The sequence below is a fragment of the Nyctibius grandis genome, chromosome 21, assembly GCF_013368605.1.
Source record: "Nyctibius grandis isolate bNycGra1 chromosome 21, bNycGra1.pri, whole genome shotgun sequence".
NCBI lineage: Eukaryota > Metazoa > Chordata > Aves > Nyctibiiformes > Nyctibiidae > Nyctibius > Nyctibius grandis.
In genome coordinates this window covers 4,908,928-5,179,058 of record NC_090678.1, presented here as the reverse complement: position 1 = coordinate 5,179,058, position 270,131 = coordinate 4,908,928, and the positions used below count along the sequence as shown (strand labels likewise).

General features: G+C 52.1%; 5 protein-coding genes and 1 long non-coding RNA gene across 18 annotated transcripts; 5 read left to right on the top strand and 1 right to left on the bottom strand.

The window, feature by feature from the left end:
- The first annotated feature begins 35,903 nt into the window (after window positions 1–35,903).
- Window positions 35,904–44,127, top strand: LOC137672508 (quinone oxidoreductase-like protein 2). Its single transcript, XM_068416743.1, is given in 6 exon segments — window positions 35,904–35,912; window positions 39,016–39,120; window positions 42,601–42,644; window positions 42,646–42,738; window positions 43,164–43,392; window positions 44,059–44,127. Coding segments are annotated over 6 exon segments (549 nt in total).
- Window positions 44,128–54,961: 10,834 nt separating this feature from the next.
- Window positions 54,962–74,382, top strand: SEC16B (SEC16 homolog B, endoplasmic reticulum export factor). Its single transcript, XM_068417005.1, has 25 exons — window positions 54,962–55,200; window positions 56,202–56,308; window positions 56,860–56,965; window positions 57,084–57,198; window positions 57,951–58,092; window positions 58,665–58,822; window positions 59,432–59,493; window positions 60,734–60,869; window positions 61,421–61,648; window positions 62,251–62,348; window positions 63,035–63,116; window positions 63,220–63,337; window positions 63,908–64,019; window positions 64,249–64,354; window positions 65,115–65,255; window positions 68,049–68,162; window positions 68,867–68,939; window positions 71,099–71,350; window positions 71,901–71,971; window positions 72,331–72,477; window positions 72,664–72,771; window positions 73,625–73,706; window positions 73,815–73,913; window positions 73,998–74,074; window positions 74,311–74,382. Exons 1-25 carry the CDS (start codon window positions 54,962–54,964, stop codon window positions 74,380–74,382), a joined length of 3,045 nt encoding a protein of 1,014 aa, XP_068273106.1.
- A 702-nt stretch (window positions 74,383–75,084) lies between these two features.
- On the top strand, window positions 75,085–175,047 carry LOC137672593 (uncharacterized). 13 transcript variants are annotated; one of them, XM_068416921.1, is made up of 19 exons: window positions 75,085–75,118; window positions 76,763–76,838; window positions 118,942–119,063; window positions 123,142–123,273; window positions 131,295–131,488; window positions 140,048–140,127; window positions 152,329–152,438; window positions 155,702–155,759; window positions 157,134–157,281; window positions 164,215–164,363; window positions 168,204–168,310; window positions 168,674–168,970; window positions 169,727–169,789; window positions 170,625–170,758; window positions 171,753–171,975; window positions 172,125–172,194; window positions 172,368–172,450; window positions 172,528–172,581; window positions 172,869–175,047. In XM_068416921.1, exons 14-19 carry the CDS (start codon window positions 170,754–170,756, stop codon window positions 173,061–173,063), a joined length of 630 nt encoding a protein of 209 aa, XP_068273022.1. In that variant the 5' UTR covers window positions 75,085–75,118; window positions 76,763–76,838; window positions 118,942–119,063; window positions 123,142–123,273; window positions 131,295–131,488; window positions 140,048–140,127; window positions 152,329–152,438; window positions 155,702–155,759; window positions 157,134–157,281; window positions 164,215–164,363; window positions 168,204–168,310; window positions 168,674–168,970; window positions 169,727–169,789; window positions 170,625–170,753; the 3' UTR covers window positions 173,064–175,047. The 13 variants fall into 13 exon arrangements, with proteins under 13 accessions (XP_068273022.1, XP_068273024.1, XP_068273021.1 ...); XM_068416923.1 differs by lacking the exon at window positions 168,674–168,970 and adding an exon at window positions 125,923–126,102; XM_068416920.1 differs by lacking the exon at window positions 168,674–168,970.
- Window positions 175,048–175,104: 57 nt separating this feature from the next.
- On the top strand, window positions 175,105–179,667 carry LOC137672659 (uncharacterized). The gene is made up of 5 exons (XR_011049607.1): window positions 175,105–175,253; window positions 175,858–176,027; window positions 176,547–176,638; window positions 178,054–178,196; window positions 178,424–179,667. It is a non-coding gene; the product is annotated as an uncharacterized lncRNA (long non-coding RNA).
- Window positions 179,668–201,471: 21,804 nt separating this feature from the next.
- BRINP2 (BMP/retinoic acid inducible neural specific 2) lies at window positions 201,472–207,287 on the bottom strand. Its single transcript, XM_068416955.1, has 7 exons — window positions 206,986–207,287; window positions 204,987–205,177; window positions 204,534–204,724; window positions 203,941–204,046; window positions 203,354–203,590; window positions 202,938–203,160; window positions 201,472–202,588 (listed from the first exon to the last, which is right to left on the bottom strand). Exons 1-7 carry the CDS (start codon window positions 207,285–207,287, stop codon window positions 201,472–201,474), a joined length of 2,367 nt encoding a protein of 788 aa, XP_068273056.1.
- An 8,911-nt stretch (window positions 207,288–216,198) lies between these two features.
- ASTN1 (astrotactin 1) lies at window positions 216,199–264,417 on the top strand. Its single transcript, XM_068416772.1, has 22 exons — window positions 216,199–216,481; window positions 237,115–237,302; window positions 239,828–240,221; window positions 241,040–241,186; window positions 241,764–241,871; window positions 242,663–242,812; window positions 243,595–243,762; window positions 243,902–243,986; window positions 252,328–252,402; window positions 252,884–253,021; window positions 253,810–253,960; window positions 254,145–254,311; window positions 254,508–254,702; window positions 255,200–255,327; window positions 257,027–257,131; window positions 257,306–257,494; window positions 261,484–261,752; window positions 262,016–262,149; window positions 262,844–262,995; window positions 263,337–263,472; window positions 263,593–263,693; window positions 264,230–264,417. The coding sequence occupies exons 1-22, from the start codon at window positions 216,199–216,201 to the stop codon at window positions 264,415–264,417; spliced, it is 3,651 nt and encodes a 1,216-aa protein (XP_068272873.1).
- Window positions 264,418–270,131: the final 5,714 nt, after the last annotated feature.

The window sequence follows — 270,131 nt, the reverse complement described above, 5'->3', positions numbered from 1 at the left end:
TGCTCACAAGGGAAGAAGCTAGCACTCCACTCCATATTCTCAGGGGGAAAAAGCACCCTAAAATCCCTTCCTTTCAAACACACTCAGTCTCAACTAGTGTTTTGAGTAAATAAAATTATAAAAACAAAGACCGCTCCTTATGTTATTGAGGATAACCACTTCCACACGTAGTTAGTTGGCACAAGGAAGCCACAATCATAAATGATGCTTTTATTACGCGTGATTTTCCTTTCATGTTCCGTTACACTGCACCACCGTCCAGGGCTCTTTGGGAGACTCACGCTCGGAGATCCAAGGGACTATCTTACAGTCCGTAAGGTTTTTCTCCTGCACAACACAAATCCTCGAGCTTTCAGCTCGTCACCCTTGTGCCAAGCCCAGCTATTTGGTTCAGTACTCAGCGTCTCTCCAAGACGAACGTACGGAATACGCTTACGCCAGATACACTTTAGACCCCATACATGGGTAAAAGGACACGGGCATGCATGAGCGTCTAGACTACAAACCTCCTGGAACTACTGCCAGTTAAGAAATAAGAATAGTTTTATTCAGCAAGGGAAATTAAATGAGGTATACAGGAGGCCTTCTTGTCTTGTTTGCTATTTAGGCACTAAATCTAGACTGGGTTTAACGTGTAAGACTGAATCCTGCATGGTGTTGCGTTCACAGTGTGTAAGGAAAATCCTGTCTTGAAAACTAAAAATCAAATTCAAGATAGTTGTGAGCATGAGTGTAAAACAATGAGGATGAGGAAGAGAAAGGGATATGAACATTTCTCCGAGGCTAAATATCATGGGAGTTTCTGCTCCGGTGAAATCCCTCCTCAGCGCAGAGGAACACTTCAAAGCTAAGCTACCACTCGCTGAAATGCTTCAATTAAACTGGAGCAGATACTTCGAAACGAGCTTTAAATTCTAGAAATTGGCCCTGAAGGCTCCTTGTAGAATTACTTTACTTAGATAATCAACAAAATAATAAGACTGGAGAAAAAGTGGCAAGAGCAGCACAAATATCCTACTTTAAAAAAAAAAACCCAAACCCAAACCCCAACCCCACATTTCAGCCTTCAGAAGAAGTCATCCTTCTGCCTGCCCCGAAACAATAGGACTCTGTTCTCTTTGTACGCCTGACATGTTTTATTTCAACCACCACACCCAGTTCTGGGAAGGGCACTACGATAGCTGCTGATTTGTTTGCAAGATGGTGCAAGGTGAAGTCAAAGTTAATGATCCCATATCCTGTTTAATTTCTTATTTTCTAAATTTCACACTAGTAAACACAGAGACAAAATTCACTCCTATGTGCGCTAAAACGGAAAGCGGGAAAGGGGTAAAAAGTTATACTATACTTGCCACTGATTAAAAACCAAAATAACACTGAAAAAGAGTATAGCAGAGCTCATGAATAGTGAGGAGCAGCTGCGGGCAAAAGGAACGGAGCAGAGCCCCGTGGGACGCGTGTACTCTCCGAGTTAACAGGGCACAGGCTCTGGCAGCCCAGGGAAACACCGCAGCAGAGCTGCCACCACGCCAGCTCACCCGTGCACTGCGGCATCTCAGCCTTAATTGGCACAAGCTTCAAAGCAAGGATAAATTCCCCCCTCCGTACATTCGAGCCCCAACCTTTGGAAGATCTACAACTGACATGTTCCCTACTGAAGAAGAGTTATAAGTCAAAAATCAGATTTTCTTTACATAGCTCTGATGTTTTTTGGGCATAATACCCTGAGCTTATATTCACCGATGACCTAGATATGATAGACAAATTATATTGATGCAAATCCAGACTAAATCAAAATAAACCAGTGTATGCATTGGGGGGGGCATGTGTATAATATATCTTTTAAGTCGTACATCACAAGGTACATCAGGTCCTTTACCTTGACTGAGGACGTGAAGAAGACAAGCAGATACCTTTTAAAAAGTCTGTTGTGTGTTATGATCACCAAGCTGGCCACTCGGGCTAGAACAATAAAAGGATTTCAGCCAAATGAGCATTACTTCCTCCAGACTGTCTTTTAAAAATTAAACTCCGTAAAGATAACAACGGTCATGCTCAGAGCTAATAATAGCAGAAACGTTACAGTGGCTGAAAATGCTAAAAAGAGGTGGTGGAAAAGGAAGGAAGGTAGCTTAGAGGGGAGAAAAACCACAGGGAATGGCAAACCTGCCATGTGTTGGTCATGCTTAGCCTTCAGGCAATGCTCACAGCGAGATGCAAGGTAGGAAGCACATAAGGGCTATGGACAACCAAAGTCCCAAACCCTGAGAAATAGCCAAAGACAGCCTGCAGCCCCACAAATGCTGTGACATGCCAACAGAAGTCTGAGTAATGTGCAAATTAAGTGGAAAAATTAAGGAAAGCTTCTCACCCTGCTTTTTATCCCACAAGGGGAGGACTACCCCGCTCTCACACTTGCACCTGACTTGCCAAAGCCCAGCCTGGACAGAGGATGGGTACTAGGCCATTTTATTTGAGGTTCAAGGAGAAGGCTGCCCACGGCAACCTATAGAGCTTCTATTTGAGCAATTGAAGCAAGTGAATTATAAACCTGAAGAAAGCCCAAAGCCAGTGAGCCCTGTGAGGAGCAGAAGAGCATGCTGCCAGGCTCCTGAAGCGGCTGGCCTGTGAAGCAGCTGAGGGACAGTCTCATTTTCGCGTGTAATCTGCACTTGCATTTTCGGGTCTTACGATTTTCTTTCTAACCCTATAATCAAATGGTTAGTGGCTCCTTTGACAGCACACATACTACTTTTTCCTTCTATTCCTAAACTTTGGCTAGTAAACAAGTGATCCAACAAGGGCAGACTACTCATTTCTTTGGGAGTGGCAAATCAATGAATGGAGTAGAATTCACAACAGCCTTTGCCCAGCACTAAAACCAGGGTTAGTACCTTTCCTCCTGGCACGACGGGCTGTGCCTTGGGGAACAACCTCCTCCCAGGATTGGCAAGTGACAGAAGGGATGATCGAGCAGTCCCTGCCCCAGAAAGCTTCACAGCAGCTGCCTACAGCATGCACATGTGTGCCTACATACAACGCTGCCTCACAGTCTAGGGAAAAACATAAGAAGCCTCTAATTAATCAAGCTTTCCAAGGCAGCAGAGCACGTGTGTAAACTCTGACTTACAACGGCGACCTACGATCTTCTCGAGCCGACCAGAGGACCCACACTGTGCTGTTCAGGATGACAGCGCTGGCCCGTACCTGGAGGATACAGAGGAATTCAGCAGCGTGAAAGGACCGTGGAAATCACTGATGCCCCCTCCAAAAAAAAAGCTATTTTCTCCTGCACGTACAAGTGGCTGTGAATTAATAACTTCTCAAACCCACACACACTAACAACTGTCCTTATTTAAAAGATTCCTCACAGTTGCTACAAGCCAGCAATAAACTAAATATGAAAGTATTGCAAAAATCACTGTAACAAGAATAACTGTCAGCAGAAAAGACACTGGAAAGCTACAGAAAAGGTTTAATTCTTATTCATGCTAGCTACACAGTAGGATAATTTTCCCCCTAATATTTGTAAAATCAGCTTGTAAAATTGGAAAATAAAGTTTCACCATCTGTGAAATCAGCACAAATACCAGGGACTTTTTAATCCTTCCCAAGCTGAAAAAAAGTTCAGCTTCATACCAGCTAGGTTAAAAAAGCAGCAGGTTTGGTTCATTGAAGCTGCTTCATCAAATGGTACAGCATTCAAACAAATATGTGTCTCCAAGATGAATCACGTTATTATTTCTTATTATATATAAGAAATATATAATCACGTTATATATTTCTTATTATTTTTATTACGTGGTTTTTTTATTCTGCACAGGGGAAAAAAAAAACAATGCTCGAGAAAAGTGAGGGAAAGGAGTTGGGATAAGCATTTGATCACAAAAATAAAATTCAAAATTCAAACAGACACCTTAAAGTAAGAAAAAAACTCATTTATAAATGTGTCCTTTTGTGAGGCAGAGCAGTGCTGGCTCTCCTCTGAGCCTGGAAGTCAACTTGCTCATTTGTTCCGGGCACTTTTGTCTCAAACAGCAGGTGAAGCCAGGTGGGCTATTGGTACAAGTCCATGATAACATGCCATTTATCTTTGCAAATACTAATATTCATCAATTCCTCCTGCAGATAAAACAATAAATGTTTGCTTCCACAGATGGAGGGAGCGTTATTTAAACCATGATACTATTCTAGTAAATCCGAGACAGATGGGCCAGGATTGGGGGACAACTGAAGTTGCTGTGTTTATGATAAGGGACTTAAGAGTGACAGAAAGCCTCTTGCTGGGAAATGTGGGGTCTGGGAGATTTGCATTTGCTTCATAAAGACGAACGCTCTACAAATACTCTATTCAAGGTCAGTGAGCCAGAACAGTTTGGAGGTAGTGGGTCAATCCCAAAAGAGGGCACACAGATTTCCAGGTAATCGTTCCACGAAGCGCCATTCAGCGCAAGCAAACCTGAAATAAGTTTTTGACATATCTTGGCTATCTCTCAGTGTCAAGAAACAATGAGAGTTTGGGGAGAAGGAGGAAAGCGGGAGAGAAAATACCACAATCGCTCAGATCGCAAGAAAGAGAAGGAGAAAGTATCCCAAGTTAACTTTGAAGAATATTGTTCTTTTCCATATTAACAGCGATACAGAGCGTTTGTGACTCAACTACACCAAGCAGACACAGAGCAACTTAAAACTTTTCCATCTCATATAATAAAAATAATGTTCAAATGAAGACAGGATTAAACATGCATCTCTCTCTAACTTAGCTACAGGTTACTGTAGATGGTCTGTCTTGTTTTTTTTTTAGCCAGCAAAGAAAGAGTCAAAGGTGTTACCAGAGAAGTGGACCTGGTACCCTGTGACCAAGGAAGCAAAATTTATCCACTTCAGCAAATGTTGACAGAGCCATTACTCAGGCAAGGCTTCAGATAAGTCACTACTAAAATCCTGAGCCCCAACAGTCATCTGCAGGGGTCCCTGCTCTTGGTTTATCTACCACAGCTGATAATACACTCAGGGGAAGGAAAAAAAAAGAAAAAAAATGTAAGCTTGCATATACTATTACTACAGAAAGTAGATGCACACAGGTTATATTAAGAAGATGTCGTAAAACTGGCATTTTTCTAATGAGCTTGTGTATTTTAATGATGCTATCTGAGAGAAGGATCAGATTAACAAGGCTGCAGGGCAAAAATGGAGACATGAAGAAACCAATCACGTGTGTATTAACTCAGGCAGCTGCCAAAACTTGCTTAAAATGTTTAACTGGACAAGTAAAAGGATGGTAAAATTTAACCCAAGTAACTAAGTTTACTGAACATAACCTGTACAACTTCAGGCATAGCAGTAGATGTTGTGCATCTTCTTTCTATCACACTGTCAGTCTGCTCTCTAATTATGTATCTTTAAAAACAGACATCGGTGATCAGATGCTTACAGAACTTCTAACAGGGCATTTTATTTACCCACTTGAGGAAAATAACTAATTCCTTCACACTCTGCCTATTTCTCACTTAAGCATCACCCTGTGAACTTCAGCCTGGTGATAACAGCATCAGTGTTACTAAAGGCTTATAGTTTGCAAGAGGAAAAACAACCCTTTTTTTTTCCATATGTGGATGTATTTGGAGTACACAGGGAGGAAGCTGAGATACTCCAAGTTGAAACAGAGGACAGAAAACGCACGGAATGAATATGTGTTGCACAGGTTAAAATAAGTAAAAAATGTTGCTTCCTGATGATCAATTTTCAAACCCAAGGAGCTTTTGTCTGCATTGGCCACTTGTATTTCTCCATGTCAGGGTGGGCAGGGGGAAGGGAAAAAAAAGAGACATCTCATTCTGACAGGTCAAAAACACTGAAATCAACAACTTAATATTTGAGATTGGGAAAAATCCCTATATTATTATTACTGGTATTCCAAAAATTGACTTTTTAAAGCATATTCCTCAACTCCCCACGACAGCCATCGAGGCACGTAACACCATCCACAGGGACAGGGACAACAGGCAGCGGCTGCTCCCTACACCAATAGTTAGGAAACAGGGCAAGTTTAAAAGGCTGTAATATTTGCATGTATTTATGCCTTCACTGATTTTATATGACAAAATTACAACTAAAATAAAATGCAAAAACAATGACAGCTCAAGTTTTACAAAACAATCTTCTAAACCTGCTTTCGTCACATCTCCTGACTCTTACTGGTTGGCGTGACACGCCAGAAGGAGATTCTTCGTGTAATTATCGTGTCTCCCACTGCTTTATTATTTGCCTTCCTCATAAACACTTCTAAAAAACATAACACTGCTTAAAATGCAAGTGCAAGAAGCATTTCATCTCTACAGCAAAACCTGTTTCTTCTGGTCTTAGCAGTATTTTCATTAGAGCTGCTTTTAGCTCCTATCTTCCATCTTTTCTGCCTCTATCCATGTTGATGTTGAAATACTTTCAAAAGTGTGTACCAGGTCACAGGCTTAAGGGTTGCTATTTTTCTTCCTATTTTTCAAAAGTTTCTTAGAACTTAGAAACAATTTCTTCCTGCAGCAATGAACCTGTTCCTCTTTGCATCGGCCTGGAATTCCAAAGCCTTTTTGTTTACTTCCTCATTTGCACACAATCCTCCACCCTCCCCTTTGAAAACAGTGCAGTTCTGGGAATACATAATTTCTTAACAACCTGCCACTGCAAAGCCTGAAGATAGCAATATTATTGTCGCTTACCAGCAGCCAAGTAGAAGCTTCAAAAATGAAAAAAGAAAGAAAAAAAAAAATCAAAAGCATACCTAGATTTTGCTGTCTATCCTCAGTCCTAATGGATATAATCACTGCAAAAACGTCATGTATTTTATCGATGCTTGATTTCTATTACAGAGGTTTTAAGAGGAGATTTTGACAATTATTAAATTCTTCTTCTGCCGTTTTCTTAGGTCTGCAAGTTTAGCTACTGCACTTAATACACCTTATTTTAAAAAAAGTGTGGCCCCCCCCGCAAGACCAAACAATAGGCAACAGAAGGGCCAAACAAAGGATGGGGGTGGGGAACTGAAGGTGGAAAAGAGAAGGGTTAGAAAAAATCAGTTTACACACTAGAATTCATGATTAAGTGAATATTTTGCTGGGAGATTTTAATTTGATTTCTAATGTTCATCTAGCCTTGCCATACACAGCTTTCTAGATCTCCAAACAGAATCACAGAATCAATCAGGTTGGAAGAGCCCTCTGGGATCATCAAGTCCAACCATTGCCCTGACACCACCATGGCAACTAGACCATGGCACTAAGTGCCGTGTCCAGGCTTTTCTTAAACACCTCCAGAGATGGTGACTCCACCACCTCCCTGGGCAGCCTCTTCCAATGGCTAATGACCCTTGCTGAGAAGAAATGCTTCCTAATGTCCAACCTGAACCTCCCCTGGCAAAGCTTGAGGCTGTGTCCTCTTGTCCTATCGCTAGTTGCCTGGGAGAAGAGGCTGACTCCCACGCCACTACAACCTCCCTTCAGGTAGTTGTAGACTGCACTACGGTCACCTCGGAGCCTCCTCTTCTCCAGGCTAAACACCCCCAGCTCCCTCAGCCGTTCCTCAGAGGTCAGACCCTCCAGACCCTTCACCAGCTTGGTCGCCCTCCTCTGGACTCGCTCCAACACCTCAACATCTTTCTTGCAGTGCGGGGCCCAGAACTGGACACAGGATTCAAGGTGTGGCCTCACCAGTGCCAAGTACAGAGGGACGATCCCTTCCCCAGACCGGCTGGCTACACTATTCCTAACAGAGGCCAGGATGCCTCTATAAACGGAGCGCCACATCTCTTCTACTTGCTGACAACTAGCTTGGCAGAGCGCGAGACACAAAAAAGACACCCGAGGCACGGTGAGTAACACCCAAAGCTACTGATGGGAAAGAAACTCAGGAAGCCGGAGTGTCGAAAGAGATGGGGTAATCGTGGACAACACACCGAACGTGGGATTGTTGTGGAAAACCAAGCCAGTAACCAAGACGGGTTTTGGATGCAAATGAAGGATCACAGTGGCTGTATGTAATGACCATGCCTCGATCAGGACGGCATTTTTTGAACATTTCTAGAGAGTTGCTCACGAGCTGTGAGTGAAGAAAAACAATAGCAGAATACCAAGCTGCAAGACTAAACCTGAGTGGTGTGACAGCCTGGAACTTCACCAGCTTCTAAGAAGCTGGTAGTAGTGCTGGGTTCTCAGCAGATCCCTAATCCCTCCCCACTTCTGCCCTTTAACAGTGCCCTACTCCTACTTTCTAGATTCCCCCAATCTTTCAGTTACAGCAGTCAGCAAAACATGAGGCTTTACTTATTATTGTAGGCAAATAACGAACATAACAAACAAAACCCTACACAGCACCAGCCTTATTTTTCGAGGTGTTGGATGCTAGCTACAGCAAGTTATTTTTCAGACACTTGAAAGATTTAAACAGAATGAGATGTGATTTATTTTTTTGCACGTGCTATCAAATAAAATTAGAAATAACAAAAGGAAGTCTCAATATTCCCCAAGTATCTCGTGGAAACATCCCAAATGCTAGCATAAATGCACCGAGAGAAACTGCTGAAGCAGCATAACCTGGAATATTAAATTAAACTGGAAATACCTATAAGCCCTCTTGTAAACACATCATGCATAGAGGACGGGGAAAAAGGCTGCTAGGAAAGACCAGATAACTTACTGAAATATTCAGCTGCTGAGGATATGAGGGAAGGAAAGCATATCATTAAAATGTTTATTATGGTAATACATAGAAATTAATTTGAAAAAATCAGCTCCTACTACACAAACCTTATAATGAGCTTACAGCCTAAACACTGATGCTTTGTCAGATTAAGCATATTTTGCTTCCTTTGTATTTTATGATGTGATGTAGCTACATGCTATTTTTTTTTCCTTTAAAAGCCATCTCCTTCAATATTCTATTACCAGGGAAATAGGGCTAAGAGACAGAAGTGTCAGCCTTTGAAAAGCAACAGGATTTAAAAATGAACTGAGGGGGAAAAACGTCCAGTTATCTGTTAATACTAGACTTTTTTTTTTCCCCCAAGAAAGTTAATGTCATTTTACCGTTCAGAACTAGCTAGCGTTGGGTTACAGAGATAACAGGATTTACATGATCGTGACAATTTTTAAAATACCCCATCACTATTACTAAATTTTACTTGTCCTGCAGACAAGTCAAAGCAATTTTCTACTTGTCAAAGATGATAAATCACTTGTCTGGTGACATTGACAGGTGGATTTGTCAAATCTCCCTTGAAGTACTTTGGTCTTTGCTTTCAGGCTGCCTGTGAACTCCTGAGAGTGGAGTAACACAATAGAATAAGGCAGGGATTAGGAAGAGTTTAGATTTTTAGGGCTGCTGCCCATTTCCCCAGCTTTCTCGGTATTTTTCTTTCTGCTTTACCATTAAAGTGGGTGTACAGCATCCAGCTGCTGGGTTTTATTCTAGCACTTCACCCACAGAATTCCAGTTAAAAGCAGAACAGTTAAAAAAACCAAAACCACACACTGCATTTGAGAAGACATCATTTTGCTTATAAATACCAACTTCTCTTTTCTTCGAGACAGGAGCACACTTTAGGAAAGATGAAATTAAACCCCATTTCTTCTACCCACTCTTGTTTGCCACTACAAGCTACTCAAAAGAAACAACTGGTATTTGAAGTGAGGGGAAAAAAGGGATGGCAAAGATGTGTGAGCAGAAGCGCGTACCTCATGCCTACTAGCCAGAAAAACATCCATTTATTTACAATAAAGGTGGAAATGTTCCAGTGAAATACTTTAAGTACTGATGTTAAATAAGGTTGACAAGACATCTAACACAAATTGGTCCCTTTTTAGCCCTTCCTTCACAAAATGAATCAGAACCATGTTAATGATGTTTGCCCTGTACTTCTAAAACAGATGAAATTTGTGCTTAAGAGTTCATGCAGGTGTACTTCAGACAAAGACTAATTTGGAAAAATAACTAGCTACAGATAAAATATATAAGAAATTAGAAAATGCAGAAGAGGAAATGTTTTTTCCTGCTGCCCTCAGAAGTAACACCACTTGGGCACAGCGCTTCTCCAGCAGCCATTCCCCAGTGCTCTGCAGCAATCTTCCAATGTTCTTGATCCGAAGACCAGACAAACACAAACAGCAGCTCCCATTTAACCAGCAGATACGAAAAGATGAGAAGCCTCAAAGTGAAGCCCAGAGGCAGCGTTTCAAATTGAATCCTCCTCCTGAGCAAGCGAGCCCGTTGGTGAGGCCTCTCCAGGCACCACTAACCACCACCTCCTCCTCCAGACCTTGCATAGAGACTCTGGAGTAGCGAGGTGGATCCTGGCGTTGAGTTTGGCCCCCAAGGCTTGCTCTGCTCTATCTCCAAGACACTGCAGGTACGGCTTCCCTGGGATTGCACATAACACTACTGCATCTGGCACCTACCTCGATTTCTATAAAGCTCAAATAATTAGAAGGAGCAACAAACTGGTTTTCATCTTGCCATACAAAACATGAGCTACTTAACAACAAATAAAAGGCAACTCCCTACTCACGAGCCTGTTCTTCATCGGAAAACCTGAAAAGCGTAAGGTTTTTGAATTTTATTTTCTCTCTCCCAGCAAGGAATGCCAAAGAGCTTGCAGGCTTGAGATGAAGGATTAGCACTGGTTTTGCTGTGTCCTAAGATAACATTTGTATCATTCCTCTAAATTTCCACATTAAATCCTCAAGCTAGAAACACAGCATAAGGACATTTTTACATCATTTGGCCAGCAAGGTATTTCATACTTATTCCTGAGCTGTTTGACAGCATGTCCTTCCTCCTGCATATCACGCTCAACATACAAGAAGTGGGGAAAAAGGCACAAGCATTTCTGGCCGCTGACGAAGCCTGAACAAACAGCCCGGCAGTGGCAAGCAATTCACTGTATCTCCATTTATCCAGGGGGCTGAGTCAGAGATGTCTTTCCCCACTGCAAGCCAGCAGGATGGAAACGATGACAATCTGGTTATAGAAGCTACAAGATGAACTAAGACATTTGGTATTAGCGTAACGCAGACACAATTCTAATTCTAATAAAGTCATTTACTGGAGCCGCTAAGTGCAGCTGTTCTTCCCCTGCCTTGCCACCCACACCGTACTGCGAGCAGTGAGACTGAAACTGAGGGGTGAGGCAAAGAAATCGAGTGGGAAAATGGAAATAAATCACTTGGAAAACAGCTGGATGGTAAAAATGGTCAGCCCTTAGGCTGGAGAGCTGCTCTAGATCCTGCTGTTTTACATTACCATTAACTTGAATCTAATTGCCATCTGGGTAAGCAAGCTACATTTAAAAAGACATATGTAAATTAATCTGCAGTTATTTCTAAAGATAAGCCGTCACTGGAATAATACTCTTGCCAGAATCTGGAGCAGAGTCGCTCAAAGTCTTTAAAGGCAAAAAGTTGTTTTCCCTGGAAGTTCTGTGATTTCTTAAGAAAAGTTTATTGAGGATTTCTTCCTGGCATGAGTAATTTGTTATTACTCAAGGCAATGGTTGATGCCCTGACCTCGATGATCCCAGAGGTCTCTTCCAACCTGATTAATTCTTTGATTCTGTGATTCTTAATATTAGAGAGACACAATTATGAACAGAACAGGAGGTAACTCTTCAATTTTCAAAGTTGCTTCTAATTCAGGCTGCATTTGTACTATGAAGGAGGGGTGAAGAAGAATCATACTATCCACTCTCTCCCCCTCTTGCCAAAGGAACATTGAGCACAGAGCCAGCCAGTATCTCTTTCAATCGTAAGCCAACAGCATTCAGATTGCAATATGGGTTTGAAGAACACAAAAGGGGAAAAAATGCAGAGGAATAATACCCACCATGGCTCGTCAGAATACTAAGGAGATTGCAGATTGTCAGAGCTCTGGAATCAGATACTGATAATTCATCAGAGCTCCTGCTCAGCTTCCAAGCAACAAAATGCATCTGCACGTGTTGGGGAATAGATTTGCATTCGTTGTTTCCGATCTGCTGATAAAGGGTAAGATTAAAAAAAAAAAGAAGTATAAAACTTAGTAGCTTTCTCTCACGGGTGCCAATGTTTCACCTGTCTTGCTGGATATTTCAACCAGAGAAAAAGAACATCCTAAAAAACCTGCAAACCACTAAAATCTTTCACACGCCATGCCTCTGGACTAGCACAGCCTCTGTACCCAGCTTGCTCCAACAAAAACAGCACCACCCTCCTTTCACTGGATACCCTGCTGGCAAAAATGCGGAGAAATAGCTGGTCCATCCAGCAATCCACTGGGTAACACAGCTTGCCACCACGCTGCAGCTGGCACTCACAACGTTTGCTGAATTCTTCATTTTCTCACCAATGGCACACAGTTCATTTAACCCCAGAGTCCTGGCAATGCTCAGCCCGATGCCCTAGGCTTGCCTTTTGAGGCAAAGGACTCAAACACAGCTACTTTTATCGACATTTTTAGCCCCTCGGACTGTTCCAGCACTCCTTTTACAAGCAGACCTCCACCTCATGTTTATACCAGCACACATGCCTGTGCCAATTAAACATGATACAAGGCAACAAGAATGGGAGTGAGGATTATGATTTATAACAGTGGGCTACAAGAAGAACTTTCTCCTCAAATGCCTTGCTACCTGCACCACCAGTGAACATCTCTTGCTAGCTTAAGTTCTTCATTCATCTTCTGCTAAAGGGTTTCCTAATAGGGTTAGAGGCACCACACACCCAACACCAGTGGAGTGAAGACAAGTTCATCTCCAGATCCTAATGGGAGCTGGACATTACCTTTGTTGAAATTCCTTTGACATTTACACACACACACAAAAACTATTCCTTCGTGGTTTTCTTGGCTATTCCAAGCAAAAACTGCACACTTATAAAATGAGCATGCTATTAATTGTAACAGAAACACACATACACACAAAGATCTGGCTACTAGATTTCTTTCAGGTAACCAGTGTTTATACCAACATGACACCCAAGTGAAATGGGGTGTGAAGAAGAAAGCAGCAAGTCTTACGATGATTACAAATGCTAAGCTACGTCCACTTTGTGAAATTACAGAAGTGAATTATTCTTTTCCAATGATATGCAATACCTCAAGGTATTAATCCCTCCATAAGACCTAGCTAAATGCTATGTATCCGCTGCAAAGTGCACATCTGCATCACATTAACTGGTTTTTAAGTGTCTCCACAAATAAGTAAGCACATACCTCATGCGCCAGATAAAAAGCAAAAGCCCCGCTAATTGAAGAGAGATACAGCTAAGCCTCAAACTGAATCACCACTGGTGGAAATTACAGAAAAAACCCACAAGGAGCAATGCAAAGGAAGAAAATCCCAGAATGAGTAAAAGCAGTAAGAACTGGGGATGTTCCTTCCTCCATCTGTGCAAGTGCTTAAGTAATAAGCACATGACATACTGCTGGCCCCTTGCAAGGACAAGAGGCAAACGCGATGCCCTTAAGAGTCACAGGGCTGACCAATTCAGTCATGAGTAACGACAGCTCCAAGGAAACACAGGCATTTCCTTCCCTAATTCTCCAAACATCCACCTCCTGGGTCTCAAAATGATTAGCAACAGAGCTTAGTAAGGAAAGGACCTAAGAGTCAGGCACATCATCTATCCCAGGTGTAAGTGGAAGGCCACCCAATTGGTCAGGTCTGAGTTTCCATCTACTAGTATTAAAAAACTGGCTAGTGAGCTTCCAACATTTCTCATGGAAGGCACTTCCTTTTGGAAGAGAATGAAAAAAAGCAACCTTAAAGTGGTGAACACAAAGTAGGTCACCAAGAAGCCACATCAATGCAGTCTGGAAACAAAACAGGGAGGGATACTGTGTCAGCTATAGAAGCGAGCGGTTATAAATGGACATCAAAAGTACAGCTAGAACATTTTGACTGGTAAGCCATTTCATGGATGAAATATAAGTACACAGTCAGTGATACACTGCAGCTTTTCCTTTACAAGTCTCTTGCAAAGCTACTATAGTTTTAAATATAACTGCATGCTTTTTAGACCAAACTCATGATAATTCTTCTAAACTCCATCAACAATAGCAATTCTTGGCAGCAAAGATTTATGTTATTGGATATGCACCCTCCCAACATCCTTCTCTCACCACAGTTTTAATTTAAGATTCATCCCAAAGTAATCTTAGAGCCTTCTAGGTACAGATTTATCTATGAACAGATGTGGTGCTTATGTTCTACAACCAGACGGGCATGTCAGCCAAGAGATCTCATGGCCTGGAGAGCAGGCTAGCAGATACCTCAGCTAATCCTGCAGAGCCGCCTGTCCAAGGTCATCAGCCTGAACGCACGAAAAACTACAGTCCATCAGTCCACTCTCACCTTTTTTCCTAAAAGGTTGGTGAAACGTCAAAGCTAATGTAACCTGCAATCATAGCGAGTAGCTTCTCAGCAAGGAAGAAGTAGGTCAGTTTAATTCTTGGCACCTGTTTATAGGAACACCTACGTACTCACATGGGAAACTACCCTAACGCTCATTAGGGCGCCTGCTGTGTCCTGGGCTGATCTGCTTTCAAACCCTTTCTGAGCAGAGAGTCACACCATTGCAGGGAAAAGAGTTACTGTCTCTTGATGGTATCAGCTATTGCACTTCAAACTATTCATATAGACAGGGTTTATAATATATTTTTTAAAAAATGTTTAAGTCAGAATATAGGACTAAGGAGGTAACCTCCTTCTAGTTGCTTATGGATAATTCACAGTTGCTGACTGGCTCGTATATGTAAAAATCACACATGGCTGGCTGCCTCCTCCTTCTGAGCAGCAGGTTAAAGGTGCCAAGAGAGCTACTAAAGCCAAATTACCTAAATGTACAATTTGAGACAACTGGCCTAACACCCTGACGAAGTCAGGATCCAGATAACTTTGAGACACGAGGCTTCAGGTGAATGCTGCTCTTGCACTAAACGTATGTTTAGCATTGATAGCCATACTGCATTTTCAGACAGTTTTCTATTTTCAACCTTTTCTATTTTTTAACACAGAAAAAGCAACGTGTTCTGACAAAGAAAGAGCAGAAAGCAAGTTGTGCCAGTATAGGCAAGATTAATGCCTTTTCATACCACTTAGCTGTTTAACTATTATTACTGCATTCCTCTCAAATTTTTTTTTCCACTAAAGTTTCAGAAATATTTTCATTTTTACAGCAGGCAAACTCCTCCTTTCCAGCACTGGGCTGGAATCAAAAATATTTGTTTCCTTCTTATCATCCTTCCTTTCTCCTACACATTCATCATTTTTGGTGAACAGAGGCTGTTTACTTCACATTCCTGACTTTCCTATTAGTAAGTCCAAAAAAAAAAAAAATTAGAGCAGAAAATGCTTAACTTCCGTCTATAAAGCTTGTCTGGGCTGACAAAAAAAAGAGGCTTTCTTCCTTAATTTGATTTAATGGTTATAAATTGAGAAATTAGCAACCACTGGAATCAAAATGAGGATAGCTGAGTTTGAAATGGCCTCAGTTCACGCTGCTCTGCCACTACTTACAAATCTTGACATGAACAACCACGGGGGGCTTCTGTAAGCAGAGAAATCACCAGCTGAGGGCATGTGAAAGAAAACTGACATCAATATTTATGGCAAGACCATAAAACTTTTTTGCTACCTTACTATATGGGATATAAAACTCATTACCTCCAAGGAGTTTAGGCTATTTGAAAACTTCAGTGAGCAAGTTCTTAGCTAATGGAGGGAGTTAAAGAAGAACCCCATGAAATCCATTTGACGGGGTAATCAATCACCCCACACCTCACCGACATCCCACGCAAGTGCTGCCAGAGCACAAGAGAGAAAGAGACCCCATAAGCCTATGCCATCTAGAAGATAAATCATCTCAAATCAAGTTTAAAAGGATGTTGATTTTTTGTATCATTTTTTTAAACACCACATCCTTGTGCCACAGCTCTCTATTTCTGTTTTGGTAATGCCACTCCATTTTTCCTGATTTCTTCCAAGAGACCTATCAAGTACTCACCATCCTGAACAAAAAGATGGAAAATAATTACAGAAATGTACCTCAAAACAGCAAATTGGTATTATTTGATGAGGAAGTCTAATAATGATTTCCTAGCAAGTGTGAGCACATTGTGCGTCTGGTGCATGATGTACGTGTTCCAGTGTACTCCAGCAAGCTAGGAAACCCAGCAAAGGCAGCAGCTTGGCTGTACAGCCTGAGGTATAACCTCCTAATGTAAATAAACATATTTTTTCAGGAAGCTTGTTGTCTCCTCCTCTTTCGTAGTGCCTGCACTGCGCTGTACTCCTGCACATCAAGATAAAATACCTAACTAATATGGAAAACTACTCTGGATTAGTCAACTCTCCTGGCAAAGCCAACAAAACATGAAAGCGTTACCCATTGGCACAGGGTCTCAAATGCCATGGAAAGGATGTTAGAGCTTCAGCTGGTCTAATCATTGCTCTATGGTTTTCCAGTCAAAATCTGAGATATATTTCCCCCCCTCAGTCTCCAGTGAAAAGTTACCTCCTTCGAAATAAGGATTTAGTCAAACACCTGGCCCTCTCCACAAATTAAGAGAAGTTAATCAGTGCCAGCTACCCAAACTCCTTCATACCAGCAGTCCAGCCTGCTATCACTGTAATGAGACAAGTTTATTACATTCTGAAGGTCAACAAAACTTTACCTTTGTTTTTTTTTGGGGGAAAAAAAAAAAAGGAGTAAGCAGCCACATAACCACCTGAATGAAAGCTTCCCCTCTGAGAGCATCTTACCCCGCTGACCCACAGATCCGTCAGCTAATAGGGTATTTGAGAGGATTATTAATAGTCACAAGAGGATCCAAGTAAAGTAGCAGGCTTAAAGGTATCCCAAATGCAAAGCAGTGTAACTCCAAGTATGCAAGCAAAGCACTGTAGAGGTCTCAGGAGATCTGACTTCTGTTGCCAAGTTTCTTGTATGTCCTTGGGCAAGTTATCTGACCTACTTGTGCCTCATTTCTTCACCTTCCCAGCTCACAGCAGCACTCTCCAACCAAACTGTTAATGCTTTGGATGCACTCACATAGCAAGGCAATGAATGGTCCAAGTAAGGGAAACTGGTCCTTCCTTCTTTTACCCCAACGGGCAGCACGGGAATTGCTAATAAAGTGGTCACCGTTTGCCATGACAAAACTGTACACAAAACTGAAGCAAAGCGATAACTTAATTCCTTAAAGAGATTCAAAGGCTGGACGTGGCCCTCCCAGCCACTGCTGCTTTCCACACATTTTCCTCAAACCTGAAATCCCTCCTACTAGGCATTGTGCTGACTAGGGCAGCATCTGTACGCTATCTCGTTGAGACAGGTATCAGTGCACTAAAGAGTCAGCTAAACGAGGGTGTGAATTACCTCCGCTTATCTCAAGCCAATCCACTGACTCAAGTAATGAGAAACCGAAGCAAGCATGCAGGTTTTTAACTCTATCTGCCATACAAGTACCATCCATGGAAAAGAAATCCCTCCAGAAGTACCAATCCCACCCATATTTCCCCCAAACTCTCACTGGCGAAAGAAGATGTGTTTCCTAAGAGGAAAAATGCAGCTACGCTGTTATTTCCCATGTAGTCACTGCACGTTCTTCTGTGATGGATATCCCAAAAAATGGATATGACATAAATTTCTTACTCAGCCTAAACATAAACACTGCTATTCCAGAGTTGGGGAACACCAGTCCTCTCACAAGACAGCAGACCCCTGCTGCCTACAAAGAGCATTTCCCCCTCTCCTTCTCACTTCCACGCCACTAAATACCTTACAACTGATAAAACGATAAAGCAACGCTGACCACTTCTCATCTGGTGAGATAATGCTCCCTCCGGTGCTGGCCAACCCAAAAGTGTTTTGCTGGCTACCAGGCCTATGCTAAACCATCGCAGCTCAGCTCCAGCCCTGCATTCCTCGAGCATTAAGCTTTGTCTAGAATACTGCTGAATTGTCTTTCGTTCCTTAATGCCAAGAAAACCCTAAAAACATTGCTGACACAAGACCTCTTCTCCCAAAGCCCTGGATCATGGTGGTAGCCACCCAACATTTGCTATACATGGATAAAATCTACGCAAAATGTCGCTTCCGAATTAGTTTCTCTCTCCTTGTCAGAAACTTCACGTCAAAATCCAAGTTCTCCTCCTCTTTTCCAATACCCTGCCTCCCAGTACCTTGCTTAAATTCCCTGCTACCCAGAGTACAGAAAGCTCTCTCAGAATTAATGCTACAGTATCTATGGTCTACCCAAAAGAATTTTCTATGCTTTTTTCATGCTATGCAGATTGGGAAGGGGACCAAGGTGAAGAGGTTCTGCTGAATCCTTTGGATAAAAGCCTAGCATTGGGAGGGATTAAGTCTAAGAGATGGGTGATCATTTTTAGTCACAGGTTCCTAAACACTCTTCTGCCTCTCACCACAGTACTGATTTCCATTCCCCCACCTCCTCGGAAGCAAGGAGTGAACACACGCAATCCCCTCTCATCTCATGATACTCTACCATGTCATCCTCCATCCACTTCCAAACGCATTTGCCATTTTTCATCTTTGCTATTTCCTTTCTTCTCCAGTCCAGGCTACAAGTTCCAAAAAGCAAGCAAAGCAGCATCTGTCTGTAAAACACCAAGCGCATCTACAGCGCGGTACACTGGAAATAAAATTAATTATCTTAACGCAGAAGAAAATGGGGCATTTTCAATTAAACCACTAATGTCCAAGAATGCAGACACAGCACTCCAGGAAGGGAAAAGGTGCCTGCAAGTTTTAATCAAGCCAGAAACTAACAGAGAAGCATACGCATTCTTATGCAAATCTACGCCAGACGCACTGCACATCTGCTGAAATGGGTGTCGTTTTCCCACAGTTTGCAGAATTAATGTGTTTAACTAAGTGCCTGCCAGTGCTTGCAGTATAAGAGCTTATTTTTAATGGGGTATTCCCAGCTGTAAAAAAAAAAAAATCCCTTTAGATAATAACAGATCTAAATCCAGGACTTGGTTTTACATTTACTTAAGTGCAAAGACCCCCCCTTCACATCCAAGAGCTCATTACTCGCACTACTCCAACTTGCTTTATAATTAAAAATAATCTTGATTCTTGGAGAAGAGCCTTTCTACAGTTTTGTGACCTTTTGAAACCCCATTAAAGAGAATTAACAAATGTTATTCCCTCCTGATCACTTTCATAAAGGCTTTCTGAGATAGGGGGGTGTCAGAACCCACAAAGGACTTCATGAGAAGTTTACAAACCAAAATGCAGTAATTTTTCTTTTCATTTGGTTACTTTGCTTGCAGATACAAATTTTATTTCCATGATTACTATGTGCCTTTACAGAGGATTTCGAAAGAATTCAGATGAGAACCTAACTCCATGACCTTGGGGCTAAGAAGGCATATATGCCAGAAAATGCTGAAATCTCAGCTATTTTTTATAAAAATCTATAAATATCAGTTGAAAGGAGCCCATGATCTCACAATAAGTCAATGGGTCACAGTTATGCTCCTCTTATCTTCCCTTTTTTCCCTATTGTTTAAAAATAGGAAACAGCACCACATGAAAATGTTCGGCCAGAGATAAATCGTGTGACTGAAATACAGGAGTCAGGAAACTGGTGTTTTAAAATAATGTCATCCTCATTTTCCCCAACACACTCCAGTATTGTTGATGCCTCCAAATATTTAAGTGACTTAATAAATTAGTAACCTAGGCAACATTTGCAACAACACAGCCAGCTGAAAAAGGCCAGCTAAAAACTCCTAAAAAAAAATCCATTTATTTATAAATTAATGTCAATGTTCCTTAAAAAGAGGAAGGGCAGTTTCAACATCAAAGGGCTAATTCTGCAATGAAGTTTGGGAGTAAAGCAACCAAGAAGAAAACAGGCTATACCCACCCCTCAGGTGCAGTCGAATCACCACTGCAAATACACAAGAAAGCCAGCAGAGATTCAATAGCTGCGGTAGCACAGAGGAGCCACAACTCACCCCCTACACGCTGGTGAGAATTCCCTGCAGTCAACAAGAGCTATCAGAGGAGCTGTCACACAGCAGGCGTGAGCAGATCACCTGTAAGAGCACTTCAGTCGCATCTGTTGATATTCCCCGCTGCTGGCTGCCAAGTGAAAGCAGCATCACTGCCCACGGCGCACTTGTCCACTTTTAATCTGTAGCAAATGCAGTCACTTAAAACCTCGTTTTTGATTAAAGTCTACCTTTTACAATGGGGCACTAACTAGAAATCACTGTTATTTATCATCTCAACAAAATGAAGAACAGCTTTACGCCTTCATTATTTAATGTTTGGAGCTAATATGCTGCAGCAGTACCTGATAAGGTCAGATATCACCATAGTAGGCATTGTCCAAATATGCAGGAAATGACATTTCCCGGCCGAACAGGGTTTATCTTCCAAGCCTGATTTTGCACCAACTTTCCAGGCGAGTTAAAAATAAACCTATTGATCAGAAGGGAAAGAAATGCTCACGAACACTGACCTCCTCTACTTTCCAACACCAGACTGCCTGCACAGACGTGCCGTGCAGCTCTTCAGCTCCCTTCCAGCTTTCCACGGGTCTCATCTGCACCTTCAGCTTGTCTCACGTTAAGTCCTTCATAACAGCAAACATCTCCTGCAATGAATCGCAGCTCTGTACACGCTCATAAACGCAGCAGTATAGAAAACCTAGCCCAGCTACGCTGTCTGCACACATCTCAAGGAGAAGAAAACCCTCTACAGCTTTAACAGCCGTCCCTCAAGTATCAGACTGCCTCACCACTTCAATTTGTTACGAGGGATTTTTTGGTTTTTGTATTAAATACACCCTTCCTACCTACCCCCCTTGTTACACAGCCTCCAGATTACTTTTTAATTGAGCTGCTGAAGATGAGCTATAAGGTTCAGAAGTGGGGAGGACGCTGTCCCCCAGCCTGTTTCAGGCAGCCTCGGGCGTCCTTCAGCAGTTCCTGCACCACCGCAATGAAGATGCCGCCACCTGGTGGGATCTCCACCGGCGTGGGTGGAGGTCAGGGGGACAGGATGGACCCCGGGGAGGTGAGACTGACCCCCAGGGAGGGTCGTGGCTCACACTCACTGTCCTCGCATGGATATCTCGGAAAAAGCTGTCTGGCAGCATGGGCAGGGCTGGAAGGAGAGGATTTGCTGACAATGACAAGATGCTCTTCGTTACCGAAGCCTGCTGGTGCTCATCCAACATGAGGTGGTTTGGAAATGGGTAATCTTTGCATTTTTAGGTACAACTGCAAGCAGTGGAAGAAGAGAAGGAAGAAAAAAAAGGGTAGGTATCAAGCTACCTACAAAGCCATAGCAAGGCAGGCTGTAAAGAACCAGAAAACTCTGAGAACAGAGTAGAAGTCATCGATATAACAGAGTTGAGCAAGGTAGGCAATGGACTGCTGGAATGGGCAACTCACAGAAACTGGGCTTTCGGACTGAATTTCACATCATTAGGAGATGCTCCCGTTCAGCGCTCAAGCCATTTTTTAATCTCCACATGACACTACGTGCATTACCATGACTTCAGTCCTGAGCACGAGTCTGATATTTTCTGAGGACCAATACTTAAAGCCTGGAACTCAGGTGTGAGGCAGACAGGAGACGTTTCTGTCTGGTTGCACGGGGTCTAGGGCTTTTTCTGGAGTCAGAGCCAGCAGAGCTCCATCCGCAGATCAACACCCATGACAAAGCACGGAGCCCTTCAAGCCTGTGTTTGAAGAGCCTTCTCTTTTTGCCAGGAGAACTGGGGTGAGGAGGCTTATTCTGGCAGCGAGGAATGTCTCTAGACTGCCCACAGGATTAGAGGACAAGGTGATGAAAATGTCCACGTCAGATCTGCACTCCAGTCTGTACAGCTACTATCGTCTTTTAGCACCACTGCTAAAAGAGAAAGACGTTTCCTAGTCCAGATAAGGTCCCAGAGCAGCGACGTCCATTCACAGGACGAACACTCAAGAAAGAACAGCTGCTTCCCCATGCTATTTTCTACATATTTCAGCAACTCCTATTTTGAAATTAACCATTTTCGCGCAGAGGCGTTTGCAGAGAGCTTAGAGCAGGCACACTAGAAACTAATTTGACAACCGCTGTTACAGGAGTTTAAACTCTGTTTAGACACAGACTGTAAGTCAGGCAAAATCCGATTCTGCCCCCATCACATGCAACATTTAACACCAATGCTGCGACACTAGTTTTATAATTCATCGCTACAAAAGCCATGGATGTTCAGTCAGCCACCCCGGGCAATATAATTGCTCTGTATTCACATTTAGCACTGAGAATGCTGTAAATTCAGTTATTCCCCCACCTTCTCCCTCCAAAATCTGTTTCAAAGAGCAGAGAAAGAGACCTTGAAACACTGGTGGATGCTTTCAAAAGTCAGTTATCCCTTTTACAGAGAAAAAAAAAAAATCACAGCGTTAATCCAGGCAAGACAATCTCTTCTCTCTTACCCATTACACATGTGCCACGAGTCTGAAAGGAAGCCATCATCCAGAACACATGTTGATACATATTTTACAGAAAGATTAGTAGTGTGTCAAAACTAGTTCTTGGAAACATCATCTAACAACACTCTTATGATTTGTGTTTCACGAGCAATTAAACCTATCACCCCGACAAGCAAATCTGCTGTTCCCGTTCACTGTTCAAACATCGGGTTAGAGGAAACCGCTTACATTACAAACTCTGTCCTTCGGTAAGGAAACTGTATTTCCACGGTTTGATAATGTCCTTGCTAATTCACTTAACCCAAAGCTGCCGAACCCCCAGAACACAGATTGAGAAAGCTACGCTTTAACTACTGCGGCTAACGCAGGAAATGCAAAAATAGCCAGGCTGTGATTTAGATCTCATGGTGAAGTCAGACGAGACCTCAGTGTCACACTGAAATCACATCCCAGACATTGTGAAGTCCTGCTGTATTCACATCACTGTCATACTGCTGGCAAGCCACAGAGACCAGTAATGATGGTACTTTACTACTAAAGTCTTTTCTCTTGTGCTTACAGACGAAATTTTACAGGCTCTGCAACCGGACCAGCTCCCCTCATGCCACTAATTACCTCCTTGGATAGAGACAAAGTGGATGGCACACCACTGCAGAAGAGAGATGCACAGAAATAAACAGTTGTCTTCAAGCAGCTGCTGAACTCCTTTTCTATAAAATAAGTGTTTCCACTACCTGAGATGCTTTTCAGTCACCTTTCATTTGGAACAACTCCCCAATGCAGAGGTCCACGTACATAAAGACACTTGGAAAAGAAATGCTATGACATCAAAAGCTGCATTTCTCGCCATGCTAGAAAATGCTTCTCCACTTTTCATGTTAGATATTCCTTCCCTCCCCCAGCCATTCATGGTGAAATAATCAGTGTTAGTGTTCTCATTGTTTATCAGACAATACAGACAATAAGGCTAAGCTTTCTGCTCCCGTTTTCTTTCGCTATGCTGCTGTGGTTCCTCAAACAACTGTGCAAGGCTTTACTTTTAATCCTATAAATAACACTTGTCACTCATAGGTTTGTAACCCATATTTAGTTGTGCACAAACATGGCACGGTTTCAGCTTGATTCATTGTCCACAAACTTCTCCAGATGTGTTCATGCAAGGAAAAAAGGCTAATAAGCAGGAGGAAATAAACAAATACTAGCTAATCTGCTTGCAATTTCATAGGGAAGGAGAAAAGACACTACCCACATCAGATTCTTTATGAGGGAGAGAGATAATGAGTTGTTTTTAAACACAGACTAGGAATAATTAGTTATTGTCCTTGGGCTACAAGATGTATTTTTACATGCTTGAAGTCTATGCTGATTTTTATAGCCTGTGAGCTGGCTGCTCTGTCACAGGGAATTTTTTCCCATTTATCTACACGTCAGTGTCAGACTACAAACACATCACAACATATGACTTTATCAACAAGCAATGTTTTTCGCTATGGCTAATTTTGAAACCACATTCCTGCTTCCACTCATACAAGATAGAACCCTGGGTAACAATCAGATAGCCTGGTGCCAGACATCCTCTTCTTAAGTAGGTTCTCATTTTATCTTTGGAAAGCATTCTAAACAAACAAACAATTTGAAGGCAATCTGCTTTCTTCAGAGCTCCCCCTGACAACAGCAGAGAGATTTTTTTAGAAGGCTTCATTTTATAGTCTCAGCATTAGGCTGAGAGTAACGAAACAAAGCCACGCAAGAAGCAGCAAGCTAGACGCAGTAGAAACTACTAAAAATCCCAAACTTCTATTACAACTAATTGTGCTAAGTATAACTTTGCTCATTGATGCACCAGACAGAAAGCAGACAGGCAGCCTCGTCCCACTGCACCAGCTTTTCAAGCTTCCAAAATAAACACAAAGGTCTTTGAACAGACTGTGCTCTCCAGAAAACCTGCAGCCTGATCTTCCTTATTTGATATGTGCAAAGGCTAACGCTGGTGGTACTCACAATAATTAACTGCCATCAGCCAAGAAATCCAGCAGAGTTCTTGTAGATAACTTATTTATGTCATCTTTGTGTGTCAGGAATAATGCAACCAGTAACAGCTCAATGATAGGGGTAACAGCATTTGCTTCTAGTTTTACAGACCAGAGAAAACCTGGAGAACCTCTTTGGGATTCAGGGAAGGAAGAAGACAGGGACAGCCACCAGAAGGACAGGACCTGATGTAAAAAAGTACCAATAAAAGAAAGTGTTTTTACAGGTTCTACATAATATTAGGCAATGGTAACGTAGTAACTGTATGTCCAAACACCACAACTGCTGCCTTTTCAAGGAAGGACCATCAAATTTGTTACAGGAGGGAAAACAAGATAGTGTCCACAGTGCTCTTCACTCTGCAACGTGGGAGTAATTATCGTTAAATTACCAAGACAAACAAGAGGGAAAGACAAGGAAAAGATAAAACAGAATTTCCACTATTTAGGTGCCGATCGAGAGATTAAGCCTGACTACATTTCAGTTGAGAGCCTAAACAAACCAGAGCCCGGTCACATAAATCAAGCTAATTTTAAAAGACTACATACCAGGGAGAGTTTGAGAAAGGAAAGGGAAAAAAAAACCCCACCGGGTCCTGCACGCTGGCCAGCCTGCTAAAGATTTTAACATCCTTTTTATAAATAATAAACGTGCCAATTTAACACACACCAATAAGTCTGGGCCGACGGGACCCACCGTACCGGCACCTCCCAGGCCTTTAGTACCTCATTAATACTAATTAGCGCCGGCGCAGCCCTGCGTGCGCTCGCATCCTGTACTTGACTCCCGGCGACACAAAGGTTGAGGTGCGGATCCCCCCCCCCGATATCACCGCCACACACACACCCCCCCCCGCCCGGGGGTGCTGGCTCCGGCACCCCTTAACGCGGGTCATCCCGCACCCCAGCGGGAAAGCGGCTGCGGCTGAACCCGGGGCTCCTGTCGCCGGGAAAGGCGGGGGCTTAAGGGGACGGGGGGGAATCGGGAGGTTCGGCAGTAAGGGGGGGGAAGAAAAGGAGAAATAAAAAGTTAGGGCCGGGAAGTTTTCCGCCGCTCCCCGCTTCCAACCTGCCGCCCCAAGGGCCCCCCGGCCCGGCCCTGCGGGGGTCCCGGGCCCGCCCGCCCCCCGCGCTCCCGTACCGTAGACGCGGACCCAGCCCTGCTGCTGGCACACCGACTCCAGCAGGACGCGGTCCAGCGCGCCGCCCGCCGCCGCCTCCAGCTCCTCCGAGTCCGGCTCCGCGAACGCCTCGGCCGCCCAGGCCGCCGGCTCGCCCGCCGCGGCGGGGGGCGCCTCCATGCTGAGGGGAGCGGGGTGCGGGGGGGGGGCTCGAGGCGCCGCCGCCCTCCCGCCCGCGCTGCGCCCCGGCCGCGCCGCGCCTCGCTTCGCCTCAGTGCGCGCCGCGCCGCGGCTCCATCCCTCCCTCCCTGCCTTCCCCGCCCCTCGGCCCCGCCGCCCCCCGCCCCCTGCGTCAGTGCCGGAGGAGGCGGCGGCCGCTGCCCGCCCGCTCCAGCGCCCGGCGGCGGCGGCGGCGGCCCCGCCGCGCCCTCAGCGCCGGCGGCATCCCGGGCGAGCAGGCGCGAGCAGTGGCGGGCCGAGCGCCCGCGCGCGGACGGGGCAGGCGGGGGACGGCGGGGCTCGGCCAGGCCAGAGTAATCGCCCGCCGAGGCAGCGAGCCAGGACCCCCTCCCTTCCCGCCCCTGCCCTGAGGGAGAGGGGGGCGGCGGGAGATGGCGGGCGGCGCTGGGCCGGCCGCAGCCCTGCCTCCCCTGCGGGGGCGCGGGCAGCGCTCTCCCCCGGCCCCCGCATCCCCGCCTCCTGCCCAGAACCGCTGCCCCACGCGGGGCTTCTCGTCGCGTTGCGGGTTCACAGTGGCCCCCGGGGGGTTTCCCCTCAGCCCGTGCCCGCCTTCCTCGCGGGCGCTCCCGCCTCACGGCTCACCCCGGCGGCGGGAGCCGGGGGGCGGGGAGGGCGGCCGGGAGCGGGGTCAGTGCCTTGCTGGAAGCATCCTAAAGAAATAAAAACCGTGATAAACCCGCTGGGGGTCTGGAGGGGGGTATGGCCACATGCATCTCACAGCTGCCCTGTCTCCGGCCTTCTAATAACATCACAAGAATGTGAAAATGACGGGTTTAGTCTCCAAAAGCAGTATGGGGTGGGGTTTCACAGGTTCAGACCTTTTGTCAGCCTTCATATTGCGCTTCAGAGCATTCCTGATCACGACTGTTAAATCTTTCATGGGCTTAACACGGTCCGTTTCCTTCAGGTACACGGGAAGATGTGCTGGAGAGAAGGGAGGACAGCTGGCTTGATTAAGTTCTTTTCATTTGGGGGATTTGCGGGTTGGTTTGATCTGAATGCCTATTTACTGACCTCCCCGAGTACACCAGGTTTTAATTTTCTACTTTGTGCTTAAGGTGCATGTTCTTTAAAAATCCAGAATAAAAGATCTCTGAAGATAGCGTGCATCCCACAGTGTCTTTTGAATCATGGTATTGCAACTTTGATTTTCAGGGAGGGTGGTCAAGGGGGTTCAGCTGGCTTTGGGTTCCTTCCCTGTAATCTCTTGGTCGGAGTTTTTGCCTGTCTGTGGTCGATACGAACTGAGTATATGCATCCAAGCGTGTAGATTCAGTGATTATCTCATTGGTGCACAGAGGATTTAGCAAATCGTCCATCTCCTCAACATTTCTCACTGAAAGCTAAAGCTTAGCATGGGCTGTCTCTAAAAGCTCATCTCTGTATAAAAACTTCTGCATCAGTATAAAGGAACTAACATTTTTTCGTTGTTGAAAGAGCTGTTGAATTAGCATGGACCTACAGCTAAAGCTGCTTTAAACTAGATACAGCTCCCCCCACTTTCTAACGATGCTCTATGTCACCTTGTTTTATTTTTGCACTACAACAGAATGAGAGGGTTCACACAGCGAGTTACTGCAGCTCTGTGGAAGAGCAGTAGCTTCCCCCTGAAAGGGCCATAACTCACTAAGCTCTGCAGCTTGGCAGCTTGCGATGAGCTGCCCGAACCTGAAGGTTTGTCTTAGGAGTTCCCAAAAGTTTGTCTTGGGAGCTGAGGACTTGCAAAGTGGCAGCAAACAATGCCCTCCCGAACTGACTGGGTTGGAGTATCCTTATACTGGTTCAGCTGCATCCGTGATGGAAGATGGATTAACTATTTCAATGGAGGAAAAAGAAGTCCTGCCAGCCCTGTGATTAATTGATGAAACCTCGTTTCCTCTGGGTTTCTGTCTCATGCTTGACTGAGAGCTTGGCCTGAATCTTGCCCTACAACTGGGTCATTCTTTACCCAGTTGGGAGCCCTGTTTCTGAAACGGGATGAGTTCATGTTGCAGTTTTTCCATTCTATGATGGGAATATGCGCCCTGCTGCAATTTCCAAGCTGAGTTTGCAAACAAAGAAACCTTCAAAATGTTCTGTATTTTTGTGATCAGTAGCCCGGTTTCCCACAGGTTCATGCCTTAGCGTAGATCACCTGGTATCTAGCAGAGGGTGAGCAGCCTCTGTGGACAGGCTTATAGGATCTCTCTTCTTTACCTCGCTGCCAGTTTTCATTATTCTTGCAGGAATTTAATCAGCTCTTGGACCTTTATCCCTCTGTGTTGTTTGAAACAGACCAGCGAGTTCAACGCTTCTTGAAGTTGTAGGAGGTGAGACACAGGATCAGGGGAAAAGAGAGATCCTGTGAGCTCGATGGTGTCAGCCTCAGTTCTCTGGGAAATAAGGATTTTAAAATTACCCTTATAAGCAAGAAGAGTTAAACCAGGCTGAAATCTGGTGAGGATTCGTCCCTCCATCACTGTGACAGGCACAGGGCGATTCTGCACAGTTCTGAACAGAAGCAGCGCAGCTGGGACAGCCAGTAACCTCTCCTGGCTCCTTCCCAGCCCCAAAACATGCTCTGCATCATGGTTGCCAAAGGACTGGGAGCTGGGGGTGTGCGGGCTACTCCTTCCAGAGCAGACATCTGCATAAATTGCCATAATAATACCGTAAAGCAGTAGGAAAACCAATTTTTCCCTCCTACGTTCTCTCTACCCCTGCTCATTCCCACTGCCGCTGATAATATAACGACGTTATATTATCCAAGCTTATCATTTAGCAGCCACAATCCAATAAACTCTTCAAGGTTTTCCCCTCCTTCTCTCCCCACAGCCCCCTTCTCACCGTCAGCCTCCCAGAGACTTCTCCGTCTCTCACACAAGCCCGGGGTCTTTACCTGCTGCAGCTGCAGGGAGCTTGCACAAGCAGCTGCAGGGGGAAAGGGGGGATGAAGCCACGTGGAGAACGAGGAGAGGAGCTGGCGTGTTGCGAGGGAAGGATGTGGCTGCTGAGCTGCTGCCAAAAGGGGAATAGAGGAGTTTTTAAAAAGCTGCCACACAATCCTGGGATGACAATTACGCAGGAGCGGCGCGAGACACCAGCAACTGGTTCCCGTCAAGTGAGGACCGGTTGTATCTGCAAGTATGATCAAGCAAGGACTAGAATGACTGGATACTGAAATTTCTGAAATTCACACGGTAGCAGAAAGTCAATTCCTTTCTCCTGCCTTTATTTGTGGGGTTTGGTGCAATATAAACAATAATAAAGGGCAGGGATGACTAAAATAGGAAGGCTGGTTTTGCAGGCATGACAGTAGCAAAAATAGACATATTTTATAAATAAAGATGTCCTGGAAATCAGAGACTCGTGGAGTTTTCATGCTCATCAGCTCAGCTGTTCTGGCTGGGGGTCTTCTCCTCCAGGAGCGCACAGGGCATTTGTGCAGGAGTAAATGAGCAGTAATATAAGCACATGCATGAAATTCCCATCGTGTAAAACAGTCCCATTAGTTGATCTACTCGTGGTTGTCACGTTAACCCACAGGCTCTAGTTACATTAGGGCTGGAGGTCTGGTGTGGACCTGGAATTATTTTTCCCTGTTCTTCGCAACATGAGAGCAAAGGAACGTGAAGAGAAATGTCCAGGAGCCAGGTCTAAAGCGGACAAAAGGAAGTACTTTTTCACACAACACATAATTACATTGTGGAACTTATTGCCACAGGATGTCATGGAGGCCAAAAGTATAAATGAATTCAAAAAAAAAAAAAGGATTAGACAAATTCATGCAACCTCCGGCTCAGGAAGTCTCTCCGCTGCTGATTACCGGGAGCCGGGAGGGTATGCCGGAGGAAGGATCACTTTATACTCTCCCTCTTCCGATATCCCTTCCGAAGCATCTGCAGCTGGCCACGGCCAGGCGCTGGTTATTGCCCAAGGTGCACGTTTACCCTGAGCCAGCCTGGCAATGCTTATATCCTCCTGGTAACTCCCCATGGATGGAGCCTCAGGGACCAGTGGCGTCTTCTGGCCAGATACGGGGCTGACCCCTAATTTTGTTACCTCCAACCTGGCGTAGTCCCAGCGAAGTCCATCGTGGCCACTCTTTACTGATTTAGGCTGGTGTAATTGAGGCCAGACTGAGCCCTGAAACCTTCAGAGAGACTCTTCTGCTTTCCCTGCCCCTGGGATTAAGCGCTGAAATCTCTGTACTAAAACCCTCTTTGAACGGGGACGGCGTATAATGCGCAAACTGATTAAAAAAAAAAACCTCAGCGCTGGGGAAAGTTAAATATTGAAGAGCCAAGGCCCAGTTTTAGCTGCTGCTGCCGTCCTTCCTTCATCTCATGCCAACTGCCTCCAGGATACATGTGCTGACACTGAATTTCTACCTCACAAAAGCAGCCGCAGAGTAGGCTTTAAACTCAGGCCGTTAATGCCAAGATAGGAAGCAGAAAAATAGAACAAAAGCAGCGAGGGGCTCCTCTGGCTTGCACCTACTCCGACTGTGCCCGATCCATCCCTACAGCATCATAGGGTGGCTACTCCGGCACCCCCTGCCTCAGCGAGGCATTTTGCTCCTCTGGTGTTTCCTTTGACTTCCCAACATTAGTAGATCTAAAATATTTTGCTGCCTGCTTAGCCCTGTTGTAACTAAACTCTAATATTCACCAGCAGAGAAGAGGGATTTCAGAGAAACATCTGGTCTCGTTTCATCAGGATAACAGCTCTGTCTCTATTTATACACACGCCTGGATCGTTGTAGCTCTCAGCTGTTCTTCACTCGACATCTCCTTTCAAGCCGCCGTGTCCCACTCTGTCGGGGCAGGCGTCGGGTCGAGGCCAGCCCGCTGCAACGTGAAACAGAAACCGGTCCTAAAAATGGGGACTTGTGAGAACTTGTCCTCTCAACGCTTGGCGCTCACTGTCTGCCGGGCTCATGCCAATGTGCCTCGATGGATGGGGTTGCTCCTGTCCTTCCATCCTGGTGGAGAGAAAATGGGGAAAACCCATCCAACTGGGAAAATAATAGCAATTTGCTCAGTAATCCCAGAGATTTTGCTGGTCAGGGATCAGGCCTGCAATGAGCCAACCTCATCGGTCTGAATAAACTGACCTCCACAGTCTGAATTTTCCTCCAAAATCACAACGTGGATTTCAGAGGAAAATTCAAACCATTGAGAAGAGACTGGCTGGCCCCAGCTCTTCTCTACAAGGTCTTAATAAATAAGCTGTGACCCTGCAGAGACACGGGAGGGTCAGAAACTCCGCTTGGGAAGGCGACATGTCCTACTTAATCCACCATGGTGGGAAAAATCTGCTCTGCTGCCTCCACTCCAGTGCTCACAAGACATTGCATCTCCTTCAGCGTGTTTAAAAAACCCTCAAGTCAAATGGCTGGAAAATTACCAGACTGCATGTTCAGCAGCACAAGTCGCTGTATAAAATGAACGCTCATCTCCTGAATGATGACGGTGTGTAGGTCAGCATTAATCATCTCCAGAAAGTCTACCCCACTGCCCTGTTTTTCCCTCAAACGTGCTGTTCCTCTCTTCCCATCCCAATGCACTTCTAGCCCCGTGTGCCCCCCAAAACATCACTCTTTTAGCATCGCTCCCTCTCCTCATTTCAGGAGATATGGACTGTTTCTTAATTATTTTCTGATAGCTACAAAAGGAGGAGCCACTCAGAGACACACATTTTTGTAACCCAAATGTGACTGGTGTTTTCAGATGCTACTATTGATTGTACTGAGGTTGCAAATTCCCTGGAGCAGGACTGAATTTCTCCCTGTGTTTGTGCCGTCTGATGGGATCCTGCCCCTTCAATATACTACTTCAAAATACTATTCTCAGCAGTGACCTGAGGTTGGGTAGATCAATATTTGTTTACTCAGCTCAGGTCTAATTTTCATATGCATTTAGTAATCCAAGTCCACCTGAATGCAACAGAAAGGGCCCCTCCTGCCTCTTGCATGACCCGGGCAGAGACGTGCACCCTTCCTGAAACACCACCTTTGAGCAACTCTTGAGGAAGGAAATACGACTCAGTCTTGGGAGAACATGGTTCAAATATAAACCCTGGCGATTCTGTGGACACTTTGGGGTTGACCATTTGAGCCCTTGTGAGCTCTTCCCTTCCAGGACTTTTCTGTTTGGGAAACATTTATATTTTTTTTTCTCATTTAAGTCAGTCCCTTTGCAGCACATCAAGTACCTTTGCAAAATGTGTCAGCAGTGCACCGAACTGGCCAATTTCTGTGTCATTGCTGAGAAATGCAGCACCTTATCCTGCCCACAGGATGCTCTTACGGTGCAATCTGCCTTCATCCCATCCCCTTTATGAAAAGCAAATGTGAAGGCATGCGCAGCCCTCATCTTTGTTCCCTCTTGTGGGATTTGAGGAGGAGGGGAATGAAGAAAGGCTGGTGCTAGAATGCAAAGTTCTGATTTTGGTTAACTTTTCTTTGGGCCCTGGGGTGTGAGGACTGGACACAAAGCTCAAGGAATGGCTGCATATGGCCTTGCTGGGGTACCTGAATGTTGATCAAAGGCACTCACAAATCAGTGCAGGGCCCTTGATAAGACGGTGGAGGTTCCTCTCTGTCTGCTGGAGATGCTCAAATCCTTTGCTCTGGTGACACGTCCCCTCGCCTTGCAGGTCAGGAATATCCAGACACAAAAAATCCTTCAGCTTGTCAAAAGCAGTCAGCTGGCTTTAAAGACTCCCTTTTTTTCCCTTTTTTTTTTTTTTTTTTATTTCTCTTTTTAGTAGTGGCTGCCTGTCTGCTGCTGCCCCTACTTTAAAACAAGCCTCCAGCAACCTTCAGAACAGATCTGTAAAACTCTCCAACTGACTCTGACAAGCAAAGGCAAGACCGACAAACCTGCTGGCTTTCTCTTCGTGGGTTGGATCATCTTAAAGGTGCACAGGATGGGCAGTTAAAAACGTAGCCTTTGAACTGGTCCTTTTTTGTGATGAAGCTGGTCCCCGGGATGCCGGGGAGGTGACGACAGCAGATGCTGTGCTGAGTCAGGGCAGAGGAGGCTGTGGGATGGACGTGGGGTCAGTGAAAGGGTACATTTACTGGACTTGTGCTCAGCCAAAAAGGTTTGGGTTTTATCTTTGGGCAAGAAATGAGGCCTACAAGGAAAGAATGATTTATTTGTCCCTATTTTTCTTGTCAGACTGCAGGTTAGATGACTTGGCTTGAACTTTGAGAAAAGAACAATAGCTAGATTTATCTACATCTCTAGGAACATGGGCTTATTTTACTGCGCTGCCCATAGTATTAATTTGTCCAGCTTCTCTGCTGTATTTTCGTTCTGCGTTGCCCAAACAGATGGGTTCCCTTCTCTTTGCTATTGTGAGTGGAGACAGATGCAAATAGGCACTTGTGCTCTGTTGTGTGGTTACCTAGAGAGGCTGTTTGCAAACAAAGGCTGTACCAGGACACAAATAGCCTCATTTGGTGTAGCCTGGAGATGCACTTCATTAAAAATCCTGCCGTGGGGTCCCCCGTGCTGCCCTTCCACGTTTATCATTGGAGCCGAGCGCAGTGGCAGCATCCACCAAAGCAGAACTGATCAAGAGCGCTGCAAGATGCTGACATTTCAGAACAAAGGAGGAGCAAAACATATAATCCCTCCTCTTCTCCCCTTGCAATTCTCTAACCTATTGTTCTTTTAGATGTTTGAATAAATAAAGGGAAAAACACTGCTCTGGAGCATGAGGCAGCCGTTTCCTAACAGCTCACGTACACACAATTACAACACCCAGCATTCTCCTGTCCTGTGAGCAGACCCAGACAGAAGATACACGTCGCCTTGCACCGCAGACAATAGCTGCTCGTGGCTTTACAGGGGCTGGGTGCCAGCTTAGGGCATTTCCTTGTTGACCATGCGTAAGGAAGGAGTGTAGCTGCCAGCTCTCAAAGCCAAGTCCAAGCCCTGCCTCCCCCAGGGAGGGCATCTGCAAATATGCTGGGATGGAGATGCATCCCTGCCTGTCACCTGTGACCCTCCTGGGAGCAGAGCCTGTCCCATAGGGTTGATGGCCATGGTGGGTCCTGGTGAGATGATGGTGACACAAATAAGATACCAGCATAGCTGTTATAGACTCAGTCCCTGTTAAAAATGCAGAGATCATTAAAGCTACATGCCCGTACTTGTCCTGGTTCAAGCTGCATTTAAAATAAAATGTGGGAATCTCAGAGCTGGGTCATAGAACAGAAAAATGAGTCTCAGAGCAAGAATGGTGGTGATGGAAAGTGGCTGTGTGGTGCTGGTCAACAGCAGCCCTTCAGCTCAAAGAGTGCAACCAGGATTTAGGGTTGCAAGGAGGAGATTCAGGACATTAGAGTGGTCCAGAAGCAGACTGAAAACCATAACGACATCTCAGGCACTTCAGAAGAAACACCTGAACAGAAATGCCTCCACTGAACACAAGGTTATAACCACATGGCAATAACAACAGCCACAACCAGAGCAATGATGTAGCTTTGCATTTCTGAGCAGCGTTCTCTCCTGAGCAGCGTTCTCTCCTGAGCGGAAGGTCTAGGCTTCCTTGGTTACCACGTGAGCCTCAGGGCTCAATCCTCTGCGAGGATTTTGGTGCTCTCTTCCACTGGGTGTTAGTACTTGGGTATTTATTTTAAGAGATGGGCAGCAACATCCCCCCAGGAGTCATACCTGCTGCTCGTGCTGTGCGTGAGTGGCATTTGGGGCATCAGAGGTTCTACCTCAGACAATTAGAAGTGTCCCAGGATAAAAATACTGGCATTTCCTTTCTGCTTTTCCAGGAATCAAGCATGCATTCAGCATGCAGATGACAGCGGTACCATCGGTACAGGAGGGGAGAGGCTCCTGAAGGTCCGGAGCAGACAGGAGCAACGCTCAGGGAGAAGGCAAGCAGCGTGGGATGGTACCGTTTTTACAGTCCCTATTCTGCCCTTAATTACGAGCTTAAGTGATGGCTAATAAAGATGATCCAAAACAAGTAAATTGAGCTGCTGCTCTAATGAAGCAGCTTCTGCTGCAGCCAGACCCATCTGTGTCATAGTTCAGGAGAAGCCAGGAGGGTTCCACGAGGGATTCATTTGAATTGTATCTGAACTGCTTCAAGGAGGAAAACACAGTGCTGACCATCTTGTTTCCTACACCGCTAGCCAAGAAACGCTGGTCTGTTCCCCAGACAGTCGTCCTGGGCAGGGGCACAGTCGTTCACGCATTTTTCATTTGATTGCATCTGCCTTTACGGCAAGTACATTAACGTGAGACCTTCTGTTGCTTATGGGGGGGAAGCTTGGAGCTGCTGGGAAGCAGCGATTGTTTTTCTGGCCAGATAATACTACAACAATAACATTTCATGGCTGTGCCCCTGTTTTTTAACCATCCTCATACAGCAGAGATAAGTGATTAACACTGGACATACGCTTATTTGACGGATGAAATGAGCTGACAGATCCCCCTTGGCAAATTCCAGCAAAAGGCTTTTCAAGTCGTTCACTTCATCTCACAGGTAGGGGCTGATGCCTGGGAAGGGCAGATGTGAAGGACAGCGTATAGGGAGAGAGCCCACGCCGTGCCCGCCCTGCAGATATATAGCTTTAATTTCAGGAGCCTGAACTCCCAAACCGCAGCTAACGCTCCCGCAAGCCTCCGCTCTCCAGCCGTGCAATGCCCAGTCGTCTCTGCAGGTACAGTCCGAAACATTTAGGGCTCCCTGTGCGCGAGGGCAAATGTTTGCCTGAGAAATACGGCGCATCTGGGAGATATGTAGGATGTTTTTCCTCCCTCCTCTGTATTTTCCGTGGAAGAGTGTAGTCCCAGCACTGTTATCTTCTATGGCCACAGGTGATATTTTAAAATCCACTTGCCCCAGAGAAGAGTCAGTACGTGATCCTTTTGCAGGGCTCCAATCCAGGTTGTGTATGACATCTTGTAACAACATGGCCCAACACATTTAAAAATGGTACCAGCAGTCAGCTTGAGCCTGCTCCCTTCCCCTTCACATCACCATAACGCACCAGGGCTGGGGGTCATGACCCAGGTAAGAAAGGCACTCTCTCCTTCAGATGTTAAGATCCATTTGTTGGAGCTAATCCTAGAAGGAAAAGGGGGATAGCATAGCAAATCTCACATCTGTTCAGATGCAGGGCACTCAGTTGTGCAATGTCAGCTGGACCTCTGATCAGGGCACAGCACCCTGCACAGATCCTGTCCATCTGTCCTGTCACCAACACTTTGGTCTTTAGAGCTCTTGCAGGATTTTATTAGAAGAAACCAACTCCGTTCCTCATCCTGAGTGCCAAGCAAAAGCACGGTCACACATGAACGTGCTACTTCACTTGAAGATAAGGATGCGCAGGTGGTGTGATCGCCGGTGCCAAGCCGGAGCTGCCTCTGATGTGATTAGCCAGCAACGTCTACCCCATGCCAAGGGATATGTATGGCATGGCACGGGCTGGGTGGCCACGGTGTACCTGCAACACGGCACAGCACCTTCACAGGGTAACTGCTACACGGACCAGTAACTGCTCAATATACTGTGGTCTTCCTGTTAGAGTCACTACAGGAAGAAACAGCCACGCTGATTTCTCCAGACCCAAATCTGTTGTCTCATACTCCCTCCCCCATATGCACTCCCATCTGCCTTCCGGACAGAGTTATGTTTCAGCCCAAGCAGCACACTATTTTCTCTGAAAATACTTCTCTGAAATTCATATGCCAACAGCAATGCAGCTTCACAGCAGGAGATGTCCCAAGGGGAAAGGATGAACTTGTGGTTAAACCATGAGATAGGGAGTCAGCAGATCGGGGTTTCTCATCCCCTGGCTCTGTGAGCTTTGACTCATGTGTAGTTCATGCATGTTCAGTTTCCCTATCTGAAAACCCAGCACAACGACACTGCAACAGCAGCACGGGGCCATTTATAGCTGCTGGGAACTACCATGTGCTCCTGCAGAGGCACACTCACTACAAAAAAATTGAGCCTTCGGGATGCAAAACCCTCCTCTGCAAAGTTTTCCGCTGGTGTGGTTCATCAGAGCTGCAAAGATCTACTTAGATATTTAAATATTTACCCAGCATTTAAATATTTACCCAATATTGAAAGCATCAGTCAGCACTCCATGCCTGGTCCCCCGGCAATGCACAGCCACGTGGGCAGCCGTGCCCCGGGGAGCTGCGCCGTGGGGCTGGACTGCTGCAGGCAGCAGTGACCCTGACACCTCCCCAGCCACCCTGAGCTGAGATGGGGCTTGGAGGGGCCTGGAAGACCCCAAGACACCCTTTTTCTCTTTTTCTTTCCTCATCCCCATAACTCACCATTGTTTCTTCTCAGCACTGGTCATAATACAGGTCTTGTGGCGAGGGGTTGGTTGATCTGACCTTGGTGAGAGCGCTTGCATAGGTTCTTCCTCTTCTGTCCCATGTGCTGCTTCTACCCCACCCAGAGCCTTGTACCTGTTCTGTAAAGGTAGCTGAGAGGGTGAGGAGGGTTTCCTCCTACAGCTCCATGCAGTAACCTGCTTCCACCCCTCCCTGTCCCTCATAATGCCCTTCTTTCTCACACAAACCATGTCCTGGACCTGCCTCAGTAGTGGCCATGCTGAGTTGGTCTGTGCGTAGCAGAGATGGCAGAGCACAGCTCCATTGGTTGACCTCCTTCTCAGACTCTCAGATGCTCCTCAATTTGACCACCTCTTCCTGAAGCTCAACCACCAGGCAGAGCAGCTCATCTATCTGGTCACACCTCCCACAGGCTTGCTTGCTACCTGGCTCCATCTCCAGGAACATCCCCATGCACACCCAGCAGTCTGAAGCCTGGGTGGTCACGTGCTTTGACAGGAGCTCCGTCTGTCTGTATGGCTGCATTGGTTCTACCAGGTACTAGAAGCTCAGGAGAAGCAGAGGACATTGCTTTTTACCAGGTGGTCTCCATGCTGCCGCCCACCTGCCCGCTGCTCCGTGGGGACAGGTACCTGCACCCCGAGGTGTTCATTGGGAGTTCAGGGGCCACCAGCCCTCCACAGCTTCACGCACTGGAGAGAGGCCTGCTCTGGGAATCTGACAGCATCTCCAGCCCCCTCTCTGCTCGCTCTGCCCTGGCCATTTGCCCTGAAACTCTCCACAACACGAGGAACTGCTGCTTTTCATGGTACCTGGGCAACACCTTACAACAAGGTAAGCCCTGCTTTCAAATGGGCCGCTTAAATACTACGTTAGCAAGAACAACAGAGCTGTCTCTCCTCACCGATACATCTCCAGGCTCTTCACAGAGGAGAAGACAGTCTTTGCCCCCATTTTACTAGTGTGGACACTGGATTTACACAAGTGACTTGTGCAAGATCCCCAGGCAGAGAAGCAGCAGCAGAGCTGGAAGATCTCCTAAGTCCCAGCCCAGTGAAGTTGCCTAAGAACAGACATACAAACAGACAAAGGTTACGTGCAGGTTGCAAAAGGTAGAGAAGATAGAAGGAAAGAGGAAGGTTAAATCCAGGATGCAAGGCAGTGTGATGTTCAGATCTCACTCCCTTCCCATGTGTCACTTCCAGTATCTGCCAGCCCATCCCAACGTACACCTCACCATGGTGCTGGAGCATTCAGTACATATTTACCATGTCCTTGAAAGAGCAGAGCTCTGCGAAAGTGGTCGTTGGGGTTTTTTCCCCAATTATTTGCACTGGGAAAAAGGGACGACCAGCTTAAAATCCACAGGGCCTCACGTACCTGCACCAAGGAGATAAAATGCACGGAAGTCTCCTGTAATGATCAACATAAACTGAAAGAATAAACATCCCAAATTGAAGCATAGCACAAAACTGCTCCAGTACGATAGCTGCTCCTCAATGCACACTGTCTATTTTCTACCAGGTCCCATGGGACAACATCCCAGAGGAGAATCCATATAGCCACAACAAAACCAGTCACTGTCCCCAGTTTCATCTGGTTGAGGCTCTGACCCCATGACTTAGAAGGCACCAGTGTCATTTGAGAGATGGGACAGCACAGTGGTTGGTGTGGCAGCTGGAGACATCAGGCTTTGTCTATCTAGACTTTGCTGCAGACTCAGGGCAGCGACTCCATCTAAAACTCTTCTGCTGCTGCTGTGGGACGGGATGGAGTTATGTTTGTCCCCTTCTCTCTTGCAGGTCCCAGTGGGTATCCATTACTGGGGGTTAAATTTTGCCAATATCTTGGCCTGCCAGGGTTTGTATCAGGAAAAACATCCTCTTCCCTTCACTCCTGGAGAGCTGGTGACTGATCTGGGCAGAAGGTGTAGAGTGACTAATGAACTAAAGTATTAATTCTCATTGGATTAAGAGCAGAGGAGCAGCCCTGGGAAATCAAGGCCACCACAGGTAAAGCACAGGCTCACTGAATGCATCTTCTTGGAGTCAACAAGACCCCTTTTTAATATCCTCTCTGAAAATACTCAACGTAAAATATTTTGCATTTTCAAGGTAGTGTGCAAAGAGCACTCGTGCTAGTCTGGGGAGAGCTACGGTGAACATTAAGCTTGCTGAAAGCTGAGAAAACTGAAGGATAGAGAGGTTTTGGGCAGGGCTGGGTCCTTCTGTCCTAAGTCTAGAGCTCCTCAGCGCTACAATAATTCACATAAGCACCTGAGTCAGCCTAGCATCACTGGTGTGGATGCCAGCCTGTCCCTGGGACACCCTGGCACCCTTCAGCCTGGTGTGGACACAGGGACTGTTCCCCTGCTGAAGGCACCCTCTCTCTTTGCAAAAAACCCCTCTGTCCCTCAACCCCCACATCTCTCAATACACAGGCCATGCTTACCTGGTCCTTCTCACACTTCAGGCTGAGCCATCTCCTTTGGCTTTGCCCACACAGGAGCGTCTTGTCTTGTGCCTTGATCACATTTCCGAAGTCCAAGGGTGTGAAAATATCTTCTTTCCTCTTGCAAAAATGCATTGGCATTCCCAGTTAAAAGAAATCCCTGCCTAGTTAAGCGATGGGTTGCTGTTTGCTGGGCTGATGCTGCCATCTTCTGCCCACCCAGCAGAAGTGGGGTGATGCTGTGCTGATGCTGCCATCTCCTGCCCACCTCAGCTTTGCTGCCAACAACTTCCCCAGCCCTTGGCCCAGGGTCCTGCCCATGTGCAAGGTAAAGGAGGTGAGAAAAAGGCAGGAATGCAAGAATTTAGGACTGGCCTCATGGTCCCTCATCCGTCACCATGGGTGGAGATTCAGATGTGTGTCCTCTTCAAGCCTTTGCATCGTGGTTGTGGATGTGAGTGAGGGGTGACGAGCTCTGCAGGATGTAGAAGGAGTAGGCTCTGCGTGAGGAATAACATTCACAAGGTGAAGGGGGTAAATACATGCGTTGCTAAGTGGGCTGTTATTGCACACAACTTGAGCTGTTCACTGTTCTTCCTGAAAACGCAGGAAAATCAAATGTTTAATTCGGAGAGAACAGCAGGAGTACGCAATTTCTCTCCTGACACCCATCCAATAAGGGGTTTTTTGGCAGGGACACAGAGTAATTGGTGTGACTGGCACTAAAGCTATGGCGGCAGTGTGGTGTTGATCAGAAGGGAAGGGTACAGGGCATTTGTTTTCCAAAACTGCAGAAGACTTTTGTCTCTTTATTCAGGGCTTTAGTTCTGCCCGAACCACTGCCTTGCAACCCTCCGCTTACTCTTTTCCCTCCCCCTGGCACCACTGGCAGAGTGGGATGCTTGGGGGGAGTTTTTCCAAGTAGTGGGCTGTTAAAAGATGTAAAACCTGTTAAAACAACCCTTTTCACATATCGAGCCCCCACGATGCCTCGCCGTGGGTTCAGTTCAGCAGAGCTTCAGCCCCATCACTCTTGGGGTTACTTGTGTTGCGGGTCTTTGTACACAGACACTGTGGCAGACACCTGAAGGTGTTGTACGAGGACACTGTGGCATTGCCAACCACCTGTGGCACAACCTTGCTGGTTCTCAACCATAGGGCACAGCTTCAGCCGGGGTAAGTGGCAGCAGCAGCTCAGAGGCAGTGCATGAAGTGTAACCCCAAACCTGGGCATTTCAGCTGCCAAAAGTGTTGTGGCATCTTGTCTCTTCTGCACACATCTGTATGAGCTGGGGAAGATCGTTTTGGGTTTGCACCCTGGTTTTCCCTCCCTCTAACCAGGGGGAAGAGCAGATCCCATGGAGGTAAGGATTGCACAGCATCTAGGTGGAGTGTAGCCAGCGAGAGATGTGGTTGGCAGCCCTGACCTGTTGAATTTCAACGGTACTAAATTGTCAGGGCCTGCAGGAAATTTAACTCTTATAAACTAAATGCACATGGATACAGCACAAGCTTTAAAACTGTTTAACACAAACTTTCTACAAAGAATTTGACATTCCTGGTGAACCTGTTCAGCACTGAGAGACTTTATGAACCACAGGCCACATGCAGTGATGAATTAATTCCCCATTCACAGAATCACAGAATGGTTAATGTTTGGAAGGGACCTCTGGAGATAGAATCATAGAATGGTTTGGGTTGGAAGGGACCTTAAAGATCATCTAGTTCCAACCCCCCAAATCATCTAGTCCAACCCCCTGCCAAAGCAGGGTCACCCAGAGCACGTTGCACAGGGTCACATCCAGGCAGGTTTGAATATCTCCAGAGAAGGAGACTCCCCACCCTCCCTGGGCAGCCTGTTCCTGTGCTCTGGCACCCTCCAAATAAAGAAGTTTTTCCTCATATTCAGATGGAACTTCCCGTGTTTCAGCTTGTGCCCATTGCCCCTTGTCCTGTCACTGGGCACCACTGAGAAGAGTCTGGCCCATTCCCCTTTCTGGGAGGTGTCCTGAGCAGGTGATGTTTCATAGCTGTCTCACTGAAGACAAGCTTGCTGTCCATGTGTCTCTCTCCTGATGGGGCTCCGGGGCAGCAGCTCTGGTTTGGAGGAGCAGGGTCGTACCGCTCTGCCTTGGCTAGGGAGTGTAGTGGGGGGATGCCTGTGACTCACTGGATTTTCAGCAGCAGCTGAAATGCCGAGTCCTCTGCTCCTCTGAAATACGAAAATGTCCCTGTCAAAGCCAGAGAGATTAAGCAAAGTCCTGATGTTCATCCAAAGCGACAGCAGCAGAGGTGGGGACAGCCTGCAGAAATCATGTCCACACCTTGATACATGCAATCCTCCTCCCCCCGCCCCACAGCGGAGGCAATTACATGGTCTGTCTGCACAGTACAAGGACATTTCCTCTACAGCCTGGAGTTAATGTACTTCTGTTTCTAAAGTCAGCTGGCAAACACAGGTCCTTGCTTAGCAGATCATTTCACTTTGCAACATCAAAGCTTTGTGGCGGGGCAGAGCCAGCGCCTTGGGTTTGGCTGAGCCTGGGGAGGGGACAGACCTTTCCAGAGGTACCCCTTGAGTGGCTGTGGTACCCAGCCCATCCCTGATGGCGGGGGGGATTCTTGTGGCCTGGAAATAGATTGTCCCCTTCAGAAACCAATGACACATTTTTCTGCTGTGCCATATACATATACACATCTTAAACATACACAGAGAAAGAGTTGGGTCACTGGCTCCAACTTCCCATTTGCTCTAAATCATTTAAAAAAAGAAACATACCTCCAGCCTGAGACACTCTGTGTTTCTCTGAGCAGTGCAGCTTTCACACTGGGTGGTGGGTTTTCCTTTGGTCTCAGGTGATGGTGGCAGCTGGAAGTGACCCCAAGTGAGCTGGCTCTGAAGAGCAGCCCAAGCCATGGACTTGATGATCTTAAAGGTCCTTTCCAACCAAAATGATTCTATGAACTACAACCAGAGCAGACAGAGAGGAGGTGAAGCAGCTCACAAGCAGCAGAGGGGTCAATATGACCATCGAGGCCATCAGCAGGGACATCCTCAAGGCAGCTCTGCAAAGGTGCACTGAAATAAAAGCCCAGCCTTATGACAAGCCCATGCAAGCACAGATGATGCTGTTGACCTGTTTGAAGGTTTTGCTGCCCTTTGGGGGAAGGTTGAGCAAACCCATCAGGCTCTGTGTGAAGAGATGTGGCCCCGGGAGAGGCTGTTCATAGGGTCCAGATGCAGCTGACCACCTCCTGTGCACACAGAGGGGGTGTGGGTAGGAGAGGACCATGGCTTGTTGCCCCCCCTTTTTTTTTTTTTTTTTTTATGTTTTAAAGTATATTCTCTGAAAACCAACACTAAAGTATGACAGCCCAGCCCAGAGCTTTTCATTCCTGAAAGCTCAGCATCTGCAGCTCTTCAGCCCTCCTCAACATGCAAGTACTGCCTCAAGACAAAGTGCTAGACCTCCACTGTCTTTCCTCCCTCATCTTGCAGGTTGGCATGAGAGGGCAGGATTGTGGGGATGGATTTTGCCAGAGGAAAAGTCCCCTCAATTCCCACTAATCTGCTGCTTCTAAAGAAAGTGTCTGCCATGGGAGCATACTGCATCCATACCAGGAAGAGGATTTCCCCATTTTTTTCCTCTACTATCTCCTCCATTCCCCAATATTGTCAGAAGGGAAATATCCATCCCCATGATGGAGCACTTTTCAGACTAGAAGAGGTAAGCGTGGAGCAGATTCCTCAGGATTATTTTAGGAAAGCTCTTTTTCTGTAGGTAGAAACAGTTTTTTGTGTGCAGTTAGGCCCCTGGCACAGAAGCCTCCTGACTCCTGCTTCTCTAAGAAACAAAAATATTAAATCAAGAAATCCCATTTTCCCCTCACCCTTTTTAATCTTCTTTCATTGGTTTTGAACCAGGGAGTCATTAACTCCTGGTTGAGTACTGCAAGGCCAGAATTGCAATGCCCTCAATGGCAGAGTCAGACAAAAAACTCACTCTCATACTGAAGAGTTTGTGTTCTTAAATAATAATGTGCTGGGATAATATTTTACAAGTGGATTAGTGGATCCTGATGTGCCTTCATTTGCATTTTGCCCCCTGAGCACCTCTGAAGGTGTTCAAAACACTTGTGTTTTTTCATTTGATGGTATTTTAATCCTTAAGTAATGGCTCAGCTCCTCAGAAATATTTACATAGCCACCATCCAGCACACGCAGGGATGTAAGTCAGAGGAACACCCAGGAGCTGCTCTGATCCAGAGTTATTTCAGTCCCAGCAGTGGATCCCAGGGATGGAAGGCCCAGACTTGGATGCAGACTTCTCCCATGCATCTTCATCCTGCCCTGATGGCCATCACCATAAATACCCGTGGCTTTGAGTTTGCAGGTAAATGAAGCCTTCAACCCTGTGCTGCAGCATAAGGCCACAGGAATGGTCATCATCTTCATGAATTAAACATGCAGTTTCCCCAGGACTCAGCCTCCCGCTCTTTCCCTGCCCTGAAGAGGAGACTCTCCAAGCTTCCACCCCAAGACTGGACAAGCCAAATGAGTCAGGGACACAACTTGGTTATGGTGGCTTAAGAAGTTGCTGCATGTCAGCTGAACAGGGGTAGCTGTTGTTGGCTGTGTGCTTCTAGTCTGTCTCCTTTCTGGGCTTAACCACCAGCTGGAAAGGCTCCTGCCAAGGCTCAGAGCTCTGCAGCCCAAGTCAGAGGTAGAAACTTCTGCAGCCACCACTTAGTCACATGGCTGATGCTTTGCTTTGTGCCTTCACACAGCCCATAGTACTGTCAGGAATCTCTTGCACGACCGTATATGTGTATGGTAAACCTGAGGATCCCTCAGCATCAAGCTTACCTTGTGAACAGCCTGTATCACCACAGCTGCACTGGCCTCCCAAAGTCTTGAACAAATTTACACAGCACTCAAAATCTGACCCAGTCACATTTCTCTGTGGCAGAGGGTCACATGTATAGTCCAGATGTAAGCTGGCTTCTTAAACAGCTGGTCCAACCCCATCAGTAGGCTATGACCACTCTTCCCTTATTGACAAGACTTATAGTCTAGAGAAAAGGAGGCTGAGGGGACTCCTTGTCACTGTCTACAAGTACCTGAAAGAAGGTTGTAGCAAGGTGGGGGTCGGTCTCTTCTCCCAGATAACAAGCGATAGGATGAGAGGAATTGGCCTCAAGTTGTGCCAGGGGAGGTTTAGATTGGAGATCAGGGACAATTTCTTCACTAAATGAGTTATCAAAGCATTGGAACAGGCTGCCCAGGGCAGTGGTAGAGTCACCATCCTCAGAGGCATTTAAAAAACAAGTAGATATGGTGCTTAGGGATGTTGTTTAGTGGTGGGCTTGGCAGTGTTAGGTTAATGGTTGGACTTGATGATCTTAAAGGTCCTTTCCAACCAAAATGATCCTGTGATTCAATTCTATTCTATGACAAAAGCCTAATATCCTGTGGTGGCTGTGGTCATGGGAGCAGAAGATAGTAGCTCACTTCCAACTTCTTTTTACAGTTGGAGCTGTACAAAGAGCAACTGAGGCTAATCATGGTCCCACTGATCCCCATTTGGGAGCCACTGCTGTAGGATATCAGAGCAGTGCCCCACCAGGCATCCCATTAGCAGCTTGGCAGAAAGGTCTGATCTGAAATGAGGACCAAAATGAGACAGACAGGGGTGGAGGAGTACAGGTTTGCATGTATGTTTTGAACAGGGAATGAACTCACTGGCCCATCCTGCCTCCAGCAGTGACCAGCAAGGAAGGGAGACTGCTCTCCTGCCTTCCCTCCACCTCACCCACCCAAGAGAAGGAGTGTGCTCTTGATACTGCATCAGGCCAGCTTGGTCCCGGGGGGGGGCAATTACAGACGCCATTACCTTCATAAGCATCACCACGAACAAAAGGAACCTGAAACTCCAGTAACAAGCTGGCTATCCTCTTCGAAACTTAATGAGAGAGACTCGAACAACAACAGACTGGGGAGACACAACAGTCAAACCATTTCATCTGACAAGACTTAAATTTGTCTGTGCTGTGCCCTGCTGTTCCAGCATTGCTTAGACTCTGCCTACACGAGCTGCCTCAGCATTGCCTCCAATTACAAAGTGCTTCCTCTGCTACAACAACCCTCCTAGCTTTCTTAGCATGCCTTTATTACAGCAGTGACTCCAGGCCTGCTTTGCAGTGCCTTGGACCCTGGAGGAAGTTATTTAACTCTCATCCATCCTTTAAAAGCTTTGCAAATTCATCACATTATGCACAGCTTCTCACTGCAGAAGAAAAGAAGTAGTTTTTTAGCTTATTTCACTGGTAATAGCAGAAAATGGCCTATTGCAGCAAAGAATTTGTCCAAATAAGCCGTGAGCCATAGCTGTCCTGGAGATAACATCCAGCTCATTTTAGCATCCTGGAAGCACTCTACAAGTACCCACTATTGAAACATCATTGTGCTTTAGGTAAATGTGCTGCTTACAGATAGTGGCCAGCACAAATCACTGCAAAATGGTTTCATTTTATACATTCAAGCTGTCCCCTAAGTTATCAACAACACCTAAACTTAGTAGTCTGGTGGTAGTAAAGCAGTTAGTGTGACAGCATAGGAGCAGGACCCTTACCCTGTTGCACCCACTGAGCTTTCAGCAGTGTTTAAGGACTTTAATACACTACACTTAGGTTACTACACTCATTAGTCTTCAATCATCACCCTTCTATAAGTTTGCTTTGTTGAAACAGTATCTTTGTTGTCTTCAGGTCACACCACAGGAGGTTCCACATTTTAGTTATATCCTATGCATACAAAAAACCTAAAACAAACTGATTCTAAATCTACCTGGTTATTTTTTTTATATATATTATTACAATTACAACAAGTCCCTCACCACCAAGTGCTGCTTACCTCTATCACATCTTCTCTTGATCTTCCTTTACCCAACTAGAAGAATCTTTACACCTTCAGAGACCCCCATACCTTACAGCCTTATCTCTTCAAAGACAGGGAAACCTTTCATAGGCTTCTGTTCTTTTCTCACAAATACTTACTTTAGATAAAATATTAAGGAAGTTTATTATCTCATATCTCTGGATCATTTTTCAGGTTTTAGCCTCTGTTTCTTGATCTGATACACAGCTTCAAGTATAATTTCACTCTACCTCCTTCTTCTTCTTCTTCTTCTTCTTCAGCAGTCAGCCCCTACAACCGAGACCTACCTTTTCCTGCACCCACCTCCCCATAAGCCCTTGCTGAGCCTCTGAGTGCCTTAATAAGCTTTAGTGGCCCTGACTGCCCTCACCTGTGCATCCCCACCCATGGGTGTGGGGCCCTATATAAGCTCAGCCTGGGGGTTTACTTGCTTTTTGAGCTGTGTTAGAGAAATGCTGCTCTCTAGCTTAGTGTGGCCAGCCTAGCCTTAGACTCTGCTGCTTTAGACTTAGCCCAGTATGTTTGACCTGGGTACTTTCTCAGGACCTGATTATGACCTGTGGACTAACTTGCCAGCTGGACTTTGGACCTACCTTATCCCTACAGAAGTGCATAATGCTTGGACCTGGGGGCTTTCAGCTCCTAAAGGAGGTAAAATCTCCTTTGCTACTTGTTTTCATATCCTAGTGTTAACAGCTGGTTTTTGCTGTTCTTGCAGAAGATGTTCCACCATCCAGGTGGTTTCTGTGTAACATCTTTCCTGGAGCAGCACTGTTTAGTTGTCCCAGGGTCTTCCCTTTGCAGCAGGAGCTGTGGTAGTGCTGGGCTTCCCCTTGCAATGGCTCTGTGGGGCCTGCTGCCCCTCTGCACCCACATCTGGGTGGTGGGAAGCACCCTTAGGACTCATTTCCCCTGTGACCCTCCTATAGCCTTGTCCTAGCACCCTACACTGAGGCTCCCAGGTGCTGTGAGAAGGTTGTGCATCCCACTCAGGCTTCATTCAGCTGAGCTTATGGGTGTCAATAAGCTGGTCAGGTGCCATGGTAGGTATCTGCTACTGCTTGCTGAGTAATTTGTGGTTGTCTTCTCCTGAATAGATGCTCATCAGCATCATGCTGGGGTAGTTGAGCAATCTGGGAAAGGAGCATGCTGTTGGCTAGGGTGTACCACATCCCTGCCAGGTAGAGTTAAGTGAGGGGGAAAAAATTGTGACTACCTGCAGGGTGTTGCCTTTCTTGGGAACTGTGAAGGATTTCTTCAGCTCTTCAAAACGTCTGGAGTTTTACTACTTACAATCAGCAAAAATTGGAGTGGAATGTCAACGGAGCACAGCTTTCAAAAACTCATTTTCTTTTTCCTTTCAAGCTGACAATAGGATTTTAAGAAAAACTTTGAATAATGGATACACTTTTGAATAATGGATGTTCCACAGCCAAAGTCCCTTGACTTTTCTCTCTGTGCCTGAATGAGAAGCCTTTTAATTGCACAATGTGTGGAGAGGAGGTACAAAATGCTCTGTGTCTTGTGCTGCTGATTAATGGATGCGTTAGTTCCTATTAAACATTCAGAGATGGGTAAGTGTATCCTAGCCTGAAGCTGTATATTATGCACGTTGGGTTTTTATCAGCTAAGGATCTGGCACGAGATGTTTTGCATTTTTCCTTGTGTCTGTTATGGCTGCTTGTAATTTTTCTCTTTTTTTTTGTTTTTTTGGTGGTTGCATCTTTCCTGCTTCTACAGAGGCATTCTTCCACATGAAGAACTTGCACCTTATGCTCTGGGCTCATGTGATGATGTGATGTGAGGTCACCTTGTGAAGCCAAGAAGCCTCCTGAGCTTAGACCATGGAACAAACTTTTAAACAGGGTTTTCCAAAATAGCAGTGCTTATTGCAAGGGTTTTGCTGAGAGATGTTTGTATGGGGTGAAAGAGTTGCCCCGGTGTGTGTGCCAGGCTGGATGCTGGGCCAGGGTGTGATGGTGAATCTGCAACACATTGGAGCAATTTGAGCCCCCCATAAGTGAGCTGTGTGGGATGTGGGGAGGGGAATTAGCAAGCACAGCAGTGGGATGGGTCTTCCCTGCTCTTATTCTAGCATGCTCCTCTCTGGCCCTGGAGCTGGCTCTTCTCCAAGTTAATTCAGCTGTCATGAAAGTTTAACTCTGCTGCAGGAAGGAAAAGACAATTCACTGTGCCCCTGAAAAAAGTAAAGGATGGTTTTGGGGTCAATGTTTTTTCTGCTCTCTATCTTTGTCCTCAGTTTCCCTAGTTCCTGGTGCAGTGCCCAGTGCTTTCAGTGAACCCAGATGGGCTCAGCTGAGCAAAACCCTGCTGTGTTAGTACTTGTCTAACTTTTATATGCACAAAAAAAACCCTTAAAGCAAGAAGCTATGATCCCATCAGCTCCCCAGTTTTCTTTCCAAGCACAAATCCAGCTCAGGGACTGAGCCTTAATGAACAAATGCTGCTGGAGCCTGGCTCTGTCCTCCCAGCCCCTGTATCCCAGCTGTGGGCAGCTGGAGGCTCAGCTTATACAGAGAAATCCTGCTAATTTCAAACAGTTTTAACTCTTGACATTAGAGCACAGAAGTACCTACAGGGGCAGCTTGTTGGGGTGGCATAGAGGGTCTCCTGGGCTCCCTTGTATCAGACTTTTCTCTTTCACTCAGAGGTTTTTGGTGATCCTTGCCCCTGCACACCATGGGAGGCTGCTGGCTGGATTTCTGGCTTTAAAAAGAGCTCGTTCACTCTCAATTTTGCAGCTTCTTGCTTTAAAGGACAACTGCAATTTAGTTTGATTTTGCAAAATTTGACATGACTTGGAACTGTGATTTACTGGCCTTGAAGGATATGGTATGTGTAACCGTGGAAGGCATAAGTGGCTTTTCACAGTAGAGGAGTCATAAATTGAGATGAAAAAAAAGATGAGGGAAACATTACTGTCCAACTTTACAAGGTAGCACGAAGAACAGGACAGAGCGAAGCCATCTGTAACTGTCAAGGGTCTTTATTGTCCCTGATTGTGTGTAATAAAGCTCCTGAATGAGACCTGTGGTCTCAAGTGTGAAGGCAACCACTGTTCAAGTGTCTGAAAAGACACAAGATGGCAATCTTTTCAAAAGGACACCCTGGAATATCTCAGGGCGAAAGATTTCCAAGCTATCAGCTTTCCTTGCCCTGGCACTTGCTGGAGACCCTGGGAAAGGATCTGTGTCCAGCTCACTCCCTCTGTGGGCACCAGTAAAGGAGCCTGAAGGTTTGTGGGGTGAGGTGGAGATCTCTGAGGGCATCAGCACAAGGAGGGCTGGTAGCCCCAGCCAGGTGGTCTGATCAAGACATGAGCTCAGCATCCCTCCCCTGCTTGTTCGTGACACCTGTGCCACAAGATGCAGTGGTTGTAGCTGGTGGTGCTGCTTCTGGGGCTTGTTTTGGCATCTGCATCCACCTCTTTGCCTTCTCTCCCCTCTGTGTTTTCCAACAGACAGAGATCCAGAGGGGCATTTCATCTAGCAAGGAGATTTTAGACAAGGAAGAATAATCTCCTCTTGTATTTTTTTCTTAATACCACAAGAATAGCTTCAGAATTTGTCTCATTTAAAAATTGATTTTCTCTGGTTGAGCAGGGGGTGGTGTGGGGTGGGTGGAAGAATTGCCTCTGCTTGGTTTTCATCATTTGCCTGGTGAATATTTCCCGGCCTCTTGGTTTTATATGTTAATTTTCAGCTTAAAGGTTGTAACGCATCACAATGTGGCAAGGCGACAGGGGCGGCGTGACAGTTTCCAGGCTGCTCGTGCTCTTTTTATCTGCAAATGGTTGAATTTGCAGTGTGTAATGATCTCTGTAAGGCAGTTAGCAGCGAGATAAACATCAATTTTATGGCTGGGAAAACAGAAGGAGTGTTGCACAGCAAAACGAGAGGACCTGAATACTGAAAGCTCTCTGACCTCCTCAAGGCGGTTGGGTTTAGCTCTTCCATCCCTCTTGGCCCTCGTGCACCCCAATTCCTTCCTGTGGTGGGTTGAGCCAGGTGAGATGCCATGGCAGAGCCTGCCATGATGGGATGTGGGAGCTGCACAGCCTTTCCTTGAGGAGTGGGAGATGCAAGTAGCAATGGCTTAGTATTCACAAGCAAAAGTTGTATGCTGAATGCCTCGGGAATGTGATTAATATTCTTGCCTAAGTCTCAAAAAATTAATAGGCACGTCTGGATGTTGTTAAATGTGACTGTGGATGTGCGGGATGGGTGGTGGGAGGGATGGCTTAGTCCCTCGAAGCTGGAAACAGCCTAATGTGGGGAAGAAAAGTACAAAACCATCTGAAAACTTAAGCACACAAGCTGGCTGTGGGGAAATGTGGTGCAGTGGTGCCATGCTGGCAGGGTCAAATCCATGTGATGGTGCTAATGCTGCAGCTGCAGGTGGGAGCAGCCATATCTTGGCTGCTTTGGGAGCCACCACCTTCTTCCCACTGGGGTGTCCCTGGCCTGGGAAGGGCCCAACTGCCACCCCCAGCTGGAGCAGGGGCTCTTACCACTCCTTCACTGTAAGCCTGGAAGGAGTGATCAAGCTAATTAGTTAATTAGCTGCCATTGAGACTGATTGAGTGTGAGGGCTCTCCCTGTGCAGGTGCTCAGCCTGCCTGGGAACCTGAGCTCCTGGTTTTCCTGGGTGGTTTTAGTTTTCTTGGTCTGTGTGTGACATCTAACACTGTCAAATGTCTCGAATGCTGGCAGTGTGTCCAGGGCTGATGTTTTTCACTCTAAAGACTATTTAAGATGAGTTTTCATGTTTTATGTAGCTCATTTACTACTTGCATTTCTGCTATGCAGATGTGATGAGAGACAAGCTGGTTTAAATTTTTTCTCTTGACTGTAGCCAGCACTTTCAAACTCTGCTGTGCTGTGACATGATGCTTAAGACATCTCCACAAAAAAAGCGTGTATATTTATATCTCACATTTCTAGGGGGCTAAAGCTCACAGATGAACAGAGCTTCCTATTGATACCATTTAAAAAAATCATAATCTCATCTCAGAACCAATTAAACCCAACATAAATCACCTAAAAATAGCTTCAGGTACTGAAGCCACCTGGATTTCTCCTTTTAGGTTTCTTACATCTCCCTCCCTAGCATGGACTGGTACAGAGTTTCCACTCATCTCAAACACAAGCATCACAAGTTGCAGCTGTTTTTATGCAAGTCAAGCTCCTGAGTCTTTATCACAACCTGGATCCCCCTGGTTTTGCTCTCAGCCTCTTCATGTGATGCTGGTTGAAACCTTGCGCGTTCCCAGTATAAATTCGTGTGGTTGCTAGAAAACAGGTTCGAAACATCCAGCAGTCACCTCTTGGCTAGAAACCTAAAATTATTAGCCAGCAGCCAAGTGGAAGTATAATATATATATTAAAAAAGTGGGATCCTCATGGTGTCTAGGGATCCTCTCTAGCTTTCCCAGGAGATCTGACCTGTCTGTAACAGACCTTTTGCTTTGAAGCCTCCCAAAGTTTTGAAGGGCAGCTGTGAAATGGAAAGGAGATGCTTAATTTCATTCTGCCAAAGCAGGCTGGCAGCTCAAAGACAGCGCTTCCCTGGTTTGTGTTTCTTCCAGTTGGCTCTTGGTGCGGCCAAGTGCTAGGGATATTTTTTTATTTGAAACCATGAATTCTGTGGAGACCGAGTGCTTATTTCTTGGGATCAGCAGGGAAAATTTCTTACTCTCCCAGTAGGGTGGAAATTTATAATATACATAGTCTTCCAACATCATGAAAATAGGGCTTTTCTGACAGTGCTGCTGTGAGGAGGTGAATAAGGTCCTGCCTGCATGTTCCACATCAATTGGTGTTGCGGTATCATGGTGGAGGTAATTTGGAGGGAATTTCTTGGGGAAAGCCAGGACTGTGAGGGGGTGAAAAAAGAAAAAATAAGGGTAAAAAGCTGTTTTTTCTGCTGCTCATTCCATGTTCCTCTGTGCTGCTCTAGGGCTGAAATCAGGCTGCTGGCACTCAGCAAATGGAGGCTTCGAGGGTTAGGAAGCTGTGTGTGCTTTCGCTGGTGAGGGGAGAGAAGATGGCACATCGCTAGGGTGCTGGGTGGAAGATGTTGGCTGGTATATCTAGCTTCTACTGTGGCTTTGTGTGATGCTATTTGCCTTAATTTACTCCTTTTTTTTGGTTTTTAAGGTGCCCAGGGGAGCTTGGGAGAGGGTCTTCAGGCAGGAATCCCCAGTTGCTTATAGAGTGAGGCTGTTATTGCACTATAAGGACTTCGATGAGGCAATGCTGGGGTGGACCTCGGCTCCATCCTGCCCAAATTTTGTCCTGGGCAGCGGCCAGTGGGACAAACATTATTTGTTCAAGCCATGGCTGGATCTGAATTACAAAACCACAGACTGGTTGGGGTCGGAAGGCACCTCTGGAGATCATCCAACCTAACCCCCTGCCAAAGCAGGGTCACCCAGAGCATGTTGCACAGGGTCGTGTCCAGGTGGGTTTTGAGTATCTCCAGAGAAGGAGACTCCCCACCATCCCTGGGCAGCCTGTTCCAGTGCACTGGCACCCTCCAAATAAAGAAGTTTTTTCTCATGTTGAGATGGGACTTGCCATGTTTCGGTTTGTGCCCGTTGCCCCTTGTCCTGTCGCTGGGCACCACGGAGAAGAGTCTCGTCCCATCCCCTTGATACATGCCCTTAAGGTGTTTGTAAGTATTGATAAGATCCCCCCTCAGTCTTCTCCTGGACTCTCTCCAGCAGTTCCTTACTGGGAAATTAACACAACAACTCAGCCAGCAGGTTTTATTTATTATTTTATAGGGACAGTGAGGATGTATAGAGGAGGATAATTATCTCGGGCATTAAGAAAAACACCCACAGGAATAATATCTGGCTTTTTTTTTTGAGCTTGGAGGGCTGTGTGCTCCATCTCTTGGGTGAGAGGAGGCACAAGCGATGGGGAAGGTGACTCTCGGGGATGCAAACAGCAGCACAAACCCTCCCCGGGAGCTGTGGGAGTCTGTCCAGGGTGGAGGAGCGGTGGCTGCCCTTTGCCCGTGGCCGCCGGCCCATGTGGCAGTGGACTTTGGCAGCGGCACCCGGGGAGCGGAAGACGGGCCCCGGCGGCCTCCGAGCAGGTGTGTGCGGCTGCTGCGGGGGGTGGACGGCGAGGGGAACCCCTGGCCAAAAATTAGGGGGGACCTCTCGGCGGGACCAGAACGATGGGTGTCTGGATGCTTGTGCTTGGCTATTTAGGGCAAGGATTTAACCCTGGTTTCACCTAGAAGGGGCACAAACTGAGCTGCTTTGTTCAGACCTCAGTGTGTTGTCCACACCCAGCCCTGAAATGATCCCAAAATGCCTTAAACTTTGATTGTGGGAGGGGTGACAAGTGCTTCAGACAGCATCTAGTCATCTACCTGTGTCGGGGAGGTTTGTGAACCTTTATGGGGGCAGTTTGGGTACCAATGCTGCAAGAGGAGATGTGGGGGGCTTGAGGGTGGCATCTCCCCCTGGCAGCTGGGACTTTACTCACGTGTTGCCCTGGGCTCTCCTTAGGGTTTCCTCTTCTGCATGGGACTGTAACAAGTAAACCTGGTGTCTACTTGGACAGCTGTATTCTTGCTGGAGCTGAAAGGCAGGAGGAAATCCCTGTTTCCACCTCATTCCATAGCTCACACAAGCAAAGCTCCATTTCTCCCTGCCTCTGTCCCTACTCATTTCTTTGAGAACAACTCTCCTTGTCCTGCTCATAGCTTTGCCAATATCCTTTCCATTACCACATATAAAATGAAGTTTCACTGCCTTGTCACAGAGGTAAAGCTGATTTTTCACCTGCTTGGGAGGCTCTGAGTGGTGGGGCTTTGCAAGGCTGGCTGGGGGTGCAGTAGGATGCTGCCTGGATGCTACCTCTTGCTCTGGGAAGAGCTGGATGCCTGTTGCTTTCCAAAATGGACCATTTCATCTTGATGTTTCAAGGAGAGCTTCAAGCTTTCAAGGACTGGTTGGATGAAGCCTTGAGCAACCTGGTCTAGTGGAAGGTGTCCCTGCCTGTGGCAGGGGGGTTGGAACTAGATGATCTTTAAGGTCCCTTCCAACCCAAACCAGTCTGATTCTAAGTTTAGGCAAATGGGGAGGTAGCTTTTCCTTGCCTCTGGGCATTTTGGAAGGGACGATGGGTTTCCAGCAGGCTCCCAAAAGCAGAGAGAGCAGGTGGGAACAGGCTTCACAGGGGGGTTTGAGGGGGGAGAAAAGCCACTGATCAAATACACTGTGGTTTATCTCATTGCTTGCAGGCCACTAAAGCCATTTGGGACTTAAGCCCCCCCTCTCCCACCCCAAAACCAGAGAGGTTCTTGCTGGCAAGCTTGTGATGGACCCCTGGGCCCCTGCCTGGCTGCCCCAGCCCTGGGAGAGGCAGGCAGCCCGGGGGGCTTGGGGAGAGGCCCACCATGGCCACCCACCGCAGCCCAGGCGGCAGCTCCTCCGTGCGGGGCCCCCGCCTCGGCCCGGCTCCTGGGACGGGGACCACCACCCCCGGAGGGACGCCCGCAGACCGGCTTCCCGGGCTGAGCGCTATGAAAGCAGTCACCCCAGCAGGCCGTACTCCAGGTGAGAGCTGCCTTGCTCTGCGATGCTCGCGCTGAGCCCCCCGCTCCTTGGCATGGGCAAAGTGGTGAGGGCTCATAGAGGCAGGGCACGATGAGGTGATGTCCAGCTATTAAAGCAGCTGCGACTTCTGTATTTAAGGCTGCTTAGCAGTTGCAGCTCCGTTTTCTTCTTACAGCTGGGACTTCTGTGGTTGCCATTTTACAGGCCTCGCCTCGGTCCCGAGGTGCATTTTTTTTGAAGGTCTGATTAACTGCAGTTTGTTCTTACCAAGTGCAAGGTGAACAATAGAAATACAAATGGTAATATAGGAGCAGAAGGGAGCTTGCAAGCTCAGCTGCTGAAACAGCGTGTGGTGGACAGATGAAATGTGGGCTGGAGGATGCTCTCGGTGCTGAGAAAGATCTTTGAGGGCTCCAGCAAATTTGGGTTGATTTGCCTGAGTTATTGCCCTCTGAGTTATGGTGTGGTTATGTGGGGTTTTGTGCTGAGGGTGTGCGATGCTCACACCAGGAAGGTGGGTATTGAGCAGGGCTGACCAAATCACCATGTAAATTGTGAAGGGTTAAAGTATGTGAGTGTTGGGTGGGTGGTTTTGGCTGGGGCTGGGCTGTGGTGCAGGGGGAGACCTGCAGTGGTGGACACAGCAGCTCCAAAGCTTGGTGGAGAAGGTGCTTTTGGGGGACCTCTTCTAAAATGTGGGTGAAAGTTGATCCCCATGACAAGTTCACACCATTGAGCTGAAACTGGGCAGCTCCTGAAACTGCAGTGCACAGCTTTCTCATAGATGGGGATGGGAAAGTAGCTGAACCTCCTGCTGCTCTTTCCAGGTGTGATGCTGGACCAGTTCCTGGCCCTCCTGCTGAGCAGGGGACCCAGCTTTATTTCCATCACCCTTTCTGCCTTCAAAGGTCCCATCCAGGGAGCGAGCCTAACCCTAGATGTGGTCCAGAACCTGGAGCCGTGCTCTTTCTTTCTCAGATTAAGGATGTGTTGTGTTTCAGGCAAGGATACGAAGACCCCCACTGGCAGTATCCAGCAGCCAGCTATGGGGATGACTACACCTACCAAAGCCACCAGTGGCAGCCGGTGGCCTGGCTGGATGACAGAGGTATGGGCTTATCCTTTGGGTCTAGCGATGGAAGCAACTTGCTTGCAGAAGAGGCGATGCTTTCTCCAGGATGGGTTCTTCTCCCAGGGCTTGCACATCTCCAGGGCTTTCTCCTGCCCACACTCCTGGGCCGTCAGTGCTGTTCTCCCTGAGCAGCACTGCCATCAGTTTGCGTTTGGGAAGCGTGAGCAGGAACTAGGGGCACCCAAGGGAATGTCTGATCTTGATCTCCATGGCTAAAAACCTGTGTCATTCCTGGTTCCAGGCTGAACTTGATGCCAATGGTGCTGTGTGATCGGGGTGGCTGGGGCCTCGTTTTTGCTGTTTCTGGAGTTCCTGGGCTGAAGAAAAGGGGAGGGAGGAAATAGGAAAGGACATCAGTGCTGTGTTGGCAAACGTGTACAGGGCTTTATCATACCTCCAACTTGTCGGGCTAATTTGGAAGCAAATGGGGTGTGCATGACAAACTGCCTGACTCATTGCTTTTCTTTTGCAACTTCATTATGGCTTGTTGCTCTGGAGGGCCACCACTAAATCTTGATTCTCTCTAGATCTGAGACAGGGAGAGCCTTACGGCAAGAGTACCAACTACCGGGACCAGCACTACTACAGAGGTTACCACCCCAATCTGGCCACCATTCCCCCAGGGCAGGACAGGTAAGGGTGGGGAGTCTGAACATCATCTGGTGCAACCATCTGCTGCAAAATTAGCATGTTTGTGGCTGGTCCCAAAATCTCTGACCTTCAGGGTGTCTCCTTTTGCTCCCATCTGCAGGACACAGACCTATGACTCCTACAAGGAGAGCTACGTCCCGGCTGCCAAGAGGGAGTGGGCAGGGGGAGAAACCCTTGGCAGCGATTCAGGGGAGGCTGGTGGCCAGCCCCGAGAGGTAACCTCAGGATGGGCAGGGGTGGAGGACAAAAAGCTTGGGGATCTCCTAGAGATTTTGGGAGCAATCTGTGTCCCTCCTCCACGAGGGAAGGAGGCTGAAGACAAAAGGGCTGCTTTGCTATGTTGCACTCAGTGCTTAACAGTCTCTGAGGATTATTATAGTGGGTTATTAGTATGTATGAACTCCTTATCTGCTGGGCTCTTGTTCTCCCAGGCGTGGGACTGTACATTGCTCCCACACAGGGACAAGAGCAGGACAGAAATCCAGGCTTGGTGGGATGCTCTTCTGCATCCTCCCTAGGCAGCCAAATGCTGTATGTCATTATCAGCTCTGTCCACCAAGTCCTGCTCCATCACACTTGTGTCCTGATCACTGTGTTTTGCCAAGAGCAAATTAAAGGATCAAATCAAAGCTGCTGTGGTGGTTTTGCCTCTGGGCAATGCTTTTTTGAGTTCCCAAGCCTTGTCTGCTGGCTGTGTTGAGTCCATTATAGGGCTAGGAAAGCTGTTGGGCTAGACCAGTGGCTGATGCAAATTATTTTAGAAGCTATTTGGTATGACCAGGGTATGTGCCATGATGAACCCAAGATGCTGAAGGGCATGAGCTGCTCAGATGGGAATCAGCTGTGCTGTGCTTCTGCTGGTCACTTCCATGGAGCAGCACAGAGCCTGTCCCCCTGCCCTGGGAGCAGAAAAGCAGCAGTGTCCCTAGTTTCTCAGCCAGATTTGTGTTTTCTCCCTTCCTTGCAGCCCCTGGGCCAGCCCAGCCTGCTCCTGCAGTACCGCGAGTCGGGGCTCAGCTCCAGTGGCTACGAGCTCAGCCAGTACATCCGTGATGGTGCCGACCACTACAACCCCATGCTTTCAGGGACCTGGAGCCCAGCACAAGCAGGTGAGCTGTGATGGGGCCCTGGCTGCCTCTGACAAGGAGGGAGCAAGGAAATAAATGGCTGGCATTAGGAGATTTGCTGTCTCACAGCTTGGTCCTTTCCTGGAGGAGATTGTGCAAGCACGAGGCATGACTGGGTGGCTGCAGGGTGGGTGCGTGGTCCGGCAGGTAGGTGCCAGAGCTGCCATGCATGTCTTCTGCTTTTAGACTGGAGATCAGGAAAAATTTCTTCACCAAAAAGGGTTGTCAAGCATTGGAACAGGCTGCCCAGGGCAGTGGTGGAGTCCCCATCCCTGGAGGGATTTAAAAGCCGTGTAGATGTGGTGCTGAGGGACATGGGTTAGTGGTGGGCTTGGCAGTGCTGGGTTAATGGTTGGACTCGATCTTAAAGGTCCTTCCCAACCAAAACTGTTCTATGATTCCATGCTTTAGGGGATGACAGTTCTTGCGTATGGGGGGTCAGTGGTGGGTTACTTAAGTTGGGGGGCCAGGTTGGGATCTGGTCACATCCTCCATAGTGGAGGTGGTGTGGGGTCAGGGTGAGGGGACTCATGGTGGCCTGTGTGTTGTTGCAGGGGGGCCCTTGAAGTCCAGCCCAGCCCCAGTGGTACCCCTCAAGTTCTCGCTGCCGCACATGGCAGTGTGCTTTGGAGCTGGAGGCCAGCTGGTGCTGGTGTGTCCCTACCACCCTGCCGAGGGGCAGCTAGCCCATGTCGAGCTACACAGCCTGGAGGTATGCCACAGCCCAGCACCCCAGCCCCGCCTTGGTCCCCTTGCTGGAGTGGCTACTTTTGCCCTGAGAGATGCAAACACTGTTCATCACCCAAGCAGCCTCCTTAGCAGCCTTCCTGTCCCCTGCTGCCATCTCATCTCCAGCCCACATGGACCCTTGAGTCTGTATCATGCCAGCCTGTGCCTGGGCGTTGCTTTCAGCCTTCAGGCCCTGCGTCCTGCTCCTTCAGCTCTGTAACACTGTCATCTGTGTCCTGTTCACAGTGATCCCTTCTGATAGGGACAGATGTGGTCCGTACCTCTCTGAAGGAGAATTCTGCTCCAACACAGAGGCTGTATCCATCCCTCCTCTACCACAGCATTTACGTCTCCTATTTTGCCTCCCAAAGGAGGCAGAGGCCATCTCAACAGGCATTTCTTTCCTGGACCTCAGCGTTGGAGTCCATGTGATGGTTCAGGGTCCATGCTCTGGGGTTACCTTAAGACAGCACAGAGAATGGATTCACCAGTACCATTGAACCCTTGGCCAAGGCACTGACTTTCAGCTAGCCCAGCTCTGGGCTGGCCTCATTGCTGGAGTCCAGCTGCTGAATTTGCTCTTGTTTTTTAGGTAATCCTTCATGACATGAAAGAGCTGAAGGAGCTACAGGGCTTCCCAGGGCCCCTGGCCAGGTATGCTGCACCAGCAGGTCCAGGAGTTGTGTCCTCCTGGCTGTGCTGGCATGGCTGGCCTGCGAGAACCTCTCCTTTGGGACGAGACACAAACTCAAGGGAGACTTTTGGGTCCCCATGGTTGTGAGATCTACAGAGGCCAAGCCTAGGTTCAGTTTGGGAGCCCAGCCCCTGTGCTGCAGTGTAGGTTGGCTTGGATTGTGGGAGATGGTTGTTTGTTTGTTTTTTAATATTTATAGGGTGTGGGTTTAGTGTGGTTTGTATGTCTGACCTTAATTTGTACTCATGTCCCAGAACACTGATTTTTAGGAGATCTCTTTGGATGTCTAAAGCCCTGGGTCAACCTGTGGTTTAGCTTTTCCTAAGGTTTTTGTCCCCTGAGACTGTTGAGCATGGCAGGGTCAGACCCAGTGTGCACCTTCATCCAGTGTGAGCCTGGGGATGAATCACAGCATATTGCATCAGGCTGTCTCTGTATCACACTGGTTACACCAGCATGTCTTCTGGTCACTCATAAACAAAGCAAGGAGAGAAAAGGAGTGTGCAGAAGGAGGAAAACCATTTACTGACCAAAAGATCTGCATATGCCCAGAAGCTGGGTAGAAGACCTGGACGTTACTACTTGTGCTGAAGGGGACATTGGGAATCACCATATGATATGTTGGTGGGATTGAGTCAAGATCAGCATCTTCATCCCCAGTCCCTCTTCCCTGGCTGGTCTTGTGTCTCAGCAACCCTTTCTTTACAACTGTCTGATTTTATTGTAAGACAGCAGTTCTGCCTGGCTTGCACAGAGCTTAAAGGGTTTATGTGGTCACAGGGGTGTTTTTCTCCCTACCCTAAGCCAGTTAAATAAAAGTTACTGCCTTTGTGTGTCCCTGCTCCTGCAGCCTTGGACATCCATGGCTATAACAGCAGCACAGCAAAGCAAAACTGAGGTTCTTTGCAGATGGCTGGATGAAAATATGATCAGGAGGGCAGAGAGGGGGTTTGAGATGCACTCTGCATCCTTGAAACACAGAGATCTGCAAAGAGTCATCATAATGATAGAACTTAAGCATTTTTGAGCTTGGTGTGGCTGGTGTGGTATGTGGTCATTGGCACTGGGGATCTTCTCTCCTCCATCTCTCTTTGAATCTTTGGCATCCCCATCAGTGAACCTGGGGATGCTTTGAGTCTGAACGATGTCCTGGATTGCTTTGCCTTGGGTTTCTTTTGATGCCTGCCTTTGCTGCTATAGGGAAGATCTGCACAAGGTAGATGTGATGACATTTTGCCAGCAGAAGATAGCTACGAGCTGTGATCTCTCAACACAGAGAGGCAGAGATTCAGCTCTTCTCTGGAAACTCCTGGTCCTCCTCTGCCAGCAGAATGGGGTAGGTGTCCTGTGGAAGGCCCTGACCCTTTTGATCTTACAAGTGAGACAAATTATATGCCCCTTAGGTGCCTCTTGATCCAGTTGCTATTTTCAGGGGAGTTGTACCTTAAAAGCATCCCATTCCCATAATACTATCAATCAGTTTGATACTGCCCAGATATTTGGATCAAACCCTTCTCCATGATTGCTTTTCACCCTTGTGGACTACCAACAACCCAATGCTATAGCAGATGTGGTGCCACCTTCATTGAGGAGCCAGCACTTATGTTTAAAAGGGGATTATTCCCTTAACCCAATGAAATCCACCCAGTCTAATCTGTGGCTGCTTGTTGGAAGCAGATGAATTAGATCTTCAGAGTGAGTGCTGTGAAGGTCTTGCTAGTAGTGCTGAAGCCTTTGCCCTCCAAAACTGCATGCTGGTAGCCAAGGCTGGTCTTGTCAGGGAGATGTGCTAATATGAGGACACAAGTGTAAGGGTGTCGGACTGGAAGTGCTGTCAGCCTTTGCTCATGGGACAGCCTCCATGGGCCTCACTCCTTCCCTTCCCAGTCCATGGTGGGCTCAGACACGGCTGAGCTGCTGATGCAAGACTGCAGGCGCCAGAAGTACAACAGACAAAACCCTGCGGCAAACCTGATCGGCCTGACTGATGATGAGTGGATGTCACGTCAGCCAGGGACACTGGACCTCATCACAGGGGAGGTCCCTCCCGTCGTGGAGACACAGGCACAGATAGTGGAGAAGTTCACCAAGCTCCTCTACTACGGCAGGAAGAAAGTAAGTGGTGAGCGGAATCCAGGACACAGGGCTGACTTTTTTCTTGGCCCCTTTGGCCTCTTCGGGCAGGTTTTAAAGCAAAGAGTGGTCAGGAGGTGCCTTGTGGTTGTGGGATCAACCCTTCAAGTTGTGTTTGTACAGCAGGACTTATGGCAGTGATTTTCCACCATTGGGAATTGGGATGGGGCTCCAAGTGGAGACAAGATGCAGAGGCTTTTACCAGCACTGCAGGTTTAGTTGCAGCTATGTGATCTCAAGGGATACTAAAGGCACAGGGAGAGAGGAGGGTTGGATGCAGAGAAGCTTGGGTGCCCAGGCTGGGATCCCACAGTGGTGGCACTGAGAGCTAACAGGCAGCACAGACCTGGAAATCCAGGAAAGACAATATTGCTGTGACAGTCCCAGTTCTTGTCATCATGCAAGGCAGAAAGGTAAAGAAGCCTCTGTGAACATGGAAGAGTTTTTTGGAGAGTATTAGTTAAATCCAGAGTAGTTATCAGGGCTCGTCTCTGAGCTGGGTGAACAGAGGGTCCCCAGCAGTGGAGGAGGACAGGGAAAGCAGAATTAGTGCAAATCCTTTTTCTTCTCCACCTTGGCTGCAGGATGCTCTGGTCTGGGCCATGAGAAACCAGCTGTGGGGTCATGCCCTCTTCCTCTCCAGCAAGATGGACCCTCGGACCTACAGCTGGGTGCTCACTGGGTAAGTTGGAGAAGCTAAAGCGAGATATGATGCTCTGTGACTGGCTTCCCAAGCCTGTTATCCCTTTGGGTGCCCTCAGCCCCAGTGCACTGAAAAAAGAGCATCAATTTTAGCTGGACCCTTTCAGAGGGGGCAAAGGGAAGAGGGGGCATCCATCCATATGGGCCTGAGTCCTTTGGGCTTTCTGATGGACAGCAGAAACCAAGTGGGGGCTGAAAAGCAGAAGCAAAGCCATTCCCTGGAGATATGGTGTGGATTTATTCTGAGTCTTTGGCTTTGCCCTTGCTGTGCTAGCAAAGGCAGCCATTGGGGTAGGGGGACCTGAGCCATCTTCACTGCGATCCAGCCTGGTCTGAGCTGTTCATCCCACTCCTATGAACGTTTTCTGGTAGAATTAATGTACTTAGTCTGGATTGGGTCAATCCCTTCAGGGAAAGTTAAGCAGAAATTTTCTGTCTTGTGCAACCCGAATCCTTTTAAGGAGGTTTTATCCAGTGTTGTCCTGGAGACTTGCCTGCTCTGGAAGTAATGCAGATCATCAGCCTGCTGGGTGGATGATCCTTTCTGCCTTCTCCAGGAAGCCCCCCAGGCCATTGCTTTCCTGGGGCATTTGGGATGTGCCGTTGGAGATGAATGAGGGTTTGGGGTCCTGGCATGGCAGCCCTCTCTCTGCTGTCTCCTCACAGGTTCACCAGCACACTGGCCACCAATGATCCCCTGCAGACCCTCTTCCAGCTCATGTCGGGAAGGATCCCTCAGGCAGCGCTGGTCTGTGAGCAAGAGGCATACCCATGTGCTGTCACCTGCCTGTGATGCCCACCTCATGGTCACCATCTCTGCTCACTGTCCCTCTCCTGTTGTCTCTCTCCAGTGCTGTGGGGATGCCACATGGGGAGACTGGAGACCCCACCTGGCTGTGATGTTGTCCAATAAGGCTGGAGACATGGAGCTGAACCACCGGGCCATTGTCACCATGGGAGACACTTTGGGTGAGCAAGACACTTTGGGTGAGGCCGTTGTGAGCAGTTATGTTCCTGCTGTCTTGTTACAGTTGGGTGGACACCTGCAACGTCACCATGCATGTCCATGCTGGCATGGATGCATGTCAGTGTTGAAACGGGCTGTGCACACCTGTACCCCAGGAGCTATCAGGCTCAGACAGGTCCATTAGCTGCTCTTTTGGAGATGCCTAGAGTGGCTGGCCCCAGGGGGGCACGTGTGACTGCAGGGACTGAGACTTGCTCCCAGTGGTGGGGATCTTCAGGAGTTTCATGCTGATGACTGCACCGTGCAGAGGTGAAACTGGAGCTGGGCACTCTGCACAGGCTCCCCTGGTCCTACCACTGAACTGAAATCACCTCCTTGGCACAGAAAGCGGCAACTGCGGGAAAACAGACAAAAAATGGGGAGAAGGGATGGCTCAGGGTCTGAGTGGGCAGGGAAGAAAAGTGGGGTGGTTGGGTTTGGGTTTTCACGTGAGCTTGGGGGCCTCCAAAGCAATGCTGACCATTGCTGACCTCTCTCAGGACTAAGTGTTTTTCTTTTTTCCTCCCATCCAGCTGGCAGGGGAGCAGTCGAAGCATCTCACTTCTGCTACCTGATGGCAGATGTTCCTTTCGGTTACTTCGGGGCGAAGGCAGACCGTATGGCTCTGCTGGGCGGCAGCCACCGGTGAGTGAGCCCAGGCAGGCGATGCTCTCACCAGGGTGATGTATCCCACCTTCTCCCCATCCCCGAGATCTCACTTTTATGCAAAAGCAATCTCAGTTTGTGGGTTTTTACTGCTCTGGGCCTCTCCAGCTGCAGGCTGGCACAGCAGTGGAGCTGTGAAATCTGTGTGTGGGGCTGTCTGGGGGCAGAGCTCTGCTCCAGTGTGCTGAACCTGCCCCTCTCTCTGCAGTCAGGTGTTTGCCCAGTTTGCCAGGACAGAGGTCATCCAGCGGATGGAAATCTTTGAGTACTGCCAGCAGCTACGACAGCCTGAATTCTTCCTGCTCCCCTTCCAGGTAGTAGAGAACATAGAATCGTTTTGGCTGGAAAGGACCTTTAAGATCATCAAGTCCAACCATTAACCCAGCACTGCCAAGCCCACCACTAACCCATGTCCCTCACCACAACATCTATGCAGCTTTTAAATCCCTCCAGGGATGGGGACTCCACCACTGCCCTGGGCAGCCTGTTCCAGTGCTTGACAACCTTTTAGGTGAAGAAATTGTTCCTGATATCCAATCTAAACCTCCCCTGGCCCAACTTGAGGCTGTTTCTGCACATCTGCAGCTCAGACATGCCTCCAAACACGCATCCATTCCCCTGAAGCCAGGGATTCAGGCTGCTCTACAAGGCTTGTCCCCTCACTGGGCTTCAGGAGCGATGGGGAGGCTGCCCTGGCTGAGGGACTCCTCCAAGGAAGGGCTTTGGGCAGGTTTTGGGGCACGGTGTGTTTGGTGCTTGCTGGGGTCTGGTTGCACCTGACTGCTGCTACCCTGGGCACTGCACAAATTGAGTGGATAAATGAAGATGGTGGGCTGGCGTGCTCTCCCCACCACCCGTCTGCTGGCTCTGGGCCTGTCTGGCCTTGTGATGGTGCTGTGGTTTGGGGAATGAGGCTGTTGCAGCCCCATGGAGATGGGTGGCATGTCCCTAAGTTGCAGGTGACCTCTGGGTGATGAGACTCGTGTCCCAGGGTGCTCTGTGCCAGGGCAGAGGGACCTGTGGGCATGAGCGCCTCCTTGCTCACTTATGTCTGTTCTGCTTCCCTCTCCTGAGGTGTACAAGCTCCTCTATGCCTCTCGCCTGGCCGACTACGGGCTCCCAGCCCAAGCCCTGCAGTACTGCGAGCACATTGCCACCGTGCTCCTGGACCAGGATCCAGCCAGCCACCCCGTCCTGGCCCAGCAAGTGCTGAAGGTGAGTCTCGTACCCCCCTGCATCCTTGGCAGGTTGTGATACCTATTCAGAACCCGGTGCGGTGGGAAGTGTCCTTGGGGTTTCTCATGGCTTGGGGGTGCTTGGCAGCTCTGAGCAGTTTGCTGCCTGATATGTGCTGAGCACAGCAAAGCCAACACCTCTGTGGTGTCTCTAATACCTGTAGATTTAGGGTAGAAAACAAAGGAATTGTGTTGACTGCCAAGTAGGAGCAGAGTTATTTGGAAGCAAAGGATGTTTTCTATTCTGGAGGGGCTTTTTGAGCCTTTAAATGGCCTTAAGGACTTAAGGAGCTGAAGTGTGCGTGCTTGACATTTCCCCTCCAGCACATCATCCCACAATTGCAGATACCTGCTGGGGGCTCTTTTGGGGTGACAGTGAGCAGGAGCATGTCCCAGCTCGTAGCACTGAGCCCAGCTCCTCTGTGTCGTGAGTGGGTTGCTGGGGCAGGGAGGGGAGAAGCACAGTGTCCCAGGTCCTCTGAGCAGGTTGGAGCAGCCTTCCTCTGTCAAGAAGGGGGGGCAAAAGCTGCGGTGCTGTGAGATGAGGGGCAGTGGGGATGCCTGTCTGAAGGAGGTGCTGTAGAAATCACCCAAAACTCGGCTGGAGCAGCTCCCCCACCCCATCGCTGAAACCTGTTTACTAACAGCCTCTCAGATCTACCGTTCTGCTGGGGATAATGCTTCTCCGGGGAGAAAACACTTTCATCTGAAAAACTAGTGCATTCGTAGATGCTCTTATCTTTGATGTTTTGGACTGTGTTACAAATTACGATACACATTAGTGTTTGATTAAGACTTCCCCTCTTTTGAAGCTGGGGACGATATACAACCAGGTGCTGGTTCATTAATATTGGATCAAAGTGCGCATTAGCTTTTGGATTAAACATTCCCCCCGTTTAGGAGTAATCATGCTCATAATTTCCTCTTTCCTGCAATTGATTTAGGATGAACACACGTGTGTGTTTGCAAAAAGACGGGATGGTGGGTCTCTTGGCAGCGCAAGCTCCTGGCTGGGTGCTGGGTTACTCTGCTCCCTGTGCCTGTCCCGTGTCCTGAGCCGGGCTCCAGCCATGTGGGTCATGTCTTGCTGTAAGCTCCTGGAGATGGGAAGTGTGTTTTGTGCTGGTTTAGGCTTTGGTTTTAAAAACTTTGGGAATAGGAAGGAATGGGCGATGGGGAGTGGTGCTGGGGGGATAGCTGAGACCTGTGTGGCTGTGGAGGGTGGCTGAGCTGCAAAGTCATCTCTGGAGGGGTTTTGGTGGGCCTTGATGCGGCAGCCTCGTAGCAAAGTGTAGAAGATAAATGAGTGTGAGGGAGCTTGATAAATGCCCAAGAAGTGGGTTAATACCAGTAACAGAAAACTCAGTAAAGACTTGGATGAAGAGCAGTGCTTTGAGTGTTCTCCCCTCTCATCCAGCTGTTAAAACTGGACCTTTGTCTAAGCAATTTCTCCAGACTGGGACTGAGCTCTGCAGGGAGCCCTCTCTTGCAGGAGAAATTAAACATGCAGCAGCAATACTGCAGAGAGGGACCTGGGGGAGACAGTGGAGCATGGAAAAAATTACTGAGCAGCAACGTAACAGGGTGCTGTTGCAAAAAAATAAATGTGATGTTATAATGTTATTCTGGGCTGTGAGAGCAGGAACAGCATGTGTGAGACAAGGTGATAAATCCCCCCGTGCTCTGGTCTCGGGGGTCTTGACTGGGGCACTGTGTCCTGTTCAGGATGCTGCTCTCGGAGATGGGGCCAAGTTGGAGCAAGTGCAGAAGAGAAGAGCAGGGGAGATAAGAGACTGAGGGGAAAATGACCTCGGAAGAAGGCCTCAGGGTTATTTTTTTCCAGGCAAGATATGCTGGGGGAGGAAGGGGTATGGGGGATGTGATAACAGTCCTCTGGCACGCGGGAGGCTGCTTGTCAGGGGATGGTGCCTGCCTGTCCCCGCAGCTTCTCTGGGAGCTGGAATTGAGAGGCTTAATTTGCAGCAGGGAAGATTTCACTCAGATATTAAGGAAAAACTCTTTAGCTCTAAGGACCTTAAGCATCAGGACAGGCCTGGGAGGCTGTGAAATCTTCTCCTTGGAGATTTGTAAGTGCAAATCAGACGAACACAGGCTGGTGTGGGCACACAGGGTTCTCTTGAGTGTCAGCAGATGGATCAGGTAACCCCAGAGGGTCCCTCCCAGCCCCGCATTTGTTTTCTGTGTGGTTCTTAGGGATGGTAATGCTTGTTGCAAAGCGAGGTGAGGAAATGGCCGGGAGAGCCCTTAGCTGAAACCCTGCAGGCTCCCATCCATCCTCGTGGGTCAGGTATGGGGTTGGTGCACAGCCCTGGGAGCTCGGCTGTTCCCAGGGCTCCTGGTGGGGTGTCCTGCAAACCTGGTGGTGCCATGGGCGGGCTGTCAAGTGGGATTAAAGGTGCTTGTTTACCTCGGAGGAGAAAAGGATGGTAATAGTTACCTGCCTCTCTGATGTGAAGAGCATCTTTGACATGGGTATGTTGACATCTCTGCGGAGGCGGCTGAGGTAGCCCTGCTGGGAGGCTCTGTGGGGCACGGGACAGGCCAGCATCTCTCCTCAGCCATGCAGGACAGGGCCTAAATCTTGCACAAGAGGCTGGTGTTCCTTTTACCCCCATATTATGAAGAAGGGCAGTTCTGGTGCTATTTTCCCATGGGCCTCTGTGCCCAGCCATGTACAATTGCTGCGAGGGTCGGTCTCTTCCCCGTGGAGCTGCAATGTGTGACGAGCCCCGTTGCCCTCCTGGCTCCACAGCTAGCCGAGCGGCTGAAGCTCTCCGACCCGCTGCTCCTGGAGATGCCAGAGCAGGACCAGACACTGGAGCCCGACTGGCTGGTGCAGCTCCGTGCCTGCTGCCGGGAGTGGGAGGTAAGGTAGAGCAGGGGTGCTGGAGGGCATCTGGTCTGTGCCCTGGTTTGGCTGCAGGAGCATCCTCCTCCTCTGCCCTGAATCCGAGGGGCTGGGTATGGAGGTGTGAAGGCTGTTGTTACCTGGGTGCCCTTCCCCTTGGCTTGTGAGCTCAGACATATGGTCTCTGCAGCTTCAGCGGGAGCATGGGGGTTGCAGTGCCCAAGGGTGTGAGCAGTGAGGGCTGCAGAGCTTCCCATGGGGCAAAACACTCCTTGTCTTGGCTCCAGGAGGGCAGTCGGGCCGCTGGGTGAATGAAGATCTCTTGAAGTGAGGATATTGCAGAGGACACTGGTGGGCTGTCACCTTGCAGATGTGTGCTCTGGGGTCCCTTAACTGTGGTCTGGTCCTTGGATTAATGCTCTTTGTTCAGGTTTCACATCTGCTTTTGGTTTCGTGCCCTTTTCTTTCCCCAGTTTCCCCTCCTGCTCGCTCTCAGCAGAGCAGCAGTGCTGCAGCCCCAGTCACTTGCTGGGAAAGAGCTGTGACTGTGCTGGTATGGGTCTCACCTGCAACCTGGGCTCCCGCAGCCCGTGGGGAATCGTGAGCCCAAGACCCACCAGCACCACACTTCCCTTTACGTCAGCTTTGTGCTTTCCTTAGCCTTTGTCCTCTGCCATCCCTTTTCCCATGTTTTGTCACATTTTCCCTCTGACTCCTTGCAGGTGGAAGATGACCTCCCTCCAGAGGTGGCACCCGCTCAGCCAGAGCCCTCCTGGGCTGCTGCAGTGATGGCAGGTAAAGAAAACAAGGCAGCAGGTTGCAATCGCCGCAGCGGGCTTCTCCGCACGTGGGGTTGTGCTGCCACGGGCTGGGAGGCAGCTCCCCGCTCCCCGGAGCGTTTCTCAGCAGCTACTCGTTGCTCCTCACATCCCCTCAGAGCTCAAAGTTTGGCTCCTGCCTGGATGTGTCCCTCCGGCGTGGGGCTGCCGGGGATGGGCTGTGAACAGAGGGGTTGATGCTCGTGCCCTCCCTACGGAGTCTGAGGAATTGGGCCTAATTACTGCAGCCTCGGGAGTCCCTGTGGGCACTGTGGGAGAAGAGGGTCTTCTCCAGGCAGAGCCTCAGGGGAGACAGCTCCGTTCCCAGGCACTCCTCCGAGGATGCAGATTGGAGCTGAACTAAGGGGATTTCATGCTTGCAGAGCAAAAGATTTGGGAATGAGCTCATCCCTCTGCGTGCTGGGCTGCAGCGTGCCTGTTGGTGAAGCCCCATGGCTTCCCCTTCCCCACTGCCTCTTTTAGCCCTTTGCTTTGCCTCTTGGTGAGCCCAAGAGTCCCCTTCCAGTGACAGTCCACCCAGAGAGACAAGAGACATCAAGAATGAGGGACATGAGCCTCCCCAGGGTGGCTGGCAAGGGAAGGGCTGGAGAGCTTTCCTTTCCTGGCTGGGCAGCACGTCCATCGGGGTGTCCTATGGAGAAGTCAGAGGCTTGGTGGCCCATGGGCATTGCTTCACAGCCACCTCCAGCAGCAGGATGCCCTGGCACAGCCTGCTGCTCCTCACTGCTGCTCAGATCTAGCTTTCTGCTGGGAAAGCTAGCACCGATGGGTGGAGAATAAAGGCTGGTGCAGACAGGAGAAAACATGACAAATTCCTCCAAGCCACTGCTTCCTATCTGCTTTCCCTGCTGCTGCCAAAATCCTCTTCAAAGAGCTCTTGCAGGCAGTAAAAAGGATCATCAATCCTGATTGCCTTCTGCCGCTATCACAGCTGAGGCTATCATTATCCTTCCTTGGAAAAAAAGTCACAGGTATGATGGGATGGCTTCTCTGAGCAGCCAGATCTGCTCCATGTGGTCTCTGCAGCTCGCTTTCCCAGTGCTTGGCCCTTTTCATTGAGAAGGCCATCCAGAGTCACCATCTGAGGGACATGCATGCAGAGAAAGCTGGCTTGGTGCTGAATTCATCCAGCTCGGAAAGACAAAGCCCAAATCAAGGTGCCAAGCTGGGATCCACGTGGTTGCAGCAACCTCCATCTCCTTGCAGCATGGGCTGTCCTCCCTGACTTCTTCAGGCTGAGCCTGCCAGGCAGCATGGAGCTGAGCATCCATCCTCCTCCCTGTGCATCTCAAGCATCTCCATGCTGTGCAGGAGCAGCTCACGGGTGCGAAGCCAAACCTCAGCCGGCTGGAGGCAATGCCGGCAGGCAAAGCAGAGGGTTTTGTAGCACTGCATCCAAGAGGTGCCATGGTCTGTCCCCAGGCTTAGACCCACAGGGTCTGGGACCTGCCTGGCCGTGTCTAATGGTGGTGGGAGAGAAACTTCCCGTGCCCAGCATGTTTCTGGCTGAGCTGGAACAAGCAGGACCCGCAGCTGGGACTGACGGCAGTGTGCTGCCTGCGCTGTGTCTAACATCAGAGCAATGTGTGTCTTCAATAAAACAAACCCCACTTGCTCAACCTGCTTTTCAAACAACAAAAAAAAAAACCCTGAATGAATGTGCCTAAAGCAACAAACTCATTTGTGGGCACTCCTGTGGAGCAGGAATGAAGGCTTGTGGCTTCCTGGTGAATTTTCTTTCCTGCTCAGGGTGTGCAGCAGGAGTGGAAGAAAAGGCTGGAGGCCCCGGGCTCCTTTGAGCTGCGGGGCGTGTGCTGCTTGTGCTTGGCCTCTTTGCTTCCATAGCGTTCCCCTTCTGAGTTCATTTGCAACCTCAGGCATGTTCCTGGGAGGTTTCCCCCCCATCTTTCACAGCCCACCTTCCTTGAAGCCTCTGTAAGGTCCCTGCTGCCATGCCCTACCTCCCTCGCCCACGCGTGGTCCCCGGGTCCCTCCTCATGCCCCTGGTTCCTGCTGATGTATAATGGAAGAGGGAAGAATTCTGTGCAACAGCCCGATGAAATTATAAACACTGGAGTGAACTCCTGAGGTGGGGGTTGGTTGTTTTTTTTGCAGATGAAGAGCCTGGCCACGAGCTCCCACAGAATGAAGGCAACCAGTATGACCAGTGGTACCAGCCTACGCCACCCCAGGGACCCAGCTCCCATGAGGATGCGTCTCTCCAGCCCCCAGCGCCTGCTCAGGTCACAGCATTGCCCCTGCTCGGTGTTGGGCAGGAGATGCAGGCCCCCGCGCTTGGCCCAGGGATGGCCACCCCTCTGGGAGGGGGTTTTGCTGAGCCCCCTCCCCAGGTGCAGCCACCGGCAGGTAAGTGCTCTCCAGCCTTGTTTCTCTGCAAAGACATCTGTGCCCAGGGAGTAGCAGTGGGATGGAGCGTACCTCGGTGAGGAGTGATGCCCTATGGCACGTGTGTCACCTCACACTCTGCTCCCTTCACCCAGCGCCTTGTTTCCCTCCAACCTTGCCCCGGTGCTGTGCCTGCAAACGGTGTCCACCAGCACTGGCTGCCCTGGGCAGGTGGGTCTTCATTTTTTGGAAGACCTTGCCCTAAGCAGCAAGGGAGGGCAGTCGCAGGTTGGTGGCACTGCTGCTGCTTCCCTGTCTGATGGGAAAACCACCTTCACGTTCAGGCAGGTTTTTGAGATGCACCCATGCAGCCTTGTGGCTTCTTTCTCCCCTGGTGCCAGCACGGACAGGGACAGTGTCCCGAATGGTCTTTTGCATCTCTTGGGGGGACACCTTGGCCACACGGCCTTGTTCTGGGGTGGGATGATGGAAGCACTGAAAATATCTCTGATAGATAAGGTAGGAGGTCCTCAGGCCAAACCCTGACTGTGTCCTTCCCTCTGTTCCACAGGAGAAGCTGGGGAGCCCCGGGGTGCCCCGCTGTCCCCCGGGGGGGTGCAGCCATCCATCCCAGCAGAGCAGGTGAGTCAGGGGTCAGGGACACCATCCCATTGGGGGGCCCGGGGGGATTTGGGACTTGCTGGCTCATCCTTCCATGCACTTAACTTGCATGGAAACCCCCCGTCGAGGTGCCAGCCGTCCCCTCAAGGACCCAACAGGTTTAGGGTAGCCGTCTCCAGCCTCCTACCTCTGGGACCATGGGCTGCCCACTGCACCCCACTGTGGGTGCTGTCCATCCCCACCTGCTGTGAAAGGGACACGGGGGTTCCCAGGGATGCTGTCCATTGAGCCTGGCACGGAGGAGTCCTAGGGACACTCTGATCATGCTTGGGGTGTCTCCTCTGGGAACACCAAGTGGCAGCTCCCATCTCCGATGGCAGGAGGAGTTAAAGGCAAGGGCTCGGACCATCTCAGAGACCTCCACCATCTCTTTGGGAGATGACAGCCAGCCTTCCTCGGAGAGCGCAGCTGAAGACACCGCTGAAGAGGCGGCACCAGCAGAGGTGGTGAAGCTGGGTGAGGATAAGGTGAGTGTGCCAGAGCCAACATGAAGCCTCATGCTCTGAACTTGCCTGTCCCTGATGTTGGCCATGCCTGCCCTGACCTGGGCGAAACGGTGCCCGCTCCTGTCAGCACAGAGGGGCATCTGGGTGGCCGTGGCATCCTCCCCTTCTCGCCCACTTCCATTGACTCTGACAACCTCCATTTCCCAGAGCTCTGGATTCAGGTGGTTTGGCTGGTTTCGGTCGAAGCCCACCAAGGAAACATCTCCCAGAGACGCATCTGAGATGGCCCCAGACTCCCCCACGCTGGGATTGCAGGTAGGGGACAAAAGGCTGGCCTGTCCCTGGGTGACACCCAGGGTTCCAGCCACAGGGACAGGTGACACATCTCCCCTTTCGCCCACCATTTCTCCCTCCGTCCTCATGCAGGTGGCTGGGCCGTGCTCTTCATGGCTGTAGCCGCTCTCTGTGGGGACTGAGAGGGACCGGGAGCCCTTTTAGCCTGGAAGTGGATCCTTGATTAATAATAATTGTAAATTTACAAAGCTGCTTTGATCTGGGAGGTTCTCTGAGCACTTGGCAAGCTCTGCGGGGATCGCTTGCCCTTCACTGGAGCGGAAAGCAGCAGCTGTGAGCGGCACCGCTTGGGCAAGTTTTAGGAGCTGGAGGAAGGGAAAACCTCTTTAATTGGAAGCGCAGCAGAGAGGGGGAAGCAGCCATGTGTGGTTATCCCAGCCCTGGCCGAGTCCCTCAGGGTGTCACATCGCCAACGGTGTGCTTGGAGGCAGATGGTGGAGCGAGGTCCTTCCCTGGAAGTTTCCTCCTGGTTGAGCATGACCTACAGTCCTGATGCAGGAAGTTTTGGGGTGTTCTTCCAAAACTAGCAGGAGATATGAGGAACAAAGGATGACCCATGGACTCTGGTGGCTTTTTATGCTGTACACAGGCTCAGTGTCCAGCCTCCTGCCTAATTCTGAGCTTTGCAGGTGATTTAGCTTTGTGATAGGGGTTGCTTGCCCTGACACTGTAGCTCCCCCTTAGCTTGGGTGCCTGTAGCTCTTGGGGTACCTCTCCAGCAGGGTGGGTGCAGAAAGCGTGGTGTAGCATCTGGTGCAGAGGTCTTCTCACCACGCAAGGAGCTTCTGCTCTAAATAGGTGGATGTGCTTTCAGGAATGGATGTTAACATCCCCACCTGATGCTCCTCTCGCAGCTGGGACAAACCCTTTGGCTCAGCCTCTGTCCAGAAACCCTGGTAAGTGCTGTGTGGGTCCCCTCACCCCTCTCCTTGTCAGCCTTTGAGAAGCTGCTCCTCTTAAAATTAAGTTTGTTGGGGTTTTTTTTGTGGGGTTGTATGCCCCAGGAGGAATGCAAGGTGAAAATACCTTTCCTGTTACTCCAGTGTCCATTGAGATGAAAGGCTCGTGGGATGCAGATGGTGGGGGATCAGCAGGAGAGCAGGTGAGGAGAGGAGGGAGGTGTATGTGTGTGTGACGGGGGGGTGTCTGAAATCAAGGGGTGGCTGTTAAATTACTCTCCCTTCACCCCTTCCAGACTGGCTCCCACGAATCTCCCCCACTGCTGAGGACAGTCCCCCTCTTCAACCCCATCCAGGTCTCTCAGGTGAGAGCATCCTCCTGGGGTGCTTCTGGGTAGGGCTGGGGGTGGCTTTTGGGGTGATGCCAGCTTGCCTGCGGTGGGATATAGGGGTTACCAGCCCTGGGTGTAAGAGTTTAGTGGTTATTAGAAAATAAACTGGGGGAGGACAGCGATGGGGTGGGGGATGTTTGTGTCTGAGGACGGCGGGTGCACGTTTTAGGGGTTACAACCCTTTCTTTACACCCTCTCTCGCTTCCCAGCTCGCCGCGGCCTCCTCTCGACCCAACCAACCCAGGCTGCTTTCCCAACGCCGCTACCCCAACCCGCTGTGAGCGGAGAAATCAACAGGGATGGAAAGTTTTTTAACCAAAAATGGTGTTTGTGATTATTTTGGAAAGGGGGTGGCAGAGGCTGGGCCTGCGGCCCCAGGGTGGCAGAGGTTGGGCCCGCGGCTCAGCCCAGCCTCTGCCACCGGTTTTGTGCATTTTGGGGGTGTTTTAAAGTCATAAAATGTGGGAAATGGATGAAAAAGAGTGTCCGGGGGAGAGTAGTCTGAATTGGGTTATGGGACGATGCCCCACCTCACCCATTGGACTCAACCGTGGCCGGCCGTGAGTCTGTCTCAAAGCACCGCGGGGCCACGGGCATCCGCCGGGGCTCCGTGAGGGTGAAACCCCGCCCACGGGAACCCGCTCGGCTTCTCCTGCCCAGGCCGTGCCCACGCGGTGCCCCCGCCTTGCTGGTGGCTCACCCGCCCCTCGCGGGCGGGGCTCTGCTAGAGCCGCGGGCGGCCCTTCCCTCAGACCTTCCCCGAGGCGGGGCCGCGGGTGACGCGCACCCCGTGCGTGGCCTCGGCGGTGAGCTTCCCCCAGACGCCTCCAGGTTCCCACCCTTTTCATATATATAAGCTCACTTCTCTGTTTGCTTCTAGCTCAGGGTGAGGCGCCGGCGCTACCCAGCGTGCACTGCGCTGCATGCTAATTTAAACCCGCTCCCTCGTTGGAGGCGGAGTCGGAGGGGGGAGCGCGGGGGGGAGAGTGTCCCGTTGCGGCTGTCCCTGTGTGGAAGGTAACGCTGGGGCTGGCAGGGCTGCGGGGTCCGGGCCCACTCGTGACGGGCTGTGGGGCCAAGTGCTGTTTGTGACGGGCTGTGGGCCTTGGGCCTACTCGTGATGGGCTGTGGGGGCCCCCCTCGTGACAAGAAGTGGGGCCAAGAGCTGCTTGCAGCAGGCTCTGGGGTGTGGGCCCACTCATGACAGGCTGTGGGCCTGTGACAGGCTGTGGGGCCAAGAGCTGTTTGTGGCAGGCTGTGGGCCTGGGGCCTACTTGTGATGGGCTGTGGGGCTGGGTGGGGGTCCTCCTCGTGACAAGAAGTGGGGCCAAGAACTCCTTGCAGCAGGCTCTGGGGCCAGGGCCTACTCATGATGGGCTGTGGGGCTGAGGCACACTTGTGACGGGCTGTGGGGCCAAAACCTGCCTGTCACAGGCTCTGGGGATGGGGCCCACTCATGATGGCCTGTGGGACTGTGGGCCTGTGACAGGCTGTGGGGCTGGGACCCACTCATGACAAGAAGCGGGGACAAGAACTGCTTGCAGCGGGCTCTGGGTCCAGGGCCCACTCATGACAGGCTATGGGCCTGTGACAGGCTGTGGGGCCAAGAGCTGTTTGTGACAGGCTGTGGGCCTGGGGCCTACTCGTGATGGACTGTGGGGCTGGGGGGGAGTCTCCCTTGTGACAAGAAGTGGGGCCAAGAACTGCTTGCAGCAGGCTCTGGGGCCAGGGCACACTCATGATGGGCTGTGGGCCTGTGACAGGCTGTGGGGCTGAGGCACACTCGTGATGGGCTGTGGGGCCAAAACCTGCCTGTCACAGGCTGTGGGGCTGGGGCCCACTCGTGACAGGCTGTGAGGGCAAAACCTGCAGGCTGTGGAGTTGGGGCCCACTCGTGACAGGCTGTGGAGTTGGGGCTAAGCTGTGATGGGCTGTGGGGCTGGGGCCCACCTCGTGACAAGAAGTAGGGACAAGAACTGCTTGCAGCAGGCGCTGGGGCTGGGGCCCACTTGTGACAAGCTGTGGGGCCAAAACCTGCCTGTGACAGGCTGTGGAGTTTGGGCCCACTCATGATGGGCCATGGGGCCAAAACCTGCCTGTGACAGGTTAGGGGTGCCAGGGCCCCCTTGTGACAGGCTGGGGGGCCAAGGCCTGTTTGCACCTGGCTGTAGGGTTGGGGCCGCTCGTGGCAGGCTGTTGCCCACCTGTGACGGGCTGTGGGACCGTAGACCTGCCTGTGACGGGCTGTGGGGCTGGGGCCCACTCGTGATGGAACGCTCTGCCCTGTGTGCTCTGGGCAGGCCTGGGGAGGTGCAGCGAGGGCTGGGGTGGTGGGTGAACCTGCAGCCCTTGGCGAGGGCACCCCGGGCTGGGCTCAGGGCGGCAGGGGGGGCTGGGGCCCGGCTAGGCAGGGTGCCCGGGGCTGCACAGCCCTGGGGAGCCCTTATCCCTCATCCCTGCTGCCCTGTGAGGCTGGAGGCAGGTGAGAGCAGCAGCAGGGAGGACTTACAGTCAGTGTGGTGATACAGGGAAATGTGGGTGGCTTTAAAACACCCCTAGAAACATAAGTTTTGGGGCTGCTTTGCTTTTTGGGCTGGGCAGACACCCCAAACAAGTGCTCTGAGCACACAGCATCGCTAACCAGGCTCTCCCTCCTTCCAGGGCTGGATGCCTCCAGGTTTGGCTCGCAGGGCTGCACAGGTGGAAGCAACTGGCTGAGCCCGGGGCGCCGCGCTGGGTGAGTCTGGCTGATTGCTGCACGCAAACCCCATGGGTTTCCTGGGGATGTGGGGCTCCTACTCCTGGGAAGCTTCTGCCTCTCGGTGTGGGGAGAGGAACCCCTAGGCCGCGCTGGGGCTGTAGCCCTGCTGAGTGTCCTCACGGCTCTGCGTGCTGTCACCCTGCGCCTTTGTGTCCCTCTGTCCCAGCTGCAGGACGCTTTGGGCAGCAGTGCTGTGGGGCAGCCCTTTGTGGGGTCAATATGTTGCTCCTCTGGCTTTGTAAGGGCTTTTTGCTGTTCTTCAGTCTTTTGAGTTCGTTCAAATGGGCTGAGCTGTACGCAAAGCTCTCACCTGGGGCCTTACACGTCCTGCTTTTCTGAGATTGGATGTGGTGTGTCCTGTTCCTCAGGCAACTTTTTTTTTTGAGGAAAATGATAAACACGGGGCACTTCTTGCTTGTATAAGTTTGCAGATCTGGCAAATACTTTCAGAAATAAATCTTGTGGTTTGGTGGTTGCTTTTCAGATCTTTACCTTCTAGCTCCACTCTTGATCCCTCTGAGGATGTAAGGAGTCAAGTGGCAAAGTTTTTTCAGAAGTAGCATCCTGCAGATTGCCACAGGAGAGGCAGTTCAGTGTGCAGCCACGTGTTGGGGGTGGCTACAGGAGTTTGCTTGCTTTTATGTGGCCTCTTTAGTCTCGGTACCGTGGGGGTATGGAGATCGAGAGTCACAAAAGAGCTAAGAGGCTGCGTCTGCCTTGTCTGGGGCGCACCCGATGCACAGGAGCTGGGTGTCAGGCTTCAGTGAAGGAGCTAAAAAAAAAGGAGAGGCTGTGGGTGATGTTGGTGGCTCCTCACAGCAGGGAGGTGGTGGCTTGGTTTGGGTGCGATGTGATCTTCCAGTAGCTTTTTTTTTCCATGGAAATGTGGATGTCGGGCAGCTGTTTGCTGGGACTAGGAGGGCTGGAGGAGCTTGTTTTGTCTGGGTGTTTCAGGGGTGGTGAATGTCCTGAGGAAAAACTGGGTGCCTGGGAAGTCTGCCTGTGAGTTGCTTTCTTGTGGCCTCCCAGTGAACTTGTAAACCAGGACTAAGACTCCCCTTTCCTTCCCCATCCTCTCCTGAGAGCACTGGGAATGCATTAACCTGATGCTAATTGTTACTCTGACCGACAGCAGCAATTAGGGTCTGTAATCTGAGAGCAAGTCTCTGCTGTGTGGAGTGTTGTGACTGCTGCCTGGGGGAGCTCTCTCCTAAGCACCCTGAGCTGGGATGCTTCGAGGAAGCCCTGGGATGCTCCTAAACGCTACCGCCTTGTAGAGGGAGGTGTGTCTGGGCTCTGCAGGCTGAGGGTGCTCACACTGTGCCCAAAACACTGTGATTTATTTCAGAATTACACACCTGATGTCCTGGTGAGACGCTGCTTCCTCGCTTCCCTGCCGCACGGCAGCATCCCACTGCCCAGCCTCTCCAGGACAGGGCTGCTGAGAGGAGGCACTGCCCTGCCCAGCTCTCGGTTTGGGCATCTGCTTTCCAGATGCTGTCAGTCTCACGTGGGTCCCACTGGGTACGGCAAGGCCATGCTCGTTTAGAACTGTTATTTATTAAAAGTAGTGCCGGGTGATGACCCTGTCTCTGTCCATTCAGCTCCTGGTGACATCTGTGAGGCAGCTGGTCTTAAGAGGTCACTCATTTCCCGTTGCTTAATGATCTGCTGTAGAAAGCAAGCTTTCATTGCTTGCTGGAGTGTCAGTGGGACATGAATATTAATGAAACCTCGGTGGTCCTGTGGTGCTAACTGTCACGGCCGTGGAGGGTTCATTTGGAGCCGCCGGGCAGCGCGGGGAACTCCGTGATGGAGCGATAATAAAGTGTTTGTGAACTCTGCTCCCAGGTGCTGCACAGGACTTGGAACTTGCAGGCTCCTGGCACAGCACCGTGAGACTGGCTCAGCGTTTTCTAAAGCAGGCTCATGCACAGCGGGGGAGGGACTCACCGGGACATTTTGGGTGCTGCAGGTACGGGAGAGTTTGTTGGTTGCAACTTCAGGTGGTAAATGGTCTGGTTAATGGAACCTAATGTTCCCCGAGGCTCTGAGCGGGGATCGGGGTGAGGGCGGATGCAACACAACATCTATTAAAATGGCCTTTTTTGGGCTGCTGGTACCAGCTGGGAATAGCCATGAGGAATGGGATGGCGGCTGTTACATCCGTACAAGGGAAGAGCATCGTTTTGAATCTGTGGGAAGCGGGCTTTCGCTGCATTAATCCAGGCAAGTCCCTTCCAGCTTCTGCTACCCTGTGTAGAAAAGTCAGGGTAACAACTGAGGTCTTGTAAATAAAACAGTTGTCTTTGGAAAAATAGGCTTTTTACATACTAATCTGGAATATATTACACAGGCAGCACGCTGTGCCTTTTAACGGGGTATGGTTAGTATCTGTGCTTGAATGGCAATGAAATTGCTCCCTGAAAGATTATCTTGGAGAGAGAACCCCAGGTTTAGGTCTCTCTCTGAACCCTTATGTATTTCCTGAAATGAGAGCCCAGGACCAAGCTGTGGGGAGTAGATGTTTGGTGACTTAGATTCTTCTCTGCAGATAAGAAAATGCTTCACTCCTGGGGTAAAGCAGACCTGGCTTGCTCTGCTTTTGCTTGGAGCAGTATCTTCTTCCGCTCCAGCCTGGGGTGTTCCCTGGCCTTAGAGATCACAGGGGCCCTTCTGCAGGGGTTTCTGCTGGATCAGGGCCGTAGGATTTTCACGGTGTCTGGTTATAGTAATGGACATGCTCCCTCAAAACCTTTGTATACCAGTCCCTGTAGGAATTGCCCCCTTGCTGACCAGGTTTTTGCACCATGCTCTATTGCTGTGCAGCCTCTTGCTCCACAGAGGGACTGTTCCAAACTCCTCTGATCGAAAGGAGCGTTACCTTTCCTGCAGGTCCTGCCAGGTATGGCACAGCTGAGCCCCTTCAGGTTTAAAAAAATGGTGAGTGTTGTCCGTGTTGTCTCTGAGCTATGGCCATTGCAGGCTGTCATGTCGTAGCGGCGTAGAAAGCCTTCAGGGCCCAACTTTGCGTTCTGTGAAGTTGCTCACCTCCTTCCTTTAACACCTAGGGATGAAATGCAAAGGTGGGAGCTGATGGATGTGTTAATTATTATCGCAGTGTCCAGCAACCCCAGTCAAACTGGCTTCCTTTTACGGTGAGCAAGGTACGAACAGATCAGAAAGCTGATCCTTCCCTTCAGCTCCACAAAACTTGTGGAAGACCTTGGCTGATGCAGGAGTATTACGTGCCTGGAGAGCTGGCAATCAGTTCTGTGACCTGGCTAGCGTGGCCTTGGGAGGGTTGTGGCAGGAATAAGAGGAAAAGGGACATTTGCTGTGGCTGGAAGACTAATGAGCTGCCTTTGTGAAGGATGCAGGGTGGTTTTGTACCTCCCTGTCCTTGCTCAGATGCACTGGGGATCCTCAGCCCTGCAATGATGACAGGAAAGGCTGACCTACAAAATCCTCTCTGAGCCTGTGCCCTGGTGTTTCTGGAGTATAATCCATGTGAGTAAGAAGCAGGAGGGGCTGCTGTACCTGTGAGCTCTCAGGGACCTGTGGCACTGCTCTGGGAGATTGTGTTCTGAATATCACCTTGAGGATGTGGATTATATTCACGGAGGGGAAAAAAGCCAAAAAAATTGTTAGAAGCCTTTGGCAGTGCAGGGTAAAAGCTTCACCTTTCTTGACGTGTTTGTCTCGAGCGGAGATTGTATCTGGTGGTAGGATGAAAAGAAGCTGCATGCTGTCTGGTGTTAATTACAAAGGGGAAACCACATGAAAACCAAGTGAAATTGAATCCCACCGCATTTGATATTCCCAGAGTTGAAGGCCTCTGTGCGTTTCATTAGTTTAAAAACCCTGATGGAGAGAGCTCAGCTTCGAACGGGAAATTGATATGACATTGAGACCTGGGAGAGGATTATCCGCCTGCCCGTGAACTTGTCCGAAGGAGCTGAACATGTAAATGTGCCCATAGAGCAGCCCCACGCGAGGAGGCACGCAGGTTAATTAAGGCCCCTGGGACTGCACAGTTGCAACGAGGGAGGGATACAAGGTCTGCACGCTGGCAAGTCCTGCTGCTGTTTTCTCTCTGCGGTGGAAATACTGCACGGGCTGTACAGACAGGCCCAAAGCTTTGGGTGAGGGGGCTCTGCTTGGGTGCTGGGAAAAGAGGTGCTTTGTTATACTTAGAATCACAGAATCGTTTTGGTTGGGAAGGACCTTTAAGAACATCGAGTCCAACCATTAACCCAACACTGCCAAGGCCACCACTAACCTGTGTCCCTCAGCACCACATCTACACGGCTTTTAAATCCCTCCAGGGATGGTGACTCTACCACTGCCCTGGGTAGTGGTAGACAACCCTTTCCATGAAGAAATCTTTCCTGATCTCCAATCTAAACCTCCCCTGGTGCAATTTGAGGCTGTTTCCTCTTGTCCTGTCACTTGATACTTGGGAGAAGAGACTAACAACTACACCACAACCTCCTTTCAGGTACTTGTGGACAGCACTTCTCAGTGGCTGTGCAGGTGCTGGGTTAGGATTGAATTAAACAGGGTATGGTGTTCTGGGACTACTGTGTTGGCCCATCTGGCGGGGATGTCTACGGAGGGTGCATGGCTGGGAGGTGAATTTGGGTTTTGCCCGTGGGTGACTTGGGGACTGGCTTTTGTGCCAAAGAGTTTTGTTCCATTTGGGGGCTCTGCAGAGATGCTGAGGGCCTGGAGCTCTGTGGATCTCGCATTTGGATGCCAGAATACATCTGGTTGCTGTGACGCAGTGTCTTTGCTCTGACGGTATGAAAATTGCAGCACCAAGGCCATGCTCTCGCTGTATATAGAGAGCTGCAACTGCTTTTTTTTTTTTTCAGTGCTTGAGCTGATGGGAGATTTTTGCCAGGGAATGAAGGCCATCAGATACGCTGTGCCTGCCAATTTGTACCTGTGAGCCTGTCTGCTTTGGGCCCTGCTGGGTTTACCCTTCTGATGAAGAGTTCTGTAATGGCCGTGTGTGCAGAGAGGATGTTTCCCATTTTCTCTTGCAAACACCAGCCGTGCTGTGTGTGCAGTCTTAAGGCGCAGCGTTAATGAGGAAGAATCCCTGACTCGGCGCCACACCAGGGCTTTCAGCAGTACTTCGTTCCTTTTGAAAACAAAATGTGTTTGTGGGCTGACTGTGATCTCTGTGGCAGGTGGAGCTTGCAGGCCATACAGTGTTGTGCTTCTCGTGTGCTCGGAGGGCAATTTCTAGCTGGAATGTCGCAGTCCGTGGGTGGGATTGCTGGAAGGAGTGCTGGTGGGCCCTTTGCTTCCAGCGGGGTGATGGAGGCTATGGAGGCCTGCAGGGCCGTCAGCATGATGCCTCTGCTTTGGACAGAAACCCTTGCCCAAGTGGCCAGGAGGTGACACTCTCTGTGTCCCCCCGTCACGGGCCTCCGCAGGGGAAAAGTCTTGTCTCCTGTTGAAGCAGTGGCCTGTGGCAGGGTGTGTGGTCGTGTAGAGGCAGGGATCCTCCTCACCCATCCTTTGCCTGTGCAGCTCTCAAGCCCTGCTTAAAATAAATGGACCTTCAAGTTCTCCATCGGAAGAACCGCTCCAGTGAGGAGCCCCAGAGGAGAACCCTTGTCCCAGCACAGTGCATCGCTCACGCTGACATCGCTGCTGGAGAAGACTTTGCCTGGAGCAGGGAGCTGTGGTTTATGTAACTGGATGGTGTTGCAGCTTCCATCTGAGGATAGCCTAGACTGGGACTCACCAGCTTGGAAAAGACGTGAGTGGGGAGGACTTGAGGCCTATTAAATCACCGAAGAAGGTGAGTAGGAGGCAATTGTTTCCTGCAGGGCAAGAAGCTGGGGCTCACCACCAAAAATAGTGGGCTGCAGGTTCAAACCAAACAGCATTACATGCTACGTGTTGGGGGGAAGTAATTCAACCCTGGAAACCTGTCGAACTGTGATGTTGTGGAGGCCAAAAATATGATGAACCTTTAAAAAGGAATTTGGCAATTTCATGGCAGATAACTCTTGACGATGGGCCTAAACACAGCCCTGGAGCGATTTACAGCTTGGGAGTTTGTAAGCGCCGGGCTGCCAGGAGCTGGAGAAGCGTCCAGGGAAAACGCCTCTGTGTTCCACCTCCTGTTCAGCTCTTTCCCTTAGCATCAAGCTCGGTTGCTGTGGGAGACAGGAGGCTGAATTAGAGGGACCTATGGTCCTTTGGCTGACGGCTGTCGTGAGTGGACAGAGGTGGGTAAATGACCCTACTGTGTGCCATCTGAAGGCAGACTTTCCTTTCTGGGAGGCTGTGACCAAAAGAGCTGTTTCAGGTCCAACGTTGGCGATACGCGTTCCTCGGTACAGGCAGATGCTTGAGTGGCTCCTCCAGTGCCCACGCCTGCCTGTGCAGAAGTTGAGGCTGTGTTTAGGGGGTTGCTTGGTGACAGTTCTGGGCAGGTTTCGGGAATTAAACAGTAAGTAGGATTAATAAAAATGTATCAAAATATGTAAACATATGTATCGCATCTCTTTGATAATGAAGGAGCAGTTAATAAGTGTTTGCAATCAATGTTCCTGCCTGGAAGCTTTCTCTGGAAGCATTTCTGAGGCTGCTCAAACAACTCATTTATTTCCATCATTTTAACAACCTGTTTTCTCAAGGCAATTGAAATGACTTGCGTAAAGAGCTGTCTCCCCTCCTCCCTGCCTACAACATGCTCCACTTTGCTAAGCCTTTGCTCGGTCTCTGGCTCCTGGCCGTGTCCTGAGCTGCTGGAGCAGATCCTGGACCTAGTGCTGGGTGTGTTCGTGCTCTGCTGGAGATGTCGGCAGGGCAGGTGGGCAGCCTTGGGTGACAGTGAGTAGCTGGCTCATAACCACTCATGTGGAGATCCCAACCCAAAAGTCAGCACAGGTGGGGATTCAGGAGCTGCCTTGATGCATGACCTGGGTGTATGTTTGCCCCTTGGAAACACTTGTACTGGTTGGAGGAGCTCTTGGTTTGGCAGCTTTGGGAGCAGGGTGCTTTTGCTGTCTTACTGAAGCAACACTGATGTGTCTGAGGACTTGTAGGACACTTTCTCTTAGTCACCCGACCGCTAGTGCCTGTGCCTGGTTCCGTCAGTGCCTTGGTGAGCTGTTGTATAAATTCTGGTTCTTCTCTGGGGTAGAGAGATTCAGGTCCCAAACTGTTACTTCTACAACATGTGGGCATCACGTAGGTATGAGTGACTTCTTTCTTTGGACTGTTGGAGCAAGATCTCTTCCTCTTCAGACAGCAGCGTGTGTGGGTGGCTAGTTCCTAGAGCAATGATGTGCTGCCTTGATGACTTTATGATTAGTTGGGAGTGGTGCAGGAATAGTCTAGATCTCCATGATAGCAGTCCAGCGATGGCACAGGATTGTCTTGGTCCTAGCACCAGTGAGTGTTGGGCCTGTGCTTCTTCCTGGAGGAGCTCTGGGGCTGCAGTGTGCAGCTTTGTTTAAAATGTTGCTGTCCCATCCTCCAGCCTGGGAACATCCCAGGGCTTGACAGGTCACCTCAAGAGTGGGGATGACCCCTGTCCATTAACATTAGTAACTTACTATTGGTTGAGGAAAGATGGCAGATGATGAGTTAAAGCTTCAGCTTCCAGGGCTCTTCCCTACATGCTGCTTGCAAGGATTTCAGTGCTCAGGCTGTGCTGCGGCCTTGCCTTTCCCTGAGGCCTGGGGACCATGTGGCTTGTGGTGTTCCCCCTGTTCCCTGGGGTTATTCCCTGTCTCCTTCTCTAAGGATGTGTTTGGGCTCTGCTGTGTGGGATAACTAATAGGGCTGTCAGACCCCTTGTCCTAACAACCCGAGAAGATGAATAGTCCAACATGTGCAGGCACCTTCGCAGGTCCTGAGGCCCTGGCAGGAACCAGCACCGTGACAGATGGGCTGACAAGCGGGGCTGACACAACTGGGTCAGTGCGAATGTCGAAGGGGTGGAAGCCATGTCTCTATCTCCCCTCTGCTTGGCACCCCAGTGCCACTGGGCCAGACGGTGGCCACTTATCACCACCTCCTTCAGGGACTGCTGTAAGCTGGCGGCACGAGAGCCTTGTCTAGAAGACAGACACTAGTCATGGTCCTAACGCTGCTCTGTGGAGCTGCCGTCTGCCCTCTCCTTGGATGCTGCTGCCAGGGCAGCCTGGGAACATAACCTAGTGCTGATGCTCTGTCAGGAGAGCATCTGGTTAGACTGTGCTCTACACCTCTACCTTCCCACCACACCACGGTGCCGCTTTCCCTCCAGAAAGGTGAGCTGCTTCATGTGTCTGCACATGTAGAGGTGTATTTATAGATTTTTTTTTTTTCTTGAGCTCCAACTTTGTGCTTTGTGGCTTGATGCCTCTTCCCTTGCCCGGCCTCCTGCAGCCTTAGCACTGTGTGTCTCTCCTTTCTCGCCTGGAGCCAGGTTGTGTGCTGTGGGGTGATGGGTGAGTTGTTTGGAAAGGACTGTGCAAATAATTGCATGAGCTTCTCCTTTTGTGGATGGGTGAGGAAAATTTGGCAAGGCTGCTGCGAGTGAGTCTTGTGAGTGGCTGGGAGCGCTGAGCCGAGAGCCCTGAGCCAGTCTCACTGTGCAAAATCCATTAGCCACGAGCAGAGCTGCTTCTGGGCTCAGCATTCAGTACCTGTTACGGCCTGAATTAGTCCCTAATTTCTGTCCCTTACAGTTAAAATGACTCAGACATTTCTTTTTGAGATGGGGTATTGCTTCGGACTAAGTACCCTACAGCCATGGCTCTACTGACTATTAAATTGTTCTCAGAAATGCAGTGATCGTCTTGTCCCCGGGTCAGCGTAGGCTGGTGCTGTCACCTGTGTGTTGCTGTGGGGCTAAAACCCGTGCTTTGCTTTGCTTCAGGGAAGCAAATACCGAGACACATCTGAGGACTCAATGGCTGCAGGTTTAATAAGATCAATACCACCTCTGCAAAAAATTACATGGTATGCTAGGCAGCAAATAGACCACTTGTGCTGGGTTTGGAAACCATTTATAGAGTCTGTTAGGGATGGTGAGGTAGAAGGGACGTATCTGGAGTGAATCGCACAGACTCAGTAGTTGAGACTCCCACATTAAGGGTTTTGCAGTCTATTAAGTAACGGAATTAAAAGCAAAATAAATGAGCAAGTTTTGTCCAAGCAGCTTTGCCTACAGCCACATCATCAGCTGACATGGCATAGCTGGGCTGTGGCACCTTTCTGGTTGCTTCTGCTGCCTGGAGAAGGGCTGAACGTGGTGGCTTGACTCTGCCTGAAGGCTGAAGCTTCACCCATGCGGAAAGCACAGAGGAGAAAAGAGCTGCCCCTGAAGATGAGCGTTTGCTGCTGTATCCATCGGCCAGTGTTGACTCCCTGAAGCCTTGAAAGGTGATGAGAGGGGGTGTCTGTCAGCCTCCTGTCATGACAGAGAAAAACAGTCAGGGGGTGAGACCTGAGCAGGCCTTGGAGATCCCTGTTGCTCCCACCCAGTGGGCTTTGGGTCTTGCACCCCACGGTTGGCAGGTCAAAAGGTGTCTGGTGCTGTGGAGCATCCCCTTTCCCCTGCTCCATCCTTGTCCCATGCTGCATGCTCTGCAGCTGGTGTTAATGCTGCTCCCATACATGGCCCATGGCGGGCAGACTTGGGTTGAGGAGCAGCTTTTAGGAACAGCCTAAAGTTCCTTTTAGGAACTCTCTGTGCCCAGGCTGTTCTGTTGGTCCTGTTTGAGCTGCCCTTGCGCTGCCATCACCTCCTGTGGTGTGCCCTTGGAATAACTAACTCTAACACCACATGAGCAACAGCCTGCCCGCTCCTGGGAAGTGAGGCAGGGCGCTTGGCTCCTATCATTTCTCCAGTGCTCTGTCCACTCATCTGAAGTGCCTTGTAGGATGAATTACAGTGCTCTGAGGGAATCTGCCAAATAGGATCACAGGCCAATTGAAGCCATCTGCAAAGCGCGGGAGGACAATATATCACCTTATGGATGGATTCCACCCCCCCTCCTTTTCTTTTTTTTATTTTAAAACTCTGGGACCTCATAAGAACAACAGATGCTTGAGGAACAAGCTGTGTGGTGTGACGAGGAGCTGGGTCAGGCTGTGCTGACTGAAGGTGGGTGATGCAGAAGGGAAGTCGATGCTGAGGATGTGCATGGCAGCAACGGGTAGGGAAGCAAGGCAGGGATTCACACTGTGCTGCTGCCCAGCCTGGTCCCTCCGGAAGCAGAATAGTGTTATGTGAGACTCTGGGAGTGTGTCACAGTAAGTGTGCTGGGAGAGGCAGGAGTGGGAAATGTTTACCAGCCTTGTTGAGGCTTTAGAGACAAATAACCTGCCCAAGTAGGTTGAAGCAGCCTCAGTAGGAGCCATGCGTGTGCTGTGACCCACATGAAGGTCTCGGGTACCCCGGACCACCTCAAACAGCTCTGTGAGCTGACAGGAGGGCATCTGAATGCAGCCCTCGGGGTCTGAATTAGCAATTCCTGGCTGCCTGGCCCGGCCGTGCTCCCTGGGGAGCGTGGCTGAGGTCGCTCACCTTGGCTCTTGGCCCTGGCGTGGATGGACAGCAGAGGAAGGAGTTAACCCCCTTGCCCTTCGGGTGGATTGAGGTTGGCCTGGTGCTTGCTACCAAGCCTCCCTTCTCCTCCAGCTGGGATGCTCCAGCTGTTGCCCGAGGGGGAAGGGAAATGAGTTAAACCCATCTTCAGACACGTTTGTATTGATTCTGTCACTTTTTTGCTGCTTGCTGACAGGTGATGGATGGCTCATAACGCGACCGGCACAGTACATTACGTTTCCCATCCAGGGACTCCTAAATCATTTCAAATTTTCAAATTCCCTAATCAATATTTTATCAGTAGCAGAAGAAAGCGGAATGGACCCATTTCTCAAGAGGTAGAAGAGCGAGCATGTGCAGTTCTGTGCCTGCACATATACAGGCCTGTGAGTTGGTATATTTATAATAGCAACTAGAGCACTGTTAATACAACAATTATACCTGCAACTGTAAAAATAAACACAGAAGCAGGACCAGGAGTGAAGCTTATATTTAAGTGACTTCAGGATGAAGTAAGTTAGAAATTTGAGTTCCTGGTTTGAACGTGCAGGATTAGTGCTTAGTGGGGTTTGAAGTGATCTCTCAGGCAGTCGCTCCCTCCTTAGGCAGAGTGCAGGGGGGTCAAGGCGGGGGGAAACATGCCTAGTTTTTTGGGGAAGGAAATTGGATTTTCAGCCACCTGTAATGCAGCAAGGCTCAGATGTCATCTGCTGCTGAAGCAGGAATGGGGAAATGTCCTTAGCAAGCCTGGCTGGAGTTGGGTTATGTGGCCCAGGTTGTTGGTTGTGTGAAATTATAACTGAGTGTGGTGTTGCTTTCTTGGGACCGGAGTGCAGCAGGCAGGGAGGGATCCTATTGCTGCCATGGTGTGCTGGCTCCTGGCAGATGCTGGGACACTGGAAGAGCAGGTGGGAATGTGCTTGAGCGGGTCCTGAGCAAACAACGTGTGCCTTTCTACTCCTCTGCTGGCACTTCCTGTTGCAGTAGGATGGGATCCAGGACCTGGTGTGGTGGGGCTGAACGGGGATAAAGAAGTACCGGTGCTTTCCGGAGGAGGTGCAGGTGGGCTCTGTGATGTTGGGCTACTGTATGAAGTGGCTTGTTCCAGAGTGAGACACAGATTCAGTGACTTTGCATGTCCTTCACACTGGGCTACCTTCACCAGTAGCTCCCAGTTCCTGCCTGGCATTTGGCTTTCTGCTGAGCTTTGGGATGGGAGAGCTCAGGGAAGAATGGAGCTAGTTCCCACTGCCATAGGAGGGGAGGCTGTGAGAAGTGGAGGTGGCACAGGGCTTCGTTCCTTCCCCTGCAAGATGATCCTGGTGAGACAGCCACGCAAGGGGAGTGGGAACATGCCTGTCCCCTCTGAAGATCGCTGCTTTCCCCAAATCCTCCTGCTGCTGGTGGTCCTGCATGTGTGCTCCCTGCATCCCCTGACCTCTTCTGTTCAACATCTCTCCATTGCATTACCTATTCTCTTAGACTGTTTTTTTTATTCCCAGGCTGGATGTTTTCCAAGAGAAAGATTTATTCTTAAGATGTTTTTTTCCCCTCCGCTGAAGAGAGCCTCCAAACAGCACAGATGTGAGGCTAAACATAACCCTCCTTGTTCCTGTCGCCTCTCCTCAGCATTTGCCTGGGTGATCTGGCGTTGTCTTCGCTTCTGAGTGTTGTTTCACAGCTCGGTTGTAGGTTGCAAGAGAGAGCTTGCAACGCGGCGTAGCTTGCAAGAGAGAGCAGGGTAACGGCTCTTGGGAGCGTGTGGCTGGAGTTCTTGGGTTGCGCTTGCAAAACCTCAGCTGACCTTCTGGCCGTGGCCCTGGCTGTGTGGGGACACTCACCCCTTTTGGCTAGTGTGGTGGCATAGGCTGTGTAATAGAAAGGCCAGACTCTGCTAGTAGACATAGTTTAAGTGAAAAACCTGTTTATAGAAAAAACTTCCTACCTTTCCATCCCAGCCTCTGTGTGGCCTCTCTTAGAGGGGAAAAGCACATGTGCTCACCTGCTCCTTCCCCAATGCAATAGCCACCTTGCCACCAGCGAGGAGGTGGTATACTACTATGTTTTCATACCAATATTTTTCTGTATATTCAGAGTTTTCTATGCACTTGGTCTCAGATCCCAGCTGTGTGCTGCTGGCTGCCTGTATGTAGGTGAGGTATCCTGCTATACCCTTTTCTCTCCCCATCATTGCACGCTCTGTCTGGTTTGGCAGGGATGGGGAAGGCCTTTGGTTTGTGCTGTCCAGACTGCTCCCTTCCCCAGAGGCACTATGCATAGCGGGAAGCAGCCCTTGGGTCCCTGGTTGATCATTGCAAAGGGATGCGTGGAAATAACTGATTTCCCTTTTCTGAAAGCCTGCGCTTCATCTGCTAGAGCAGGAATCCTTCCGAAGGGCTCCTGCATGCTTCATGCCTGTCTGTATACTGCAGGCAGGTAAAAGACTGCTTTTCCTTTTTCCTTGATTAAAGAAGAAAGACTTCATTGAACCAGGGGCAAGTTAGTTTGCTGTGTCATTTAATGGTCTTGTGGCCATTTGGACTTGGGTCTGAAAGGCCCGTGGTGAAGTGGAGCTCCTTCAGCCACACTGTGCTGGGCAGCGTGTGTCTGCGATTCCTGGAGCAGGGCAGGAGAGAGGAAAGAAGCTACCGAGGTGCCTTCCAGAGAAAGTATTTGCCACGTGGCTGTCACCAGCCACTCTTCAAAGCAAGCTTGGTCACCCAGGCTACCTGCTGCCTTCTCTTTAATGTGCAATAGCATGAATTGCCTTTCCCCCCACCCCGCTTTAGTGTTAACCTCTGCTTGCTCTGATGCTTTTTGAGAATACGTCTTGTTTCACTTTGAGCAGGACAAGATCCAGACCTTGGTGCTTCACAGTTGCCACCTTTGCCACACACATATGAATCTCTTGTCAGTAGCTGACATAGACAACTGCTACACTCAGCTGATAACCTGAGTCCTTCAGTAGAAGAGGTGAAGCCCATGGGGCACAGATGGCCTTGAATACTCTCTCCTTGGATGAGAGGTGTTCTGAAAAACTGTGTACCTGAGAGAAAAATGGGCCTTAGCATCTGAAAAAGTTTGTTATGGAATTGTGTTGAAGTTCTCATCTTTACTGTTTGCAGTTCTCATCTTTAGGGTTGCTGTGCCTGGGAAAGAGGGGAGGAGCTGGGAAGCTCTGCAGGTGGTCCAGTGAGGTGTAGCTCGAACAGGAGGGGATGGGATGAGCTGGCTCCCCAAAGGGCAGCACTTAACCCCCCACTTGTCCTTAGGGTAAGGAATGTGTTCAACCCTGAAGCTCCAGAACACAGCTCCACCCTGTATGTTGCATGCTTTAAAACATACTTGGGGGGCCTGGAGGGATCTCAGGTTAGGAGTGGGATTTATGTCCCTCAGGATAAAACCCTGTGGCAAATAGATCTCAGCTTGGCTCGCCATCTCCATCGGCCAGCAGGACCAGGGTATCTCACCCCTTGTACAGTGAGACGGGGCTGCTTGTGGTGGTACAGCTGCTGAAAGGACAGGAGCCTCTGTTTTCCTGAGTTAGCCCCGTTCTTTGCTGTGCTTGGGCAAGGAGGACGTGAGCTGAAGACACCCAGAGAGTTCATGACAGCTGGCGGTGGCCAGCCTGACCCAGAGTATCTTGCAAGGAAGTGAATGCTGGGTGGCTTAGAAATGCAACACAATGGCTCTGTGTGGCTTTCAAGGGAGCTGTTGTGGCATGGAGGGTAAATGCCCAGCTGTTTTTAATAGCCAGCTTAAGGGAAGTCCCTTTATTCATTTACTCTTTATTTAAAGTGGTCTGGGGAGGTGAAATTCTCCTGCCTCATCTGAGTCTAAGCTGGGTGCTGATAAGCAAAGAGCTGTTTTTCCCTGCCAGACCCTTCTGCCAAGCCAGAAATAGCCTGCTGGAGTAAGCTCGCCATAATGGCATTCCTCATTCAAAAGTTAATAAGCTTTGAAATTGGATTTTAATCAGCTAATCTTTGATCCTAGGCGCTAGAGCTAGATTAGCAGGGTCCAGTAAACCAAGTTTCATCTTTCTTCCGTGCTGTCTTGTTTTGCCCCAATCTAGCAAATAAAAGGCTGGGAGAAATGTTTTAGCATTTGAGGACCTGCACGTTTTAGGGTTTGTGTTGCCCCTGCTCTTTTGATCTGATTCATCGCATGGATGAATGGAAAAACTGATCTCTGGTGGTCATCTGCTCTTGCAAGGCTGAAGCCTGTAAATGTTTAACAGTTTCTTTCGGGAAAGGTGCTGGAGCTCTTTGAATTCAAACCTTTGTTAGAAATCAAATGAGGTGGGATAAGGGATAGATGATTCTATCAGCTAGATCTACTGTGGCCTTAACCGCATTCCTTCTATTCCCAGCATCGAAACAGGGTGCCATGAATCCTGTATCCAACAGAATCATGAAATAGCTGAGGTTGGAGGGACCTCTGGAGATCGTCTAGTCCAACCTTCCTGCTCAAAGCGGGGTCAGCTGAAGCAGGCTGCCCAGGACCACATCCAGTCAGTGTTTGAATACCTCCAAGGATGGATGCCTCTCTGGGCAACCTGTTAAGGTCTTAGATTACCCTTACAGTAAAAAAAGGTCTTGTGTTTGAATGGAATTTCTTGCATTTAAATTTATACCTGATACCACTGAGAAGAACCTGGCTCTGTTGTCTTTACTCCTTCCTATGAGGTATTTATGCACATGGATAAGATCCCCCTGAGCCTTGTCTTCTCTGGACTAAACAGTCCCAGCTCTCTCAGCCTCTCCTTGTATATGTTGGATGCTCCAAGCCCTTTATCATCTTCGTGGCAACCATCTGGTCTATCACCCCTTCCTCGCCAGTTGGTACCAGCTGCAAACTTGCTGAGAGTGCGCTGTGTCGTGTCATCTAAGTCACTGCTGAAGGTCATTAAGGGCCCTTTCCTCCTCTCTTCCTTGGGGGATTTTGCCAGGCAGCAAAGGAAGGTATAGCTGGACTTTGGAGTTATGTAGTTCCACTTCCACTCAAGGGATGGATTCGGTTCAGACCTCTCCAAGTTGCTACTCAGCCTCCCCATAAATCTTAGCAAACACTCCTGTCTTGGTTTACCCTCTGAAGACTTTTCTCTTGCTCTGATGGAGTAGAGGCTGATTTCATTTTTTAAAGCTATATTTAGATTCTGGTGCGCAGGCACCCGTTTCCTGCAGAAATACTGGCTTAGTGAGCTCTCCAGGGACCAAACACAGTTCCTCTCTGTGCTTGTATAATGGTCAAATGAAATGGGAGAGGTGTCTTTCGGCAGCAGAGTAACCACACAGAGGCACTGTGCTGCTTGCGTGCTGTAGTCTTGTCATCTTGAGAGCAATCCCAAGCACTGCTGTTCTGTTCAGGGTCAGGGCTAGAATATGAGCACCTCTTTCCCTAACATCTCGGCACCCGGGCTGCTGGGAGAGTGGTATGAAGGCTCTGGAGTGGGTATACCAGAGGTGGTTTGGGTTGGTTAGTATGCTGGTGCAGTGCTGGGCAAGCCAGTCATGCTGTGCCCGAGCAGAGTCCCTGCGTGTCTCTGCTCTCCGGTACTTCTGCTAACTGTTACGGAGGATGTTGTATTTCCCATGCCCTGGGCTATGAACAACTGGCGAGACATTTATCATCTTTCCTCTGAGGAAGGACAAGGGAGGGAGCGTAATGGGCCTTCCAAACATGCTTTACAGCGTAGAATATCTCTACCCAATATAAAACTGCCCTAATGGCCGGCTTTTACTAGGTCCAATACTGTTCAGGGGAGTTAAGCCCTGCGATGGTACTTGCCAGGAATATGAACTGTGGTATGTTAGCTTTAGGGGACTGTCCAGCTTGTGCTAGGTTGACAGGTAGCTTGAAGGGAAGCTGCTCTACTGGACAGGACTTAGCTGGCCCTATGGAAAACAGCGTGCTCAGGGTGAGTCAGCTTGCCCTGGAGGGGATGCTTCCAGCCACAGCCACGTGATGAATTAAAAGTGACATTAGTCTAGCAAACCCCAGGCCAACACAGTTAGAGCCGGTCGTACCAAGTTACGAAGAGGAATGAAGTTAACCTGGTTACTATCCTCTAAAGGCTCTGGATCTTACAGATATCTGGGGGTTACTGATCCCCAAATCTTCCCAAGCTGCAGGTGGATTTCATCTGGGCTGATCCTCAGAGGGAGCCCAGAGCAGGTTTGATGCCCCACAGAGTGGCAGGCAGGGTCCCAGGTGCCTTTCCCAAGGCACACTCAAAATAAGAGGGGTCTTGCCTTACGTAGCCCCTGTGGTGACGAGGAGATGCCTTTGCATGATGCAGTCTGCAGAGCCTTTCTCAGGTTTCTTCCTCATTTGTTTTCCCTTTTTATTTGCTACTTCTAGCTGGGGCTAGTGTTCTGCTGCTTAAGTTCAGATAGAGACCCCCTGACAAACATCAGTCCTTTCTTGTATTACCAAAGCAGTCTCGCTCCTGTGGCATTTGGTGGTCAATCATTTTGGAAAGCTTTTTGGAGAGAAGTTGCCCAATCCCATAACAGAGCAACAAGAAGTGTAGTGTGGCTAAAGAACATTGCATGACTTGACTTGTCCTCCAGGCTCTGTGAAATGTGTGAACGAGCTGCCAACAGCTGTGGTGGTGGGTGCGAAGGCCAGATCCCACTGCCCGCTTTGGGATGTGTGAACATTGCTTTAACCTTCTTAGGGCTTCCTGCTGCCATGCTTTAGGGCCTGGTTTCTGACAGGGCTCTGCATCTCCTGGCTTGTGTCCAGCTCTCTTGCCTGCTTGACCCCATCAGTGATGGCTGAGCATGGAGTCAGGTTTGGACACTTCTCCATGTGCTGTGGCAATCGTCTGTTTGGGTGAAGAGAATGAGTATAGCTCAAAACAACTAGGGGAGAGTACCTCTCCCTATCCCTTCCTCCTGATCCTCTCCTCCAGATGCTCAAGATCTTTCTTCCTTGTTACTGCCAGCCACTGGAAGGACTAGAATCACTGGAGATGCCCCTTGCTGGATATCTGCATGTAGAAGAGGCGCTGGCTTTAGGAGGAGCTGGAGTTCACCTGCCCTAGCTGGCTAAACTGCTCTCTATAGTCCATGTACAGCCATGGTGTAAACCAGCGAGGTGGTATTTCATGTCTGCTGTTATGACAAACGAGGTGATACAGGAGCTTGCTGACACAAACATCTGTCCTCTTCTGGAGAGCAACCCAAGTTAGAGCTGGCCGATGAGTGTGGCCCCGTTTTGCTACAACTTTCAAGGGTTTGACATTTTTCAGAAGGCATTTGGATGGAAAGGCTTCATGTCCAGTGAGTTGTTTTTTCTTTTTTGGGGGAAAACAAAAAGAAGGGTAAAGGAATTGTGTTGTGCAGGTAGAGGTAAGCAACTGATGGTCATGGAAGTTAGAGGTCACTGGGGTCTGAGATGTGAGGCCAGAATACAGGAGATCCAATTTTGAGTCCTTGCTCCGCTTGATGTGGAGCAAACTTTCTTTTTCTCCCCGCTCACAGCCTGGGGAACCTCTGATTTGATCTGTGCTGTCGGTCCCTTAATCTTCACCTAACGTGATGGATACATCTCCCTAAAAAAGGTTGGCAATATTGAAATAGCATTTTTAACTGTCTTTCTCATGGTTGTGTCGTATTGTGACAGGTTTGGATGTGATTATGGGAACTAGTAGGAGGACGCTATAGAATTGCTCTATGCTGTGATCGTGCGAGCCTGGGCAGGGAGGAGGAAGAAGGACGGAAAGCTATTGTAAAACCATTGCTCCATGGGGAGAGGAGAGCGTTTCCCTGGGACTGTTGTGAAGGACTGGTGCTCAGCGTGCTGACAGAAGTCTGTCTGTCCTTTGCTGTGGTTTTGGGGTGTGTCCTAGGGGTACGACTGTGATGAACCACTTGAAAGATTTGATTATGCTTGGAGGTTTAGATTGTGGACCCACCAGAGACAAGTGTTGTCCTTTTTTTCTTTTTTCTTGTCCTTTTAATAAGGGCAGAATTTGTTGCTTATGTCATTAAGGAGAAGGACCAGACCCTAAATGTACTTGTGTAGGGCTGGTAGTCCCCAGCTCTTCCATGGGCATGCATCTACATCAAGGGGATGATGTGGTCCAGCCAGGGAGTTGCCTTGTGTTAGTACAGTCCTGCTCTTGCTGACACAACTCTTGCAGGGCGTCGCTTGTGTATCTGTATTGGTCAGGAACTAGATGAGCTGTGGAGTTTTGTCTGCTCTTCTCCCTATCCCAGCATAGCGTCACCGCCAGCCCAGGGCACGTGGCTCATCCCTAGTGAAGGAGACAGTCTCATCAGAAGGAAATCCTGCCCAGGGACTGCTTTGCAAAGACATGCCAGAGCTGCAGGGGAGGCACAGACTCGCTCTTAAATTCCAACAGCGAGCGTGCTGGCGCCAAATCCCATTTGCATCACTGTGAAAAATGGTAAAATTATCGTTAGGTGTTCACTAAAATACTCTAAATTTTGCAGGACATGAAGCGTGAGTCAGGCATTGAAACCAGCCTCCAAAGGAGGGAGGGAGTGGGGAGAGGCGGCAGGAGCGCTTATGAAATATTTTGTTTCACTGGCAAGAGGACAAGAAATAATTGGGCCCTAAATCAAGGAAATGGGAGAAAAGGAACAGCAAATCAAGGGAAATGGTGGAAAATTAGGTCTTGGAGTAGAGGAATGTGTACACATGATCACCTGGTGGTTCTGGCAGAGATATATGCCAATAAATCTTCTCTTTTAACCTTTTCCCTGCTGCTTTAAGGGGAATAACATCAGGTTTGCTGAGCCTGTCCATCTTTTCTAGAGATGACTGGGTTTTGCTTCCACCTGCCTGGTGCTGGGCACCCACCGAGTGGCCTGAGCCCCCTTCAGAGCTGGCGAGGGAGCTCCCAGGGATCCTGGACTCCTTGGGCAGCCTGGACACTATTACCCCCAAGAGAGGGTCCATCATGCAGACCCATCCTGTGTATGGGATGGGGTTGGGTGCATGGGGTGAGCTACAGAGGATTCTCCCTTAGTGCTGTAGTGTGTGTACGTGAATATCTTGGGGTTCACATTGGCAGAAAAGGCTGGTGTGGTCTGCTGCTCATACTCTGCAAACTGGTGGAGGTCTTGATTTCTAGAAGGTGAGGTGAAGCTGAAGCAGCTGGGGGAAACATGTCTGGCCCTTACTGCAGATGGTCAAAGGTTTACCTCTGTGACTACAACCACAGCTGCCTCCCCAACAGGCCCCACTGATACAGGCTGAGGGATGTCTCCCTTCCAGACCTTCTTGAGACCTAGAAGAGCAAGATGACCTGTAACATCCTGCATGAAGACCCGGGCACCTCCCCTCTATTCACCTCTGGGCACAGGACATCCCAGCAGGCTCTTCCAGATGCAAACCAGTAATTCTGCTATTATAAAAAAAAAAAAGTCCACTTTATGCCTCCCTTAAGGTCCCTGGCTTATTTTTCTTATAAAAATAATGAAATATAAAAATAAAGCTTTCCCTGTTTGCTTTCTCCCAGCCCTCCCTCCCGCTGCATGGTGCTCATTAACTCCTCTAACGTTCGAGTCAGAAGTGGCCCCTGGTTAAAAACGGCAACCGCCCTCGTGCCTCGCTTGTTTCCCAGGAGCTGGCAGCCAGACAATAACGCTGATGGGATCATCTCCGATGGGATTGTCTTAATCAGAAGATGTCAGCTCCTCTGTGAAATTTAAGTAACTTGAACTTGGGGTCGTAAGGGAAAAAAATAAAAAGATTAAAAAAAAAAAAAGCTGAAAAAGAAGCAGAAAGAGGAAACCTGCTGTTGGGCGCTGCTAGAGAAGGTGCCTCTGCCTTGCCCTGCTCGGGGCAGTTTTGGGATGGTGGTAGTTGCTGTTCCTGGGATCGCAGGTGATGTCAGTTACGTGGCTGTGTTTTTCCCTCCCTGGTTCGTAAAATCAGCATAGCCTTTCTGAGCTGCTCTGATATCTGGGGGTGGAAGCACTGTGCGAGAGCGGGGTGTTAAATTATTCTGTTGGAAACAAAAGTCTCGGCTGAAGGTTGTATTAAAATAGCCAGCCTGGGCCACGTGGTTGCGTGCGGGTTGAAGAGCTCTATTAAGCAGATAAAAACATTGTCTCCTTGCTTGATATTTAAGCGTAATGAGGGTTTCCAGAAATGTCTAACACAAACACTGCTCCTGCAAAGCCCTTAATCTGGTTTTGTTTGGCTGTTGGTCCATCCTGGTGGGACTCTGGTGCCAGCCCACCCCCAGCTGCCCAAGGAAGGCAAGCCCAAGCCCAGTGGGTAAGGACTGAGGGAGTGCTGTGAGCTTGAGTTAGGGTGACATGGTGGTGTCAGGGCAATGGTTGGACTCGATGATCCCAGAGGGCTCTTCCAAACTGGTTGATTCTGTGATTGTGTGATTCTGTGATGCTGCTGCTCCCTGATGCCCTCGTGACATGGCTGCGTGCCCAGGGCCAGGCTTCCCCGTGGGGTGTCCCTGCAGGGAGGAAAGCTATCACCCACTGCTTTGGTGGGGGAGGACTCGCATCTTTGGGCACCTGGGGTGAGGGGCCTGAGCTGCCTGGAGGAAGGTCCTTCACCTCTGGCTGTCAGGGGAACTTGGTCTGGTGTTGTATGGCCCTGTAATGCTATGCTGGATCTCCTTTCAGGGCCTGCACATTGGTCTTTTTTTAGTTCTCATCACTCCTAAGGCTGCAGTGAAGCTAACAGTTGTGCCAGCAGCAGCTGAGGGTATCGGTAGCTGTCTGAGGCCATTATGCAGAAGTTCAAGTCCTGGCTGGCGTGCTGTGTCCTAACGATCTCCGGCTGAAGGCATGTCCAGGAGCTGTCAGGCAAAACTTGGTCTTTATTGTTTTCTGCCTTTTTAAATGCGAAAGCTGCTGGAAGATGCTGTTGCGTGGGATGTGTGTCCAGGCACAACAGCGTAGCTTTGTCTGCCTGCTTTTCCATCACCTCAGTCTCTGCTTGTTTGTTTGCTGTTGTTGTGCCTGTATTTTTTTTTCCCTCCCCCCACCTACTTCATTTCTAGCGTTAAAAAGTTATTTAGCCCACGAGGGCGCGGGAGCTTATTGTGCATGGAGAGCCACGGCACAAAGGATTCCAGAGATGATCTTGTTTCCTCTCGCCAGTGTGAGCCACCAGGCCAGATGATTCAGAAACACAACATCTGCGAGTCTTAAAAGGAGTTATGCTCTGTTTGACTGCAGCTTAAAGTGTGGGGAATGAGGGAGGGAGAAGCCATTCAGGAGCCTGGTGGGTGTTATCAGACCACGCGTGGTCCTGTGTCACAGCTGCAGCCCAGCCTGTAGAGATGCGTTAGCGGATGCCTGTGCTCAAGCTGGAACTTCAATTTGCAGCTGGTCTGTAGATTAGTGATGGGCAGACTTTGCCTGCGGGGTGTGGGGGTGCCTCCCCAGGTAGGCTGCGGCTTTAGCACCGGAATGGCTGCTCTGGTGGTGTGTCGGCACTCGTTAGTCCTGATGTTCAGCACGGCTCAGGAATCTGCACGCAAACCTCCTTAATGAGGCGGTTCTGCTTGCCCACGGTGGCAGCTCTTGAACGGCACTGTGCTGTAGGGAGGGACCTGCTTTCTCAGCTGTAGCTTCAGGTTTTCCAGTGCTGCCGTTGCTCAGAGAAGTGTGCATAGGTCCTCTTAAGATTGCCTCTGCAGGGACCCCAGGAGGTGTGTTGCCAACCCAGGCGCACGGTGGCTGTCAGGGGGCTGAAGCACATCAAGTGGATTCAGGAGACTGTTGGGTCCCTGTGTCTGCCAGCGCTGTTCCAGGTGAGCCTGCTTGAATGAGGTCTTGATGCTTGACGTTCCCCAGCCCTTGGAGCAGGGATGGGAGAAGCTCTGAGACTCGGTTCAGCAGAGCAGTTTGGTCATTGGTGCATCTGAGTTTTGCTCTCCAGCTCAGTACAGCTCTGGTCCAACTGGGGCATAACAGGGTGTTTCTGACCTGTGAGGAAACACCTTTTCCCTCTCAGGTGGCTACAGTGCACACTCATCTCTGGATCTGCACAGACGGGGGATTAGTTAACCTCACCCTCCAAACCATCCCCTCCAGTCTTGCGAGACAAAGCGTTGCCAAGCCCATGGATCAACCTCCCAGCTGAGATGTGCTCCGTGATACGTCAGGATTTGGGTGACCTCTTCCATCTCTTCTTGGGTGCTGCTGGAGTTCAGCGTTGCACCAAGTGCGAGAAGAGGTGGCATTCAAGCAAATGGCAGGGACAAGCAGCTTTAAAAAACCCCTGTGTTTGCAGAGTGCTGTTTCTTTCAACCTTTAAGGTTTCTGCTTCCTTTCAAAGCCTCCTGCTTTGATTTCCCATTCACAGTTGTCATTCTGGCGGCCACGGGAAGAAAGGAGAGGTGCGTGAGGGTTAAAGAACAGCTGCAGGAACATAATTAATGCTTTGCAACGTTTCTGAAGGCCTTTAGCACCTTGCAGTGACCCAGCCTGTAACATCTGTGCATTGGCAGCAGCCAAGCTGTAAAACTTCCCTCCTCCAAGCCCTGCACAAAGCAACTGTCGCCTGCCCGAGGCGCGCAATCAGGGCAAAAACTTTACAAATCAGTACAAAAGGCAGGCTGCAACGCAGATGGCAGGTCTTTGGGTGCTGGGATTGGCAATGGTAAGGGGTTTCCAGCTGCTGATCCTTCTAAGTGTCCAAGGGGGGAGGTGGAAAACTGCTTTTGCAGAGATTTGATAGGAGAAATAGGACATATCCAAATCCGAGTGTGACACCAGTCCCTTTGCTTTCTCTTGTTCTTGCCGCTGAATGGATCTGGGCAGAAGCCAGTGCCCAAACCCTGCCTGGAGGTTGGGATCATTGTCTGCACAGCTGTCACATACCCTGAGCGATGCTGAATGTGTCCCCATTTGGATCATGTTTTACCAAGGTCTGTCTTTTGCAGCGCTTTTCCCTTTATGTGACTAGAGGGCAACTTCAGGGCTTGCCACCCTCATTTTATGTGAGCTGTAACTCAGTACAAAGAAGGTGTGTGAGTGACTCCAGTTCTCGAGAACTCCAGCTAGTGTTTTCCTTTTAGTCCCAGAAAGCACAACTAGAGATACCTTGGTGACCAAAGAAGATGAACGAAAACGCTTTATTTTTGAAGATTAACTTTTTTCTTCTGCCATATATCCATTTTCCTCCCAGTTTCCCTGCAGCCAACCCCTGCCAAGTTTCCAGCCTTCAAAGCCCGTTGTATCCAGCCAGACAGGAGCGAGCTTGCCAAGGGGAAGTGCTCGTCCTTCGCTCTTTTTGGTTTTCGGAGAGGCCCGTGACTGTAACGGATGCCGAGCAGCCCTAACCTTCACCTGACTGCAGCTCCCAGCTGCTGCTGTGTTAGTACAACATCTCTGCCTGATACAAATTCAGCTTGGTTCCTCATACCTGGAAATTTTATATGACAAAGAACTCTCACTTCTGATTCTGGTCTCCTTTTGATGGACCAGACTGTCTGCTACCTGGGAAGAGGTTCGTTGATCTGACAGGCTGGAAGCAAGCGTTACGTTTCTCTCCTTTGCGTCCTCCTAACAGTGTGCCAGAGACACTAATCCAGCATTTGAATTTCAGACAGGTAGCTGGAAGGCACTGTATCTTGGCACCCTCCTCTGACGGACTACCCAGCGTTGCTTCTCTCCACACCTTCCCCTACTTCTCTTGCCTTTGGGCAGGAGGGAGATATCGCTGGAGAGAGGAACTTTATTTAAGAGATCTCTTGCTTCCCAAGTCAGTGAGGATGTTTTGCTGCATCTCTGATGAAATATCTTCCCTTCAGAAGGAAATGTGGTTGGGTTCGCAATTGGCTCCCTCCTGGTAATAAAACCGAGGGGGTTATTTCAGGGACAGCAGCTGGGGAATTAGGACTGAGTAACAGTATATTATAACATCTCAGATATCTTTGTTTCTGCAGCTTAAACAATGCATGAGCCACAACGTCCCTGCAGGCTTGGTGAGCCCTACAGGCTGTACGGCTGCCTAGGGTACCTCTGAGACACATCTCGGGTTTTGCAGGGTGTGACTCCGTGTCTGCTGCTACACGCTTATGTGCTGCTTTCCTCGGTGAAGAGGCATATGGATTACTGCCTTGCTGAGATGCAGCTTGGCTATGCTTAGATTTCAGGTGCTGAATTATTTTTCCTTTGGCTGGCATTTGCAAGGTGTTTTTTGTTTGGTGTTTTTTTGTTTTCTTTTTCTGGTGGTAGTGCCTTAGGGTCCTAATTCATGAACAGTTCCTCTTGCTGGATACTATACAGTCACTTCTTGCTCGCCCTACAGTCAGTTTTCTTTTAAGGGGACTGGAGGAAGCAAGAGAGTATTATTTTTGTTTGGGAATTGCAGCTGAAATAGGAGGTGCCTTGCTCTGATGGTCAGTCCAGTATCAGGCGTGTCCAAGCAATGCTGGTTAGAAAATGGTAAGCAAGTTGCTGCAGGCTGCATGAAGGGTCAAAACAGAGCGTAATCGTGGGGGAGCGAAGGCTGAGATGACTCTGAAGGTCTGGTATCAACAGCCAGGAGTATGGGGGGACCCTTTGGTTCCTGCAGCCCTGCTAGAGATGAAGTGGGCGAGAGCAGGTCCAGGCACATCACCACCACTTGCGTTGTCACCAGGGATCCCCGTAGCGGTTTATCCAGAAGCTGTCTCTTCACATGCAGAGAAAGAAGCTGGTCACCACACCATGCTGGCTCTCCGCTGGAGTCCCCGAGCGGGTGGAAGCTGGAGGAGAGCAGGTTTGCTGCAGCAGCAGGCTGAGGACCACAGCAGCCCCGTTTGCCAGCTCCTGGCAAGCGCCTGTGCCTGGTGACCATAAATGCAATGAGGGGCTGGGGATACGCGCCTGCAGCTGGCTGTGCTGCCCGGCCTGGCAGCCGACTGTGCCATGGGGCTGCTGCATGTTTCATTCTCACTGCAGGTCTTGTTGGACGCAGAAAGCCTCTGGATCGCAGCGGAGGGCCTGGCCTGCCAGTCACAGAAGCAAGGAGATATGGTGCATGATCCACCTGGGACTCCCCTCCTCAGCTGCCTGCACAGCCTGCTGCCTCCTTGGGCTGCCTGGGACAGGAGGGAGCAGCACCCAGCGAAAGCAACTTGCAGTACGTGTACTAGTTCAGTGGGAGACAGCACGTGGACTGGGAGTGCGAGAGCTCCCCAGCCAGCCGGGCTGGCTCTGCAGCACCCGAGCAAGGGAGGGTCCTGGATGAGGAAAGAAATGGGACGCAGGAGAAAAAAGGGCAGTGGATTGTTAAGTTCTACAAATTGGATTGTAATGGCTTCTGTTCCTGATCCTGTACCCCTCAACTCCAAGACAGTGATTTTTTTTTTTTTTTTTTTTAAAAAAAAAGAAAATGAATGCCAGGTTTCGTGTGGAACATATACAAAATACCAAGTGCTTGTATGGGGAAAAAAAAACATGTTTCCAGCCCGTTCTCCTGAAGCGGGGAAGTGTTGCATTCCTCTCCTTTGCCTCCTGTTAACAGGGTTTCTAGAGGCACCGAGCTCCTGCAGTTCCCACTGATGTGAGTAGGGCAAAGCAACTCTGAAAATGAGATGTCAGAGCTCTCCAAAGAGCCCAGCCCTCTCTTTGCTTCCTTGCTGTTTCAGTGCATCCCACAAGACCCCGGACGTGAGACCCGGCATGTTTGCTACGTGCCAGCTTGCCTTAGGACCTGCTGTCTGCTTTATAGCCCCGTGATACCCAAACCAGTGAGTTGATGATCAGGCCAGATGATGGAGACCTGACCCGAGCTATTGCTTTTGGGTGGTGGTCATCTCCTTTTGATTGCTGGGCATAAATCTCCCAGGGGGTTACAGGCAGAGATAAATACATCAGCGAGACCCTGGCTGTGGAGTCAGAGCGAGTGTCTCAGGCATTGCTGGTGTGTTTGTTCACAGTCCTGTTGATGTGGCAGGGTGCAAAGGACTAGTTAATCAAACTAGAGAATTTAGGTGCCACCTCTGACAGCCCCAAGCATTCAGACAGCAGTGTTTGACAGTGAATTAAACAGCAGGACCATGTTCTCTGCTCCTTTGCTCTTACAAACCGGGACTGAGTCCTCAAAACCACCATTTACCTGCATGTGGGAGGAGGAAAAAACAGGGTTATAAAATAAAATGAAACAGACCAGTCGAGTAATTTAATTCTTAAATCTTATCTCCCTTCAGCTAATCTCCTCCAAGCCATTCTTTGCTCAGGTCAACTGCTTTTAATTAGCAAGCTTCATTGATCAGGGCAGGAGCGGGAGCTGGTAGATTGCTGTCCAGGTCTTTTTAATTTAGATGCATTTCTTTCTTGCTGCAAGGATGGTGTTACCTAGAGAGGAACCTGGCAAGACGACCCTGGAATTGTTTGAAGGAGGCTGACCTGCGATCGCCTTTACTGCATCTCTTCTGGCAGTGTCAGGGGTTGGATAATTTTCAAGTGGAGAAAGGAGGAGGGGAAAAAAAGGAGAGAATTAGCCTGAAAGCAGGTTTTGGTAATGCTGGGAATTACTGTATGGCTATAGTTGCAGGCAGGGGGGTGTGTGTGGCTTTTGTCTTTCCTGGGGAAAGGCAAGAAACCCAAGCATCATTGCAAACAGCACCAGTCTCCCCAGCCTGGGAGGGTGTTCCTCTCCAGTCTTTCTCAAACGTGGCTGCCGAGCAACATGAGGAGTACCTTTGAGAGAAGGAGAGCGACCGATACCTGCTCCCTGCCTGGGAGAGGGATTCCCTGCAGTCTAACAAGGCAGACGTTCCTACCGTGGCTTTTCAGCCTCTCACAGTGGTTCTCTGGGGCGTTAATAGTAGGGATGGGGCTCACCATGTAACTGTGCCTTTGGGCAGGGGAGGTGGTGGTGCTGACTGGCTTCTCTAGCTGCTGCTTCCTTAGGGTACAAGGCTAAAAATGCCCCCCCAGACTCTTCCACACCTCCTGAAGGAAGACGCTTTACTCTTCTTCCCTGTAAATGGAAAACAACTATATATGTGATGCTAGTCCTTTACTCCATCACCAGAAGTGGTTGGACCCTGTCTGTATTCAGTGTGGATGCACACATTTGAAGGATGTGGATGCACGGGCATCTCTGTTCCCTGCCAGGTCCCCTTGTGGTACAGTTGTCCTGCCTTTTAGATGAATTGTGGCACTGTTACTGGGTTGTGTGATGACTGTAGATACAAATCTATGGGCCATCGTTACACGGTCACTGGGTGATTGCTCTGTCTGCCTCTGGGCCTCTTGCAATTCATAGTTAAGGAAAATACATCTGATTAATTAATTAGCAGAAATTTGCTATTTTATGTATTTGATCAACTAAGTCATAAAAACTGAAATGCAGTTAAATCAAACAGAAGGGAAGTGGCTTTGTATCAAACTGTTGAATTAATATAATTATCTTATCGATTAAATCATCAAATAAACCTATAGCTCCTTTATCTGCTCTACCTGGCTGTTTGGGAAGGCAGCTGCCTTGTTCAGCTCGCAGTGCCTGAAGCACCAATCTCAGTGCCAATGGCTGCCTTTCTATTCCGGTCAGAGAGCTGATCCCGCCGAGGGGATCTCTGGCTGAACCTCCCGTGGAGAGCAAGGCTCAGATGTCCATTATAGCTGTCAGCCAAAATTATAGATATTTGAGTAAGAGGTGATCTTTTGCATACCCACTCCATCATGAATCACTGAGCCTGAGCTGGCATTACACAGCTTGTTACATTTCAAATTACAGGAGGAAAATGCTGGTGAGTCGTGACTTTCCAGGGTTAAACATGCCACAGGACCGTGGGCACCCGTCTTGCTGCAAGGGCTACATCAAGGGCTGCTTTTGGAGCTGGGGAGGTGCTCTTGAAATGTCTTCTCCAATACGTTGAGTGGCTCTTTGCGGCAGGCTCCCTATTCTTGCATCTTGAGGGCAAAGTGTGTGAGGGGAAAGATATTAATATTAGTATTATTAGGTATTAGTATTAATAAATACTAACGTGGGCTGGCCTAGGGAAACCTCTCCAAAGGGCTGATATTCTGCTGCAAGTGATGTTAACCCGTGGTTTTAGCTGCTCGGCTGTTTAGTGTATCATCAGGCTGGTTTGCTGGCTGGAAGTTGCTTTCTTAGACCTGTGAATTACGAGACCCTGCCAATGTTCCTGCTTCTTGGTGGCTGGCCAAGAGAGGGAGAGGAAACAGCTATGTCAAAAAGAAGGTACGTAAGGTAGAGCCTAGCAGCTGCAATGTGAAGCTGTAAAATGCAGGCTTGACTTTAAATCAGGGTCAGCTTCCCATTGGAGTAATCCAGATCTTTAACCAGGCAGCCAGCCAAGAGCTGGGTGTGATTAGTCAGAGCCGTTATGATCTGTGAGTCCACCTCCCTTGACCCTGCAGGACTCCCAGCTTGAAAACATTAAAAACTTGCCACAACTTGGTGCTAAAATTGTCATCAAGCCCCTCAAAATTTTTCTCTTCCATAGCCACGTGCAAGAGGCAGTTGCTGTCTCTGCAGGCAGATGTTTAACTTGGGTTTAGGCTTTGAACAAGTGCTGAGCTCACGTAGGAATTGGGCAAAAGGTTGGGGCTTTTGAGAATGTCCTGTTTGGGCTCAGTTTCCTAATGCAAACCTCAGCCCCTCTCGTGGGTCCTGCAGCCACCTCCCTGCTGGTTCACAGCTTTCTGCTCTGCTCAAACTTCTCCATGGTTCCTCCTCCTTCGGGAAACAGTCACTCCGCAGGTGAGGCATGAAATGTGTCCACTGAACAAACTGAAAGAGACTGTCTCAGCAGGGGAGGGATTCAAAACCTTGTGCTTATGTTAGTTTGGGGCAGGGAGGTTTCCAGCTTTCCTTGGAATCCAGATTTCCCAGAGGTATTGCTTTTTTTTTGTGCTGCATGTGATTTTTGCTTTTGGCAAGCTGCCCTTGGCTCTGCGTGTTGCTTGAGACGAAAAGCCAGAGTGAAGTATGTTCTTAACACTTAGGAAGGCAGCTGCATCATCAGATTCACCTTGAAATGCTGGCAAACAGCTTTGTAGGGGCCAGCAGCCATGTTACCCTGCATTGTCAAGGCTGCTGCGTTGGCTGCAGTCCATAGAGGTGAGGAAGACCATTGTCTCCCTTCCTGGTGGAGACAGCAGCAAGGAGGTAAGAGTTGACTGAGGACACAAAGGAGGATAAGTTTGGTTCCAGCCTCAATTTCTGGAAGCCTGGTTCAACATTTGAGATTACACCCTGTGCTGATGTCCTCCCCCCTGGGACATGCCAGTCATACTCAGGCTGTCCCTGAGCTATACCATTTCTCCAGGTTCTCTCCTGGAGAGCTGTCATGGTCACCCATTGGTGTCAGCTAGTGTGACCTTCCTGTTGTTTGTCAGCATTTGTCTTTCTCTGATGTTGTTGTGACGTGCTGGACACCTCCCTGGACCCTTCACCATGGGGAGATCCTTTCAAGTGGAGTGCCTAATCTCTAGGTACAGGTGGATTAGAATAGAATGGTTGAAGAAACATCTGATTGAAAATGTGAGCATGTCAGGCACTGTCAGAGCATCCCTGGCCTCTGTAAGTGGCATTAAGGTCACAATTTCTGGCTCTGTACCAGGAAAGTGATGATGGGTTGTTTATTCCAAGCATCTGCAGGGTGAATGAGACCTTTCTGCTGGAGAAGGTCTCTCTGTAGCGGGTGTATGTCACTCTGCTGGTGCCCGGTGCGATCCATATGGTTGGTCTGGTGCCAGCTCTCTGACTGATAACTCTGATGGTGTTACCCTACCCATGCTGCAGTGTTGTGGGACCTTACCTCCCTGTCTCCTCCGGTGCCTCACTTGCTTTGCACTGACCAATTTTAGGGGCCAATTCTGTAGGTTCACAGAAGGTCAAATGCCTCCTCATCGTCCTTCGCCTCCTCACTTGCAGTGTGCCTGAACAGCGTGCGTCTGACAGGTTGATCTGCCCCGAGAAGACCTCCTGACTGTTCCCTACTGAACATCAAAGTCCTTCCCTCACTGCTTGCATCAAGCAGTCAAGGTATGTGACAGGGGAACGCTCTGACCGCTGGACCGTGTTGGTGCTCGAGCGTTGCTAGACCAGGCGTGAACTGCAGGCAGGAGGAGGGTGCCCCAGGGTGCTTGATGCCTTGGCTTTCCCTGCACGTCCAAATGTGGCATCTCAGGAGGATGCAGTGGGACCTTGCTCCCCTTCCTCATCTGTATTCTCTCAGCCGAAAGCAGATGCTCCAGCCCAGCAGCTGGCATCGGTGCTGGCACTGCTTGTGCCATCGCACGTGGCAGTGGCCCGAACCACTCCAGCCCTGCGGCATCTCCCTCCTCCTTCCCTTCCTGGCCCTCCCTGGGCTGCCCCTGTGCCCGCACAGGGCTGTGGCCGCTCGCCCTGCGGAGGATGCTGAGGCTGGGCTGCTCTTTTTACGGCAGAACAACGCTCTGTGTTTAGGTCAGCCATAATTTAATCGAGTGGTGCAAAGGATTTAGTGCACCTTGCAAATGGAAATTGCCTTGGGCTGGACAAAAGAAATATGCACGCTGTTCCCTTTCTCTCCTCCTGCAATGGCTTAGTCTGTGGTTGTTTTTTTTTCCACCCCTTCCCTTCCCCGCTCCATGACATAAAATTCAGAGGTAGTTTGCATCTCAGTGTGTCTCAAAGCGTTACGAGGCGTCTTCCTTAGCAATGATGAATTCAGTGTATAAAGCCCAGAACCGTGATTTCCCTCAGGGTCCCTTGTAATAATAATTTCTGTAAATAAAGGCTGGAGTCAGGATCTCTCCATTGTAATAGGATTTTGTTTGTGCAAGGGCTGGTAGCCCCGTCCCCCTGACGCTGCCCTGTAATAGGACTGTGGGCTGTATCACAGCATTACAAGCGGGCTGGGGGGGGCTGGGCCGGCACGGGGCACCCCTGCAGGCAGGGTGAGGGGTAGGGCTCGCATTTGGGATGTTCTCGGCACTGGTGAGGCCGCACCTTGAATACTGTGTCCAGTTCTGGGCCCCGCACTGCAAGAAAGATGTTGAGATGTTGGAGCGAGGCCAGAGGAGGGCAACCAAGCTGGTGAAGGATCTGGAGGGTCTGACCTACAAGGAACGGCTGAGGGAGCTGGGGGTGTTTAGCCTGGAGCAGAGGAGGCTCCGAGGTGACCTTATTGCTGTCTACAACTACCTGAAGGGAGGTTGTAGTGGAGTGGGAGTCGGCCTCTTCTCCCAGGCAGCTAGCGATAGGACAAGAGGACACAGCCTCAAGCTTCGCCAGGGGAGGTTCAGGCTGGACATTAGGAAGCATTTCTTCTCAGCAAGGGTCATTAGCCATTGGAAGGGGCTGCTCAGGGAGGTGGTGGAGTCACCATCTCTGGATGTGTTTAAGAAAAGCCTGGACATGGCACTTAGTGCCATGGTCTAGTTGCCATGGTGGTGTCAGGGCAATGGTTGGACTCGATGATCCCAGAGGGCTCTTCCAAAGTGATTGATTCTGTGGGATGTGTTGGGAAGCTTTGCAGGCCATGAACGCAGAGCCAGCAGGCACCTCTGATGTCTCTCACGTTGATGGATCTTGCCAGGCTGGTGAAATGTCTGGTTTGTATTCCTGGTGGGTTGCAGGGCTTGCTGCAAAGCCACCGTGGCTGAGGTAAAGCTCCTGTTCTCTGTACGGTGCCGAAGCCAGCGTGCCTTGGAGCAGAGGGAAGAGCCTGGGAGGATGGGATCTGAACTGACTACTGCCTTGGTCTGCGCAGAGAAATGCTGCAACCTCTTCATCCCTCTCTGGACTCGCAGAACTTAGGTTCTGTGTGCCGGCTGCCGCAGCGACCCGCACCCGAAGCAGCTGCCCTCCCGCAAAGCTCACCTCTATAAAACATACTGTTGCTGAGAGAGCAATTTGGCAGCCTCCTTGAAAGAAGGTGCAAGAAAACGGTGCAAATAATTGCACCTGCTTGGGAGAGAAGCGGCTGAGGAGGCACGTGTGATCACAAGCCTTCGGGGCTGTTAGATTTTTTTTTTTCTCACCTGTTCTAGCGGTAAGAAGCGCACGGGGGAAGCACGCGCGTGTTCACACGTTCACGCTGCTATCCCTGCCGGGTGCAATAATTCTTCCTCTGCTGGTGAACGGGTGCTGACGGAAACTTTTCTTCAGCAGGAGGGACTGGTAGTTGTGCTGGAAGCGCTGGGGATCTTTGTGTCTGGGCTGCTGCAGTGCTGCAGAGCGTCATCGCCGCAGGATCCTGAGTGGCCGTGGGTGAACTCAGCGTGTCTTGAACATACACACCTCAGACACGTCAGTAAATGAAGATTTCTAGTCTTGCACTGGCTGTGCCTCGTACCGAAAGGCTCGTGTCCTGGATTGGTCCTGTACCCAGGTGGGCTCAGTACCACCTGGTGATGGGAAGAGATGCCCAACTGTTTCTGGAGGTGAGAGGCTTTTCCCCAGGCAGTTGGGGTGGCAAAGGGCTGGTGCCTGGTTCGGTGTCGGCAGCAGCCGGTTGTGTTGTTCTCAAAAATAACCAGGTGCCAAAACTGTTTGTCACCGCCGCTCCGTGAGAGGTGTGCTGGCACTTTGCATCCCTCCCTGGTGTCACGGAGAAGGCTCGAGTTAGCTCTGACAAAGCCTGCACACTGTTCACAGTGTAATTAGCACCACAAGTCTTACTAATTGCTGAGGGTTTTTTCTCTTCCCCCTCCTTTCTCCAGCATGAAATTTCTCTAGTTATCTTCAGTTATCATCATGGTAGACAGTGTGCTAAGCCTGGATGCGCCTTCTGAGGGCTGGTGTCAGGAATAATTACTGCTGTAGTAAGCTGATCAGCCCTTCGTTATTAGCTGCTGTTGTTGTTACCCGACATTGATTAGTAATTTGTACCTACTGGTGCTTTCCTCTGCCCTCAGAGCTGAGCCTTTGCCGGTGCTGTTCTGCCAAGGACAGATGAACATCTCCCCCTTGCCATGCCCCCCGGTGCTTCCCTATCTGCAATTTGGTCTTTAAATACACAGTTCGTGGCTGGGAGAGCAGCACCAGCACTGTCTGAATGCTGACTTTGCAGCTGGAAATTCCCGAGGGTCCCAGCCGGTCGTGGTGCTGGAAGATCTTGTGGTGAGTGACCCGGTGGTGGGACAATGTCTGTAATTTCAGGTTGAGTGTGTCACAGTGATGCCCTCAACCCCCCTGCCGTCATCCCTGGGTCCTGCTAGCTAGAGAGGGCAGCAGAGATGCCACCATAAATATTAACTGGCTCCAGAGCAGTCGGTGATGTTTGTAGGTGGCTGCTCACGTGTGTTCATGTCTGGGCTGGTGAGCAGTGGTGAGGGTGGGGCTTGGAGGGGAAGAAGGAGAACCCACAGCCATGGACCCCATCGTGTTATGAAATGTTCAGGGTTGTTTTAAAGTAAGGCCCTTTAGTAACTCAAAACTGCGAATGCTGGGAGAAGGGGAGCTTCCCAGCTGGTTGGGAATGATCCTGGGATGGTCTAGGTGCTCTGCAGAGCTGCCCCATTTCATGGCGCTGACTCCCTCTGCGGTCTCCCTGCGGCTGAGTCTGTGTTTCGGCTGTTCCTCCCTGGCTCTGTGAGCCACGTGCCATCGCTTGTTTGTCTGATCTGCTGATCTGTGGACCTGCCGTGCCTGTCAGCAGGGTCAGAGAGCAGAAGGCAGGCTTGCAAGCCTGTGCTGGCACAGGGAGGGAAGTGTGGGAGAGGGATGTTGGGAGGCAAGTGCCTTCCATGTGATCTGCATCCTGGCTGTCTCTTGTGCTGGTGTGGTGCTGGCTTTCACGTTATCGCAGGATCTCGGCAGCGAAGCTTTCGAGCGATTTGGGTTGTCCAATGTGGTCCCTTGCAGAGGGGCATCCCAGGAGATGGTCCCCTGTTACAAACATCTGCGTGCAAGCAGTGATCTACCCTGGGCAAGTCTAGCGTGGGTAAAGGGGATTAGCTGTCCTCCATGGAGGGGGCACGGAGGGGTTCCTGGGCTGGCATGGTGCAGACCAGCCTTCCCAGCCGTTGCCAGGCGGCAGCATGGGCAACCACACCAACGTATGTAAATGTCTGTCTGACACAGCAGGTATAAATCACGCCTGGGCAGCTAGAGGCGGCAGGGACTGCGCCTCCTGTAACCCCTCCTCTGACTAGCGTCCTTGTGGTGCCGAGGGGGTGGCAAGGGGCAAAGCTTGATGTCACTTCTTGGCGCTCCAAGAGGACGTGATTCAAAGAGACGGTGACCTCTCCCGGCGCGCAGAGCGCTGCCGGGGACCTCCAGCCCCACGTCTGCGGCAAATCAAATGATGTGCTGCGGGAGAGGAGGGTTGGGGCTCAGACATCCATCACCAGCCCGCTGACCGCGGAGGAGAGCAAGACAAAACTGCCAGGAAGCTTCCCCTCCGTCGGTCCTCCGAGGCGCCGGTGGCTCCAATCCTGGGGTGTCTTCTTACTCATCCATTAGTGGGTCCTAACCGCGGCGCCCTGCGCAAGCACCTTAATGGCTGCCTGGCTTGGACAAGCCCTAATTAAGACTGAAGAGTGGTTTCTTTTCAAAACCCATGTTCAAATATATTTTTTTCTAGTCTCTCACCTTCTCAGATGGGATTTCTGGGGCTCAGGGTGGGCGTTTTTTCTTTTCTTTAGTAGTTCTGGTGATTCACCACTTTAAAAATGTGAGAGGACTGCGGGACACCCGACCAGACTTTCTTTCTGATCAACACATTCAGGGGATTTTATTATCTTTCCTCTTCCTCCCCAGACAGCTCAAGCTCCGAGGTAGCTCAGGTAGAAAGCTGCAAACTGCAGAAATTAATCTTTGCTGACAAAAGCTTCCCAGCTAAGCGCTGGTCTGGATTTGAGGGCATGCTTGAAGCTACAGACTGTGTGCGAGAAGGTGAGCCTGAAGAGGTGGAGATAGCACCAGGGTGTGTCCCACCACTGCGGTGCTGGATCGCAGCAGGGTGTGTGCTCGCCGTGGGGCAGAGTTAAGGGTATCTAGGCAACTTTCTGGGCATGACTGGGCAGTGGCACAGCCCTTGCTGTCGCTGGGGATTTTGGAGACCAGAAGCTGAAGTGCCAGCCTGCAGAGATCTGCATCTCGCTTGCAGGCCGCTCTGTAGGGCTGAGAGGTTTCTTCAGCTTGCAGGTTACGTGCTCCCGCCTCTGTTCTTTACTGGTGCAAGCCAGTCTACAACTACTGGTTTCAACAGGCCAGCCTCAGTTTACCTGAAATTAGGATGTTACCTTTAACCTCAGCTGAATTCCCTGGCGCATCCTCTCCCCTGTGGTCTACCCAGGCCCCCGCTTTCCTTGCCTTGCTGACCCCCAACTTCATGTCCAGCTTGCCCCTGCTGTTAGGGCCACTGTCTCAGCCGCAGGAGCAACGCCGGGCCTTGGCTGCTGGCTAACGTGTCATTGGGAAGGACAGAGGCTGCCATGCTCTCCCTCTTCCTTCTACTTGTTTCGTCTCCCTTCAGGGCTCATAGAGGGAGCGTCTTCTCTGTGCTTTGCATGCTCTTTGCTCTCACAGCCTGCGTGACCACCTGCAGACCTCGCTCAGCCCCCTCCAGCCTCCTGTGCTGTCCTTCAGGTTCCCCAGGGCTCGGATTCCCAGGGCCTTTGGTGTAGGGGTGATCTCTGCAGCACTGAACGTGCCAGTGGAGGACACTGTAGGCAGTCCTGCAGGGGACTGCAGTGTGCTGCCTGAACCATGCTCCTCTCTGGACGACCCGCATCTCTCTGCTGACCAGGAGGTGTGGGATGATATGCCACTATGTGGCCTGATGTGCATCTGGTCTTGTGTGATGGAGACAGAGCAGCGTGTTGAGGAGCTGTTAACTTGGAGAGGAGCGTGGGCCAAAAAAGCTTCTGGAGAATGTCTCTGCTGTGAAGACCCCACTGGTCCAAAATGGGGTCTGCTGGGATCTGAGACCACCTTTACAGAGGACTTTGCTGAGTGGTTTGCACTTCCTTGTGTGCAGAAAGGGCTTGAGATCCACGGCTGAGCCAGGTGCTCTCACACCTGTCTCCATTTCCCAGACTCTCCAGTAAGGCTCCACTGGTGTCTCCCCTCAGGACAGCTTGGTCACCTCGGGATGGTCTGCCCATGGGTGTAGGGAAGATTCCCCAGCTCATGTCTCTCCGAGTGGGTTGCTGAGGGCAAGGCAAGCCTTCAAACACCGAAGCAGGAGGAACAGTTGCCTAAGATCTGGCCAGGTTCTCCCAAGGAGAAAAGAAAAACCCAAGTGTTTCAACATCCCTTACAGCTCTATATCCAATGTTGATGAAATCTCTTGGAGCGTGGCCCACACTGCACTCCTAAACCTCAGGTTCCCTGTCCCTGCTAACAGCTCTCTTTGTCCACGCAGGTGTCTGGGGAGGGTGGAAATTCCTCCCAAGTTTTCCCAAGCCCTTCCACAAACAAGGCAGGGGGCCTCTAGATGGCAATGTTTCTGTTCAGGAGGCCAGCAGATGCTTTCAGGCAAGCTTTACTGTTCCCTTTCCTGCGGAGCTTTGGAGAAGCTCCGAGATTTATGCCGGGCTGAAGTGGACAGCTTAGCACCCCGCTGTCTCTTATCGCTTCCTCAGTGAAAGTGGTTTGGATTTCGTGACCTCAGGGGACCAGTAATTTTAGCAGGCTGGACAGTAGTTTGCTCAGACAACTGCCCGTTGGTTGGGGAGGTACCAGGGGTTTTGGTGGTGATGGGAGTCCCTTGCTGTGACTGGGAGCTGCTGGTAAAGGGCTCGGTGTTACTGATGCTCGGTTTGTTTCCCACATGTGCGTGGAGGGCACGTGTGTGGCAATAGGGCCTTGCTCTTGGGCTGGTGAAGAGCTGGGAGGGTAGGGAAGGAAAATGTTGCTGGAGAGAGGACTGTGATTGCTCCTGCACACTTAGAGCTGTCGCGTGCTACCTGCTCAGTGCCTGAGTGATGGGGATGCTGGGCTCCATACCCTCTGCTTTCCCAGGGCTTCTGCCATGACGTCTGATGGAGACCTTGTCTCAGAGGCTGTGCCTGTGTTCGTCATCCCTCCTGGATGCCAATGCGACAGGTACTTTCTTTGTCCATCAATGTCAAGGCAGAAAGGACGGAGGGAGGCTTGGAGGCCTACCAGAAGGCTGCAGTCCCTCACTGGCAGCACGGACAGCCTTGGTTCAAGCAAAATCTTCCTTGCTTGCACTGCAGGGTCCTCCAAGAGCAGTCTGGGTGATGGGCTACCTGAGGAGCCAGCTGCTGTGTGCCTTTGGCCTCTCCCTGAAGTCCTTGCAGCTCCCAGGGGAACCGAGCTTACTTGGCTTCTGACCATGTTTTATCACGGACTCAACCCGCTTGCGGTCAAGAAGAGGAAGACTTGGAGAGCAGGGCATGTCTTCATGCCTCTGGGCACTGTGAAGTGCAGCACCTGTAGACTGGGGTCCTGTTACTCTTCCCTCTTAGGAGCTGGCAGGAAAATACAGCCCCTTGCCAAGGTCCCCAGAAGAGCTGAGCAGTGTGGAAGGAGAGCACCATATTCAGCCGAGGTCTGAGCAAGAGATCAGGCAACCTGTTCGTATGCATTGTGGATCCTCAGAGTCTGATGAATCCAATCCTCACCTTGGGAGGACTGGGTCTGTTTTGTGGACCAGAAATAGAGGCTAGGCCCAGGTCTTGCTTGAACTTGTCTGGTGTGGTGATAACAGCTGACCTGGGATCCGGGGCTGCCTCCTCTTCAGCTTTTGGTGGTGGTTTGAGCTGATTCCTGCCGCTTCCACCGAGGGAAGCGTTGAGGTGTGTGTGACAGTGTTTCATACCTGCAAGGGCGGGAGTAGCAAGCCCTGCTCCTGAAGCTCTCCCCTTGCTCTCCACCCCTTCCCTGTCCCCTCTGCCTGCCTGGCCTGGCTCTCCCAGCCCTGGCCCCTCACCCAGGGCTGCTCATGCTCCTCTTTGCCAGTCCTGGGCAGTGAAACGATGCTGGTGCCGCAAAGCGTGGAGGGGGTATGGGGTGTCAGGGGCTGCAGGAGGTGCCACAGCAGAGGAGAAACCCTTCCTTATCCCCCTGTGCATCGTTTCCCTCTGCATAAATCAGAGACAGTGATCCTTTTCTTGCCTCGTTGCATTGATGCCAAGGGGGAGAGACTGGCTCCTCCTTGCTTTTTTTCCCCCAGCATGGATAATAGTCTCTTTGGAGCTGGCGTGCTCATGCCTGGGCTCTCCAGTCCACCAAGAGACCCTGAACCCTGGCTTCACGCAGCGGGGCTGAGCTGGCTGCCTCCCAGCCTCTCCACGCGCTCAAGGCCGGGCGCGAGCTCGCTCTCGTCTCCAGCCTACGCAGAAGCTTTCTCTGCCAGCCCTGCACCTGCAGCCCGGGGAAGACGCTGTAGTCACGCTGCAGCGGGCACGGACAATTGATTATAAGCGGTCGTAGATTACCTGGAGCAATGCTATTAAATTTAATACAGTTCTCCCCTGGCTCTTGGGGCGCAGCCTTGGGTTGTGTAACTGACATCTTGTTGCAAAGCATTTTGGGGACATTGCTGGGGGCGTGAGGCAAAGAGATTCAGCTGCAAAGCGGGAGAAGAAGATGAGTTTCTGTGGAGATTTATTTCCTACCCCATAATTGCCCAGAAAAAGCTGTGTAAACCTTCTCTGTTTGTGGAACAAATACTGCAAGAGTTACTGCTCTGACCTTTTTTTTTTCTTTTCCACTGGACAGTTGTCTGTGCCCTTGCTATTCAGAAGCATTGATATGATTTATGCCATGTTGAAACCCACCTCTTATCGCCTCTGAGTTGATTGGAAGAAAGGAAACTTGTTCGCTGAAAAATAAACCTGCTGCCACGCGCCCTGCGTGCCGAGCTGGGGTTGAAGTTTAAACGAACAATTTGGAGCACTGACCTCTTTTTCCTTGTCTTCTGTCACCGTGGCATCTGTGAAAGGTGGGTGACCAGCTCCGAACAGGATCTCCGCTGCGTTTAGGCAGGAGTGAGGTGATCCCTTACGAGCCACCCGCGCTGGGACGGAGCGGGGCCACTGCTCGCTGTGGGCTCCGTGCCTCTCGAGGGAAGGGCTGTTCAGTGTGCGAGTCCTGCCCTGGCTTAATAAAAGCTTGTGACAAATCCCCATGAGAACACTCTCACAATGATTTGGCGGCTGCTAAATTTGGGAATAAATCCACCTTCCTTGGCAGCAGTAGTAAATCAGATGAGGCATGGCCAGCGAGGGTTTGGAGGCCGTTGCAAAATGCACTTAGTTTGTGTGTGTTCAGGGCTTGCCCGTGCTGAAGAGGAGCTGGCACTAAAGCTCTCTGGATCAACCTCCGAGTTGAAATTCCATCCTGGGTGAGATCCCAGCAGTTTGTTAGTGCTGTTTGGGGTCTTCATCGCTCTGCGAGCCTCTGATAGTGGTGCTAAGTGGTCCTCTTCCCTCTGTATAAACACAGAGCTGATAAGCCAACAGGGTTGTGTGGTAGCCCGGCAGCATGGAGAGGCTGTATGAGCAAGGCCACTTAGAGTCATTGATACTCCCCTTGGATGCTGCACAAGAGCAGGTGCCACTTGCAAACCAGTCTCAGCTCCTCGTACGTGTTGGACGGCCGTGTGGTCCCTGTGTTTTCTGCACGCCATCGCTGCTGGGACTGCTTGGAGCCTGCGCCCACCTCCACCCTGCGGCTCGCTGCCAGCAAACAGCCCTGTCCAAGCAGAGATGGTTCTGCTGAGAAGTTTTATTCTTGGGAATGTAGGATCTGTGGTAGCTGGTAAATGTCAGCCCTCGTTAGGAAATATATCTCGTGGGTGTGTTTCTCCTCGCGTCCAAACCTGTTGGAGGCTGCTGGTGTTTCACCATGTGTCTGAGCAGAGGATCAGGCCCATATGTATGTATATACGTATGTATGGACGCGTGTACTTCCTCCTGCAGGTGACAGGAGAGTGGAGGGTGTGGGTTTTAGTCTATGTGTGTGTGGGCAGCTCTGCTGATGCTGTTTGTTAGCTGGAATCCCAGCACAGGGCTCTGCGGCATGAGCCGTGGCTTCCTTTTTGCCTTCTGTCACGTTTGGAGGGAGGGAAGATGTAGCCGAATCTTGCAATAGTAGGTCAAAACATACCGCAGCACTAAAGATCAGAGCAAAAGCTTTCTTGTACAAACACATGGTTTTATTCATCCTGTTATTTTCTTTATCAAATGCTTGCTTGCCTTCACAGAGCAGCTTTCAGCCCCAGGGAAAGCAAGCGTCTCGCTGGAAGGGAAACTGGGCTAGTGGCTGGAGCGAGTCACGGTTATGGAAGGTGGGCAGTCTGGACTTTTATTCCTGGCTCTGCTCTGGCCCCTTATCTTCTGGATCTCTGTGAAAGACCTTAAGAAATGAAGAGCAGGGACTATCGCTGCATGTGTGTGCGGCACATAGTGTGGTGGCACCCGCAGAGCATCCCTGGCACAGCAAGAAACACTAGTCGTGACAATTGTGCTACGAACAAGGATTGCTTTGGTACTGGAGTGCAGCTCTTTCTGGGTGGGTAGCAGTCTGGGTAGGGTACAACCAGGTCAGGCTGCAGGAGCAAGCTCTTTTATCCGGACAAAGCTCTGCCTGGGATTCTTCAATGTCCAGACATGCAGACAGCTTATTTCTAAGGTCTCGTTTGAAAGATGTCAGCTCCCCCTCCCTACTGTTCCCCAGGCAGCGAGAGCAGAAAACTAAATTTATCTGCATTGGGACAGAGAGAGCTGGAGTAAACCAGCCAGGCGCTGCTCCAGGTCTGCTGGGTAGAACAACTGGCACAGAGCTGTCTGTCTGTGTCTGAGATGCTCGGGTGCTGCTGATGCTGGGGTGGCAGTGACAACTACGCAGCGTTTTCCATTGTGGCTCCTGGGTTTCAGAATTTACTGAAAAGTTGGCCTTGTGGGGGTGATGTTTTATCTGACTGAGTCCCTGGGTTGATTTACATTTTTATACGTGAGGCAAAGCTGTCCCTTTGCTTTCTGAGAGAAAGGTGAGGAGCTACACTCCTTGCCTTCCTTCCAAAGACCTTGTGAGGACCCCGGTGTGGAAACGGTGCTGGAGAAGAGGTTGAAGCGCAGCCTGCAAAGAGCTCTTGTTGCTCAGGGACTTTTGAATATCCTGTGGGAATAGGAATGGGAATTGCAAGGGACTCAATATTTTCAGTTTGCACCTCGCTGCCCACAGCTCCCTTTCTGGGGTCATTATTGACTGGGGCAGATTGGTGGAAGGGAAGATGGGGCAGATGTTCGGGTGGGTGTGGGATACACTGGCTGCTGTGTGTCTGGGTTAAAGAGGAGCCTCTTCAATGCTGAATCCCTTCCTGCGGCTGTCCGGGGGCTGTGCTGTGTCTGGGGGTGCGGGCAGGTGGGGATATGGGGTAGGATCTGTTTTTTCCTTTTTACCTCCTTCTAAAACTGGAGCATCTGTCTCTGACAGGCTGCTGCTAATGAGTTAGTTAAACAGCATCTCCTTACTGGAAACTCTTTTCAGTCCAATTAAGATCTTGCAACATGTCAGTTGTGACAATAAAAGTGAATTAAGTCTCGTTTCTGCTTTTTTTATGATGTTTATTAGAAGATGGGAATGCTCATTTAGAGGAGCTAATCACGGTTATTTATTTGCCAGTGGTACCAAGAAGCCCCTGCTCAGGCTGGGAACCCGTTGTGCCAGATGCTGTGTGCGCTCATGGAAGGAACGGGAGCCAGCCCTGGAGAATGGATTGACCATGCAGGGAGAGCCCAGGCGAGGTAGGCAAACTCCCGTGGGCATTCAGCCCCCACTGCAGGACTTGCTGCTGCTTGGAGACACTGTGGGAGTCATTGAAGCCAGCGGAGATCTATCTCCATCGCACTGCTCAGCAAAGATTGCTCCGAGCAGCAGCAGAATCTCTCCTCTGACCGCTCATCCTCCTCGTTGCGATATCTCTGTCTTCATCAGCTGGTTGCAGAGTTGCTGGGGGGCATGTGTTGAGGGGAGAGGCAGGCAGGCACATTGCACAGCTGTGTAAACCTCTTCTGAGGAAGCCAGGGTAGAAATGAAATTAGAAAGCTTTAACTCTGGAGTATGGCTTGATGGGAAGGGTAAATTGTGGCAAGAGGCATATGTGACAGTCCTGTGGGTCCCTTCTGTTTCAGATAGCCTCTATTCCTCACCCTCAGGCCTTTGTGCGTAGGCAAAGAGGAGGATGCTTAATTCATCTCTCCTCTCAAGCTGTTTTCATTCACTGGCTTGGCTAAGACTTAAAGCAAGCTCTTCCAAGGGCACGGGCTGCTTGTCAGGATGCTTTCCAGCATGCTCTAGTGGGGCAAAGCAGTTATTATTTTATTGCCGTGAGGAACCCAGGCAGGAGGATGCACTAGAAAAGGCCTGCAGAAAGGTTCAGTGCACCAGCTTGTTTTCAAGGGGGGCTGGTTTGTGCTTCTCAAAACTAGCTAACTCCATCCTTAACTGATACGGTTAAAGGACCCAGGAACCAGGAGCAGAAATCTAAGGCTACGGAGGCACAGCCTAAGAAGCAGGCTCCGTGGCTCTAGCCTTGCTTAAACACGGGTTTGAGCTGCCTGTGCAGGCCATCATGTGGAAGGCAGAAGTGGAGGGCTTTGAAGATCATATTGGAGGTGAGAACAGAGAGAATTGGGGTAGGCAAGTGGGCAGCAGGACGTGCTGGCTGGCTCCCTGACTCCCTTGGCAGCATCACCAGCCTGGGGTGAGCTGGGAGCAGCCAGTCCACAGGCTGGGCTCCTGCTTACAGCCACGTGAGTACAACACACCGGGGCTCTGCTCTGTCCACCAGCCTGGTTTGCCGCCTTGCAGTGGACTGGATCGGAGGGTAAGCATCATTCTGCTTTCATTCCCGCAGCTGTTGAAGTTTTGAAGTTAAGAAAACATTTAAATGATTAAAAAAAAAAAACAACACCCAGCCTTGGTTTATCAAGGGAGCTTCTAATGAGCAGAAGGGGAGGGGGAACAGACACAGGAAGGGCAGCAGAGACTAACAGCCTGGCAGAGCACTTGTCATCTTGACAACACAATAAGTTTCAAACTGGGCTCACTCTTGACGTTTGCCTGGAGGTATATTTAACTAGTGCAGGAGATGCTGGAGCAGAAGTATGCACCTTTGAGCCCAAGGAAGCCTCAGTGGGGGTTAGCTGGGTTCTGGAAGGGGGGAGATGGGGTTTAAATGGAAAAATGTGCATCCTTCCCTCCCTGTCTGTGTGTAGCCAGACTGAAAGGCTGCGCTCACAGCTTGGTGAGAGAGGATGCTAATGAAGCATGAACCGGCTGCGCTCAGTGGCGGCTCCGTGCTATCTGCCACCAGCCTGCCTGCCTGCCCGCTCCTCCTTTCCTTCTTTCTGTGTTTGCATGTTGTGTTTGATGAATGGAAATGTGGGCTTCTCTTTGAAGCAGGAGGCATGGCAAACGAGCAGATAGAGGGGGAGCTCAAATTCTCCTTTCCCTGGGCTGGGCTAAATGTTGAAGGACGTACAAGGCATCTGAGGGGGTCTTTGGGACCTCAGGGCTGAATGGAGACCCTGGGTTTTGCAGGTTCAGTGGGGTGCAAAGAAGGGGTCTTTGAGTGTCTCCTAACTCTGCCCAGAACTCCTTACTGATTTGGTTTTCAGGCCCTGATTTGGGGTGCTCTGTGCTGCAGGGCCGCTGCTGCTCTGTACAGGGTACCTAGCCCCCAACCCTTCTCACCCCAGAGCTCCCAAAACACACCTCCCTCAACCCTCCTCCAGCTCTCCTTGCCCAGGTACCCCCGATCTTCTCCCCACAGCCCCTGGCACTTACCTCCCTTTCTTCTCTCTACATTCGACACTTCAACCAAGCCCTTGCTCACTTTGTCACCATACCCTGTTCTGTGGGATTTCAGAAACCGAGGCAAGAACTGTATTTCCAGAAATCCTCAGACGGTGCCTACAGACCACAGGCTTGTGTTGCACCTGCATTGCGCTCACACGGGAGCGGAAGGCATCCCCTCCCCAAACTTGCCTGCTGCCAAAATAGGCCAGGCAGTCACTGGAGAGCAGGATCCTTTATGTCTGGTCCTGTGTTGCAAGAAGTTTCTGTGGCAGAGCTTAAGGCTGATGCGTTGACATTGGATGCTGCTGAAAATGGACGTGTTTGGGTTTTTTTTCAATAGTGAGTGACTTTTTGGCATTTCTGAGAAGCAAACTCCCAACTAGGAGGCGGAACAAGCTGGGCACATGAGATGGGGGTTGTGCGACGAGCCAGAGCATCTGTTGCCTTGGAGGGGTCTGAACTGTCCTCCTGTTGCTTTCATCACATCCCCAGGCATCTCGTGGCATGTCACCTGTGTGCAGAGGAACATCTGGGAGGGTGAAAATGCAAATCTGCGTTTGTATTGGCACAGCAGAACAAAGCCAGCCGCCTCCCAAAATCGGTTAGAGCAGGAGGAGATTGAAATACAGCGTTAAAAACTGGAGCGGGGGCCCTGTCCAGGAGTCTTGCCTGGAAATGGGTGTCTGCAGCAGTGTGGGGAACGGGCTAAAATCAGGGATGTTAGTCCACGCTCGTCTCTTGCGGCAGTATGGTTTTATCTTCCTTTCCAGATTGGCTTTAAGATATAGGAAAGCGTTGACATTCTTCCCACAGGAGAGATTTGCTGAGGTCCTTAGCTGCTACAAATCAATCAAGCTCTAACTCACAAAGCACCCTATGGGGACACAACTGCGATAGGAACCTTCCTTCTGAAGCTTCATGTGATTTCCTTTTCTTCCAGCCATATATTTGCCTCTTTGTCATGACAATAAAAGCTGTGACAAAGCCTGGCGTAGCCCAGGAGCTGTTCCCCACCTCCCTTGTCCCAGCCTTTGTGCCCTCCATCAGAAAACCACGAGTCATCACCTCTTGGCTCCACCAGCCTTGTGATTTTTTTTTCTCCTCCTCATCCCTGCCACCACCCCAGCTGGGGTGAAGAAGCGAGAAAGCAAATAGGAATAAATACCTCCAGCCATAAAAGTGAAATAAATCAATACCTCTTCTCTGAAGCCAGAGATGCTTAATAGGCAAGGATCACTGCCAGATTGTAAAAAATGTGTTTAGTGTGCGGCTGGGGCAAGTTTAACCCTTGGACATAAACAGCTGAGCAGCTTCTCTCACCTCTGAATTAAATAACTTTAACTGTGGAGGGCTGTGATTAATAGAGGTGCCTCTGGTTGGGGTGCACCAAGTATTTTGGGCCTGTGGATCATCTGGGCAATTGCCTGGGAGGGAGAGGTAGTTGCCAGGTCACTTCTTCAGGCACAGCGATGCTTTTTTCATGAAGGGACAGCTCTGTTTGCAGGTCAGGTAGCTCCCAGGTGCTGGGCTGAGTTGGTGGGACTTCAGCTGCTGTTCCCAGAAATGAAGGACCTTTCCATCTCTCTACCCTGCCTTTCTGTAGTGGGAATGCAGAGGAGTAAAGCTAGGGTGAGGCAACCGTGTCTAAACAAACTTGGTATTGCCCATGAGCTGAGGGAAATTCGTGTCCCAGGTGCCTGGGGCTTTCTCATCGTGCAGGTGAGGGTGCCTGAGTGTCACCACGCTGAGAGAATGAGAACAACTGCCCTGGAGGGATAATCCATTTCAGGGGGATATGGCAAGTTTAGTCTGGTTTCTTCATAGGACCGCTCCAAAGTCCTGCTCTGGAAAGGGTTTGGTTATCCTACCCAGTTCTCCAGCATGCGTTTCCTCTCTTTGCCTGGCCAATGGAGCTGGAGGACAGAGTAAATCTGTCTCAAAACTGTGGTGAGGGAGGGCTGGGACTCCACATCCAGTCTCTAGGATTTTTTTTACTTTTTTTTTTTTTTTTTTTGCTTCCAGGAGAGCCCATCCCAGGACCTTCATAACTTTCTTTTCCTGAAGAGTATGAGGCACCAGGATGATGAGATGCAGCCAAGGCTGGAGTAAATGGCATTGTAGGAAACCCCAGTGAGATGTTCCTGGTGGGCTGGGGTAAGTGTTAGCACTGCTGTCAGCTAGTTTGGTGAGACCACATCAGGAATAATGGGGATGCTCTGGCCACTCTTTCTGAAGACCAGTGAAGTCAAATGGGAATAGGTAGAAAGGAGCCTGCAGAGAAATTCAGAGGCACAAAGATCCCATCACACTTAGAGTTTGGCTTCACAAAAACAAGGCTGAGAGGTGATACGCTGCATGTGTATCAGAGTGGAAACAGTAGGGAGAAGAACTATTTAGAGTAAGCAGATGTTGGCACAAGAACAGCTAGTTATGGGCTGGCCATGAGCTTGGGAGGCTGGTGACAAGCAGAAAGGTCCTCCTCCCTTCCAGTGGTCATGGAGCAGGGAAGCACCAGGAGTGGTTTAAAGCGAAGCTGAGCGGGGGTGATTATCTGATGTAACTGCAGCGCTGCTCCGAGGCTGGATGCAGGGATGTGGGGTTTCTTACTAGTCCTATTTATGATGGTGTGTGTGCCTTTTTTAGGGGCTAGGAGCTCAAGGGTAGCCAAATATTTTGGAAGAGGATTAGGGTCTGTTTCCTGCAAAGCCTTCCTGCACCTCTGTAAGCTCTTTGTTCTCCTGGCACACAGACTCGCACTCGGGTAAGTGCTGCCTGGTACGCAAGCAGAGGTTATGGGAATTATTAGAGTAGCAATGAAAAAGGCTGTTCCAAATGGGAGTGATTTTGTTCTCCTTCATGGAGAGTGTTGCCCTTGTTTGGGGCAGAGCAAACAGATTGAGGTCATGGTTGGTGGGAAATGGGCAGGATCTGTCCCATCACTGATGCCAGGCCACCTTTTCATGGGCAAGAGGGGGGAAGCATGGGTCTTAGGTAAAAAAAAAGGGGGTTTTACTGAGTCTTGACACCTTGCTTCTATCTCGCTCTGCTGTCTGTCAAGGCTTGGCTTGATAGGCAGCTCCAGCTCCTCTCCACCAGACTCCAGGCTTTCCAGTTTGGACCTGGAAGTCCTTGTCGTTAGAGCAGGTGAAGTCACTGGTAGTTCTCCGCACCTAAATCCACTTCTTGTTCTCAGCCCTTGACCCCCTCAAATAGATGCAAAGGATGGACAAGATCACCTGACTGAGGTTTGTAAGAGCCTAATGCCTCCAAGACCCTGTTTTTTTTGGGTGAGGTGTTGTCCCATGGACATCAAACATCTGGGTGGCATTGCATGCATCATTCCTTCCTTGCACCCTCTTCTACCTCCAGACTTGGGAGAAAACACTCTTGGTGGTGCCTGGAGAGCTGTCTGTGAAAGTCAAGCCATGGAAGAGCTGGTGAATTGCTTTTCTGCCCAAGGCAAGCAAAGCACTCCTGGTAGGGCAATCAGTCTCCCCAAGAGCTCCCCCAGACGAAGGCGGTCACCCTGACTTTATGGAGCGTGTAGTGTTGCCCCTGTGATGGCCACGAGTCCCCCTGTCCCAGCCAGCAGCACGCAGCAGCTCACCCGTGGGATGGAGAACATATGTGTGTGTTTAAAGGTGGTACAATGCTTTGTGGAGGAAAGCTCTGGCCATTACATGTGCCAACAGGAGAGCTCCCAGCACTGCAGCTTCCTTGGCGTAACACCACAGCAGCAGGTAAATCCCAGAGAAATTAAATTAACCCAGTCAAAAGGGTCATTAGACACTGGAAGGGGCTGCCCAGGGAGGTGGTGGAGTCACCTCTGGAGGTGTTTAAGAAAAGACTGGCCATGGCACTTAGTGCCATGGTCTAGTTGCCATGGTGGTGTCAGGGCAATGGTTGGACTCGATGATCCCAGAGGGCTCTTCCAACCTCATTGATTCTGTGAATTAGCCCAGGACCAGGTGCAGGAGGTGGGGAACGTTTTCGTGGTGTTTCATCCCCTCTTGCAGGTACCACATCATTGCAGGTAATTTTTCAGTTCAAACCAGCAAGAGGTCCTTGATTAATCCTACTAAGGGAGAGAGGCCAGCTCTTTGGTGGTCTCACAGCACCACGTTACTGATGTGTTTCCTGAAATGGTAAGAAAAGGCAGTGGCTGTTTTTTTGGGGTGCCCTTTTGCTTCCTCCCTGGACTTTCTCATGCTGTGTCTGAAGGCACACAGGGTTTGGGGGAAGGATGCTCCCTGACGTCAGCCGGCGTTGGGCTGGGGAGGCTCTGGCTTGACGGCTCCCCCGGGGCAGGAGCCATCACCCCGGCTGGGATTTCTCCAGAGGCAGGGAAGTAGCTGCCAGGCAGGAGCTGGGATGGGGGAAGGGGAAGACTTAGTTTCTTGCAGCATCTGAGGGTGGATTAAGTGGAGCGTTCCTTGTTGGCTAATTGAAACAGTCAAAATGTCAAATGAGGCATTTCAGTGATAGTGATGTCAGGAGCTTTACAGTTTTATTTCCCCCCCCCTCTCTCTTTCATATTGTGCTTTCAAGACACAGGGACCTAAGTCCCTTCTCTACAGAAACCCTCCTGAAGAGGGGCTTCAGGGGCAAGGACAGAAGCCGGTTTAATCCCCTCCAATTCCAACATTATTGTGTTTCAGCAAATATTTTGCAAAAGGATTTTCAGGCTGAACTTCAAACAGGCAAATGCCTCACTCCAGTGACTTGGGGAGCTTTGCAAATTTAGAGAAGAAAATGAAGATTGTTTTAGCTGACATTTAAACCTTTTCTCTTCTCTTTTCCCAGCCTGTCAGGAAGCTTCATACACTTCGGGTCAGACGCTCTTTCCCTGAAGAAGAAAAGGATATTTATAGCTGGGTAGGACTGTAACGGGGAAATCTCCAGGCTGCAGTACCTGTCAGATGAGGTTACTTATGGCCCCTGTAGTAACAGCCAACCTGGAACCCACTGCAGGGAAGCAAAAAGGTGAGGGTCCAGCCCTGGGACACGCAGTGGGGTCTAGCCCAGGTCATTGGGCCTGTTTCCTTGAGGGTTAAGGTAGGCTTGGCCAGAGCGTGGTATTTTCTGGGCAAATGTTTCCTTTATGTCTCGCTATACTTCATTGTCCTTCTGAAATTTGGGGAGTGCCAGGGGGAAATGATACAGAGAGATCTTGAAGTGTGGTCTGGATCATTGGAGAGGCAGGGAAGGGATTAACTAGAGATGCTGAACCCAAATTAAAATAGCTTATCACACAGAGAGGCTGTGACTTGCTTGCCCTGGGTGGTTAGGAGCTCCTGAGGGGCTGACGGGGCATCTGGCTGCAGGTCTTGGTTCCTCCTTGCTCTCTCTCAGCCAGGGCTGAAGCCAGGCCAGCGACACTGAGCAGTGAGCAGCTGTCTGGGCTGTGTTTGGAGCAATTTACTCCCAAGGATTAGAGTGATTGGGGTTTCTTAAGGTAAAGACAGCTTACAAAGAAAAAGCAGTGTGTCTGGGGGCAGCAGAGTTCCGCTGCAACCTGCTCCTTGTGTCGAACAAGCCGTGGGTAAGAGTTTTTGTCTGCACATCACCTCTGATCCACCACTGGTCTGGAAGGAGTGGACAGGGCTGGGTGGCTCTGCTGCAGCCTGGGGGGAGCTCACTGTGTGGGGCTGGGGCTGGGGAGTGGGGTTATGGTTGTCTTGTGGGGCTGGTGGGGCTGCACAGAAGGTTTTTCGCATAAGCGTTTCTGCAGCCTGAGCCCTGGGGCTTGCTCTGAGGCCCCAGATATGACACTGAGGACATTTTGATGTAGCACAAGGTATCTGGAAGCTGGATGAAGGTTAGTGTCAGGCTAATGTAGTCCTGGGGCTGTTATTTCTGCGTGGTGTGGGCTCGTTGGACTATAGTGTGGAAATCTCTGATGAGCTTAAACTAGACCTGGGAGCATCTCCCATGGCGTAGGTCCGTGCCTTCTCCTTTTGGCTGGCATGGGCCAATCTCTTTCTGTGTTTTCCCATGTCTGCCTAGGTTTTAAAGGCGAGAAATCTAGGTGCAATGCCTGGTGAGGGAGCTATGATGGGATCTGGCTGAGAGTCCTGTTTAACTGTAAGGGCGCAGAAACCCCCATTCTCCATGGAATGGGGGTGTAGGTACCCTACAGAGCTGCTTGGGGTGCTGCAGGCACACCTTTCCTGCAGGAAAACCTCCCAGGGATGAAGGAATAACAAACCCTCTTACAGATCACCTCTCAAAGAGGTGAGACCCAGAGAGATCTTTGGGGATTGCAGGTGACTCTTGGCTGGTGTCGCTCCTCTGGGCTGTGTAGAAGCTGAAGAGTCCAGGGCACTGCGCAAGATGATGTTCTGGGGGGGCATCAGGCTTGCTCTGGCCATGCTGCTGGCTCTGCTCCCCTGTCCCTTCCGATACCAGCCCCAGCAGCGCGATCCTAGAGCCAAGCTGCCCAGCTTTTCATGATGCTGGGAAAGGAAAGCGACAAATCTTGTACGCGGTGAGCTCTCCACCATGGTTTTCCTGCCATCTGCCCACCCTGGGTGGATGCTAACAAGCTAGTAGATCTAGACCTGCTGTGCCTTGATAGAAAGATTTATTTTTAGGACCTTGATATTTAAAATGATCTGTTATAATTTCATGCTTAAAGAACACTAAATAATGTTCCCTGTTTGCACAGTGTAATTGGAAGAGGTGAATAAACCAAACAAACTAGCTGTGACTGAGCTTCCTGAGTATTTTTGAACTGAAACAAACAGTAAAGAACAAGGGCTTGGCCGATTTAACACTTTGGGGGTATTTTCTAGTTGGCATTCCACTTTGTCAGGCCAAGAAGCACAAGAGCTTTAAAAAAAGCCAGTGGCTTCTTGCCAAAGAAAACTCAGTTGGTCTTAGATTGGAAAAAAAAGAAAAAAAAAAAAAGAGAGTGAACTTATTGTTTGTTTTTTAGGAACTGGCAGGGCTAATGACTCTGGAAGTGCCATGGGATTTTATGCGAGTGCAGAAAAGACTTAGAAAATATTCAGCAAGTTCATTTAGGCTCCTTTCATGCTTCTCAAATCCTGAGGCTTCTTTATTGCTGCTTTATGTCAGTTTGACACTGCTTGATTTCCCTGTCGCTCTCGATTTTACTGCGATGGCTTTGCCGTGCTTGATGTGGGTCCTGCACCGATCCATCTGTAACGTCCTGTGTAAGCTGTGTGGGCTTTTAGGTGATCGAATTAAAGCTTCGGGATTCAGATGACCCTGTCTGGGGATGAGAAGTTCAGGCTGAGCTGACATTACCTATGTGCAAAGCCACAGAGGTATCACTTAAGTGGAGAGGTTCTGTTAGTCACGAATGTGTTGTCGTGTTCCCTTCTGGAAAACTGCCATCGGAGAGGGAATATAGCCTGGGCTTTTGAAGCTGCTGCACGTCAATGCGTCAGTGCATCTTTAGCTGGAAGGGTCCCTCCCGTTAGAAGGGTGAGAGTAACTTTTCCCTCTGTGCCCCTGTGCTTAGACACCCCATGGAGCAATGTTCCTGCAGGTCCAGGCTGCGACACTGACGGTGCTGAGACCCCTTAGCAGCCCTACATCCTGCTCTCCATTCTGCCCTCTCCCTCCAGTGCCCTGTCCTCTCTCTGTCCTGGGGGGAGCTGGCTTCCCACCAGCACCTCCGCTCCTTCCAGCATGGCGAAGTCCTCCTCCATCTTCCCCTCCCTCTGCTCTCCATACAAGCCTCAGCTCTGTTTGTCCCCACATTAGCATTTCTGCTGACTGCAAGGATTGGTTTAATTTCATGGGTGTCATTTCCTTCAAGAAATCTCTCTCTGAGCAGCAGCCCGACGCATGCCTGATAAAACATATTTTCCTATGGTAATGATTTTATGGACCCATAAGTCATGAATTTATTATGATCTCAGCCCCTGCTGCTGATTGCTGTAAAATGCAAAGTAATTAACAGCAAGCGGTAGCAGCTATTCCCACCTGGTAGCATGTTCTTGGGTACGCTGATGGGTTTGATTAAAGTAATGGCTAAAGTGTACAGCCCGGCTGTAAAAATATTAGCATGATTAATGCAGTATCCTAAATAAGAAACAAAACTAATGGGCATGGTTTAAGGTATTAAAAAAACATATATATATTCTTCTCCCTCCCTCTAGCTATTGTTCCGGCTCATTTATGCTTTCTTTTCTGTTAAATAATGTATGGGCTTGAGGGCCAAGGGGCAGGATAGAGATGCATATTGCAGTTTCATAACATCTTAAGTGCTTGCGTTAATTTTTCACTCCTTCCTTCTCCTTCCCATCAACCCGCCATCTCCCATCGGACAGCAGGAGGAGGATAATCAAGTTTCCTGAACTTGGCCTGGAGTCAGATGTGATTTGATTTGGATTCCAGACAGCCTGGGGAAGTAGCTCGGAGGCAACTTGGAGAGTTGGACTCGGTTTCTGGCCTCGCAGAAGAGAAACCCTGACGCTGTGTTCGCATTCCCATGGCTGGGGGTGATCTCCAGGCTGTCTCAGCAGCCTGGAGCCTGTTAGGGGTTCTTTTTTTTTTTGCACATGAAGAATAACCATGTCTGTCCAGAAGCTGCAATGCTCCCACTGAGAAAAGAATGCTTTTTCTTTTCTTTTTTTTTTTTTTTCTGAACAGCTTAAAAAAAAGCAGCGACTGGATTTGAGTGAAAAATTGGTAAAAATAAAACTTGAGAGAAAATAACCCATGTCAGATTTCTCCCTGCCCCAAACCATGATAAATTTGTCTTCTGGCATTTTTCAGTGGGAAAGATCAGAAATTACTTGGGTTTGGGGATGAGAAAAAAATATAAAATAGGCTTTTTTTTTTTTTCGTGTCAAACACCTAGAAATATTATTTGGAAATGGAGAAAATACCTGATTGCCAAAAAAAAAAAAAGGCTTTTTTGGCCTATAAGTTTTGATCAGCTCTTCTCTTCTGATTTCTAAAGATGCAAACACCAATGTCATCTAATTCCCTCTGATCTGCCTCTAACTTTTTCGGGTGTATTGATCTGCTCTAGCTTATGAAGCTACCGACTATTGGAAAGAAGAGTTTATAAATAACTACAGAGAAAGAGGCTTCCATATCACAGGAGTTACAACAGTGCTGCTTTTGTTTATTGCACAACAGACATTTTTTTGGGAACTTTTCTTAACCAGGAGATTGCAAAAGGGAGCTCAGCGTGCCAATGTCACTGAGAATTGTTGTGTTGTATTGTACTGTGCAAATGGTGTTTTCTCCCTCGTGGGATGGAGAGGTCTCTGGGTTTGTTTCTGTAGATAAGATATAAACTCGGTAGTGGTTCTGCTAGTAAAAACAAGTAGCCCCAAGCTCCAGAATATGTCTTGTTGGTCCCTCCAGTAATTTGACAAAGTATCCTTCCAGCAGCCTCCTGAAAGTACAACGTGAACAATTTTGTTGATCCTTCGGTATCCGGAATAATCGTGGCAAGGGGATGCTGGGCTCCATCAATAACTCTGCACAGCGGCCAGCTCCCTGCCAGCGTTGGCATGGGTTTTAGATGTCTTACCCATGTTCAGTGGTGGTCAAAACAGGAATAGATGTGTTATCAGGAGGGTGAAAATTGCCACCACTGGAGTTGTGACCACCTTCTCTTGGGAAGGGTCTGGGAAACCTCAAAAAGATACAGACAGTGGTCAAAGGTGGAGGGGAGCTTCCACGCAAGGAGAGATTAATCAGACTGAGATGTGTTGGTTAAGAGGCAGCTGGGAGAGGGGTATGATCAAGCCATGTACAGCCCAGAGTGGAGTGAAGAGGTGGCACAGAAGATTGTTTGCAGTGTCTTGTGATTCGAGTTCTGAGCGTTACTCGGTGGACTCGTTAAGCAGAAGGCTCAAAGCAAATGAGGGGAAGTCCATTTTTCTGAAGTGTATAATTACATACGTATTTCATCGCCGTGTGCTGCTGTGGAGTCCAAATGAGAATAGATGTGAAGCGGGACTAGATCATCATGGAAGGCAGATCCCAGGGGGATGCTGAACATAACTGAAGGGTTTGCAGCAAAAGAGGGCCGTAGCTATCCCATTGCTCACTGGCTTTCTCCCTCCTCCCCTCAGCAAGGCTGTGGCCGTGTTCTTCTGCCTGCTATGTCTTCTGTCTTGAAACAGGGGCTCAGGAGCTGACGTAGCTGCTGTGGTTTGACTGACAGTACTTTCTTTCCTCAGGGATGGATCTCTCCAGAGACTTCTCCCCCCACGTGTGACCTTGTGTACTGGATGAGGAAGCACAGGGCAGGTGATGAAATAAGGGCTGTGATGCTGCTGGGCTACATCGTGGTCCTGACCAGAAACATCTGGGCTCAGAGAGGTGGCGGCCACCACAAGCCCATGAGGCTGAGGCCCAGCAGTGGGCTTGAGAGGTAAGAGCTGAACGTGTGAATCTCATCCCACCTATGAGACATGCCAGTACCACACCAAACACCAGCGTGTGAGGATGGTGCGTGGTGGCTGGGCAGGGGAAGGCAAATCCTTTTCATCTCTCGTTCGGGTACTGTTTGAGTCGGCTGCCGCAGTCAGGCAGCGTGGCTGCGGGGTCATATCTGGAAGGCTTTCTCAGCAGTGCGCGTGTTAATGATGTTTGAGGAGTGGTTTCTGTGGGAGACCCGGGAGCCAGGCAGCTCTGCAAATCAGCCCATTAGTATTTTTAAAAGAAAACCTCCATCCTGTAGGAACTGCTTCAGCCTCTGGAGGTGTGCCAGAACTGTACCCCAGATAGCACCGCATCCGCTTCTCCTATTAGATCTTTCCCTCTTTCCTTTTATCCACCCCTTTTCCTTCCCTCCTGGCTAGAGCTTTCTATTGCTATTCTATCCAAAACACACTTTAGCTATTGCCTTCTGCGCTTCTCTTCCCTGGAAGTTTGCACAAGGATAGGTTGGCATTTATATATTTTTTTTTTTTTCCCCTTTCTCCTTTTGGAGCTAATCACCCCGGTGAAATTGAGCTGTAATGCAGTTGGCAGCGGTCAGATTGAGCTGAACGTGTGTGTTCCAGCACATACCCAGATTCTTGCATCAACAAAAATGAACACAGACAGCTGCAAAGCGAAAGAGAGAGCGCGTGGCCTTGTTTAAAACACGCTCGTGCAAAAGCGTGAGCAACCTGAACAAAAGCTGCCCATCTCCTCTTTTGAGATGGGTGAAATAAGTTGTTATCGGGCTTGATGTGCACAGTGAGAGGGGGAGAGCGCGTTTCCCCACCTCCTCCTCCCCCTGCCATCCGCAGCCGTGCAGCAGGTAGAGGAGGTTGTGTTTGGTGGGGAGGATTTATAGCTGTCGTGAGTCAGTCAGAGTGTCAGGGTAAATCAAGCCTGACGTTTTTAACATCTTCCCCACACAAAGGGGGGGTTAGGGGGGATGGAGGAAGCAATTGTAATTTTATGTCTATATCCTGCTCGGCTAATCAAGGTGAGCAAGAGACATGCCAGCCAGAGGAGATTTTCCTCTTGTTAGCTTGATCGTTTCTTTGCTTTGGCTTTTCCCTTCCTTTCCTGGACTACTAAAGCAATATCTTCTCTGTGGGGGAAGGAAGATCCAGCTGATCAGTGCTGGAGGCTGTAGACAAATAGTTCTTGTTCCTCCAGACTGTCTCTTGTAGTATGTCTCTAATCAGGTAAGTGAGAACTCATGGAAAAACACGTTTTGGCAGAGGTTTGGCCCTGGCTTCTGTCTCCTTACTCCAATTCAGACCCCAAACCTACTGGTAGCCCTGAGATGGTGGTGCTGTGGTGTACCATATCCTCTCCTGGTCCCCTCCTACCCCTCCCAGCAGCACTCTGGGTTGGGCAGGCCTACAGGTGAGCTATGGAGGGAAGGAATGCCTGCATCACGAGGGGGAGGTAATTCCAGGGTATTTCCAGCAGCAGCATGGCTTAGGAGTTGTGCTTGGTATGCCTCTTGTCTTGCCTAAACCATGTGTTGCTGCAGATCCTCCCTGTGCCTTTTTACCTTGCTGCCAGCGCAAGCTGCCTCCTCTCAGCGTCCCTGCTAGGCTAATTCCCTCTGGTGAGTAAGGAGAGGCAGGGGGGCAAAATAAATACGTCTAGATCCCTGTCCCTCACCTTTCCTATGCCACAGTCCAAAGTATTGGTGCAATAGATCTAGAGCAGCCTGGTTTGAGCACTGGGACTGGCAGGGTGCTCTGCCTTTTGCTAGAAGTGAAGATCCAGTAGACTGGGATACCTCGTGGTGGTGGAAAGGCTTGTGCCCCATGGAAGGACCGTGGTAGGTTCAATCCTGTCTTCCAGCCTGTGGCATGGGATGCCCTAAAGGCGAATGAGATGGAGCATGCACAGTCCTGAGCTGGAGCTGTTGAGCAGCCTTAAAAGCTGCATGCTGGGTCTGTGTGCTGTAAAGGCAGGGCAGCATCATTAAAATTCCTTGTGTGCACAAAAGTGGGCTAAGTCATCAGCAGAGGACAGGGAGCCTCGGAGCTCCGTGGGCTCGTGCTGATTTACACCAGCTGCGGAACTGGGCCAAATCTGTCTCCTTCGATGAATGATCATTCAATTTTTCTCTCTGCTCTCCAGCCCTTAAACAAAAGCCAATTGAAATCAATGGGAGACTTTCATCATTTTCAGGGTTATAGGCCTAAAAAAATGGATGCTTGGGGGGAAAAAGCAGGCAGGGGAAGAGAAAGGGAAGGAGGAATAAATGCTGCTGTAACATTATGGTTTACAATGTAAACAGATGCAAGCGAGAAATGCTTTAGTTAGGACTCTCCAGCAGCCACCATTCGGTGAGGTTGTGCATGGAAATGTGTATATTGAAGAGCATCCTTTGTGATGTAAACTGCTCTGTGGGCGCAAAGGGAGCCAGCCTCTCTGTGAATCCTTTCTCTGCATGTCCTCTTTCTATACGTGATTAAGTTCTCTGCTCTCCCCTTGCCGTTAGGGTTCTTATTAGTGGTAAGCACATGCTCCACGGGATGGCTGCACAGAAATGCAGGAAGAAACTCTGCCTTCTGCTCCCAGAAACCAGCAGGGTTTTTTCTTTTTGCAATAGCTGGAAGAGGGGGGAGGTTAGTATCTCAGCCAGCCTCTGGCTGTATTTTGATAAAAACCTTTATCCAATGACTGCAAAATATTTTGCATGTATGGCAGAGTAAATCCCCTTCAGACAGGTATTATCTGGCCTATTTTAACAGCTGAGCATTTGCAGCCTTCAGAGCCATCAGCCATCGCCTGAGCTGAACGAATATGTCAGGGTCGGTCCTTTCGAACACAGCCCTCCAGTATGTCTGGCTACGGTTAGATCCTTCCTACCTCAGCCTCCCCATCCGTGTAACAGGTACGACAATCATCCTTTCCCCCGGGTAAACACTTCATTATGCGACGCTGCTGAAGTACCTCGGGGTGGAGAAGACCTCCGGATAAGTCTGCCTTCTCGTTTGGGCTGTATTTGTGTGCGTGTTTTCTGCTTTCACTGCCGCTCTCTTGCTTTGCCTGCTCGTTAGTTCTGCCTGAGTGCAGGACCTCTCCAAAAAAACACAGCGTCGGCAGCGGGCATGAATTCTTAACAACTCCTGTCTCTAACGACAGAAACCGGGGCCAGGCTGTCGGTTTGCATGTGGAGAGCAGGAGAGGCAGACTAGAGCGTAGCTCGCTGCTGCTTTCTCTCGTCGTGGAGGTGAGTTTGCAAATCACAGGAGGATCTGCGAAATACTCTCAGGTGTTGGCCTGCTTCTAGTGCTGCAAGGAGAATTGCTTGGGATGACAGATGGGAAGAGATGCCTCTCAGTCTGTGGAAGGTGTTGAGTTTGTTTTTAAAGCTCACTCTGGCTTCTCTCTGCTGTTCTACCCAAGAGATTGAGAACAGATTTTGGCTTTTGAGCTAAAGTGGGAAATCCGGAGTCTGACTTGCCCAGTGCCCTCCTGTGCTCTCCAACTTAATGCAGAGGGAACACGTTAAATCAGTAAAGAAAAAAAACCCCAAACAACTCAACACAGCAATCAATTTAAAGAAAAAATGGCAAGGGTTCCATTGTATCAACCAGGAGAAGGACTTCTCTTAGAGCTGGACTCGATGGTCCTTCCAACTTGATATTCTATATTTCTCTTAAAGGGAGGCTTAAAACTTATTTTTAGTCATGTGTTTATTGTGTTTTTCTTCTATTCTGTACTTCTATTCAAAGATTCCTTGACTTTTTGCGAATGCAGTTTTTAACATAAGCTAGCTTTTCCTTTCATAGACTATATTTTGTTTGAAAAAGAAGGAAGTCTTGGCAAGTTAGAATAGGTGGGAAGGAAAAGGAAGGTGAATCCTGCCTGGGTGTCGTTCATTCCATTTTAATTCAATGGCAGGGGTAAGAAAGAAGAAAAGAGCATTCAAAATCTTGGCACTTATTTGATTTTTGACTCTTAAAAGCCAAACCAGAGAAAATTACAATTTGTGGTGGCGGTAAAATCCTGAATTTTCATTTTGTTGGGTTCCTGCCGGAATGTCATTTGGTGGAATTATTTTTTCTGATGAGATTCTCAGTGCTTACACTGAGAAAACTTCAAGTTGATTCTGAGCTGTCTGTTCCCTCTTCGAGCTCTTCTTTGGATTTATCTTTGCTTCTCCTTTCCACCTCCATCCTTGCTGACACCTTTCTTCTACTCCTTTTCCGCTAAAATTGCCACCACCAAGGCAGTTGAAATGACCATGAGGCGTTTCCTTCCTGGGTGGACTAATAGGGGTTGAGATCTTTGTGATTCACAGATCTATTGCCATGGGCTGACTGAGTTGCCTCCATTTCACACACTGTTGCTAGCAAGTTTTCTTTGTGCAGCTCAGGGTACCTCCCTCCACTTCTTATATATGGCAAGGCGGAATCTGGCACTGGGATATTCCATGTGGTCCATGGAGGTCAGTCAGGCTGGATCTCTACCTGTGTTGACTGGAGAGTCATTCTGGCTTTGCAGTAACTGAAGTTCAGGTTCCTTGCTAGCTCTCTGTTCCTCTGTAGCTCAGATCAGTTAAATAAAAATGGTGGAAGCCATTTGGCGAATCTTCGGAACCACAGCATGATCTTTGATTTGGAGGATAGGAAATAGAAAGCTGGGAGATGTCTTGGCCATGGGTGTACACTTTGGGCTTTACTTTCTATCTCAGTTCCTTCTGTGTCCATGGCCTCAGGGAAACGGACTGGTGCTCAGCTTAGTTCTGATAGATAAGAGCGTGCTGAAACACCAGTGTTTTGCACCTCTGGTGGTGGTCTTGGCAGAGCAGTCTGAAAATCAAATGGTCTCAGAGCTCTGGGGGAGCTTCTTCTACATGAAGCCTGTGACACAACCTTGGAGACACGGCCTGCCCATCCCTGGACCAGAACGGTCTGCAGAAGAGTGGAGCCACCCCCTTTTGTGGCACCCTGATGCTCTAGACCACGGCTGAGGAATGCGATGCCTGGTAGTGCTCTTTTGGTGTGTTTGACCGTGACCTTCCTTTTGCTTGGTGGGGCTGAGCCACAGATGAAAGTACCTGGGAGCTGGAGATTGGCTTTGGCAGTGTGCCACCCAAACGTGTGAGGTATGGCTGTAGCTCCCAGTGGGGCTTCCAGAGCTACCTCAGCCCGTAAACCTCGTGGCTTCTTTAGGCACAGGCTGAAGTTCACTGAGACCGGTCTAACTCCGCTCTGTGTCTAATATGTGTCAAGCTGCCCTGACCATTGAGAAGCAAAGAGGACACTTGCTGGGAGGAGAACAAGAAGACAGGGAGGCTTAGACAAGACTCTCAGCCACCGCTGGCTAAAATGTTCGAGATCATACTGGAAGTGGCTGGGGTCTGGCGAAGGTGCAGTGCATCCCCCAACTCTAGGATGAAACAGCCAATACCATTTGTAATGAGGTCTTTGGGGCTCTCTGCTCCACGTCTCACTGGTGGGCAGTTCCCTTCTCGTCTGTGTGCTTCCAGCCCCACGAGAAGGCACGTTGATTCCACATTCCACTTGTTCTTGAGGGCGGCTTTTGAAACCCCGTCGTAATTATTCACGAGCCGTGATTGGAGCCCACACTCAGACACACGATTTGCATCCGGGGAGGATCTGATTATAATTGTTGCAGGGAAGTTTGTATGAAACAGATTCTGTGTTGGCCTGAAATTTCTTGATGATCATCAAGATCATTTCTTGAGTATCATCAAGAAATTTCAAGCCGACACAGAATCTGTGCAGGCACAAGGTCCAGAGAAGGATGATGAAAGGGACTGAGGGTGTCAGGCTTGGGTATGGAAATTGCTTTTTCTTCAGAGGAGATGAATGTGGTAGGACTGCTTGGCTGGAGAAAGAGCAGAGCTGTAGAAACTAGAATGACCTGACTGATCACTGTGGTACTTCAGGGTACCACTGTCTTCTTCACCCTAAAGACTTGAGAAAGACATGTGTTTTGTTCAGGATGGTTGATTTAAATCACCCATTTTAATCATGATTTAAATCAACAAGCAGGAAATCTTGATTTAAAAACCACGTTTTAATCTTGTATTTTAAAGTTCATTTCCTAATGAAACATGGTTTCTCATTGGTTGGCATAATTTGGTACTATTTTTGGCAAAGCAAGAGGGGACGCGACACCCATACATATTTATTGGCGTGACTGTGTAGCTTAACATACACCTATTCCAATTTGGAACTTTTACATCTTTTTATTACATTGGAGGAATGGAAAACATGTAATTTGTGATTTATTACGCTGCTTTTTTTACATCTCTCTCAAGCTATGTGAGGACAGAAATTAAAATGCAATTAAAAATGCATGAAGAAAGCATTTTGGAAGTTTGTTGTTGGTATCGCAGAGCTGAGGGCTGGCACGAGCCTCTGCTGATAATCTACTCTGTAGGCTGGCATCGAGGCAAGATCAATTACCCCTTCCCCCTCCGCACAGGTGTTTGTTTAACCTTTCCATAGATGTCTCCAGTGAAACATTCTGCAACTTCCCTGGTATCTGTTCTAGTGAGAAAGGTTGGTTTGGTTTTTTTTAGTGTCTAAACTTAAGCTTTCTTTGCTCCAAGTTAAATTATTTCTTCTTCTCTTGCCACTGTGAACACAGAGAACAATCGACTGCTGTCTTAATAACCTGCTAGCTGCTGGAGGAGTGCTATGCCTCCGTGCCTTAGTCTGTCTTTTTTTAACCCTAGGTTGAATGAAACTGAGGGATTGTGGTCTGGATGATGGGGTAGTGAGGTGGATTGTGAGCTGGCTGAAGGAATGAAGCCAGAGAGTGGTGGTCAATGGGACAGAGTCCAGTTGGAGGCCTGTGTCTAGTGGAGTCCCTCAGGGGTCAGTACTGGGACCAGTACTATTCAATATATTCATTAATGACTTGGATGAGGGAGTAGAGTGCACTGTCAGCAAGTTCGCTGATGACACCAAACTGGGAGGAGTGGCTGACACCCCAGCAGGCCGTGCTGCCATTCAGAGAGACCTAGACACGCTGGAGAGTTGGGCGGGGAGAAACTTAATGAAATATAACAAGGGCAAGTGTAGAGTCCTGCATCTGGGCAAGAACAACCCCATGTACCAGTACAAGTTGGGGACAGAGCTGTTGGAGAGCAGCGTAGGGGAAAGGGACCTGGGGGTCCTAGTGGACAGCAGGATGACCATGAGCCAGCAGTGTGCCCTTGTGGCCAAGAAGGCCAATGGCATCCTGGGGTGTATTAGAAGGGGTGTGGTTAGCAGGTCAAGAGAGGTTCTCCTCCCCCTCTACTCTGCCCTGCTGAGGCTGCGTCTGGAATATTGTGTCCAGTTCTGGGCCCCTTGGTTCAAGAAGGACAGGGAACTGCTAGAGAGAGTCCAGCGCAGAGCCACGAAGATGATTAAGGGAGTGGAACATCTCCCTTATGAGGAGAGGCTGAGGGAGCCTGAACCTCCCCTGGTAAAGCTTGAGGCTGTGTCCTCTTGTCCTAATGAAAGATGCTCCTGAGCTGCGCGTTGCTGGAAGGCCTTGTGAGACTGGGATAAGCAAGATGCAGAGGGAGGAGGAGTTAAACGCTACTGCTCAGTCCCATGGTTTCATTGCTGGTTTTGGGGTGCTGCTAGCCCTCTTGGGGTCATACCGCCACCAGTGCACTGCTCTGCGTCTGTGCCGTGCTGTTGTGGTGTACTGGGAGCCCATCCCACTGCGGGGATGTGCCTGGGTCATCCCCCCAGAGCCCCTCTTTGCCGCTTCTGCCCTCCAACCAGCTGTGAAAACAGGGGCTGGCTCTGCCTCGAGCGCATTGGGAGTCAGAGCCTCAGAAAAGCTGGATGGCAGCAGGAGGTGTATGAGTTTGCTGGGATTTGTGTGTTAACCAGAGGCTCTTGGAGTAACCTTCTGCTCCTTCCTATGGCAAATATGAGTGTGGGGAGGTGATGGTGGCTTTGCCGGAGCACCATGGTGGTTAATGCTATCCCAGCCAGGGCTGTGCTAGTTGCTGTAAACAGCCTTCGGGAAGCAAAATCTCTCTTTTCCTCAGAATGTACTGGATTCGACAGCTCGCCTTTTATCTGCTCAGAAAGTGCTGAAGTGTTTCTAGCTGCTCTTCAAAAGCAATTCTGCACTGCCCAGAGGGGGCTGTAATTCACGTGGGGAGCTGGGAGAAAATGATGCTACTCATCTCAGCACAAGTATGTAAACCACTTAACTTCTGGCTTCAGCTTCTGAGTGAGATTTAAACGTGAGGATAGGAATGTGGTTACAAGGACTCTGGGGGTCACCAATGGGGTAAAGGTACACTGGGAAGCCATCGCTTTTGGAAGGGCAAGGTTTGAGGAGAGCACTGCGTAGTCCTGTAGCATCTTCAGGGGTGGTCAGGAAGGTAATTGCAGTCCTTGGCTTTCCTGTTTGCTGAGATCTCGTGGTGCTCTGTGGTTTTCATGAGAATACCCTGTTGTTGAAGGTCTTTAGGGCACAGTGCCTCTTTGTTCCCATCCATTCTTGGGTTTCCAAATCCCTTTTTCCTTTTCAGACCACCTTGTGGAGAGGAGCACTCTCTGGAAAGACCCTGTGTGGATTTAACTCTGCTGAGGCCACTGGAGCACGCATGGGGTAGGTCCACCGTTCCTTGAGAATGAGACCACTTCAGCATCTATGGGGAAAGCTGCGGTGTGGCTGCTGGTGGGCTGAGGGTGGACAAAGCACAAAGCTGCTCGTCATCTTCCAAATGATGCTCCCAAGAGGAGGATGGGTCTGGAAGGGGCTTATAGCAGGTGTTGCATCCCTTGTGCTTCTTGAAAAAACCTTTGCGTGAAGTGATGTCTTTGTTTCAGGAAATAACAAAGCTGGGCAGCTTGCAAGCCGCGGGCTTGTGCTTGCCTTCTCCCTGGTGCTCCTGTGCTTGGCAGTGTCTTTGCTTTTGCTGAAGGAGTGTGGATTTAACTCTTACTGCTCTGTGGAAGTAGAGAGCAGGCAGAGAAAGAATAGGTTTGCATTTTGCAGGTAGGCTGGGCACCAAAACCTGCTCCTCTTCTTTAATCTTGGGTGCTGAAGGTGATCAGAGCTTTTTATATAGACCTTTATCTGTTGGCAGCTTAATTAACTGATGGTCCCAGAAAGAACAATTGATTTTATCCACTTCAGTATCGTTATCTCTGTCCTGTTGGCACCCAGGCTGTGGCACAGCCAGTTCTTGGGTGCTGAAAGCTGGACACTGTTTCCTTTCCCAACCCTGTTTTTTATCCATAGGATTAGAGTTTTAGATTTAGAAAGAAAATAAAATCCTCTGTCTGTAGCTGTGTGGGGAACACGTGGCTGCAGCTGGAACAGCCTCAGAGTATGAATGGCACAGGGCAAGGAAAACATGACCAGCGTTGTTTCATTGCTGCCTTGCCTCACTGTCTCTGCTCTGCACCTGACCTGAGGACGCACGTGAGAGCAATACAAGATGTTCAGCCCCTTGTCATGTCGTGTCTTTCCCTTGCCTCTGGCCTGAACCTAGGTCTTTTGGTTGCTAGTTCTTGCAATTTTACTGGTAGCCCTCCTGGTGATACATGTCATGTTGAACTCCCGTGTCGTGGAAGCATGTGCCACAGAGAATCACAGCCTTTATTTTAATAAAACTTAATTCCTCTGCCTCCATAAAAATATCTATGTAAGAAGACACAGCTGAGCCCTCAGGTTGAGACATGAGAAGGTAGAGGGAAGATCTCCCCCCGGGGTGCGTGTGTGTGTGTATTTAAGCACTTTCCTAGTGCAGGGATGTGACTCCTGGGGTCGTTGGATTCGCTGAGGCCACTGCAAAGGGGATTGCTGGGGTGAACTGGGGTTTGAAGAGAATTGAAGCTGGCTGGGAAAAAAAAAAAAAGGACCCGAGTCCTCCTCCAACTTCATACTAGGTTGGTTTTTGCATCTTCTTTGCCAAGGGTAGAAGAAATTCATAATGGCAACTAGGGCAAGAGCAAACACCTTTAAAACTCAATGCAGGTCCTCCCCCCTCCCATCCCTCCAGCTTTCTCGGACACCTGCTCGCTCCCTTTCCACCCACCCAGCACAGAGCTCACCATTAACCCAGCGGCTCATCACCTGGCCAGTTAAGCCATCCACCTCTGATGCCTCTGTCTGTCCCCACACCCTTCCTACAGCATCCATGACCCTACAGGCATTGTGGCAGACCCCTTTCTGGAGCTAAGGGCAGTTGGGTCAGCCCCTCCTGCACATGGTGCTCTGTAGCAGAGGGAACTACTTCTCTTTTTATTAAAGAGTGGTAAAATATGCCAGCACATACCTCCATGCAGATGAGTTGATGGGTCCTTCAGACCTGCAGGTGAACTGAACCCTCCCCTCTGCCCCCACAGACCCTGGGACAATCAAAGTTGACTTTGTCCCATGTTTTACACTGGCTTAGTACCTTAGTGGGTCCTTTTGGGCTGCTGGTGGTTAGGGGGATGATGTTGCTTTGTTTGAAACCCAGAAAGAGTCTTTAAGTCAACCAGTTTGGCTTCCTGCATGGCTACGTGGGCTGCTCTGGTGGGCCACAGCTCATGCTTGGTATTTATAGAGAAATGGTGCTTTGAAAAGACCCCATTTTTTAGCCTTTCCTGCTGTTCTCTAGCTAGGGCTGAGCCTTGCTGTTAATAAGGGAAATGCACACATCACAGTAAAGGCAAAAAATAAAATCCCTTTGCTTTCCTTCCTATCTTGTCAGGAGCACCCTGCTGTTCCCCTCCGCTTTCTTCCCATCTCACAAAGGGAGTGGCTTCTCTCTCTCGGTTGTGCTTCTCACTATAGGACTGGTTGCTGAGCATGTCCGTGCAGCCATGCTGTATCCCTTCGGTTGGCCTTTAATAGCAAGCAGAAAGAGAAGTGCAATGGTTTGGGAGAAAAGGGGGAGTTTGGAAGACCTGGGGTTAAGTCTCTGGTGTGCTTTGGATTTACTGGATAGCCTTGGAGAAGTCACTTCTCTGCATCTGCTCCCTACTTGTAAGCATCAGTGTGGTCTGGTCGACTTCTTTGGTATTAAATGGCAGTTACGTGTCGCTTTTAACCATATTCCATCCACGGAGGAAAATATGCAGGTGTTGAAAGAGGGTCACTTTGAAGCTGAGCCTTGGATGGTTGTGTTTCTCAGGTGCTTTCGAATATAACCCACGCTTTATGCTACAGGCTGGAAATACTGCAAAAGGCTACTCTGAGCCCTGCGAGCTTTAATTGAGCTCCAGGCTCCCACCAGCCCTTACAAAATGAGCCTGATGCCCTGCACTGTGGTGTTCTAGTGAAAATGTGTTTTTAAGCTTTTTTGGCTGCTTTGGATAGACGTTTGTGGTCCGAGGTGTGCGTAATCTCTGTCACCAAAAGAACGGGGGCTCTGGCTCTGCAGGAGTTCTTGGGGTGTGTCATAATTCTGCTTTCATTTTCTGCCCTGGAAAATCACTGGCCGTGCGAGGATCTCTGATGAGAAAATGCTTGGTTAAAACTCAGAGGGACGCTCCACAGTGAACCCGTGGGAGAATCCATTTCCCAAGTCTCCTCCTGTCTGCAGGGGCTATTAGGAGATTCATTTATTCTGCTCGAAGGCTGCAGGTTTATAAACACGGGCTCTTTTCTTCAGCTGAGTTGAAAGGAACAACGTCCATTTGATTTCCTTTGGGACTGGAGCTGGCTGTCTCTATTCCTCAGTTCAGGATTGCAGCAGTTGGAAGAAGAGGGGAGGGGGGGAAAGCCAGGAGAGCACCGAGAGGGTCTTGGTTTGTTCTGGGCTAGGAAAACCTGCATCGTGGTGAGGATGGGGAGCAAATCTTGTGATTACATGCCCAGTGCTGCTGCAGTGGTGGTTTTCTGCCAGAAGGATAAGCCCCGTTGGAGCTCTTGCTGCAGCATCCCTGGTGTACGTGGATGGATGAGCAAGGGGCTGAGGACGTGATTTGGCTCTTAGGCTTAGGCTGAACTACTTGGCTTTGGAAGGTGGGGGCAAGGGGCAGCTTTCCCTGGGCTGGTGTAGCACTCAGAAGAACACGGTGGCATTTGTGGAGCCTCCGAATGTCACTGGTACATTGAAGATGGCTTTGGGCTCATGAGTGAGAGATGCTATCACAAGGAAACCCACAGCATCTGAGAGTTTGCAGAGCTCGTTGCAGAGCTGAGGCTGGAGAAAACAAGTGGGCTGGCTTCTCTTTCCAGGGTGGTTTTTTTTCCCATACCGTACTGAGGAAGATTCAAGTACTCCTGGGACCTATTCAGGTCTGAGGCTTCTTGGTCACTCTGTAGCTGGTGGGGTCACTTTCACCTTGCAGAATGGATTGAAAGGCTTTTCACTGGAGCTCCTCGCCCTCCTGCACAGGGGTGGTGGAAGGGTTGTGCTCCTTGGCTTGTGAGACAGAATGGCAGCAGTTGCTGCAAGAGAGCAGGAAATCATCTCTGTAAAGCTGTCCGGAAAGCCTTGAATTCAGGTACAAGCTTCATGTTTATAGGAACATAAAAGGAACCATGGAAACTAAATATGGGTCAGAGCACCTGCAAGTAGAAAAAACAGAGGGATTGCAGAGTTACCCTAATTTCTCTGCCGTTGGATTTGCTGTGCTGGTTTCAAACCTGCCTGGGATCCTAGGCTCTGAAGGAGCCTTTGGGATCCATACGAGGAAGGGATTTTTCTGGGGAAGGCAATGGGCAAAAGACCACATCTAAATGCCTGTTCCACGAGGATCACGTGCTGCTCAGTCGTATGTGAGATGCTGCAGGCTGTGGTGTTCCTGTTGAGCCCCGAGGGAGGTCAGGTGCCTGGAGAGGCGTGAAGAGCTTTACATGCATTGTTGACATGAAACTTAAGCTTTGCTTCCTTCTGCACCCTTATCTAGAAGATTACCCCGTGCGACTCTGCGTGCCCTGCTGGGCCCTTAGCAAGGATTCAGCTGCTCTGCAGTCCTCAGCTTCATCACGGGGAAACTTCTTCACCTAGCTGCTGCCAGCATGCTTTTGGCGACCCTGGGTGTCCCGTCAGCTGTTACAGGCCATTAAAGGATTTGTTTCTGGGTGTATGAAAGGCTTAATTCAATTCTCATTCTCTCCTGGCATTCCTCGGAGGTGAGTGTGTCCCCTCGGCATGAATCCTCCGATGCCGCTAATTGACTTGAAAGTAGCTCGTGTCTCCTTGGAAATGTCACCCAGCCCTTTTCAAGTGCAATTCCAGGCAATCAGGATCAATATCCTTCTTTAGCTAAGGGTATTAGCACATGACTGACAGCCCTGCAGCGGTACCTTATTCATATGGACTTCCAGATGCTCATTTTTCTTCCCTGCCTCAGCTCCGGTCCCAGTAAGGGGGGGACAGAGCTTGGAGTGGAGCCATCCCCTGAGCTGCAGTTGTTCACCGAGCACTGGTGGGTATGGTGCTGGCTCTCCCACGCCTGCCCCAAATCTATAGGGTGCTCTTGTCCCCCGTCTCCCAGGCAAGATCAAACTGCCTCGCCCCATCCACTTGTTCATCGCATCGTAGCCTCAGGATGTTCCAGAAAGGCAGGGGCTGAATTTCTCTGCCCGTGTTAATCAGCGTGGCGCTTCATTTGATGTAAGAAAAGGTGTCAGCATATTTTTGCAGTACCTTTGCACAGAGAATACTGTCATTGTAATTATCTCTCCGCAGATCCCTACCCCCTCGTGCTCCTGAGGAGGCTGCGGTCCATAGCAGAGGACTTCCCTTGCTTTCCTTGTCATGTGGTGGTGCTGGGGTGGTCCTGGTACCCAAAGCATTTGGGGTTTTCATTACATTCTTCTGCTTTCTTGCCTCGGAAATGTTTGTGAATTTGTCTTCCCAGCAGCCCTGTGAGGAAGGGGAGTGCTGCTCTCTGTTCTTAGAGGTAGAGGGGTGAAAGCACTGGAAAACGATTTTAAAGGAGCTTACAAGGCAGTGCTTCTGCAAGTGAATTCAATCCGGCCCCGGGTGCCCTCTACATTTTTTGCCTCCCTCTCTAGTAAGGCTGCTGCAGCTGATGGACCCTCACCGCTCCTTTGGAGAGACCTCACGTCCCTTCTCTGGCCCAGCTGTTCCTCTTTCCTTGGGTAGCAGAGGGGACCTTGCCCCCCCAATATGGGAAACACTGACCCAAGGGACTTAGGAGCAACAAATCAGAAGCAGATCAAAGAATATTTCAGCTTTTCAACGGAAGAAGCTGAGATGCTGAAAGACCAAGAGCCATGTCCTAAGCAAGATGATGTTTCTTAGATGCAGTTCTTCTGGGTGCCTGCCACCCTGCCTTGCAGCTAGCGGTGCTCCCAGCTCTTGAGAAGAGCTGCTCCCTGGCTTCGGTGTGGGTTAGAGCCACGAGGGAAAAATCCTGCAGTTAACTCCCAAGCGGCAAGCACAACCATCCAGAGGAACGAGGCGTGCTGAACTGTCATACTGGGAGAACTTCGAGGGCTTCTCTGCCACGCTGTGAATTTGAGTGGCTCCCTGGCAGGGCTGGTGAAGGCACGTCATCTGCTGCCGCCTGGGATTTGTAACTGCTACTGAGGCAGAGGTGGGGAATCTGTGCCTGGAAGTTTTAACCCCTGAGGCTGCCCAGATACCTGCAGGTGCCTCTGATTGAATTTTGCGTCCTCTGAAATTAGTCAGGAAGGAGTTAACACGCGTGCCCTGTGAGACAGCCAGAGCAAGTACATCCGAAACTCCTGCAATCAGAGGCAAGCAACAATTATTAACGCCTCGGCATTTAATGTGGCAGATCCCTTACGCCCCCAGTTATATTGTGTGTTCAATTCCAGAGCACTCGGAGTTGTCAGTCAGCAGGTCCATAGATCATGGCGACCTTAGCATCGTGTCAAGGGGCTTCACTCCATCAGGGATAATGAACATCTCCCACCTGTTTCTTCCCATCATTCATTTGAGATCCAGAATTTCATCATGCAAATGACAAACAATGTTAATTTTCTGCAAATAATTCCTCCAGATGTCCATGGGATTCCAGCACTCCTTGCCCAGAACAGTAAAATATGTTTGTCTTCCTCCCTATAATTCATCACCAGGCCCACAAATCTCCCCAAACTCTCTATAAACAAAGCAGGAGGCAGAGTGCAGAGGATAATAGTTCACTGCAGACGTGTCTCACGGTCTCTCCGTCTTGCACGCGGGGAAAGGAGTGGTGGAAGAGGTCAAGAAGTTTCTTCTCAGATGAACTGACTTTGACTGCACTTAAGTCTTGCTAATACAGCCAGTGTGATGGTCTGAGGCAAGTCTTACACAAACACAAGTCAACATGGGAGGAGAAACTTGGGAGGAATATTTCTGGGCTTAAAGTTTAGGTCTTGCATGCAGGAATGGCTAGATCTGGAGTGAAACCTGCTGCAAACCTTGTCCGCGTCACCAGAGGACTCTCCATCGGATGGGTAGGCTTTATCATGGATCTGTCTCAAGCTGTGTTTTCCGATGAGTACTGAGGCAAATAGGCAGGGTTTGGTTTCTCCAGGCACCTCTCAGCTCCCTGAACTCCAGATCCAGCTGAAAATGTATGAAGAGCTCAAATCCAGGGAGGTTTGGGCCACGGAGCACAAGAAGAAGTTTTGGCTTGGACAAGTTTGAAGATACGATGCAGGAATTAGCTCCAGCCAATGTACCTGGAATAGGGGAGGCCCATGATGAGGCAGCCAACAAAATGGCCGTATTTTTTACTAGCACAAGAGGTCAGCAGGCAGCCAGGACAAAAATCCAAGGAGGATGGTGCAAATCCCGGGCTTCTGCCCATGTTCCAGGGAAAGTAAAGTTCAGGAGAGTTTGGGGACACCCAGGTTTGCCTCAGGCTTGAAGACCTTCTGTACTTGTGATTGATTTGGTTGGATATATAAAAATATTTAATTTGGTTGGATATGTATAAATATATGTATTGTTTTCTCTGGTTGGACATGGACAAAAACATGGACATCCCAAAGCTCTTTCTCCTCTGGCTGCTGTGAGCACCCAGCCACGTGCTTCCGCCTTGTGTTGGCACCCCTGAAGTGCTAGAGTCAGCCTGGGGGCTCAGTCCTGGATTACAGCATGGAAATGGCCTGACCTGGAGACAGGACTGTCTCAGCACAGGTGAACCATGGAGCCACCAGCTAAGAGCAGAGCTTCATATGCCGGAGGAGAGAGCACCCGAGACTCCATGGGAGGTCCTGCGAGGGCACGAGGCCCCTCTGGCCGACGGCACAGCTGAGTGGTGTGTGGTAGGTGAGTCACTTAAGACTACAGCTTTGAATGCTTGTGGAGCATCCTCTTGACTTCAGCAGGGCTTTGCTTTGACAGGTGGATATTGCTGCTCTGCTCTTCTCAACCTGTTTGCCACAGCCCTTGCAGGTCCAGCTTTGCTGTGGCTTTTTCCTCTCCATTCCCCTGGCTCCTGCCAGCCCTCAAAGCACGCACCCGCTCCCTCCCCTGCTGGCCTTTTCATACTGGAAGGATTTTTAAAGGTCCCTCTAAGCGGCAGCTGCTGTGTGGCTTTTTGTTTTTTTGGTGTTTTTTATGATGAGTTGGAAATTAATTTCTTTTTCGCTGGCGTTGGACTATCTGTTCCCCACGTCACAGTGCAGAATGAGCTCATAACTCTCTTGACTGCTTCGTGGCTGAGTTATGGGGTCTTCTGTAGTGCAGCCCAGAGGGTTTAATTTAACTGTGGATGCTTTGAAGAAAGCAGTGGAGATCTGGCAACTGTCTAGTGCTTTTGCTGTCCATATGCTTGGAAAGTTTTTCCTAATGTTTGACTAAAGATCCCCTGTTTTAATTAAGCCTGGGATTTCTCGTCCTTTACACAACAGAGGTGGGAACAGGGCTGGGTTTTTTCCCCCCTTCCATTTTGCTTTTCCTTTTTGCTTGTCTGAAGACTGTAACTATGTCTCCGTCCTCTCTAGGCTGAGCATCACAAATGCTTTCCACCTCTCTTTGCCAACCATCTCCTACAGATTTCCAGTCACTGTTGTCTGTCTCCTTTGGACTGTCTCCAGTTGTTCATACCATCTTGAAGATCAGCATCCCAAACTGGACAACATGTTCCAGCTGAGATCTTAACGGTGCAGAAGGCATGTGAGGATAATTTGGACCGCCTATGCATGACATCTTTTTTTGATCCTGGTTGCCCTTGGCATGATCTTGAACCTGCTTTTGGGGCAAGTGGGGTGAAGCGTTTCAGTTACTGTCTAGGCCACCTGTTGTTGTCTCCATGTCACCACACACAGACACTAATAAGACCATCTGTTGTAGGAACCTGTGTCTCATATCAGGGATGCTCGGGTGAGCTAATATGAAAGGACAAAAGATGCACTCTGTTTGCAGGAACTGAAGCTCGTTAACTCCCCTCCAGGTGCTCTCCATATAGGCTCCTTCATGAGACTATTCACAGGGTGGTTTAATATGCATGCGATGCCTATTAATATGCAGCCTGTGTTGAGACCCACCTTAGCTGGTTTGCTGTAGCTTTCCTAAGTGTTTCCTTGCAGCCAGATCGATTCCATGTGGGTTGCTTTTCTGGTAAGTCTAGAGACTGGAGGAACCACCGCTGACTTGGATTTAAACCCCCTTCAGGGTTTGGGGTTAGTCCCTGGACATGACAGCCGGGCTTTGCTGCCTGTTTAGTGTTCCTTCCGTACGGAAAGAAATTGGTGGGGTTGTGTCCAGTGGAGCTCTCTTCTATCCACAGGGCTGTGGAGGAGCCATGGGGAAAGAAACAAAGTCCTTGCTCTTTCCTCGTCTCTAGCTCTGCCTTTTTGTAATTTCTCCTTACAACCATCAGCTGACTCATGGTTTTTTTTAATGCCCAGCCTGTTTTTGGTCCCCTTGATGAGTAATAATGTCTTAATGACATTGTCCCATGGCTTTGTCCCTAGCAGGGCAGCATCTAATCCTGTAGTATTTGCTCAGTTGAATGGGTTTCTGGTTTTACTGGACTTTCATGAAGGACATGATATGGATCCAAGTGCAGTTCAGGGGCTGGGCTATGTATTGGGGTCTTGCAAGAGGGTGATTATATTTCCTCCAGCTTGACTTTGGGGTGTGGAGAGCAAAACTGAGACATCTAGTTGTGAAGCAGGATGACAACGACAGTCAGGAGCAGGAGAGGACTTGATCCCAGCCTGCCTGCTTGTAAGCTAACCCAACTGGAGGTAGAAGGGAGGGCAGGTCCAGCTGGAAAAGGTGAGTAGGAAACCTCAACCTCCTGAGGGAAGGAGGGACTGAGATCCTCAAGTTTTTCTCCTCGTCCTGTCCAGGACTGGGCCTAAACTAGAGTGTGGTTCTGACAAACCCCGAAGACCTTATGGCCTCCTAGCATTAAGGATGGAAATGCAGATTTACTGCAGGGGATGATGCTTGTGTAAGTACCAGACGTGCTGCCTTTGATTTAGCCTCTGTCTCAGTGGAAATGACCAAAGAGAACCTGCAGAACCCCTGGTGTTGCTCAGGAGTTTACCCCCAAATGTGGAAGTAAATCAGTGTAACTGGCTTGTCTTGCCTTTACTGGAGTCTTGTAGGTGATCATCTCTTTCTGGCCTCACTTGGACACTGCTTGCAGTCCAAATACTGACAAGTTCTGTGGGACAGCCCCCCATCTCCACCTCAAACTTGTCTCCTGAAGTCAGGCGGTTAGATGAGACTCTTTCATTTAAGTGCTTTTTTTCTAATCTTTCTGATCTGTGGAGGCAAGCTGGCAGATATCATCTTTAACAGTAAGGAAAAATGGAGCCAACATTTTGTATTCCAGAAATCTCATTATTTTCCAACTAATATGCTGATTTTGGATGCTGGGGTTTGGCAGTGACTCAAGGGTCATTGTTGAACAAAGCAGAAGCGGGTCCATCCTGGAGAAGCCTGCATGGGTAAAATAAGCATTTTCTATACATGAATTCTCTGGGTCATGTCAAGGAGGGAGGCATTGTGGGTAATTTCCCCTTGACTCCAACTTGATGGTAGATTTCACAAGAGGAAAAAGTGTGTTTTAAGAAGTTACTCAATACTGATCTGCCTGGAGTGCTTTTCCCAGGCTGGATTTGGGGGATTATCTCAGATTTTCATTTAGTTCTGAAATCCCGGGTATTGGTTTTATAAACTAAAACCCCTTCACGGCAGGTTGCTTGTTCTGTCTTGTTGTTTTAGCTTGATGCATAGGAAGGAATTTAAATTTTCTGAAAGGATGAAACCAGCGCCTCGGCAGGGTAAATCGGCATCGTTCAAATATTTAACGGCAGATGCATCAATACTGGCAGCTGAGGATCTGGCTTACTTTGATTAAAATCTGATCAAGATCACTCAGCCTTACCAAGGGACTTGGATTATCAGTCTATAAAAAGAAGAGTAGGAGAGGCGAGGACATTAAATACAAAAATAATCCAATGAAGGACGTGAAGCTAAACTCATTGCAAATTGAACAATAATGAAAACATTCTCCTTAAACAGCTGGAGGGCAGCAGGGCTTGCAGGTTACACCGGGCTCGGAGCTGGCTCTGAGGTAGGAATATTGCTCTTGGGTTTCTCATGGCCATGGCTCAGTCTTATAAAGGCAGATTTTTTTTCAAAGGAGAACCTTGCTCATTAGAAAATCCCCAAGGGAGTGTTGCCGGGAGGAGATGTGGGTGACAAATCCTTCGGAAAATCCTTGCCTCTGCTCCTCAGGAGACCTGGGCTGGTGCCAAGTCTCACTAGCAAAGAGGTGATTGAAGCTGAGGGACAGAAAACCAACTCTTACGGATTTCAGAATGTGAAATGTGTGTTTGTCTTTAGGGTTTCTTACAGTGGTTAAACTTCACCTTTCCCCTCCCATCACAGCATTTTTTTTAACCTGTTTTTTCATTCTTTTTTAAATGTAAAACTTATTTAAGGAATATTATTATGCCATGTGATATTAGGCTTGATGGACAGTGACTGATAAGCTTTTTGCTTTCTGGGCGGTCAGCAGCGGTGGCCTTTCATGAGTCTGTCAAACCACTCAGCACGTGTCTAGCTTTCCCAAGATTTCTGAGGCCTATGGCCCCTAAACTCAATAAAATCTGGTCTTCCCTGTGCTCCTCTGAGGTAGTGGTGTAGCTACAGGTAGGGCAGGCATACTTGGGTCCTAAACTAGATGGCTTTTGAAGTCCCCAAACCCTGTTGGGGGCAGCAGATTTGTCTCTCCTCTTTATGGAGCACACCCGGTCAATGGGCTTGCTTGGATGGGAAGCACATCCCTTGCTAATCTCTGTTGAAGACATGTGGAAGGAGTTCTTCTACGGGGGTTGCAGGACTTGTGACTAGAGTGTCCTTTGATATCCAAGACAGGCAACAGTGAACAAGATGCATGGTGAGCTAGCTGGTCTGGGAGTCTGTCTGGGGTGACTGGGAGATGCTTTGTCTACATCAGAGGACTCTGGTAGCCTGAAGAGTGCGTCTGAGCGGCCTTAAAAATACTCGTGACTTAAACCGACACATCTACGATTGCCAGAGGAAAGATGAGGGAGTCATCGTGGGGCCTCCTGGGCGATTATATACATGGATGGTCAGCGATATCGCCTGAATGCCCCAGCAACTACGCCAGTCTGTCCAGTTTTCTTTAATTGGAGTTTGGGTCAGATGAGGATAAGATTGTGTTTTAATAAGTATTTCTTAGCAAGTGCGTTTCCTTCCCCCCTCCCCCCTAATATTGTTAGTTTTCCTTGCAGTGTCACGTGCGTCGTTCAGCTTCTGTTGCTCCATGTGTCGTGCTCTGTTACTCTGTCTCGCTCGGAGCCGCAGAGCAGAGGGAACGCTGCCAAGGCTTTTACTGGGAATTTGCTCTGGTCTTGCTGCTTCCCTGGGAGCACTCAACTGATGTGTTTTGTTTGCAGGGGGAATAAAATGCCCAAATGTCAGCTTCTGAGCAGACTACCGGAGACCAAGGCAAGGACCAACTGCTCCTTCGTCTCTGTGCGTGGGTGCCCGCATACATGTAGCCATGGTAAGTTTTGGGTGAAGACTTTTTGAGAGGCAAAAGGTGCTAAGCAGTGAATGTGACCTCATTTCCCTATTTTAAAAGATGTGAGGCTTTGCTTAAGGCAGCCTTAGGATAAAGGTGCTTCCCCCTGCCAAGCCTTTCCCAGGTGCAAAAATGGGCTGTGAAACCCTGTGGAAGGGCACTCCTCTCTGAGGTGCAATTGCATTTTCACTTGAGTTGGGTGTGAAACGGTGTTTGAAAACATTCTTAGTTGAAAAGCATTGGTGAACACATTTTTAAAACACCTGCTTTCTTGTTGGAGACATGATTATACTTACCCAGCCTGAAGCGTTTGTTGGCATGGGGTTGGATTTCTGATGGCTCCAAAGGGATCTCGGCTGCCCCTCAGCTATCTGCAGATCTGAAGAGCAGTGGTACTGTGGTTAGGAACCAGGACTCTGAGTATTGCATCGAGCAGACCTGGGACCAAAAGCCACCTCAGTCTCCAAGTGCGTATAAAAGCAAGCAGCTGAGGGTTCCCAAGTGTCCCGTTTGCACAGGGCACTCACAGGCAAGTCCCGGAGAAGTAATAAGGTGGATGCTAGGTATGGGATTCTTGCTGCTTGCCTCAGTTTGTTTCAGGCCATGGGAGGGAGCAGGGGGAATTAAAAATTTCAAGCCTCTGTTTAAACCATCTGAAGTAGATTAGGAATGAGGTATGACTGTTATGCCAAAACAGGGGCTTTGCTACTGCAGGAGCTGGTGATACTGAGTATCTTGTACTTTCTGATTTTAATTCCTTCCTGATCTGGAGCCTTCTATCAAATGTCTTTGTACACAAAGCCTCAGGAATAATTCATTGGGAAACCCATTTTCTTGTGGGATAAGCCTGTGAGTCTTCTCTACCAGGTGACAGCAACTGCAGAGCTCTTGGCCACCAGAGTGGGCCAGAATTACACAGGCACAGGACTGGTAAGCAGTGGTGTCACTTGTTTGCACAGCTCAATGACCCACACCTATGCCTGCAGCACCCTGGGCTGCAGAGCCTGTGTGCTCACTCAATGTATTTAACCTCAGCTCCGGGTGCAGTGGGTATCTCCGTGCCATGCTCTGAGCTCCTGGCCTATGCCTGACCCTCTGTCCTGCCTGGTTTTCCTCCCTCTGAAGTCTCTAAGAGTTGGACAGGTCAGCTGCCCACGCCCAGCTGTAACACCCTTCCTTCTTGCCTTTCGTTTGCTTTCCTGAGCAAACAGGGTTAATGTGGGTTTTGGCTCCTTTTTGCCCAGCCTGATGGCTGATTGCAGCTGTGCATGCCAGAGATCTTAAAGATAAGGAGTGCCTACCAGCTTGATGTAAACAGATGGCCAGGGAGAAGACTTTATCTTTGCCCCTCTCCACCAAGGGAGTTCAATCCTTATCAATTGAAAAGCATCTGTGTGTGAGAGAGCACTTGCTTTCCCTGGGCAATAGTCCCTGTTCCTAGGATGGTCCTCTGGCTCATCACCCAGCTCCTTTCCTGCCTTCTGCAGAAAGCTGTTTAATCAAGGGTGTATCAAAATCTGTCTATGCTGGTGTCAACAACTCAGTTTTGGGGACATTTTAAACAATTTTCCTTCCACACTCTGTAATGGATTTCATTGCTGAGGGGATGGAGAGCAGGGCAGCAGAGGTATTTTAATTACATCTGATTGTGGCACCTTGCAGGCTTGCACTGGCAGTTGTTCTGGCACAGCACCATTTAGAGCCTGCTTTTGCCAGTTGTTAGCTGGGGGTTTACTGACCACAGAGGAAAATATTGATACTTCACTCCTGACATCAGCTTGGGGCTGTGTCTTCTCTCTCTACCCTGCTTTTGTCATGTCACTTAGAAGCAGTGAAAACCACAGTTACCTGCCCTATTGTGTGGGCATCATATCTGGGCAGAGCAGAGGTACTTGGCTTGCTCTTAAGAGAACCTGCCTTACTGCAAGGGAAATGTCCCTTCGAACCCTTTCCCCAGCCCACATCTTGGTTTCACAGCCTGTCAACATAAAAAGGGCTTCCTTTTTTCTCAGTCACAGAATCACAGAATCAACCAGGTTGGAAGAGCCCTCTGGGATCATCGAGTCCAACCATTGCCCTGACACCACCATGGCAACTAGACCACAGCACCATGTGCCATGTCCAGTCTTTTCTTAAACACCTCCAGAGATGGTGACTCCACCACCTCCCTGGGCAGCTCCTTCCAATGGCTAATGACCCTTTCTGAGAAGAAATGCTTCCTAATGTCCAACCTGAACCTCCCCTGGTGAAGCCTGAGGCTGTGTCCTCTTGTCCTATCGCTAGTTGACTGGGAGAAGAGGCTGACTCCCACTGTGCTACAACCTCCCTTCAGGTAGTTGTAGACTGCACTAAGGTCACCTCTGAGCCTCCTCTTCCCCAGGCTAAACAACCCCAGCTCCCTCAGCCGTTCCTCGTAGGTCAGACCCTCCAGACCCTTCACCAGCTTGGTCGCCCTCCTCTGGACTCACTCCAACACCTCAACATCTTTCTTGAAGTGTGGGGCCTTGACTTTCTTGAAGTCAAGCAGGAGAAGGTTGAAATGCTGTCTCCAATAAGAGAATTTTTGGGAAGAAGGAGGGAATGAGACAGGTAAAGCTGCTGGTCTTGCTGTGCTGAAACACCCTGATCAGACCCATGGGGCTGGATCAGCGAGTGGGGTAAGTCCTGGGACAGGCAGGAGCGCGGCAGGTGCGATAAAGCACATTTTTGGAAGGGCCTGCTCACCAAAGGGCAGCCACTCCAGCTAGGTGCATGTCAAGATACCAGTAACTATTGTATCTCTACATGGCTTTAGGTGTATTCTCGCTAGCACTCAGGGCTGGTGGTATATGCAATGCTGCCTGCGTGTTTTCTGGAGCATTCAGCAGGTAGCAGCTCCCACTGCCACTACTTTGACCTGCCTTTTCAAAACGTTTAGCACGCAAAAGGCAGAAACTGTTTGAATCTAACCCAGGTTTTGGAAGAAGGAGAGTCCAAGGAGGAGGAGGGCAGAGTTAAGGGGTTTTTTTTTTGGTATAACTGCTAATATGCATTTCCATTCTTGCCAAAGCTTTTGGTTCTGATTTAACAGGAAACTTAATCCTCAATATCCACAATTTTTCAGTGTTGGAATGTGTTTGTGTTTTTAACAACACTAATCTGTGTCATTTCCTCCTCTTAATAGATATAACCTCAGCTGTAGATTAGAGAGGTGTTTTGTTTGTGATTCCTGAGTGCTCTATACTTGATGCATTGTCTTCCTACAGACACAGGACAAACTCTGCTCCTCCCTTTTGGCCTGGATTGCGATGATGGATTAAGTAGGTAAGTAATAGAGTGGTAATGAGATAACCACTGACATCGAGCATTAACGTGGAGAATAAATGAAGTTACCATCCAGAACTAATGGCCTGAACTATCACTGGGTTGTAATTAATGAATGTGGTGGCCAAGATTTACAAGGATATTTTAGGATGCTGCTTGCATGCAGCTTTGGGTTTTATGGCTTTGTTGGAGAGAAATCAATTAATGCCAAGAACTTTAATGAATGAGCAGAAGCTGTTCTTTGTCAGCTTGTAGTGCCCGTTTTGTGGCAGAGGCTGGACTGGCACACGTGGAGTATCTGCCTTTACTTCAGGGGATGGAAGAAGGTAGGATGCTGTGGCCTCTGCCTCACTCACTCTTTAGTGCCTAGTAGAGATGTTGCAAGGTATCTTGGAGGTCTTGTTGCTTCTGTTTATTAGGGCAGAGTAGCAGGAGCCTTGGTGGAAACAGTACATTTGAAGTGAACCCATGCAGCAGGCTGACAAGTTTCCTTGTACGTAGAAGAGGTTGCTGGTGAGGGGGCTTCTCCAAGCAGACCTCTAAACTGAGCAGTGACAAGCTGCCCTGTTTTGCCCCATGAAGGCAGGCCGTCTAGTTCCTTCTTCAGGTCGTCTTCTCCCTGCAGCTGTGGCTTTGTCTCCTGCATGTCATACCCTCCCTCGCCCTGCGGTCTTGCTCTGGTGTCCCGTGTGAGCCCATGACTGTCTGCATCTAGTGTGTGAGCCTCCTGGAGCCAGGAGTTGAGGTGTCCATATTGTGTGCCATGCCCAAGGGGCCTTATCCGGAGAGCTGTCCCTCCCTGCTCACATAGCTTACGAGGCATGTGACCCTGCTAAACACTTCTCAGATGTGTGAGTAACACTTTTGAGGTGGTTGCTAGGCTTTTGCAGAAAACACAGCAGAGCAGGCAAAATTCTTCATGTTAATTGGTAGGAATTCTCCAGCCATCTCGCTGCTGCCTCCCTCATCTTTCCATGGCAACACTCTCTCTACTGCAGCCCAGGTACTTGGGGTTGGATGTAGTGGGATTTTTTTGAGCCCTCTGTCTTCCAAATCACCCCTTGGAGCATGGAGGGAACATCTGTACTTTTAACGTATGGGCATCATGTGATACATCAAATAGCTTCCCTCGGTGTAACCATATTCCCTTTTTATGCTGTCAGAGACAGAAAACTTCTGAAACATGCCTGAATTGAACCCTTGCATTTCTTCGGTGGAAAGAGCTGTTGCCCTGGTGTTTTTAATGAGGAGAGAAAGGTGCTGAGAGAGTCCTGAGTGTTTCTCTTCCTTCCCATGGCCTGAGCCATCACACCTTTCTGAGAGCTGGAGAAAGGAGAGGGACCGAGGGAAGGACAATCTTTTTCTCTCCTGCAGAGCCCAGCCTGGATGGAGCTGTATGTCTCCTTCAGGAAGCCAGGATGGTGTCTGGAAGGAGCTGGAGATGAGAAGAGGGAGAGTGGACATGAGAGAGAAAGCTCAGGCATTGCATCATCCTCACCTCTGCTCCCTGCTGTGAATAAAGGTGTGTGGGACACGTGAGACAGCACAAGTAGGGGTGCTGCCTGTTGGACGATGCCCAACTCTGCCCATGCTTTGTCTAAGTCAGAGGACTCTGGGCAGCCTGGAGAGTGCGGCTGAGTGTGGTCTTTCAGGACCTGTTTTACAGGCATTTTTAATGATTCTAGGGGAAAATGCGACTTAGATGGGCAGTGATGAACCCAGCCCAACGCTGCCCAGGCTCGGGGAGGTTGCCACGTTGCCTGGAAGTGTTACATTTCCTTGGTGCAGGCTCAGTAATTCCCTTCCATGCTGAACAGGGGAGGAAGAAATTTCCACCTGCTGGACCAGCACGAGCCAAGATCCAAACTGAACAAAGAACGGCCAGTGTATTCAGGGATATGTAAATCCTCCTCCCCCAGCCTTGGGAAGTTTATTGCCCTCAACCAAGTGCACAGTGTGGCTGTCGTTCCCGAGGAGCCCAGGTGGGCCCTTATGTGACAAGGGAAAATTACCCAGGCTGTTCTCCAGAAGGCAAGTGAGCAGAGATTTTCCTCCGACCGGTTCAGGACAAAGTTAATGTAGGGAAAGCCATTAAAATTAATGCTGGTAAACAAGGATAAAAACCAGCAGGGTTGTAACAACATTTGGACCAGATTGGGTTTCCCAGCTGTCGTGCTGCACACGCTGTCTTAAAGGCAGCAGGCAGAGGGAGGGGGTAAGCTGAGCTCAGCTCTTGTTGGAGGGGGCTGTGAGGTTGGGGTTGGGGACTTGTGGGCTCCAGTGGCACCAGCTTCATGGTCTAGCACTTTAATCCACTCGCTGTCTTTTTCTGGGAAGCAGTGATGCTGTTTTGTCTGATGGTCATTACATCTTGTATCTGTTCATGTCATGGTTATCTGCTCTCCTCCAGAGGCTGCCCTCGAAATTCAAGCCCTGCTCTAGGGCTCGGGGAACGTGCCCACATGTGGTTCCTGGCTGCAGGTGCTTTGTGTGAGCGTGTTTGGGAGCACATCTCAGGCTGTTGAGGCAGTGACTTGCTCCAAGAAACTGATCCTGAGTTCAGCTGGGAAAGGTGTGAAGGAGCATGGCAATTCCCCTCTCCATTTCATCTGCTCCAATACGAATGGGAGCATGCTCGGGCTGGGCAGAGTGAGAATTATCGGGGACATGGGTCCACTGTACTGGGCGGAAGACTCAGGTTTGATGCCTTGTCTCATATTGGTGGTGGGTACAGGCTAAACGGCGCCCAGAGCATCCCAGGGAAAACACCCTGGGCACAGGAGCTGTGTGTTATTGTGCTCTTCTAGGTAAACACATTTCTCCAACCCCACAGCACACTAACATAAGCCAGTCAACTTCTCCAAAACTCCTGGCACCAGATATTCAACTGACTTGATGCTTTGGAATAGGTCAAATTTAGCATAACCAAGCCAAAATTTCTAGCCCCAGAACAGAAGTAATGGCCCGTATTTTTGAGTGACCACTGATTTGATGGTAGTGGTGAGAAAGGAGAGGTACAAAAGCAGTTAGCCACTTTCTTGCAGTGCCTGAGAGACTTGGATAATATGTTTGAAAAGAAAGAAGGCAACAGCCTCATCTCTGAGCACAGCCACCTTCAGCATAGATGAACCACATAGATGCCAACAGCAGCAGAAGACTCCACAGTCCACCAGTCAGTGCAAATAGCAGCAGAAAGATCCTTTGGTTCCTCTTGAGGCATCCTATACCTTGTATCTCCCTCGTGAGGCTGTGTTTTCTCAGATTTCAATGATTTTGATGGCCCTCTCCTGGATGGTCAGGTTTTGCAGGGATGGGTTGGGTTCTGGTGGAGTCTCCATGCAGCAACTCGCAGAGTGGAGTGAAGCTGCTGAGATAAAGTGCTGCAATATCTCCAGCCGAGTGCGGGGAACTCTAGACCTGGATGTCTAAAGTTATCCTCATCAAAGAGATGAAGGGAAATGTGGGCAGGTGAAGGCTGATGCTGGAATGGAAAGCAGAATGGAGAGAGGCCCAACACGCATCATCTTTTGAAGCCCTCATCCCTGGGGGAATGCACAGGCTTCCTCTATGGGGAGACATCAGCCCCTTTTCTCCAGTGAAACTGCCAGCAGGTTGCTCTCTCAGTGGGTGAGGAGCAGAGGTTGGAGAGCTTTCTTTTGTTTCTCTTGAGACATCACCAAAGAATCAGGGTGACAGGATTATTTTTGTGGAAGTGACTATGTGGAATATTTTTTCATTTTGATTATTTGAAAACCAAAACTGTTCATGGGTTTTAAAATTCATGTTCCTTCTGGCTTGCTTTGCTTTGTTTTGTTTCTTACTCCCTCTCCCTTATTCCTCAGAGGGAACCATCCAAACCTACACAGTGTGTTATTTCTTGAGGGAATGCAATTGTTTTCCAGTCAAACCTAGGCTAGAAATGCTTCTGGTGGTTCATTTGTCTGAGAAATTTAAAAAAAGCTTGGATGGAACCAGAAACCAGGCTGGTTCAGGGAGAGCTTTCTTGTGTTTGAGGACCCACTTGAGCGGAGGAGTTGTTTCAAAAGCTTTTTGTTGGAAAAAGAAAATTCTTATAGGCTTTGTTTGGGAGACTTGGGCTCCAGCCATTCTTCTGTTGTAGCTTCTTGTCTGGTACCAAGATCTAGAGCCTGGCCATCCCAGTCCCAGCTTCCTGTGCCTGCTGCATTGCAGAGCTGTGCCACCTCTCACCGAGTCTGGTGAGTCTGGAAAAGACTGGACATGGCACTTAGTGCCATGGTCTAGTTGCCATGGTGGTGTCAGGACAGTGGTTGGACTCGATGATCCCAGAGAGCTCTTCCAACCTGATTGATTCTGTGATTCTGTGAGTCCTGTGTCTTGAGCCCTTTGCTCTCCAGGGTCACCGCTTCTGCAGGGTGGGATGGAGGTGATGCCATCTTTGCTTTGACTATACTTTGTACCAACAGTCTTCCCCAAGAACAAGGTTCATATGGGTGCAGAGCTGTGTCTTGAGTGCAGCAGGGACCTCCTGCTATCGCACAGTGAGGGGTCCAGGTCCCACATTCATCATTATAGTCTGCTCAAGCTCCTCACCACCAAGAACCTTTCTGACGTTTTCCAACATCCAGTGAGGTTCAGAGCCAGGCACCAGAAAGGCAGATTCAGTGGTAGTAACCACCACAAAGCCCCTTGCAGAATGTCTCTCTTTGGCCTTCAGTTTCCCCACCTATACAACGAGCATGTTCTAATGGTGTGCTCTTTGAGACACGGCTGTCTGTTCTCATACAACACGGAGTTGTGGAAAACCACCAGGCAATGGCTGAAATCAGGTGAGCTGATCTGTCACATCCCAAGAGTAATCCTGGGTTTTAGGGGCTGCTCTTCTGATCTCCATGGGATCCAGAGGAGGGCGACCAAACTGGTGAAGGGTCTGGAGGGTCTGACCTACGAGGAATGGCTGAGGGAGTTGGGGGTGTTTAGCCTGGAGAAGAGGAGGCTCAGAGGCGACCTTATTGCAGTCTACAACTACCTGAAGGGAGGTTGTAGTGGAGTGGGAGTCGGCCTCTTCTCCCAGGCAACTAGCGATAGGACAAGAGGACACAGCCTCAAGCTTTGCCAGGGGAGGTTCAGGTTGGATGTTAGGAAGAAATTCTTCTCAGAAGGGTTCATTAGCCATTGGAAGGGGCTGCCCAGGGAGGTGATGGAGTCACCATCTCTGGTTTAAGAAAAGACTGGACATGGCACTTAGTGCCCTGGTCTAGTTGCCATGGTGGTGTCAGGGCAATGGTTGGACTCGATGATCCCAGAGGGCTCTTCCAACCTGGTTGATTCTGTGATTCTGTGTGATTCTGGGATGTCCCTGAGCTAGCTTGATTGGAGGCAATGTGCATCGTGGAAACAGGACTGTGCTGGAGAGGCTGGGGCAATGGGGTTGCTTCACGCGGGACAGGAGCGGTGGCAAGAGCCTGTGTGTCTGGAAATACAGCAAGAAGTGGGCTGGAGAGAGGAGACCACCTACTCCTGTTGCTGCCTGCTCTGCGAGCTGCCAGCTCTGCTGTCTAGCGCTGGCCAGACCCACGGTGTAACTGCTCATCTCCAGCCCCTCCCTGCCTTCTCTGCTCCTCCTATAAACAGCCTGGTGGGAAGCAGAGCACAGAGCCACCACAGATGGCCCCCAGTTCCATGGACAGTCGTGTCTGAGATCCCAGATAGGGGCTGTCAATTCCTTGCCTCGAGCCACCCGTGAAACCTCATTAAAAATGGTGTCCTCCCCTGTAACCCCCATCACCCCCTCCCTTCCCAGTTCGACTTGCGTGCATTCAAGCACCCTTATTAAACATGCACTTCTAAGCAAGGAGCGCTGACTTCCCCTTAATTGAGGCATAATAATTAGAGCATTAACACATTAGGAGGGTGAGACAGCATGTTTAGCTTTTGTGATTAATTATCTGAGGATTGTAATAAGTTGTTAAGACATTAATTACTCTGGCATGTTTATTGCTCTTTATTGCAGAACAGACACTTGGTAGCAGCAAGCGCTGGTGTGTCTGGAAACACAGCGAGAAGCAGGCTGGAGGGAGGAGACCACCTCCTCATTCACCAAACAGTGAGCTGCTGGTGGTGGGGACAGGGTGGGGACATCCTCCTGGGTGGACCTTGGTGACCAAATAGGTTTACTTCTTTTCCACCTCCAGGAGGTCACAGATGGATAGAAATGGTATCTGAGTCACAGAATCACAGACTGGTTTGGGTTGGAAGGGACCTTAAAGACCATCTAGTTCCAACCCGTCTGCCACAGGCAGGGACACCTTCCACTAGACCAGGTTGCTCCAAGCCCCATCCAACCTGGCCTTGAACACTGCCAGAGAGGGGGCAGCCACAGCTTCTCTGGGCAACCTGGGCCTGTGTCTCACCACCCTCACAGGAAAGAATTTCTTCCTCATATCTCATCTCAATCTCCCCTCTTTCAGTTTAAAACCGTTCCCCCTCATCCTGTCACTCCATCCCTTTGTAAAAAGTCCCTCTCCAGCTTTCCTGTAGCCCCTTCAGGTACTGGAAGGCTGCTAGAAGGTCTCCCCAGAGCCTTCTCTTCTCCAGGCTGAACAACCTCAACTCTCTCAGCCTGTCTCCACAGGAGAAGTGCTCCAGCCCTCTGATAATCTTTGTGGCCTCCTCTGGACTCGCTCCAGCATCTTAGGACAATCCTTCAGGACAATCCCTTAGGACAATCTAGGACCTGGAAGGTCCTTTCTGAACTTTTCATCTGGATTTTTCTCCTCTTTCAAATGTAGTGTTTCCTTCCTGATGGTTTGAGCTCCCCCTCATTTGGATCTTTGTGTTTCCAAGTTTGGTCAGCGTGGCTCAGTCTCTGTCTAGATTTTACCAGGAAGGTTGTTCAGAGTGTCAGCAGTGGTCAAGGAACGAACCAGGACTCCAGTGCCCTCCCTCACCCCTCCATTTGATGAATTTTCTTCTGGAGAATTGGGAGGTAGGTTAGGGAAGGGTGTTGCTATGGCAGCAGGAGAGGTTTGGACTGCCTTAGCCTGCTCTTTAGACAAAAAGCTGGTTTCTGGCCCCTAGACAACTCCACACGGGTCGATCAGATTGGGTCTAATGGCAAAGTTCAGGCTTGGAGGATGGGTAGGTCTTATGTGCTCCTGAAACTCTGATGGAGAGAAAAGGCAGACAAAGCAGCAGAAAGACATGGTGGGCCTGTTCCCAGCCTTCTGCTCTTCCTATGTAACACACGCAGTGCCAGACCCTCCCTGCCCCAGCCTCCCTCTGCAGTTATCTGGGCTGGGGAGAACATGGGAGACCTGGTGGCAGCCCCAGCTGCTGTTGTGGATGAAGAAATTTGGGAGGACGATAAAAGACAAGAAGCTATGGGTGCAGCGTGTTTGGTATAGATTTCCTTGGGGACCCCTGGACCTGACGTTTCTGGTTTCTAGGCTGTTGCAGTGTCCTCGTGTTATTGCAACACGTGCTTGTGGCTTGGGGCAGCAACTGATGGATGCAAGGGGCAGGAGGGCGGTCTGCCTCTGTTGGCTCTTGTTAGAGTTAAAACACATGATGATCCTGACCCATCTTTGTCCCCTCAGGACTGGCCCAGTGGTCTCTTTCCCCATGGCTTCCACCAGCTCGAGCTGGTGTCACCATCTCTGTTGTCTCGGTGGCTGGGGAGGCCGAATCCCTTCCCTGGGTGCAAGCTGGGATCTGCCTTGTGTCGGCTGACAGCAATCTGGTGCCCCCAGCCCCTGGGAGCCCCTGCCTGCCTCTCGCTAGCCCAGCCCAGACTTGGCATTCACTGCCAGGTGCCTGATTGCTGCATTCGTGGGGAGTGTCAGCCCGGCGTTTCCCACTCAGCTCCTGGGGACAAAGCGGGTCGTGACTTATGTGTTTTATCATTAAAAAGATAATTTCCTCTAGATGTGTGCTATAAGACAATGGCAGTGACCTGTGATCCTGGCATTGCACGGCGTTAATGATTCCCCTTTGCAGGTAATAAGCAGCAAATTTACACATTTTGGGGAGATCGAAGATTTTTTTTTTTTTTTTTTGTCCTTTTAAGACTGCTGTCTTCCTAGGCCAGACTTAATTAGCAGACCTCATTATTTCCTCAAATGTAACTTGACTTCCATTGAATGAGAATTGTTGAGTGGATGGGGAGCAGCAGAGCGGTGCTGCAATATTCATATTGTTTTAATTGCAACATTAACATTTCATGCCGCTCTTGGCATACTTTCAGGTGCGGCCCTTTAGCTCAATGCGATGCTGTGAAAGGTTGGATCAGAAAAATTAGGATAGAGTGTCTGGATTTCTGGATTTTCTTCTCTTTTTTAATGAACACAAGCCTGGATTCAATCCCCATCACTCCTTTTGTTGGGCAGAACAGGGAGTCAAGCACCCCTGAAGTGTAAATCCTTTTTTTTGGAATAAAGGATGTGCTGTAGTGCATGTTTAAATTCTCTTTTTGCAGAGCTGAAGCCCTGCAGGTACAAGAGATACATGATCCACTGGGCTGATGGCACCTCCTGGGACTTGACCTTTACTGGGTGCTGCAGAGAAGTCCCAAAATGTGTCTGGCCAGCCGGGCCATCGTCACATACAAGCTGGAGAGAAAAAAAGGTATTTCTTACTTGTCAATAACTTCCAGGGCTCTGGGATGCCTGAGGCTGGAAATGTCACTGCGAGCAGATAACGACTGGGTCAGTGCAGATCCTAAATCACAGAATCACAGACTGGTTTAGGTTGGAAGGGACCTTAAAGATCATCTAGTTCCAAGCCCCCTGCCACAGGCAGGGACACCTTCCACTAGACCAATGAGCACAGGGATTACCCTGCTCTGCCCCCACACTGCATATGGGGTTTGTCTTCCTTGCAGCGGGGTCAGACAGCACTGAAGTGCTGGGCTCAGCCTTAGCAAGCTCCGGTCACCCTCGCTGCCGTGCCGTGTACCATACGCTTGATGCTAATCGTTCCTGTACCGGACAGTGATGAGTGATGGGAGTTCCCAGCAAGAACAACTCCAGGTTCCACCCTGAAACAGCCTAATAGGGTCCCCTAATTGGGTCACTGAAAGGAGGTGAGCAAGGAAGGGCAGCCAGCAGCTCTGGTAAATGGCTTCTTGGTGTTGCTTTCTGAAGACTGTATCGCTCTGTGTGACATGTGAGCTGTTTAATTGACTTTAAAGGAGAACCAAGAGGCTGCTGTGTCCCCTTCAGCCTTTAGGAGGAAGAGGAAGGGTCGCTGGGGCTTGTTCTGTCCTGCCAGAGGAAGGCTGGGCTTTGCACCCACGCTGCTGCCTGCCAGCTCTGCCCTGGCACCGGCTTGTAGGTCTGTACTGAGGCTGGTGAGTGGGTCTGGTCTGCAGCAAGGAGCTGTGTGTAGAGGGACAGGCTCCCTCTCACTTACACTAACAAGTGCCACTAATCAGTCAACCCGCTAATGGGTAGCGTGATGTGTAAGCGATACTGCTGTGAGCTCCCCGGGCGGCTGCTCGGACTCTGGGCTGCCTTCCTGGCACTTGCTGGCAGCAGCCTGTGGATGGAACAGCTTTCTGGAAGGTGAAATCTCTGTCCGTGTGGTGGAGAGGCAATGGGAGGGTTGCGGGAGCGAGGGAGCTGCTTTGCTCATCTCTTCCATTTCAGGGAGCATCTGAACTCATCCATGCGGCTGGGATGGCAATTTGGGCTGGAAACGTAGCGGGACCTCAGCTTGGTCACTGGAAGAGCAGCAAGGGAAGAGCACACAGCCCATTTCCAGAGGCTTTCCAAAGGCTATCATGCCATCTTAGCTGGCTAGCTCTCCTAGCAGCCAAGCACGCTTGAAACCCTCTCCCGTTAGTACTGTGTGCAGTGGGATCCATGAAGTCTTGGCTCCTGTGGATATATCGCTTGGGTTTGGATTCTCTGGTGTCTAGTAAGCTGCTTGTGCTGAATGGAGCATCTTCCACTTGCTGGGATATTTATAGCATCTCTCTGTCTCCCACGTGGATTGTCTGATGTCTAATAAGGGATGATACACTACTGTTTGGAAGGTCCTAATAATGTCTCTCCTGTTTGTTCCCATGAAATTTATAGACTCTGAGACCTCTGTCTCTCTGTCAGATCAGGTTGAAATCTGTTTGCAGTGTCAGAAGTTGCTGGGGAGTGGGCAGAGGACAGACTGATGCAGCAGGATTGCTTTGCACTCCTTAGGAAATGAGCAGAGGGAGCTGTGGCTCAGATCACACAATTTGGGAGTTTGGGAAAGCAAGCTGGTTGTGTGGGAGGAAGGCGATGAGCACAGAGACTACCTGGAAGGAAAACTGCTCTGCCTCCAGCCGTCTTGTGCGACCTGCCGTGCTATGGGCACTTTCGAGCTGCCTGGGGCAATGAGTGGGAGTGCAGAGCCAGAGCGTGGCCTCTCGCAGAAAACAGCCCCTGAGGATGATAAAGGAGCAAGCCCAGAGCTCCTGGCTGGGGTGAAGAATTGCCCGGCTAAAGGATAATGAATTCCACAGCAGGAGACAGAGCGTTTCTCTGAGGCCATTCATCCCCTTTATCACCCTGCTAACAAGCCCCAGAGTGACTTTGAGAGAGGCTTCTCCGGAGCAGCACCATCCCTCAGCCATGCCATGGCTGGGTGCTGGGGGTCAGGAGTACATCGTGTGGCTGGAGTGCTCAGCAGGAAAACACAGACCACCCCCCCAAATAACAGCCCTGAGTTGGGGTGAGAGCAGTAGGGACTGTGCAGTGGCTCTGGCTTTGCTGGTGTGGAGACCATGCCCTCCTTTGGGCCATGCATGGTGCCACCGGAGAAAACTGGACATAAAAAATGAGCATCTGTCTTTTTTAAAGTACTTTTAGGCAGCGAGGGCCCTGCAGCAACCTTAGGAGGTTTGCTCTATCCTAACTCCCAGCTTGGCTGAGATTTAAGATTTATAAGGTTTATACAAGAGCCAACAGGAGTTTGGGGCCGCCAGCGCGGAGGGGAGTTGGTTCTGCTTCACTTGCAGCACAGCTGAGTCCGTGCGCGAGCCTTGCGCGGGGAGGAGAGGGCAGGAGCGATGTGCTCTTTGTAAGAGCTAATAAAAGCTAATTCATCCCTTTGCTCCGAGACAGGAGGAAGCATTAGCGGCTGGCTGAGTGCCGCCTCCGCTGCGGCAGCGTGCTGGGTGCCTCCGCCTTCCCTCTGGCTGGGAGCAAAGCATGTCCTCCCGGGGAAGGGGAAGGCATCTCTGTCAGCAGAAGCTGTAGCCACTGTGTCAACAGGCAGCCCGTGGTGCTGTCTGTAGCTGGCATCCCTCCTGGGAGGAAAAACCAGCCAGATAACCCGGGCAGGTGGGTCTGGGAATGAGGATGGACATCCCTCAGGCCAAGTTCTCGTGCTGGGCTTCAGCTCCAGAGAAATTGTGCCTTTGCCTTTGCCCCAGGGCTTGGGCCACAGAGAAAAGCACCGTCCCTGATTTGACTGGGTTACAGGAGACCCCCAAAAGGGCTGCAGCCCCTTGTGACCAAATAGGTGACCAAATAGGTGACCAAATAGGTGACCAAATAGGTGACCAAATAGGTTGGGATGCCTTCGGCAAGCACTGTGTGCTCACCTGTGCGCCGTGTGTGCAGGTAGGTGGTGTGCCACCCTGCCAGAGTGATTTGTGTCTGGGCACGGTGCACAGTGGGTGAGCGTTAAGCAGAGCTAATTGCCAGTAATTGCAAGCTTTTTATTTTTCTTCCTGTTTTATTAATTTCTCCTTCTCTAGGTTTAGCTGTTGGAGGATGCATTTTGTGTGGTCCATGGTAAGCACCCCACATCCAGGGTTGGGAGAAGATAGGGAGAGGGGGAGCAGGAGAAGGGAAAGCAAACAGGAGAGGCTGTGTTGTGTTTGGGTGTCCTCAACAAATGCTGGTGGTTTTGCAGGGGCAAAAAAAGGAGGAGATCTGCAAAGCTTTGCAGGTGGAGGGTACAGAGAGTGGGAGTCAGCCTCTTCTCCCAGGCAACTAGTGATAGGACAAGAGGACACAGCCTCAAGCTTTGCCAGGGGAGGTTCAGGTTGGACATTAGGAAGCATTTCTTCTCAGCAAGGGTCATTAGACATTGGAATGGGCTGCCCAGGGAGGTGGTGGAGTCACTGTCTCTGGGGGGGTTTAAGAAAAGCCTGGACATGGCACTTAGTGCCATGGTCTAGTTGCCATGGTGGTGTCAAGGCAATGGTTGGACTCGATGATCCCAGAGGTCTCTTCCAACCTGATTGATTCTGTGATTCTGTGAGTGCCATGTTGGGTAATTGGGTTGTTCCAGCGAGAGCAGAAACAGCAGGAGAGCAACAGTTGGTGGGGATGGCCTGGAGTGTGTTTGCAGAGCTGTGGCTCTGGAGCAGAGGAGAAAGATTGGTGTGTCATGGAGCCAGGCGTCTCCTTGAATGTGAGCAGCACACCAGCAAGAGGATTGTAATCCTAATTTTTTCTCTCCGTTCTTTATCGATAGATCTTCAAGCATTTTAAAAGGAAGCTAATGCTGCAGATTGGAAAAATTCACCTCTTGAGGCTTCAAAGACTAGTTAAAGTCAGCCAGAGGAGCCAAGGCCGCTACCTGTGAGTGCCAAGCCCCCATCACGTGCTCTCCTCCCTGGCCCCAAATATTCTGCACTCCAGGCCTTGGCCTTTCTCCCAGGCCCCTGCACTGACCAGGCTGATGATGGGGAGCTCGTTGGAGGCCAGTCGTGTCCCACAGGGTGGCTGCAGGACACATTGCCTGCTGTGGCCACGTGTGATCAGCTGGACTGCCTCTGGGAGGGGGGCACGTGAAATGGCCCTTTGAAGTGGGGTTGAATTCAGAGGAGCGCGCTCTGATCCCAGTCCGTGAGGCCTCTGTTCCTGCCCTGACCTCTCGCCACGTTACAGGAGGATTTCACTTACACATCTGGAAACATCTGGCTGTTTTGATTCTTTTGCCAGCACCATTAAACGTTGAGTTGAAGGGAAACACAATACATCACCTTCCTCGCGGGCTGCCATTCAGCCAAGAGTAACAGAGATCAGCCTTCAATCACACGGGGGCTGGAGCTGAAGGAAGCCTTCCCGAGGACACGCTGGAGAAACATTTTCATTAGCGGAGGAGAACCTGGCAGAGATGGAGTGCCCCTTCACCTCGACTGCCGGACCTCTCCCCTGCCTGGCGTTAACAGGATGGGGACGTGCTAAGGGAGGAGCTGGTGCCAGCTGCAGCACTTTAAGTGCTGGCTGCATCCAGATGTGAGAAACAGCTGTGACACGGCGGAGCAGCGCTTTTATAGCCTGGTGGGGGTGGGTTTGGGTTTCCCCTGCCTATTGCTGAGCGCTCATTGCTGGATGCAAACTGGCTGTCAGTCAAACGGAGGAAATGGGTGCTGGGTTATGAGCCACATATCTGAAGGGGCACCCTAGCGTGGGCCACAAAAAAAAGTCCTTGGGTGATAAGGTCCAAGGGTCCAGGAGGTATCGTGGGCTCTGCCTCTTGCAATATGTCTTGCAAATGTAACAGGACTGGTTTTGGGGTAGCAGAGGCTTTCTGTGCTCCGTGGAAAGCTGTTCCACAGCCCACTATCGCAGGCATCTGCTCTTAGTCTGCATCCCCCCCAGGGCAGCTGAGATTGCCCAGGACTCACTTCTGCTTTTGATGTCTCGGTTGTGTTGGAGAGACACACGCTGCACCCCAGCTGGGTGCCTGGCGCAGACCTGTCTGTCCCAGTTACTGGGAATTAGCCAGCAGGATCCTTGCAGTCGGCGTCTGCCGTCCCCCACCTCTCCTCCCTGGGGCTGGCGTGCTCCTGACAACGGCAGGCTCCCTCTCTGTCACTCACAGCTGAAGGATGCCTTGCCTGGTCCTGTCTTGCAGGTTGGAGGGAAATTGCTTTAATTTGTGTGGCACACACAAAAAAACAGCAGAAACTCTGGCCATTCTGGGTATTTTTAGCTCTTTGCAAAGGACCATTAACATCTCTTTCTCTCTCTTTTTTTTTTAACTCTCAGAAGACCGTCCTCTCTTTGGGGCTGCCTGTGGTACTGCATTAACATCCCATCTCTGTGATGAAGGTAAGCCAGTGCTCAGCACTCCTCAAGACTCCAGGTCACAGGGAGCTTCATCTCTCTCCTTGCTCTCTGGGTGCCCACCACGTGCACAGCCCTCTGAGAAGAGGCTCCCTGGCCGGGAGGGTGATAGGCTCAGAGATGTTCGTGTCTTCTGGGATGGGTTTTATCAGAAATGGGATTTGAGCTTCTTGAGAGGGAGGTGACACAGGCTGGCGACTGGGGCATTGGTTTGGGACACAACAGGTGGCTTCTGGTTTTGAAGTGTTCTTATATTAAGGTACCTCTCATTTTCAGACAAAATTAGAGAAAAACCTGGCTCCTGAGCTTTTTTCTCATGAACGCTTCACCTGCCTTGTTTTCCTTTTTCTCCTACAATCTCAGCTGGCTGAGTTTCAGTGCCAGCCTGCTGAAAGGAGAGGCACGTGCTGGCTTACAGAGGGAGAGAGGCCTGAGACAGGATAAATCTGGAGCAATGAGATTGGGGGGGGAGGCAAGACAGCTGCTTTGGCACTTTTATTATGGAGCCAGGCTGCTTGGGAATGAATCTTTCTTGAAGCATATGTTGCTGGATGACATTTCGACCAGGTCCCGGCAGTAACCTTCACCAAGCCTCGCTGCCCAGCCCTGCTCTCTCCTGTTCCCAGGGCAGGGGCTGCGAATGTCAGCTGGAAATGCTACAGGCAGCAGGGCTCCGTGGTGCTCGGTGCACCTCCGATGAGTCTGAAAGCACCCGGGCTTTGGCACCAGAAACTCTTCGGGCTTTGGTGACTTCAGCTTATGGACACATGTGGTGTTTTGCCAGGGAGGTGTTGGCTTCTGCGTGTGTTTCTCATTTCAGAAATGAAGAGGATGCAAGAGAGATCAAAATGAAATCCTCCTTGGGGTTGCCCAGAAGGATAGATAACTGCAAGGAAAGATTACCTCACGGCTCTGGAGAAGGAAGATCTACTTGCTCAGTAACCTGGTGATGAGGTACTGGCTCTGCTTCGTGCGGAGGCTGGAAGCCAGGGGAGATTTGGGGTTACAAAGAGGGCTGGGCGGAGTTTGCCGCCCTCTCCGCTCCTTTTGTGTATCACTGTCAACTTGGATTTCACGTCAAGAGAGTGATGTTATGGCTGGCGGTGACAATAGCAGAATGTCACTGGCAGAGGTGAAATATTTCCCTCTGTGAGGGTACTTGTTCCTTGCCCTTCCCCGTGGCTCCCAGTGCCAAGCGGGCCATGCATACGTGCTGCCCGAGGGACGGTGTATGCTGTGCTGAGCATCACTTTCCTCGCTGTGTTGAGAAGCAGCTCTGTGTCACTGATGCCTCTTTGCTGTGTGGGTGACCTGGGGCAGAGGGCGAACCCTTGTCACTGTCTGAGACAAACCGGGGCCCTTGGGAGCTGCCGTGTTTGCCATCATGGGGAGCACCGCACGGAGCGGGCCTTTGCCATGCTGGCACCAGCGGGAGGTCTACCAGGGATGTCCCTTCAGAGCCCCAGGGGCCATCCATGCTCTTCAGGGGCCAGACCTGAGCTAAGTCCAGGTTTGAGTGGCACATAAACGTGTTAATGGTAAGTGTTCTCCGCAGGCTGTCTCTCACCTCCTCTAAAGAGGAGCTAATCTCGTAGAAGAGCGCCTGTGCTCCAGCAGCCCCTCTGCCAGACTTCTGTCCTCGAGGGCCACTTCAGCAAAGCCTTAGTGCTGTTCTGGGTCCAGCTTTTGTTTTCCAGCTGGTTCCAGAGGAGAGGATGAAGGTAGCTGCTGCTGCCAGGCCACGCTAGAAAACGGAGGCAGGGGACGGGCCTCTTTGTGCACTTAAAGATCCAAGAGTTTAATCTGATTCTGGTTCTCTATTAGCCCTGATCCTGTCTTGCATCTTTTCCAGCTGATGCCTGAGCCTGTCTTTGTTTTGTTTTGTTTTTTTCTTTTTCCCTTTTTCCCTCACCTTATGAAAAATGGCTTTGCCATCTGCATCTGTCAGGAGTCCGCCGAGCCGGGTGTACGGCTCAGTGAATATACAAATGTGCGGTTGGATCGTGGCCCCCTCTGACAGCCCGGAGATGAACACCAAACGTGCGGGGAGAGGAGCGCGTTCCGTTCCTTCGGTGCTGCTGCCTCTGATGGTTGTTTTTCTTCTCCCGAGGAGGTGTGAGAATCGCCTTTGGGAGCAGCGCTTCCTTCTGCTCCTGTTCCGCCTTGCCAAGGTTCAGTTCTCTGCCATCCATCATCAGACAAGTCCTCTCCTCGCTCCCACATCTCAGCTGCTGATGGGAATGCTGGGGAAGGGGTAACTGTTTTACCCTGCTTTTTGCTACCAGCCTTTTCCCTCTCCTTTTTGTATCTCACCTCCCAGGCCCATTACAAGCCAAGTGCCAGGCTGGAGCTCGAGGACACGTGCCTTCGCTTGTTGGTCAAGGAAAGAGGTAAGGATGAGGTAGAGGGGAGGGGATTGTCTGACCTGACCTGAGTGGCTTAAGATGTAATTTTGATTGGAAATTTTCAGCAGTGTTGTGTGGGACTCCACATATGAAGGGCTGAAAGCACCCAAGCGCTCCTACACGTCTCGGCCTCACTGCATCCCCTTTCCCTGCTGTAGGTGACCAGAGCTACGCGGCTCTGCAAGGAGGAATGCACCAGCTACGAGATGCTCAGATGCCATCACTCTGCAGGGTCACCCAGGTACCTGAAGGGAGATGACAGCCTGCCTTGGCACCCGTGGATTTGCTCACCTCCTCCTGCCTCTTGGTTTCCCACAGTCTGGCACAGGAGCTGCTTCCCTGGCCTCGATGTACGAAGAAGCTTTCAGCCAGGTGAGCTCAGAGGAGCAGGCAGGCAGAAAATGAGTCTCTCCATGCTCTCACCAGAGCTATATGATCAAGGAGGGGCAGTCTCTGGGAGGGCAGACCCCCGCTTTGGCAGGAGGAGAGCGCAGGCAGCTTGAGCTGAGCTGTTTTTTTGACAAGCAGATGGATGTTCAGCGGGGGCCCAAGAAAACCCTCCCGCTTCAGGCTAGCTCCGAGCCCTCCAAACCAAAGCGTCGTGTTGACGTGATAAAAGCATCGCTCCATTGATGCTCAGCCTGAATTACCTCTTTCAGGCACCTGATCTGGGGAGCAGCAACCGTCCCGTCCTGCCACCGGCTCCCCGGAGCAGCCAGCTGCGTGCGTGCCATGGGGCAAGGATGCAGCAGGAGCCGCTGAGCAGCGAGGAGGCAGGAGGGCGAGCGATGGCAGGTTCCTTTGGCATCTCCACACCGCGGGGCTCTTGGCGAGCGAGCGCTCATCTGCTTTGAAAGCTCTTAGTGCTCCTGCAGGTGGGAGCCAATTTGTCTGCTCTCCTGCCCAGGTGCCATCTGTTTGTAGGCTTGCCTGTGCAGTGGATGAGCACTGCAGGGATGGCGAAGGGAAAGGGCTGCTGGGGTGGGAGAGAGGAGCCTAAAACTTTTCTCGGGTAACTTCGGCGCTTCTGGCTGCCGTTGCTTCCTCTCTCCTTGTGGCAGGGAAATCACAGCCTGTCATTTGCTGTTCCTGGAGCGTGACAGGGAGCCGAGGCACTGCTAAGAGCAAGCTATCATTTTAATGCTGATTTCCCACCATTAGCTCAGGCTGGGGCTGGCTCAGCCTGGGTGGAGGGAAGCCATTAGCAGATGGGGATGTGTGGGGATTGTTCTGCACCTCGAGAAGGGACTTCCAGAGGACAGGTGATTAACCACCACTGGGAAGATTGGTGGCAGGTGCTGGGGTCAGTCTCTGGTGAATGTGGGAGGGAGAGGGATGCTTTGTTCCAAGTTGTCTTCCTGTAGGGATTTATCAAGTGCTTCAGGCTTTGGCTTGAATTTGGTGTTGGCTGCTTGCTGCCAGCCCTCAGTGCCTTGTGACCGAGGGGATGCTCAGAGTGCTGACAAGGCTGCAGCTGGTGGCATGGTGGTCCTTTTAACAAAGGAGCCAAGCAGGGTTGGGTTTAGCTACTGTCTTTTTGTGAGGAGATCCTCAGTTGAGGAGCCTGGACATCCATGTTGGGCGATGGGCTTCAAAGCGGGGAAATTTTGAAGCTGTTCTCGAAATACCCGAGAGCAAAAAAAGAAACTTGCCCTTTTGCCGTGGGAACAAGCTCAGCTGCCCCAAGTTGGAGAGCTGGCAGGAGAAACCAGTGCCTGAGTTTGGAGTCATGAAGGAAACTGAACCATTTCCCTGCGCTTTCCAGAGGTGAGAGTTCCCACATCCAACCTCTTGGTCCATCTCTTCTAGCCGTGCTTACCAAGTGGAAGAGCCTGTGCTGCTCCCCAGCCTGGTGTAATTGCCTGGGAGCTCCTGGGGAGTTTGAATGGAGGTGACTGGTTGTGGTCGGAGTGTAGGGCTTGTTGGGGATTGTGTTGGCAGCAGTCAGAGAGGTTCCCTTACCATTTCTAGACCTGCTTGGAAACCTTGGGACTAAAGGGATGTGAGGTCGGATGCCGTGCCTGGCTGGGAAGAAACTGGTTGCCTGCTACTGAGGGGTGGCATTGTTTTAAGGCAAGGGCCCAGTAGTCTCCTGGTCCTTGGTGTGACACACCTCCTGAAGACCGGCCAGCCTGTGCTGATATAGATGTCATGGTTTAACCTCAGCTGGCAATGAAGTCCCACACAGCCACAATTGCCCTGACACCACCATGTCAACTAGACCATGGCACTAAGTGCCATGTCCAGTCTTTTCTTAAACACCTCCAGAGATGGTGACTCCACCACCTCCTTGGGCAGCCCAACGCTGTTTCCAGCACGAATCCAAAACACAGCCCCATAGCAGCTGCTATGGAAAGAATTAACTCTATCCCAGCCCAAACCAGCACACTAGACCCTTGAGTTCATCATTTCATATGGAAGCACACGTGGATTTTTTTCAGACCACTTAAAGGCCATTTTAAAACCCTTTTCCCCTCTAACAGAGATGCAGTTGAGGGACTAAAGCAGCCATAATAAAGGGAACAGTAACTGGTTAAATGGCAACAGGATGGGAAGGCAGGAGGGGACCATCCTGCCGGGAGGACATTAACATGGGGTTACATCAGCCCAGCAGCATTGCTCGCGGAGGTTCCCAGCGATTGGATCCACGTGGAGCGTGACTCACTGTTTTAGAGAGTTATTTTCATCTGAAAAAAATGGCTCCTGTCTTCTCTAGAGCCTCTTCCTCACCTTGGGCGAGGAGAGAAAGAGAAAAGCGAAGGGCTACTTTTTCGTAGCTGAGGAGAATCAAACTTTCCCTCAAGGAGCTGAGTGAAGAAATCAGTGCCTCATGTATTGCCAAGAATAACACAATCAAGTAGTTGGGGTGGGGGGGGGGGGGAATAAAATAAACCAGCGTTGCTCTTCCCAGTTCAGCACTCTGAGTAATGAGCCGCCGCGGCGGAGGCAGAGCTCCCAGGAGAGGCGTCTGTGCACAGGAGATGGACACGAGTGTCTCGGGTGGGCCCGTATCCGAAGCGATCTCTCTCTCATTTTCTACATCGGTGAGAACACGGCGCGGTGCCATCAATCATAGTCAGCCTCCCCTTGGAAAGCCACCTCCTGCCTCACCAGTGTCCCCCCTCCGCGGGTGTCCTGGCCAGCAGTACCCTCAGGCATGTTCTGTCCCTGGGGGGTTTCTTCTTGGTCACCTTTGAGCCCGCTTGTGTTTCTGCCTTCCTCCTCCTTCCACCCCCAGCACCTCTTCCTCTCCAGTGCCTTGTTTTCAGGCTGCATTTCCCTTTCTGGAGTTAAAAAAGGCCAAATACTCATTTTCTCCCCAACGAGGAGAAGGTGTGGAGCTGCCTATCCTGGGATAAAGCCCCTGCATGCTGCCTGGAGGAGGGATGGGGGTGGTTGTGGTGCCTGTACTGCTCATCTGGGGACGGGGAGGTTGGACTTCACAGCTCCTCTGAGGCTGCTCGTGCAGTAGTGGCCATCAGGGCGTGTTCTGGGGATTGCTGGTGCCTGGGCTGGCTACTTCGTCCCAGCCCCAGCTCTGGGCATGGAGCAGCTAAGGGAGCCATCTTTCATGCTGGACTGGTGGTGTGATGCAGCAGCTCTTGGTCTCTCGGTTTCTCCTTTTGAGAAGTCCTCTGCTCCTTCCAGACCTGGCCGTGTTTCCACCAGACCCAGGGGCACCTCTTTGGCAGGAGTGCAGGTGGTGGGTGTCCTCCTGAGCAGGCCCAGGCCAGATGGACTCCTAAGCTGGCCAGAAGGCCGGTGGACACAAAGCTGTGCTCGTGGCTGTTTCTTCTACTTCAGCATGGACGCAGCTGGTGGGTTTGATGGCTCTTGCTTCTCCATCTCTCTCCTGTGCTACATTGGGTGCTCTTGCTTGATTGTGGTGGCTCTTGGACCTACCAAAGCCTGGCTGATGCCAGCTGTCATGACACAAAAGTGGCTTGCAGTCCCATTTCTGGCTACATGGGCTTAAGCACCAGCTAGAACCAAGGACCGTGCTTCTTGCTTGAGCACAGCCCTAGACAGGAGCATCTTCTGAAAGAAAAACCCTTGCAGTTGCCACCTGCCTCTCAGCCTCTTATATTGGCTTCTCAAAGTTGGGAACTGCTGGGAGCTGACATGCAGGTGCAGATGAATGGCTATGACAGGCAGGGCAGAGGGATGAAAGATGGTTTTTGAAAGCATCTGCTTTCCTCTCTTCTTCTGCTTTATAACCTGTTTTTATAGAGACTGCACGAGGAACGCGGTTTTTTATTAGCAGCTTGGGAGCAGGGAGTAATAAAGATTAATTTTTTAAATAATTCCTTGCATTATCTTTTAATTTCCTGTGGCAGGGTTTGACTTTTAAATCTGCAAGCGGCGTTAACCACCGACACGCTCGTCGGTTTGGCAGCGGCAGCCCAAGGAGCGGCGGGACTTGGTGAAGGTAAGAGAGACCCCAAAGTTGAGCTTGGAGTCCCAGCCTCTCCTGGGCTGGCCACAGCCTGTTCCCTGGCCAGAAGGATCTGTTCAGTTCTGCAGCACCAGGCTCTATCTCCATCCCAGGAAAACTCAGGGGGATCTAATCCATGCTGCAGCTCATGGTGTCTGTTTTCATAGAATCACAGACTGGTTTGGGTTGGAAGGGACCTTAAAGCCCATCTAGTTCCAACCCCCTGCCACAGGCAGGGACACCTTCCGTTAGACCAGGTTGCTCCAAGCCCCATCCAACCTGGCCTTTGAACACTGTCAGGGAGAGGGCACCCACAACCCTCACAGTAAAGGTTTTCCTTCTTTTGATTGTAATGAGGAAGGTCCCCTGAGGAGGAAGGAGGGAAACCTGATGGCCCTGCCGTGCTCCTGTGGGTGATGCATCCTTGCTGGCCTCCACCCAGGACAGTGTGTGCTGCTGGGACCTGCGCTGAGCTGCGCAGGATGGTGGGCACGGGGGTTGGCCAGACTGGCTGGGTTCCTCAGTGGTCTTGCTGGCTCTGGGGGAAGGTGGTCACAGGACTTGGGGGGGAGATGTTAGGAAGAAATAACAAGAGAGTAGCTGAAGGAGAGGGGGGTGAGGTGAGAGAGAAGTGGCAGCCCTGGGGATCTGATAGAAAAGGGCTCTACCTGCTCCCTGCATCCCCACTCCATCCCAGCCTCCATGAGCACAGAAGACCTGACGCTCTGCTGGGCTTTAACCTGCTTGGGAGCCTGGCTTATGATGGAGCTGGACTACCTTCCCCAGCTCGGGTGAGCTCTTGTGTGCCCTGTAAGTGTCCCCAGAGCCAGGATGGCACTGAAGCTGGGCAGAAGGGATGCCCAGCATGCAGAGACCCCAGCCCAGCTTGCTTTGACTACTGACCTTCTTTTCATAGCTTGTTCTTCATCCTGTGGCCATGCTGGCTGCTCGAGTTTGCTCTGAACTTCTGATCTCTCTGTAGAGCAAGTGGTGGGGGCAGAGAGCAGCCGTTATGGAGAAACAGCCAGTGTGGACAGGAGCGTTTTGGCTCACGTGGGTGTGAAAGCAGCTCTAGCTCAAGTGTCTGGTGTGGGCTTTGGCAAGGCAGAGAGGAAGCTGAGCGAAGTGGGGAGCACAGTGGGAGTGTTGACTGTGACCTGGAAAGGCATTTTACTGGATTACATCACTCCTGTGTTGGAACCAGGACCGGGACGAGGGTTTTTGGAGCTGTCTGGGGATGGGGAAGAGCCAAACGGTGCATGGGGAGCGCTCTGACCCAGACAACTCGTGGCTCCCTCTGACAGATGCCATCTGGAGCAGGCTTTGTGCACGCCTGGCTGTGCTTTGGCAGCCCTCTGATGGCCAGCTCTGCTGACCCAGCGTGGGGGCACTGTGCTCTCCCTCCTCAGAGTGCTTCTCCATGTGGTTGGAAGGTCGGCCCTGCATCGTGGCAGAGGAGGTCCAAGCTCGGTCCAGCCTCACTGCTGCTCCCACATCTCCCCTTGCCCTGGGAAGAGGAGAAGCACACCTCAGCCCATCCCCATGTGTGAAGGTTGGTTGCCCATGCCAGGTCATCTGTGTTTGTTGGTATTTTTGCTGGGCAAAGCTGTCCCTGATGGGGTCTGGGTTTGCGGGCACGGTGCAGGGGGATGTGGGTTGGGCTGCTTCTGGAGGCTGTGCGACTGCCTGGCACCAGGCAGCCCTCTCGCAGCCTTAAATGTGGGTTGGGTTCTGGTTTTGTACTTTGGCAGCAGGCTGAGGTCTCATCCTGCTGGCCAGGCTTCATCTGAGCAGATCCCCTAGTGTCCAAGGGAGCGACATTCCTCAGCCCTCTCTTTGGATTCTCCATTTATTCAAGTTTTGGACAAAAAAAGGACCCTGCCCTCTGCCAGCAGAAGAAGACAGAAGTGCCTTATGGATGCTCCTGATCTCAGGAGGGAAACAGGCACAAGGAGGTGGCTCGACGCCTGTACCACTAGCACCTCGGTCACACACACATGTACGGCTGACAACCTCGGTGTCCTGACATGCTACGAATAACTTGGGGGCGTGTTTTTCAGCCAAAAGAAGCATCATTTGGTAAAGTTACCGGGTGTCAGGAAAACTGGGGGGGGGGGACAGTTCCCAACTGTCAACACTGTCCAAAAGCAGAAACCTTTCCTGGTGTGGTGGGTTCTTTGTTTTTTGGAGTCACAGACAGAAAAATGGAAATAAAAAGCAGCAGGGAGAGAGCTGTTAACAAGCTTAAAGCTGTCACAAGGCATTGGTTGGTTTATGTGCAGTGAAGGATACAAACAAGTCTTCAGCTTGTTGGTTGGAGCCGAAGAGTGGGGGGTTTTTTTTGTGTGATAAATATGTTTTATGGGTCTTTTATGGGATTTTTTTATTTTTTAAATGGCTGTCCCAATAAATTATTTACCAGGGTAATAAAAGATCAAGGAAATTGTTCCAACCGTATTGCTGAGCATCTAAATCCTGAACTTTTACTGAGGTGGAAGGACCCTCTGAATTCCTGTGGCCTTATAAAAGATGGTCCAGGTGTGCTCTTTGTCTGTAGCGTTCTTCTGGAGGCCAGGTCCCCAGCCAGCCCCAGCACTCAGCGTATCTCCAGGAGGTCCTGGGGGGCCTGACACCAGTTTTCAGCCCCTTGGCGTCTACTGCTGGAGATGGATAGCATTTCCCTCCACTGCTGCAAATCTCTTGGTAGTCTCTGACTCTTTGTGTTTCCAAAAGGTCTCAGAAGCATAATGGCCCTTCCTGGTGTGAAATGGGAGGTAGAAATCAGTCAGATGGTGGCAAGGAGTTTGAAGAACAGCCTTAGCCCCTGCAGTACAGGCTGGAAAGGCTGCTACGTAGTCCTGCAGGTAACGGGGACCTCCTTCCACCCCAGGTGTCTGGATGGGTGCGTTTCTCCTTGCTTGGTGTCAACTGGAAGGGCCAAGTTCTGCTCGCTGCTGGCCTGGTCTCCATGGCAGACAAGTCTAAAATAGCCTTTGCTGAGGTGAAATAAAAATTTATGTTGTTCCAGGCACAGAGTCTATAAATCCATCTTTTGGGGCATTGGACCAGGCTTTGAGAAGTTCAGTCACTCTCTCTCCCTTCTCCTCCCAAGGGGACGGAGGGCTGGGGGTCCTACCCAGGGTCCCCACCTCAGGACAGGGCAGATTCTTTGGCTGAATCCCAGACTTACTATAGTAAATGGGATTAGATTTAACCCCTGGTAGGGTTTAAAAGACATCCCGTTGTTAACGCGGTGGCTTTTGTAAGGACTCTGGTTGAGAAAGATACATCCCTGAGTGGTAAGCTTGGTCATAAATAAATTTAGAGGGGATTTTAGAATCAATTTCTGAGGCTTGCAAGAGATAACTCTGGAGTGGCCTTCAAAAGGGATGGTGGGTGGGAAGGGACAGCCGCTGTTTCAAGATAGCTGTCAATATTCATGGGAAGGATTATTCCTTCAGAGCCTTTCCAGAAGGGAGAGTCCTTGGGTATCTGATGTTTTGAAGTGAGACTGGATTGATCTTTGTTCCTGCTGTCTTTAGCTTATATTAATCTCATGCCTCAGGGCGTCTGCTGTCCTCTGTGAGGTCTGGGGAGGAGTCCTCATCTCCACTGATGCCTAATTTGGCTCCTGGGTTTCGTGGTGGTCCTGTCTCTCTCTGAAGTGGTGGAGAGTGGTCACAGCTGGAAACACATCTGGGGACAGGGAGCAATTTCCCTGGTGAGCCAAAAGGGAGCACAGGGCTTTATTTGGCTTCCTTCTGGTGCCTGGAGGCTTCCTCAGATCTCACAGCTTTCTGAAATAATTCCTCTGCTGTCACAAGGCCCTAGGAAATTCATGGAGCTGCTAATCACCTTCCTCATTTGCTTCCTGTGCCACATTATAGTGGTGGTTTTTGGACGTTCCTTGGGCTGGTCCTGCAGCCTGGGGCATGGCGTTGTCTCCAGACCCTTTGGTCCTAACATAAGCGCTGGGATGGAGATCCTGGCCAGCTCTGGATGTCCTCAGCCACCCTTCTGAGCTGTCCTGAGCGGGGGGAGAGGGCAGGCAGTAAAAAGGGGACTTGCTCCCCTAACCTGGGAGCTGGCCCAGCAGGGATGGACCCTTAGAGTCCATTCCCTTGGATGATGGCTGCCAAAGTTGTGGGGTATGTTGGCTGCACCCCAGAGGAGATCCATGCTAGTGCTCACTTCTGCGGCACATCACCCGTGAGTGGGCTAAGCTGGGCTGAGGGCTCAAAGCCCACAAGTCATTAAGGCTCTAGCCTGGGAACGGTGTAGACTAGAGCTGTGTGTTTTAATGGGTGGTGTTTGCTGGGGTCAAGGGTGCGTGGTTTGGCTTCTAGGCTGGCAGCTGGGGACTGGATTTCAGAGCAGGCTTCCATCGTGGGGAGTAGAGGCTGGTACAGTGTCTGATGTTCGGCCTTAAAGAAAAAAAGGACACATCTCCCCACATCCCTCTTATTAATTGTCAACATGTCCTGCCCAGTTCTGAGTGGATGCCATCAATTTAAAAGATTAAGCCAGCGTGGGGCAGGTGTAAGAAGCCCAGATGATGTGTGTGGGCCAGGCGTAGCATCTCCTCACGCTCGTTCCAGACTACGCAGCAGGACTCCGCTGACTCCGGTGGCATTTCCTCCTGGCTCGCCTCCCCGGGATGGGAATTGGACTGCACGTAACTGAAGAGGATGGGGCGTCTGCCAGCAGGCTGCGAGCCATGGTCCGCTTGGCAGCTTGAGCTTGCTGGTGGAGGACAGGGGAGACAGGCTGGGGTGGACACCTGCGTCGGGGGGAGGTGACAGCCTCAGCATCGCGGGGATCATAGAACCACAGACTGGTTTGGGTTGGAAGGGACCTTAAAGATCATCTAGTTCCAACCCCCCTGCCACGGGCAGGGACACCTTCCACTAGACCAGGTTGCTCCAAGCCCCATCCATCCTGGCCTTGAACACTGCCAGGGAGGGGGCAGCCACAGCTTCTCTGGGCAACCTGGGCCAGTGTCTCACCACCCTCACACCAAAGAATTTCTTCCTAAGATCTGATCTAAATCTCCCCTCTTTCAGTTTAAAACCATTCCCCCTTGTCCTATCACTCCATCCCTTGTAAGAAGTCCCTCTCCAGCTTTCCTGTAGCCCCTTCAGGTACTGGCAGGCTACTAGAAGGTCTCCCCAGGTCCCAAATCCATCTCCATCTGAAGCTCTCTGGATGCAGCTCCCCATTGTGCAGGGGTTGCCCATGCCCAGAGCGGGACTGATGTCTCCAGCTGCTGTTGCATGAGCAGTAATTTGCTCATGCAATTCATGATCTCCTCCTCACTGGCATCAGGACAGACACATGAATAACTGCTCCTCTGAGCAGCCTTCTGAACCAAGGACTTGATCTTGAAAAGCACCCTGTGATCTGGTCGGCTGTTGCTGACCTGGGCTGTGTCAGATGAAGGTGTCCTGAAACCAGGCTTTGCTTTCAAGTCTACATGGTCCCTCATGTGGCCACTAACGACAGAAATATCCCTGCCACTGGACCGGGGCTGGCCATGCCAGTGCTAGGAGGTCCTCCTGGGGAGAGCTAGGTCCTACCTTAAGAAACCTTTAGTCCGTGTAGGAGAGGCAGCCATAGGAGCAGGAGGTGAAAGAAAACCCAGCAGTGATGAAATGATGGTGGTTTTGTCTTCCAGTTATAGCAGGCATTGAGTTGGGAACGACTGGACACGGTCAGAGCTCCAGCCTGGCCATGGTTGCTGGACAAGGTGGCCTCCTTCACTGCATAAGGCTTCTTTTAAAAATAATTGGGGTTGGTTTTGGCTGTGAATGGTTGGGGTTTTTTTGTTGGTGTTTTCTGGACGGAGAAATTGTAGAGGGTGGGTAGTTTTGGGCGGTGCGGCAGAATTTTCATTTCTCTGTGTTGGCCAAGTTGGTGGGAGATGGAGCATCTCCTCCCCAGCGCTGCTGGCTGCTGTCACGCTCCCAGGGCAACTGTTTCGCTGGGGGAAGAGGGAGCATCAGCAAACCCCAGTTTCTGAGTAACTCCAGCCTGGACATGACCCTGTGCAACGTGCTCTAGGGGAACCTGCTTTGGCAGGGGGTTGACTAGATGATCTCCAGAGGTCCCTTCCAACCCTAATCAGTTTGTGACGCTGTGACCGACTTGGTTCGCAGATGTCCTCGGGTGATGGACCAGCAGAACTCTGCGTTCCTTGGCAGCCCTGCTGACATCCAGACCAAGACCAGGAGCAGTATCCTGATGCCTGGCTTGTGTTGAAGCCTTGTGTGCCTCAAAGGGGCTGGAAGGAGGGGCAGTTACAGGGGGAGATGCTTCCTCTAGGAAGCAACATAAAACAGAGCAAGGAGTGGTTGGACATAGCAAATAACACAGCTTAATGTCCCCCCCCCATCACCAAACTGAGCGGGGAGCAAGGATGGTTTTTGTGAAGAAAACTGTTCTGTGTTTGTCCAGGTCAGTGACTTGTCCGGATCACCAGTGTGCAGATATTTACATCTCAGAGGGCACTGTCAGGGCAAAAAAAAAAAGAGAAAGAGAGAAGAAAAATCCCATCTGTGCCACTCAGAACACCTCGGTTCACTTGGGCTGTGGTCCAGAAAAGCACTTAAGCGTGTGTGAACGCCACCCCGGGCGGCAGCGTGTGGCATCCCTGCCCGGGGCAGGTCAGCAGGGGCTTTGCTGTCGGTGTCACGGCGAGGAGCCCGGGAGGACCTTGCTCTTGACCCCTGCCTTCGCAGCACCCTTGTGAGATCCTCTGCAAGGTAGCCCCTCTTGGTGATTCCTGATTTGATCGTGGCTGAGCCTGGGCTGGGCAGTTACTATATTTTTATTTTTGTTCCTTAATTAAGTGACCCTGCCTGTGAGAAATTGAAACCTTCCTGGAAATGAGGACTGGCTCCTTCCTACTGGGATGACTGGAGGCCTGCAGGATGTCACCCTGAGGCAGGACATCTTTTCTCAGAAAAACAGGTGCTTTAGGGTTGCTGGGATGTGAAAGCAAAGTCGTTTGGTCACAGGACCTTAGGCCAGTCTTACTTTCAAGGCTGCATCTACACAGTCTTTCTCCTGGCCCCATGGAGAACTCAAGCCCAGTTGCCAACTGGTCTCTCCTGGGAGAGACAGAGCCCTCTCTTGATGTCCCTCTCCAAAACCCCCATGTCAGCAGGAGGGTGGGGTGGGATGGGCTTCTCCTTTGGCTCAGGGACTCCTACAAACAGCAGAAGGATGGTGAGCAGCCCTATGGCTGAGACCAAAGCTGGACCCAACGTGGTCACCACCATTGCCAGGCTCCCCCAGCCTGCTGCGACAGGACACGTGGCTGAGGACCGCTGCGGCCACCACCACCATGGAGATACAGGGGATCCCACCTCACGCCGGCCGCAGGGTGCCACATCATCAGCACAGGGTTGTGCGTTTGCTGTTCTACAAACCTTGGCTGGGTCATTAACGGAGGAAGGAAATAAAGCAGCGAGGGCTCCAAATGGATCCCACAGGGATTCCCTGCAGCAATTAGCTTTATACTTGAAAACATATTTCCAATCTTTACTGCCTGCTCTCTGTAGTTGAAATAATTTTCTACCCAATAAACCTTAGTAGCCCCCAAACATAATTTTAGCAGTGCATTAATTAAGAACAAGGCGACCCGATGGTTCAAAAGCTGAGCAGAACCCAACGTGTGTATTAGCGTTTCGGAGATGCTCACCGGGGCCGTGTGCGATGCAAGTGCTTTATGTAGGACATTATGATGCACCTGGAGCTGGGCTCCCCTGAGCCCAGTTCACCCAGTCCCACGTCCCTCTGGGACCTGCTCCCGTCCAGCTTCTGCAGAGCGTGGGCAAGGATGGGGGGAGTGCTGCCAAGGAGGTTGGATCTGCTCCCCGTGGGGCTTCACCCAGGCAGGTCTGGAGCCCACAGTGGACTGATGGAGATTGATGCCCTGGTGTGATGCCTTCATCAGGTCTCAGCTGGCCACCTGGGGAATGGCCAGCTAGTATCTGGCAGTGGCCATGAGGGTGGGGACCTTGCTGATTGCCACCATCGTAGTGGCCATGGTGGAGGCAACCAGAGCCCCGATCCCCTGCTGCCCGGTCTCCGTGTGCGAGGTAAGCTTGTAATCTCTTACTTAACAAAAGATGAGAGGCAGCATTACAGGCTGCTGCCGCTGCCTGGGCGCTCAGCTATCGCGGGCTCATCCTGCTTTATCTGTGACACGTGAAATATCCCGTGTAAAGCTACGCAGAAGCTGCAAAGCTCCCATAATCCTTTCTAAAGCCACCGTGCCCCTCCGTGCGGGGATTGTGTTAGATGATATGCTTATTAAACTCGCTCAACAGAAGTTTTACTTCCCGCCGGTGGTGATAGTCTTGAAATGCCATTAAGGTAATAATTACATCAGGTTTTCCTTGATCCGGATTTCAGGAGGTAATTGTTCACACCTGCTGCCAGCTGTTTAAGTGATAGTAGCTGCAAGGGAAGGGTTGTGGCGTAGTGGGTGGTGTGATCCCAGCTGGGTAACGTGGGAGACCTGTGCTGGCTCCTTGGGGAAGTTTTGTCGCCGCTCTTTGCCGTTGTGCTAGTCCCGGTCAGAGCGCTGCTCCCAGGCCACCCCAGAGCTCCTCCAGTTTTCTCCACTTGGATGGTCTGAAAAAGGGGGAGAAGGCATAGGGCCGCGTGGAGGTGGGATGCCTCTCTGGCACCCGTTCTCTGGTGGAGGACCTTCCTGGCCACATGTGAATCAGTGCCTCTGTCTGGGGCTGGATGATGGGTGGGAGGTTCCGTGTTCTGCCCTTGCACATCTGGGTTGTCCCCATGCCTTGGAGATTGAGATGGTGCCATTTAATACCTTCAGAAAGCACCTTGAGTTCTGCTGGCAAACTGAGTGATGAACTTCATGAAACTTCGCGCTCAGAAGAGGAGAAAGGGTAGGGAAGTCTTTGAAATGGGACCACTGTAGCTCATTCTTCGTATCCATGTTATTGTTGGGTCTGGGTCCCTCTGGTTTGCCCAGTTTATGAAAAGCAGCTGGTTGCCCAAACCCCTGTGCTGGAGGTAAGGGACAGAGCCATGGATGGCACTTTGCTCCTGGCTGCTCCACTCAAATGGAAGGCTGAAGTAACTTCAGGTATTTCTATGAACCTTATATGTTATATGGAACTCACTTCTATCAGGCAGGAAAGTGCTCAGCCATCTCCAGGAGAGCAGGGCTCCATCACGCGTAACGGTGACTTGGGAAGGCAAACGCCACCACTCTGAACATCCTGCCCCTTCTTTCTTCTTCCCCCAGCTTTATGTGCTGAGCACGATGTCATATGGTGTGGAATATCCCTTGGGTCAGTTGGGGTCAGCTGTCCCGGCTGTGTCCCCTCCCAGCTTCTTGTGCACCCCCAGCCTCCTCGCTGGTGGGGTGGTGTGAGGAGCAGAAAAGGCCTTGACTCTGTGTAAGCTCTGCTTGGCAATAATGAAAACATCTCTGCATTATCAACGCTGTTTCCAGCACGAATCCAAAACACAGCCCCATAGCAGCTGCTGTGGAAAATATTAACTCTGTCCCAGCCCAAACCAGCACACAAGTGAACTCTCTTTATCCTCCAGTCAGATGTAAACCCCCTGCCTATCACTCATCCCACCCCACTCTGCCACAGCCCTGCTGAGCTGATCGGTTTATCTGTAAGCCCCGTGAGCCTAGAACGTGTTGCTTCCTGGGCTGTAATTGGATTTAGCAGAGATGAAAGCTTCCACCTACTTTGTTGGTATCGAGTAAGAGCAGAGCACAACCTGACATCCCGGTCCAACGGGATTTGTAAGGCTCCCAAGTCTTGTTGAGATGTCTCCCAGGACTGCAGTGGCCCTTTAGTGAAGAAATCAGTTCAGGTTTTGCATGAAATGGGATTGCTCTGAGTGACTGTGGTTGCCAACCCCAGCCAGAGCAGGAGGCATCCTTCTCCTACTTTGGCCTGAGATACCAGGGAGTCCGCTAGGCTGCTGGGTAGCTTGGAGAGGGATGCCACCTCTCTTGGATACGTGTGGAGGGGATGAAGCTGTGTGGTAGCACCTGGTGCTACGCAGAGGAGGTTGGGACTCTTGAATGTTGAGAAGGAGCCCCAGGAGGACATGGCAACCCAACCTGGCTGTACCCCTCCTTTCGAAGATGGGATTTTTGTCTTCTCCCAGAAGCCATGCTGAGCTTGTTCAGAGCAGTGTTCTCCACCAAGGCTGGATCTTGCTCTTGGGCTGTCTTGGAGTTGATGTCAGAGTGTGGACATGGTCCCAACCACTGTGAAGTCAATAAGGATTGTTGTCTCCTTGCTGGGAACTGGATCAGGAAATGAGACACTGGCCGGGGGCTTAATTGCCCTCCTGATAGAAGGTAAACCAGGAGTGACAACAAGCCAGGAGAGTTCCTTTTGCTGTGGGATGAGGTAGCACTTCACTCCAGAGGTCAATATGAAGTGCTGCATGCCCATTAGTTGGTATGAGTCTCTCCAGTCTGTCACAGAAGAAAATGAGCTAGTAATTGATTCTTGGATGCAGCTGGCTGTATGGCCCCTGAGATCATTTAGAGGGCAGTCAGACCCCCTTCCAGGTCCTCAAACCTCTCTATCGCTGGTGGCTGTGCAGCAGGCAAGGATCTCTGAGCCCATCGTCAAGGCCAGGTGGACATGGTGGCACATGTCTCTAGGAGCCTCTAGGTGGGCCCCAGCTCAGCTGAAAGAATTAAGTAAGTTTTTGGGCTTCATGCCTTTGCTAATGTGTCCTGCTGCCTCTAAGGCCAAGCCACCGGCTGAAGGTGATTATGCACACTGACACAGAGGTAAACAGATGGACGTGCCATGGCCTCGGGCTCTGGTGTTGGGCATCCCGTCCTCTGCCTTCAGCTTTCTACTTCTCTGAACCTCTGGAGAGCAAGCTGCTGGCAGCTGTCTGCCATCAGTGGTGGGTGGGGAGTGATCAGCTGTGTTAGCATGACACTGATGTAAATTTAAATCCTCCTTTTGCTCTCTCCGCTAGCGGCCCTGTATTTTCAGGAAAAAAGAGAATGGGAAACAACTTTTTTAATGAAGTAGAGCATTTAAATTCTCTTTATATTTAGTCCTGTCTGGAGCTCTTTACCCAAATGAAGCAGAAAGCGTTCACAGCTGTATTTTCCATCACACCAACCAAGGAATATATTCGTTTGCAGTAACATGGCACTCAATGAAGTGGAAAATAAGCTTCCAAAATTGCTCTCGCTATGAAACGGTCTCAATGACTAGGAAAGCCCCGTTTGGATTCCACTGACCAGTCACTTTGGTTATGATAAAAATTAATTTGGTTGAACACCTGAGCTGCGGCAGAGTAGACTCTTGGCCCTGAGCTAGCTCTGCTTGGGCCTGGCCTTGGGGCTGCCTCCTCTGCTGCAGCTCCCACCGCTCCTGCTCTTGGCTTTGCTTGGCCAGGAAACCCTGGCTGAGACCCCAGTGCCTCCAAGGGCTGGCCGTCGGTGGCACATGGATGCACGGCAGCTGATGACCCACGCGTCCTGCTCCACATCCCATGGCCACCACGCACAGGAGTCCCTACGAGCAGAGGAGATGTAAACGAGTTCCTCCTTCCCTCTGCAGTGACCCACGGAGGATGTGAGCGGAGCGTTGAGCAGGTACCGACCGAACGCCAGCCGAGAGTTCTGCTAATCGCTTGTGATGGCTCGTCCAACTCCATCGGCACAAGCAACGCTTGCTACCGGAGATGCAATTAATAATTAAGCACTCGGCGCTGGCAGGTGTCAGCAGGAATCCGCGGGGCCTGGCATCCCCCGCATCAGCACCTCCCTCTGCCGGGCAGGATGCAGCCCTTCGCCGCCTGGATCGATACTGGGTAGGATGCCGATCCGTGCCCTGAAGGAATAACTGGCTGGTGGTATTTCCATGGCATTGATGACAGCTGCCTGCTGTCGGGACCAGTGCATAGCCCCCAGTCAGCATTGCAGTGGTGCTTCCCAGCTCCATCAGTCCTCGCCACGGATGTTCTGCAGGCATTTTCCATCCTCGCTGCACAGACAGAGTGATTTCTACAGACAGGGTTCAGTCTACAACTACCTGAAGGGAGGTTGTAGTGGAGTGGGAGTCGGCCTCTTCTCCCAGGCAACTAGTGATAGGACAAGAGGACACAGCCTCAAGCTTCTCCAGGGGAGGTTCAGGTTGGACATTAGGAAGCGTTTCTTCAGCAAGGGTCATTAGCCATTGGAAGGGGCTGCCCAGGGAGGTGGTGGAGTCACCATCTCTGGAGGTGTTTAAGAAAAGACTGGACATGGCACTTAGTGCCATGGTCTAGTTGACATGGTAGTGTCAGGGCAATGGTTGGACTCGATGATCCCAGAGGGCTCTTCCAACCTGGTTGATTCTGTGGTTTTGGGTGGAAATGGCTCAGCGGTGCTTCTCCATAGCATCAAAGACCAGGCACGTGCCCCCCGTGGCTGGCACAGCCACTGCAGGGCTGAGCGGGGTGGCTGGGCTGCAGGCGGCTGAGCGAGGCCGTGTCCGAGCAAAGGAGGGGACATCTGAAGGTGGGCTGCTTGGCTGGTTGCTTCCCCCCCCCCCCTCTTTTTCTTTTCCCTTTTAAAGGCCATCAGAGTTTAGGCTCCTGGAGAAGTTGCTTCAGCGTTTAGGAAGGTGCAGAGCCTTTTCCCTGGGGAGCAAAGTGTTGATTTCCTCCCTCAGGGCTGAGTGATGGCGATTCCTCCATTAAACTGCACTTAGAGGCAGCGACTGTCAGGCAGGGATGGAGAGCTTCGCCGATAAGTTGGAGCTATTCATTATTAAATTATCTTCATTCACTTGGAACATCTCATTTTCATTGAATTAGATAAAAAAGTGCTCACAGGCAGCTGCTGCGGCTGCTTGGAGGCTGCCAGGAGCAGCGGGCAAATGTCACTGCTGGCCTTTCCCCCCTGCACTGGCCACGTCTGACCCTTCCCTTGGGATGGTTGGATCTCGCAGCTGGGGTAAATCTCCTGGAGGTGGCTGGGGAGTTGCACCAGCTGATGGCTGGACCGTGGAGATCTTGACTCCTCAGCTCTGAGAGCGGGGATTAACTCCACCGGGAATAAGGTAGCGTGGCCCCAGGGCTGATCTCTGCCAGCTTGGGGGGGGTGGCCAAGGCGAGTGTCCCCAGTGAGGGCTGGGGTGACCGCTGAGCTTTGAAATACTGTGCCCCAGTATTTCAAAGGCTGTACGTCCTGTGGGTTTGGCTGAGTTATGCTTTAAGCTTGGCTTAAAGGACCCCATGGCGCATGTGAGCTTGCCAGGCAAGAAGCAGGCAGGTAGCACGGGGCGGGCAGCAGGGACTGGGGCATAAAGCACGTGGTGGTGCAGGCAGCAGGGAGCTGGCTTTGCCTGGGCCCATCTCGGGGCAGGGACAGTGCGTGGCATGGGGGGGTGGTTCGTCACCTTCATCACAGCGAAATGGATGTGGGAGCTGCCTGGGGCTGAGCTGGGCTCAGCCTAATTAGAGGGGCTGCCTCTTGCTGTGGGGTTGTCTGGTCGTCTTACCAACTGCAACGATCCCATCCTTCATCCGTCACCCGAGTAAGAGTTTTCTGCCATCTCCCCTTCCCCACCTTCACCCCTTTTTCTTGCTCCCCTTCTTGGGTAGCGTGTGCTGGGCAGTCACAAGCCAGGCCTAAGGGCATGTCTCACTCTTAAACATGAACCTAGCCAGACCCTGGATGCTCTTGAGAACCACCAGCGATGCCGTCAGCTCCCATCCCTGCTCCCGCTGCCCCCTCCCCGCCTGGGCAGCAGCGTGTTTCCCCTCGGGGCAGCCACTGTCTGTGTCAGGCCCAGCTTTAGCTTTAGCCTTCCATGGCAGATGAGCTGGTTTGAGTCCTGCTGGTTCTGTTTGTGGGAAGATGCCGTCTGGCTGCCTGAGCTCTCCGCTTTCACCTTGGCAGGAGTAGCTGGCGCTCAGCACCAAGCCGGGGGGCTGCTGTCTGGACCTGCCAGCCCGCAGCTCTTCCAGGGGTTTGGCAGGGCCCAGGCTGGTTTAAAGCTGCCCTTTAGGACCAGAAGGCTTTTGTCTCGAGGCAAAAGACCTTGGACACAGCACGCTGTGCCCAGGCATCACTGATCTCTGTCCCAGTCGTATGTAAAGCTGCATCCTTCCCTAGGAGAGCTCGGATGTAGGATGCTTGGCTGCTGCTCAGTCCCAAACATTTCAGGAGCTGCCTACAGCCTCACCGGTCAGTGAAAACCCCTTTTCTTTGCTGCCCTGGGCACCGTGAAGCCCTTCGCATCTCCTACCCGCAGCTACCATCTTGTTCCCGGCGAGGACCCGCCGGCTCCTTGGCCCAGCTCCTCAACAACTGTTGCTTTTCCTCGCCAGTAAATCTCACCCCAAGAAGCCGCTTTGATCGCTGCGCTTGGATTCCAGCCTTCAGCCTTGATCAAGGCAGGGGGAGGGACGAGAGCGAGTACTCGCAGGCTCTTCGGGGACGCTCGAGAAAAACGAAGCTCGTTCTCCAAGAAAAAACCTGCTTCAAAGTAAGAGGCGATGCTGTCAGAATAAGAGTGAACCAGGCGGGTAGAGGAGGAGGAGGAGGAGGAAGGCTGCCCAGGGCCCCATGTGGGTCCAGCGGGGATGGTGGGGCTGGAGTCGCTGCTGGGCGAGGGCAGAAGGGAGGTAGGGTGAGGAGGGGGGGACCTACGCCTCACCTTACCCTTAGTTGTGCTGCAAACCTGATTTTCTGTGCGTTAGCTTTCTGGCTCTCCCACCTTTCCCAGCCCTGGGGTCCAGAAAGTTTTCTGAGCTGAGACAGGGCTGTATTTGCTTCCTTGGGCCAGTGGTTTCCTCCCAGTCTTTAACTGGTGGGGAGAGCTCTGTAGGTCTGGTGTTAAGGACATGAGCACGGCTCTGGGACCGGAGCAGAGGGGGGAATGGCATCCCCTCCTTGCCAGCCGTGGTCTGACCGTTCCAGCCATAAGCTCTTCGTGGTGGTTGAAGGGGTGCATAGACAGAGCTCGAGGTGTGATGAGATCGGAGCTGCTGGTTAATGGTAACTAATGGCCAGAAGGACACCTCCGGGGGCTCATGGGCTTTGTTTCCCCCGCCGGTGCACACAGGAACGCTGTGCCACGGTCTAGGTGACGTGGTGGTGTCAGGGCAATGGTTGGACTCGATGATCCCAGAGGGCTCTTCCAACCTGGTTGATTCTGTGATCCTGTGTCAGCAGCTCTGGTGTGCACGGGCCCTTCCCCTGCCGGCCGTGTTACCTGGGAGGGGAGCAAAGGACCGAGCGGAGATGCAGAACCTGGGGGTGCCCATGAGCAGGGCAAAGCTCTGGCCAGCAATCGCCCTCCAGCACTGACCTTCCCTCTCCGGCAATCCTCCCTCTCCTGCTGTGCCTTCCTCAGGTACTCGCACACGCTCTCGCCCCTCGCTCCGGCTGCAGCTGGCAGGCAGCAGCACTAGCCAGCCAGATGTGTTTTTCATCGCTCCCAAGCCAGGCATAACTAAACATTTACATTTATTACCAATTAGAGGGGAAACAGACTGGAGTTTTATGTACTGTATGTGTCTGGATGTATTTCGGCTTGTGACCTTACTTACACCCCCACCCAGCAACTCAATCTCTCTCGGTTAGGGGCAACCCCTGGAGAGCCTCAGATCCCACCCCAGCACCCCATCTCGCTGCGATTAGGAGAGGAGGTGGGTGCTGGAGGTGGGTGCTGCGGCAGCCCCTGGCGCTCGGTGGGCACCGGCTGCTTTGCCAGTGGCTGCAGAGAGCCCACGCCGAGGGAGGGTTTCCTCGGGGAGGGTGCTGAGCATCCCTGGGGACCCCCGCCTGGGATGGGCGCCAAGCCTGGCCGCCGGCGGGACCCACGTCCATTAATGTGCCATTCGGGTTTGCGTGCGGGGTGGCTGTCGATTTATGGCTTGCGAGTGCCCACGGCCCACGGCAGCTTTTAGTGATGCTCGAGCCACCAGCGAAACGCAAACAAATCCATAACCAGACCTGGGGCCTCGCTGAGAGCGGGAGAATTCTCAGGTGGAATAAAAAGTGTGCGATGGCCGCGATGCCCCATGGATGGTCACTAAGGGCCTGAGGTCCTAATCCTGTCCAGCAATGGTCCAGCCCCAAGGTGGGCACCACGGTCCGGTGCCATCGCACTGCTGCTTGCTCGTCTCTGCTGGTCTGAGCCGCAGGTGCTCAGGACAGGGTTTGCATGGGACCCGCTAGCCTTGGACGGGCTGATGGACTCCCAGTCATGTGGGGATGAAGATTTACTGGGTGTATGGGGATCTGGGTTGGCTATACTGGGACATGAGCTCTCGATCCTGCCTCGGGGCAACGGTTAAACTGCAAAGAAAAAAAATCTCAGTTCCCTTATTCAGGCCAGAGAGGAAAGGAGAAATGTGTGGCGAGGCCAGGACACGTTGGACAAGAGCATCCTTTAAACGAGGTTGTCCCACAGCCACCTTGCTACTGGGGCCGTGCCCACCCAGCGCTGCCCAGCAGCAGCCCAGCTGGGATGCAGGATGCCACAGCCACTGACCCCCGCTCCGCCTGCCCGCGCCTCCCCCGTCCTCCCCCAGCTCCCACCACCATCAGTTCAAGCTCCAACACCCCCATTCCTTCCTCGCTTCCACTTTTTTTCCCAGAGGGTGCCCTGAACCCTCCGGCAACCGTGTCCAACGCTCACCTCCGGCTGTGCCGCCTGCATCCCTGCGCCCACCTCTGCCGTTGCTCAGGCAACAACCTCGGGGTTGGCTGCGGGGTTTGGTTTCCCTCCTCTCTGCAGGATGCTGCTGCTGGGGAAGCAGCCCGGGCGCAGAGGGAAAGCCACGGGCGATGCCATACAACGGCTGCGTGCATCCCTTGGGGATGCCGGAGGGGTTTATTCCATCGGGAGGGGCTTTAGAAAGGCAATATTTTATTAGAAGCCTATTAAACTGTTCAAACAGGTGATTAAGAGAGGGGTGATGATGTGGGGCAGCAGCTAATGCAAATCAAAGCAAGGTGTGGGTGGGTTTCCCACCTGAACCATGAGAGAACCATGAGAGCACCATGAGAGCCATGGCCTGGCATGGCCAGAGGGCCAAGGGTGGCTCTACGAGGCCAAGATAAGGAATAAATAGAGGTGAGAAGCTGGAGCAGGGAGGTGTGAAGGGCTGCAGTATTTTGGCAGAGCTATTGGAGTGTGGAAGGGACCAGCCCTGGGGTGGAAATGGTCCAACCCAACCTCAGCCCATGGAGGACCTTTCTGGGGAGCATCCAGCCTTCTTTTGGACAGGAGGTCCCAGGTACAGGCAGGACCGAGGGTGCCCCAAGCCGTGGCCACCTTGGTCCCTTCTAGAAAGGAGCCGACACGGGGAGGGGTCTGTGTGGGGAACCTTTGTCTGGCAAGGGCTGGAGAGGAGCAAGGGGAGAGGGAGAGCATCTACAGCTTCACGTGTGGATTTGTCCCATCACCCTGCTTAATCAGTAATCACAGGTTTAGCTGGAGAGCTGAGTTTAAGATTAAAAAAAAAAATAATTCTTTTTCTTTTTTCCCCTCTCCCTTAACTTTGCTGGAGTGTGACAGGGCGGCAGCTCGTGGCGCTGGGATGTTAAATGTTTTTTCGCACGGTCTCTTGATTATTAATGGATTTTAGCACTTGACAAAGTAGGAATTAGGAGATAAAAGCTATTAGAAACTAATTTGAGTAATCACTGATCCTGTTCCCCCAGGAGCCTTTCCGAGAGCACTGCTCCCAACCCCGCTGCCGAGGCTCAGCAGAGGAGGAAAGCTCTTTGTAACCGAGGTTCATGGGCTTCAGGGGAGCCCCCTGATTTATGGCCCACGAGGAGATGGCTTGGGTGGAGCAGGCACGATCCGAGCATCGCTCTTCTCCCAGCAGCCTCCTGGGATTTATAGTATCTCACATCCCTGGACACTATTTGGGGTGGTTTATATGCCATATTTTTTTACGAGGCAGGTCGGCCGGGAGGGTTTGTGTATCCTCGTCCGGAGCAGAGGCTGCCTGCAGGCTGGGGGAGAGCTTTTAAAAAGCATTTCACTTACTTCTCTCTCCTTCTTTCCTTCCATCCAGTCGGGCCCTGCTCCCAGCACGCTCAGCAGGAGCAAAAGGTCTGTCTCGCAGCTTTGTCTGGGTTTTTTTTTTTCGCAGAGTTTGCCCTCCAGGGACATCCCTCCAAAATTCACGGACCGTCTCAACCCCCTGTCCAGGAGCACAGCCAGGAGGTCCCCTGGGAGCACTGTCCCTGGGGCAGCTGGGCCAGGGGGGTTCAAGGTCCAGCCCAATGAGGTAAGTCCTGCAGCCAGGCTCCTGGCCATGAATCAGCGATGCCCCTGGCCCCGGCACTGCTGATTTATGCCGGCTGCGGTGGCACCCCGGGGCAGGGCACCTGTATTTAATGGATGGGGTTACTGCTGCCGGCAGCAGCAGCTCCCAGCTTGGGGAGGAGAAAGCGATTTGCTGTCGGCATCCCCAGTCTCCTGCGAGTTTCTCTGCTTGCAGAATGGGATGCTGTGAAGATATGTTATTTGATGGTGTCTAAAGAGGTCTTGAGGTTCTCCTTAAGAGCTGGAGCAGCTGGGGGGCACTCAAGGAGGGGCAGGCGATGGGTAGGTGCTAATGGGTGGGTGAGGTTATGAATCTCTATCTTGGCTTACAGAGGAGTCGGTGGGAAGGGAAGAAAGGAGCTGAGGAGCTCAGCTGAGGAACATGGAATCCCAAGCACAAATACAGGCTGGGTGGAGAATAGAGTGAGAGCAGCCCTGAGGAGAAGGACTTGGGGGTGATGGGTGACGAGAAGCTCACCATGAGCCGGCAATGTGTGCTCGCAGCCCAGAAAGCCAACCGTGTCCTGGGCTGCATCCCCAGCAGCGTGGCCAGCAGGACGAGGGAGGGGATTCTGCCCCTCTGCTCCGCTCTCGTGAGACCCCACCTGCAGTGCTGCGTCCTGCTCTGGGGGCACCAACATCAGAAGGACATGGAGCTGTTGGAGCGAGTCCAGACGAGGCCACGAAGATGCTCAGAGGGCTGGAGCACCTCTGCTATGGAGACAGGCTGAGAGAGTTGGGGCTGTTCAGCCTGGAGAAGAGAAGGCTCCGGGGAGACCTTCTAGCACCTTCCAGTACCTGAAGGGGGCCTCCAGGAAAGCTGGAGAGGGACTTTTTACAAGGGCATGGAGTGATAGGACGAGGGGTAACGGTTTTAAACTGAAAGAGGGGAGATTGAGATGAGATATGAGGAAGAAATTCTTTGCTGTGAGGGTGGTGAGACACTGGCCCAGGTTGCCCAGAGAAGCTGTGGCTGCCCCCTCCCTGGCAGTGTTCAAGGCCAGGTTGGATGAGGCTTGGAGCAACCTGGTCTAGTGGAAGGTGTCCCTGCCCGTGGCAGGGGGTTGGAACTAGATGATCTTTAAGGTCCCTTCCAACCCAAACCAGTCTGTGAGTCTGTGAACTGGGACTGGAGCCTCCTGAGGTCCCCACTAGCTTGAGTCATTCCAGGTCCTCACTAAGTTCCTGGGGGGACACAGGAGGGTGGCTGGGACCTCTCCTGCACACCCAGGCTAGCAGCAACCTCCCCCTGTGTCCTTCCTGCCTCCCTTTGCCACCTCTCCTGCCTTCTCCAGCAGCCACAGTGGGAGGCTGAGGAGGAGGAGGAGGAGGGAGGAAGAAGACAAGGTTGTCATCACTTCAAGAGCCTGTTAATCATCCCCCCAAGCCCCTAAGAAGTGGCCATTTACCGCAGGCCCTGTAAATCCTCTCCGGAGAGGTAACCCCAGGGAGCGCGGCGTGGGAGGATGAGAGCCCTCGATGGCTTTGAAAGAGATGGAGCAGAGAGGAAAAACCCAGCCCACCGTCGGCGAAGGGAGAAAATAGACCCCAACAGAGAGAGACTGAAAATGTGCTGAAGCAGCTGATGACAGCCCAAACAGCAGGAGAAGGCTCCTGCCTGCCAATTAACGAGGCTCTGGTGCTAATTTGCCACCTTGACTGCACTTCTGAGCTTGTCAGAAGGGGAGGAAAAAAATAAAAAAGATGAGGCTAAAAAAGAGCTGGCGAGGTTTCTGCTTGCCTCTTGGCTATGTGGATGTGGCTGGGCTTTGGGGAGGCCAGGGGAAGCAAGGGGGGCCAGTGGTGGCCCCCCCCACAAGCCGGAGGGGGAAGAGGATGGTGACAAGCCTCCGTGGGTTGGTGTTGGCAGAGCAGCTCCAGGCCATGGCACTACCCGAACAATCTGAGGGATGCTGGTTTCCCAGGGATCACATCCCATGGTCCACTTGGGTAGTTGGGTGAGTGAAGGGTGATCCCAGGCCTGCCCGGGAGCATCCCGGGTACCGGCAGCGAACCCATGTTGGAGGGAAGCAGCCAGAGCAGCCCCGCGCTGGGGCGGAGGGGTCCGCAGGCAGCTTGCCATCGCCTGCCTGCCCCAGGAACGCTGTCAAACAGCAGAATAGCTCTCTTGGGAGCCTCCCCGGGGTTCATGTGTGGCTAACAAAGCCCGAGGAGCCCTGAGCAAGGTGCTCGGCGTGAAGCCTCCCACCAAACATCTCATTTCCACTTCTCGCCCAAACCAAGGCGGCAGAGACCGCGGGGATGAAGTGCAAGCAAAGCCTGCACCAGCGTGCGAGGGCAAGGAAAACGTGTTACCTGGAGCCCCCCAGCCCTCCCTCCTCCCCCTGTGCCTCCCAGGCTGCCGCATAGCTGGGAGCTGTGAGGGGGGAAACTGAGGCAGGCTGGAGCAGGGGTGCAGACGTAGCCCCATGGCCTCTCTTCATCCTTGCTCTTCACGGTGAAACTGCCCCTGGTGTTTCGGCACAGCCTGATGGTGAGATGCTCTCGGCCACGAGGCCAAAGGCACAACCTGATGCACGCAGGGCTGGAGGCTCAGCCTGTGCTGGGGAAAAGGGTGTAGGTTAGAGAGCTGGAGCTGCGAGCTGTTGGGTTCAGGTGTAGCCGATCACAGCCCATCACCGGCTGTCTTGGGGCCAGGAGATGGAGGTGGGAACAACCCACACCTGGGAGCCGGGAGCAGGGATGCTGGGGGATAATCCCATCCTGCAGCCGGGGCTGGGGGCGAAACAGCCTTTCCCCAGCCTCCTTTTCCCTGGCAGAGCTGCTAAATAAACGTGTCCGGAGGGAACCGGAGCGTCTGCAATCAAGCGAGTGAGCTCAGCTCGTTATTTAAGAGGCAGCTTTCTGGCTTTCATGCTGCAGAGAATATAGTATGGATGCAGGGGCTGGCAAACCAGAGCCCAGGGAAGGACAGCCCCAAACATACTGGTTTTTTTTTTAAAACCTGATGGGTTTGGTGCTGAGTTCCTGGTTGAGGGTGGCACGCCGGGGTTTTGCATCCCGAGGCCAGGTCCTGCCTCCCCAGCCAGCCCCGCCAGTGCCGGCGTTGGTCTTTGCTGCAAGGTAATCAAACGCTGACCTCTCGTTATTAACCTCGTCTTCCTAATCACCTCCATCCAGCGCCTTAATTGCTGAACAGGGATGGGAGGACCTGGCTGCTTCCACCCGAGATTACCGTGCAGCCTGGCAGTCCCCTCCCAGCACGGTCATGATGCTGCTCCTGCTCTTCCTTTAACTCACCCCCCAAAAAAGGTGCTCCCAAAATACAGCAATTTATCAGCAAAATTCAGGGAACCACCCCCATGTTTTCCACCACTTGGCTGAAGAGGTGGGGCAGCCCCACGGCATGGGGGGCTGGCGGCCAGGGATGCGTTGGGCATCGCTGTCGCTCCGTGTCTACCGGCCCCTGGGATGTTCAGGTGAGAAGGCGCCGTGCTGGCTGCTGGGCTGGGAGTGCCACGCGTGGCCTTGTTCTGGACAGGAATCAGCCATTTGGGCCAAACTCGGTGCTTTTGGGCAACACACTTGCCTGTCGCTGGAGCCAGCACCAGGGTGGAGAAGCCCAGGGTCAGTCTCCCGCTGGGTGGAAGCTGCTCCGCCATGTCTTGGCCAGCGACGCCTCAAGGTGCTGCCAGAAGTCCCTTGCATTCACGTTCAGGTGGCTTTAGGCTGTGTGATGGGTTAAGGGTGCCAAAAAGCATGGTAGGAAATGCTCTGTCTGGAGGAGACACAGGATGGGGCCAAGGAACTTTATCCCGACGCGTGGCCTACGTGACGATGGGGAGAAGAAGGGACATGATGGCCTAGGAAGATGTGTAGTAGAAGCTGCAATGCTTTTTCTAGCTGGGCAGCCTCCCGACAGCATTGCCTGCTCAGGAGCAGACGGCACTGCCGTCCCTCCCACCCATACCCTCCTCATCCCTGGGCAGATGTCTGCCGGCTTCCCCCCAGGGAGCCGAGATGATGGCTTTGACTTCTCATTTCCTCCTGGTGTGTTTAATTGCTTGATTTTTTTTTTTTCTTCCCTTTAGGACTGGGAGACAAGGGAGGAGACGTGGGCAAAGACAGATGCATGGAGCAGAGAAGTCCAGGTGACAGCTTGAGGGATGCTGTAACCACAATAGCCGGCCCGATGGATTGATAGATTAGACAGGGAATATAAATAGCGAGCGTGGTTTATCTACCCTCGTTTGCTTCTCCTCTCGCTTATCTCTTTATCTCTCCTGGTGTTATTTTCCTCCTACTTATCTCTTCATCTGGAGAAGGGGGGGACAGGCGGGTGACAGAAGCAGGATGGATGAGTTTGGGTTACCACCGCTTCTGCAGCATCCAAGCAGGCAAGTTTTGCCAGCCAGGGAGGATTAGGAAGCGCACTCAGATCTGCACACCGATACAGTTGGGTGTTTTTTTTGTCCCGTGTCTCCTTTTCCCTGCACTCTGCCCACCCCCTCTGCCCACACCCCCTGCTTTGGGGATGCTGTGAGGGTCAGCTCCTTCTTCTCTCTAGCCTGTCCTTGGCCAAGAAATGAGGGCAGCCGCCGAGGTGATGAGCTCTGCTTGCCTGGATACCCAGCGTTTCCAGCCACTGCTTGATATTCTGCTCAGGCTCCGAGCGCGGCGGCGGCAGCAGCAGCACCGGGGAAGGAGGGAGGGGAGCCCGGCTCCACCAAGCCGTCAGCTGCCAGCTCACTGGGCTGAGCTGAGTGGGTGCTGGAGATGCCACCAGCTCCCCGGTGGTGAGGCTGCTGGAGAGGCTGGCCCTGGGGAGACCCGCTGCCCCTTGATGCCTGCGCTGGGGGCAGCAGAGGGAGGTGTCCGGGATGGGTTGTGCCTGGTTAGGGGGCCCTTTCTAAGGGGGTGATGAATGAGAAGCCCTTGAGGAGGTCAATGAAGATACCAGAAATATGGAGAAACCTACATATACGGACCAAGCAGTAGAGCTAGGACAGAGAAGTGACGGTCATACCTGTCTATACAATTGTAACTGGCTAGAGAGGGTGACTGGGGGGTCAGACATCCCCCATCTTTTCCCTTACCAGAGCTAAGGGTCATCAAGTGAAGCTCCCAAGGGCCACACTTGACGTGCCTAAAGAGGTGGCATGTGCCAAAGAGGTGGCATGTGCCACAGCGGGCGATCGAGCTGCAGCACTGCTCGCCCTGAGGCATGGTGGACGTTTACATGGCCAAGGAGGAGGTTGGTGATGAGATGTGGCTGGTGTCACACAGGTCCCTCCCACCAGCTCAGGGGGGGGAGCAGAGAGTTGCTGCCGGCTCCAGGTGTGGGCAGGGTCCCTCCCTGCCCACAGGCACGTCCCATGGTCTTAATGGGCCACCTCAGAGCCCCATCCCTCCGAGTTAATGAAGAACAGGAGACTGATGGCCAGCCCATGTGGTGGCATCTCCCCTCCTCGGGAGGCTTGGCTACAATCCAGAGAGCAGGACAGTGTGGGGACACGGTGGCCGGAGACACACAGGAGCCTCCTCGCCATCCCCTCCAGCCGCACAGCAAGGGAAAAGCCAGGGCCAGAGATGACAGTAACTGTTCTTTTTCTTTTTTTTTTAATCTCGGTTGATTTTGGTTGCTCTTTTGCTCAAAAAAGGCATTTTTTTTTAAAAAATATATTAAACAGATACATTTTACTAAGATGTCTCTTGGCTGGAGCCACCAACAGGAAATGACACTCCCCAAATAAATAGGCTTAAAAAACCCCCTCCCAAACAAACCAAACAAATAAATAAATACATAAATAAAACTTTTTTTTTTTCTCCTTTTTCTTCTGTTTTAGGGTATTTTTTGTAAGGAATTGCGGCCCAGAGGTCTCCACCGGTGTCCGTGATGGCAGCGTCCACGGGGCAGGTGCCAGGTCCTTCCTGCATGAGGGGTGATGATGCCTCAGTGGGCACCAGATGCTCACGGAGAGGCCCCAGGGGAGATGTGCTGCGTCTTGGGGGCCTTTGGCGTGGTCCCCCCCATGCCGCGTGCGAGCACACGGCCGCAGGAAGGGTTGCGGGGGAACGCAAAAGCGAAGGCGCTGGTAGAAACTTCTCTTAAAAAGACTACAAAAGTTGGGGTGCCGAGGAGGCCACCGCTGGAGGATCCTCATGGTGGGCTCGGCATCTGCTCCAGTGGGGCCAGCAGCTGCCTCTGGCCGAGCCGCAAGCCCCCAGCCATCAGCACGTCCCCCCCAGCCACCGACGCTCAAGCAAAAGCCGTGCCGTGGGGCAGCCGTGCTGGCATCGTCCCCACACTCGGAGCCAGTCCACACCGTGCGAGCCATCCCTCCTCCATAGTCCCGCTGGTGTCCTCCATCCGCTCGAGCCCTGCATCTCTTTGGCCAGTCGCTGGATGTACTATGGAAGCACGGGGTTGGCACTAAGGTAAGGCCTTGACTGAATTTTTTAGGGTGGTTATTCCCACCCCCGACCCAGCCCCAGCGAGTTCTTTCTCCTGGCCCCCTTGCTCCAAGATCTGAGCAGCCCCGGCTGTTAGCTGCACAGCTTGCCCGTCTCCTGCTCTACTGCGTTGGGCAGCTTGGCGTTGAAGGCCCTCAAGGAGGACTGGATCCTCGCCACCTCATTGTTGGCCAGCTTGAGCCTGTGGCGGAGCAAGCAAGTGAAGAGGTCGAGGCGGGTTTTGCCAGGGGGTGACAACCTGTTCACCCGGTCCCTGATCTCCAACAGCTGGAGCATGGCCGAGTCCTGGGAGCCCTGGGTGTAGGGGTAGTCCAGCTGAAGGATCAGGTCACGAATAGCCTCTGGTTCAAAGGGCAGGCTGTAGCCAAAGACTTGCAAGCTGTTGATTTTCATGTACCCCAGGTTCTTGGAGGGATCTGCTGCCTCCAAGGGTTCGTAGTAGACAGTCTCGTTGGAGCTGTCATCCAGAGACTTGATGCGGCTCCGCAAGTAGACGTGGACCGTTTCAAAGAAGGTCTTCCGCTTGTTACCCAAGGTGAGCGTCCAGTTTTGGCACTGGGCAGAGGCATCTACGTTAGTCCTTTCCCAGTCTGGGAAGCTGCCCTCATTGACAGGCATGAACCAGCTCTCCGAGTGGCTTCCCCCGAAGGGGTTGACGTAGATGGCCATAACGGGCTCCAGCGTGCTGTTCTTGGTGAGGCAGATCTGCAGGGAGAGGGCCAACATCACGTGAACCAACCCGGGCTTGTACTTGTTGCTCTTCAGGGTCAAGAGCATGCGCTTTCTCCAGGAGGGGTCAAACCAGCTGCCCAGGCGCATGTCATTGCTGATGAAGATGGAGTGCACCTCGATGCGGCTGTCCCGTTTCTGCAAGAGATACTTGAGCTCCAAGTCCTGCAGGTCTGTCTCCAGCCCCAGGTAGTGCTCCAGCGAGTCGGCCACCTCGGGGCGGCAGAAGCCCTGGGTGAGCACATAGCCGTGGTTGCAGGTCCCGCAGCGGGTGCTGTTGTCCTCGGCACAGCTGGCGCAGGCTGGCCCCTCGCCCAAGGCACACGGTACGGACCCCTGGCAGGAGGGCTGGTCGGAGGGACACGTGCAGCTGTGGCTTTCTTCCAGGAAGGTCCCAGGCACGGGGGTCTCGCTGCAGTACAGGAGCGACTGTGCGCGGCTCCACCAGTAAGGGAGGGACCTGGTGGAGAAGAGACACGGGAGGGGAGATGCTTACACAGCATCTTCTGGGGCATGACCGACTTTCCCTAGGCATGGAAGAGCTGCCCACCTTGTGTTCATTTTTCTGCACCACTGGTGGCCCCCCCCATGAACCGAGCTCCATTGTCCACCTCCAGGCTTGGACCCAACCTCTCATGGCCACATCCCAGGGTGGCACGGCTGCCCCTGCTACCCCCGCTCACCCCCGGGCATCCCTCCAGCAAGGTGAGAGCTCCTCCAGCCACGGGGAGGTGGGCTGTGGGTCTGAGCCCCCCTTGGGGTTCTGAGCCGTGTCCCTGGCGTGGGACGGGGATGCCGTGACACCCTACCTCTCCTTCGGCAGTTTGAAGCGAGGTTGCCGGTCGCAGCGTTTGCTGAGGTTGAAGAGCCGCCAGATGAGCCGGTGGGTTTTCCTGGAGAGCAGCTTCAGGCTGGTGCCCAGCTGCTGGTAGCGATGCTGGACGTCCAGGTCCATGGCCCAGAAATGGGAGATGGCCGTTCTGTTCAGGAAACGGTCCCTGGGGAGCCTCTTCACCAGGGCCTGAAACTCCTCTGTGGGGCGGGGGGAGAGGGGTGGTGTCAGCAGACCCAGGAGAGCAAGCGATGAAGGTGGGGCTGCAGGCAACCTGCCTCCAAACAGGCTCTCAGGTCTTCACGGTGGGATGACCACCCTGGAGCTCCACCGCTGCTCCCAAAGGAGGGGTTGCAGGGAAGGAGACGCTCGGTGGGGTCTCCCCAGCCTCACCTGACTCCTCGAACTGGCTGTGGTGGCTCTCCCAGGCTCGCTGGAGCTGGGCCAGGCTGCTCTCCAGCGCCTGGACGTCGGCCTCGGGGCAGTTGCAGCGGGGGAAGGCGGGCTGGCACTGGCAGCGGCAGTCGCTCCGGCGGCACACCAGCTCCCCGGCCGAGCTGCAGGCGACGTAGCTGAGGGCGGCCGCCACGAACCTCTCCCGCAGGTAGGAGGGGAGCACCGTCTGCAGCCCTGCAAGAGGGAGGCAGCCCCGAGAGCGTCAGGGCATGCGCGGAGCCCCTCAAAAACACCACCTGGGTGAGGAGGGAGCGAGCCTTCCCCCTCTTCAGGCTCCCACCCTCGTGTGATTTTCATATCAATTTGCTGTGGAGCCACTTGTCTGGGCTCTGCATCGATCTCGGCTCCTCTTGGCAGACAAGCAACAACCTCATCCTTGCCAGTTTGATTATTTTTCATTCCCCTCTTCCTCCCTAGCCCTTAAATTAAAAGCAGCATCTCGAGCCAGCATCCTCCCCTGGGCGCCCGCGAGCATCCCACGGTGGCACTCGTCCATCACCACGTCCCCACCAGCCTGGTCCTACCTTGGAGCTGCACTTTGTTCTCGGGGCTCTGCACCAGGACGGAGCTCACTGAGTCCAGGTTGTCGTAGTTGCTGCAGCCGAGTGGCCCCGTCCGTGTTTCAGTCACCTAAAGGGGGGACCAGGAGGTGGTCAGGGACACGGGAGGGGACCCAGGGCACGTGCCACCCCACCGAAAGTGCTGCAGGTAACCCTTGGCCAGGCTTGCCGTGCCCCACTCCCCGTAGCAATCAATCAATCAACCAATGAATCAATCAGGTTGGAAGAGCCCTCTGGGATCATCGAGTCCAACCATTGCCCTGACACCACCATGGCAACTAGACCATGGCACTAAGTGCCATGTCCAGTCTTTTCTTAAAACACCTCCAGAGATGGTGACTCCACCACCTCCCTGGGCAGCCCCTTCCAATGGCTAATGACCCTTGCTGAGAAGAAAAATTTCCCATAAATAACGTGGATGTGCTAACGTTGCCCGCTCTCCCCTTCCCCGGGCGCGTGATGCTGCTTTCGGGTTCTCAGCGAGCTCCATGGGGCCACCATTGAGGCCCAGAGCCGCCGTCTCCCCGCGCCGCCCTCTCCCTCGCGCCCTCGCCTACCTTGATGGCGGCCGTGGCGATCTGGATGTGGTGGAGCCGGCGCAGCGTGCTCTCCCTGTCGATGAAGTAGGAGGCTGCCAGCTGGTGCAGGGTCTCCAGCGAGACCCCCGAGCTGTTCCCAGCCCCCACAGCGGGCTCTGCCCTCCGGCTCAGCTTTCGCTTGTCCACAAAAATGGTCAGGGACTCCTCTCCTGGGGGGACACACGCACAATGTGTTTGGGGGGCTGCTGGGCTCCCTCCATTCCCTTTCTTGGCCGTATTTCTCCTGCGGTGCTTGTTTTCATAGAATCATAGAATCACAGACTGGTTTGGGTCGGAAGGGACCTTAAAGACCATCTAGTTCCAACCCCCCTGCCATGGGCAGGGACACCTTCCACCAGACCAGGTTGCTCCAAGCCCCATCCAACCTGGCAAGGTTTTGCAAGGGGGTAGCGTGCACCCACCAGCACTCACCTCCCAGCGTGGCGGCGAGCAAGAAGTGGGTCCCATACTTCTTGATGAGGCTGTCGGTGATCTGCTGGGGGCTGGGTCGGCGTCCCAGCAGGCGGATGTTGCGGACGAATTCCGGGGCCAGGGGAAGCGGCAGGCTGAAGAAGTCTTTCCTCTCCAAGGCCAAATTATTCACCTTCCAACGAGCAAACTCCCTGCGGGGAGGAAAGCAGTGGTGGGGAGAGGGTTCGAAGCTGCTCTGGCCATGCCACATGTCCCCTCCGTTGTCCCCAGTTTCCACTTTGAGGCAGGGGATTGGGAAAACTCCCGCTGGGATCATCCTGATGTCCCCATCGCCATGGAGGAGGTGAAGGACCCACGCTCGCCAGCCATAGATCCAGCCAGGACGAAGGCGCCGTCCCCTCCCTATGCCATCGATGGTGATAACAAGGTACAAGCAGCGGAGATGCCTGATATTGATTAATCAGACAGCTCTGGTGGGCATTAATCACAGCCCGGGGCAGGGCCAGAGCCTTTTCCAGCCCGCTGGGCTGGATGAACTTCATCCATCCTCCATCCCCGTGCTTACGGATCTGGGTGAAAATCCGACATCTGGGGGTTTCACGGTTTTAAGTATCACGGGCAGCATTTGTAGAAGCTGGAGGTGTTGGGATGGGGTGGGGGTTTGGTGGTGGGGTCCCTTCGTAGCCCCGGAGGCTGTGAACATGCATGATGGCCTGGCCCCAGGGAGCCCCCAGCCTGCCGCTGCCTTCAGCAGCTGACGGCCCCGTAGACAACCAGCGGCTGATTTCAGCCTCATCTTTGGCGTTCTGCTCTGATTAAAACCAGGCGGCGGCTTTCAGACAGTTTAATTAGGTTGGGAAAGGAGGGAAAGGAGGGAGAGGGAGGGGTGGGTGGGTGCAAAGCAGCCGAGGAGCTTGGTGGGTGCCGGGTTGCCTCCCATCATGATTTTTGGGCTCAGAAAGTGGGCTGTTGGGGCCAGGAGCGGAGCTGGGGGTGATGGAGAGGGGGATGCTGCCTCTCTCCTTGCACGCACGCTCCCTGGGTGCTGGGGGGCCAGGAGCCCTGGCCCGGGTACCCCCATCCCACCCCTCAGGCAAAGCCAGCCCCGGAGGCTGCTCTCCGCCTCGGAGGAGGCACAAGCCGGCTGCCATCCCTCCAGCTGCTCCTTCCCGTCCCACCACCGTCACCAGCAGCGTACCCGGAGGACGTGGGTCCCTCACCATGGCAGCATCAGCGTATTGGGGGGGGAGAGGAGCTCTCTGGGGGTGCTGGGCTGCGTAACAAGGCACCCACGTCAGCTCCCCTGGGAGGCAGCAGCCCGGCTTTGCTCCGCTGCTGAAAACCCTGGGGGCTTGGCACCAGCGAGGAGAGGAAAGGAAAAGGCCTTGTTAGCAGGAGGTGACAGCCCCAGTTGGCACCAGCAGCGGGTTCCCCACGCTGGCTGTCACGGGGTGGCCCTTTGCTGGAGTCAGCGGGTGCCCCCGCTGCTGAGCCTGGTTCTCCGCCAGCAAGAAACCCCCTCCAGCATCGGCCCCCACGCACGTAGCATCCCGCTGCCATGGTCTGTGGGGTGACAGCACTGGGGACATGCCATGGGGTCGGACAGGGTGGCTTTTTGCGAGCGCCAGCAGCATCCCAGCCCCAGATGGCTGGCGGTCCAGGCAGGCTCAGTGACCCGGCCCAGAGATGTCTGTGCACGGTGAAAGGACAGAGGAGCATCCCTCTGCGCCTCCCACCATCAGGTCTGATCCCATCTCAACCTGTGCCCCAAATCACTCCCGGCTCAGAGCAAATCCTGCCTGGAGCCTGTCCTGGCCATGCCACGAGCATCTTCTGGGGATGCTGTTCTATTCCCTGGGAAAGCAGCACCTCACATCCCCCCACCCGCTGTCTGTCCCCGCGGGCAGCCTCCTCCCGCACACGGGGGTCTGCTCGTGGGGATCCAAGTGGGTCCGTCTCCCCACCCCAGCTCCCTCCCGGGGTGCCCACGGCCTCTCACCTGTAGATCCTGTACCTGGTGGTGAAACCCTGCCGGTAGCGCTCCATGAAGTCAACGTACTCCTGGGCTCGGTAGAAGGGTCCCCGGTCGGTGAGGAGCCAGTCGAGGGGTGCCCGGCCAGAGGAAGAGGAGGATGAGGATGAGGAGGAAGGGGTCGCAGGGGCTGCATGCTGCTGGGACACCGTGCCGCTTGCCCCGCCGGCCACTCCGCAGTGGCAGCACGCGCTCAGGGCCAGGAGGGCCAGCGGCCACGGGAGCATCGGCGGGGGCCCGTCAGCGCGCGGGAGGTCCTGCCGCCCCATCCTGCTGCTCCCCGGCCGGCTTCTTCATCATTCTCTCACCCCGCGGCGATCCTCCGGGACAGCCCTGCCCTGCAACGGCACCGCGGGGAGCCCGTGAGGCCGGTGGCAGCCGTGATGGGTGAGGTGCCAGGTGGGGCCAGTTTGGTTTGGATATAAATCAGGTGCAACCACAAGCTAAGGGAAGGTGGGCTTTGCTCTGGGGAGGATGCTCATGGAGGGATAAGCCATGCTCTGGGGAAAGCCACGTGTTGGGCATGGACTGGCTGTGCTGCAGGAGGTAAGAGTTTATGGGGTTAGGGGTGCTGGCTGTGGGGGAAGATAAATGAAAGCCTGGCTGGTGGAGAAGTTTCTGGCTTTTTTTTTTAGGGTTTTCCTGCACCGTGCATCAGCCCAGCAAGCCAAGCTTGCTGCTATGGGGTGCCTGTGTGATGGGGATGGTGAGGTGCCCATCACGAGCGTGTGCAGGTTGTTTTAGAGGGGCTAAAAGATAATAAACATTGGGAACTAGAAAAAAATGAGCTTCTCTCTGTCTGGGTTGAGCTGCATGCAGTTGATGTTAGATTTCCTTTGTGTCCTGCTGGTGGCTGAGATGATGGATGGATGGGTGGATGATGATGGAGGTCCACCCCAAGGCTGGCTGGGCTGATCACAGTGGTGCTTTGAACGCCATCAGTGTTTCTCTCAAGTCAAGCCCTTTCTGGTCTCAGCTCAGCGTGACCCTATCTGTGGGAGAACACAGGGGGCTTTGCTGGGAGCAGCAGCCCCAGGGCCTGAATTTGCACGTGAAGGTGGGAGACAGGGGGCGGGCTGCAGGGTCCGGCAGAGCTGGGGTGAGGTGTCCTGCGGGGCAGCAAGGGCTGTTGGCCTAAAACCAGGGACCCCATTGCCGCAGTGCTTGCGGGGGAGGTGGTTTTACACCCCCAGGGCCTGGGGAAGGTGGCTGGCGGGGGCCGGGACCCCAAACACTCACCCCTGCCGAGCGCAGACCAGCCCCACGCTCTCCCCAACGGGGCTTTGCCAGATGAATCATCCCGCTTTAACATGTAGTATTATTTTTTTTTTTAATTTTTTTCCTCCCTCTCTATTTTTAATCCCTTGGGGGTGCACTTTGATTACGCTTCCTCAGCTTCTCGCTCAGCCCTCGAGGCCGGGGCCCTGTTAATTTTAAACAAAAGCTGAGATTTTCGCGTCACCAGGTTGTGGGTGCCGGGGCAGCAGGCAGGGTTTTTTCTGTCCCCCCCGCCCTCCCCACACACACACTATCTTTCACCCTGGTTTCTCCCACCCTTGCAGGCAGCTGCATAACACCCTGGTCGTTGCCTCCTGCTCCTGGCACGTGGAGGGCCCCATGGCCATGACGTGGCCGAATCCTGGCTGGCACAGGGGTGGGCAGGGGGTTTGGGACTGGCAATGCCAGGCTGGTTTCCTCGCTCCACACCTCAAGGGTTGGAGGGGGCATCCCCCCGGCCCCAAAACACGGCAGGACCTGATGGTGGCCGCTCTGAAATCCTCCCTGCCCACTGCCCAAGCTGGGCCGGGGGGACGCCGGCAGCCGGGATGCCACAGCTGCCCGAAGCAGGCAAGCACCTTGCTCCCCTCCCCAGGAATATCTGCAGATGCAGTTAAAATTGAGGCGGCCTGGGGACCGAAGGAGCGTGAGAGGGTCAGGATTAGACCCTCCTGGCCCCCCCCTGCCCTGCAGCCATGGGTCCCGCTGCTGCGCCTTGCGGGGTGACCTGGGGAGTACCCGGGGGGGCATGGTGGGAGCTAGGGCCTGGCAGCAAACCCCACGGGTGGTCGAGATGCTGGCCATGGGCTAAATCTTCTGTGAGAGGGAGGAAAGCAGCGCTGCCGAGGCGAGGGTGCTTCTTTGAGCAGCATTTTTCTAAACCCTGCTCGTGGAAACGCTCTGCTTGTAGCATCAAATATGGCTGTGCCAGCAAAACCCCTCTCTCGAGCAGCCGGCACGCTGGGCAGCCTGCCTGTTGCACCATGAGCGGGCTCGGCACTGCCAGTCCCCTCTGCTCTGTCGTTGTCTGTGCCTTTTAGGTGGCTCCTGACCACCCCAGCCAAGGTGGGGCTGGTCCCCTCTCCACTCTCCCTCTGCCCGGGTCTGTACAGCCAAGGGGATGCTGCCCTTCCCCTCCAAACCTCCCTTCCCACCTCCCCTCCCAGCACAGCATCTCAAGGCAGCAAACCCCTTCTGGGTGACCACCGTGGGGACAGATATTAGAGATGGAGCCACCTTGGGCCACCTCTTCCCTTGGGCTGCTGTCCCCAGCCCAGCTGGAAACCATTTCAGCCTGCTCCGCTGCCTTCCCCGGGGAGCTTGTTCTGAGATTCAAGGCTGGGCATGGGATGTTTCCTTGTGGCCATCTCACATTTTACTGCAGAGCAGCAAAAATAGTCAGAATCAGGTATTTTTTTCCAGCGCTTGGCTGGTGCAAATACCCGAAGGTCCCCTCCAGGTGTGCAGAGTCCCTTAAAGCACAAAACTTTCCAGCCTTGCTAAATGAGCTCTTATTTACCCCTTATCCACCCCGGGAGCGCTGGCACCTCTGAGCCGGGCTCTTGCTTGGGGACGGGCGCTGACGCACACGAGCATCCTCGTCAACAGGGACGTGAAGCCCCACGTCGGGCAGGACCAGCAGAGCCTGCACCGGGGCTGCGCCGACGTACGCAGCCAGCTGGTCCCTGGGGAGCAGCTTTCCTGCACCGCCGTTAATTTATTTGCTCGTATCAATCGGGTTATAGAAAATAAGCACGTGCAGAAATTGCTGTAGCTCTGTGTAGTCCTTACCCCACCCAGGTGCATGGCGGGGGGGGTCTGGTTTTGCTGAGGGGCTGCAGGGTTGGGGGTGATGCTTAGTGGGGGGCACCCCCGCCTGCTCACACCCATGTCCTCCTGGGGCGCTGGGGAAAGCAAAGCTCTTTGGAAACGAGTAACACCCGCCTTGACCTTACTGCTAGAGCTGGAAATAACTTTCTAATCACTTTTCTTTGATCCAAAAGAATGAAGATTTGATGAGAAGCATCTGACTACTCTTTTTTTTTTTTTTTGATTTAGGATTTTGCATCACAAAAGTTGGAAAACTTCCAGCTTGTTCATTTTTTTTCTCCTTTCCCCCTTCTATAAAAACCTGGAAGAAAAAGTGCCAATGCAAATATTCTTGGCAAACACTCCCAGGACCACAACCTCCTTCCTGGCCAAGTCTTCCTGATCTTGTTGCAACCCCAGTGTCCCTCCACGGCCCAGACTGTCACTGGTCATGAGCTGCATCTTAAAAATAGCTTGTTGCAATTCTGTGGTGGGTGTCCTCATCCAAAACAGCTCAAGGGACCGAGGCAGGATGGTGCGAGGTGTGGATGGGGGTGCTCGGGTGAGCTGCAAAAGCCTTTCCCTACTGCCCTTGGAGCTGACGGTGACCGGCAGCACCCTGCGGAGATATGCCGAGGTCCCGCTTGCTTCCATGCCGACGGCATCTCCAGAGCCACGCGCTCCGCCACTAATCAGGCTGAGTGCGATAATTAAGATGTTAGCTAATTGTCAGGGACATTAACATTGATTTCTGCCCTTTCGTGCCGCAGGAGCGGATCTGGAGATAGAGAAACTGCGAAGCGTGTGCTGGGGAGAGGCTGCGGTGGTGTTTTCTGGGTGCCATGGGGTAGCATGGGACTCTGGATGGGCTCGGGCACTAACCCCTGTAAATCCTGAGCCGAAGCCTGGAGAAAAAGCAGCACCCAATGTCTGTGCTGGGCAGAGCGATACGTGTCGGTGGCAGAGCTGCGGGATGTGCCCAGCCACGGGGGCTGGTCCCTGGGGCACGGCGGGGGCAGGGAGTGATGGGGATGGGTCTCGAGCTCCCTGCGGATGCCTTTTAGTGGGAACGGACGTCAAGCTTAGCGACTGAGTCACCTTCTCGTTAGACGTGGGGAAGCTTTATCAAATTAAGGCCACTTAAAAGAGTCTGGGCAGAGGTTAAGTGCAGTTTAGTTTCTGAAGTGGATTGACTCAGCCGAGCCGTGCCTGTGTGAACGCACGCAGGCGCAGCTCTTGCTCTGCCTCTTGCACCCCCCAGGACGGACAATCCCAAAGGGCTCAATCCTGCTGGATGCTCCAGAGCCACCAACATCACCTGGGGCTTTGTGGGACCCAGCTCCCTTGTACCCAGTCCTGACTGTGCTGCTGCCTCCTCTGCCCCCGTCCCTGCTCTGTCGTGGTTTGACACGAGCAGCTCTCGGCGCGGCGCATCGCTCCCGAGGAAGGGCCAAGGCCTCATTGATCTGCTGGGGTAATTAAGAGAGCGAGCCAGGCACCGCAGGAGCGACAGCAGCGCCGTAATGGCTGGCAAAGTGGGCACGGCGGGGTGCTGTCAGCCACCTGGCACCTGGCCTGCGGAGACACGGCTCCGGGCAGCCAGCACGGGGACAGCCACCTCGGAGCCTGCCATCCCTGCCCGAGCAGCGATGTTAACGATCACGGTGGTGGCTGTGCGCCAATTCTCCCTAGGCTCCTGCAAACCACCCTCTGTAGCCCCCTCAGTCGCTATTTCTAAGGGACTTCAAGTCACTGCCTCCCCCCCACCCCTCTCCAGCTCATGAGACTGGTTTAAAACCCTGCAAGACTCAATGACTTCCGTGCCTTTTATTAGCTTTTCTTCACATCCTTAAGAGCAAGGCACTTGAAGAGGAGAGCAAAGGAAAATAGCAGAAAATCCCAGGACTCGGGGAGCTAAGGATTTGCATAAGACATCAAATGAGATGAAGCCTGAGCTGCCATCAGGGGAGAGAGCAGCTGTGCGCGCCGTGTCGCACCAGTGCCATGTGTTCTGCCCGCTGGCTTTGCTCGCCCGAGACTTTCACACCCACAGGCAGAAAAGCCTCTTAAAAGAGCAACGTGCCAAATACAGCTCCCCCCGCCCCAGCCCCAGCACGGCGATGGCAGCAGCAGCGGCGCCGGCTTCCCCCACGCTTGTGCTGAGCTCACAGCCTGAAGCATCCCTGCACACGAGGGCCGAGGAAGAGCATCCCTGCACACGAGGGCCGAGGAAGAGCATCCCTGCACACGAGGGCCGAGGAAGAGCATCCTTCGCCTCCTCGACAGACCTCGCTGTCAGAGCGAGCGGAGTACCAGCCTCATGCAGGAGCTGGAGGCAGTGCAAGGTGAGGATCGCTCCCTCCCATCCCTCCCTTGCCTTCATGCAGGTGACAAGTGTCACGGGTGGGCAGTGATGCACGGCCGTAGCTCAGCGTTAGTGGCACAGGGTAAATGAGGTGGTGTGGGTGGCTTGGTCCTGGGCAGAGAGAGGGAGGAGATCTGGGGTGTCACGGTGGGGCCACCCCCCTTCCCCAGCACCCTGGCTGCTCCCCAGGTCTCAAACCTGTGTGTGAACCCCCAGCAAAACCAGCTCGCCTTGGAAAAAGTGCAGGGGGCTCCTTGCGACATCTCCGGGGCTGGCAGGGACCCTCCTGGCTGCTGCCAGAGAGGGGGCACACTGACACCTGCCGGCAGGTCCCCCCCGGCCCCGCAGCACCCGGGGTCCTCCGGCCCGGCCCCGGGGCCACAGCGGGGGGCAGCCCCGGTACCCGCCAGCCCTGCTCCAGGGCAGCGGTGTGAGGGTCCCCCCAAGAAGGGGCAGGACAGGGTGGCCACGGCTGTGCCGAGAGCTGATGCTCTCCAGCGCGGTGCTTCAGAAGACGCAGAGTTTTGGTTCCTACTGAAAAAATTTAGTGTTTAGGGAAGGGAATTGAGCCTCGCAGCCGGGGACCCCCCATCTCAGGGCTGCCCGAGGCCGCTGTTACCGGCACCGTGCAGGTAACCCCATGCAGCGATCGAGGGGAGCAAACATCTTCTGCCAGGTCCCCGCGGGAGAGCCGGTGGCACCGGGGCCCGGGGCAGAGGAGCCCTCGCCTGTTGATTTACAGATGCCCCACAGCGAAGGAGGTGTTTGAGCATCTCGGGGGGCATCTCCCACCGGCACCTCCCTCGGAGCAGGGCACCCTGCGCAGGGCACCCTGCCTCCTGGCATCTGGCGTACCACGGCCGCCTGCCAGCCCCCGGTGCCACCGGGCCGGTCGCACCCCCCCGGACCTGCTGAGCCCCGCACCGGGGTGGCTCCCCCCGGGAAAGGGCTCGTTGCCTTCCTCTACACCCGTCCTCACCGGGGAGGCTGCGAAGCGAGCCTGGGGCAGGGAGGCAACTTGACCAAGGTCACCGAGCGAGTCCGCGGCGGCCGAGCCCCGTCCCCAGCGTGGCGCACGGCGGTACCCGGGATCTCCGCGGGTCCCCCCGCACCGCCCCTTCCCGACCCCGCACACTTACCCCGCGCTCCCGCTCAGCGCCGGCGGGGCACCGGCTGCCGCTCCGTCCCGTCCCGCCTCAGCGGCCGCGGCCCCGCCGCCACCTCCGCCGCCTCCCGGCCGCCCCGCACCGCCCCATCGCCGGGCGGGCAGGCAGCCCCCGGCGGCCCCGCCACCATCCCGCGCCCGCCGCGATCGGGCTCCCGGTGCCGCCGCCGGGTCCCGCCGCGCTCCGCGGGCGCCGCCGCCGCCCCATAATATATGCAAGGGCGGCAGCCAATAAAAAGGCGCCGCCGGCCTCCCCGCCCCTTTCCATTGGTGAAGAGCGGGCGCGGGGCGGGGCGGCGGGGGCTCAGCCCGGTCACAGGCCCGCGAAGCCCCGGGGGGCTCCCGAGACCCCCCCCCACCTCCTTCCCGGGCCCCCAGAAGGGCCGGGGGTCCCCCGGGGTGGCAGTGCCGGGGGGGGCACTGGTGGCTTCGGTCCGGGCTTTCACTGAGCCCCGGCTGAGCCAAATCACCCCGGTAAGTGATTAACGGGGCTGGGGACGTGGTGCTCGGGGCGTTACCGGGGGACGCCGTCGGTGAGGCCGGATTTACCGTTTTCTTGTTAAATGTTTTATTTATCTGTACATATTTATTCACGCCTCCCACCAAGCTCCTCTTCACGCGGTGTCAACATGAATCACTCCTAGGGATGCAGCCCAGGCTCCAAACGGGGGCTGAAAGGACCTTCTTGGTGACCCCCCTCTCAATAATGCGCTTTTTTTTCTTTTTTTTTCCCCAGGAAAACTCCTCCTTTTAACGAGTTTTTGTCTCCTGGTGAAAGAAAAGCAGCGAAAGGGCCTGGTGGAGGCCTTCCAAAGGGATTTCCCTGGGCGCCCCCAAAGGGAGGGCCATGCCCCATCCTACAAAACGCTGCTGCTCATTTTTCCTGTTTTTTCCTGATTTTTTTTTTTTATTGTTTCTGCCTTCAGCTGCAGCCGAGCGGTGCTGGCGTGGGGCTGCTGAAACACCTTCCCAGCTACCTGGCTTCTGAAAACACACTCACCCGTCTGTGTTTCGTGATCGGCTCCAATTGTTAACGAGGCTGGTGTTGAAAATGGGGGATTTCTGGTGAGCGTGGCTTTTCCTCCCCCAGACGTAGTGGGTCACTGGGAGGGTTATTATAAACCAGAAACAGGGCTGGGGAAAAGCACCCGCTGCGGCTGTTTCGCTTGGTGTGTTTGGGGCACAGCGTTGTCCCCTTGCAATGCCCACGCTGGGGCATGTTAAGCTTCACAGCTGGCACCAGTGGAGGAGAAATTTGGGGAAATCCCTGCAGCTGCTGCAAGGTGAGGGGGAAATCTCTGCAAAAAAAAAAAAAATTGCAATTTTTTTTTAAAGTAACGCGTATCTGCTGTGTGTGGTTTTCTTTGGAGGCACTAGGTGGGATGGGAGCTCCAGTTCCAGGGTGGTGATGGCTCCATGTGGTCCTACTGCTGTCAGGTACCGGCGTGGGGCCTGGGCATCCTGCAAGGGGAGAGGAGAACATTTACCATCCAAGCACTTTGGCTGCAGAACCATGGGTGTCTACAGGAAGGTATGGCGGCTGGGCAAGCTGTCGGTGCTGCTTTGAGCTCGCTTAGAGTGAAAACAAAAAGCATTCGGTGCAAAAAGAACAGCGGGTTTGGGGTTGGCCCTTATGCTCCCAATATATTTTTTTTTTCTTTTCTCTTTCTTTCTTCCAAAACACACAGGCTTGGGGACTTCGGAGGTCTGGGACTTCTCCTGGGGCTTCAGAGGTCTGGGATTTTTGGAGGTCTGTGACTTCTCCTGGGCCTTTGGAGGTGTGGGCCTTTGGAGGTGTGGGACTTCAGAGTTCCATGACTTCTCCTGAGATTTTGGAGGTCTAGGATTTTTGGAGATCTGGGACTTCTCCTCGGGCTTTGGAGAGCCACGACTTCTGCTGGGATTTTTGGAGGTCTGGGATTTTGGAGGCCCATGACTTCTGCTGGGATTTTGGAGGCCTGAAGGACTATTGGAGATCCATGACTTCTGGGATTTTTGGAGGTCTGGGATTTTTGGAGGTCTGTGACTTCTCCTGAGGCTTTGGAAGTCTGGGATTTTTGAGGTCTTGAACTTCAGAGGTCCATGGCTTCTCCTGAGATTTTAGAGGTCTGGGATTTTTGGAGGTCTGGGATTTTTGGAGGTCCATGGCTTCTCCTGAGATTTTAGAGGTCTGGGATTTTTGGAGGTCTGGGACTTCGGAGGTCCATGGTTTCTCCTCGGGCGGGGGGTACCTGTAAATTATTCTCGGTGCAGAAGGAGGCAAAGGCAGCCGGGCCGGGCCAGGCAGCACCAGCCCCCCTCCCGCCACCGCTCCGCTCCGCAGCCCGCCCGGGTTCCCAGGGATGCGGGAGAAAATGGGGGAAGCGGGGGAGTCGGGTGGCGTAGGGCCGCGGAAACCGAGCCGAGCCGAACTGAACCGAGCGGCGCCGATCCGAACCGAGCCTCCCCGAAGCGGAGCCGATCCGAACCGAGCCGCACGGGGAGGCGCCGGCCTCCGCGTCCCCGCCCCTCGCCGCCGCCGCCGCCGCCCGCCCGGCCGGCGCGGGGATCGCGGGGCTCCAAGATGGCTTTGGCCGGGCTGCTCGCCCTGCTCGCCGGCTGCTGCCTGGCAGCGGGCAGCGGCCCCGCCGAGGCGGCGGCGGAGGCGGCGGCCAAGGAGCTGGAGTGTAAGCTGAAGAGCATCACGGTGTCGGCGCTGCCGTTCCTGCGGGAGAACGACCTCAGCATCATGCACGGCCCGTCCGCCGCCGAGCCCAAGCTGCTCTTCTCCGTCCGCAACGATTTCCCCGGCGAGATGGTGGTGGTGGATGACCTGGAGAACACGGAGCTGCCTTACTTCGTGCTGGGTGAGCCTCCGGGCGGGCCTGCGGGCAGCGCCGGGACGCGGCGGGTCCCCTCCCCGAGCGGCGGCGGGCCCCGAGCGGCCCCGGCCGCGGGGCTCCTCCCTGCGGCACCGGCGGGCGGGTGCCCTGCAGCGCCTCGGCCCCCGGGCCGGTTCAGCTGCTGCAGCACCTCGGCCCCGGTACCGGTTCAGCCGCTGCAGCACCTCGGCCCCGGTACTGGTTCACCCCACTGCAGCATCTCTGCAGGCCTGGGGTGCTCAGTGCATCATCCCCTGGGTTGTCACCTGCAGGGCTTGTCTCCAGCTCCATCCCACGGTCCCCGGTGGCTTGCGCTGGCAGGAGGCCCGCAGCCCGCTTGCATCGTGGCTGGCCGGAGGTGAGGGTTTCTGCTTTGTCTGCCCCTGAACAGAGTCACCTTTCCTGCAGCCTGGTGGAAACACACTCCAGCGCCCAGCATTTCCCATCCCGCCTGCGTGCGCTGCCCCCAGTGCTCCTGCCCCCAGGCTTTAGGCTTTGGCCTGCTCCCGTGGTCCGGGAGGTTCCCACCCGCTCCAGCCAGGCCTCTGCGCTTCACCCACTGCCCACATCTCATGGGCTGCTTCAGTTTTCATCCACCAAAAAAAAGCCAACGGTTTGCTCCTTTGTTCGTGCTGGGATCAGAGCAAGGCCTCTGCTGCTTGTGCGCAGGGACCCGCTTCCCTCTGGACCACCTGGAACAAGTCACGGAGATTTTTAATTTTTAGGGATATTTGTGCAGAACACCAGTTTCCCACCACCGCCCACGCCTAACCCCCTGTCCTGGGCAAACGCCGCCGTCGCTTTTCCAGCAGCCCCGCCAGGGCTGTGCCCACCTCCTGCAAGCCCGGTCCATCCATCGCCGCTCCTGCAGCACCTTGGGTGCCCTGTGAAGTTTTTAAAATGCCACCCTTGTCTGGATGTTGTCCCAAAAATGAGGCACTGGTGTGTTGCTTTGCGTGGCATTGCCCCTCTGTGCCACCCTTGTGTGTGGGCAGAGCATAACGGTGGCCCCAGCCTGGGTTTTCTCCCCGGTGTTTCATCACCCCCCTGACCCCCAGACCCTTCTGCGCGCAAAAAAAGCCCCCGGTCCCGGGTGCTGCGCTGGCTCGGGGCAGCGCTCGCTGCTGCACAGGCACCCCCCTTCTCCCGTGAGAAAGGGTTGTTGATACCATGGGGGTGGCGTGTGCGGGGACACCCAGGGGACGATTTGCTTGAGGCCTGGGACCATGCGGGGAGGGGGCAGTGGGCTGTGCTGCCCCCGGGTCCCCCGGTCCAAGCCCTGTGCTGCGGGATGCTGCGGCGGAGGCTGGAGAGCGTTGCTGTGGCAACGGGGCGGCAGCGCGGCGGATGCAGGGGGACGCACAGGCATGGCCGCCCGCCCCGCGCCACCTTCACACCCCAAAGGTGACCCGAGCGCTTGTCCCCTGCCCCCCTCGGACCCGCTCCAAGGGAGCCGGACCCCGATGGGCCCCAGGGCCTGGGATGCTGCCGACGGGGAGCATCGGGGTGGGGATGTGCGGTGCTGCGCGGGCGGGGGTCCACGGCCGGTGCTGCGGGGATTTCCACAGGGATTTTTCAAATCCGTGAGATGTGACAGGCTGGGCAGTGCAGGGAAGGACCCCCCCACGCCGACAGCCCCACTGCACCCAGGGCTTGCACTGATGGTGCCAGGCAGGGGTTTGCTTTTATCTCCGTCTGCTTACCCCCTCCAACCCTGGGGTGCTGGGACTGGGCTGGGGAGGGGGCACCTCACGGGCCTCCTGTTTGCCAGATTTTGGGGTTGGTGACCCCTGGGCAATGCCGTGTTACATGTCCCTCCCTGCTGTGAGAGAAGGGCTTGCGTGGAAGCTGGCGTGGCCACTTTGCCATGTGTGGGTATTGTTGTTGTTCTTGTGCTGCTTTGCCATGTGTGGGTGGTGGTGTTATTGTTATTATTATCGTTATTATTATTGTTATTATTATGACTGGCGCCTGGGCACTGGTTTTGCACGGCAGAAGCCCTGAAGTGCGTAGAGTCTTGCAAGACCCAGACTTGGTAAACTCAGAGGCTGCATCCTCTGGAGATGCCGGAGAGCCTGAGAAACCCGTAGGGCAGAGAGCATCACGGTGCGCTCGCTGGGGATGTGGCTGATGCGTGGAACCGGTGTTGGTGGCTGTTTGTGCTTCCATGAGCCCTCGTGCGCGGGCTGGAGGGTGTGTTTGAGCATCATCCTTCCAGGAACCTGGCTTCACGCGGCGCTGATCACACCATCCCGGGCAGACCCCAGCCCCATTAATAGTGCCCACCGTGTCAAGTTTGAGTGTACAACAAGGTGTCGGAGCGGTGGATGATCCCCACACCCATGTCTGTGCCCCTGAGCCAGGTCTGTTTCGGGGTATCTCTGCTGGGGAGGGAGTTGGGTGACTGCTCCTTCTCCTCGTGGTGGTTTTTGGATCCAGAGCCTGTGTACAGGGAAGGGGTCCCCAAGGGGAGGGGAGCTGCTCTGCTGGCTGGCAGGGGCTTGGGCCAGACCCCAGGGTGCTGCCCCCGGGCCAGGAAGGGCCTGGAGCACTGTGAAGGGCAGACAGTACTGCATGGGTGCTCCTGGCAGTGGCACCTTGGCTCTGCCACGTGGGCTCTCGAGCAATTCCTTCAAGGTTGGTCTGTGCCTCAGTCCCCTCCAGCCCTGGCTGTCCCCCTCAAAACCCCCCTAAATAATTCAAGTGCTTCTCAAGCATGTCAAGCGTTTGTGGAAAGCGGCGTGCGCAGTTTCCCCTGCCTTGGTGGCACCTCCCTGCCGTGGTGGCTGAGCTGGGCGTCCCACCGATGGGCACAGGGGTCAAGGTTTCTCCCCCAGCTGGAGATGCGCTGGGGTCTTTGGATGCCACGTATGTTGGTTGCTAGAAGTAGGGTGCTGCGGTTGTGTGTTGAACTGGGCACCCCAAAAATGGCTGTCACTCCCGACCACTGATGAGATGCTCTGGTAACAGAATCAACTTAATGGTGGTGTGTGGTGAATGGAGTTAAATCCAGCTGGTGGCTGGTCACAAGTGGTGTTCGCCAGGGCTCAGTGTTGGGGCCAGTCCTGTTTAATGTCTTTATCAATGATCTGGACGAGGGGATCGAGGGCACCCTCAGTCAGTTCGCAGATGACACCAAGCTGGGTGGGAGTGTTGATCTCCCAGAGGGCAGGAAGGCTCTGCAGAGGGGTCTGGACAGGCTGGATTGATGGACCGAGGCCACTGCGTGAGGGTCAACAAGAACAAGTGTTGGGTCCTGCGACTGGGGCACAACAACCCCCCACACCGCTACAGGCTGGGGAAGAGTGGCTGGAAAGCTGCTGGGTGGGAAAGGACTTGGGGGTGTTGGTCGACAGCTGGTGAATATGAGCCAGCAGTGTGCCCAGGTGGCCAAGAAGGCCACCAGCATCCTGACTTGTATCAGCACTAGTGTGGCCAGCAGGACTAGGGCAGGGATCATCCCCCTGGTCTTGGCACTGGTGAGGCTGCACCTCGAATCCTGGGTGCAGTTTTGGGCACCTAACTCCAAGAAAGACATTGAGATGCTGGAGCGAGTCCAGAGAGTGAAGTGTCTGGAGCACAAGTGTGATGAGGAACGGCTGAGGGACCTGGGGGTGTTTAGCCTGGAGAAAAGGAGGCTGAGGGGAGACCTTCTCGCTCTCTACAACTGCCTGAAAGGAGGGTGTAGCATGGTGGGAGTCGGTCTCTTCTCCCAGGTAACAAGTGACAGGACGAGAGGAGATGGCCTCAAGTTGCACCAGGGGAGGTTTAGATTGGAGATCAGGGACATTTTCTTCACTGGAAGGGTTGTCAAGCACTGGAACAGGCTGCCCAGGGCAGTGGTGGAGTCCCCATCCCTGGAGGGATTTAAAAGCCGTGTAGATGTGGTGCTGAGGGACATGGGTTAGTGGTGGGTTTGGCAGTGCTGGGTTAACGGTTGGACTCGGTGATCTTAAAGGTCCTTCCCAACCAAAACAATTCTATGACTCTGTGAGCATGGAGTTGCGGGCATCCCCTTGCTGCTGGTGGGTGGTGTGGCAGGGACTTTGATGGACCCCTCCAAGCCAAGCTCTGCTGGGGCTTGCCCATGCCAGTGGGGACAATGGAGACCCTGGGGCTGTCCTGCCCAACCTGGGGGTCTTATGCTGCTGCCCTGTGGCTTTAGCTTTATATTTATCTTTACCCAAGAGGATGAGGCATTGCTTGCCTCTCTCCGTGCAACATTTTTGGGTCTCATCCCCCTGTGCGGCCATCCCGGTGCCAGAGGTGGGTGCGTGGAGCGCGTTGGTGCTCAGCCATCCCCAACTGGGGGCCCTGCGGGAGGGGGGATCATTTGGGCATCATTTGGGGGGTTATTACCCCTGGTTTATGGTGCGGGGAGGCCCTTGGGCAGGGCTTTCAGCTGCTTCGTAGCTCCCTTCGCTAACGGAGCGTGTTTTAATTGCGCCGGCTGCCTCCTCGTTCGCGCGCTGCCTCGCTGCCCGCGGCCTTGTTTTGTGTTTGTTGCGTTCGTTGTGTTTTTTCCCCGAACGGAGGCCGAGTCCCGCTGGTCGGGGGCCATTAAGAGATGCTAATTAGCAGCTCAGTGTTCCCTGTCCGCTAACCTTCACACCCCCTTCTTCCTCGCTGCTTGGCCCGGCAGCGTCCAGCCGCGTTTGATGTGTCACTAACTGGATTCACACTCCTGCGGGCCGCTAATTGTGTTGGGCCCCATCCTTTGCAGGTTGGAAAGCGGCGAGCGGGGTCATTTATTAGCGTCCCGGCTTCCCCTCGGGCTCGGCGGCGATTAAAAGCTGCGCGAAAGGCGGCATCTTTCCCTCCTTCACCCGAGTAACGCGCTGGGTGTTTGGAAAGCAAAGTCTCGAGATGCGTTTTTGTGCATAAAATGGACTTGAGGAATGAGAAAGCGGAGACAATGAGTTGAATTATCACCGGATAATTCAAGATATTGAAACACTGGATGGTTTCTCATGTCCTGTTATTTTTTTTGAGAAGCTGAAGGAGCTTTTTCTGCCTCCTCGGTTTCCAGCCCAGCTGCTGTGCCCTGAAACGGGGGCAACGCAGCCCCCCGACCTCCCCCGCTCCCCATCGCCCGCACGGGAGCCTCAGGAGAAGGTTCTTAACTTCAATGACTTTAATAGATTACCATAAACTCGGGCTTTAATGCAAGCTGTCATGATTTCAAATTATCTCACTTTTACATTAAATAGATCCCTTTTTAAATACAAAATCAATTCTAATTTTTTAGAGGGGTGAGATTTTTCAAAGGCGCCGATGAGTTGGGCATATTTAACTGCTCTTGAATATCTCCCCGAAATATCTTAATCCATTTTTTTTTTTTTTGTTAAATCCCTGCTAAGCTCTTGCCTGTGCTGGTGGATGCTCTGGCCGTGACTTCCCTGGGTTAATACCGGGGTGGCACGAGGGGGCCGTGGGGATGCGAGACGGCCCGCCGCGGGGATGCGGGCTGCTGCTAATCGGGGTGACGGGCTGCCGGCACGCCTGCCCGCCCCGGCTCTCCTCCTGGGCTGCGCGGGGAGGCGGCGAGATGTGACACCCGTCGGCTCTCATCCTCGTCCCACGAGTCTCCCTGCTGCCGCCAACTGGGGGAGGTGGTGTCACCCCGTCTACCCTCAATCCCCGTCTCCTAAACAGAGGCAGGAGCCAAGGGGCTGCAGGGTTGCGTTATCCTTTTTTTTGTTTTTTCAATTTCACGTCAAGTGAGAAGAGCATCCCACTGGGTTCTGGCTGGGGGATCGCTCAGCCCTGCTCTGGGCGCCGGCGATGGGTCCCAGAGCTGGTGGCACGCAGGGTAGGTCTTTGGTCCCAGTTCTCCATGGTGGGAAAGGTGGTGTCAGGGTGTTGCGGTGCTGGTCCCCAGCTCAACTTCATTTCCAAGGGAGGGCACTCCAGTATCGCCACTGGAGCTCCCCTTCCCCATCACGTGTCCCCATCCCACAAGGCTGGGGCATGGCAGAGGGCTGGTCCCACCGCCAGACCCACAGCATCGCTCTGGTGCGAACCTTGCACCTGGAAATAGGTGTAATGGTGAAATAATGGAGCAAATATTAAGAAATTTTTAAGTACCTAGAGAATAACCAAGTTAAATTATACCAGAGGAGCTCAATTGCCTTGCTTAGATTGATTGAATTACTAAATGAGCCTGACTAATGGAATGGAGTGGATATATCGGACTTTTACTCAAGATCCTGAAATAATTTCTCTAATAAGATTGTGAGCCATTAATTGAACTTGGCTTTGATCCTGGACACTGTCGCATGCACTGAAACCCAGCGCTATGATCTATGGTCCCGCGTGCCCAGCCGAGAGGGTGGCCGCCGGGCGGCTTGGAGGGCAGCCAGGGAGGTTTGCTGGGGGGGGTCCCAGCCCACCCACGCCAGGACCTGCAGTGGGGAAGGGACCCCGAAACACCCCATCTCGGCAGCCCTTCTGCCTCTTGGCAAAACCTGCCCTGCCAGTGGGATGTGCTTAATTCCCTCCTGCTGCCAGCAGCTGATCGCCTGGCTGGGGTCCTAACCCTGATTCCTGTCGCCATGGGGTGAATTTGAGATGGATGTTTTGGGGTTTACATCTGCAAATCTTCCTACGACCTCCTGGAGTGCCTGGCGTGATTGGTGGGACGTTGTCCACAGCATCCTGAACACTGCTGGCTGCCCAGTCTGTGGTGGAAGATGTTTCCCTCTCCATCGCTTGCCTACTCCTTTTTTCTCCATCAAACCTAGCCCATCACTGAGACCTCACTGCTGCTGCACCTCCTTCCCCTTCTGATGCTTTCACGCTTGCTTTTCGCACTGGAGTTGTCCAAAGGGTGTCACTGTGGCTTGAGGGCTTGCAGAGCTTCCAGTAAAGCAGAGAGGGACCTGCCGAGGGGATGCAACCTGCCCTGGAACTGCCCTGGAGAACCTGCTGGGACAGGAATGTCTCATCTAATAGGGTTTGGGTGCAAACTGCTGGTGGGACAGGACTGTCTCATCTAATAGGGTTTGGCTGCAAACTGCTGGTGGGACCCTGTTCCTGCCCTTGGGCAGGAATGCATTCTGCCCTGGACCTGCCCTGGAGAACCTGGTGGAACAGGACAGCCTCATCTAATAGGGTTTGGGTGCAAGCTGCTGGTGGGACAGGACAGTCTCATCTAATAGGGTTTGGGTGCAAACTGCTGGTGGGACCCTGTTCCTGCCCTTGCACTTGGCCATGCAGTGTAAACCTGACCTCTCCACATCACTTTTCCAGGTGAAGGATGGGCCCAGAGTGGGTGAGATGACCTGCTCAGAGCCACTGAAGCACTGAGCGCACCCCAGTGCAGGATCTCATGCCTTCCTCCAGGTGATGGAGCCCAACACGAGCCTCAGCTATGAGCAGGGGCAGCCCTTAAAACCCAGCGGCCGGGGTGGAAAATGCTGCAGGGAAGTGGGCAGCATCCTTGGGAGGAGCACAGCCATCCCCATTGGAGGTCCCTCATGGCCAAACTGGAGGTGACTGGAGCTTGGGGTGTGCATCCCCGTCCTTATGGACACCTTGCCCCCACGTCATGCCCATTGGTGACCCGCTCTCGTACTAGGAGCGGAGGTTTCGGTGGCACGCAGGGTGTAGAGATCCTCTTGTATATTTTTTCTTAACCAAGAGGGAAAAAAAAGAGAAATAAGAAATAGGGATTTTGTCTCTGGGAACCCGTTGCCACAGCAACGGCGCATCCAGCCGGCTCCAGCGGCAGCGGGGCTGGGAGGGGATCTCGCTGACCCAGAAAGCAGCGGGGGGAGCGGGCCGAGGGGCTGCTCAGCGGTTCAGCGGTGGGGGGGGGTCTGGCCGTGCCGTCCCAGTGGCCGTGGGGGCCTGGCCCCCGTCCTGTGGGTGTGCAGAGCCGAGCTCCTGGCTCCTGTGGGTCACTCGCAGCCTTCATGTCTCAGCCCACATCCCTGCGGGGGTGCCCAGGCTCGCTCCCGCTCCCGTGCCAAGGCCTGGCTCGGTTCTGGGGCCAGGCTGCCCATGCGAGTGCTCCTCAGGACCCCCAAGGCTTTGCGGCAGGTTTTACCCCAGGAATTGGCTCTGGTCCACGCGGTGGAGGGCATCCTCGGGCAGCCGTGTGCTGCCCTGACGCCACCATCTCACCTCTGCGCCGCTCTTCCCACGCCGGTGGCATTTGCTCCTGGGCCACGTCCCATTTCCTACCATTTTATTTTGTATTTTATTTTATTTTATATTTTATTTTTTATATTTTATTGTTTATTTTTTATTTTTTTTATTTTTTATTTTTATTTTTATTTTTATTTTAGTTTTTATTTTATTATTTTATTTTATTTATTTTTAATTTTATTTTATTTATTTATTTTTTTAATCTTTTATCTTTTTTATTATTTTTTATTTTTTATTTTATTTTTTTATTTTTATTTTTTATTTTTTCAATTTTTTATTTATTTTATTTTTAAATTTTATTTTATTTTTATTTTATTTTATTATTTAATTTTATTTATTTTATTTTTTTAATGCTTGCTTAGCCAGCTAAACGGAGGCTCTTAAACCATCTCCCTTTGAGTCTTGCTGCAGAGCTGTCTTTCGAATGAAGGAATTTTCTGCCTGCTGGGATTAAGGCAGAGACTGGACAGGGACAGCTCTGTCCTTTAAGACTGGTTGTCCTTTTACTTGCAAATCGCCGGGCTCTGGCTTCCCTGCAGTTGGCGGCTCACCCCGAGCCGCAGCGCTCTGGAAGCTGGAGGATTTGTCTAGATAAGGGAAGATTTTTTTGATTGCCAGGCTTCCCAGGGAGGTGGTGGAGTCCCCATCTCTGGAGGGGTTTGAGAAAAGACTGGACATGGCACTTAGTGCCCTGGTCTAGTTGCCATGGTGGTGTCAGGGCAATGGTTGGACTCGATGATCCCAGAGGGCTCTTCCAACCTGATTGATTCTGTGATTCTGTGATTCTGTTACGGCTTAGGTGCCCAGAGGAGAGCATCCTGTGCTCCGGCGCAGTGCGGTGGGGTCTCTGATCCCGGTTTGCTGCCCTGCAGTGGGGCGTGCTCGGGGGGATGCTCACCCCGTGGCGCTGGGCTCTTTGGGGTCTGGTTCAGGATGTGTTGGAAGCTGCCCCCCCGCTTTGCTGTGGGGCCTCGTTTGCTGGTGGTGGGCTCAGGTCCTGTCCCCTCCGCCGTGTCCTGTCTGCAGAGCCTGGGCTCTGCTGGGGAATGGGCAGCGGCTTTTTTCACCGTTGATAATTGAAGAGGGGTGAAGGGTCCTTGAGGGGACCCTCTAGCTGGTGGTCACAGAAATTTGGGGTCCACGGTCCTGATGGAAGAGGAGACACAGTCTCTTTCCTGGCCGGCTCTGAGGCATGTCAGTAATTAGGATGACTAACGAGCGTAGCAGCTATGGGGGATGCAGAGAGCTGGCTTCGCTCCCGCGGGCACCTGATCCAGCTGCAAACGAACCTGGTGGAGGAAAGAAGTTGGAGAAGGTGGCAGGAGATGATAAGGAGACTCTGCCTGTGCCCTTGCATGGACACATCACTCCTGCTCGGCCCCGCGAGTGCTGTGTTGCTTTGGGGGTGCTCCCCGAATCGGGTCCGCGGTCCAAGCGAAGCCATCGCCTGGCTGCCGGAGCCCTTTGGGGTGGAGGTCTGCGTGGTGGGCAGGGGAAACCGGGTACAGGCAGGGCCTTGACCTCGGCTGTTGAGAGCGGCACCTCCTCTCCCTCTCCCCTGCATCCCTGCACTCGTCCCCTGCCAAAACACCCAGCCGCGATGTCACCGTCGCAACACGGCGGCTGCCTGGGAAAGCAGAGATTAGCAACCCCGAAATATCCCGGGGACAGGCTCTTGTGTGATGGGAGACAGTTTCCATGGAAACCTCCTTCAAATTAAAAAAAAAAAAAGAAAAAAACCCCAAAATTTAAAGCAGCACTTGTAGCTCGGAGGAACTGTAGACCTTATTATGGGTTTGGGCACCCCCCCCTCCCCTTCCTTTTTCTTTTATTTGTTCCAGCTAAAAGCTCCAGGAGACAAGGCAATTAATTTGAGCATCCCAAGGGGGGTGGGAGAGGGAGGGCATGGTGCTGGGCACCTGCTGCCCGGGCCGGTGGGCTCCCAGTGCTTCCCAGGGCCGCTGCCCCGCAGCCAGCAAACGCTCTCCCCTAATGGGGTTTCTCCACCACGGAGGAAGCAGCAGGGTGGTTTTTTTTAGAAGAGGTGATTTAAGGCTTAAAAACCTCCTTCCTGGCTCCGTAGGTGGAGGGTTTGGGGGGGTGTTGGTGCAAGCAGAGGGTTCAGGGTGGTGCGGGAGGAATGAGGATATGGGAAAGGACTCTCCAAGCTTTCCTCTACTGCTGAGCTGGGGTCTGGCTTTGGGGGAGCTCTGGAGAGGAGAGCGGTGGGACTCAGGTTGTGCTGCCGTGGAGCTGCTGGGCTGGGATGTGTGTCCAAGTGACAGCGCCTGAAACATTCTTCCAGGGGAAAAAAATCAAACCAATTTTATTGAGATTTTCAGCGGGAACCGCTCTCTTCCCGCGTGTGCTCCTGGCATGCTCAGACCTGGTGGGCAGGAGAAATAGGTGGGATGGGTGGTGGGAACGCCTGTGAGCTGGGGAGGGCAGTGCATCAAGCCTGCTTGGTCAGCCCGGGACCTGCGCTGGCTTCCACAGCGTTTTATTAGCACGTTTTTCCCTTTTTCTTGCTTGTCGAGGAAGGCACGTGGCTGGCTAACAGCTGGAGGACGCAGCCTCGAGCTGCCCACCCTGAGCATCCCCCCATGGTCCCCCCGCGCCTGGTTACCTGGCGCTCAGAGCCTGGCAGAGCCCTTTGCTCTCGAAAACACAGCTCGCTCCTCGCCTTGCTTTGATTTTGTTTGCTTACAGCAACACTGCGTGTTTGCTAATGCGGGGTGATGCTGCCCTTTGGCGCAGGAGGGGCATGAGGCAGCAGCCCCTCGCTCAGAACCCCCTGGGCAGGGGGTGCTGCCCTGGCTGGGACAACCCTCGGCGCTTTGCTGGGCTGCAGCATCCCAGCTCCATCCCCTTTTTTTCTGGTCACACCAGATTTCAGAGCTGGACTAAGAAAATAAGTAGATTTTCCTTCTTTTTCTTTTTTATTATGCAAACTTGAGGGAACTTTCTGCCCACGTTTATGGCATCGGGGTTCCCTTTTCCCGGCGCTGCCTGAAAAGCCGGGTGGATAAATGCAGGCAGGGCCGTGCCAACGCGTTAAAGCCGGTGGGTGCTGAGACGGGAGAGCGGCGTTACATAACTCGGACTGCAATGCAGAAGCGCTTGCTTAATTTTTAATTATCCAATCGCTGCACGTACGGAGCGCTCGGTGTGGGAAGAGGAGCCGGCTCGCGGGCACGTGCGAGGGGTCCTGGCTGGCAAGGACTGGAAGAAGGTCTGCAAAGGTCTTGGAGGTTTCTCTGGGTCATGGTGTTAGATAAACGGAAGGCACCGTGGTTGCTTTGCATCCAGATTTCGTGTAGCTGGTGGTATGAGAGCCCGGGGTGGGTTTGTTGGGATGCAGGAGAAACGGTGAAGGAGCTGCCGTAGACCTCAGCTGTGAAGCATCGTTCTTTTCCCTCCCTCCCTATTTCTCTCCCTCTTTCAAATCCCCACTCTGCACTTTCTGTCCTTCCTACAAAGGCAGCTGCCTCGGAGCAGCTTAGGCTTCAAAGTTCCCAAAATAACGAAGGTTAAAATAAATTTTAAAAAAGAAAGTTGCTACAAGATCAAGTCAGTGCCCTGCTTACACCTGAGCTTCGAGCTTCAAAGTGGCTGCAAAGAGCCCCCCCCCCGATGGCATCTGTGATTGGGCATCTCAACGCTCAGGGTCCCATCTTCATCCTCCTGAAGTCACGGAAAATTTGGCAGTCAACAGGATGAGACCACAGGTATTTGCATCCACTGAAGGTAGCGGGGGGTCCTGCTGCTTTTGCTGCCCGTGGGGGGAAATCTGGAGAAGGTCTCTCATGGAGGAGAGGGTCCTGCAGTGACGGGCAGGTCCATGCGGGTGAGATGGGTGTCGCCAGGGCTACACCCTGTGCCCAACAGCCCTGTCCCCTGGCTGGGCAGGTGGGCAAACATCTCCTCATGGAGAGGCTCCGTGCTCAATGCGGTGCTTTGTGCCTCTGCTGGCTCCACTGATTTATATAGATCATCAATATGACAATTATATACACCTGCAGATTTAATTACCTCCATTTTCGTCAGGCGGCGACAGATTTATGCCTCTGTTCAGTTCCTGTAAATCTGAAACAAGCTTGACTAGACCCAAAAGTCCTCCCATTGATCACCACGCACTGGCTGGTCTCTGGCCCTCTTGACAAGCTCTTCTTTCAAGAGTGATAAATTCAAGATGCACAGTCAACTTTTTCCCCTTCTACATCTTTCTTCCTTCTCCTTTTTTTTTTTTTTCCTTCTCCTCATTATCTTTCAAAGCCTCTCCACAAACTTGAGAATGGAGCTTGAAATCAGGTAAGAGCATCCAAGTACCGAAGAGCTTACGACGTAAGGCTGAAGTCAGCAGTAGCCCATGCCTGCCTTCTCCATCCCAGTATGGGGCCACCAGTAAGGAGTCATCCTGCCCCCAAGACCAGCATCGGTCCCTCCAGGGGAGGTGGGAGGAAGAGGAGGACCACCTATTGGAAAACCTCTTGGCCCCGCTGTTGGCAGGAGAGCGGACAGGGTTATTTCAGTCCTGTTTCACCCCCTGGGAAGGCCACCTCAGAAGACAGGCAGGTCCTGGCTCTCCCCTCAGGAGATGAGCAACGAGCAGCCATGCTCATTTGCTGTGCCGAGCCCGAGGACGCCAGAATAACGTCTAATTTTCCTGCCCTCTTGGCCTCAGCGCAACGAGCACTTAAACAAATCAGTCTGCAGGAGCGGGCTGAAGTTTACCCTTGAAGTGAAGTCCGTGTCGTTGCTGTAATGCATCCCCTCGCCTCCCCCGCCTGTCCCACCGCCGCTGCTGCCTGACCTCACCTGTACGATATGCTCCGGTGTCTTGCTAAGTGCCTGGCAGATGGGCTGGAGTGGCCGGCCATTACCTCCCCTGCCAGCCCGCGATGGATATAAATAGCTCTTTGCCTCCCCGTGAAAATCGCTGGCTGGCTCGGGAAGCTGAAGGTAATCTTGGCAGGCGTCTTGGGTCAGTAGGGTCTGACGGCACGGAGGGCTGGGGTTTGGAGGGGGGAGTTGCTGGCTGGGTGGCGAGAGGCTGTCTCAACGGGAGGGATCTGCTGTGGGGTCTCCTTCCCCCAGGGAGGCAGTGCCTGGAGGGTCTCAGCTGCTCCTCAAAGGACGTGTTGATGCGGGATGCATCCTCAAAAGGTGGCCTGGGCAGCACCTAGCTGCCTTTGCAGCCACCCTCCATCCCCAAGACACTGGGCAGAGTGGGGGACAGCGGGTTTGTGGTCCCTCAGCATCTCCAGCCGTGGCAAGTAGCTGGTACTTGGGGAAAAAAAATGTAAAACCCACAGCATATATTGCGTGGCCCTTTCCCTGCTGCCGAGGTCTGTGCCGCAGGGCTTTCTTGAGCTGGGATTTGCCCTGGGCTGTCTGGCTCGGTAGCTGCTGGCCTTCCCTGAATTCGATTCTTTTCCCAGGGCTTTCATACTTTATGGTGGATGAGACAGAGCCTTTCGTTAGTTTTTACACTCCTAATTCTTGCAAAGTGAGAAATGTGAATAATCATTGCCTTTCCCATTGCTTCACTGGCTTCATGATTTTATAGGCTTTTATCATCTCGCCGCTCAGTTATTTGTCTTCCTTGCTGAGGGCTCCTAACACAGTTGGTTTCTCCTCTCCACAAAGCCATTTGTGACATCTCGTCTTCCTTGTACCCCTCCTCTGAACCTTCCTAGCTCTGCCTCCTCCGTTACGAGGTGGCTGACCTGAATACCTCTCGCAGGGTTCAAGATCGGCTTGCTTTCACCAAAGCTGAATTTCACCTGCCCACTTCCTTGCCCACTTTCCTCCAGCACTTTGCAGCTTTAGCTTTGTGGAGACTAAATTTAGTGTTGGTGACCAACTTTGTCGTTCGCCTCCTCTTCCAGCACGTTTCTGAACAGCCGAGGTCCTGACAAAGATCTCTGTGGGACTTCTTGGTAACCTCGTTGTGAAATTGAGGTTCATTGTGAAAACTAACCTCTTATTCCTCCCCTGCCTGGTGGGCTTCAAGAGGACTTTCCCTCTTATCCCATCCCCACTCTGGTGCTTTGGGAAACTTTGAGGGTGGATTTTGACAAGGACTCTTTGAAATGAGTCCATCAAACTGGATCACCCTTATCTACTGGCTTACAGTGTTGAGCGACCCATATTCACCCACGCACCTACCGGTTCCTCTGACAAACTGTCCAGGGCAGAAGTAGGATTTACTGGTCTGTAATTTCCATGACGCACAAGAGCTTTTTTAAGAGGTTGGGGTCTCCTCTGCCAAGTTCTGCACCTCCAGTTGCTCACCCTTTCTGAGTGATAGCTGGGGTGATGGTGGAGTTCAGCAGCTGTCCTCCTCCGCTGCTCATAGGTGAGCACCATCCAGGCTGAGGGGTTCGTACTCTCCATCTCGCCGATTTGGTGGGAGGTGATTTAGCCAGGGCAGTAATTTTCCATGGCTGATTGGGAGCTTCTCTGTCATTTGGACTCTTTCCGTAGAGACGTGGACTTCCTTCTGAAAGAGGTGATGTGATGGCATTGCGGGGTGGGATATCAACTAGAAATGTGGTCTTTTCTGGGATTTAAATATCAGCCTTGCATCTTCTAAGTTGTTGTCACACATCCTTTTTATTTTGCTCCTGCTCAGGGTGGTGGTGTGGGGCTTTGGGTTTTTTTTTACATGACCGTGTGTCCCAAGTGTTGGTCCAGGAGGTGGATTTTTCTCTCTTCCCGCATCTCCTCTGTAGTTAGGGCAGATGGGACCAAGCTAACAAAACAGGAGTGAAAATCAAACACCAGCCAGTGTCCCAGCCTACTCGTTGCAGCCACGTGCATTAGCCAAGTTTTTCCCACTTTTTGGTCAAAATTGACAAATGCGATGGAAAAATAACCTCGGAGGGGACATTGCACAGCTGCAGTTGGGCACATCCTTGGGTCCGCAGGGAAGAGCGGGGCAATGGGGCACGTCGCGTTGTAAGGTCAGCAGCTGCAGAGCAGACCTGGTCGACTCAGACCCATTAATGATGAATCAGTGTCCTTCGCTCTGCAAACAGCCGCGCGGCACAATGTCACTCCCAGAGTGATGGAGGGTTTTGTTGTTAAAGAAAGGGACGAATTAGGGCTGTGGCATTTTCGGGACAAAAATTCCAATTCAAGGCTAAAGTGTGGCTACAGCTTTGACATGTCACTCCTTGATGACCTTCCCAAAAGCAAAGGCACCCTACATTTCAAGGAGAAACCAGGTTAGCTGTCAGCCTTGCTACGACAGCTAATGGCTTCACGTGGACCAGCTTCATGTGCAGACGTTGCCGTGGGTGATCTCTCTGACCTAGCCGGAGAGTGGCTCCAGATACAGCGGGTGCCTTTTCCTTGAGCCTTGAGGTTCTCCCATGTCTATGGGTCTTTTTGGAAATTTTGCCCAAGGTGCCCTGTCCCGTGAAGCAGGTTCCTAATAGATAAAGTGAGGTTTGTGTTTGCTGGTATGGAATGAGATGGTTTTCCTACCTGAGATTGGAGACAGGAGAAAAAAAGTGAATAAAATATAGATAGTCAGTGATGAACTGATCATCACTTTTTAAACGGGCACGTAAAAACATGAATATTATCCCATGAAAGATGTGTCACTGAAACCTTGGCAGTAAAAACGAGTTAAATATCAGGATATGTGTTTTGACATCTGAATTGATAGGAATCAAGTCTTGAGGTCCCAACACAGAGTGCGAGTGGCTCGTGGTGGGAAGGTGTCCTGAGTTACTTTAGACGCTGGAGACCCTCGGAGCAGTGCAAGGCCAGGGCTTGCTTTAGCTGAGTCAGAGCCCTTTTTAAAGGCTGTGTGAGGTTTAGACACGGAGCAAAAGCTGTAGCTAATGGGCAACTTAAACAAAAACACAGTCAGGTTCCGGATGGAAAATAAGCCAGGTTTAAATGTTAACGAGGAAATATAAGTCCAAGTCAAAAATCTGCGCTCTGCTGTATGAAATGAGTCTGTGGAGACTGGCATTGTGGCAGAGTTCATTTGACTAATCGGAGGCGTCTATTAGTGCAAAACGCTTCCAAATGGAAAGGAAGATTGTTTTCCTGGGTTGTTTTTTTTTTTTCCATCAAAATGTTGGCGTGTGTTTTTAAGGAGAGTTGCTCTCTTTGTGTGTTTTCCCTCCTGCCGCGATGCTGGGTCTTGGTGGGGGGACGAGGGCATGGGAATGGGTCCATGCTGGCGTTGGGCTCAGGGGACGCAGTTTTGATGTTGCACCAGCTCGGGTGCAAAATTGGGCTGTGAGGGAGATGTTGCCTCCCAAAATTGGGAGATGCAGAGGTGTTGCCTCCAGAAGGGCTGGGTTTGCTTTGGGTTGGACAGCTGTCCCCAGGGAGATGGGGTTATTTGGGATGATCAATAATGAAGCAGGTGTAAATCCACCCACCTGCAGCAACTTCATCCGGACTTTCCTCTTCTCCTCTCCTCCGTTTGCTCCTCTACAACCTTTCCTTTCCCCCTCCCTCCCCTTGCAGATGGTCTGGGAGAGGGGAGCAGCCGCGGCCGTTATGTTGAAAGCATCAGCTGGGGTCTTTGGAGGCTGCTGTTCCTGTAGATATGAAGGACCTGGGCCACGTTTGATACCAGGCAAACGCGGCACAGCCTCATTAGTGGTCTCCTACTGTTATTAACCCCTGACTCAGACAGGCTATTTTTTACCAAAGGTGCAAGAAGTTAATACTAGTGCTAATGGTCTCATATCCAAGGCCTTAATGAAAGCCATGCAGGGACCAGGCCTATCATCAATATCTTTCAAACTTTGAACTTGAAATTATCCTCTCTCCCCTGCCTTTTTTTTTGTTTTTTTTTTGGCTTTCTGCCCACTTCCCCACCTCCTCTGGGGTGTCCCAGCCCCATGGTATAAGCTGGTTGACAGAGTTGGGAACTGCCAGCCCTGTGGCAGAGTTGAGCCCCTATGGCACCCAGATAAATGGCCCCGGTTGGCTACGTGGGTCACTGTAGCATCTCCCACCAGGTGATGAGATGTCTGCTTGGAGAGCAAGACAAAGGTAACAGTGGAATGCATTGGACTGGGAGAAAAGAGGGCAAAGAGGTGCTGCGTTAGGGAGGAAGGTTGGTCTTGGTCTTGGTCTTGTCTTGGTCTTTGTGGAACCAAACTCCAGGAGAACTTCATGGGTGCAGGAAAGCATTTATATATATGGTTTTTTTCCAAGTAGAAATGGAGTGGGATGGGGGCAGCTGGAGTGTTGCTAAGACCCTTGAGGAGAGGAGGAGGAGGTCCAAGGATGAAGCTCTCTCATCTGGGTACTGCCTTGAGAGCCTTTGCCCAGAGCAGGAGCAGAGGCAATGGAGCAGCCTTGCCCTGTGGTGTGATGGAAGGGTCATAGCCTGCCAGTTTGGGGTGATGAGGGTCGATTTCTGGGGTGTTTTCCTCTGTTTCTAGCACTTTGGATTTGTGTGCGATGCAGCCGCAGGGTCACGTCGTGATGTCTGGTGGGAGAGGATAACATGCTCGGGCTCTGTGGCTGGATTGTGCTCTTTTAAAACAAGAATCCATTTTTTTATCGAAATATATTTTTCACTTTAAAAATAAGCCTGTTTAAATAAATTTGAAATTATGACAACCTATTTTAAGGCTTAAATCTACTATAATCTATTAATCATTTAAATAACTTCCATCAAGGAGTTCTCCTCAAATATTAATGAGCCGAAGGGTGCTGCTATTTCAATGATATGTCAGATGAGGGGGAAAACATCTTTAACTCCAGCTTTCTAAATGTCACAATGTCGTATACTTAGTATCTATTATTTTCACTCTTTACAATGGAGCAAATGCTGGTATTTACATTTTTCCAAATGTCAGTACGTCGAGTTCCTGTTGTGCATAAAAGCCTTTGCCTTAATTACTCCTAATTTCACGTTAGCAGGCAGGTGCGGGGAGAATATTTTCTTCCATTTGAGTTGGTTCATTTGAAGTGGAGAAGCCGTGGGGAGCTGGGGAAGCAGGAGAGCTTGTTTTCCCCCTTTCAGCCCATGAATAAAGACCAGGTGGGAGAGGAAGAGATCTGCTTTTTCAAACCCTCCCGCCTCCCGGGACCTGCTTTTCAAAGGGGGTCTGTGTGCCTAAACACGCAGCTCAGCACTTAGAGGGAATTTCAAAAGTGCTTCAGGCTTCCTAGATGCTGTAATTCCCCTTGGTTTTGCTTACCGGTGGCATGGAGGAGAGCTGAGCAGCTCTCTGCTCGGGACACTCGAGGCACACTGATCGCTGCCAGAAATAGGGCCCGTGCTGAGCAAAAACGATCTGCGAAATCTGTTTCTTTTGATTAATCACATCAAGTTCGGGAGGTTGAACCTGATTCCTGATGCAGTTCCTCCCCCCCTGCACCGCCGGTAGCTAGCTCACTTAAGGCAGCCTAATGAAATTAATTAACAGTGAATTTAAAATGTTGTTTTTCGGCACTGTAATTGAATTTCAGTTTTCATTCGAAGGCAACATGAAACAAGCAAAATAAATAATAATTTGCAAAGCGAGCTGGGCTCTGTCCCACCGCCATCAAAACGAGTCCAGAGGAGGGCGATCAAGCTGGTGAAGGGTCTGGAGGGTCTGACCTATGAGGAATGGCTGAGGGAGCTGGGGGTGTTTAGCCTGGAGAAGAGGAGGCTCAGAGGTGACCTTAGTGCAGTCTACAACTACCTGAAGGGAGGTTGTAGCGCAGTGGGAGGTGGCCTCTTCTCCCAGGCAACTAGCAATAGGACAAGAGGACACAGCCTCAAGCTTCGCCAGGGGAGGTTCAGGTTGGACATTAGGAAGCATTTCTTCTCAGCAAGGGTCATTAGCCATTGGAAGGGGATGCCCAGGGAGGTTGTGGAGTCACCATCTCTGGCTGTGTTTAAGACTGGACATGGCACTTAGTGCCATGGTCTAGTTGCCATGGTGGTGTCAGGGCAATGGTTGGACTCGATGATCCCAGAGGGCTCTTCCAACCTGGTTGATTCTGTGATTGATTGATTGATTGATTGAAAACATGCGGCTACGAATGGGAAGGAGCGGACAGGTCTGGCTGGACCGTTCCCACCAGGCAGAGACGAGAGGGAAATCTGTGTCTTGCTGGGATGCTCACCATGTTTTTCATGGTCATTCCAACAAATGCAATTGAAGCTTCTATTTTCAGGAAAAATAACTAACGGGCAAATGGCAGGCTCGAGCTGATGGCTGAGCTCAAGGTGATCTGAGATGGTGATCAAGGTGGTCTGGTCTGAGATGGAGGTGGTGGTTAAAACAGTGCCCATCTCTCCTAGGGATGGGCTGGTGTCACCTTCCCTTTTGCTAAGACCTGGCCGTAGGATGTCCTTGGAAATTTTGGAGTCAGCCAGGTGAATTTGGTTTGATTCGGCATTTAGTGTCCTGCAGCACATGTTGTGTCCCTGTCCTCAGCTGCTCCCCCTGCTTGGGTGTCCTCTGCCGCCATCACTCCTCAGCCCCCTTCTGTCCATTTGTCCCACTGCCCCCAAACCCCAAAGTTCAAGGTACTTGGGGAAAGCTGGGGTGTTTGGGCAGAAGGTGCGGGTACATCTGCAGATCTCAGGGCCGAGTCCTGTGTGGGGAGCTGTAAAAAATGGTTGAAGACTGACAACCTCTGAATGCCCCTCAATCAGAGCCAGAGCTGCGGATGCAATCGCAGCCACGTGCGTATTTCTCCACTCAAAAAGGGTGGGAAATATTTTCTGTCTGCAATAATTCATGGCACGGTCCCAATGATCCCATTAGCGCTGCTGGGAAGTCATCCTATGTCCTCTGCTCCCCATGGCTGGCACCGTGTTTAACATGAAGCACGTGGGTGAAACTCAGCTGAATCACAGAATCGCGGAATCAATGAGGTTGGCAGAGCCCTCTGGGATGACCAAGTCCAACCATTGCCCTGACACCACCATGGCAACTAGACCATGGCACTAAGTGCCATGTCCAGTCTTTTCTTAAACACCTCCAGAGATGGTGACTCCACCACCTCCCTGGGCAGCCCCTTCCAATGGCTAATGACCCTTTCTGAGAAGAAATGCTTCCTAATGTCCAACCTGAACCTCCCCTGGCGAAGCTTGAGGCTGTGTCCTCTTGTCCTATTGCTAGTTGCCTGGGAGAAGAGGCCGACTCCCACTCCGCCAAACTGGGGCTGGACGGATGCTGCCGGGCTCCCTGGCCCTGGGCCCCAGGTGCTGTCAGTAAGTGCTTTGTCCCTGCACCACATCTGGGGTTTTGGAGGGGTCCACATCTGGATTTTATTCAGAAATATGATTTTACTCTACTTTAACTCTTCAGGTTGTGGGTTGTGTAGGGGCAGCCGTGGTGCTGACAGACGAGATGACCGGAGGGGACCTGCTCTGTGTCCCTTGGTCCCTCCACCCATTTTTTTGGGAAGAGGCAAATGTCCCCCCATCACCCCCCTCCTCTGCTGCATCTCCCACATGACCGGCTTTGCTTTCGCAGAGATCTCGGGCAACACGGACGACATCCCGCTGGTGCGCTGGCGGCAGCAGTGGCTGGAGAATGGCACGTTGCTCTTCCACATCCACCACCAAGACGGGGCCCCCAGCCTGCCTGGCTTTGACCCCACGGATGAGCCCCAGACCGAGTCGGCGGAGGAAGAGCTGAGGATCCTCCACATCTCCGTCATGGTACGTGGTGGGAAGGCAGGGAACGAGGTTTTGATGGCAGAGAAAGGAGGGTGAGACAGACACCCCCGTGGTAGAGGTGGATTTGTGGCTTGTTGGGTGTTTTTTTCTTATGTTGGAAAAAATCTGAAGAATCTGACAATTTTTATGCCACTGGAAGATAATTAGCTGGAGACAATGTGTTGCCGAGGCTGCAAACAGGCTGTTTAATGGTGCCTACCCTAATGAGAGCATCAATAGCTCTTCCAGATTGCAGCCCCAGGCCAGGTTTCTCCTCCATCATTTGTGCTTGATCAGTCTCGAGGAAAAAAATAATCACCAGCAAAGCCACCCCCAAAAAACCATTCCGGACCGTTTCCTTGGCTTTTTATTGTCCGTTCCCAGCTGCTCCCGAGAGGGTGCATCACCTCCAGAGAGGCTCTGCCACCGTGGTCTTGGTTTTCGTGGGCACCGCTTAACACTGAGGTGGAGATGGGAGTGCCTGAAACAAGGCTCACTATCGAGCTGATGAAAACGATGTCTGTGACTCCCCGCTCTCATGCCAAAGCGCGTAAATACGGCTTGAATCCTCCCTGTCCCCCTTTTTCCCCATCGCTCTCGTCGTCCTTACGCCCTGACAAACAGAGGTTGGCTTTTGCGCCAGGAGTCAGGATCACGTGGGGTTTTCAAGGCTGATTTTCTTTCTTTCCTGAGTGGCTGCCAAGAGGAGAAGTGCGAGCGAGGGGCCGTATCCATCGTGACAGCGGTTCACACGCGGGCCGGGTGAGAAGCACTCCTCTCGCAGCCGTCGTTCGAGTGCCGGGTTGGAGGAGGGATGGAGGCACAGTGGGATTTCTGCGCTCCTGTGGAGAGGAACTGGGGCTCTGAGGTGGTGCCTGACCCCCCTCCAGCTAGCACAGGGTGAAGGACACTCAGTGCTGGTTTTCTTCCTCCCTTCGGAGCCTCTTGAAATCTCAAGTGGCCGCAGGCTGCTTCTCCTCAGGGATAGTTTGAGCTCTCAGAAGAAATTCAGTTTCAGTTAAATAACGGGTCTTTTTTTTTGAGAACCCACGGCCGCAGTCCTAAACAAATGGGCATCCCCCTGACTCCAGTCTTGGTCTCCCTTGTCTCCCAGCACAGGTGTATGGCAGAGCTCTCCAGGGTTTGGGGTTATAATGTGCTTTCAGAGGGCGGCAAAGGAAAGCCAGGAATGCCCTGGTGTTACTTCCATCTGCTTGTCACTCCATCTTCAGGTGGACCCTTCCCTGAAGTGATGGAGAGCTGTGATGTGGAAAGCCATCTCCAGTGGGGATGGGGGTAGCCCCCGCTTATTTATGGACCAGGGGAACTCAAAGGGATTTGAACGTGATAGAGAATTGGACTTTACCAGTAAAAAGCTCCGGATGAGCATGGCCGGGCAGGAATCCAGTGCCAGTTTTCTCCTGGCAAGAGATTTCCCATCCTCCTGGCTGCAGGCTCCCGGCCGGAGAGATGCCGCGTGCCAGCCGCTCCCGTCCTCTGCTGGGCTGCTTGTGTCCTTAATCACTGGAGTGTCTTTGGTTTTTCTTTCTCTTTTCTTAAAGAAAGTTTGGAAGAAGGGCTGGGAGGGCACATCGCAGCTCCATTATCCCGGGAATGAGAGAGAGTTAAACCATAATGGCCATTAGAGCTCCTTTTTCCAGCTGCCTCTGCTGCTTCTCATTCAATAATACCCTTAATGTTTTGTCCTAATGGAGTGGATTATTACTATTATTTTATTTTATCAAAAATCACCTATTGTATAGAAAAGAGGAGGGGGACTGGAGCCACGGATGGACACAGAGCTCCTAGCTGGCTCCGTGCGCTTATTATTATTATTATTATTATTATTATTATTATTATTGTTATTGTTATTGTTATTATTATTATCAGACTGGGTGTAAAGGGCCAGCTTGGGCTTTCATCTCGCCGCCTCTCTCTGTGTGCAGTGACGGTATCTCCACGGGAGGGTGACCCTGGGGTGGTGGCGAGGTGGCAGGGCTGGGTGCAGGTTCAGGGGCAGGAGCTTTTCCAGTCTCTTCCCCCAGGTGTTCCCCAAAGGACGCTCCAGTCACCTGGCTGTCTCGAGCCTTGATCTCCTTTAATCTGTGCTGCGATTTCTACAGGATACCCTGGGAAAATCTCCCAAGATCGAGAGCGACAGCCCTGAAACTGCTTGGAAATGGGTCAGAAAAAGTTGCCTGTAGGAGCATTCGCCTGGAATAAATCTGATCTCTGCTTTCAAAGACGGGGCGAGAGAGAGCGAAACAAAACACTCTCTGCTTTAAATGCTGCTTTTTCATGCCTGGGTGGTGACTTCAAAGCCGGTCCAGCTCGAGGCAGGCTTCAGCCAGGAGCACTTGGCCAGCACCGGGACCTCCCTGTGCCAGCACCCTCTTATCGGTGCAACCAGGCTCCTCTCGCCGTCGCCTTCGCTTTGGCCACCCCAGAGCACCCCTGGTGTGTTTGCATCCCTGGGAGGCAGCCGGTGCTGCTCCCTGGCTGAGCCCTGCTCCCGTTTGTGCCCGCAGGGAGGGATGATCGCCCTGCTGCTCTCCATCCTCTGCCTGGTGATGATCCTCTACACCCGCCGGCGGTGGTGCAAGCGGCGCCGGGTGCCGCAGCCCCAGAAGAGTGCCAGCGCCGAGGCCGCCAACGAGATCCACTACATCCCCTCGGTGCTGATCGGGGGCCACGGGCGGGAGAGCCTGCGCAACGCCCGCGTGCAGGGCCACAACTCCAGCGGGACGCTCAGCATCCGCGAGACCCCCATCCTGGACGGCTACGAGTACGACATCACCGACCTGCGGCACCATCTCCAGCGCGAGTGCATGAACGGCGGCGAGGACTTTGCCAGCCAGGTCACCCGCACCCTGGACTCGCTGCAGGGCTGCAATGAGAAGGCCAGCATGGACCTCACGCCAGGTGGGGATGGGCTGAGCTGGGTCCTTTCCAACTCGCCTTCCTTCCATTTTTCCATACACGTGTTCACCCTTGAGCATTTTCCCCGTTCCTCTGGGTTTTCGTTGTGTGTGAGATGTTGGTGGCACTCTGAAGTGCTTCGATTGTTGGGAGACCTTGCAGCCAGTTGAGAGTGGTCCCTGCTGAGTGGGATGTGGCAGAGACAATGCATGGTGGAGCTTTGAAGGGAAGGGCTGTGGTTCCCTTGGCCTGATGGAGACCCAGAATGGTGTCCCCTCCAAGGTACCCCATGGTGACCCCCAAAATTCCCTTCTATATCCCAGGATTTCCGGTGTCTTCTTCAGCTGAGGTTTTTAGTTGCAAAATTGTACTTGCCATCAGTATGATTCAGAGTTAACACTGTCTTCTGATCACCAGCAGGGATTCTTTGAAGCTTGTGACACACTTGCTCATTGGCCATATTACCAACTGAGCCACACAACTGGAGCCTTCTCAACTAAAACATGGTTTGGAAAGACCATGGTGTGGTTCCTAAAGCTCTCCAGGGGTTTGCTTTAGAGACCTGGGTATGCAGAAGTGCCCTGAGAGGCTGAATGTTAAATCTCAGCTTTTGGCTAGCTTGGTTGAGGTTCTGGTCCCCTTCAGGCTTTGAGGAGCTTGTGAGGGTGCGTTGGGGGCAGCTTGGCCCATTGGCAATGGCATGCTAGTTGCCTCATGCAGATGCTGAAGATGGATCCAAGGAGAACTCTCTCTTTCTCACCTCCCTCCTTCCATTAAACCTTTATCCCTGAAAGATTTTGCCTTCAATTCTTCCTGCTCAGGGAGCGATAACGCCAAGCTGTCCCTGATGAACAAGTACAAGGACAACATCATCGCCACCAGCCCTGTGGACTCGAACCACCAGCAGGCCACGCTGCTGTCCCACACCTCCAGCAGCCAGCGCAAGCGCATCAACAACAAGGCACGAGGTAGGGGGGTCCCCGGGGTAGATGAGTCGCTCTGGGCTTCTACCCATCCACGCTCCAACCACTCCCCCTTTCCTGGGATGGAGAAATAGGGCCAGCATTGGGTGAGAGCATGGAGATAAGGGTTTGGGTGGGGGAAAGCAGCAAAAGCAGTGTCTGCAAGGTTGCAAATGATGTTGGGTGGGTTGGTTGCAGATGATGTTGGGTGGGTTGGTTGCAGATGGTGTTGGGTGGGTTGGTTGCAAATGGTGTTGGATTGGTTGGTTGCAAATGGTGTTGGGTTGGTTGGTTGCAAATGGTGTTGGGTGGGTTGGTTGCAAAGATGCAGAGGGTGTTCGCCATGATAAATATTTTATGATACTAGCATGGCCATGGGGAAAAGTTGCAAGGTAGTGGGAGCCATGGCAGGGGCATGGCTGTGTGTGGTGGGAAGGGGAGAAGATGCCGTCTCCGCTGCACCTAGCAGACAGGGGTCCTGGTCTTCAAGGCAAGGCTGGCCCTGAAGGGTTGATGTAGGATGTGGCTGCTTGGGGTGTCATTGTGCCGGCCCTGCCCTGATCACACTTGGTGTCCCCTGCAGCTGGCTCAGCATTTCTCAACCCCGAGGGGGACTCGGGGACGGAGGCAGACACTGATCCCCAGCTGACCTTCTACACAGACCCCTCACGGAGCCGGAGGCGCAGCCGAGGTGGGTGCGGGTGTGGAGATGGGCGGCAAGCCGTGGCCCCTCTTGCCTTGTTTACCATCACCTCTCTGGATTCGGAGACTTTCCATCGGCAAAAGATGGAGACCCAGGCGCGATCCGGGCTGCCGCTGGCAGGTCCCCGCTCCCACTGTGGGCTGCCGCTGCTCTCCGGTGGAGTTTCTCAGCAGAGGATGAAATATATTCTAATTTTTGCTGAGGTTTCTGCTGGGCTTTGGTGTGTATTAATGACTGACATGCTTCAAAGGCCGGCCCGTGAGCTCCTGTACCACCGCTTGGCACTGTGTTCGCTCTGGCACCACGCATGTACAAGCTGCGTGTGCAATGGAGGATGGAGACAGGCTTGGTCCCTGGGCGGGGGTCTCGCCCTGCACCATCCCTTTGGGAGGTTTCTTCCCCTGGGGAGGAGGGTTTCTGTTTGTTTTCCTTCCTTCTCTGGATGGTGCCTTGTTTTTCTGGGAGTGGTGGTGCTGGGAGCCATCTCCTTCGCCCCCAGCACCCATGTGTGTGGTGGGAACCACCACCAGCACCATGCTGGGTGCTGTGAGGCCAGTTCAGGCTTTGTGTCTGGGAGAGCCCAGGCAGGGTAGGGAGGCTGCTGTGGCAAAGGCTGCTTCGTGCTCTTGAAAATCCAAAGTGACTCCACTTGATTGGATTGACGCTGGATTTCCAGGGGACTGGGCAAGGTCCCTGCATCCTGAGATCCTCTGGCTGCACCCCAAGATCTTCCTGGGTCCCTTAGGTCTCAGGGTTGACTGTGCTTTTGTGTTTTGCAGTGGGCTCCCCCCGGAGCCCCGTGAACAAGACCACGCTGACCCTCATCAGCGTGACGAGCTGTGTCATCAGCCTGGTGTGCTCCTCCCACATGAGCTGCCCCCTCGTTGTCAAGATCACCCTCCACGTCCCGGAGCACCTCATCGCTGATGGTGAGTGAGTGCCCCATGGGTCCTACCCACCCACTCCTGCCCTGCTCTGCAAGCTGTAATGGAGAGGAGGAGGGAATGGTGGGGAGGACAGATGCAGGATGGGTACCGGACAGAGGGGATGGGGATGGGATGGAAGGTACCAGTGTGGGACACAGGGGATGGGTACAGGACAGAGGGGATGGGGATGGGATGGAAGGTACCAGTGTGGGACACAGGGGATGGGTGCAGGATGGAGGAGATGGGCACAGGACCAAGGGGGCCATTGTGGGATGGAGGGGACAGGCATGGGATGGAGGGGACAGGTGTGGGAATGGAGTTGGCCATTGTGGGAGGGAGGGGACAGGCGCAGGATGGAGGGGGATGTCACGGGATGGAGAAGACAGGCATGGGATGGAGGGGGCTATCACAGGGCAGAGGGAATGGGCAGGGGGCAGAGGATTTAAATGTGGAACAGGAGGGGTTGTTGTGGGATAGAAGGAACTGTCTTGGGATGGAGGGGACCATCACGGGATGGAGGAGACCATCACAGGATGGAGAGGATGGGCATGGGAGGGAGGAGTCCCCATCATGGGATGGAGGGAACCATCATGGGTTGGAGGGATCCGTCAGAGGACGGAGGGGACCATCAGAGGATGGAGGGGACCATCATGGGATGGAGGGATCCATACAAGATGGAGCGAACCATCACGGGATGAAGAGGCCCATTATGGGATGCAGGGGACCATCATGGGATGGAGGGGCCAGCAGAGGGTCGCCGCCGCTGACTCCCCTCTCGGCGGCAGGGAGCCGGTTCATCCTGCTGGAGGGGAGCCAGCTGGATGCCAGCGACTGGCTGAACCCGGCGCAGGTTGTCCTCTTCTCCCAGCAAAACTCCAGCGGGCCCTGGGCCCTGGACCTCTGCGCCCGGCGCCTCCTCGACCCCTGCGAGCACCAGTGCGACCCCGAGACTGGTAGGTTGTCAGACGGTCGGGGTGGGTTTGGGAGCTCACCTCTGCCTGCTCAACCCAGCTGTGGTGGGAAGATGCTCAGCAGAGATGAACGTGGAAAGCTTTGTCCTCCTGTGTCCCTCATGTTCCTCTCTCTCCGTAGGTGAGTGTCTCTGCTATGAAGGTTACATGAAGGACCCCGTGCATAAACACCTCTGCATCCGGAACGAGTGGGGAACAAACCAGGGGTGAGTGTGCCTGCCGCAGTGTGCCCAGGCTTGGACTGTCCTCGCACGAGCTGCTGGGCTTCAGCAGCAGCATAGTAGGGCTGCGGCAAATTCACCTGGTGTGAAAGAGCTAGAGGCATCTCGGTGATCCGTAAGGTCAGCGCACGGCTGGGCTCCGCAGCAGGTCTGCGGGAGACGAGGATTTCTGGTCTTTGAAATAATCAGAGGTAATGTAGAAGAGGCTGTTGTTAGGTTTCAGAGTGAACACCCCCTGGAGAAGATAGGGGCTGCTCCTCTTCCCCTTGTGGGCGCTCTCCTTGGCATCCTGCGCTTTGTGGGACTTTTGGTTTGGGTGTGCGAGGCGTCCTGGCAGAGGAGGGAGGCCGTGGGATGGGGACACCCTGTTGCAAATTGGGCAAAGGAGATGTTTCTATGCCATGGCCTGAGGGAACGGGGCAGTCACCGTCTGCTCCACAGCTTTACACCCCTGGCAGTGCAAAGGGAAATTCTTCTGATGTTTTGGCAGCAGTTTGGTGGGGGATCCCAAACATTCCCATCTCTCTGTGACCCTCCGGGGATGCTCCATCTGGTCCTTAACACTCACGGGTCTCTGACGTGCAGATGGGGACTTCCAGGGATGGCAGCAAATAGTGTGCAGAAGGCCAAGACACCCCCAAAACCAGAGGCCCCACGTGCACCGGCACTTCCAACCCCCTTTTTCTTCCCCTTCTCTCGTTGTGCTGCAGCTGAATCTGCAGCACGACCTCTCCGGAGTCATTAGTCTTCACAGCAGGAAGGGAAAGTCATCAAAGGCTGGGCTTGGTGGCACCCCCGCGCGTCCCTTTGAACTGGGGCCCGGGGAGAGCCCCGCTGCTCTGCCTCCACCCCTCTCTGTTTTTTTTCATTTTAAAAGCAATCTAGCAATTAAACCCAGTACGGAGCACTGGCCGCAGGAGACGCGGGCGGCCGTGGGTGCCCTGAGCCAGGCTGGGGAGAGTGCGATGCTCGTGAGACAGGAGACCCCGTGCTGGGGATGTGCTGAGTGGTGCCGTCAGGGTCCCCAAACCACCGTGAGGTACCACTGCTGCGGTGGGAAAATCCAGGCAGAAACCCAGCTCCCTGCCCTGTTTGTCCCCAGGGGACAAGTGTCTGACAGGGACGTCCCCAGCTCCTCTGTGCCCATCTAAGAAGAGGCACTGAGCAATGGGGACTGGCTTGTGGGAGGGTCATTCCCCTGCCAGGGACTTGCTCATTTTGGGGTGTGTTGGGTTTAGGAGTGTCTCACAGGGGGTTGAAAGAGCCCACAGCCACCCATGGCTTTGGTGCCAGCCTGTGCCTCAGTCAGAGCTACCAGCAGCGTGCTGGACCCACCACCTTGCAAAAAGCAAGAGGGCAAATGGTTTCGTCTGTTGAGGCAGGTAGTAAAAATGGATCAGCACGGGTGGAGAAGCATTTGCTTCCCTCCCCTCTGCTTTTCTGTTGCTCCTGGGCATGGGACTGCAGCTCCATGCTTTTTCTCCCGTGCACATTGCTCTTCTCTAGCTTCTTCCCAATCTAGCTGCTCTGTCATCAAGGGAAAGGGGAGAAAAAGCTGCTCCCAGGCAAACCGGGGAAAAATATGGATGGTACCAAGCAGGAGAGAAGCCAAGGGCAGGAAGGAAGGACAAATCCATTCCTGCAGCCCTCTGTTCCTGCTCTCAGCTCCGGGTCCAGCATCAGTCTCAGCAATGCCAACCCAAAAGGTGCTCAGGACGCGCTCCATTCCTCCGGCGGATTTGGGGCCACTTTTCAGACCCAGCTCCATCCTGATGTCCCCACAGGAGCCTTCTCCATGCTTACACTTTAAATTCTGCCTCTCCTCCTGCAGCAGTGTTCATACCTGGCCAGGATACATCATAGAACCATAGAATCATAGAACGGTTTGGGTTGGAAGGGACTTTAAAGACCATCTAGTTCCAACCCCCCTGCCATGAGCAGGGACACCTTCCACCAGATCAGGTTGCTCCAAGCCCCATCCAACCTGGCCTTGAACACTGCCAGGGAGGGGGCAGCCACAGCTTCTCTGGGCAGCCTGGGCCGGTGTCTCACCACCCTCACAGGAAAGAATTTCTTCCTAATATCTCATCTAAATCTCCCCTCTTCCAGTTTAAAACCGTTCCCCCTCGTCCTATCACTCCATGCCCTTGTAAAAAGCCCCTCTCCAGCTTTCCTGTAGCCCCTTCAGGTACTGGAAGGTGCTAGAAGGTCTCCCCGGAGCCTTCTCCATGTTGTCTTGGTCTCTTCTCTTGTTGTCTTGGTCTCATACATGTTGTCTTGGTCTCATACATGTTGTCTTGGTCTCTTCTCACATACCAAAGTTGGCTGTGATAAATCACATGCAGCATGTCCAGCATGCTCTTCTGTTTGGGGTGGAGAAACCTAGCAGATCTCTTTTTCCCTAAGGTGCAACACAGCCCAAGACTGTGGTGGGGCCGTCAAAGTCCTTCTTCCCATCTCTGGGCTCTCGAGAAGGCTCCAACGCTGCAGTGTCAAGGCTCTTTCAGTGCTGCCTTTTGAGAGCTCCTCTCCCGAGCTGTCTGAAACTGGGGTCATTTTGTATTGCTTCCTTGAACATGTCAGGTTTTTCTTTCAGAACATGGTACCAGCTGAAATCACACTTAACCATCCCTGCCTGTAGCTTCCACTACTTATAAGGGCTCTTGAAAGCGTGTCCACACCAAGCATCAAGATGCAGGGGCCAGCTTTAGTGAGGAATTTTTTTTCCACGCTGCGATCTGTTCCTGATGGCCAGGTGCTGCTTGGTGCAGCTCTGCCTGCAAGGGCTTGTGATGGTGGAGGTCTCTTCTACCTGTCCAAGGTGTCCCCTGTGAACCCCTGGCCTCCACAGGGTCATGTCTGTGATGAACTCTCTGGTCCAGCAGAACCATCTTGTCAGAGCCCATTTAACCGAGTAACTTGTAACTTTAACCTGGTGTTTAGGTTGTTTTGGGGTGGAGGTTGAGCTGCCAGGCCATGCTGTCTTTCATCACACTCATCAGCTCGCTCCCAGCTCTAGCAACAAGGTTGCCTACAGGCTCACCTGAAAGAGATGTCTGCAAATCCTCTGTTCTCTCCCCTTGTCCCAGGGTGACATCAACTGTGTCTGGATCATTTCTGACCGTTGTTTGTCTAATATCCTCCTAACCCCTCCAAGGGGGGAGCCACGTCTGCTCTTGGCAAAGGGGAGGGCAGCAGAGCAGGACCTGGGGGCTCTACCACATCCCTCAGCGTGCTTGTGAGCGAAGTGGTCTGGCTGTGACCTCTTTTGTTTTCCTAGGGTGGTGTTTTTATCCGAAAACTCGTTTCAACCCTTTGGTTTAGGTGGGTTTGCCATTGGTTTGTGTTTATTTACAGTGAGTACGGGTTGACTGGGTGTCTATTCACTCAGCATCTAATTTTGCTCGCGAAGGCGAGCTCATCTTTGCGCTTTATTGGTGGTGGCAGCGAGGCTTTGTGTGTTGTCTGTGTTTTGGGTACCATGCTGAGATCCATGCCGCCGCGCTACGTCTTTTACCCGATGCATCCGGTCCCTACATCTTCATCAGTTTTTCAAAAAATAAGATCTTTTTGATCATAAGTAGCAGATACATTTGATCAGCTGCTTTTTTCGTGCTGCTCTTCAGCTGTTTTAATCAAATCTGGCTGGTGCTGCTTGTGTGTTCACAGTCTGTCTTCCTGCTTTGATATGCATTGTTAATTAGCTGCTTTTCAGCTCTTACGTGAACATTTCCTGGATAGGATTCAATTTCCAGCAGTCCCACCAACTCTGCCTCGACTTTGCTCATCAAACCGAATCCCTGCGGTTACTTCGTGGTATGACTTGACCAAAAGTGGAATTATCTCCCTGTGCCTTTAGTTAATAAACTGTTACCTGCCCGCGTTTGTCCTCCTTCATCTCAGCCCTTGGCTCCGTCACGCGATGGCCCGTGGCTTTCCCACCCCTTGCCTGGGTGCCCTTTTCAGACACCCCGATGAGATTTAAGATGGTCTGTACTTGAGGGGTCTTTATCAACGTGCCCTTTCAACTTGTAATGCGCTTCACCCCCGTTTTAGGCCAGTTTAAGGTAATTTGGCGAATGTGCCTTGCTGGGCACTGTCAGCCTCTTCAGTGGTGCCAGGCGGGGACCACCCCAGCCCTCCTCCCGTGCAGGGCAAGTTACCCCTTTCTCCAACCCACAGCCTTTTTTTCCAGTGCAGGACCTCAATTAGCGCAACAGCCCCTGCCTGCTCGCCCACCTCCCCTCCCCGTGGTGCCACTTCTCTTTGCCCACGGTTATCCCCCTCCATGGCCGTGCACCTGCTCCTTCTGTCCCCACCCCACAGAGCAGCTGGGGACATGGTGAAGTGACAAGGACAGCACTGTTCCTGCTTAAAGTCTTTTCTTTTCCTCTTTTTCACTCCCCCCCGCCTTTTCTTCTCTTTTTCCCCCCACCCCTTCTCCTACCTTTCTTTTCCCCCCTCTGCCTCTCTCCATCCCCTGCTGCATGCCTCGGCTTTGCGAGCTTGAAGGACAGCCAGCTAAAAAGCTCCTCTTTCTTTCAGATTCTTTCACCAAACCACCCATCCGCCTCCTCCTCCCGCCCCATTCTCCTCACAGATTTATGGGCAGCCCGGGGAGAAAGTGCTGGCATTAGCATTTTTAATAAAGAGCTGCTTGGAAGGGATGGCAGGGGGTGGGAGGGTGGGAAGGGGAGAGGCTTTGGCAGCTGAAGCCCGGGCAAAGCCATTGCAAAGAGAAGCGAAGTTGGGGAGGAGCTGGGACGGGCATCGCTGGTGGGAGAATTTGGCAGCTCGGTGCTTGTGTCACGTCTGTCTCTGCTCAGCACCCATCAGGGTGGCTTTGGGTCTTCATGGGTCCCCGCTGTGGGGAGGGGGTCCTGGGGCTGCAGGAGTTGGTGGCCAGTCACAAGTGGTGTTCCCCGGGCTCAGTGCTGGGGCCAGCCCTGTTTAATACCTTTATTAATGATCTGGACGAGGGGATCGAGGGCACCCTCAAGTCAGTTTGCAGATGACACCAAGCTGGGTGGGAGTGTGGATCTCCCGGAGGGCAGGAAGGCTCTGCAGAGGGGTCTGGACAGGCTGGATTGATGGGCTGAGGCCACTGTGTGAGGGTCAACAAGGCCAAGTGTCGGGTCCTGCACTTGGGGCACAACAACCCCCCGCACCGCTACAGGCTGGGGGGAGAGTGGCTGGAAAGTGCCTGGCGGAAAGAGACCTGGGGGTGTTGGTTGATGGCCGGTGAATATGAGCCAGCAGTGAGCCCAGGTGGCCAAGAAGGCCACCAGCATCCTGGCTTGTATCAGCACTAGTGTGGCCAGCAGGACTAGGGCAGGGATTGTCCCCCTGGACTTGGCACTGGTGAGGCCGTACCTCGAATCCTGGGTGCAGTTTTGGGCCCCTCACTCCAAGAAAGACCTTGAGGTGCTGGAGCGAGTCCAGAGAAGGGCAACGAAGGTGGTGAAGGGTCTGGAGCACAAGTGTGATGAGGAGCGGCTGAAGGACCTGGGGGTGTTTAGCCTGGAGAAAAGGAGGCTGAGGGGAGACCTTCTCGCTCTCTACAACTCCTGGAAGGAGGGTGTAGCGAGGTGGGGGTCGGTCTCTTCTCTCAGGTAACAAGTGACAGGACGAGAGGAAACAGCCTCAAGTTGTGCCAGGGGAGGTTTAGATTGGAGATCAGGAACAATTTCTTCACTGAAAGGTTATCAAACATTGGACAGAGGCCTGAAGATCACCCTGGGGATGCACTGGCAGCACTGTGGCCGTGGGAACTGTGTGTGGGAGGTTTGCTGGATCTCAGCTGCCCTGGTGGTCCCCCGTTTTGTTGTTTCAGATGCCTGCCTGAGTGCCAAGGCTTGCAGGGAGCCAAGAGCTGTCATTTCTGGCCCGTTTAATCCAACCTGATCAGGCGCAGAGCTGCTTCTGATCAGTCCCGCTTAACTTTGTGAGCTCTGAAGACCAGGCAACCAAAAACCTGCCAAGAGCAACAAAACCCAGAGCAGCGAGGTGCCTCCGGTGATCACAGAAAGTGGGGAGGGAGACAGCCGGGAGGGCACACGCTTGCGTGCACAGGAGAGGAAGGAGGAGGTGAAAGAGCAGCAGAGGCGCAGGGGGCAAAAGGCAGTGATGGAGGAGGTGAGGTGAGCTGAGGGAGGAGATCTCTCCCCGTCCTCTACAGCAGAAGGCACGAGTCAGCAAGGGTGTATGGGTGGAAATGTCAGCACTGAGCTCCTGGAGAGCTTCCTCGGAGATGAGGATGGATGAGGGCCTCTTGTTGAGCTGGAGGTCTTGTATGGAGACCGTCCCAGGGCTTCCCTGCAGAAGGTACCACGTCCTTGCAGACTCAGTGGTGCCTGGCAGCATTCGTTGTCCCCTGCCAAGTAGGTTAAAGGCTGAACCCCAGCTCCCTCAGCCATTCCTTGTAGGTCAGACCCTCCAGACCCTTCACCAGCTCAGTCACCCTCCTCTGGACTCGCTCCAACACCTCAACATTGTTCTTGAAGTGCAGGGCCCTGAGTGGAAATTGCACCCTGGCTGGATGGATCCTGGCCTGGGCACTGATTTCCATCTCCCAAGCAGGTCCAAGCCCACTGGCTGCATGTCCAGGCCATGTCGGCATCCATGGGCTGTCAGATGTGCCATCTGGCAGAGGTCTGGTGGCCACCACTGCCTCTGCTTTTGTTCCCTGCCCTGCGTGCTCCCAAGAAACAAGAACAGAACCCATCCGCGGGCGCGCTGGAAGGCGGAGGCGCGAAGCACGTCTCTTTCCAGCTGAAGCTGACCTCGTTTGGGGCAATCTGATCTGCGGGCTGAATGTAATCCCCCATTCCCAGCCGACCCGACAGGAAAGCAGCATTGTATCCCAGCGAGGAAATGAGACAGCGCGCTGTAATCCTGCAATCAGGATTTGGGGGTTTTGGGTTGTTTTTGTCCTTGCTGAAATAACTTCAGATTAGAAATTAAAGTGCTTGTGCACCAGAGCTGTAATTGCCTCTGGAGAAAATCCCTGGGCTTGTCGGTGGCACCCGATGCTCTCACCCTGAATTTTAACAGCAGCGATGTGACAGGATGGAAAAAAATCTTTCTTTCCCCAGCTTTGAGCTCTTGCAAAGGGGATTTGGAGCTTTAGGGTTTGGGAGCGGGGTTCCTGTTGCCTGATTCAAAGCCCACCGTGATCGGGTCTCTGTGCTTGCCCTCGCTCTGCAAATGCTGCTCTGCCAGCGGGGCCGTGCTGTGGTGGGATGCGTGTCCTGAGGTATCAATCAATCAATCAATCAATCAGTCAGGTTGGAAGAGCCCTCTGGGATCATTGAGTCCAACCATTGCCCTGACACCACCATGGCAACTAGACCACGGCACTAAGTGCCATGTCCAGTCTTTTCTTAAACCCCTCCAGAGATGTTGACTCCACCACCTCCCTGGGCAGCCCCTTCCAATGTCTAATGACCCTTTCTGTCGCGGCTGTGGGCATCCTACCGAAGGGCACTGGCCACTGAGTCATGGTTGCACATCACCCTGTGCTGTCTAGGGCAGCAGGGGTGGAGAAAATGGAACCATCAGCTCTCCAGCCTCCTGCTTGGCTCTAAACTTCCAGCTTGTCTGCCAGACCCCTTTGCAAAGTCCCGTGGGGGCTACTGACAAAATGAAACCCCAGGGGAATCAGGCAGGTGGTGAAGCTGCGGCCCCAGACCTGACGTGCTCCCTTGCAAAAGCCTTGCAGAGAGAGGGTTCAGCAGCGTTTTGGTTTCCTTTTTGTGGTTTGATGGCTGTGTTGCAAAGCCCTAAAACTGGAGCTGGGTGGGTGGTACCCGAGCGCGCAGAAGTGTGAGGCTTGCGGCTGCTGGAGGGACGGGAGTGTGCCGTATCCCAAAATGAAGGATGTGACATGCCACCAGCCTGTTGGTGGGTTGGGGCTGGGGTGAGGATCTGATGTTGTAGGAACCCCAAAATTAAGGTTTTGACTGTGGGGCTATTTTAATGCCTTGTCCTGGCTTGGTTTGAGCGGTCTTGTCCCAGGACCCCTCTGCTCGTGAGCTGGGGGCTAAGTGGAGGAAGCGTTTTAGGAAGAAATTCTTTCCTGTGAGTGTGGTGAGACACTGGCCCAGGTTGCCCAGAGAAGCTGTGGCTGCCCCCTCCCTGGCAGTGTTCAAGGCCAGGTTGGAGCAACCTGGTCTGGTGGAAGGTGTCCCTGCCCGTGGCAGGGGGGTTGGAACTAGATGGTCTTTAAGGTCCCTTCCAACCCAAACCAGTCTGTGATTCTGTGATTCTATGATTTTGGGCGGTGCAGGTGTGATGCTGGTGTGATGCTCTTGGGTTTCTCTTCCAGGCCTTGGCCATACACCATCTTCCAGCGTGGCTTTGACTTGGTGCTGGGTGAGCAGCCATCCGACAAGATTTTTCGGTAAGTGGTGAAGGCAACGTGGTCAGCACATTTTGGGGCTCAAAAATCTGAGTCGGGGCATAGAGGCAGGCTGGTCCCTCAGCTGGCAGGGCTGAGCACGGCTGTCCTGTGCCACCTCCTGGGGACATGCGAGCGTGGCTGGGAAGGTCCTCCCACAGCTGCTATGTGGGATGCTGGATGCCCAGCACCTGGTTTCTCCTCCCTATCTGTGATGAGAGTGAAGTTTAGGCTCTGAAGGAGGATTGCTACTGAAAAAAGAAGTGTCTGACTTTTTTTTTTAATTGCCTAAATTATGTGTGCTTTTTGGGGTCATTTGGGTGCATTCGGAAGAGTGACCCCACTTTATGCTTCCCATCTGCCTTTTGTCGGGCTGGCATCCCTGCAGGGCAGGGGGTAGGTTCAAGGGCTTGGTTTTGGGTAGAGTCATCCCTCAAGGCTCAGCGGTTCACTTCATGCCCGCCTTTGCTGCTCTCCCTGGCAGGTTCACCTACACCCTGGGGGAAGGCATGTGGCTGCCGCTGAGCAAGAGCTTTGTCATCCCACCAGCTGAGCTGGCCATCAACCCCTCGGCCAAGTGCAAGACCGACATGACGGTGATGGAGGACGCGGTGGAGGTCAGGTAGGTGCGGTGGAGGTCAGGTAGGTTCGATGGTGGGATGAGGACGTTTAGGAGGCGTTTCAGCAAATATACTGGTGCTGCGTCCCTGGAGCGAGAGGAACCCAGCTGGGGTTGTTTAGCCTGGAGAAAAGGAGGCTTAGGGATGACCTTATTGCAGTCTACAACTACCTGAAGGGAGGTTGTAGTGAAGTGGGAGTTGGCCTCTTCTCCCAGGCAACTAGCGATAGGACAAGAGGACACAGCCTCAAGCTTTGCCAGGGGAGGTTCAGGTTGGACATTAGGAAGCATTTCTTCTCAGCAAGGGTCATTAGCCATTGGAAGGGGCTGCCCAGGGAGGTGGTGGAGTCACCATCTCTGGAGGTGTTTGAGAAAAGACTGGACATGGCACTTAGTGCCCTGGTCTAGTTGCCATGGTGGTGTCAGGGCAATGGTTGGAGTCGATGATCCCAGAGGGCTCTTCCAACCTGACTGATTCTGTGATTCTGTGACCAACCCAATGCACGTGGGGGTTGATGAGAGCAGGGATCCCCACCCCGCATTTTGCAGGTGGAGATTAGTTTGTGCATTATCCTGCCCCTCTTCAGTGCCTGCAAAGCTGAACCTTTGGAGGTAGCTCTCCTCAGCTCAGTATCTCCTGCGTCCCTCTAAAAGCTTGGCTGCCATTCACTTCAGCGTCAGCCTGAGGGAATCCTGAGCTCTGGATAAACCCACGGGGCAGCTGTGGCCGTGCACATGTTTGCGCCGTCTCATCAGAGCAGTGACACACCTCCTCCTCCTCCTCCCTGCAGGGAAGAGCTGATGACCTCCTCCTCCTTCGACAGCCTGGAGGTCCTCCTTGACTCCTTCGGCCCCGTCCGCGACTGCTCACGGGACAACGGGGGCTGCAGCAAGAACTTCCGCTGCATCTCGGACCGCAAGCTGGACTCGACGGGCTGCGTGGTGCGTGGCCCCCCGGGGACCCGCAAGTCTCCTTCGGTGTGAGCAAGGAGGGGGAGGGCAGAAGGGGAAGGGCTGCGTTCTTCCTCCCTTCCCATCACCTCGGGATGGATATTTTGGGGTTGGTTTTGCAGCGGGAAGGTTTCTTCCTCGGGGCTTCACCTTTCGCTTCCCCCACCCTTGCCAGTGCCCGACGGGACTGAGCCCCATGAAGGATGGCACAGGCTGCTACGACCGTCACGTCGGCGTGGACTGCTCGGATGGCTTCAACGGGGGCTGCGAGCAGCTGTGCCTGCAGCAGATGGTCCCCCTGCCTGAGGAGCCCCTGCTCTACAACATCCTCATGTTCTGCGGGTGAGTGACCCATCACTGCCCCGGCCACAGGGACACCCCTGAGGTGCTGCTGTACCTTGCCGCTGCCACCCTGAGCTTGTGGGGTTGGGAGGGAGGGTCTCCTCTGTTCCCAGTGTCCCTGCTGGGGTGGCTTGGTGGCCCCAGTCCCCACCGACTGGGGCTGCAGCTGATGGTGGACCCCGTGCTGACTTCCCAGGTGCATTGAGGACTACAAGCTAGGCACGGACGGGCGGTCATGCCAGCTCATCTCGGAGTCGTGCCCCGAGGGAGGGGACTGTGGCGAGCCCCGTGAGCTGCCCATGAACCAGACACTCTTCGGGGAGATCTTCTATGGCTACAACAACCACTCCAAGGAGGTGGCTGCGGGGCAGGTGCTCAAAGGGACGTTCAGGTGAGTTGGGAACATGGGGAGGTGACCCCAGCAGGGTCAGACCTCACCATCCTCTCCCAGAAGAAGGCATGGGAAGCAGCCTGGGGCTGGACCTTAGCAGACTGCCTGGTCCATCCACGTCTGGCCAAGCTGCACAGGAGATGGAGGCGCTGGTGGGGAGGGCACATCTGAAGCTTTCCATCGAGAGCAGACATCTTTGCCCAGAGAAGCTGTGGGGGCCCCCTCCCTGGCAGTGTTCAAGGCCACGTTGGATGAGGCTTGGAGCAACCTGGTCTGATGGAAGGTATCCCTGCACGTGGCAGGGGGGTTGGAACTGGATGGTCTTTGAGGTCCCTTCCAACCCAAACCCTTCTGATTCTATGATCTTTGTAACCTGTGCCCAAAGGAAAGGCTTGGTGCTGGGTGGCTTTTTGGGATGGGTCACTGGCTAGTGAGGATGACCCCAGGCAGTTCCCCTGTCCTCCAGCCCTGCCTTCCTCTCTGCAATTAACTTCCAGGCAGAACAACTTTGCCCGGGGCCTGGAGCAGCAGCTGCCGGATGGGGTGGTGGTGGCCACGGTGCCCCTGGAGAACCAGTGCCAAGAGGAGCTCTCCGACCCCACGCCCGACCCCGAGTTCCTCACTGGTGAGTCAATCCGGTTGGACCCGCGCCTCTCCCAATGGGGCTGCTGCTGGCGTGCCCGGCTTTGGCACCGAACCCTCCCAGGGGACATATCTACCGTGGGATATATCCAGTCTGGCTTTAGCATCCCACACTCACCTGCAGCAGCAGCAGCGGGAAGAGGAAGGCATTAAAAATGATGGAGCAGCTGTAAATTAATTGTGTGGTGTCGAAGCTCAAGCATCCGTTGGATATTGGGGGTTTTTGCAAAAAAGTTTCCCAAATCCCTTTCATTTGATTTCCAAATCAGAAACCATTTGGTGTAATGAAGCATCCAAGACCTGCTGCAACCAAACCAGAATGTTTCGGTTTGTCCTGCCAGAGCGTCGTGGGCCATGAGCGATGGGGTTATCATGGATTCCTAGACAACCTTCAAGGATTTACCTTTCTTCCACCAAGTTGCCAGCACCCCATAATAGCCTTTGTTTCCTTGGGGCTTGTTGCTGTTGGCTGAAGTGGCTGAGGATGCCAGGCAGCTACTAGATGAGGGATGTGGATAGTAAGGTGTTTTGGAAGATGTCGTCCCTCTGTACTAAGCACTGGTGAGGCCACACCTTGAATACTGTGTCCAGTTCTGGGCCCTGCACTTCAAGAAAGATGTTGAGGTGTTGGAGCGAGTCCAGAGGAGGGCGACCAAGCTGGTGAAGGGTCTGGAGGGTCTGACCTACGAGGAACGGCTGAGGGAGCTGGGGTTGTTTAGCCTGGAGAAGAAGAGGCTCAGAGGTGACCTTAGTGCAGTCTACAACTACCTGAAGGGAGGTTGTAGTGAAGTGAGAGTCGGCCTCTTCTCCCAGGCAACTAGCGATAGGACAAGAGGACACAGCCTCAAGCTTTGCCATGGGAGGTTCAGGTTAGACATTAGGAAGCATTTCTTCTCAGCAAGGGTCATTAGCCATTGGAAGGGGCTGCCCAGGGAGGTGGTGGAGTCCCCATCTCTGGAGGGGTTTAAGAAAAGCCTGGACATGGCACTTAGTGCCATGGTCTAGTTGACGTGGTGGTGTCAGGGCAATGGTTGGACTCGATGATCCCAGAGGGCTCTTCCAACCTGATTGATTCTGTGATTCTGTGAATTTCTAGCTCCCCTAACACACACTTAAACGTCTGGAAAACGGGAAGGGGGAGAAACCCCGGGTCCTGCTCAGCTCCAGCGTTGCCATAATACCCTGAGGGAGCAGGAGCATCAGCAGGCGTGTGGTTTCTCCCATACGCGTGTGTCCCGCCAAAGGGGACCCCAGGGCCTCTCGGTTGGCTGCACACGTGGCGTGACGGTGACCGTCCCCAGGCCTGCAAACAGCTCATTAAAAAGCGCAACTCTCATTAGTGAAATAATTAGCGCACCTGGGCATGTCTTGGGAGCGGGCGCTGGGAAGGAAGCAGGAGGGGATGCGGGAGGACGCTCGTTATCTTCCGAGGCAGAGCCCCAGCCGGCAGGATGAAACGAGCCCACGTGTTTTCCTTCAAAGCCATGATTTTAATTGCCGGGGACCAGCTGACCCTCAGCTCCGAGTGCCTCCCTGGGGGGACAGTCCTTCCCCCAGCCCCTTCCCACCCCGCTGGCTGCGTTGCCCTAAGCACGGCACGAGGGGCTGTGGCCACCGCAGTGTCCCCACGGCAAGGTGTCCCTGGGCAGCAGCACTGAGCCTCTGTGTCCTCTCTCCAACAGGGATGGTGAACTTCAGTGAGGTGTCCGGGTACCCCCTCTTGCAGCACTGGAAGGTGCAGTCAGTCATGTACCACGTCCGGCTCAACCAGCTGACCATCTCCCAGTGTAAGCGTGCGGGGCTGGGGGGGAAGATGGGAAAAAGGGGTGGCGAGAGGACAGACAGCCTTCTTCTGGCAGGTGGTGGGCTCAGAGATTGGTTGCCCATCGCAGGTGTGTAGGGAGGTGGCAAGGGCTTGGGATCCTTTGGGATCTGAGCATCTCCCCCCATCCCCTCCTCAGCCTTCAGCAACGCGCTCCATTCTCTGGACGGGGCCACCTCCCGTGGAGATTTCGTGGCGCTGCTGGACCAGTTTGGCAACCACTACATCCAGGAGGCAGTGTACGGCTTCGAGGAGTCCTGCTCCATCTGGTATCCCAACAGGCAGGTCCAGCGGCAGCTCTGGCTGGAGTACGAGGACATCAGCAAAGGTAGGAGCCCTGCTCATCCCCAGGAAGGGTCCCCACAGCCACCCCATGGGAGCGGGAAGCTGGGTTTGCTTTCGGCATAGCAGGGACAGTGCCCAGCCCACGTCAGGGGCTCTGAATTACACCCCACTCTCGCACCCTTTGAAGCCAGCCAAAGGACTCCTGTGGACTGCAGCAGGCATTAGTCTGGGCCAGAAAGGAAGATAAATATCCTTATCCCCAGGGAGATGAAAGATGGATGCACTAATCCCACCAAGCCGTCCCGCCTGATTCTGGACTTAACTGTTATTTGTCTTTAATCCTGTTCCTTCCTTCCTCTTGTCTCTACCATATCTGCTCTCTTCCACTCGCATCCCACGGCCAGACTTTCCTCCCCCTAATGTGCTGTCAGCGCTGTGCTTTTAACGTCTGGAAACCAGCTATGGACGGGGAGGTTCACCACGGTGCAGAGGGCACCCGGCACTGCTGCATCCCCCCCAGAGCCCTCGCTGCCCAGGGAGGTGGTGGAGTCACCATCTCTGGAGGTGTTTAAGAAAAGACTGGACATGGCACTTAGTGCCATGGTCTAGTTGCCATGGTGGTGTCAGGGCAATGGTTGGACTCGATGATCCCAGAGGGCTCTTCCAACCTGGTTGATTCTGTGAGGTGTGGCGGCTCCCCCGTGGAAGGGGTTTTGCAGGCGGGTGATGGCTAGTTTGGACACGAGCTTTCCTAAAGCAGAGGCTTGCTGCTGCCGGCTGTCACCAGGGCCACGGCATCTCCTCTTGCGCTGGCCTTTGCAAAGCTGCCTGTGGGCATTTTGCTGCCTGTGCTGGGGATGTTGGGTTGCACCACCCAGGCTTGGGCAGCCAGTGAGAGCCAGCTCCCGAGCCCAGACACGGGGGATGCCGAGCGGAGCTGCTGCTTTTTTGAATCACAGAATTGGAATCGAATCACAGAATTGACCAGGTTGGAGGAGACCTCTGGGACCATCGAGTCCAACCTTTGACCTAACATCACCATGTCAACTAGACCATGGCACTAAGTGCCATGTCCAGTCTTTCCTTAAACACCTTCAGGGATGGCGACTCCACCACCTCCCTGGGTAGCCCATTCCAATGCCTGACAACCCTTTCCGTGAAGAAATTGTCCCTGATCTCCAATCTAAACCTCCCCTGGCACAACTTGAGGCCATTTCCTCTCATCCTGTCACTTGTTACCTGGGAGAAGAGACCAACCTCCCCTCGTTACACCCTCCTTTCAGGTAGTTGTAAAGAGCGAGAAGATCTCCCCTGAGCCTCCTTTTCTCCAGGCTAAACACCCCCAGGTCCCTCAGCCGCTCCTCATCACACTTGTGCTCCAGACCCTTCACCAGCTCCATTGCCCTTCTCTGGACTCACTCCAGAGGTGCTTTTCAGGTGTCCTTGGTTTGCTGTCCCCTGCCCAGGAGCTCCTGGGTGCAGGCAGCGTGAGCTTGGAGCTCACAGACACCGTGGCCGCCACATCATTTCCATCATGAAGCTTCGTAATTCTCAGTATTGGCACCAGCCTACGGTGCTGCTCTTGCTGTGCCCCAGCCGCGGAGACATTTGTTTTCTCTCCAGGGCTCTTGTGTGGGAAAAGCTCCTTTCTGAGCCTTAGTCTGGATCCTGCAGGCTCAGACCTTCTGGAGCCTGGACATCTTCCCAAGCCCACCTGCGAGAGTACAGACCCGTTGCTGTTTTGCTGTGGGCTGTCTCCAGATGTAGCATCTTTTGATTGCAAGTCTTTTTTTTTTTTTTTTTCTCCTGCAATTTCCTCCTCTTTGAATTTCCTACTTGGAGGCTTTTCAGGTCTGGCAGTCTCTTTCCACCCACAATATCGCATTTCGGTTTCGCCTTGGCACCTGCCACTTTCCCTCCTTTGCTTTTTGTTTGCACACGTCAGGAGCTGGATATCGATTGAGAAATTGCAAGAGACAAATCATTCCCTGGCTCCTCTGCTTTCCCTCGCTGCCTGCTCAGCTGCAATTCACAGCCAGCCCCAAAACAGATCCATTTCCAGCTCTCTGGGGGAGCGGAGCAATGCTCTCGTACCCCGGGTTTTGTTTAACAGCCTTGTTTTCTTTGCAGGAGTCTTGAGGATAGGCCAGCGCTGGCCCATTTCTCAGCAAACCCTTGCAATAGCAAGATCACAGAATCACAGAATCAATCAGGTTGGAAGAGACCTCTGGGGTCATCAAGTCCCAACCATTGCCCTGACACCACCATGTCAACTAGACCATAGCACTAAGTGCCATGTCCAGGCTTTTCTTAAACACCTCCAGAGATGGGGACTCCACCACCTCCCTGGGCAGCCCCTTCCAATGCCTAATGACCCTTGCTGAGAAGAAATGCTTCCTAATGTCCAACCTGACCCTCCCCTGGCGAAGCTTGAGGCTGTGTCCTCTTGTCCTACTGCTAGTTGCCTGGGATCTTCCTATTTAGCCGTGGCCATGCTCCCCGGCGGCTCCCCCCAGCAGCCAACCTGTACCAAGCCACCGTTGGTGCCACCCTGAGCCTGCCCAGGGGCGAGGCTTTGCCTGGGCATCCTTTGGCTTCCTCTGACCCCACCTTGGACATCACCGATGGCCCCACTGGGCCCTTCTTTCTTTGGTGCAGAGCCCAGGACACCCTTTGGTAGGGCTTTTGGATGAAAAGCACCGTTCCCCTGCACAGAATCATAGAATCATAGAATTGTTAAGGGTGGAAAAGACCTAAAAGATCATCAAGTCCAACCATCGACCCAATGCCACCATGCCCGCATGATGAGGCTCGCAGCGGCAGGGTGATGCCAGCCAGGGCACAGCAGTGACAGACAGATCCGACCTTCTTGTCTGCCGTGCCAGGACTTTTCCTCTTGTGTCCAAATATTTCCTGCTATGGGAGTGCTGGAGAAAAGCCCCCCCAAGCCCAGGGTCTGGCTCGCTGCCCTGTACGATGGGGACACGGTGGCGCCCAGCACCGGGCACCTCTGCGCAGAGCTGGGAGAAGCGCAGCCTGTGGCAATGCTTTCCAGCTGCAGATCTTTCTTCTGAGCCTGTTGGGTTGCAGGGTTACATGAGGGTGTGCAGGGGACGAGGGTAAACAGAGCCTTCAGCCTCACCACAGTCCGGTGATGAACATATCTGCCTCCACCTCACCACTTTTGCTCTGTGATGGTGCTCTCTAAGCTAAGCCCTTGAGGAAAGACCTTCCTGGCTGCCCCTTTGCCCACCTCCATCATGCCCCGTGATGTATGGAGAGACAGGAAGAGCCAGGCTTGAGCCACCTCCCGAAAGAGAACTGCTCCCCATCTCCCTTCCCCTGAGGTGGGGTGGAGGGGCTGGAGAGGGGCTTGGTGGCTTTGTAGCCATCTCAGGAGCCATCTGGGCATTGTGAGGCACTGGCAAGTCTTCTCTGCTCATTTTGAGCTCTTCGGTGCTGCTGGCTGCAGATCTTTGGAGGGGGAGGGACCGAGTCAGCACCGTTGCTGTGCACCCTGGTCTGACACTCATCCTCTGGTCTCCAACATGGTCTGTCACATTGACTTCGATGGAGGCCCTTGGGAACCGAGGGAGTTGAGCAAAGAAATCAGCTGGTGGGCCAGGAGGGCTTTTGCAGCAGAGTGTTTTGGCAGGGTGTCAGCAGGGGGTGAAGGTGCCCGGGCAGGTCCTTCACGAGTCTCCAGCCACATGAAGAAGGCTCCCTCTTGTGGGGATCTGCTGCAAGGGTGGCCCGTCCCAGTGTCAGGGGAAGGGCTGGGGAAACTGAGGCATGGGGAGACAAAAGGACCTGCGATGGCAAAGGCTAAGGTTGACTTCCCAGTCCTGATTCCTGCTCTGAAGACCAGTGAGCATTTCATCCCTACGAGCAAGGGGGAGCTCTTAAGGATACAGGGGGGTCTCTGGGAGCCCTTCCTCTCTCCTGGGCGCAAGGCAGGGCTCTAGCCCCCTCACATCCCCTTATTGACGGCTCGGAGCCCACCCTGGTGCCCCTTGTTCCCCTGTCCTCCAGGCAACTCCCCCTCGGACGAGTCGGAGGAGCGCGAGCGGGACCCCAAGGTGCTCACCTTCCCCGAGTACATCGCCAGTCTCTCCGAGTCGGGCACCAAGCGCATGGCGGCCGGCGTGCGGATGGAGTGCCAGAGCCGCGGGCGCTGCCCCTCCTCCTGCCCACTCTGCCACGTCGCCTCCGGGCCCGATGCGCCAGCCGAGCCCATCCTGCTGGAGGTCACCAAAGCGGCCCCCATCTATGAGCTGGTCACCAACAACCAGACCCAGCGGGTGAGGAGCCGTGGGGTGGGGGTGGTGGGGTGGGCACGGGGGGTGGTAGGACAGCATTGGGGTGGTCTTTGCAGGCAGCTTGCCCTGGTGGCATCATGTGAAGCCATGGCAGCCCTTGCCTGCTGGCCAGCCCTGCTCCCCAGGGCGGATGGACCGTGATGGACCATTTTGGCTTCACCCACTGGGAAATGGATGAGCACTGACTTGAGCGGCAGTGGGATGGGAGCTCATCTGCCTGGTGCTCACCCCCTTCTCTCTTCCAGCTCTTGCAGGAGGCCACCATGAGCTCGCTGTGGTGCTCAGGCAGCGGGGATGTGATCGAGGATTGGTGCCGCTGCGACTCGAGTGCCTTCGGGGCTGACGGGCTGCCCACCTGCGCGCCTCTCCCACACCCCATGTAGGTCTCCACGCGTGCCCAGCCTGGCCTCTTGGTGTGATGGGTCTGGGAGGAGGCGGCAATGGCCAACAGCATGGTGGCAGGAGGTGGTGGGGCTGGGGTGGCTTTATGGGGCAGGTTTGCAAGCAGGGAGGGGGACCTGGAAATCAGGCAAAGGGTGCAGAGATGCAGTGTCTTTTCTAAATTCAGCTGAGGATTGGGGACCTGGTTTGGGATCCATCCTGGTAGAGTAACCCCAGAGAAGGACCCCTTGGGACCAGCATGCCCAGAGCCAGGAGAGGTTGGCGAGGGGGAGTCACTTGTGTCCTGAGCTTGCTCTCTCCCATAGGTTAATGGCTTTGAAGCCCTTTTGCTCTGAGAGAGTCATGCAAAAACTGTCCCTAGGTGCTACCTTACAGAAACCAACTCATTTCTGGTGCGTTTGCACGTAGTCTGCACAGCAAAGTGAGTGGTGCTAGCAACCACGGGCAGGACACACTCATGCTGCCTTCTGCACCAGCCATGGGCACCAGCTGGAGAGGTTGTCCTCACCACCACTCCCACCCCTCAGCCTGGTGGTTTTGCTGCCTTTTTATGGCACAGAGGAGCAGCAAGGTGATGATAGACACGGGTGAGGGTGAGCGTGGGTGGGCAGTGAGGGTGGCCGGCAGACCTTGCCCTCCCAAGATGCTGACCAGCCGACATTGTCCCCCAGCCTGCGGCTCTCCACCATTCACGAGCCCAGCAGCACGCTGGTAGTGCTGGAGTGGGGGCATTCGGAGCCCCCCATTGGGGTACAGATTGTCGACTACCTCCTCCGTCAAGAGAAAGTCACCGACAGGATGGACCACTCCAAGGTGGAGACTGGTGAGTGGGGACTCCACTGGCTCTCTCTGGGGAGGGTGGGATGGAGATGTTGGAGGAGGGCCTCTGTCTTCCTCTTTGCAAGGGGATGCTGCAACATATCCAGTATCCTGTGGAAGAGAAAGCAGCCCCTCTCCTGCCCACCGTGCTGCAGAAGTGGCAGCTCCACGCCGTGGCGATGAGCCTTGCTGGAAAAGCAATGCGTCCATCTCTGCACCAACCTCATGCATGAGCCTTGTTCCCCCTGGGCACCAGGCAGCGTGGTAGCAGGCATAGACCTCAGTGGCTCTGCACAGCCCCAGGGACATGTGTGTCATCACCCGCGGCACGTCCTCTCTCCCTAGAGACGGTGCTGAGCTTCGTGGATGACATCATCTCTGGCGCCAAGTCACCCTGTGCCATGCCAGCCCAAGTGCCTGACAGGCTCTCCTCCACCATCTCCCTCGTTGTTCGCTGCCTGGAGCCCGACACCACCTACATGTGAGTCCCCTCCCCTGTGCCATGCCCGTGGCAACACCATCGCCCTGAGCGTGGTGCTTCTGCCTGTGTTTGCATGAGGGCTTGGGAGTCCAGAGCTTCACCTTTTTCCTTCTCGGCCAGGTTCACGCTCTGGGGAGTCGATAACACAGGAAGACGCTCCAGGTCCAGTGATGTGACGGTCAAGACTCCCTGCCCCGTGGTAGATGATGTGAAAGCCCAAGGTGAGATGGAGGGAGCTGCTGGACTGTGATGCTTGGGACCAGCAACAGGGAGTTCCCCCTTCCAGCATGTCCCTGCACGTGTCTCATGTCCTGGATGTAACATCTCCTTCACCCGTGGTGGCCCAGGTGCAGCTACATGGTGTTGAGGGTTGGTGTGGTGGGTGGCGGGAGGCACACATCCTCTCTGCAAACAAATGCAGAGACACTCTGTGATGGTGGGAGGGTGGGGGGGTGGGAAGAGCACTCGGGACATACCAAAACAGCCAATACGACCTGCCTGTCCTGCCCGGAAAGCAACTGGTAGCATAGGTGGTGGCTGTGCTCCAGAAACACCAGTTGTGTGCCTGCTCGTAAATCGATGGTATCAACTGCTGTTGATCCTCCGTTGGGACCTTGTCTCTATATGATGTAAATCATAACTCAGGGGACAAATCTTGGCTCTGGTCTTGGTTTCCCTAGAGCTGACCTTTAGCCTGGTGGGCTTTGTTCATGCCTTTCCTTGCACCTCACTGAATAACCCCTGTCCTTCTGCCTAGAAATAGCAGACAAGATCTACAACCTCTTCAACGGCTATACCAGCGGCAAGGAGCAGCAAACAGCCTACAACACCCTGCTGGACCTGGGTTCCCCCAGCCTGCACCGAGTCCTTTACCACTACAACCAGCACTATGAGAGCTTTGGGGAGTTCACCTGGCGCTGTGAAGATGAGCTGGGGCCCAGGTAGGCTCAGGAGCTGGGTCGGCTAGGTAGGCAGGCCTGCCCACCAACAGGCTTCTCCCTCGTTGGTCACTGGGAAGGTGACTGGCAAATCTCATGGATTTGTTTGATGATAGAGCTTAGAGTCTCACAGTGGGGTTCCTCTTTTGCTGGATATGGTTGGGGTCCAGCCATCTCCCTTGAAGGACCATGAACATAGGACAAGGTGGAAGATGGTAGACTATTGTCAACCCGTTGTCCTTGTCCATCCCACCAGCCCTATACTGTTTCTGGAGTTTTGCTTAGTCCGTTTGTGCCATGCAGGCAGGGAAGGGGATGGGATTCTCTTTTTTTCCCTCAGTAGCTCCTGACACAGGCAAAAAGGCAGAAGGTCTTGGAAAAATAGTGCACTTTGAGGAATGGAGGTTGTTGCGGGTGAGAAGGGGAAGGAGTGTGGTCGGAGCGTGTTGCTAGAGAAGGGCCCTGGGCATTGATGGAAGGAAGAAGGTGCAAGGAGATGGTTGTACCTTCAAGCCTGCTGGAGAAGGTGACATGGAAGACCTTGGTTGTGGAAGCTGCTGGATGAAGTGCATGCAAACACACATACACGTGCAGGGCCATGCCAACGTCAGACTTGGCTTTCCTTCTTTTCCTGGGCTTGAGTTGAATGCATCTCTGTGTGTTGTACTCGTTTGTGGTCCAAAGCAGGCAGTGGATTCACCTTGGCCCTGAATTGCACATGTGTTCCCTTCGTTTTGATCCATATCTGTGATCATGTGGAGTGATCTCAGGGACGTGAGTATTTTTGGTGACCAGGCAGTGCTGAGCTGCCATGGCAGGTTATGGGGGAGTTTGCCCTGTGCCCTTCCCAGCTGAGCTAGTCGCTTCATGCCTCAGTGAGCACCATATCCTCACCCAGGGCTTCTCCAGGTTGCTGCAGCCCCTCCAGCTGTCTGGGGATGGCGTGCCTCATGCCGTGGGCTTGTGAAGGCAGCCAGATGTTCCCTTCTCCCCATGTCCTTCAACATCTGCTTTTGTCTGCGTGGTTTCCCAGTAATATGGATGTTTCCAGTCAGTTTAGCAAGCTGGGCTGGGAGATTGTGTGGGCTGCAGTGGTGTTTCATAGCATCTGGCCTCCAAAGAACCAGAGCCTTGAGCCCATCTGGAAATCAGGATTACTTCAAACATACGTCACCAACAGCTCCTGTCTATGAAATGCATGGCCTCCACCTTACCCCCTGCCCCACATCTCCTCTTGCTGGTCTCACCACTAGCTGTCTTCCAGCCCTGCTTCTCCAGGTGATCACTTGTGGATTTCTAGCAGAGGATTGGAGATCCTCCACATACCTTCTCTGTCCTCCAAACATCTGCCAGGCAGTCAGAAAGACTCAGCAAAGAGCTGGTGGCTGTCTTGCACTTAGCATCTTAGGCATGTCTCCTAGTTCAGCTTTGGTGGGAAACTCCCAGGAGATCCTCCACTCCCTGGGGCAAAGCTGGGGTCTCTCCTCTTTCCCCTTTTCCCATTTATGTTCTAAGAAATGTGAATTCTTTGAGGCACAGCATCAAAGCTCAGTGGTGACAGCCCAGCGCGTGGAGGCTTGTTGTTAAGGCTGAGGCTCCCACCAGCTCCTCTGCCCAGGGTTGCTTCATTTGTCCCAGCGATAGGACAAGAGGACATAGCCTCAAGCTTCGCCAGGGGAGGTTCAGGTTGGACATTAGGAAGCATTTCTTCTCAGCAAGGGTCGTTAGCCGTTGGAAGGGACTGCCCAGGGAGGTGGTTGAGTCACCATCTCTGGAGGCGTTTAAGAAAAGACTGGACGTGGCACTTAGTGCCATGGTCTAGTTGACATGGTGGTGTCAGGGCAATGGCTGGACTCGATGATCCCAGAGGGCTCTTCCAACCTGACTGATTCTGTGATTCTGTGATTCCCATGACACCCGCTGGGACCGTCAGGCTTGGACTTACGTCTCACCTTTGTCTGGAGCCCAGCTGCGGTGATGCCGCTCTGTCTCCTTCTCCAGACGGGAAATCCAGCCCTGGTTTGCACAGACCATCCGACATCTGTTGTGATGGTTTGCGTGAGGAGCACATAAAATTCCCTGTGTGACAGACTGGAGTCGTTAAGCAGCCACTGCCATTGCTGAGGCTGAGCACTGCCTCAGTGAGGAGACCAAGGACCGGCCAGAACATGGGGTGGGAGCTGCTTCCTCGAGCCCCATGAGGCAGAGGTGCATTGGCACGGAGCAGCCAGAAATGCCACTGAATTGCCCAAATGTTACCGTTTGCTGCGTGAATCTGTGAGCCAGAGGGTTAATTCCACCCTCTGGAAACGCTGGAGCGCTTGGGATGGGATGACGCAAGTTGCCGATGAAGTGTTTGCAGCTCACACTGCTTGGAAGGAGACGTTTAGGCAGCTGCAGCGGGTTCTGGTGATGACAAATCTTCGAAAGCAGACCTCCTGTTTGATCGTCTGCGAGGGCGAAGCAGCCAGACGGGTGGTGACAGGACAAATCACTTGCAGATGACATTATTTAGCCAGCAGACAGGGTGTTTGTTTGACTGTGGCTGATGCTCCTTTGAAGTCCTGGATCTGGATGTGGACCCACGCGACTGACTCTCCCACGTCCCTCCTCCTCCTCCGTGACGCCTTGTGGCTCTGCTCGCCTGGGGCATGCTCGCTTCCCTTCTCGGCGCCGCTGGCTGCTGGGCTGAGGGAAGCGAGGGTGGTGCAGATAACTTGTCTGGGGTTACGAAAGCAAGTCACTCCCTCCCGGTCCAAGAAGGGCTGCAGAGAGCCCTGGACTTTGCGTAAGGAGGGAAAGGCAAGTCATTTTCTGGCTAGTGATAAGTGAAAGTCGGATTTGATGCAAAGCCTGGTGAAGTCTGGTGGTGTCTACAGGCTTTGGGCCAAAATCTGTGGGATCACATTCAACGTTCCTGTTAAGGTACCTGTGACGCTGGAGGAAGAGAGGCAATCGCGGCACCTCGCCTAGGTGTGTAGGTGTGGGGACCAAGAGGGTTGAGAGGTCTGCTACCTTCCAATGGCTGGAAGACCTGGCCAGCTTGGATGGCTGGCTGTCTCCAGAGTCAGCACCACACTAAGCACCTTCATCTCTCTGCTGTGGTCTGGATGTGAGCCCCGGGGCTGCAGGTGTCACATGGCTGTAGAGCTGGATAACCCTCTCCGTGGCTCCAGACTGGCCTCTTGGAGCTGCAGCCATCTGAAGCTGGCTAGCAAGGGGTGAGTTGTGTGTGACCATCTGCACCGTGATGGACCTCTTGAGGGTCTCCTCTCCAGGAAAGCCAAGGCTGGCTCTGGCTAGGCCTGTGATTAATTCCTCTCCAAGCAGCTCTCCCATGGTGGACCTGGCCTGGAGGAAGCTGTGGTGGGGCTGTGGATGTTTCTTCTTGGTTGGTACGTGTACCCTTGAGCTGTCAAACCAGCCACAACACAGCCATGTGCTCCACACACAACCCCTGCTTGTCCAAGCAAGAACGTGGCAAAGAGGGCTTTTCCCCCAGCATCAGGATTTGTGCCTCTGCTGCCAGCTCCACGCTGAATGGATGCTGACTTACAGCTACCGAGGGGCCGTATCTTCTCTTCCCTGTCTATCCCAACCCACAAACTGCCCTTGAAGCTGGCTGGGAAACTTAACCCAGCTCCTGGGACATGTAAACTTTTGTCTGGGTTTCCAGGCACATGCAATACTCACCTGTGAGACACTTTATTTAAATCCATTACCTCCACATTTGCCAGATGCCCTGGAGATCACCCAAGGGGTTAGACAAGGTTAAAATAAGCATAAAACGTGTTTTAACTGAACAAACTGTTTTTCTTGATAAAAGCATTAAAAACGCAATTTTAAGAGGAAAAACATGAAAGGAAGAGAACACAATTGAGGTCATACTTGGCCAGGATCATCTGCGCTCTTCCAATATCTCATCCGACACAAGGGGTTGGTAATTTAGCACTTTATCGCTACCAGAACAAGCCCACACTGAGGTCGTGTTGCGCTAGGGGTGCTGCGTGTCTGTCTTCTGCTGAAGATGGATTCCTCCTGGACCTCCTGTCCGCCACCCAACCTTCTCTCCTGGCTTCCTTGGTGGGGTTGTGGCTCTTTACCAAACGCTGCTGCCATGACTTGCCTTTCCTCATTTTCCTCTCTGCAACTGGAAGAAGCACAATGCACGTGCAAGGAGCTGGGGAGCTCCACCACATCCCCTGCTCTCTCAGAGCTCTTTTTGGATCAAACCTATGCTGTATGGCTCAGCGTATTCCTTCTAGTTTGCACGCTGTCCTTTGAGATGTGTTTCCTAAGCTGTTACTGAACGTTAATGGTCGGACTCGATGATCCCAGAGGTCTCTTCCAACCTGATTGATTCCGATTGATTGATTCTGTTACAAGTCATGTATCAGGGGTGTCATTCATTGTACTTATATCTTATGATATTGCATCTTACGAGGACTGTAATGTTTATCTCTCCTTCCACGCAGACCCCCACAAGCCAGGCATGATATTTTTGGTGGTGTTTTTTTTTTTTATTCCCTAAATCTCCTTCTCCTTCCTTCCCTTCTTTCGGGCGGTCCTGCCACCACGCTGGTTTGGGCAGCGACTGCCTACCTCATCCTGTGCTCCCCTCTGCATCCTACATGCATTTTGGAGCACAGCCTTAAGCTAGTCTGTACGTACCTGTGTTCAGTGATGGTCCCCAAAACCACACATTGCCTCTCCATCACGTCCCACTCAGCCGTGTGACAACACGGGAGCGATGCTCCCAGCATGCCCGCCTTTTCCCTACCCCGCCATGGCAATGGAGGTGTCCTACACCAAGCCGTGAGTGACCAGCACGGTTCCCAGACATACAACACGTGCACTTCATGGAGAGGACACACGTGGTGACACTGCCCCAGGCTGGCCTTGCACATCATGCCTGACACCTTCTAGCATTTCTCCCCACTGCCTGTGCTGTTGGCTCCCACTTTCCCATCCTGTTATGTTTGGGGTCCAGTAGCTGCAGCAGTGACTGGTGATGCCGTTTGTGTCGGTGACAATGTCCATCCCAAGGGGTGTTGGGGGTTTCACAGCTACACCTGTGACTGTCCCCTCACTAAACCCTCAGCAAACCTGACCTTGTTGCGAGGATGATACGGGGTGGAAGAAGAAGTGGGGACAGGGCAGGGAAGTGTAAGGCAAGTGCAGCAAGTCCAGCACTGCCGTGGTGGTGTGGGAACCTCTGACCCAGGTTGGGGCTGCTCCTGTGTGCACTTAGACTTGCCTCGCCGTTCCTCTTCATCCCAGCAGGGTCGGGCTCCCCTCGGCTACTCTCCATGCTGCCCAACTCTCGCGTTGTCCTTAACCATCTTTGCTTTTCTCTCCTCATACGCCCCTCCTGCCCTTCCCACCATCCCCCCGTGGTGTCTCCATCGCCCCCGCCGCCCCCTCGCTGTCCATCCCCCCGGCATCTCCACCCGCCCGCCCTCGCTGCAGGAAAGCCGGCCTCATCCTCTCGCAGCTGGGGGACCTCAGCAGCTGGTGCAATGGCCTCCTGCAAGAGCCCAAGATCAGCCTCCAGCGCTCGTCCCTCAAGTACCTCGCCTGCCGCTACAGCGAGATCAAGCCCTACGGACTCGACTGGTCGGAGCTCAGCCGGGACCTCAAGAAGACGTGCGAGGAGCAGACGCTGAGCGTCCTTTACAATGACTATGGTGACAAGGACTACTGAGGGCTGTGGGCGCCCAC

Bases quoted from the DNA above. Each gene is read 5' to 3' on its own strand.
- SEC16B (XM_068417005.1), top strand. From the start codon at position 54,962: ATGGACCCCTGGGCCCCTGCCTGGCTGCCCCAGCCCTGGGAGAGGCAG. The intron at 61,649-62,250 runs GTAAGTGGTGAG...CCTTGGCTGCAG, and splicing joins TCTACTACGGCAGGAAGAAA to GATGCTCTGGTCTGGGCCAT. The intron at 73,707-73,814 runs GTAAGTGCTGTG...TGTATGCCCCAG, and splicing joins GCCTCTGTCCAGAAACCCTG to GAGGAATGCAAGGTGAAAAT.
- LOC137672593 (XM_068416930.1), top strand. The intron at 172,195-172,367 runs GTAAGGATGAGG...TCCCTGCTGTAG, and splicing joins CTTGTTGGTCAAGGAAAGAG to GTGACCAGAGCTACGCGGCT. The intron at 172,582-172,868 runs GTGAGCTCAGAG...TACCTCTTTCAG, and splicing joins ACGAAGAAGCTTTCAGCCAG to GCACCTGATCTGGGGAGCAG.
- BRINP2 (XM_068416955.1), bottom strand. From the start codon at position 207,287: ATGGGGCGGCAGGACCTCCCGCGCGCTGACGGGCCCCCGCCGATGCTC. The intron at 203,161-203,353 runs GTGAGGCTGGGG...CCCGCCCCACAG, and splicing joins CAGCCAGTTCGAGGAGTCAG to AGGAGTTTCAGGCCCTGGTG. The intron at 202,589-202,937 runs GTAGGGTGTCAC...CTTCTCCACCAG, and splicing joins TTCAAACTGCCGAAGGAGAG to GTCCCTCCCTTACTGGTGGA.
- ASTN1 (XM_068416772.1), top strand. From the start codon at position 216,199: ATGGCTTTGGCCGGGCTGCTCGCCCTGCTCGCCGGCTGCTGCCTGGCA. The intron at 242,813-243,594 runs GTGAGTGAGTGC...TCTCGGCGGCAG, and splicing joins GGAGCACCTCATCGCTGATG to GGAGCCGGTTCATCCTGCTG. The intron at 252,403-252,883 runs GTAAGTGGTGAA...TCTCCCTGGCAG, and splicing joins CCATCCGACAAGATTTTTCG to GTTCACCTACACCCTGGGGG.